Here is a 225,298-nt window from a genome sequence, read left to right as displayed (position 1 = left end):
ATGGCAATAGGATACTGAGAAAACTTTGGCACCAACTGACGGACCATGAAAGCCTAAAAAATTATATTGAGTGTAAGGGCCTACGGGTTTGCACGTAACTGTACACTATGTAACACTCACTCGCCGGCTGACCTATCTTGGAATGCTGACAATTTGCTTGGTCAGTAGACGTGTGTCTGGCCGCAGTGCGCCACAGAGGAGTAAGCCACTGGCCGCCATCCACAGTGCGCCATATAACTAGCTGGTCTTGCATGCAAATATGTCTCTCTTTCTTAACTCACCATGGAGCCCTTCAATACAACCGTAATTAACCACAGTTAGGATGTCAGACACTGTGATGATGGGTGCATGTAGCTGCATGTTTCGTAATCAGCCTTTTGTTAATAAACTGTTTAAACTTATTTCTCGGTGTTCTTGTACCCCAAGGACCCACTGCTTACAAATCTTCACAAATATTTCGTGTAATTATCATCCAGGGGCAACAACACAAACGACCTTATATGAGCAATGTATTGCAACACATACGCAAAATGACAATATTACTCACGAAGCTAGTCTTTTGTAACCATAAGTAGTTCCTATTTTTATTGAGGAGTTCCTATTTTTATTGAGGAGTTCCTATTTTTATTGAGGAGTTCCTTCTAAGTGGGTGGTTTATTTAGTTTTTAGTAAATAGGCCCACGATTTTACTCCATATTTTCGGTGCACAGATTCATGCTTATTCTTGGTTATTTTAGTGCATACAAATCTGCTTACTACCTACAAGAGAACCTCCCCATCGCACCCCCCTCAGATTTAGTTACAAGTTGGCACAGTGGATAGGCCTTGAAAAACTGAACACAGATCAATCGAGAAAACAGGAAGAAGTTGTGTGGAACTATGAAAAAAATAAGCAAAATATACAAATTGAGTAGGCCATGCACAAGATAGGCAACATCAAGGATAGTGTGAGCACAGGAGCGGCACAGTCCTGTGGTCAGTGTGAGCAGCTGTGGAACGATAGGTCCTTGGTTCAAGTCTTCCCTCAAGTGAAACGTTTACTTTCTTTATTTTCGCAAAGTTATGATCTGTCCTGTCGTTCATTGACGTCTCTGTTCACTGTAATAAGTTTAGTGTGTGTGTTTTGTGACCGCACCGCAAAACCGTGCGATTAGTAGACGAAAGGACGTGCCTCTCCAATGGGAACCGAAAACATTTGATCGCAAGGTCATAGGTCAACCGATTCCTCCACAGGAAAACACGTCTGATATATTCTATACGACACTGGTGACGGCATGTGCGTCACATGACAGGAATATGTTGTCGACCCACCTAACTTGTACACTTGGCGAATGGGTAAAAAGATTCTTCTGCCCTGCCCGATTTAGGTTTTCTTGTGGATGTGATAATCACTCCCAAAAAAGTGATGAAAACATAAGAGTTTGTCACATAAACTGCAACAAATGAATGCAACAGTTTCACAGTCGCACAGTTTTCCCTATGCTCTGTCAAAACATATGTTTTTAACATTTTCAAATTTTTCTGTGTGTAGACCGTCAAATCCTGCATATGTCCAAGCAAATCTGAACATGTCCTGGAATTTTGGAGAGTGAAGTTTATTATGTGTGAGTGCCTGAACTTTGATAATTGTCTGAAAATAAAAAAAGAAACTTTTCACTCGAGGGAAGACTTGAACCAAGGACCTTTCATTCCGCAGCTGCTAACCATGGGACCACGGCGCTCCTGAGCTCACACTACCCCTGATGTTGCCTATCTTGTGGATGGACTACTCAGTTTGTATATTTTGCTTATTTTTTTCATAGTTCCACACAACTTCTTCCCGTTTTCTCAATTGATCTGTGTTCAGTTTTTCAAGGCCTATCCACTGTGCCAACGTATAACTAAATCTGAGGAGGGGGGGGGGGGGGGGGGGGGTGCGATGGAGAGGTTCCTTTGTTAGTATCAATGAATATTTCACTAAATATTTTGGAGGCTTTCATATAGGAATATAAACTATCTTTCAAAGACTTTTATGGAAAATTTAGGACTGAATGCGGATAAATCACTATTCACTTCACATTTGTATTTATTCCTCCAGTTTTAGAGTCTTTTGTTTATTAAGCCTTGGAAATTATCTTCACATAAGAGAAATTTTATTATTCTGTAGGTTTTTGCAGTTATCTTTATTCTGCCCCCTTAGACACAGTCAACATATGATCAACAGAGAGGATTAATCCATAAAAAGTTCAGTTTGAAATTATGAATTACGATTTTTACACTTCCCCTATACACAACACGGACATCTGTCAGCAACAAAGATTTTCATTAACAAGACAATTAATATGTTAGAGGCGAATACTTCAAATTCTCAAATCAGCAATATATTTCAAATTACACTTTCAATGAATGTTAAATTCACCACAAAACAATCATATGTAATTCATAGATCACTTATTTTATCCCTGTTCTGGGCATTTTGCAACTGCAAACTGCCATTACATACTTACTGGATGCTGATCTACTCATCACAGCAGTCAAATTGCTGAACAGTATCACCAAACTGACCAAACAAAACTCCAAAGCACAAATTCTGGTACTGCAGAAAGCTTACTAGTATTCCCCCCCCCCCCCCCCCCCTCTATCTCCCAGGTCCAAGGTTAATACTCTCACAAATGTCTACCAGTTATTCCCTTAGTCACATACATCAATAGATTACTGAAAGTATTCTACAATACCTGTAACTATGTACAGTCCTCTAAAGGTAGAAAGCTAATATTGTAGGCCCACTCAGTGCTGTACTGAACATACGCACAATCTCACATAAGAATTGGATAACTTGTTTAAATCCATGGTCATATAAATACACAGCTGTCCAATTTCTTTTTGTAAATTAATCAGTGACATACCTGATACTGCGAAAGATACTCCTTTGTCAAATTGAATGAAACTAACTGGGTGGCAGAACCAATCGCAGCCCTGGGCATCGCCCCCATGCTGCCACGCCACAATCCCCTAATACCATGTTCTTTATATATGTTGCTTAACCCATTTATCATTCCTCTGTGATGGTGCTGATGACCAACAGCAACACTTGCAGATGCTTGTGACTGGAGATGCGTTTTTACCTGCAAGCCCAGTGTACATCATGAGCAGCAATTATGACATCCCACTTTAAATTTTTCAGAATGTCTTGTATATACACTGACAAACTGGAACACAATTAACACAAAGCACAATAATGGCGCTGATAACAACAAAATTTACTCTATCATTTAATTGATTATTTACTAATGCGTAACTCAAAAAATTTTTTTACCTGCACCAAGCGCAGGACATTTCACTTCAGAAGCAGCAATATTAAAAGTCACTTTGTGCTTTGATACTATGTTGAACAAACAACTTAACATAAATTTCTTCGATTCAAATGCAGAGAATAATATTTCATGACAATATTATGGAAAGGATAGACTGCTGCTCACTGTATGGCGGAGGTGAGTGTCTGTTTTGTCTAATTTGGAAGAAGGCCTGTTTGCCTGAAAGCTTAATAATTTGACAGTCTTTTTTTGCGCCCACCTACAACTCGACATCTCCCATACATGGTGAGTAGCAATCTATCCTTTTCAAAATACTGTCATTATTCCAACTAGGTTTTTCCATTGATTAATATCTCATGGATGATAGATAATTAGTTGTTTGAAGGGTTCTAGGGTGTCCAACAGATACGATCGTCAAATGCCCGTGATATGTTAGCAAATAACTGTTCCACCATCATCAGGTGGTGCTGATGCAATTGTCTGTCTGCTCTCTGCCATTAGTATTTATCTCTCATGGGTCCAGGTGCAATTCCATGCACAGATAGCACACAGTGGGTTCAGTGGTGAGGGAAGTGGCTGTGGTAGGTGGTGGTGGTGGGCACAGTATCTCTTGGCAGCCGTGGTGGAATTATCTTGTGTCTGCTTGCACCACTGCTCCTTGATAGAGCTTAGTATTGGTTCCCAGGCCTTACTGAGTTGGTAACCAATGTCCCTGTTTATGAAGTAGTTATGTGGGTTTCTATTGCCTCTTTGAAGGTGCAGTCCCAGTAGTTATTTGTGAAGGCCATTACTTTTGTCTCATCATAATTCACTGTGTGTCCAGTGTCTATGCAATGTTCTGCTAGGACAGATTAGCTTGGTTGGCCTAGCAGGTGTAGCGTTAGCTTTCTTTACATCGATCTTCCACCATATGAATTGTTTGGTCAATATATGACTTGCCACAGTCACACGGCATATTGTGTACGCCCGCTTTCTTGAGGCTAACATCATCTTTCACCATTCCTAGTAAGGCATGCATCTTAGCCAGTGGCTGGAAGACTGAATTAATCTTGTACTGCCTCAATAGTCTCCCTATATTGGGCAACATGTTGCCTACAAACGGTAGAAATGCCAGGCCTTATTGCTCTTCTTTCCTTATCTTGGTCCCTAATGCACTTCTGTTTGGAATACCCTTTGATCCATTCTTCCCTAACACAGTCTCTAGGTGTTTGAGTTCCGTTGATAGTTTTTCCTCGTCGGAGATCATACGTGCTCTTTGTACCAAAGTCCATTTAGCTGAGCCAGATGGAGGCAGCTGGAAGCACTTAGGTACAGTTTAGCATGTGTGGTCTTGCAGTACACACTGACCTAGCGAGCTATCTGACATGCGCTGCACCTGGACATCAAGAAAGGGTAGTTGTCTAACTTTCTCAATTTCCATAGTGAACCATATGTTGTTATGGACTGAATTTAAGTGTTGTAGAAATATTTGTAGTCTGTCCTTTCCATGTGGCTGTTTCCAGGCATACTTCCTTGAAACTCGAATGGGTGATGGTGATCCAGATGTTGCTGGACTGCCCCCCCCCCCCCCCCTTCGGCCCTTCCACTCTCCTTGTTGCAGATGTTACAGGACGACTCTCCCAGGGATACAGTCATCCTCAGTTTTCTTCACGGAAGTGGTTTGTCCTCCGAGCTTTAAGTACTTGAATTTCCTTCTGGAATAGGAGTCCCTTGGTTAGCGTTTGTTTGGGAGGCCATTGGCCTTGCCTCCACACTGGCCGGGTTTGCCCTTCCCTTTTTCCCTCTGTTCTGTATGGTCTACTGAGCTGTTTTGTTCCCCTTTTCTTTTGTCTTGTGTGTACTTCCTCTGGTGTCATCCCTGTTGTTGTTTCATAGTACAGTGTGGGGAGCTGGATGGGCCGGGAGGTATGCCATTGCCCCATTGTACATAGTGCCTCTGGGATGCCCCTTTCTGTCACTTTAACAGCCCCCCTCCCCAAACCCACGCCCCCCCCCCCATCCTGATCTTTACTCTTCTTGGCACGCCAAAGTTCCTTCTGCCTCTTTGTTTGCCCCTTTAACTCTTTCAATTGGTCAGATTGCAATAGTTGTTGTTCCTCCCTTAGTTTCTGCCACCCGAGATCGTGAGACTGATGACTTCACTCTTTGGAACCCCCTCCCCCCCCGCCTCCCTCTCTAAAAATCAACCAACTAAATTATGAGGACTTTTTAAAGTAAATTAATTATATCTTCCATGATCTGAGGCTTTCCCCATGTATCTGCTGTTCGAAGGGTTCTCAGGTGTCCCGCTGGATATGATCGTTTAATGTCCTTGACATTTCAGTGAATAACTGTCCCACCATCATCAGGTGGTGCTGATGCAATGGTCTGCCCATTCTCTGCCACTATTATTTATCTATTTTGAGTCCAGGTGTGATTTTGTGCGCCGACAGTGTGCGGTGTGTTTGGTGGTGGGGGCAAGCAGAGGCTGCGATAGGTGGGGGGTGGGGGGGGGCAGTAGCTCTTCTGTGGCCATGATGGAATTATCTCCTATCTGCTTACACTGCTGCTCGTTGGTAGAGCTTAGTATTGGTTCCCACGGCTTACTGAGTTGGTAACCAGTATCCCTGTGGATGAAGTTGTCTGTTATGCGAATTTATATGGCCTGTTTGAAGATGCAGTCCCAGTAGTTACTTCTGGAGGCCAGTACTTCTGTCTCATCATAATTCACTGTGTGTCCAATCTTCTACTAGGGCAGATTGACTTGGTTGGCCTAGGCAGGTGTAGTGTCAGTGATCTTTGCATTGATCTTCCATCACACAACTGGTTTGGCCAATATTGGATTTGTCACAGACACAAAGAATTTTGTATAAGCCCACTTTCTTGAGGCCAACATTGTCTTTCATCAGTCCTAGTAAAGTGCATGTCTTAGCCATTGGTTGGAAGACTGTTCCTCTTGTGTTGTCTCAGTAGTCTCCCTCTTTTGGACGACACATTGCCTGCAAAAGCTAGAAACGCCAGGCCTTTTTTTCCTCTTCATTCATTTGTTCTTCATCTTGGTCTCTACCGCACTTCTGTCATTGGAAGACCCTTTCTATTTGGCGATTGCCTTATCCATTCTTGTGGAACACAGTCTCCAGGTGTTGGAGTTCTGTTGATAAGATTTACTTCATCGGATAACATATGTGCTCTGTGTACCAAGGTGTTAAGCACTCCGTTTATCTGAGCTGGATGGTGGCAGCAGGAAGTATGTAAGTAAAGGTCAGTGTGTGTGACCTTGCGGTGACATTGCGATCTAGCACGCCATCTGACCTGTGCTGCAGTAGGACATCAAGAAAGGGTAGCTTTCCATTCTTCTTGATTTCCACAGTGAACCATATGTTGTTATGGATTGAATTTAGACGTTTTAGAAATATTTGTAGTTGGTCCTTCCCATGTGGTCAGACTACAAATGTGTCATCCATATATCGGAAGAAACATTCGGATTTCAGTTCAGTGGCTCCCAAGTCTACTGCTTCGAAACTCTACATGAATCAACTGGCTCCACCAGAGAGAGATGGCTCCCTTTGGCCACTCTGTCAGTCTGCTTGTAGTATTGGTCATTTGCAACAAAGTAGGTCAATGTTAACAGATGCCTGGAAAGTTGTCAGTTCTGCCCCCAATTTCTCACTGATTAAGCTGATAGAATTTTCCAGGGGGCTTATGTAAATAGTGACAAGACATCAAAACTGACCATGATGTTGGATTCTTGTAAAGTTAGCTCCTTTAGCCAGCCAATGAAGTCCATTTAATTCCAGATGTGGTGTGCACATTTGCCCACAAAGGGTCGTAGCAGGTCCACCAGATTCAGAGGATACATCAGTGCCCTCATGTTGCTAATTATTAGTTGCATCCTGTCCATATATCCTCGATGATATTGCCACGCATTGGCAAAGTGCACCATTTTTTCAGCAAGTTGAGGTTGCTTTCTTGTATCTTTTTACTCATGTCTGTTTTAACCCTCGAGTGGGCGTGCTATTTTTCATAACATGAGTGAGCGCACGGTGCGCTTTGTACACATGTATAGAATCAAAATCACAGTTTAATCTTAGTTTATTTAAACAATGAGAATATAAAGTTACATAATATGAACTAAAACACTATTATATCAAACATAATGAAATAAATTTTCACTATAACACTCCGTTGCCGAGAACAGGTGTTACAGAGACAGCAATGACCCACTCTAAGCATTAACAGAGCAGTTGCCTCAGATCCTAGCCAGTTGCTAGTTCGTAATCAGGGTTTTTTTTTTTTTTTTTTTTTTTTTTTTTTGCACAGATCGAAAATTCTCTCTCCCCTAACTCACTTTGTATTTATATTACTGCTGCTCACTTGGACGTATGACAACACAATTATAGCTGTTTCACCTGGATGGTTTTGCAGTTGTGGAACTACAAAGGAACCATTTTTGGTTGGCATACTTTATACACAGGAGGGGCCACTCAAGGGTTAATTTTCTGATATGCTTGATTTTCTAATAATTGCAGCATCTTCTGTTCATAGACATGTCTCTCAAGAATGACAATAGTGTTGCCCTTGTCAGTGGGGAGAACTCTCTCTGCATTTTCTCTAAGGTTGCGCAGTGCTGTCCTTTCTGCTCCAGAGATGTTGCTTCTGGCCGGTGTTGCTCTTGAAAGAATTCGGTATGTTTCCCTCCTGAGTTCTGCAGCCTTGTCTTCTGGTAGACCTCAGACTGCCTGTTCTACTAAAGATCATATTTTAGTGAATGGGAGACTTGCAGGTGCTAGCGCAAAGTTGAGCCCATTTTCAAGTACGGCTATAGTTTGGGTGTTGGGAGGGAGGGGGGGGGGGGGGGGAAGGGTAGGGTAGGGTAGGGTAGGGTAGGTACATTAACACTTTCGCTGCGACTGACGCCTATAAGCGTCACAACAAGCCACGAGCCAGTGCGGCTGACGCTTATAAGCGTCCGCGCTCACTGTCTAGTTGCAGAGTCTAAGCAAGCATCATAGCGTATAAAGTTTTGTTTTGTGTGGTCAGTTATCGAACGTATATTGTTCGTAATGGCGGCTAATAAACATTTGAATGATGCCTGTGTGACCCCTATAGGTGTCAGACAGCAAACAGACTTCAAAACATGACTACAATACAGTCGAAGCTTATTTGAAGTAAAGGTGTCATCATTAAGTCGGTATAGAACATGAGCCTACAGATCTTACAAGGTCTTGACGTCAGCGTGTAGCTCAGGTGTGCTTATGAGCGTCGGCTCCGAGCGGTGCCTGCCGTTTCAGAGTGTTACCGGCCCGCACTCGCACGTTGCCGGGCCGCACTTGAGCGTTGCACGCCTGCACCGATGCCGCAGCGAAAGTGTTAATGGGTCTCCCTAGTACGAGCAATACGAAGGCAACAGAGGATGGTAGATTCCTTCCAGGAGCAGCAGAAGAAAGAATGATATGTGGTATGGCAGGATCTCGTTAATTGCACGAAGCTCCATGAGCTGGCCCAAGACAGAGTGAAAACAAATTTGATGTGAAGTTGCAAATCCGTCCCTGGGCCAAGATTGATGGTGTATTAACAAAGCATATTAAAGTTCAAGGCGATATTACTGTATATTATCATTGTTAATAAAGATCCATATCCCAAAAAAAATTCTTATCAGCTACTGAAGCATCTTTCTCTTGTGTGGGTTGCAGGGGTTACGACCCCTGGGGAGGTGGGTGGGTTATTTCCATGGCTGTGTGAAATCCCCTTATGCTGCTGTGCAAGGCGTGTGACCTTGAAGCGGACTTAGCCGCTGAGCGAGGCTGCCGGGCAACACGGGCCCTAGTATTACTAGGCCCGTGTTGCTGGAAAATCAAGATTGCGCAACACTGATAAGGCGCGCTGGCGCTGTGCGCGTGTGTGGGGGGGGGGCAGGAAGTTCTGACACACACACACACACACACACACACACACACACACACACACACACACACACACACACACACACACACACACACACCATGCACCCACGATACCCATGTGGCCAGGAACCCAAAAGAAATCAATACAACGAGTTGCACGGTCAGGACTGGTGTGAAGGTTGTGGATGGCAGGGACCAAGGGGTGGTGTGAAAAACACCAGGAGATAGCCTAAAACCACTCATCAAGTCCATACAAAACAAAACTCAGGTCAGGGAGGACCATTGTAAACACCCCACATGTGGCAAGTACACTTTAAATTTGCCACATAAACTTGGCCTTTACATAATCAAAACTCATACTATTGCACAGATTTCTCTAATCTTTGAGATTGTTTCTGCTACATGCTTTTGTTTTGCAATGTATGGAGTTTAGCAAACTTTTTAGATGGTTTTGGATTTAGATGAAATTGCTGTTCTATCTTTACACTTCTTTTTATGTATTCTACCTTTGCTCCTCATAGATAGTCTCCCTATGCCAATGTAACTTCTTAACTTCACCTATTGCACTAAACTATTAATGCCTATCTCACTGACAGTAAGGGTCCTTCTATTTACTTTCGTCTCCATTTCTTTTAAATGTCATGATTCAGAAAGATGTTAATTCTACCTAGTGATATTGGTATGATCAGAGTAACTACTGCCTTTTTTTGTAAGCAAGTGCATTTTTAATCATACTCATTTAAGAAGATTTAAAAGTTACTTTTGGCAACCCAATCTCACCCTTGTGTTCTTGTTCCTCAGCCTATTTCTGAAAATCTTGCGAGTCTGAAAGCCATTAAGGACTTATCATTAAACTCTGCGAATGTATCCACTGCGTGGTACATCTTAAAAAAGAGGGACGGTATGTCAGTGTCATCAAAGTCTAGTTTGATGCTGCTCTCACACTAGTTTATCCTTTATATGTTTCTGCACCTTTGAGTAACTATTCTCACCTACATCCAGTTTAACTTCCTTACTGGAGTCAAGCCTTGATTTCTCTCCACATTTATAATCCCCTTCATTTCCACCAGTTACCAAATTAGCTCTGTCTTGATGCCTCAGGATATGTACTGTCAACCAATCGCTTCTTTTAGTCCAGTTGTACCATAAATTTCTTTCTTCCCTGTAATTCAATTCAGTACATCCTCATTAGTTATTTGATGTACTCATATAATGTTCAGTGTTGTTCTGTAGCATCACATTTCAATCACTTCTGTTTTATTCTTGTTGACATTGATGGTCTATGATGTTAATACTGAAAGGCAGAGCTGCAGCTTTTGTAGTCCTCTTAAGATTAAATGACTACCATCACGGGATATTGTAAGGAATAGCCTTCTAACAGATGAGTCCAAGGCTGAAGGTCGGATTACACAGGATTACTGCATTCTTTACAATGCAAGAGATGAAAGGCTTAAGAGGCACGGGTAATATTCAGCTTAAAGGCCAATAAACTGCAGCTTCAGATCTGCAGTAGATTAACCCAACAATTGAAAAATGGAATGCGTATGAAGCAATTTTCCTTGGTACTCTTCAGCCTTGTGTTACACAACCAAGAGTTTAAAATTGTCTGCAGCATGCTAAGTGCTCTTTTATCTACCGGCAGTAGGAGATAAAAAGATCTCACAGTTGATATCACTGAGCCAAGGACAAGAAATCTGTGTAGAAATTTAAACTGAACTCTGATAAAGAATGATCAAATATGCCTAATTAAAAGTAGGTCCATTAACATGTTATGGCATGAACTACCGAGAGTACTATTTTTTATCTTTTTATTAATAAGGTATATACAACTCATATGTGTAATATTACAACAGTACTTTTAGGCTTACGAGTAAGGTGAAGAAGAAAATCAGTGAAGGCACTTTATTCTTGGTCGACTTTCTTTCATTCCTGATTAATAAGAAAACATATGTGATTCTTTTAGTTGGGGGCTGCAGACTTAACATTCACTTGCCTCACACTAATATGTAACCATCGACAGTTACAGAACCACCTGAGCAAATTTATTATTTTCCACAAAGACATTCCATCTAAAACGAGCAACAACAAAAGGCCTTTAAATTTGAGTATGCTGCATAGCACACATTTTCTCCTTGTTATCAGATGATCAAAGTTAAGAATAACCAACTCCCTTGCATTAAATGTTTTGTTTATTTGTCTTACCCAACAATTGTGCCCTATCCACTCCCCCCCCCCTCTCTCTCCCCCCCCTTCTCCCTCCCCCCTCCCCTTGTGATCTTTTTATTGCTTGTTCAGAAACATGTGATAGTAACTATGACTATTCTGGCATGTTACAGAGTTACTGGACCCAATTTCAAAATATTTAATATGGTAGAACACTGTTCTATGAACCTAGATTCATTTCACCACTCAAGACACTATAATAGCATCAAATAAGTACAATAAGATCCAGTGCCAAAATATCACAAAATAAACATCTGCAAATAAACAGCACACCAAGATTTGAGTACGATTTATATCTACTACTAATATCTTGAAATACAAAATAACACAATCCTCTCCAATGGTAGTGAAATTGATCAACTGCTTCTTTAGTCACAGAGGAAACAACAGCAAACATTTATGCAGTTTTGCTGAAGTTCTTAATTTTTTTTTAATTATACTATGATCAATAAACACAACATATACTTGGAAAGTTAAAAACATGGAGAAACACCAGTCCATATTGCCACTATCATCATACATCAAGATGCTCCTTTTGGCAACCTAATGATACTAGCAAAGTTTTCAACTCACAGAAATGTTATTTGTAAACAGCAGGACTCACTCGTCCAATTCAGGTATCCTATGACATCCATGACAATTTCATGTCAATGTTGGAATAATTCCTTCAACAGTTATGCCCAACTGCCCCTCAGCTTCATCTAAGCTATGCTTCCCCTCTTGTTAAGGCTATTTCAGTTATCACCAAGGTTTTAACTTTTATTCTGTCAACTACTTTCAACATAAGATGTAACTACTAACAACACACAACTCTTGAGAAACTGGGCTACCCTTACTCATCTTACCATCTTTTTCTCTCAGTTTTTCTTAGTTGGCTCAGAATCATACTGGCTTTGGCAGTCTGCACAGCACTGTCACTCATGTTCCTGCTGGCACGGTCATTTCAACTTCTGGTCTGTAGTATGGGCCACTAAAATTTACAATTAATTTCAAATCACCCATTCTTCTTTTATCTTACAGCAAAAATTAATGTCACAGTGCAAACAAAAAATTTTACTTTTCTCATTAAATATAAATAGCGAGTAGTTTAGCACATACACAACTGTCTAAAAGCTTCCGAAAGTATAGTCTGAAAAACTGACAAATAATTAGTATTCACTGTAGATGACATATCCCCACAAACTAGAATCCTAGGTTAATAGCACCTTCTGCTTGCAGCAGACATACGATTCAAGTTAGTAAAGAAAACTAGAGCCAAAGATATCAGTTGGATTTCCTTTTCTGTAGCAAGGAGACTAGTTGCTTGCTGAAATGACCACAAAATGCTATATTGATCTTGTTTTACAGAATAACACACACTTACCCTTGACACCAGCCACAGACAGTTCAATTATTTGCCAATGGTTCTGGCAAAAAGAAAACATTAATTGTAAACCAATACAAATCAAATACACTCAACAACTCTGAGAAACCCCAGTTTATAGATGCTTCAATAAGTGCATGTTCCCAATGAATTGCAGATCAGAAGCTCCAAAGATTTTATCTGTATGCCGGCTGTCTGGCCGTATGTATATGTCCAGCTTACAGCAACGTAACGATGAGCCTGTTTATGGTGAATCAGCAAGAGATTTGACCATGAATGAATAGATGAATGTGCTCTTCACAGATGGACACTGGTTCAGTTTACAAGATGACTAATCGTATATATTCATCTCAATGGGAAATAGTATCCATACATTCACACAAACATCCCAAGATGATGATTAGGGGTGGTGGAGACCTGGTGCGGAAAGGCACCATCTTCAAAGGTCATACTGAAGTGTCGTGTATTATAGACCCGAGAAATACTGTTACGGTAATGCCCACTATGAGGTACTACAAACACCCATTGGTGCAGTCTTGTTCTCCACGGGCTACAATGCGCATTCTTAGCAAGATGCTCTCATGAACAAAAATCTGTCTCATGGTAAAGAAATATTTCAACAACATAGGCTGGCCAGCAACTCTTAATCTGTGAATGTCTGGGGTGCATTGGAGTGAGAAGCAAGTCAACTGCCTACATAGACACTCAAATTTCACAGGTGTTGAAACTGATTGCAAATAGAACTCGTTAACCACCAAGCAAAGGTCATGCCACATAGCTGCTAAGCAAGTATAACAACTGGGAGTGACAGAAGCATGAATTACATTTTTCGCTGTTCCTGAAGATCTTTTTAGTTTTTTAAATGTGGTTACTCAAGCAGTTTCAGATTAACTAATTTAATCTTTTATGCATTGTTATAGACCTAATTATGCGATGCCCCTTGTTTCTTAACCTCTCCTGCAATCTGTGCAGGAAAGCTGCTCACATTATTTTATTATTCTTAAAATTTCAATGCTACCATAGTTACGTTAACGCAAACATGCATGTTTTAATAGTTATTATATATGAAATATAACCGAGTTCAGAACAAACACATTGATAAAACATATAAACAGTTAGCACGCACGCGCACGCGCACACACACACACACACACACACACACACACACACACACACACACATTGGACATAGTGAAATATGACACGTGAAAAATGCAAGAGCACATCAACAGCAATCTCCAACACCATTTAGCAGACTCAACCAAATTATCCTTTCCAGCTAACTTATATTTTGCACAACACTACAGATAAGCCTGCCATACAATCTACATTCCAAAAAATAAAATAAATGCACAAAAATATGTTCCCTCATTGTTGCACAAGTTTAATTGATTCATTTGTTTAGGCACTGATTACTCGACAAAATAGTAAAGGATATGATGAAAATATTAGACTACAGAAGTAATACTAGGTTGGTGCAAAGGTCTGTAGCATTTTTCTGTAAGATTAATAAACACAACAGGTGCACATAACAGAGACTTTAGTCATCGACAACATATTCTCCTTCACTATTTATAACAGTCTGAATGATGGAATAATTTTTCGATTCTGCTACTGCAGAAATCACATGATTCTGAAGCGAAGAACTCGTCAACCAATGTTTTGGAGTACATTTTCATCCAGAAAGAAAGTTAGATGAAGGTCAATCGATAGAGAGATGAAAATCTTGGGGTGGTAAATAAAATGGGTGTGGAATGATTTCCCAACCAAATTACTGTATAGTGTTTTTTGTCCCTCTAGCAGAGTGTTGGCACACGTTGCTATGGAACAGCTTCACTTCAGTCTTCCTGATCACTTTTCTTGAACTGCATCTGCAAGACATTTCAGTCGTCAACAGTAAATGTCAGCAGCGATGGTTACACCTCAGGGCAACAATCCATAGTACCCCACACTGTTGCTGTTCCACCATATGCATAACATTACTTTTGCAGATGTGCGTAGGTCTTTGTGTGGGGAGTTGCTTCTTTGTTTAAACTCAACCATACCTTTCTTTTCCTGATGTTAGCATAACGACATCATTCTTCGTCACCAGTAACTATAGAGGATAGGAATGGCCGGTGTCGTACCTGGGCCAATTGATGACGAGCAAGCAGACACGCGCATGTGGCCAATGCTGATTTTTGTGATTTTGGCTTAGAACATGCAGTACTCATACACCCAATTTTCCCCACTGCAAGCAAATGTCACACGATGGTACAATGATCACAGTTCATCACATTTGACAGTTCTCGAGTACAATGAAGTGAATCAATGTGTTCAAATGATCATCATACCTCGAAGATCTTCCTATGTGGAGAGTCATTAATGTCAACATAACCCTCCTTAAAATGAGAAAATAATTTTCTTGCCATGCTGTGTCCAATGGAATTATCCCCATACATGGCACAAATATTTGTGGCTGCCTCCACTGCTGTCACACTTCCACTGAACTCAAACTGAAGAATACATCCAACACGTTCCGATTTTTCCACATGGCACTTGATTTTATAGCATCCGCAGCTCCCTTCACTATCTCCAAATGACAATGACAATATGTGAACTCAAATAGCAACAATGAACTACAAATAAAAAAACTGACAATCAATAAATATACCTATAGCAACCAGAAAACCAACATGCACAAAAACCTATGCTATGAACTTACACACCAACCTAATGTATAAGCATAAACTAAGGAGGACAGGATTCAGTGAGGGTAGGGCAAGAAGTTGGCCTAGGTTTTGTCAAAGGAACTCTCGCAGCTTTCACCTTAGCAACTTGGGAAAAGAGAAATTAAGATGACTGGACAGGGTATGAACCATGTTCCTCCCAGATGCAAGCTCAGTGCATTAACACTTCTTAGTCATCTCGCTCGAAATACAATTTGGAAAGAAAACCATGTGTATCAGGTCCACAAAACGCTTACATCGTGTACAAGCAGTGAAATAAATTATATAATTAGAACATGGAACTTTGTTATACACTTCTGAGAAATGAAACACATTAATGTCATACTTCTAAGAAACAGCAAAACATGGACACCTGACAGCACAATGTCCATCACAACTTTTCTTACAACCGTTTCTGTAACCTGATGTCACATGCCACACCATTACATCACAGGATTAAGATGAAAACCAGTAACCATAAGTCAACTTGACCTGCCTTATAAAATTTTCACAGAAGCATGGATGAAACACAGGAAGTGAAAGGTTGTCCACAGTTTGTACAGAAACCAGACTGCAGTTACTTGAGTCAAAGGACAGAACATGGAAGCAGTAGTTGAGACAGCTGTGAGCCAAGTTTGTAACGTATTCCTAATGTTATTCAATATAAACAATGAGCAAGCAGTAAATGATATTAATTAGAACTCTGGAAAGAAAGTACTACGAGAAGAAATAAAAACTCTGAGGCTTCCCGAGGACACTGTCATACTGTTCGAGACAGTAAATAAGTTGGAAGAGGAGTAGAACAGAATCAGGGTGAACCAATAAAAAGTAGTTTAACCAGAATTTTTAAACATCGATATTTTGTATGGAATAATATCCACATAATTAATGAACTTTGAAATATTTTGTATTTTAAAATTTGTAATTTATAAAACTGAATAAAATTAAATTTCAATTCTTCATTAAAAACACAGAATTCCCTGAGATTTTATGAAATTTCGTGGGGTTTTCTTGATTTTTCCAAGTAAAATTTAATTCTCTGAGAATCATAGGTTTTCCAGAAGAACCACCACCTTGCAGAATGGATGTCTTAACACAAATAAATAACAACAAAACTGAAACAAAGGTAATTGAAAGTACCCATAGTTGAATCACATAACTACTGACGTTTGAATTAGATTGAACTTAAAAGATAGGCAATAGCAAGAAAAGTGTTCCTGAGAAAAAGTAATTTATGAAGACTGAATATAGAATTAAGTGTTTGGTCTTGGGCTAACAGAGGACCTATTTGTCTTTAATGTACTCTTGTATGCCTGTAATGCAAATGATAAATTATTGACACAAAACAAGACTTCTGAAATGTAATGCTACAGAAGAAAGCTGCTGACTAGATGGGTAAATCGGCAGACTATGGAGGAAATAAGTAACCGGACAGGGGGAGAAAAAGAAATTATGGCATAATTTTAATAAGTTAACAGATCAACTGGGTGATAAGGCATATACTGGAACATGAAGGAATTGTCAAAGAGTGTTTAAGTGGAGGGGGTGGGGTTAAAATTGTAGAGGTAGAACATGCCTTTAGCATAGAAAACGGGTTCTGAAGTATATAGGGTGAATTAGTTATGCAAAGATGAAAAGGCTTGCACTGGATAGGCTAGTGCGGAGACTGCCATCAAACCAGTCTTCAGACTGAAGACCACAAACTCGAAAAGTGAAGTAGTACTGACAAGTTAACATCTACATGGCTGCAAACCGCACAATTCGCAGTAATGTTTTCTATTTCCTGTGTACTGATCACTATCAGTGAATGGTGTTATAGCCTAGATCTAATTAGTTGTGGCAAACATGGAAATTATGACATGGACTTAGAGGTTGGGAAACAAGTTTGCATGGAACTAATTACAGAGAAACTTACTGGCGACATTTTACTTGAAAGCCCACCCCCATAAACAGCGCAGCTATGGTACTAAACAACGAGTTTGGTTCACTGTCCCCAACAAACAACAATAACGCAAAATTAAAATGCTCTTTATTTTGGCGATGTTCAATCTTAACATTGTCTGGACCGCCCAGCAAACTTTCACCTAGAACAGTCATATGAAAAAGGTCCCTGAGTTCCGAAAATCGCTGTGAAAAATCGCGTGGTTAGTGGTTACGTTAAAGCCAAAGGAGCGCTGTGTACATTTTAAATACATTAATTCTGATTACAATTTTATACAATGATTAAACATTTAAATTAATACACAGACAATTTTTTGTACCCTAAGTTTGATGTCGATTATTACTAAGTTCCTTACCAGGTAAAAGGGACTTCCGCTAAATGCGCCCATACATCCAGCAAAAGCTCCAACAACAACACACTTTGCTGCAGATACCTCCGAACGCCCGGATACCAGAGTCCACCCGCGTTCTTCTGCAAACTGGTATGTTCCTAACCTAACTCCATTGAGGAACAACTGATACCACAAGGCAGGAACTAAACCTTTTTGGAGCGCCAGGATGCCGTCAGACTTCGCTACCGCGTAAAAAGCGTGGAAGAAATTTCTATAATGTACTGCATACAGTCCACGAGCTTTTAATTCTCCCTGAAGTTGAAGACGTGTCTTTACGACTTCTAAAGGATTCGTAAAGAAACCTGCTCCGATCGCTGCTGTCCCTCCAATAACGAATTCCATCTTAATAACACATAAACTGGAAAACAGCGCGGCTATATTACGCAGAAAGAAGTCAGCTTATAACTGACCTAAACGTAAATCCAAAAATCATATACGACATATCTCGCATCAAAGCATGCACACAAATTCTGCTTAGCGTTAAATTCCCACGATCCATACTGCACTGCAACGACCTTCCTGTTACTGTTAAGTGACTTCTGTCAACACAACCTGGGATTTACTCGACGTTATGGCACAATGCGTTGTTGCCAAACTGCACAGAGAAGTCACCAAGCATGATGCAAGGGTATATATCTACAACTGAATATACAGAGAAAGGGTTTACCCATTTTATTTCCTTAAAATTAAAGAAAGTTGGGGAAATATCATCAGACCCAACAAACAGGTAATCCTTTAGCGGCAAGAAGTCTACTTTTTTTTATTATAGGTTCAATTGGTATTTTCCAGCTACTCTAAAAGCATACTAAACATTAATACTGGGTGGTATAAGTAGTTGACAAATAAAAATAATTACTTATACTTCATTTAACTAGAAACATTCATCAATACAAAATATATGTATTCACAGATCCAGCCTCTATCTGTTGACGTAATTTGCAGGTGTGTTGTTGTGTATGCACAGGATCAACACACAGTGTTCCTTTTTTTTTCTTTTATTGATCATTTCTTTCACCAGTTATAAAGACTGATTGTCAGCAGTCATTACAGCGCGTTTCAACCTGCATGAATTTTTATAGGAAGTTAAAACTACGCAAGATCTGTTGATGAATATGGTAATGCTCACGATACGACGGCTGGACACTGCTGGTAACCGAATACACGCTCTTAGTAAGTGAGAATGGGTGGTTGACAGGGTATGTCGGAAGCGAAGTAATACTGTTAGAGGGCTCTTGACGTAGGTTTCATGGGAGGTTTGGAAAGAAAATTGGATTAGGGTTTTGGACGTAAAGTGGGAGTTTTTTATGTGTTTAAAGCATGGTTCACACTTATAACAAAAGTGTTGCCAAATCTAGCGACATACTGCCTTTGTGAACTCCCTGTTTTCAGTGGCGAAACATAGCAGATGTAACTTTTCCTCAAGCCACAAAGAGTTCAACTTGGTTGTAAATTGTTACACCAGTTTACCTCCACCAGTGCTTTCTGGTGCCTGTATTTCGATACAAGAGCATTCTGTTGTTGTTATCGTCGAGTAACTACTACTCAACGCCTTTTCATTTTATTACTGAAAAAAGTGGTCAACAGGCACACTTTCGGAGCTTCTGAAACCACAACAATCTACGTATAGTTTTCTGTATCAGTGTGTGTGTGTGTGTGTGTGTGTGTGTGTGTGTTGGCAAACTAATGATGCATCACGAAATCTTGAAAGATTTTTAGATGAATAAATAAGTAAACTTATTATTTACCCAAAGAAGTGAGTCATATAAATTTCGTGATTTGTCAGACCAAACACTGTATAAATTGTGGTTTATGTGTGAGATGTAGCCCCTGAGTGTGATGTGGCATCTGTTAAATTAAAACTTAGTTATCCGAAATGCTTACGCCAATAAATACAAGAAGACTATAAAATATTTTAAGTGTGGTAGAGTCTGTAGATGATATTTGCATGCCAGCCATTGGTTATTTTACCATACCAGGAAGGATTTTCTAGTGTTATTTCTTTTATAAATGTGCTTATGACACCTGATTTATCCCTGCATAAATCCATTTCCACGTCCAACACTTCCTTGCAATATAACTCTTGTCACAGCTCTAATGCCATAACCTGCACAATAACATTCTTACCACCCACATGATTTCAGTTAACGCCATACTGAAAGCTGTGAACTTACATACAATTTTTGGCATCCTGTGTGAGAAGTAGCTGACGCTGCCACTACACAAAAACACAAGCTGCAGCATCACATTAGTTACATGTGTGAACCTGGCTTAACAGTTCATTGATTGATGGTAAAGATATAAAAGGAAGGACTATAGTTGGTAGAAAGGATAGATTTCTTGTAGGAATTATCGACCAGGAAGCCAAAGGTGGTTACAGTTACCTTAAAATGTAGAGTTAAGTGTGTGGAGGTGAAGAACTGGGGGTATGTATTGTTAGAGGCTTCTCAGGAGCCCAGATTGAGTGAAGAGTAGGTATACAGTGAAGATTTGCTGATCATGTTTATATATTTGCATAGATGATCTAGCAATTTCTGGAGAAATGGGTCCGTAAGTAGATGATAAAGGATGCTTGCAAGGGAGGGTAGACAGGTGGGAAATTCGTGATGGGAAGCACAGCACTGAAGGACTTGCAGTGCATGAAAATGTTTAGGAGGACCAGAAACTGATAGATATTGCAGATGGAACTTACATGGCTTTTGTATGTGTAAATATCAGATGGTAAAGGAATGTAATACTAATGTTAAACCTGTCAACAATTTACTTGGTGGTCTTATTATTGAACAGTTAGTAGCTGGGATTTGTAGAATAGTTTGTAGTCGAAAATTGGTCACAAGATTTAGAGTATGTCAGATGGGATGTGTGTCTATGATGAGGTGAAAATAAGGAAGGCAGAATCACCAGTTGGTTTGATTTATAGAATTATTGCCCAGAGTTTTTTGGTGTTGACTGATAAATACTAGAAATGGCAGGGAGAGGGGGGGGGGCTGCCCCTCACAAACACCTTATGTGATTCACCTAGTTCACCTGTTTGAGACATATAATTCCTGTTATACATGATTGTGAGTCATCATACCACATGCCATAGGAATTCATCCAATGGTCATATAAAGGATCAAACTTTTACTACAGGAGGAGCTGTCATCTTGGATTTTGATGTATATGTGTAAGAAGCCTTAAGCCACGAAAAAACATTTTGCATTGTCTAATAAAGTCATCAGAAAGAGAAAACAGAACTGGATTGGACATTGTTTGAGGAGGGACTGTTTATTAAAGGAAGGAATAGAAGGAATGGTGAAGGGGAAAAAGGGGAAGAGGAAAAAGAAGATATCAAATGCTGGACAATAGACAAATATTCAGAAATGAAAAGACTGGCTATGGACAGACAAAAGTGGAAGAGGCTTAACCCATGACAAGACCTGCCATAAAGCAGAACACCATACTACTACTACATAGTTTAAATACAACTTCTATAAATTGTTAATATACATTTGGCACTTTGTATACTGTGGGAAATAAATCACCATCATTAAATAAACAAAGTCATTCTCTTCCATCTGCACCAGCCTATTCATCACTCGGCAGTACTTTCCAAATAACTGTTTTTTATGTGCTTTATATTCAGCGTGTATTTCTTGCAATCCAACTGGAGCACTAACAGACTTGGCAATGACCTCTGTAAACTTCTCTTGTATGGAATTGCTGTTTATAGAAGTAATACTAGCAGACTTATTTATAGCACACATACACACACCTACACACACACACACACACACACATTTAACTCCTCGTCCTCATCAAGAAATTTCATGTTCCAGTAGATACTTGACATATCATTGAAGAAAGGTTTAACATATCTTTGCGATAGACAGAATCTCTCCATGGGGATCTGTAGTGTGTGGTACAGACCACACAGCTTCATGACACTTGGACACTTCAAATATACTCTTTGCATCATGTCTTGAGATGTTAACATCATTGTATGGCCCCCATGCCATAGATATTTATGTCTTGAGGGAATAGATTCTTCTCGGTTGTCAGGCAATCCTTGAACATATTTCAACTTCCTGCACAGTTTACCCCACTCCATATCACTGAACTGCACCTTTGTACCCTACTGGACACACTCTATTCGTACTATAACTTTGAAATCTATTGGACACTCTCTATTCGCACTATAACTTTGAAGTCAATGTCAGGGAGTGTGTCTGCATGCTGGCTTGATACTTGCTGCTGCCGCTGCTCAAATGTATCAGACACCCCATTGTCTACATCACAGAGCTGCTGAACTGAGTGATAAATAAAAGAAAACAACGAAAACTGCATATGTAGGCATACACATTTAATGAATAATAAACACTGACTAGTTTAACACTTAAAATTGTGTGCAAGTCAGTTTCTCCTGACTGGATGTGGTGGATCTCTAATGATGCATCATGATGATGATGCTCATCCTTTCATTATGGAGTACAGAGCACAAGTGGTGGTTTGTTGATGGTTGGTAAGCCTGTGCTGAGGATAATTCGTGGATTGGATGATCAAGTGCCATGGGATTGGAACAAATATTTTGGACTGCATTCATGTCCCCGGCTTAGCCATATTGGATTCTGACATCATGGCTTCTAAACTTAGAACCATGCAGGTTAGTACCTGCAGGATGACATCATAGAAATACCAATACCCTGCTCAGTGGTTTACTGTGTTGGAATGTCAGATGTGAATAACATGTTACAAATTCACGTCAGAGACTTCATATTTTGATGGATAGTAGCCTGGCGACTACAGATGAGAAGTGCATAGAAATCTGCTGTAAATCTTAGATGTCTTATGTAAAATATAAACATACTTATAATTTATGACAGGAATCACTTAAAAATGCAATATCGGCCCCGACATTAGATTACATCCTGTTTACAGAAAGCATGTTTGGAGTTGAACGTTTTGTCTGTTTCAGTATCAAAGTCCCATTACGGCAAGGCAATCAGTGTTGGTTGAACAAGTTATACTGCCACTCATCAAAAGAATGTGTGGATTCCTATACACAACCGGCTGACAATCCTACAGTTAGTTGGGAACCTACTGCAATCTGAATTCGCAATGGAGCCTAGTGTTTGAATGTATTGAATCTATTACTGTTACTAGTACTACTATTACAAATGCCAGTAATGCACAATACCAACTGAGCCAAAGTGACCCAGGCATCTGTATGAACTATTATAACATATTTTCCTGTACAGGCACCTTTAAAAATAATCAGAAATTAAAACTGTGATATGCAGTTTCTAGTGTGTGTGGAGTTAAAGACTTTGATGCTGCTTCTGCTAAGCCTCAAACCACAGAAAGATGACAATATATGCTTGGCAAGCGTATCTTAGATCGCTGCTAATCAAACCTTTTGCTATTCGACATGCATATGGAGCTGCAGGAGAATGAAAATGTGCCTCTGTCAAGTAACTTTAATTGTTCAGTGGTGGTGAACCCGTTATTTGTACTCTGCGATATGAATTATTATGGAGAGACTCAATCTGTCGTGGATGTATCTTAACTGCAATTCGATTGGATTGTCAGGTATGTGTTGGAACATAAGTGTCCTCACTTCTGGCTGGTGTTAAATATGGGATGCACTGTGGTCTGGCGTCTGATGTTGGTGGCTGTTTTTCATGTTGAACTTTTATGGATATGAAGGTAATGGACTATTACTCACATAAGATGACTCTGTTTTGTCACATACATTTATTGTTGCTGATGATCTTTTTATATGAATGGTGTGAACGTATCATAATTTCCGAGCCATAAAAAGTTGATGTTATACACCTTCGGAAACCTACAAATGGTTTGTGCCAAAGAGAATCAGTGTCATAGTTGGTATCCAAGGGGTAATTTCACCCTCTTAAAGTTTGTGATCACAGTGTGTGGAACTTGCTACCTGAATATACACTCCTGGAAATGGAAAAAAGAACACATTGACACCGGTGTGTCAGACCCACCATACTTGCTCCGGACACTGCGAGAGGGCTGTACAAGCAATGATCACACGCACGGCACAGCGGACACACCAGGAACCGCGGTGTTGGCCGTCGAATGGCGCTAGCTGCGCAGCATTTGTGCACCGCCGCCGTCAGTGTCAGCCAGTTTGCCGTGGCATACGGAGCTCCATCGCAGTCTTTAACACTGGTAGCATGCCGCGACAGCGTGGACGTGAACCGTATGTGCAGTTGACGGACTTTGAGCGAGGGCGTATAGTGGGCATGCGGGAGGCCGGGTGAACGTACCGCCGAATTGCTCAACACGTGGGGCGTGAGGTCCCCACAGTACATCGATGTTGTCGCCAGTGGTCGGTGGAAGGTGCACGTGCCCGTGACCTGGGAGCGGACCGCAGCGACGCACGGATGCACGCCAAGACCGTAGGATCCTACGCAGTGCCGTAGGGGACCGCACCGCCACTTCCCAGCAAATTAGGGACACTGTTGCTCCTGGGGTATCGGCGAGGACCATTCGCAACAGTCTCCATGAAGCTGGGCTACGGTCCCGCACACCGTTAGGCCGTCTTCCGCTCACGCCCCAACATCGTGCAGCCCGCCTCCAGTGGTGTCGCGACAGGCGTGAATGGAGGGACGAATTTAGACGTGTCGTCTTCAGCGATGAGAGTCGCTTCTGCCTTGGTGCCAGTGATGGTCGTATGTGTGTTTGGCGCCGTGCAGGTGAGCGCCACAATCAGGACTGCATACGACTGAGGCACACAGCTCCAACACCCGGCATCATGGAGTGGGGAGCGATCTCCTACACTGGCCGTACACCACTGGTGATCGTCGAGGGGACACTGAATAGTGCACGGTACATCCAAACCGTCATCGAACCCATCGTTCTACCATTCCTAGACCGGCAAGGGAACTTGCTGTTCCAACAGGACAATGCACGTCCGCATGTATCCCGTGCCACCCAACGTGCTCTAGAAGGTGTAAGTCAACTACCCTGGCCAGCAAGATCTCCGGATCTGTCCCCCATTGAGCATGTTTGGGACTGGATGAAGCGTCGTCTCACGCGGTCTGCACGTCCAGCACAAACGCTGGTCCAACTGAGGCGCCAGGTGGAAATGGCATGGCAAGCCGTTCCACAGGACTACATCCAGCATCTCTACGATCGTCTCCATGGGAGAATAGCAGCCTGCATTGCTGCGAAAGGTGGATATACACTGTACTAGTGCCGACATTGTGCATGCTCTGTTGCCTGTGTCTATGTGCCTGTGGTTCTGTCAGTGTGATCATAGGATGTATCTGACCCCAGGAATGTGTCAATAAAGTTTCCCCTTCCTGGGACAATGAATTCACGGTGTTCTTATTTCAATTTCCAGGAGTGTATGTTTCAGCACCGTTGGATGGCTATTTCTTCCTCACAATTATGGATAACAATGACGAGTATTTGATAACCATACAGACTTCATCAGTGGGCTATTCAGTTTTAAAGTTAGGATGAGTGATCTATAGCTTGACTGCCAGCAGGCTTCCCATCATTTTAAATTTGAAGCAAGTGTATTTTCTTACCATTTGAACTTATGGCAACTGTGTGGACGGGTAAATTGTTTAAAATGTAAAGTTAGAGGGGTGTGGAGGGTTGCTGGAGCATACCACAAGTGAACTTGGGGTGGGGGAAGCGCGCCAGCATGGGGCAGAGGGATTTTTCTCTCCCCAATGTTTGTTTATGATGTAAAGTGGAAAGATCCAAGCTTGTGGTGACCATTCATCTCTGAGGGTCAGTGTGCCAGAATTCTACACTGTTAAAAATAGCCCTACAGATCTGAGCTGGGTTGTGACATCATTGAGCTAGTGCCAGTATTCGAAACCTTGGATTCTGATGTCACAGAGCTGCGCCAATATGCCTCCAGTAGCCATGTTCAGTCACCATCTAGTATTCTGACATCAAAGAGGCTGTCCCAGTATCACAAATCTTGGATTCCGATGTCATAGAGCCAATATTCGAAGTTTGCCATCTTGCATCACCCTCTTCGATGCTGATGTCACAGGTCCAGTGGATACATCTGATGTCATTACACTATGCGTAAAACATAACAAATCATGGGGTAGTGATACTTTAGCGAGGCCCTTACACGAGATGTAATACGCTCACTGCATGGTATTCTCGTTGTTGATGTATATTTTCGCGTCCTTGGATGGTTCTGGGTCAAATGGCTCTGAGCACTATGGGACTTAACATCTTAGGTCATCAGTCCCCTAGAACTTAGAACTACTTAAACCTAACTAAACTAAGGACATCACACACATCCATGCCCGAGGCAGGATTCGAACCTGCGACCGTAGCGGTCACGCGGTTCCAGACTGAAGCACCTAGAACCGCATGGCCACACCGGCTGGCTGGATGGTTCTTACACACTGCAATCCAGTAACGCTATCAGTGCTTGAAAGTTGAATATTGCAGTTATTTGTAGTGAATACTGATCCTACCCTATTCTACAACAGACACGTGAATACTCAACAGTAATTACGTGTTCTGTAAAGGAAGACGCTAGTACAATCAATTTTAGAGTGCGTGACAAACAGATATCGAAAAAATTGTTTCGATCTCCTCCTAGCTGATGTGAGGTGGGTCACTGTTGTGTACTGTATAGGGAAAAGCATAGAAGACGCCAGTATGATCAATTCTAGACTTTGATTTTTAAAATTGCACTAACGGGGCTATGCATTATACTGAATTTTCTATCTTCTTTTTCAATTGGTTATGTAAAGTTTAGCATTAATGTTTTGCGAAATAAATTTCCACATGCCTCTGAATTGAATATTTACTCTTGATATTTCGAAGCCTGACTTACAAAATTAGTTGATATATCTGATGTCATTATACTTTGCATGAAGCATAGTAAATCATGGTGTAACGATACTTTAGCGAGGTCCTTAGATGAGATATGAATAATTCCACTCCCTGTCTCAACTGTAGGTGCTGTAAAGCTTAGCCTTATGATTCGTGAAATAAACGTCCACACACCTCTGAACTGCTTTGTAATCAGTGGAGCCGAAGTACTATATTCGCGCATAGTCATGTCTGAACAAAGAGATGAAATTAGAATCTTGTATGCTCGTCAAATGACCATGAAAATTTTATACGTGCATCTGCCATATTACTCTTAAAAACAGTTGTTCCCCCCACCCCCCGACCAGACCATTATGACTGTGGAAACCTTTCACAGTTACAATGGGACAGTACTTTGATTTCGTAAAGGGCAACTCTTGTTCTAAAATAATCCGCAGTAAAGGATGGATTCAACATTTTGCATGACAAATTCGAAATGTGTCAATGCCATCAGCAACATTCTCTTCGTCTCTTCATGTGCAACACAGAACTGAGGCTGTAATGTATACCTATGTGCCCTTCAACAAGTGTTCCCATTTTCCAAGAACTGACAGCAAATCTCATATGCTTTCTGACTTTTGTAGAAACGATATCGCTTTGCTTGCGGTATTTCAAAGTCCAACTTAGAAATACAGTGGAAACGTCTGATGGAAGTCTTAGAAAACCGATTATGTAAATTCTGCAAAGCTTTGTGTAACAGGATTTCGTGGCAGGAGTCGGCGAGATTTCTCCCAGCGACAGCTCTCAGCCCAAAGAGATGGAGTGCAGCCACCAGTTCCGGTCTGTGTGAATGTATGCAATACTATGCGGCGGCTATAGCTTTTACAAGTCATTACCATTAGTCTCTGTCCACATTCTCGAGGCATAGCGGGCATATTCCTTCCACCAGATGGGTGTAGCCATCTCTGCTGTGTCGCTGGGCGATGCTACAGTCATATGCCATCTGTTGGCGCTGCACTCTGTTGTGCAGGTAGCTCAGTTTTTCATCTTAATATGTTGTGTACAAGTAATTTATTGATCAATATCCGCAAAGAAAAGGTCTTACTTCTCTGTCATACGTATTTCTCAAGTTTTGATGTGTACAATTCGAGTTGTCAATAAGGATAAGAGTGTTTCTTCCTCAAATGTTGCTGCCACACACCCAGTAAATGTAATTTCGTGTGTTTGATGGCTCTACAGCTCTGTGATGCTGGCTATGTAATTGTTGATGAATAGCCACTCTCCATTCCACAAACAATCTTGCGTCAGTTCTCAGCGGGACTCATCAGCAGAAGCGGCATTTCCTGAAGATGGCGAACAGTTGGATCGCCGAAATATCGAGTCAAGTTGATTTTAGGATCCGGCAACAAACCCGAAAAGACTTTCAAAACAGAATTGCCTTGAGGAACATACTAATAAAGTCGAAAAAAGTAGAAAAATGGATGAATAACCAAGAGAAACAGATAGACAGTAGTAACACGCCCAATTCGCACAGTTCACTCGACTAGTCAGATCAATCAGACAGAACAGGAAAGAGTAAATAACATGAGAATGGAGGAAAATTACGTACCTGCTTCGCATGTTTCAAACGAAAATCCGCCGTTCTTTGCCACCTATAATACAATTTGTGGGGTACAGCCTGGAATGTGTAGTCATAACAGTGAACCGATGAATAGTGCGGGGGCTGTGCCCACTGTACCTTCAATAACGATGGAAGAGAGTTTAATTAAACACCGACAATTCCAAACCTTCTCCACCGACAGCAAAAATATCCACCCGCTTGTATTTATAAAGAGTTTTCGAAACGTACTGACCAGAGCATGGACAGAGAAACAAAAGACACAGATTATTGTTTCGCACATAGTAGGAGTGCTGCTCTATGGGCGACAGATGCAGCTGAAACCAGCCTCACCTGTGGACGATTTGAGAAGGCATTTCTAAATAAAGACTGTATTCAGGAAAGATTTAGAAAAGAAGCATAGGTCCTAAACAAAGAAGCCTAAGGAAGTATTTTGAAAAGTATATTGGGACGAACCGATCTCAAATCGTGATGTGATCAGGCTATTAAAGGCCAGACTTCCACCAAATATTAGAGAGAAATTAATCCATGTCCCAGACAATGATATGTATAACTTCTTGTCTGTCTTGGATTCAATAGATTTGATTCAGGAAGACTTAGAGCTGCGAAGTGGCATTATAAATAGTTACAATTATAAGGAAAAGGACAATAATAGACAAAATGGTTGGAATATTTGTGGGAATTGTCCTAATGGGCGAAACCACAATGGTAAACCTGTGAAAGGAAACCAGTCGTTGAACAAAGGTAAACAGTTCACCACAATACAGACGGAAATGAAGGTATGAGGAAAGGTTTGACCCACGAGATGGCAACCAACCGCAGACGCGAGACGCAGGGCCACAGTGGAAGAATAGATTTGCAATGTCATGGTATCTGAGACAGGATAGTCAGAATAACACGGAAAGATATCCAAACAATAGCAATAATAGGAACGAACATTGTCAAGCAGGTACTTCAAACAACACAGCTTGGCAGAATCAGAATCAAGGTATGAGAATAGTCGATGTGATGAATGACAATCGTCCTACATTAACTAATTCGACAAACTAAAGACGGCCGCAATTAGCTCTCTGTTGTCGACCGTGGGGCGGAGGGAGAGCACACAAGAGAGTAAGGAGAAACATGATGCAGTGATGTGATTCTTCAGTTTCTCCCGGCGTATTTGTTGCTCCAACAGTCCACGGGTATACTGCCGGTTCATAGTGTCCAACGGGCACAATATTTCGGCGATCAGACATGACTCCATCGTCAGGTGCGCTGACGAACTGAGCTCCTGAGGGCGGGCGGCCGATTTAAATCCCCTCCCCCGCGGGCCGCTCTTTTCGCCGTCCGCGCCCACGCGCCGGCGGTCGCGAAGACGTGGGCATCGGAATCTGTCGTAGCGTCGATGTGTTTGCTACGTCTGCCCTGGTCGCCAGTTCGTACTTCTTGCTGAGAGTTTTGTCCGTGTTTTATTGGGCGGGTGAAAGACGGTTTTAACTCGGTGCTTCTTTAATATACGGCCGATTTTCCCCGATAGTGCGCCATTGTACGGCAGCGGCTACCTCTTCTTCCGCGACTTCATCCGTCTCCACAGGTTGTGCTGTGGTGGTGGGACGGAGAGCACGTCTAATCTGCCATTCCGAATACTCGTTTTTTCGGAACATGGTTTTGAGGTGTTCCAAGTCCTGGGGCATATTCTCTGCGTCTGAGATGCTGCGCGCCCTGTGTACTAGTGTTTTTAGTACTCCATTCCTCTGAGAAGGGTGGTGGCAGCTGTCTGCATGCAGGTACAGGTCAGTGTGCGTTTTCTTCCTGTACACACCGTGCCTCAGGGTACCTTCAGCTCTTTTCTTGATCATGTCGTCCAGGAATGGTAATCTTCCTTCTGCTTCGGTCTCCATAGTGGCTTTGATGTTTGGATGTATGGAGTTTAGGTGTGTAAGGAAATCCAGGAGCTTGTCCCTACCATGGGGCCAGATGACGAACGTGTCATCGACATAACGGAAGAAACGAGTACGTTTCCAATTGGATGACGCCAAGGCTTCCTCCTCGAAGTACTCCATGTACAAATTCGCGACCACCGGCTAGAGTGGGCTGCCCATTGCGACTCCATCCGTTTGCTCATAGTATTCCGCATTAAACAGAAAATACGTTGAGGTCAAAACATGCCTAAAGAGTTCGGTAGTCTTCTCGTCAAATTTCTGCCCAATAAGCTCGACTGACTCTCGTAGAGGCACCCTGGTGAACAGTGAAACCACGTCGAAGCTCACTAGGATATCAGGGTCTTTCAGTCTGAAGTTGTCGAGACGTTTCACGAAATCCACGGAATTACGGATATGGTGAGGGCATTTACCTACAAAGGGGCTAAGTAATTCAGCCAGATATTTTGCCAGCAAGTAAGTAGGTGCTCTAATGTTGCTGACAATCGGGCGCATAGGTACCCCCTCTTTGTGGACCTTAGGGAGTCCATAGAGTCTTGGTGGTACAGGTCCTTGAGGTGACAATTTATTGGCGTCCCCCTCTGGTAGATCCGCGTCCTTGAGTAGAGCCCTGGTCTTGTTCTCCACCTTCTTCGTGGGGTCATCGTTGATCTTCCTATAGGAGTCGTCATCTCGCAGGCGCTGCTTCTTCTCAATGTAGTCCTTACGGAAAAGAACAACAGTGGCATTACCTTTGTCAGCAGGTAAGAGAACAATCTCAGAGCACTCTCTTAGGTCCCGAATGGCCGCCCTCTCTCTACTGGTAATGTTAGTCTTCATAGTTTTAGTTCCGGTCAGAGCCCGGCAGGTTGCAGCGCGATTACCACCTGAAGCAGCAGAAGAAGTGCGTATATGTGGTATATGTTGAACTTTAAAAAGATTAAAGAATTTATCAAATGATCATGAGGGTAGTACACATAACGGTTCAAGCCATGGATCAACTGAATGAAAAAATTGAAAGATCAACAGGTATAAACTAAGTAGTTTTATCTACCGAATTTATAAAGATAGAATGTCATTAAAATACGTTCATCTTTTGAGTGAACCGGACTGCCAAGTACACTGATTTTAAAAGTATCACAGAAGCAGAGACATATTCAGAAGTATGATATTCAGTGAATATATATTTATATGTATCTTAATATGTGACCAACTGAGTTATTGTATAAACCAGCCCAGAGTCAAAAAGTCCATTTTTTTAATGATCTAATTGGCCAAGCATATGTAACAGGAAGGTACTAATACTACCAATACCTAATGTGAATTGTAATGAGTTATAATGTGAATACGAATACATTGGGTATTTCGTCATATAAGTAAAATGTTAAAGTTTTCATGAACGATTTAATGTGCCACAAGAGACTGTGAGGAACAGTGATTCTGTGTGCATAGAACCGAATGAACGTTGTGTCAATAAACTGCATACAGTGTGACCAAAAGTAACGTCATTTACGGGAACTACCGTGTAATAAATAGTGTTCATGAAACGTTATGAACGGTACAACGCCAGAGACGTTGGTTTTATTATAATGTATTAAGGTTAAATGTAGTAGACAGATTACAGACCTTGGCAAACTGATAAGTGTGTTTCGGACGAGGACGTTACTTAACGCAGTCTAAGCAGAGCTGATCTAAACAGACATCAGAAAATCGATATCTCGCCAACGATTGGAGTGGAGTAAGCAACAACGGGAATCCGCCCGCGCAAGCGAACAGACCAGCTGATCTGTGCAAGCGTGTCCAGAGATACCTATTCGTGACATTATAGACAGTGTGGTGTGTAACAAAAGTAGTGAGACTGTGTAAACAGCCTACTCTGGGGCACAGCAAGTGTATGAAGCTAAAAAAAGAAAATATTAACGTGGGACAAACTGTGAATTTGAACAGTGTCATGCAACGATAAGAAGTCGAAATATAAACTTCAACAAGAGTGTGACAAACCTTACTTAAACATTGTCATACAGTGGACTTCGTATGTATTAAAGGAGTGGACAATTAATCCATATAAAAACGACAAAAGCTGGTGCTGGATGAAGCAATAAAACAGGATTACTAATCATGTGTTTTTCCTATCCGCAGGAATAAACATCTATTTGTCTATAATGAACGGATGCTGCTGCTGTTCTTACACTTCATGAAATTTTGCTGCGGAGCGGTGGCAGAGAACAGCTACAAGGAGGGTAGGAGACAACGCAGGTCCGGTACGCAGTTGTCTACGGTTCGTCGCTGTCGCGCGTCAGCCAATCTTTCGCCTCGGCGACGTTACAATCTGCAGTATGCGCTGACGGGGGCGCAATCCGGCGCCCACTCCCTCATTACTTCACCAACTTACCATGAAAGAAAAATAACGAGGAACATTCTATTTTATGTAATAACCCTAACGACAAACCAAATTGATGGTAACTATGTCTGTATTTATATATTTAAATGTTTAATAAGAGTACAAGTCTTTGTAGCTCTGTCCTGGTTTTCCCTCGGTTTCCCAGTGGCTTTTACCTAAAAGGGGGAGCATGAAACAAATCATTCCGAGGAGAAATAGTAAAAAAGGCTGCACTCAAGATAGAGTAAAAGCATTCATGTGCAAGAATTGTAAGAAAGCACATGTATTATCATAACTATTAAAATCAAATGTGTCTGCAGCCACTGTTTGGACGCAGGCAAACTTAAAACATATTATTATAATGATTAAAAAACAACATGCATCTGTCATCACCTGTTTGGACGAAGACGAATTTAGTCAATAACAATAATAAAATAAATCACACCAATCTGTAGTCACCTGTTTGAACGCAAATAAACATAAAAATTAAATTATAAAGATTATATCAAACACGTCTATCGTCACCTGTTTAGATGTAGACAAATGATAAAAGGAAATATGCTATCGTGGAATGCCATTTACAAGACTGTATGTAACTATGCTTTTATAGCATTGTCTCCAGTAAAAAATAGTATAAATAAATTGCAGAAACTTAACAATGGAGAAGAGTTATTTGTGTATCACAATTACAAATATTATTATCTGTGTTTTCTTGTAGAAGAAAAAACTCTTCAGATATGTGTGTGTTCTTAAGGGACCAAACTGCAGAGATCATCGATCCCTAGTCTTACACACTACTTAAACTAACTTAAGTAACCTATGCTAAGAACAACACACACACCCATGCCCGAAGGAGGACTCAAACCTCTGGTGGGAGGGGCTGCGCAGTTAGTGACATGGCACCTCTAACCGCATGGCTACTACGTGTGGCTGTAGAAGAAGGATGAGTGGTTTTATTTAATTGTTTTGTCAGTCCTCACTGATGGATGTTAAATTTTAATGGTCTGGAACTGATACAATTATTTGTAGTAGGAATATAATTTTGTTGAATACATATGAGATTAATAATTGTAGTGTGTATTTTTGTGAGTAGCTAGTACCTATCCTGTATATGATTCAGTACCTAATAATTAAATGTTTCCCTGACCATTTCTGTGTAGGCTCATTGTTGTAGCGACGCCATTAATGACAAAAATCATATAAGTTCTTCCAACAGTCATATAACACTAAAAGTGTAAAAGGAATAATTTTAATAATCTGAAAACGGCGACCTGCAATATTTTTTCAATTCATATTGGGCCTGAGGTACCATTTTTATTAATAACGATATCAATAAACGCTTACACAGCCATTGCACGTAGGTAGCTATCCTTGAACATCCAACATGCTATTGTTGGTGATAGCACATTGAGAAAAATCAGCTGTGGCTTTTAACATACATAAAAGAGAAAAGATTCATTATTTCTATTTTTGAAAACTATTTCATACAATAAGAATAATGGCACAGTTATCGTTGTACGAATTATTCAATCACTCATTTGTTATCATTTAATATTACATGATAGTGTGTGTCATTTGCTTCAGAGGCCACACACAAGTGTCCACTGTAGCATTGAGTTATGAATATAGTAGTATGCATGCGATTCCCTCTCTGCCCTGAGCTGTCGTCGACAGATGGTGGGCTTGCTAGTGACTGTCAGATTCTCATATCTTAGGCAACACAGTGACCCTAGCAGTGACAGCTCTGCCTAACCTTCTGGGAGGCAGCAATGGTGCGTGGTGGCAGACTTCTCGACAATGAAGGGGAGCTCTGCATGAAAAGGCATTTGTTTAAATAAAGATGCACATGTTCCTACTACACAGCATACAGTGTGGGCTTAGCGGATTAATTTGGGGCAGCATACCCAGAAGATCTGTCCCTCCTAGTGTTTGTTTAAATAGACACAAGTGGAGAGACTCAAGCTCAGCGCTGGGAGAAACAGTAGCCTTACACCTCTGAGTGAATAGTAGGTTGAGGGGGGTAACATGTCAAGTAGGTTAGCAGACAAGTCTGGACCTACACAAACATTCTTTTGTCTCAGATGTAGTAGTACCAGTATTACAGAACTTGGAATCTAATTGCACAGAACCTGTCTCAGTATCGCAAGTCTGGGCCAGTATGCCAGAATTCTGTACTATTATAAATAGCCTAACAGGTCTGAGCAGAATTGTGACATCATATAGCTGTGCCCGTATGTCCTGGTCGCTATGTTAGATCGTCATCTTGTATTCCAGGTCATCCATATTGGACTCAGACGTCATAGTTAGGCTGATGCTCACATCCAAGACTCTGATTCTGATGTCACAGAGTGTGTCCCAGCATTCAAAGTACAGTCACCATGACAATGCGCCATTTTGAATTTCCTGACAATTTATATTTAGAGCAACAGCCCTACTTCCACAAGAAACACACTGCACAATTGAGATATTTTTTTTTTAATTTTCCACCATTATATACATAGGGCAACTGACTTTGTGACAGTGGGGAGGTGGTGTGGATATCTCATGACTCATTGACGATGTCATAGATGATATCATAGGGGAGTAGCATCCTTCGATGGACCAGAACTGTCCTAGAACAACTGCCAGCAATGACATTATAGTCTTGTTTGTCATAAACATTTGATAATGAACTTTGTGCAAAATAGATAGTGTATGTTGATGTTAAGGTGTTGAGTTATGATTGTACGATAATTTCCATGATTCGCATTTTACATCTTAGTAAATGATCATTAAGAGACAAAAAATACATTTAATTGTGGCACTCAAAAATTACAAAAAGTTTTTGGTGAATCTATACAATATGTGAATGATGAAGAAGCAGAACTAACAACACAAGCATTCACTTGTTGAGAATATGAATCAAGTTTTATTACCCTCTCCTTTTCTCAAAAATTAACTATAGTGACCAAATACAATGTCCCATGAATCATTTGCTGATAGATTGTTCCTTCAGTGTTTCACTTGTAAACATTCAGTCTTTGTTATGTCTACCACAATGCCCACAGAACTCCAAAGATAGTAATTTCTCTGCCAGACTGCAAACAGGTTCATCAGAAATAAAGTAATTCAATTGTCTCTCACAACACTGAAATCCTGTTGGTTATTCCCATTTCAGGCCAAGCTGCTCCTAACAGTAAGTCGCAAGTGTCGTTTGTGGTCCAGTACAACAGTACAAACTGCAGGCATAGATAACATATGCATTTATGCTCAAGCACGCAATGGTTCTCTGCTTTTTTCCACTCATATAGATACCTGTCATAGCCTCAGACCTGTAGAAAACGTATTCCTGTATAGCGAAAATATACAACAGTGTTTTGACTCCAGCTAAAGTAGAGAAAAGTTTTAAATAACTGTATTTCCAGTTCTCATTTTAACTTTAGTTAAGTGCATAAAAATTCCTTTCATAAGACTACCACACAGTAAAGAAACTTTGTTTTTCGAGTAAATTGAGTTCATAGAAGTTACAAGGTGTGAAAAAAGCAGAAGAAAACAAAATTTTAAATTAAATTTTCCTGGTATTCAAATAATGAAGCAGAAACTGAGGTAGTTGATAATGAAAATAATGATATCCAGAAGTTACAGGGTAAGTAATGCAGATGAGTTTGAGGCATGATTTGCCTGATCTATTTTGCTATTTTCTTTTACCTGGCAAGATAAGGGTTTTTCACATTTAGCCAGACATCTCTAGTAAGTTAACATTACAGTTGGCTTAATTCATGATCAATATAGGGTAATAATAATAATAATAATTCCCGTGGAGGCCCGGGAAAAGAATAGGCCTCCGGTAGGTTCTGCCAGTCGTAAAAGGCGACGAAAAGAACAAACCACTAACAGGGCTAACCCCCCTTTTAGTGTGATTAGTTGGTTCAGGACAGAACTAAAGAAGCCTCGGACAAGCGCCGTCATGGTCGGGGACGTCGCTTGAACCCTATGCCCGCCCACAATGGTAACGACACTGCTAGCCAACTGGAAAATGATTCAAATCCAAATAGAGGTGTTTTGCAGGATTTGCTTCCTGCAACCACCCTAGAAGGAAAACAAAGACAGAGGATGAGATGGTCAGATGAAGTTAATTGGCACCTCATGTTCTGTTATTACCAAGCAACAAACCTAGGAGCCAACACAACTGGATACAGATCACAAGTATACACAACATTTATTACCAGATACCCAGAATTAAAATTTTTAACAGAACAACGACTAGCTGATCAGATCCGTGTAATAATCAAAAATAACAGGATACCCCAGTCAGAATTAGAAAACATTAAACAACAAGTACAACAAATACTGGAACAAAATAATGTGCAATCAGAAGAAGAAGAAAATACAGTAATGGACTCAAACATCCCAGAGCAAACAAACAAAGAACAACACACATCAATTAAACAGTCAGAGGAAAACGAAATCTTAAGACAGCCACCAGAACAAGCACAAATAGAACACGAAGTGACACACATGTTAGATATAGAAGAAAAATTTCAGCTGACGTATATAGAATACAAAGACACAAATACAGACATTAGACCATTCTTGCATAGACCGCCAAATAACCCACAAGTCGAAACAACAATAAAAACTATCAACACAATCATACACAACAAAATAAATGAAAACACAACTATGGAAGAGTTACAACTACTGGTTTATACAGGAGCACTCACTACACTAGATATACACACTAGGCAGAGATCAGAACCAACCAACACACAGAAGAAACCCACTTCTGAAGCAACATATGGTCAAACCCGGTACAACATAACAGGGATGCACGGTGGATACAAGCAGAAACAGATATGTACAAGATGATACCACAAATGCCTGAAGTGATAATTTTGCAACATGAAGTCACCCAAACAATTAATTCTACTCACAATTGGAAAGCCCCTGGAAAAGATAAAATAGCAAATTTCTGGCTAAAGAAATTCACCTCAACACATTCACATCTAACTAAATTATTTAACAGTTACATTGCAGACCCATACACATTCCCTGATACACTTACAAATGGAATAACTTATCTGAAACCTAAAGATCAAGCAGACACAGCAAACCCAGCTAAATATCGCCCCATAACATGCCTACCAACAATATACAAAATATTAACTTCAGTCATTACACAGAAATTAATGACACATACAACACAGAACAAATTATAAATGAAGAACAAAAAGGCTGTTGCAAAGGAGCACGAGGATGTAAAGAGCAACTGATAATAGATGCAGAGGCGAGATATCAAGCTAAAACTAAACAAAGGTAGCTACACTATGCATACATTGATTACCAAAAAGCTTTTGATAGTGTACCCCACTCATGGTTACTACAAATGTTGGAAACATACAAAGTAGATCCTAAATTGATACAGTTCCTAAACATAATAATGAAAAATTGGAAAACCACACTTAATATCCAAACAAATTCAAATAATATCACATCACAGCCAATACAGATTAAGGGTGGAATATACCAAGGAGACTCATTAAGTCATTTCTGGTTCTGCCTTGCTCTGAACCCACTATCCAACATGCTAAATAATACAAATTATGGATACGATATTACTAGAACATACCCACACAAAATCACACATCTGCTATACATGGATGATCTAAAACTACTGGCAGCAACAAATCAAAAACTCAACCAATTACTAAAGATAACAGAAGTATTCAGCAATGATGTAAATATGGCTTTTGGAACAGACAAATGTAAGAAAAATAGCATAGTCAAGGGAAAACACACTAAACAGGAAGATTACATATTGGATAATCACAGCGACTCCATAGAAGCGATGGAAAAAACAGATGCCTATAAATATCTAGGATACAGACAAAAAATAGGAATAGATAATACAAATATTAAAGAAGAACTAAAAGAAAAATATAGACAAGACTAACAAAAATACTGAAAACAGAATTGACAGCAAGAAACAAGACAAAAGCTATAAATACTTATGCTATACCAATATTGACCTACTCATTTGGAGTAGTGAAATGGAGTAACACAGACCTAGAAGCACTCAATACACTTACATGATCACAATGCCACAAATATAGAATACATCACATACATTAAGCAACTGAAAGATTCACATTAAGCAGAAAGGAAGGAGGAGGGGGATTTATCGACATAAAAAACCTACATTATGGCCAGGTAGACAATTTAAGAAAATTCTTTATAGAACGAGCAGAAACTAGTAAAATACACAAAGCAATCACTCATATAAATACATCGGCTACACCACTGCAATTTCATAACCACTTCTACAACCCTTTGGATCACATAACATCAACAGATACGAAGAAAGTAAATTGGAAAAAGAAAACACTACATGGCAAGCACCCGTATCATCTAACACAGCCACACATCGATCAAGACGCATCCAACACATGGCTAAGAAAAGGCAATATATACAGTGAGATGGAAGGATTCATGATTGCAACACAGGATCAAACATAAACACCAGATATTACAGCAAGCATATTATTAAAGATCCCAATACCACAACAGATAAATGCAGACTTTGCAAACAACAAATAGAAACAGTAGATCACATCACAAGTGGATGTACAATACTAGCAAATACAGAATACCCCAGAAGACATGCCAATGTAGCAAAAATAATACATCAACAGCTTGCCTTACAACATAAACTTATAAAACAACATGTTGCCACATACAAGTATGCAATACAAAATGTACTGGAGAACGATGAATACAAATTATACTGGAACAGAACCATTATAACAGATAAAACAACACCACATAACAAACCTGACATCATACTCACCAATAAAAATAAGAAATTAACACAACTAATCGAAATATCCATACCCAATACAACAAATATACAAAAGAAAACAGGAAAAAAAATTGAAAAATACGTCCAACTGGCTGAGGAAGTCAAGGACATGTGGCATCAGGATAAAGTTGACATTATACCAATTATACTATCAACTACAGGAGTCATACCACACAATATCCACCAGTACATAAAGGCAATACAGCTACATCCAAACTTATATATACAACTACAGATATCTGTAATTATTGACACTTGTTCAATTACCCGAAAGTTCCTAAATGCAATGTAACATATACCGTACAGTTAAAAGGAAGTCACGCTTGATCAAGGTCTGTGTCACCTTCCATTTTTAACCAGACATCTCTATCAGGCTGGAAACCTCTAGTAATTCATCAGGTTGGGGAGTGAGAACCTGCTCAGCTTTGCTAGACTCAATAAAAAAAACCTATTAAAAATTATTCCATTTCTTGCAGAAAGTACAGATCGTTGCTGCTTCTTATGCATCAACTAGGGGCTACACAATCCGGAGAGAATCCAATAGCAGATTCATGGCGGCCAAGGATGCCACATCAGCTTGGAGTGGAAGTCGATGACAACACTGATGCGGGGGTTTTGCCACCTGTTGACGAGGTAGGCATACCTGATTGGTAGATTGGCTTGGGGACAGCAGTAACCGTGATTTGTGTGTTTTGATTCACACGCTGATTTGAGATATACTTAGTCGCTCCAAGATCTCTACCTGCATTGTCCTTTCAAGTGGACCATGATGATGTATAGTTGTGCTAAATATTGAACCTGGCTCACCAATATGGTAGGCTTTCAGGCTAACGTGACAATTGAGTTCTGGGCATCAGCTCTGGACCAGAGTCATCTGCATTGACGTCAGTACTGGATACTGGACTTCATCAGTCATGGATTCGGATTGCCGATCATCTTGTAAGGCAGCAAGTGCAAGACCATCACTAGAGCGATCTCCCACACAGTATATTACCAAATCACAAGCAGACAACTAAGTGCAAATGACATGAACGCCATAGATTCTAATGATCGAGTACCAAAAGCTGATGGAGGTGGAGTATTTATGTCGCTTTGGAGAGGCTCTGCTTTACAACGTCATTCATAATGGCTGAATTGATTCTGCTCTTCCTGGGCCGTCAGCAATATTCACTTCCTCTACATTTGCTTAACAAATTTGTTACAGGGTCTTTACTGCTTAGTCATACTCGTGGTATATGGGCCGTCAGCAATCTCCACTTCCTCTACATTTGCTTAAAAAATTTGTAACAGGGTTCTTACTGCTTAGTCATACTCATGGTACATGTTGTTGCGTCCTTCCATGTTTCTCTTATGTAATGTTATGGGAGTATCGAAGTAAGTTCAGTTTGCACTGTTCTAAGCTTTTTCCTGGAGTTGACATGACTGTCTTCCTGATCCAGTGATTGTATTGAAAAGTTTGCACTTTGGCGACACTTCCATGTGACTGAGTACCGCCGGCTGTTGGAACTTAGAAAAAATTTTACTCTCACGTTTCCTTATTAATTTTGCTGTGTAACATTCCCTCCACTTTAATAAAATGCATCCCAAACTTTGACCTTTTCTGTCTGTTTGGTTAACTATCTAATATATTTACGCTTAGTTTTAACCTTTTGTGCCTTTGACCATAAAATCTCACTCTATGTCAAAATTCTTTTCTAGTTTGCTTCTTTTTTACATTTTACTCTAAATTCTCTTACATACTAGTGCAAATCCATTCCAAAGGAAATTCATGAATAGTTGCTCGCTTTGCATGGTTTACTCTCTTCCTGAGGCAAAAGTAGACTGCACAAATAAAAGTCAGTATCACCATAACACTAGGGTGTTTGCTTGGTTGGATGATTTGGGGAAGGAGACCAAACTGCGACATCATCAGTCTCATCGGATTAGGGAGAAGGAAGTCAGCCATGCCCTTTCAAAGGAACCATCCCAACATTTGCCTGAAGCGATTTTACGGAAATCATGGAAAATCTAAATGAGGATGGCCGGACGCGGGATTGAACCATCGTCCTTCCGAGTGTGATACACAGATTGTCATAATGTTTTGTTCATGCTTCTCTTGATTTCTCTGAACATGCTGTAACATTTGACCCTCTGAAGAGTGTCCCTTTCTTGCAGTGACTAAATAACCTATTGTCCACAGTAAAGTGGGATCTAAAGTATTATTTAGGAATGTTACGTTTTGCATGGGTAACACACTAAAAGGTTTCTCTGGCCAATGTAACATTGGTCGAATTTCTTTACTTATTGTGGTACCTGTAATCGTAGCAGGAAGGTGAAACTTTGTTCAGAATATATCACACTTGATTCCATTTACTAGTAATCCACTATGTTTTAACTTTAATTTCGTCATCCCTGTAAATGCTTTATTATCGTAGCAATTTACTACTACTGTTTCCGGAAAAAGCATAGAATATAAGCAGCGTCTGCCAATCCTCTGAAAATGTTGCTGCGCTATTGATACCACATTTTTACGTATTTCTTAGGAAAAACTTAATTTCACAGGATCATGTGTCAGTTCGAAGTACCTGTTCTGGACAAATGGTGACTAACTCCTTGACACAATTGTTAAGCTTTCCTATTGACATAAAAACATGTGTACTTCTTTGTTCTGAAAGAAGTAACACTTCATTAGATTGCACTTGTACCAACTTATGGATAATTTGCATTTGTTCAGATATGAATGGACCATGAAACAATGGTATCGAGAATTTAAACTCTCATCTTAAAACTGTATGTTTATATACATCCTAGTTCGATCTGAATAAACATCAACTATAAAAACGTGAAAGAAGAATATTTTTATAATACTTTTCCTTTCCCTGTTGGAAATTCTCTTTCTGCTTTCTCCAATCCTGACAGAAACTGTTGTGGTGTCAACAGTGTTGTACTTAACTGTCCATGTGTGGCACGGCGCATCGCTTCTTGTACCTTTCTAATTTTTGTCACATCTCCCAAGTTAATCGCTAGTTCACATGGCAATTTCGCTATTGTCAGTTTCTCATCTAACGTCCTTAACTGACTCTGTATTGCTCTTAATTATTAATTCAATTTTTCCATCGTACCTTTCGTACTGTTACAACTCTGTTGTTATTTCCTGCATAGTTCTAATTATCCTTAACGCTCCTTGTTCCATATTTACAATTTGTATCATATGGTAACTAACTGTTGTTCCTGTGTCCCTTTCCATTTCTTCTACTATCCCTATTGCCCTATTTGAATTTGCATTGTCATTGTCATCGTCATCTGCTATCCCCAACAACGTTTTAATACTCGTATTTTCCCATCAGCATCTAACCAACCACCTTTCTTTCACACTAGCGTTTTTAGAATATTATCACAGTCATCTGCTGTAAATGAGCCCGAAGTTTCTCATATGAAAAATTCAGTTCCTGGTAAGATGCCCAAAGTGTAGTGACCAATTTTCGTCCAAGGGGCTAGGCAAGTTCATTCGTTTGTTTGGAAGGTGTCTGCCAGCTTTCGGTTGGTCGACGATGACAGAACGCGGCGCACGCCATGCAGTCTTTCTCAAACGATTTCGCAGAAAGTATTCGGTACAAAATTTCGTTTTTGCTTTACTTGTAGCTTTGTATGTCAGGTTCATGATGATGTGTCTATCATTTCGTTAATGGTCATAGTTAATCCGACATTTAAGTCGATGTAAGACACTGCATGAAATTCGAAAAAAATTGCAACGAAAAATAGGGTTTGCTATGATTTTGCGTTTGGTGCATAGTACATAATATGTCGCTGCGTATGCAACTTAGCTAACATATTGAATTTTCCTTTTTATTTTTTTGTTTTTTTACTCAGGTGGAGGTCTCTATCTGTCACCAATCTCGAGAAAATTGATCTGACAGAGCACACTCTTTTGATTTCGCATCGTGTCAACGATAAAGCCTGAGTAAAATATTCAAAATATTCCTCGTATTTTATAAACGGTTTGAGATATCGAAATGAGATTTTGGTAAATGATAGCACGCAAAGAGGAGAGTATTTTGTCATATGGTTATCATGCAAAACTTCATTATCTACCCTGTTATTCCACTTACTAAGGACTTTTTCGAAGACAGAATAGAATTTTTAATGGCTATCTGTAGCTGGTGAAGCGAGAAAAGCTATGGGTTTTTGGACAACATAAGTGAATACATTACACGTTTATTTTATACCGAGGATGTACTTTTTCATAAGATAATGACTTTACTTTTGCTCTATTACTCACATAATAAACCATTGTTTCGAAATTCTCACGCAGTGGCGTCTGTAAAACATGTTAGTGAGGTGAGACTGTGTAAACTCCGCTGTGTTTTGACGAAAGAAGAAAATTTCAACATGACAACAAGAGAAATATGTAGGTTTCTCTCGAAATCCGCCACTCATGATACTTCTCGGAAAGTCATGAATGGTTAACAAGTCAGGCGGAACTATTTTAGAAACCAACCAAAAGCAGAGGTGACATATCTTTTTGAATGACCACCGTCCAAGTATGGGCGTGGAGGGGCCCCACTTAATATTTACGAAGAACGTGAATGTAGGCTTCAGTTCAGAAAGGCACTTCCCCCTGCAGCCCTCAGAATTTCCCCTGCAGTGCCTACCCACAACCCCCACCACTACCACTAGTCCAAAATTCCTTTACTATTAATAGGTGATATAACTAACTGATAACCAGACATAAAATTAGTTCCTTGATCAGTGACTATAGTTTCTAGTTCACCAAAATTAAGTAATCAATTGTTAACTATGGCTTCAGCTACAGTGCTCACTTTCTGATCTGGCATTACTACCACCTTACCTTACAAGATACCTTTAGAAATGGTCGATCATAATCAGCACATACTTATTACCTACTAAATTCCTATTAAAAGGTTCTAACATATATGTGCAGTCCACTTTCAGTTGACTTACACAGTACACCTTCTTGCACAAGAAACTATTGATGTTTGCTGCACACTTGGCATTCTGTATACATTGCTTGTCCCCTTTTTCAGATCTGGTAGCTTCGATACCTGAAACACAGCAATTTTCCAACTGAGTGTATCATACTTTGTGTGCTTGACACCAAGCTTATGAACTACTTCATGCTGAAACTCAATCAATTTCAGTGCCCATCTTGTTGTAGCCTGCATCATGTAGGAAGGCGCTTCCACTCATAGAGGCGAAGCAATAGGGAAGTGTGGAGGGAATGTGGACGCATATGCATGGCAGCAGAAAGTGGGGAAATAAACTCAATTTTAAAACTGATTTCGATCAATCGTCTACCTGAAAGATCTGTTACTTCATGTCTTGTTGATGTTGCATTCACTGCTCCGCTGTGACATCAAAGGCAAGAACAGCTGACACAGCTTTGTGAACATGTTAGGTTCAATTTCTCCAAAATGACGGTTGCCTCACGACAAGGGCATCGAAACTCGTAGCAATAACTGTCATTTTTTGCGAATTGAATTGTGCTGTAAGTAAAAATGAAATGCACAGCAAAAATAAGTTCATGCACGAACTAAAATGATTACATTTGCATAACAAAACTGCTTCTACTCCATACATTTCTAAAAGTGCACATAATGCATACACACACACACACACGCACACACACACACACACACACACACACACACACACACACACACACACACATATATATATATATATATATATATATATATATATATATATATATATATATATATATATATATATATATATATGTGTGTGTGTGTATGTGTGTGTGTGTGTGTGTGTGCGGAAATAAAGTATATATATATATATATATATATATATATATATATATAGAGAGAGAGAGAGAGAGAGAGAGAGAGAGCAATGAGTTGCATGTCAACACAAGCACCGAAGTCAACATTAGCATCCTTCAATTGGGCCAACTGGTAGTGAATCGAGGAAGTACAGTACATGCTGACGAAACTAAAATGAGCTCTAACATGGAAATTAAGGGTTTCCGGACACATGTCCACATAACATCTTTTCTTTATTTGAGTGTGAGGAATGTTTCCTGAAAGTTTGGCCGTACCTTTTTGTAACACCCTGTATATATATATATATATATATATATATATATATATATATGTGTGTGTGTGTGTGTGTGTGTGTGTGTGTGTGTGTGACAGTAGTTACATTTAAATCATTCTGTATAAAAAAGGATTACGGGCAGCAAACCCCAATGCAAAAGACTATTGTGTAAGTAAATGGTCAGTATGTTCTTACATTTTTCGCTCTCAACCGACATTGTGAGTGTAAATAAACTAACTCGTTCGACATTACAGTGCCAGTGAGAGACTGCATTTACGTTCCACTGAACAAACGAACAATTAACCATCTTATGCGAATTACTCGAGGGATTGCAGGCTGATAATGACGTTAAACGACCGATATCTCGACAGAGAACCTCGCCATTTACAATTAGTGTCTTGTAAATGACAAGGCTTGGCTTGTCGATATATTGGAGTTCTTGACGAATTTATCCGCCCATATTCTCGTTAGTTATTAGAGCATAAAACATCCTCAGAAAACTTAACTTCTCCCTGGGCAATACGTTGAACATTATAGTCTCCATACTTCATAGGCTACAAATTCCTCATCAATAAGGGCTAGGAAGTTTTCACATCCTGTATGCAATTAATTGACACAATAAACATTGAGTCTACAAAACCAAACTCTACACTGTAACACCATCGTCACTGCTACTTGAGTCTCTATCTGAACCATCTGATTGTAAATTTTCGGTGATAGGTTCAAGGTTTATAACCATCTTCACATCTGTATCACAGTCTCTTACTCAAAGCTTTACAGTGAGCTGCACGCAGTGTACCCATACTGAAGGAGGAATGTTGTTTACTGTTTCATCCATAAGTGATTCAGTGCCTGTTATCTTGAATGGTTTTCTTTTTATGTCAATAGCCTTTAACGTGAGCCAAAATTAATTCCATCGGGGTGTACTGACAGTGATACGTGGGAACACGCAAAACTGTGTGACCACATTCTGTGCAAGACAGTAAAGTTTCTACATTGTGTCGTGTGACTTGCACGTGATTCAATTAAAGAGCTGCAGGAGTTTGGCATGAGTCTGGTTCATACTGTGCAGAATGTTTTTATTTTTAAGCCAAAGCGCATCATCCGCTTTCCTGGTCTTTCCTTGCGACAGCTGAATGATAACTGATATGGTCCATTAGATGACGGACTTTGAAGCAAGAACTGTTTAGTGACAGTGTTCATTTCCAAATGCTAGTCACGGGTGTTTTTCTCACATACAAATACAAGTTCACTTTCAGGAACAGAACCAGATGAAGAATAATTATCTAAGTACCTTTTGTTATGGGAACTTTCACATCGCCTGTACCATCACTCATTTTTCAGCAGGTATTCCTGGAATGATTCTGATTCACTCATGTTTCATCTTGCATCTTTATAAGTGGTGTGGTTCGTGCTGCACCTATGTCACTTCTTTCAATTAAAAACTCTCGTCTTAACACATTTTTTGCACACCCGAAGCGCTACCTCTGAAGCCTATTTTCTCATGCATAATTCTAGCATGTATTTGTGATGTCAGGTAATCAACGCTTACATTAATTTAAAAAATGGAGCGCTTTAAAATATCGTTGCCAAACCCATTCATTTGTGTTATAGGTTTCTTGCGATTTCGATACTTTCCAGACGACACCAAACCAACATTTTCTGAAGTTTCTACAGCTCTGCTCTTTTGTTTACAATCCGATGTACAGTTCTCTTGTCGACACCACAGTCTACCACAGTCCATCCTTGTGTCTTCAAATGTAAACAGTAGGAGTCCTGCTTTCAAATTCATGTTTGAAAAAGTTATAAATGCTGTAAATAATCCCCCTAGATTGCCGTCACGTGACATATTTATTTGGAACTCGCTTTAACACATTTACAGATACGTATCTTCAGCTATGCTGGTACAAGAAAATTACATCGACAGTTGAATGAATAATTCGATTGTCGCGAAGAACGGCATTACACTAGCATGCGGGAAAGAGATTGCCGCAGTTTAACTGTAACTCACGGCTAGCCGCTTGGAGAGAAAGTGGATCTTGTTCGCTGCTGCCAACATGATGTGGACTTTAACCGACTTGAAAGATCTTTTAGCCCTATTAGCTGCTTTAAGGATGTAATTACTTTAAATTTATGGTCATATAGGTAGCAAAAGAAATACGAAATACCGTATAGCACGGCTAACATCGCTTCTTCTGCGTTAGAATAATTGCGATCAGTCTTATTCAGCTGGCAAGAAGCCTAAGCTACCAGCTGCTCTTGTTCATCTACAGTTTGATTTAAAATGATGGCCAAAGCTGCATTGCTTGCATCACATAACAATTCAAACTCTTTATTAAAATCAGGAAAAATTAATACAGGATCTGAAGTTAGAATCTCTTTCAAATTTTGAAATGCTGCCTGACATTCTGATGTCCACTGAGATGTAACCCTCTTTTTCAATAATCTAGTCAATGGGTGTTCAATTTCTGCGAAACTTTTGAATAATTTTCGGTAATAATTTGCCAATCCAAGAAACGATTGCAACTGCTGAACTGTTTGTGAAACTGGAAAAATATGTACAGCTGAACAGAGGTAAGGATCCATCCTCATTCTATCTTGGCTAGCAGTGGGTCACAGGTAAGTAACTTGAGGCAGGACAAAATTATATTTATCAATACTGAACGTGATATGAGTAATTTTCAGTCTATCAGATACTTCATTTAGGCACTCTGCATGTCCATCTAGATATTTTTAAAGACCCATGATGTCATCCAAATAGCCGGCCGAAGTGGCCGTGCGCTTCTAGGCGCTGCAGTCTGGAACCGCGAGACCCCTACGGTTGCAGGTTCGAATCCTGCCTCGGGCTTGGATGTGTGTGATGTCCTTAGGTTAGTTAGGTTTAACTAGTTCTAAGTTCTAGGAGACTAATGACCTCAGAAGTTGAGTCCCATAGAGCTCAGAACTATTTGAACCGTTTATCCAAATAGATCATGCATTTTTTCGGTTTTAACCCTCGAAGGACTCCACCTAACAAGCCCTGAAATGTTGCAGATACGTTTTTTGATCCGGAAGGTATTCTGCTATGGTGAGATATCCTCCTCCTTAAATCTATCGTAGAAAAGACTATACATAGTTCCACGTTATCCAAAATGTCAGTGATATTTCGAACTGAATGTGCATTGGTTACTGTAAGTTCATTTAAAAACCAATAAAGCATAACAAAATCTATGTTTTCTTGTTCTGTCAGTTGACTTTATCAGCACAGTTACTGTACTTGCTGACCAAGGACTAATGGCGTGTTCTGTCTTCTTTAAACTGTTGATCTACCAACTGTTCTATTAACGGCTGGAGACGTACTGGTAACTTACATTCCTTGCGGTGTAATGGTGCATGACTACCTGTTAAATACAACGCTGTCTGAATTAGGCAAATCTCTCTATCGAACTAACGACTCAATGTCTAATCCATCACTGTCCTTTACGCGACTAACCTTGACACATACATGCTGACTATTTGCTTGACATTGTAGTCTCTTACTGACCCATCGATATCTTCTTCATCTAGTTTCTGTCGTGTAGCTACTACCAATTCCTTCAGAAGACTTATATCGTTCATTCCGGAACTATCCAGGCTCATTGGCCCCATAACGTGGCCATTTAGTCCCCTAGCATACGCTGTAATTCTTTGTATAAAACAATGCTGTTCATCCAACACGTCGTCACTTGAAAGAGGTTCTACGAAACATAAAACTTGTTGTCGGACATCGGTATCTATATTAACCCAAATTAGCTTTCCTGCACGTACTTGTACTCGTCATGCGAAACAGCTTTTCATATACTTGCATACAGGTTAGATGGTACCACCTTAGCAGCTGGTGTATCTTACGACACACAAAGATCTGCAACTGCTGCACCCATTGTAAACGAATCGCCATTGAGTTCAGCTGTTTGTTGCCAAAGGCTGATTTTTCATGATGCCTAACCAGAAAGTCTAATCCGAGTATTGCAGAAAATCTCTGCCCCACAGTTGACACACTGCCATTTGTTCCTGAAACTATGTGTTTGCTACTCTAAACTTGATCCGTTTCTTCCCATCTATCGTGCGCAATGTGTATCTGTCATTTTCAGTCTCGTTTTGTTCACGAGGTCCAGATTCACATATGATACCTGTGCCCCAGTAATTACCAAAAACTTATACATCTTTTTATTTGTCAAAGACATCAAGCAACAATCCTTCTCTGCGCTGTTTTTACTACACTGTGATTTACCGGAAACGTTTCATGACAGAATAAATATTCTCAGTGGCGTTAAACTGTTTCTTAACACATTATACTTGCCCTGTTTTCTAGATTCACAATCTTAAGCCTTACGGCTGGCGATTATAACATGTGGTTTGTGACACTGCGCCTTCAAATGCCCATGCTATCCACAATGGTAACATTCTTTATCAGATCTGAACCTTTTTGCGTTCAGTACGTACTCGTTCTAGTTGCGCTATACACTTCTCGTAAATGAGCAGCAACGCGGTGCCGTGGCTATATCCTCACGATTTTCCATTCGCACCCGTCGCGAGAAAATTGGGAGGATTCCACTGAGAAACACGTCCAACGCTCTTTTTTTCTACTTTTCTGAGTAGGACTCTGTCCGCATCTGGTTTGTGTGTCAGCTCCTAAGTTTGTGCATTAATTTTACGTATTCTGTCACAAAATGATTCCACTGTTTCATTCACATTCTGTGTTAAACTATCGAGTTTCTCCCTAAAAAATCGTGTACTGTTCTATTTTCTGTACGTCTGACGCAAACCCTCTGCTATTTCACTGAATGTGGATACATTATTAAGCACTTTATGATACAAGATACAGGTTTCTGCCAGACACTTGATACGAGTAGTATCTTGGCCAGCCGCAAGCACGTTTCATCTGATCAGTTACATCATGCTACCATGGCTAATACAGCGTTTATACACCTAATAACGTCCTCTGTTGCTTTCCCGGAAAAGGAAGTTATTAGATTTATGGCTGATGGATCAATGAATGATGGAGAAACACTTGCTCTCAGACAAACTCGGTTGAGGCTGTTGTTCTGTCAATATCTGTTGCGTTAGCTGTTCGTTAAGTGTTTCCTGCTGTTCATTTTTCTCCAACAATTCTAGAAACTTGCTCTGTAAGAGCGTCTGTCACCTCGTTAGTACTACTGCCCCGGTTTGAGCCATGTTTGCGCAGTTTACCTTTCCCTGTTTTTCACGAATCAGTTATAATTCAATAGCCATAGTTGCAAAAAATAAAACAATTAACTTAATTCCTACACCTTTTCTAGATTTATAATATTACAACACTGAACTCTGAACACCAAGTAATGCAAGTTGAGGGGTACAAATCTATCAAACGCTGCATATGTCCCGTTAAACTACAGGTTTTGCAAAGTGTCAGAACAAGATACTCTTGCTGATTGTTACTTTTGAATAGCGGTTGATCTCCATTTCACTCACCCTATACGAGCTCAATTCAAAGTCGTAACCTAGACATAACGAAGAATACAATTTTTGTTTCGAGGGCAAATAAAGTCTTCTCCTTGATTCACCCTCTGGGACTGTTACTGATGTTAGTGTAGTGTGCCGGATCGCTGGAGGGCATCTCTTACTGGTGCTGGGCTTACTAATTCGTCAGGGTGCAGACGGAGGACCTACGTGACGCCATCAGACGCAATAAAACCGTATTTAAAATTATCCCACTTATTACTCAAATACAAACCGTTGGAGGTTCACCTGCGTCGACTGTCGGCTCTGTAATCCGGAGAAGAATCCTGTAATCCAGTAGTGGAATCATAGCAGCAAAGGACACTCCATCAACTTGGTGTGGAGGTCGATGACTCCCTAATCCAGCGGCTCTACCACCCGCTGGCGAGAAAGACACACTCTGTCGATATATATAGATCAACTCCGTTTTTTAAACAGGAATCCCCATTATTTATTACATATTCGTGTAGTACGTAAGAAATATGAACGTTTTAGTTGGACCACTTTTTTCGCTTTGTGATAGCTGGCGCTGTAATAGTCACAAACTTTCGGCTCACAATTTTAGACGAACAGTTGGTAACAGGTAGGTTTTTTAAATTAAAATACAGAAAGTAGGTACGTTTGAACATTTTATTTCGGCTGTTCCAGTGTGATACATGTACCTTTTTGAACTTATCGTTTCTGAGAACGCATGATGTTACAGCGTGGTACCTGCAAAATACCACATTAATGCAATAAATGCTCAAAATTATGTCCGTCAACCTCAATGCATTTGGCAATACGTGTAACGACATTCCTCTCAACAGCGAGTAGTTCGCCTTCCGTAATGTTCCTCACAAGCATTGACAATGCGCTGACGCATGTTGTCAGGCGTTGTCGGTGGATCACGATAGCAAATGTCCTTCAACTTTCCCCACAGAAAGAAATCCGGGGACGTCAGATCCGGTGAACGTGCGGGCCATGGTATGGCGCTTCGACGACCAATCCACCTGTCATGAAATATGCTATTCAATACCGCTTCAACCGCATGCGAGCTATGTGGCGGACATCCATCATGTTGGAAGTACATCGCCATTCTGTCATGCAATGAAACATCTTGTAGTAACATCGGTAGAACATTACGTAGGAAATCAGCATACATTGGACCACTTAGATTGTCATCGATAAAATGGGGGCTAATTATTCCTCCTCCCATAATGCCGCACCATACATTAACCCGCCAAGGTCGCTGATGTTCCACTTGTCGCAGCCATCGTGGATTTTCCGTTGCCCAATAGTGCATATTATGCCGGTTTACCTTACCGCTGTTGGTGAATGACGCTTCGTCGCTAAATACACTCCTGGAAATGGAAAAAAGAACACATTGACACCGGTGTGTCAGACCCACCATACTTGCTCCGGACACTGCGAGAGGGCTGTACAAGCAATGATCACACGCACGGCACAGCGGACACACCAGGAACCGCGGTGTTGGCCGTCGAATGGCGCTAGCTGCGCAGCATTTGTGCACCGCCGCCGTCAGTGTCAGCCAGTTTGCCGTGGCATACGGAGCTCCATCGCAGTCTTTAACACTGGTAGCATGCCGCGACAGTGTGGACGTGAACCGTATGTGCAGTTGACAGACTTTGACCGAGGGCGTATAGTAGGCATGCGGGAGGCCGGGTGGACGCACCGCCGAATTGCTCAACACGTGGGGCGTGAGGTCTCCACAGTACATCGATGTTTTCGCCAGTGGTCGGCGGAAGGTGCACGTGCCCGTCGACCTGGGACCGGACCGCAGCGACGCACGGATGCACGCCAAGACCGTAGGATCCTACGCAGTGCCGTAGGGGACCGCACCGCCACTTCCCAGCAAATTAGGGACACTGTTGCTCCTGGGGTATCGGCGAGGACCATTCGCAACCGTCTCCATGAAGCTGGGCTACGGTCCCGCACACCGTTAGGCCGTCCTCCGCTCACGCCCCAACATCGTGCAGCCCGCCTCCAGTGGTGTCGCGACAGGCGTGAATGGAGGGACGAATGGAGACGTGTCGTCTTCAGCGATGAGAGTCACTTCTGCCTTGGTGCCAATGATGGTCGTATGCGTGTTTGGCGCCGTGCAGGTGAGCGCCACAATCAGGACTGCATACGACCGAGGCACACAGGGCCAACACCCGTCATCATGGTGTGGGGAGCGATCTCCTACACTGGCCGTACACCACTGGTGATCGTCGAGGGGACACTGAATAGTGCACGGTACATCCAAACCGTCATCGAACCCATCGTTCTACCATTCCTAGACCGGCAAGGGAACTTGCTGTTCCAACAGGACAATGCACGTCCGCATGTATCCCGTGCCACCCTATGTGCTCTAGAAGGTGTAAGTCAACTACCCTGGCCAGCAAGATCTCCGAATCTGTCCCCCATTGAGCATGTTTGGGACTGGATGAAGCGTCGTCTCACGCGGTCTGCACGTCCAGCACGAACGCTGGTCCAACTGAGGCGCCAGGTGGAAATGGCATGGCAAGCCGTTCCACAGGACTACATCCAGCATCTCTACGATCGTCTCCATGGGAGAATAGCAGCCTGCATTGCTGCGGAAAGGTTGATATACACTGTACTAGTGCCGACATTGTGCATGCTATGTTGCCTGTGTCTATGTGCCTGTGGTTCTGTCAGTGTGATCATGTGATGTATCTGACCCCAGGAATGTGTCAATAAAGTTTCCCCTTCCTGGAACAATGAATTCACGGTGTTCTTATTTCAATTTCCAGGAGTGTAGAACGCGTGCAAAAAATCTGTCATCGTCCCGTAATTTCTCTTGTGCCCAGTGGCAGAACTGTACACGACGTTCAAAGTCGTTGCCATGCAATTCCTGGTGCATAGAAATATGGTACAGGTGCAATCGATGTTGATGTAGCATTCTCAACGCCGACGTTTTTGAGATTGCCGATTCTCGCGTAATTCGTCTGCTACTGAAGTGCGGATTAGCCGCGACAGCAGCTAAAACACCTACTTGGGCATCATCATTTGTTGCAGGTCATGGTTGACGTTTCACATGTGGCTGAACACTTCCTGTTTCCTTAAATAACGTAACTAAACGGCGAACGGTTCGGACATTTGGATGATGTCGTCCGGGATGCCGAACAGCATACAGAGCACACGCACGTTGGGCATTTTGATCACAATAGCCATACATCAACACGATACAGACCTTTTCCGCAATTGGTAAAAGGTCCATTTTAACACGGGTAATGTATTACGAAGCAAATACCGTCCACACTGGCGGGATGTTACGTGATACCACGTACTTATACGTTTGTGACTATTACAGCGCCATCTATCACAAAGCGAAAAAAGCGGTCCAACTAAAACATTCATATTTCTTTACGTACTACACGAATATGTAATAAAAATGAGGGTTCCTATTTTTAAAAAATGCAGTTGATATCCGTTTGACCTATGACAGCGCCGTCTAGCGGGCCAACCACAGCGCCATCTGGTTTCCCCCTTCAAGCTAGACAAGTTTCGTTCTTGATAGTTTTTTCGTTTGACTCTTATTTCGTGAGATATTTGGCCCGGTCACGATCAATGGACCACCCTATATATATATATAAAGATCACTTCACTCTCTGCGTTGTCCCCAATGTCAGATACCGTGTAGTCGTGCTGAATGCTGAACTTGGTCTGCCGATACAGTACGCTATGAGACCCATGTGACACTGGAGTTTAGGACTGCTTTCGCCCTGGACTGGAGTCCTGTTGGTAAACCATTAGATTAACCATCAGTTCTGGCTGCTGTGGTGACGTCAATACTGAATGCTGGACTCAGTCAACCATGGCTTCGTAACACTGATCGTCTCATAAGGCAGATAGTGCAAGACCAACACTAGAACAATCTCACACAAAAGATGTTATCATATTACAACCAGATAACTGAGTGCAAACTACACGAATGCCATTGATCCTACTGATCGAGTGACAAAAGCTAGTGGGAGTGGTGTATTTATGTCGCCAAGGATAGGCTATGACGTCATTCGTAGTGACCGAATTGATTCTGCTGTTTCCAGGTCGTCAGTGGTTTTCAGTTCCGTTACATTTACTTAACGAATTTGTTGCAGCGTCTTGACTGCTTAGTCAAACTCCTGCTAGATGTTGTGGCATCCTACCAAGTGTCTTATGTAATGTTACAAGAGTAACGAAAGCAGTTCGGTCTGCACTGTTCTATTTTCTGCGGGGCTCTCATCCTGACCCAGTAGAGGTGTTGAAATGCCAACTAGCGAGCAGCTGGTGACACTGCCGCATGATTGTGTAATGTCAGCCGTTCGAACTTAGAGAAAAATTTTACTCTTACGTTTTCTCACTAACTTTGTCGTGTAACAGTTTTTACAGGTGACTATGTGTGACTGCATCTAACAGCACATGTAGAGGAGTTCTTGGAATGAGAGAATATTCGTCAAATAGACTGGCATGCCCGTTCCCCTGTCTTAAATCACATCCAGGACATGTGCGATACAATGGAGAGACGTACTGCTGCACGTCCACATGCACCAATGACGATCCAGCAGCTGTCAACTGGGCTGGTGGAAGAATGGGAGGCCCTGCTATGAGGACTCCTTGCCAACCAGGCCCAGCATGATGGGACATTGCAGAGTGTGATTTGCCGTCTGTGGTGATCAAGAACCATGATGTGCGTTTTGCAGTGCCCGGGGGACCATCATGAGTCGCAGAGATGTTAGTTTAATTAGTATACGAGTGCTATCCAGAGAGTAACAGACATTCTGGTCTATTGTGGTGTGCCAGGGATAAGTCGCTATCTTGGTACCATAACGTTTCTACACTCAGTACGCACCGAGCCGTGGTAGTGTGTGGTCTACGCCTCTGCTACTTTGCTTTCTGTGACTTGTTAAAATGTGCGCTGCAATAGACAATCCCGTCACTTGTGAGTGATGATAATCAGCGACAAAATTATTGAAAACCGTCCTTTCACGATTGCGGAACTTTCGCAACATTTTCGCCAAAATTCAGAGAGTTTGGTGCATGAAATTGTGGCGCGAGAAGCTTGGTTACCACAAATTTTGTTCTAGGTGGCTTCCCAAAATCCTAATTGAAGACAAAAAAAAACAAAAGAACAAAGAAAGACAGACTGGCTGCAATACTGATTTTCCTCGAAGATTACGAGAAAAATGGTAACATATAGTAGTTATATCGTAATTGGGGACGAGATTTGGTGAATCATATCAACTTTGAAACAAAAAGGCAGTCGACGTATGTGGGCGCACAAATTCTCCCAAGAAACAAAGGAGGTGTTTGCAAATGCTGTCAGTAAGAAAGATCATAGCTGCTATGTTTTGGGACTGCAAGGGACTGATTCTCGTTAAATTCCTTGAAAGTGGCACAGCAATTAGCAGAGAGAGGTATTGTCAAATACTAACAAAGTTAAGGAGGGGGACTCAAAAACAAACGTCGGGGAAAATTTCGCGCAAATGTTTTGCTTTTTGACGACAACGCACGTCGACACACTGTCAATCATGCCAGACAGCCCCTATGGGGTTTTGGATGGGAGGTGTTTGATCATTCACCATGCAGCTTGGATTTGGCGTAGAGCGACTACCAATACTTCCCAGTAATGACGACGTGGCTCACTACACAGCGCTTTGATACTGATGCCGAACTGCATGCCGGTATAAACCAGTGGTTGTAATCGCAGGCGACAGATTGCTACGAACACGGCATTTGAATGGCGTATATGTAGAAAAATAGTTTAAGAGTGTACCTTAAAATGTATGTAATAAAATTTGGTTTTTCCACATTGTTAATTTTTTATTGCTAAACGTCTTTTACTATCCGGACAGCTCTCGTATATTCATTTTTGTTCGTCTCATTGTCTATGTCTGACATCTATTTTCTGTACTACACTGGAGCAGTTCTTTTTTTTATGGTCCAAGTTTCATCGGGCTACACTATGTGATCAAAAGTATCCGGACACCTGGTTGAAAATGACTTACAAGTCCGTGGCGGCCTCCATCGGTAATGCTGGAATTCAGTGTGGTGTTGGCCTACCCTTAGCCTTGATGACAGCTTCCACTCTCGCAGGCACACCTTCATTCAGGTACTGGAAGGTTTCTTGGGGAATGGCAGACCATTTTTCACGGAGTGTAGCACTGAGGGAAGGTATCTATGTCGGTCGGTGAGGCCTGGCACGAAGTCGGCATTCCAGAACATTCCAAAGGTGTTGTATAGGATGCAGGTCAGGACTCTGTACACGTCAGTCCATTACAGGGATGCTATTGTCGTAGAACCACTCCGCCACAGGCCGTGCATTACGAACAGGTGCTCGATCGTGTTGAAAGATGCGATCACCATCCTCGAATTGCTCTCCAACAGTGGGAAGCAAGAATGTGCTTAAAACATCAATTTAGGCCTGTGCTGTGGAACTGCCACAAAAAAAAAACAATGGTTGCAAGCCCCCTCCAAGAAAAACACGACCACATCATAACAACACTCCCTCCGAATTTTACTGTTGACACTACACGCGCTAGTAGATGACGTTCACCGGGCATTCGCCATACCCACACCCTGCCATCGGATCGACACATTGTGTACCGTGATTCGTCAGTCTACACAACGTTTTTCCACTGTTCATTTGTCCAATGTTTACGCTCCTTACACCAAGTGAGGCGTCGTTTGGCATTTATTGGCGTGACGTGTGGCTTATGAGCAGCCACTCGACTGTGAAATCCAAGTTTTCCCACCTACCGCCTAACTGTCATAGTACTTGCAGTGGATTCTGATGCAGTTTGGAATTCATGTGTGATGGTCTGGATAGATGTCTGCCTATTACACACTACGACACTCTTCAACTGTCGGCGGTCTCTGTCAGTCAACAGACGCAAGTCGGCCTGTTCGCTTTTGTGCTGTACGTTTGCACTTCACAATCACAATGGAAACAGTGAACCCAGGGATGTTTAGGAGTGTGTAATTCTCACGTACAGACATATGACACAAGTGACACCCAATCGCCTGACCATGTTCGAAGTCCGTGAGTTCCGTAGAGCGCCCCATTCTGCTGTCTCACGATGTCTAATGACTACTGAGGTCGCTGATACGGAGTACCTGGTAGTAGGTAGCAGCACAATGCAGCTAATATAAAAAACATATGTTTTTGGGGGTGTCCGGATACTTTTGATCACATAGTATACATTTCCTGCCTGTGACACATCATGTGAAAGTTACTTTCTTCCTTACGATTTGCATCTTAGTGTAATTGGTTACCCAATGCTGCCGTTATCACTTATAATTCGTTGTGAATCACATTGGACACAGGTCAAACAATTAAAAAAGTAAACTGCTATTATTGGAACAGAAGATGGAGCGTCCTCAGCGAACTGAAAAAAACTCAAAACAATTTTAGACCTAATGCTGACTCCCTAACTCCAAACTACACCAATACAGCTGACAGCGAACAGATTTCTCCGCTTATAGCAGACACTTCTGCTGCTGCATATTCAGTTGCTATTCTAGTTATGAATTACACCATTTGCGCTGTTAACAGACTGCTATTTGCTGAACAAGATTTCAACCACACTTAAAAAAATAAGAAAAAGTGTAGTTACACCTCATTGGCTCTAAGGATCTCATATAAAGACAGTGAAATGAATAACAGGAGATAATATTTTTTAACCATTCTTAACTTACCTGAGGTAGCTAGTCGACACCTAATTGGAGTATGTGTTTTGCATATATTTACAGAAAATCACTTATATAACGAATAGTTCCATACTACTGGATAAACCCCCTGCCATCAACACTTCATGAAGTAAGTGTTGAAGCGCAGCTGAAAATATTACTATCGAGCTTATGTGGTGTATTTATTTTTGGTGTCAGGGCTGTATGTTGAACTTCCTTGTCAAGTCCACAGAGGAACTAGAGTTCAGAAAATATTTATTTATTCTTTGCTCATAGCTAATAATCTTCAGCTAACCAGATTTCTGAATGCTGTGTGTTTATTTCTAGCTGCTCAAAGTCTTGCTTAACTAGTCCTATCCTCTTAGGGGAGGTTGCTTTCCCGTCTAGTGCTGAAGACCCTTGACACCTACAAGCGACATTTCATAAATAATGCACAGGTTGGTATTATTGTGGATTGTTTGATGCAACAACAGTGAAACTTCTGTTAAATGTAGTTCGGAGCTTGAGGAAGAAGATAGAAACATTGGTCACATGTTTGTGAACTGTGTTTCCTTGAATGTGTCTGTGAATGTAGTCTATCTCAGATGAAGACCTTCTGGCCGAAAGCTTGTGTTTAGTAGTCTTTTTGTTGCACCTGCCTGCAAGTTAGTGTCTCCGCTATATGGTGAGTACCAATTATCCTTTTCATAATACTGTCATTATTCCATAGAGGGAATAACAGTTTAGTTAAATGGCTTGGTTTCTCTTCATGACACAAAAGTTGGGTGGATGCCCACGATTTGCTATATAACAGGGAGTGCAAACCTCATATCATGCTGTGGTATAATATGAGTGGTAGGAAGTGCATCAGAAGTGGTAGTAGTATTCTCGATAAACTACAAATCCTGTTGCACATGCCTAAAATTAATTACTAAGGGACTGGGACAAACCTGCTATGCTAGTATGTGATGAAAATGCGATTAATCACTTCGGCCTCAACTCCACAGTTCCACTGGATGTCTGAGCTGGTACTTCTGTATTAGCTTGCTGAATTTCAACAACGTCATTACCCTGCACCTTGTTTGTTGAAAGGATGATATAAGATGAACATGAACGCAAGCAAAACAAGGATAATGGAATGTAGTCGAATTAAATAAGGTGATATTAAGGGAATCAGATTAGGAATCGAGACACTTAAAGTAGAAGGTGAGTACTGCTATTCAGGCAGCAAAATAACTGGTAAGAGCCAAAGTAGTGAGGATATGAAATGTAGGCTGACAATGGCAAAAAAAGAACTTCTGAAGTGTTATGAAGTCTTTTCTGAAGGTATTTGTCTGGAGTATAGCCCTGTATGGGAGTGAAACATGGACGATGAACAGTTTAGACAAAAAGAGAATAGAACCTTTCGAAATACGGCGATCGTCCAAATGCTCATCTACTGCAGAAGCAACTGCTGTCACTGGCATAACTGTGAAAATGTGGATAAGAAGGTTGTGGCGACTATCGACCAAGTCGTGGTTAGTATCTTTGTTTTTGGCAAGCTCTTTGCCCCAGTCTGTGGTCGCGCGCGAAAGTGTACGGACGTGTACCGAGAATTCAGAATGTAAACAACTGTATATGTGTGCTTACGAGAAATAAAAATAGTGTTTATTACATGTGGTGTAGCATGCATCATTGGATTCGGCAACCCTACAACGCTTACCCATACTGGTGACCCCGAATTTTGTTCGCGAGTGCTACAACGAAATCTTATACCGTCGAACAGTACACAATGGAGCGCTTGCCGCCTGCTACACCGACCACGTGCCAACTAAGTGTTCCAACGGACGCTTCGGCATGGTTTTACAATTATCCACCGGGCGTCCGCAATAGCTCTACGCAGTTTCCGAACACATCGATTAGCTGTACTCAACAGGACAGTGTTTATACAATTCCACAGCCACGTGTTCCGAGTGCTCAACAGCCGACACAATGTGCTCAAACCCCAGTGACTATGTTTACAGGTTTCCCAAGTGCAAGTGTGAATTTTCCACCCGAATCAGTGACTGTACAAATCGAGCCGGACGCTCAAGACAGGAGAGTTCATATTTCTGCCGGAACTCCGGATTTTGCACCAACCCCCCCTACACCACCACCGTCCGCTTTACGAGTGTTTCCGACGGCACACGCCGTTCCTGCCGCGTGTGTTCCACAAACATTAGGTGATTTTAACTATTTTAATGCACCTGTAGGGGAGGGGCCCGGAAACTGTATTCCGTCGTTCGCCGCACATCGGTCGACTACGGTCGATTCTACCGCGCCGGTCCATTCTACGCCCGTCGGCGTTACTCCGTCGACCGCTCGATTCGTTGATTTCTCGACCAAGGTCGAGCCAGCTGCGCCTACCGTGCCGCGTGCCACTGACAGTGGCGGAAGCTGGTGCACCGCTACTGCACCCGAGACAATTACGTTGCAGAACTATGGACAGGGAGAGACAGTTTCTGATAAACATTTATCTCAAGACTTTCCCACCCGTTGGCCGAAGCTACCACCCCTTCGCAAGGATCACCCACGCACATGGTTTACCTTGGTCGACCACGTCCTGCAGCTACACGGCGTCGCCGACGACAATTCGAAGTTCCTATGCTTACTGTGTCACCTCCATGACGAACTGGATCTGATCTGCGACATTGTGGCTTCGCCCCCCGCTACGGACAAATATGCATTCGCCCGACGCACCATCCTCGAGCGACTATCCACATCGACAGAGGAAGCTATCCGCCGCATCAGTCAGGAATCGCTGGGATCCAGGTCCCCGTCGCAACTCTGGCGTCATCTCCGCGCTATGATTGACACGCATCACATGCCGGACATTACACTTTGGACCATCTGGTTGCTGAAACTTCCCCCGCAAGTTCAACTTCACCTTCTACATGTAACTTCGGCCCCACTAGATGCCAAACTGAAGATCGCAGACCAGGTTTACAACATTCTGCCCCCCCCCGCATGCCCCCCCAGGGTGCCCTCAGGCCTCAGGGGTTGGCACACCTGCGCGGCAGTTCCCATCCTGCAGTACAGAGTGCGCACGACTCGCTCCACGCATGCGCGCAGAGCCAACGCCGCCTGGCAACCGCCGCAGTAACTCCTCTCCTACCAGCACTACTGCAGCGTCGCCATCGGAGGGAACTACAAACAAGTCCCCCTCCACTGCCGCTTCGACCTCAACCAGCACGACGGGCGACGCCACGCGCCGCCCCGCTTGGTGTTATTTCCACTCCCGCTTTGGCGACGCGGCTAAGAACTGTCATTCTCCATGCGCGTTCCGAAACTAATAACGCGACCCAATTCAGGTGCTACGGGCCGCGTTGAACCGCACAGATGCCTATCACTAAATACTTCTTCTCCTCACGCGCCAGGACGCTTGTACGTGAAAGATGCAGTGTCTTGCCTTTCATTTCTAGTCGACACGGGGGCCGAGGTTAGTGTGATACCTTTGTCCGCAGGTATTAAATTCGAGCTTCAGCCTTGCCCCCCGCTTCGAGCCGCCAATAATTCCCTGATCCGCTCTCATGGAATAACGAATTTAAGCCTTAAACTGCAGGACATTAATACGCCCTTACAGTGGACTTTCGTTATCGCGGATGTGGATGAACCCGTGCTTGGGGTAGATTTTCTCTTAGCCCACGCACTGTCACCCGACCTACAACGAGGTACACTAACCTTTAACTCGGGAGACCGTACCACCGGTTCAGATATCTTACCCCTCTCATCCGAAAGCGCCATTCTGCTGTGTGAGCTAGCGGAAACTGCTGTTGCAGTGCTTTCTCTTAGATCACACAACGACGAACTTCGGGACAGCAATGGGGCCCTCCGCTTACGCATCGCCGCCGTGCAAGCCAAGCTCACGGACGCGCGTAAGCAGACCGCCCAGCTGTCGCACACGGCCACGCCCCCAACCCCCGCACCACTTCCTCGCACCTGCAGCCGACGCCGCGTGACATTTCTACTGCCGGACGGGAGCTGTACCCGCGACGCTACCAGTTACCCCACCGAGCTCTTCGACAAGGACTACCAGTGGATCACCGCCACTGCTGCTGAACTGCCGGCCTTGGACACACACACGTGTGCATTACAGGTTAGTCACAGTGCAACGGGTGCTGGTCCAGCATCCCCATCGGTGTTCGCGATCAATAACGGTACTGTCCACAGAATAAATACCACAGAAGGCCCACCGGTACGTGCAAAGGCTAGGCGTTTAAATCCGGAAAAACTTAAACACGCCAAAGCTATTGTTCAGGAACTTTTAGATAATAAGACTATCCGCCCTTCTTCTAGTTGTTGGTCGTCACCCATTCATTTGGTGCCTAAGAAAGATGACACTTTCCGCCTCTGCGGTGACTATTGGGTGCTTAACGCCAGAACAATTTTAGATAATTATCCCATCCCAAATATTCAAGACTTTGCTTCCCAGCTGCATGGGGCACAAATTTTCAGTGTAGTCGATTGTCATAAGGCGTACCACCAACTGCCAATGGCACCTGAGGACGTTGAAAAGACCGCTATCATCACCCCGTTTGGGTTGTTCGAGTATTTGTTTATGCCATTCGGCCTTAAAAATGCTGCACAGACGTGGCAACGGTTCATCGACTCGCTGGTTGGAAAACTGGACTTTGCATATGCGTACCTGGACGACTTGTTAATTTTTTCTTCCTCCCTCGAGGAACATGAACAACATTTAAATACAGTGCTCCAACTATTAAAAGCAAACGGTATCGCAGTGAACAATACTAAGTCACAACTCCGCCGCACCAGTGTCACTTTTCTGGGCCACAGAGTTTCGGGCGACGGCATCCGCCCCCTAACTGAACGGGTGGAGGCCATTAGTACGGTGCCTTTGCCCAAAGATTTTCAGGGCCTCCGCCGCTTCCTTGGAACGGTAAATTACTACCGTAAACATATTCCCCGCGCCGCCGACATACAAGCCCCACTGACGGATGCCCTCGCAGGAAAAACACATCAGGGTCTCGGGCGGTCACGTGGACTCCAGATATGCGTCGCGCATTTGATAATCTAAAGTCAGCCTTACAGACAGCTGTTACGCTTGCTCACCCCATTCCTGATGCTCCCATCTCGCTTACTACAGACGCAAGTGATACAGCAGTGGGGGCAGTACTTCAGCAATCCGTGGGTTCTGTTGTACAGCCGCTCAGATTTTTCTCCCACAAACTGACCGCTTCCCAACGTAAATGGTCGACCTTCGACCGGGAACTGTTTGCTATTTACGCTGCTATCAAATATTTCCAAGACGATATCGAAGGTCGCCATCTCGTGGTATTTACCGACCACGAGCCATTGGTTTACGCTTTCCGTAACCCAGGTAAGGACTCATCCCCGAGACGTTTTAGGCATATGGACCTTATATGTCAGTTTATGAATGACATACGTTACGTCAGAGGCGCAGACAATGTCGTCGCTGATTTTCTGTCTCGGGTGTCGGTTTTATCTTCACAACTGGACCTCAGTGAGCTCCCTAAATTGCAGACAGAGGATACTGAACTCGCAGCATTGCGTTCCGATATCAAAACAGGACTCAAACTAGAGTTACGGACACTTCCTGGGTTTTCATCACCCATCTGGTGCGACATTTCAACAGGACGCATACGCCCGGTGATTCCTGCACCTCTCCGCCGGGACATATTTAATAGTATCCATGACTTGGCACACCCTGGCATTCGCGCTTCCGCACGTCTGGTACCTGAACGTTTTGTTTGGCCCGGGGTGATAAAACAGTATCACAGTTGGGCACGAGCATGTGTGGCTTGTCAGCGCGCAAAAGTAGGACGTCATGCACAGCCCCCCATGGGTACGTTCGATGTGGCAAAAAGAAGATTCCAGCACATACACATCGATATCGTCGGGCCCTTACCCCCCTCAGGCCCCTTCCGTTACATACTGTCCGCAATTGACAGGTTTACCCGCTGGGTAGAGGTAATTCCTCTCACTATTATCACAGCCGATGCAGTGGCCCGAGCCCTGCTGTTAATGTGGATCTCGCGCTTCGGCTGCCCAGTCTCTGTCACCACCGACCAGGGCCGCCAGTTCGAGTCTGCCCTCTTCCGACAGCTTTGTGAACTGTGTGGGGTGAAACGATTTAGGACTACAGCATACCACCCCCAGAGCAATGGGCTTGTGGAATGCTGGCACTGAACGCTTAAAGCTTCCCTGATGTGCCACGGAGGTGAGTGGGCCGATGCCTTACCATGGGTAATGTTAGGCGTTCGGGCCGCGTACAAAGAGGACCTGGGCGCATCCCTGGCAGAGGTACTGTATGGAGAACCCCTCACACTCCCAGCAGAGTTAGTTGAGCCTTCACTTCCTCCAGATCAAATCTGCGACTCGACATTCGTCGGGCAGGTCAAGGAGCTAATTGCTAACATCCGCGTACCGCCTCCTCGACCACACACGCCCCCTCCCGTATTTCTGCATAAGGACTTGGCGTCGTGCACTCACGTCATGGTGCGTGATGACACCATCCGACCGGCACTCAGACCTCCATATACGGGCCCGCACAGAGTCATATCACGGCGTACCAACACGTTCGAAGTGCTCATTAACAGCACGCCTCAAACGGTATCCGTCTGCCGCCTCAAACCTGCATGGACTCTGGGAGAACTGCCCGATACCCCTCCCAGTCAGACCTCATCCCCTGCTGCACCCACCTCGCATGAGGCATCTACCGACAGCCCATGGATGAGTGACGCCCATTCCCACACGTGTGACGTTCCTCACTCCCAGTCGTGTGACAGTGCTACAGGTGCGTGTGACATTCCTAGGCAGAGTGATGCGTGTGATGACTTACCCTCCTACAGGCAGCCCCTCGCCTCTCCCCTGTTAGGATTCAGTGATGTATCAGGGACCAGCCTCAGAGCGTGTGATGTCACCGATGACGACTCGTGTGGAGATTCTGTCAACCCGTATCAGGAAGTGGTAGTGAATGTCAACACAGATCTTATTTGCAGCTCTAATGTGTTTTTTGTTATGCAGCCGGGTAATGTGTACATCTTCTACGAACAAGCCAGCTTCCCCAGTGACAACTTAACTCACATTCATCTCCTCCAGTCTGTCCCCTTGCCTGTTGGTACTGACCCATCAACGGTCAAAGTCCTACATACCGCCACAGGCATTCAGATCCGCTATCCTGGCCCCTCACAACCCACCATCCCCTCCCCAGATCCCTCAACTGCTGTACGAGGATTCACCCGGTCAGGCAGGACCATCCGCCCCCCTCGCTGGCTCGAAGACTTCAATTACTAATGTAATGTAATGTAAGGTATGGTTTCTGATTAAACACCCTCTCCCTCCCCCCTGGGTGTTCCCTTTACATGTATGCCCCAATATTTATGTTTGTGCTCCACCCTCTGGGGGGGGGGGGGGGGGCTACTGTGGCGACTATCGACCAAGTCGCGGTTAATATCTTTGTTTTTGGCAAGCTCTTTGCCCCAGTCTGTGGTCGCGCGTGAAAGTGTACGGACGTGTACCGAGAATTCAGAATGTAAACAACTGTATATGTGTGCTTACGAGAAATAAAAATAGTGTTTATTACATGTGGTGTAGCGTGCATCATTGGATTCAGCAACCCTACAACGCTTACCCATAAGGTATTAAGAGGATGTTACAGGTGGTGTTCTCACTCGACAGAAAGTGGCAAGTCCTAAGGCACCGACTCGTTTTCGACGCCTTAAAGCTGTAGCAGGCGGAGGAAACCTTGGTTTCTCAGAGAGTACGAATACTGTCTGCTGATGGCTGCAGACGTAAAAATATCTTCAGGTGAATCATTTGTGGCTGGAACAGAACACAGAGTAAGTAACAGTGATACACAAAGTTACTTGTGGGGTGTAGGTTGGTTGGTTGTGGGTTAAGACACTGAATAGCGATGTCATCAGCCCCTTAGTCATGGAATAGTCCTCCTATAGTTGATGACATTCGACAGAAATCTGATAAAATTGTGATAGTAAATAGAAGTGATAAAATCGAGGCATTGACAGCGATATTGATGGCATAGATGAGAAATCAGCACGTGAGAGAAAAGATATCTGGATTGGGCTAGCCTGCAGGCCAAAGAGCAGGTGATGGCCCACAGAAGTCATCTGCTGCTACAGGCACCTCCCCAAGTTTGAACCTCTGCTGACCTGACACAGAGCAACTTAGTAACAGAATAAATACTTCCTTCTAACTTAGTGGAGAGAAGATCCATGTAGTAAAACAGAAAAGGCTAAAATCATTATGAACACCAGTACAATCTATGACCTCCTGGACCCTGAGACATTATAAAAGAGAATTATAAAAGAGGCATTATAATTTCAATCACTCCACCACCACCCCAAAAGCAGTTTCAACATCAGATCTGAGAATAAAAACCATTTTCTCCGAGGAGGAAACGAAGAACCAGTCTTACTGTTTGGACGTCGTTCACCAGTATTAGAAGTAAAGAATCTCGATGCCAAAGTTTGGTGTAGAGAGCCTGAAGGAGGGGCATTCCACCAGTATGTGAGCTACTATCTGCATGGCTCCAAAACCATGATGTTAGCGTGGCACATCATATAAGATAAAACTGTGCATAGATGAAATAGCATGGTGGATTTCTTCCAGGAGAAAGAGGAGGAGGAGGAACATGTAGTTACAGTCTCCTTGATAGAGCGTAGTTTATTTAGTGATGGCAATCACCCACCAGATGTTGTTCCACTACCGAGTGAGTAGAGGCCTTATCTGCACCCAGGATCTTCAAAGTGAATGTTGGATGAGTAATCACTTCTCTAGCTAAACAGTCAGCCAATCCATTCCCTGAAATACTCAAACGATCCCTGAAATACTCAATTGACGTTGGAACCAGAGAAACATAACTGAGTAGGTGGGACAACAAAGTTCAGAGAGAACATTGTGAATAACAGATACCACAAGGTAACAACAGTAACACCATCAACAGCCTGGAGATTCTCATTGATTCATTGCAAATGAAAAAGTGGTCATGGGAGGTTTTCTGTCTTAATGGCCATCAATTTTGCCTAAAAATACTACATGTTCCCGGTAACAAATTTTATTCTCGAGCAATGCGACTTGTGAAAGCATGTCAGTTCTTTTCTATGGTTTGAAAGCCTCAGTGTAAGTGAGGATAGCACCATGATATTCCAGAAGAACTGAGTGGAACAAACGCCAAAAATTCATTGGATTAGCTTAAACTTTCGGCTCTTTGTATGCTGATTAAATAAGAAAGCAAGAATTGGCACTGCAGAACTGAAGAGGTACGATCCTTGCTTTGGCAGGACGACTCTCTGCGTGACTCGTCTGGAATGTGCCAGTGACCAGTGTTTGTCACAATGATACACTGGATTCAATAGTTTGAAAGCCAAATCATTATCTAGTCAGAAAAAGACCAGAGCCTCATAAATATTCAGTAAAGTAGTGTGGTCTGCAGCACAAGAGAGAGATAAGAGCAAAGAAGAAGAGAGGATTACACTTTTGTAGACAGCTAGTCTAAGTTCAAAGAGAGAGACTACAAAACAACATCCAAATGTTGCTTGCCCAAATAGAATTCTGTATTAGGATAAATCATGGCTCAACAATGAAAAAAAAAAAAATGGTTCAAATGGCTCTGAGCACTATGGGACTTAACATCTAAGGTCATCAGTCCCCTAGAACTTAGAACTACTTAAGCCTAACTAACCTAAGGACATCACACGCATCCATGCCCGAGGCAGGATTCGAACCTGCGACCGTAGCGGTCGCGCGGTTCCAGACTGTAGCGCCTAGAACCGCTCGGTCACTCAAGCCGGCACAACAATGAAAATTCTTGCTGTGTGTTTCCATGGAAGAAAACTGGAAGCCATGGGAAAGAGTCCAAGTGGAGGCCCTTCGTATGGCTCCTTGGGCCTGGCGTTCAGCCAAGTCTACATACTGGGAGCTATATTGAACGCAGAAGCTGTCAACATAAAGCTAAGGGAGTAACCACTGGTCCAATAGAGGTCACTAGAACATTGATGGTGATAAGCAAGAATGTAACACTCAGTAGAGAGCCTAAACTCCAAGCCTAAACGATTGGAGGGATAAAAACTGACGAGTTAGAAGAAACAGTGAGCCTTGAAAGACCCAATCATTAATGGTAAGTGAAATGTGATGGTACCAAGCGGTGTCTTATTCTTTGTATAGGTCAAAACAGACTGCAGTCAAACGTTGGCATTAACGTCTTTCAGAATGCTGATTCCAGTCTAACTATATGCTCAGTTGCAGGTAGTTCCTCCCAGAAATCACACTGATATGGGGAAAAAGGCCTTGTGATTCGAGAGTCCAGCATGATCGTCAGGATATAATCCTTTGAAAGGGTTTTCAGAGCATGTTGGTGAGGCTGACAGGTCGGTAGATGTCGACGAACGATTGTTCTTCGCCTGGTTTAAACATTGGAATAGTGGCACCGTCTCTTCATGGCGAAGGGAAGAAATTCTCTAGCCAAATATGGCTGAAGGCTCTGAGTAGATGTAGTCTGTGTATCGTATTCAGATGTTGACTCAACCGATTGTGAATTAAATCATGGCCTGGACGGCATTTTGAGACGAAGTTGTCAGTCAAAGGTTCTATCTATAATTCCGGGTTCTGGAGAGTAAAGGATATGGGAATGTTTTCAACCTGTCTTTTATGCACGTAAAAGATGTCCGGTGTAGTGGTTAATAAAAAAGAAAAAAAAGAGAAGAAAAGAAAAGAATATGTGGGAAGAAATGGTGAATGAAAAGGGGGTTTTAAAATCGTAAATGACCGTGAAAAAGGGAAAGAATGAAATGCAAATCGGACTTCGTATTACAGAAAAGCTATCGGACTTCGTGACTCGGAAAAGCTATTGTTGGGGAGGTCCTTGTGGCGTTTTTGAGCAAAGTCAAACCAATTTCCACTACAAAAATTATTGAAAAAGAACAGAGAATAACAAAATGTAACTGACAGGGGGAAATGGCGTAGATAAGAGTTCATCCTTTACCATGTTAACATGTCTTCTTTTGTGCGGCGTCCAGGTCTTCAAAAATCTCGTACTTCATTTCTGCGTGAAAAGTCTGCTCCGAAATCTTGCAATAAGTTTCATCGTCCAGGAATTTCTAATGTATACAAAACCGTCTTGATATTAAATGCAATTTATTTTACGTTGCTTCCCTCCTCCAAATGTCATAGCAACTTCCACAATATGTCTACACATTAATAAGTTTTTTTCGTCTTCATCAGATCACGTCTGCATTGAGCTTCCGCTCTCGAGAGACAACAGACGGATAGAAAACAAAAAAAGAGTTACAATTTTCGTATTTTCTCTGCCGTCGAGCGCTCATACCGATGCGACGGTATAATGTATATCTGAGGGAACGAGTGTAGCGCGGCGAAATTCAAAGTCACGTAACAGCGGGTAAGAAGAGAACACCAACACTATCGTACAGTTGGCCACAATATGTTCAGTAAAAAGCAATAGATCAGTAGAAATACCACGACGAATATCGAGATCGAGAACAGTTATTCATCTTTGGCAGCCGAGTTGACTATGGAGCTTGGTCTGCACTTAGGATGTGTACATGTGCATTCCCAGAGAAGAAGTAGCGCTGCCAGAATTCTTTCTTATGGGTTTCGTTGGACAGAAACACAGATTTCTGAAGAGGAGGACATTAGTTGCTACATTCCTTCTGGTGATAGTAATATCCATTACCATTCAGTTGAATTATCATGTTAAGATACCCTGGTTAAGCGTGGAAGGGCCAAGAGGACAGATCACACCCCACGATTACTGTCTGCTTCTGGCTGCAGTGGAACAACATTGACGAAGTACTGTAGTGTGGGGAGATCTGGCACCTCTTGGGTCAATGCATTAGCCTTGTCGAGATATTTCTTGTTCAGGGAACAGAGGCAGTAAGTGCTCAAGATACTACTGATAACCTGACCTTAATTAAGGTTATATACTTCAGGGAAGAGACTGTGGGGGTGGGGGACGGACTTTCCCTCCTCTACAACTGACAAAGAAAGGTGGTTTTCTCATATAGTGAGTTTTCCTGATGTATTACCAGGTTTGATCCCAAGAGGAAGCAGTTGCGCCCAACGGCTGTATTTGTTTCAAGAAGTAAAGGGTACTGGAATCAGTTTCAAATAATGTTTATTGCATGCACATAGTTCAGTCACTTTGTGACTGTTTTCACCGCAGTAAATTTAAGTTAAAACATTAAAACCAATTATATATGCATGTAGTCCCAACTAGACTGTTCATGTCAAAGGTTGAGTGTGCATATATGCAGTGGTGGAATTATTTATTGCATCACCAATTATTTCTACATAATTTTGTCCTTAGCAGCTGTTTGGTTCAGATTGTACCAGTCCATTGTTGTGATTTTATTTATTTATTTATTTTCTGTCCATATAACAAAAAGTTTTCAGACATTGTCAGGAAAATTTAGATTACATTACACATATACAGTAAAATGTTTACATTCTTTCATAATAACATATGGATCAGACACATGCGCGTACACATTATTTTTCAAAAGGGCACTACAAGTAGATTCCTCTATAGTGTAACACAATTTAGCTTATATTTATAATAGTACAGTACACATAATACAGTGTATAATTACATTCTTTCATACCACTGAGAGATCAGAGACATTGTCTATATACACTGTTTTCCAATATGGCACTACACAAGTCCTCTATAGAGTAACAACACTTCTCTATTAATAATTGCTCCAGTCTACTCTTTAGCACATTTAGATTTACTTTCTTGAGTTCACAGGGTAGTGCATTGTAGAAAATTGCTCCCTTTCTGTGTGGGCTGTGGTCCATTGCCTTTTTATTGGTCGGAATTCTATGAAAACTTTCCCTTCCCCCTGTATCATAGTTGTGTACATTACTGTTCCTCATATTGAATTCAGTATTTTGTTTCATGAACTTGACTGTCTGCAGTATATACATGGAGTACACCGTAAGAATTTTATATTTTCTAAAGATGTCTCTACAAGGCTCTCTCTTCTTTACCTTGGCTACCATTCTTACTGCCTTTTTTTGTAATCTAAAAAGTCTATCTATATGAACTGCTGATGCCCCACCCCATATCTCAATACCATACTGAAGGTGCGAATGAATTAACCCAAAATATATTTGCCTTAAGGTATCATGGTCCAAGAAGGCTGAGACCCATTTCAGTAGATGCACATTCTACTGATTTTCTTGCAAATATTATCTACATGGTCATTCCATGCTAAGTATTCATCAACAACGATGCCCAAAAATTTATGTAAATTTGCATATGCAAGACCCAATGGGGACATAAATAACGTATCAGTTATGGCAGAATTATAACTGTGGATGAACTTCATTATTACCGTTTTGTCTTTATTTACAAGAAGCTTGTTTGCTTAAGGTATGCGGACAGAGTATTGAAACTGATCTCGGTACTGTTAGCTGCAGACTGCATATCACTGCCACAGCTGATGAAGGATATGTCATCGGCATAGCTTACTACCATGCAATTTTGGGGTTCAAATAAGTTATTTACGTATACAAGGAACAGAAAAGGCCCTAGTATGCTTCCTTGAGGTACGCCACATTGAAGTGTCCTGAAGTTTGATTTGGTTGTTAGGAGCTGCTCATTTGATAAGTTAGCTTTACACACTGTTTCCTGTCTTTCAAATAGAAGGTAAGTAGTTTTAAGGCTTGTCCTCTCAACCAGTACTCTTCTAGCTTACACAGAAGAATGCTATGATTCACAGTATCAAAGAAAGTGCCTATTACCTTGTCACTTTTGTCCAACTTATTTAATATTTCATGTATAAAAGATGCTGCTGCTGTTGTAGTAGTTCCTCTCAGAGTATTCATTGATCAAACAGTTCATGAGTGTACTGCCAGTTCACAGTGTCCAATGGGCACAATATTTCGGCTATCATAAAGGTCATCATCGACAGGTGCACATTTTTAATTCCCAGTGGGTGGACCTCTCAAGAACAGAACATCCACTTGGGCCTTTGCTTAAGAATATTTCATTGCTTACACTTTTTATTGACATTACAACTGTTCTTATCACTTACTACATTTAGAGCTTTTGGGAGTGGTAGTATTATAATTAGGTCCCCCATCTTGAGGTGGTGTCAAGTAGGGAGGCATTGTGTTGTTGAGGGAGTACAAGTAACTTATTTGATACTCGGTCCACCCCTATGCTTCTGCTGATGTCATGTCAAGTATTTCTTTCTTTACCATGGATTTATGGTTGGTGAAGAATTCAGTGATTTGGGCTTTTCTTTCACTTCCTCCTCTGGTGACCAGCATCGTTTGTGTGGCGCATTGGACCACCATTTTCTTCTTATTAGTCTTCTCGGGAAGGCCATTATGGTCATCTGGCAGGGAAGTCTGCATTGCTCTATGTTGAAGAGTGCAGTCTTCTGTTTGTGAGTCCACCATGGTGCTTTAAGGTGTGGCTGTTTGCATCACATCCATCCTCTGTGGACAATGCTTGTTGGTCTCTCTCGGAAAGAGGCAGGCGGCCTCCATCTCCACATGCAACATATGAGGAAGCGACTTTCGGCTTCCTACAAAGCAGATTCGATGTTGATGTGCCTGAGATCTTGACCATTGTCTGCCATTGTGCCACCTTCTGCCACTGTAGTATCCAGTTCTCCACAGTTTGTCTGTACTGACTGCCCCATCCACCACTCTCTCTGATGGTGGGGGCACGCCGGGTGCATGGCCACTACAGACTTGCCTAAACTCTCATTTGGAGGCGAGACTGCAATTTTGCTGTATCCTCTTCTCCGTCTGCGACTTTTCTGGATGTTCCTGAGTCTTGCCCAGCTTGCCTCATCTTTCTTTTTAGGCGACCTCTCAGTGGAACTGATGCTGACTGAGAAGGCTTTGCAGCTGCTCCAGCTTGTGACATGAGGCACATGGCAACAGGCACACATAGGCCAGTTCTGTTTCTTCAAAGTGCAGGTTTGGTTGGCAATTTGCCAGCAGATTTGACAAACTTCTCTTCGATTCAACTGTATTTTGTCACAGTCGTTGTTGACACTAGAAGCACTATGGCCAGGTGTCAAGTTCTGCCGGGAGTACTTCCATTGTGACTTGGAAACAAATGAGCTTTTCCTGTTCGAAAATGGCGTCAGCATTCTTCTTTTGTCGTGCGCCCAACGCTGTGTCAAGTGTCAGTTTGAACAACTGCAGCTATCTCTAGAGTCTCCAAGTTGGACTTCACACCATTGCAGTCATTCAAATTCTTCATCTGTACCTCTAGCAGCGCTTATTGCATTTCACCTCAATCTCTTGATGGTGGTGCTCTTAATGGCATCCAGGAGCTCGGTCCAGTTGTCCCCTTTATATTGAGCATACTGTGGGGACATCGGTGATACCAGGCTGTGCTGGTCTGCGGCGCTGGTGTCGTTGTCAGCCTGACTGAGGACAGCTGACCCATCTTCTTGATTTCGTTCGTCGGCAGATAGCCTATCATCCATTGTTGTGCAAGCTTGTTGTGCTGTGGACTCTGAGTGACATCTCCAAATCAGATTTCCTGGCAGATTAAAAACGTGTGCCGGACTGGGACTCGAACTCGGTCCCGAGTTCGAATCTCGGTCCGGCATACAGTTTTAATCTGCCAGGAAGTTTCATATCAGCGCACACTCCGCTGCAGAGTGAAAATCTCAATCTCCAAATCATCTTGCTTCTGGCTGCGTCGATTCCGACCATCACATCTTCTCTTGGTGCATGTGGCAAAGGCAATGACAATTTCCTTAGCGCTGTGTTCTCGCTGCTGCAGCTCAGGTGGACTCGAGATGTCCCCAAAACAGAAAGCCGGGGCCAGCATGGAACGAACGACCAGAAAACATGCAGACAGAGAAGAGGACGCGGTAATACTGCAGTCGCATCTCGACACAAGACTGTTGGCGAGTCTGCAGAGACCCAAACCTCACCCACCCATGTGGCCGGCGCCATCGTCATTGTGAGTGGTGGAGGGGGCAGCTAGCTGTACATTGAAGAGTGGGGGCGGTCAGCACTGACCTGCTATGAAGAAGTGGATGCCCCAGTGGCAGAATGCAGCGCAACAGCAGACAATGGACAAGATCTCTGGCACATCATTATTGACTCCGCTTTGCAGGAAGCCGAAATTCGCTCCCACATAGCGGTATACGCAAAGATGAAGGGCCGCCTGCTTCTTTTGAGAGAGGTCTACCAGCGTCAGCCACAGATGATGATGTGTATGGCGCAGGTAGCCCCATCTTCAAGCACCACAGTGGAGTCACAAACGGACTACTGCACTCTCCAGAATAAAGTGATGGAGATGTGCTAGACGGATGACCAAAAGGGCTGCCTCAAAAAGAATAATAAGAAGAAAACGGTGATCATCCGCTCCACAAAAACGATGGTAGTCACCAGAGAGGGAACCAAAAGAGAGGCCCAAATCACTGAATTCGTCTGGTAAGCAAATAAATACTGGAAATCATATCACCAGAAGTAGAGGGGCAGACCAACTATCAAATAACCTACTTGAGCTTCCCCAACAATAAAATGCCTTCCTACTTCATGCCAGCCTCAAGATGGAGACCTAATTATAGCACCCCTTCTCCCATAAGCCCTAAATATAGTTAGTTATAAGAATAGTTTTAATGTCAATAAAAAATGCAAACAATAAAATGTTCTTAAGCTAAGACCCAATAGGACATTCTGTTCTCGAGAGGCCCACCCTCTCCATTAAGGATCTGGAATGAAAAATATAAAAAGATAATTAGAAAAGCTCAGGAGCTCAGTTCGTCAGCGCACCTGACGATAGCGCGATGTGTCTGATCTCCTTTATATTATATCTGTTGGACACTATGATCCAGCAGTGTACCTGTGGACTGTTCAATCAGTCTTCTGTTGTTCGAGTTTTCAGATAACAGGTCTAAAATTCGTAGCAATAAACTGAACTGAAATTGAATTGTGAAACGTCGGTTACATATTCTTGCCTTTACTGTTTCACTACCTAACACACTTTTTCCAAGGACATCCAACTCCTTGGTGTCACTGTTGTCATCTACAATGAAGCAGTGTTCATGAAGTCATTTTGTATTAACACGCTTAAGTGGAAAGATGGTCAGGTCAGTGGAATCAACGCCAAAGAAAAAAAGCTGCTATACTTGCTTATGTTTCAGTTGGTCCCAGTACAGAAGAGACATCCTCTAAGCTAGGTTTTGATCGGTCTGCAATTTGAGGTTATTGAAAAAACACAAGCGGAAAGGGAATGTTGATCGTGAGACGGGAAGCAGTAGAAAAACCAAGATACGATATTGGGAAGACTCTCTCTCGTGTATCGTCGGCTGTCATCAATTGCACTAAAGCGAGACTGGGAAGAAATCTGTGACATCTGAGTAACCAGCTGAACTGTTGGAAACGGACTACTGGAAGCTAGACTAGCTGCCTGTCGACCTGGAAAGATGCCTTTATTGACATAAACAATGCGACAGCAGCGGCTAAAATAGGCGAAAGTGCACATGACACAGACACCGGAGATGTGGAGCAGAGTAATCTAGCATAAATTTAATGTGCATCGCTCCGATGGCAAAGTGTTCGTGCATCGCAGAGTAGATGAAGTTTCGCCTTTGTGCATAACACAAACAGTTAAACGGTATTTCTTCATGACATGATCAGTCTAAATATATACATCAGCATCCATGAAAGGAAGCTTATGACTCCAATAAAAGACCACTTTGGAGATGTTTCCAGCTGCATTTTCCTGGATGATTTTGCTCCTTGCCACAAGGTTTTAAAGATAAGTCCTGTGATCAACGTTTCTATCAAGCATGAATCAGATGATGTTCCAACTTAATTGCTAATCATTTCTAAATTTCAGGTAAAAACTTTTCTTAGACAAAATGGAGTTGAGACGTTAGAACGGCCTGGAAACAGTCGCTATTGAGAACTGTTGGAAGGTTATGGAAAACGCTGTCACAAAAAAGAAGCCATGAAATAGACAGGAAGTGCTGAAGATTTTTGTGCGTGTGTGCTTTCATGAGCAGAATGAGGAATACATTAAAAAGTTAATTCTCTCAATGCCTGCACGATGTGAAGCCTTGATTAAGGCACGTGGATGACCGACCAAGTATTAAATGGCAACAGTGGATTCAGATTATGTAACTGGTGCATGTACAAACGCTATAAAGTATCAGTGTTACGTCGTAAAATTAATATTCAGTGTTTCTTCTGAGATTAGTACTCATAGCTGGAAAGAAAAAACAGAAGAGGTGACATATGTACTCTGACCTGATTCCTCAAAAAAATGTCAAAATGTAAATAACTCTTTTTATGGAAATAATTCCAGGGAATAAAACTGATAAAAAATATCTACTTCCTGTAGAAACAGCGGGAAATCAAGCCAATGTACCTAAGATATTCGATGATTAAAACAAAAGTACTGAATAAAGAAGGCGTAGTTTCACTACTGTAAGTGGTTTTAATGATGTAACTTACATTTACTGCGATGGAGATGACGGTAACAGTAAATGAAACCTGGATGTCCAATAAACATTATTTGTGACTGATTGCTGTACCCTTTACTACTTCCATGAAGTTGGCTGTTTGTTCAATGGGTTGTTATACTCCTGCTGTGTTGGCATTTAAATCATCCCATCAGGGGTGGTGAATACTGTTCCAGTGTCATACTCTTTTTTTTTTCGGTAGGCCTCAGCGTACATCACATTTTCACGTAATTTATCATCTGTCTGCAGCGTTTAACACCAGTGAAAATTTAAACCCTGTACCTGTACGTGTTACAGCAATAGTAATGTTACCAAGTTTTTTGCTTGAGAGTAATGTCTAGGAATGTGTAGGAGTTGCCTGTGTTAATTAAGAGGGAACCACTTTGTTTACTGATGGAAGAGATTTTTCTAAATACATATTTAATATTATCTACAAGGAGCATAGGCTTAGCAGTTAGAAAGGACCCTCCAATAGTCTGGGTGCAAACCAGAAACCAAGGAGAGTAAGCTTTTACAGTCTGCTTGATTTTGCTTTCCTCAGATGCCTTAGCCAAGGAGAGAAAGTTCTTGATGCCATAAAAATTTGCTTTCACATCTGACGGGAAAGACTGATGGAACCTCACAGCCTATGGCTGATTACTTGGCCTTTTCAGCGTGCAAGATATCTACCATGACGCCGCCAATTACAGTCGTTGACTTTCCCTACAGTCACCACCTAAAAAGAGCAATAATCAGGTAGCTTCAAAGCCATAGATGAGTCCCCACAAAGACAGGTACTCTGCAGGTATCTGAGGGCACCGAGCCGCCCCCCCCCCCCCTCCCCCCACTGCCAACCACACAAACAATGAATATGTGAAGCGAGTTAAAATTAATAGGGTACAATGGTCGAGCAGGTCCTCATCAGCCACATATTTCTGAGTTTGGCAAATGCCCAAGAAACGTTACATTCATATCTTGTGCCAACAGTGAAGTACGGAGGTAGTATTACGAGGGTAGGTCAAATGAAAATCTTAAATTTGTAATAACAAATCGAAATTTCGCGCCGTTATCCTGTAAGTTGGTAAGTGTGCTACAAACAGCGTGCAGAATGGCCTGTAGGTGGCAGCATAGTGCAGATGCACACATACCGTCGCAGTATCAGTATAAAGATGGCCGCCCCACTTGCGACTTGCACCAAGGTTCAAATGGCTCTGAGCACTATGGGACTCAACATCTTAGGTCATAAGTCCCCTAGAACTTAGAACTACTTAAACCTAACTAACCTAAGGACATCACACACAACCATGCCCGAGGCAGGATTCGAACCTGCGACCGTAGCAGTCCCGCGGTTCCGGACTGCAGCGCCAGAACCGCACGGCCACCGCGGCCGGCACTTGCACCAAGGAAGAACAGCGTTCTGTTATTCGTTTTTTGCATAGTGAAGGTGTGAAACCTATTGAAATTCATCGACGAATGAAGGTTCAGTATGGTGATGCATGTTTGTCACAGAAGCAAGTCTATGAATGGAGTAGGAAGTTCGCAAATGGTGTGACTTCAGTGGAAGATGCTCCTCGTCCCAGTCGGGCAAAACGAGTTGTGACTCCGCAGAACATTGCAGCAGTTGAAGCCATAGTGAAGGAAAACCGCCGAGTGACACTGAATGACATTGCAGCATGTTTACAGATTAGTCATGGGTCAGCACACTACATTGTGCATGATGTGCTCCAGTTTCACAAAGTGTCTGCAAGATGGGTGCCACCTCAGCTGACTCCTGAAATGAGAGAACGACGTGTTGATGCTTGTGAAGAACTACTTCGGCACTTTGAACGAGAATCGTTACTGTGTACGAAACCTGGGTTCACTTACACCAACCGGAAACGAAAGGAGCGAGCAAGGAATGGCGACATTCCTCATCACCAAATCCAAGGAAGTTTCGAACAGAACCATCAGCAGGAAAGGTTATGCTGACTCTCTTTTGGGACTAAAAAGGCGTCATTTTGGAGCATTAAATGCCCAGAGGGACCACTATCACCAGTGCATCATACACAGATCTCCTAAAAAATCATCTGCGGCCTGGAATCAAATCAAAGCGACGTGGATTGCTGTCAGCAGGTGTCCTATTGCAACATAACAATGCAAGACCTCACACTGTCCGTACAACAGTTGCAACAATCACAGACCTGCATTTTGAGTGTCTTCCTCATCCACCATACTCACCAGACCTTGCCCCAAGTGATTTCCATATGTTTGGACCACTCAAAGACGCAATGGGAGGAAAGAAGTTACGTTCTGATGAAGAGGTACGACACGCAGTGCACGAGTGGTTACGTGGACTACCAAAAGAATTTTTTTCTAAAGGTATTTACGCACTTTGTAAGCGCTGGAGGATTTGCATTTAGCGTGGGGGAGATTATGCTGAAAAGTGATACAGCTTTGTACCACTTCTGCACAATAAAATTTTAAAAAATATTTAAGGTTTTCATTTGACTCACCCTCGTACGTTATGGGAGAGTTTTTCGTGGTTGTGGTGCGGTCCTCTTATTCTGCTTAAGAAAATGCTAAATGTGGAAAGACGTTAACACATTTTACAACATTGTGTTCTGCTTACAGAAGAGGAATAGTTCACTGATGGTGACTGATTATATCAGTACGAAAATGCACCCTGTCGTACTGTGAGGCAATGGCTTGTGTACAAGTAACATATCTGAAATTGACTGGCCTACCCAGTATCTTGATCTGAATTCAATGGATTGCCTTCGGGATACGTTAGAATATCGACTTCGCTCCAGATTCCAGCATCAAACGGCACTACCTTCTCTGGGCTGCCATTCCTCTACACCACTGGTCGTCAAACGGCAGCCCAGGGTTCGCATGCGGCCCGAAAAGGATGTTCGTGCGGTCCGCGGTTCTCAGTGTTGTTTTATAGTAACATGCGTCTAGCAACCAACAGCCTAAACAAAAGAGATCAACTAATGTTAAGAACTTCTTAAGAGTGTAGTTCTCCCGTTTATTACAAAACAAAAATACTTACGGAGACACTAATATCTGAAAATGTTCAGTTTAATTAACGTCAGTGAATTCGGCTGTGAGCTAAATAAAAAACTGGCCGCTGAAGTCAGGGCAGAGGGTTAAGTAGCTTTGCATCTGCGAGGTTAAGAGGATGTGAGAGCAAGAATGTTTTGTCTCTGTTCCAGTACGTGCAACTCACGGGAGAGAGAAACTCTTACTAATCAGCTGCTATGAAATACATTTTGACACAGCAGTAACAGGGATTTGTGAATGAGTACTGCAGAGACAGTCAACTTCAAATGCAGTACTTATTTGTAGGAAGGAACATTAAAGTAATTAAAAAGCTGTTGCAATAATACCACAAAAATGACATCCAAAACATTTACGGTAGTAAACATTTTAGATCGTGTCTCATATTGCATAATGCGTTTGATGATAAGTACAATTACTATAGTTGTTGTGATCTGCTGATATGAAGCATGCACGAGTACTGATGAGCAGTAGCGCAGTTTACTTGAACGCAGCGTTTGCGCAGTGTCTATGAGGCAGGCCACGAACAACAGTTTCACCGACCTGGATCGCCTCATGCAAGGAGCTGACATTGTAAGAATAATAAAAGAAAAAGATAGGAGAATTCCATGGCTTGGACATGTTCTTAAGTTGCATATCGGAAGAACAACTAAAAAGGTTTTTGAATGGAGACAAACTGATAGAAGGAAGAGAGGAAGGCCACGAAAGTGGTGTACAGATGATGCGAAGACAAGAGTCAGAGGATGTCGGTGAACTGTGCTGAAGAGGATACAATGGAGAAACCTTGAAGAGCCTAAGACCCACTCAGGATTGTATTGCCATAAGGAGGAGGACAAGACGAAGAAGAATGGAGTTAGAATTATTGATCAATTAATCATCCGATCACACAGATAACACTGTAACATTTCATCAGGCAATTACGGTGTCACACCTCTGGGATTGCCAATGGTGGCAGCAGCCTGAAACGGAGAACAGTCGTCACCTAAGTGCTCGAATGTTGTCGACTTTTAGCGATGAGTACTGCGGAGCCGGCGGCCAGCCTACTGTAGCTAATGTATTGGGGGTTCATAATACACAAATTTATGTATGTTATCAAATAAGAAGCTCGGCACATAAACGGTCAGAGGTTCCTCCCCACAATGCAGTATTGGCTTCTGAGCAAAAACGTTTGACGACCACTGCTTTACACACATTCAGACCCATCACTAAAAGTGACCACAGCACAATCCAAGCCGTCATAAAGGAGACCAGTAGGCACATTCCATATTAATGTCCACTAACAGGCATCCAGATACTTTTGATCAATGTATACGCTATTCCAAGAAACGCATGTAACAAATATTACTCTGGGCGGTTGGTTGGTTGTTTTTGGGGAAGGAGACCAGACAGCGAGGTCATCGGTCTCATTGGATTAGGGAAGGACGGGGAAGGAAGTCGGCCGTGCCCTTTGAAAGGAACCATCCCGGCATTTGCCTGGAGCGATTTAGGGAAATCACGGAAAACCTAAATCAGGATGGCCGGACGCGGGATTGAACCGTCGTCCTCCCGAATGCAAGCCCAGCGTCTAACCACTGCGCCATCTCGCTCGGTATCTGGGCGGTTGGTCACTGTTGAAGACGTTATATTCTGCTGTCATCAATGAGGTAAGTTCCAATTGTCAATTTCAGTGCTCAGTTAAACTGTGATACTTTTGTCGACCGCAAAATGTTGCTCACGCTTGCAAAAGAAATTTACATTCTAGCGTCCTTTGTAAGCACTGTACGTGGTCAAGGTGAATTTTGACTTAGTATTTGTCATGAGCAGCTACAACTCATACCTAAAGGTAAGTATGTAGGATCAGCCGAACCAGTCCAAGAAGGGCACTTTAATTACATTAATGAAGAATTGTTCTCTGCTTCCACTGCAGACAGTGCAGTGGAGGAAGCTACTATTGATCAGCCAATAGAATCTGGACGGGGGAACAACGTCGACAAGCTGACAGGCTACTGGCAGTTCGAAGTTGATGAGGCTGGCCTAACTCCTAACACCCACTATGAGCTCAAAGTTATGTCGTTTGGACTATGTAATGCTCCAGCCATCTTCAGTTGTATGAAGGACAACCTTCTTCGACACATTAAATAGATGAAGCGTTTTTGCTATTGTGATGACATTTTCGGTTTTTCAAAGACATTTGAAGAACGTCTAAGCCTCTGACAACTGTGTTCAAGAAATAAAAACGTTGGGACATATAGTGATCAGCAACGGAATCCATACCAATCTGGAGAAAATATGAGCAGTCACAGCTTTTTTGAGTCCTTGGCACATTCTTGATGTGAGAAGTTTCCTCATTATGTGCTCATACTACCAGCGATTTATAAAGCACTTCTGTCAGAAGGTACATCCGTTGCAACAACTACTGCAGAGTGATGGCAAATTTTCCTGGAATGAGATGCAAGAAAGATATTCCCTCGTCCTTAAGGAAGTGTTAACACCCTCTCTGGTTGAAGAAAGCTGAGGTAGAACTTCAGAGCGACAATAACAGTTGTGGGATAGTGTGGGTTGGGTGGAGTTGTAGTACAAATTCAGGAAGGTGCTGAAACTCTTATGTTTCCAGTATACTTACCAAGTGGAGATGATTTACTCTACAACCAAGAAAGTGTGTCTTGCAGTTGTTTCAGCCATCAAAAAGTTCTGACTGTTTTTATTTGTAAAATCATTCATCATTGTGACAGACCAACGATCTCTGTGCTGGCTGACTAACCTGAAGGATCCGTCAGCTTGACTGGTGAGATGGGCACTGAGGCTTCAGGAATACATCCTCACTCAATGTACGCTTATGTAAAACAAAGAGACTGAGAAAAAATACTGCCCATATGACATTTGCATGCAGCACTGGGAAGCAAAATGATACATGCTTTACACCATTCTTTCTGCTCCACAGCTGTCAGCCGAAACAGCAGCTGACACACTGTTCCCATTTCAACCCAGATAATACTCAAGATGACTGCATGAAACACCTCATCACCAGGACAAAAAAAGGGGTTCGCAAATGGAACATGGATGCCCAGGAAAAATTTTGAGAGTAGTGTAATGCCAAGCAGCGGCCATTGAGATACAGCCTGGGAGATTTTGTATGAATTTTTATGCCTATACAGAAAGTGGGATTATCAGGAAAGTTACTAAAGCAATAGGGGAGAGTGAGGCAATATGGGGTGGAGGGCAAGACGGGGATTTTGTAAGTGCTGCCACGGCAGATGTCGCAACCTAGCGGTGAATAGTTGAACTAGTAGGCTGTTGCTATGAGTGCCAGACAGTGCTGGCAGCCATTTTGAGAAAACATTTGGAGTGTATAGCCTACATCAAAACATGTTTTCGTCTATGCTGATGTAATTTTTCATCGTTTTCAGACGTGAAAAGGTAAGAGAAGTAATTGTTTCTCGTACTCTTATGTATTATACACTCCTGGAAATTGAAATAAGAACACCGTGAATTAATTGTCCCAGGAAGGGGAAACTTTATTGACACATTCCTGGGGTCAGATACATCACATGATCACACTGACAGAACCACAGGCACATAGACATAGGCAACAGAGCATGCACAATGTCGGCACTAGTACAGTGTATATCCAGCTTTTTCAGCAAAGCAGGCTGCTATTCTCCCATGGAGACGATCGTAGAGATGCTGGATGTAGTCCTGTGGAACGGCTTGCCATGCCATTTCCACCTGGCGCCTCAGTTGGACCAGCGTTCGTGCTGGACGTGCAGACCACGTGAGACGACGCTTCATCCAGTCCCAAACATGCTCAATGGGGGACAGATCCGGAGATCTTGCTGGCCAGGGTAGTTGACTTACACCTTCTAGAGCACGTTGTGTGGCACGGGATACATGCGGACGTGCATTGTCCTGTTGGAACAGCAAGTTCCCTTGGCGGTCTAGGAATGGTAGAACGATGGGTTCGATGACGGTTTGGATGTACCGTGCACTATTCAGTGTCCCCTCGACGATCACCAGTGGTGTACGGCCAGTGTAGGAGATCGCTCCCCACACCATGATGCCGGGTGTTGGCCCTGTGTGCCTCGGTCGTATGCAGTCCTGTTTGTGGTGCTCACCTGCACGGCGCCAAACACGCATACGACCATCATTGGCACCAAGGCAGAAGCGACTCTCATCGCTGAAGACGACACGTCTCCATTCGTCCCTCCATTCACGCCTGTCGCGACACCACTGGAGGCGGGCTGCAGGATGTTGGGGCGTGAGCGGAAGACGGCCTAACGGTGTGCGGGACCGTAGCCCAGCTTCATGGAGACGGTTGCGAATGGTCCTCGCCGATACCCCAGGAGCAACAGTGTCCCTAATTTGCTGGGAAGTGGCGGTGCGGTCCCCTACGGCACTGCGTAGGATCCTACGATCTTGGCGTGCATCCGTGCGTCGCTGCGGTCCGGTCCCAGGTCGACGGGCACATGCACCTTCCGCCGACCACTGGCGACAACATCGATGTACTGTGGAGACCTCATGCCCCACGTGTTGAGCAATTCGGCGGTACGTCCACCCGGCCTCCCGCATGCCCACTATACGCTCTCGCTCAAAGTCCGTCAACTGCACATACGGTTCACGTCCATGCTGTCACGGCATGCTACCAGTGTTAAAGACTGCGATGGAGCTCCGTATGCCACGGCAAACTGGTTGACACTGACGGCGACGGTGCACAAATGCTGCGCAGCTAGCGCCATTCGACGGCCAACACCGCGGTTCCTGGTGTGTCCGCTGTGCCGTGCGTGTGATCATTGCTTGTACAGCCCTCTCGCAGTGTCCGGAACAAGTATGGTGGGTCTGACACACCGGTGTCAATGTGTTCTTTTTTCCATTTCCCGGAGTGTAGTTGAAAAAAGCGCTTTTTAGCAGCAAATTGGTGCATGCAATAACTAATTGAACACATCCTTTGTGCTTTAATATTAACCTAACTTAAAAATGGTCCCTGGGGGCACGACGGGGTACGTAGTGGGAGGGCAAGATGGGGTGCCCCACATGACATAACACATGATGCGAGAAATGTAATTATATTTTTTAATTCCAGAAAATGGTTTGGACATATAAAAGGAAAAGAGGGTTTCATGGAGTGAAGAAGCTATGAAAAATGCTATCACTGAAGTAGTCAACAGCTGAATGGGTTATTATAGAGCTGCAATGGCATTTCAAGTGCCTCAAACAACTCTTGAACGTAAGGTAAAAAAATTCAAATAAGAATCTAATGAAGTTGAAAAAAGTGAATCTTTTGTTGTAAAGGATCAACTGGGACCTTATGAAAGTGTATTTAGCCCTGAAGAAGAACAAGAATTAGTTATTTATATAAAGAGTTTGGAAAGCCGTTTGTTTGGTTTGACAGGTAATGATGTAAAGCAGTTGGCATACCAGATAGCTGTGAGAAATAACGCATAATTTTAACCAGACCAATGAATCAGCTGGCAAGGATTGGCTTAGGGGATTTTTGCAAAGAAACCTAGGTTTATCATTTAGGAAACCTGAGCAAACCTCTACAGCTAGAACAATGGATTTTAACAAAGTTAATGTGTCCAAATTCTTTGGTTTATTAGGGGAACTATACGATCAGCACAAATTTACAGCAGATAGAATTTATAACTGCGATGAAAGTGAGATTTCTGCTTTTTCAAAGAACACTTCCAAGATATTGGTGTCTGAAGAGAAAAAACAAGTAGGCTCGTTATCTGCCGAAAGAGAGGAAACTGTCTCTGTTGAATTTTGCGTGAATGCAGCTGGAGGTTTTATGCCATCCATGTTAGTGTATCCTCACCAGTGAATGAAGCCGGAACTACTTAACAATTGTTCACCTGGAATGTGGGCAGAATGTCATGTCTCTGGTTGGATGCAAAAAGATATTTTTGAGAAATGGTTCATCAACAAATTCATTGAATTTTCTAAAGCAACCAAAGAGAAACCTGTGATGTTATTGTTGGATGGACATTCAACCCATATGCAGGGCCTGACTATAACTGATAGAGCAAGGGATAATGGTGTGGTCATCCTCTGTTTTCCACACCATTGTACCCACAGGCTTCAGCCTCTAGGTGTTTCATTCATGAAGCCTCTCAGCATGTACTATGATCAAGAGCTAACCAACTGGCTAAGATCAAATCCTGGTAAAGTTGTTACCATGTTTCAGATGGCAGAGATTTTGGCCAAAACTTTTCTCAGAGCTGCAGTCATGTTGACTGCCATAAACAGTTAAAAAAAAAAACAGGATTTGCCCTTTTGAATCAAACATCTTCCCAGATTCAGTGTTAGAAGCTTCTCTCACTACAGACACTCCTTTAGCTACAAGTGAGGGCGCTAACATTACTGTCAATAATGACCAAGGAGATGCTTCAGTTGGCTCACATAAGCAGGCTATGCCAGAGAGAAGCGATGGTCCTGTCAACCAAGCCGGTCCTAAAGAGCCAGATGTGCTTGCTGTAGGTCTAAGTCTTGGATACTCATTTTGGAATGATAACAACCCCAACTATCACACTACAAACAAGCAGGCTTCTGAGAACAACACCAATCAATTAAGGTCATTTGCTGTTTCACCTAAACAAATTGTCCCAATCCCTCATGTTGGAAAGAAAAACATCCGAAAAACAGGCCACAAAAAAGTAAAAACTGGTGTTGTTACTAGCTCCGCTTACAAAAGAGAACTTCTGGAGAGTGTAAGTAAAGTTAAGCCTGGCAAAAAGAAGGAACAAGAAGGAAAGAGTGCACCTGAGAAGAATGTTAAAAAATCCCTCTTTGTTTGTAAAGGAAAAAGTGGGAAAAATAAAAAACCAATGACAAACTTGGCAAAGAAGATAAAAAGGAGAAAATGAAGAAGAAAGCACATCAGAAGAAGAAGAAGAAGACACTGCATGTCTGTATTGCAGCTATTTCTACTCGCAGTCAACAGAAGGATGAGTGTCATGCGTCTCTTGTAAGAAGTGGGCTCACTGTTCATGTGTGGGAGAAGAGGACGAGGACACTGAGGTACATCATGTCTGTGAATTTTGCTTACATAAAGACGATAACAACTGAATAACATTAAACTAAACCTACTAGCGATTAAAGGAAAAATGATTGAATATCTTTATACTTCATTAACAAGAATTATATTAGTTAGGCCTATTGAAGCTACTATTTTGAGTAACTAATATAACTACTTTATCTTGCAGTGTTTTAGGTATTGAAGTTAATGTTACAATTACTTTTTTAAGTTAGTAGCCCAGTTATACAATTTCTTTGTAATACAATGTTAAAAAGATGATTTGTATTTAGTTATTGGAGTTATCTTTAGTAATTAAAGTTAATGTTTTAAGTTAATATTTTAAAGTTAATAGTTACTGAACTTTAACATCATATAATGTTTACTTAATGCATTTTCATTAGATATTAAAATATATCTTTAATAAATTTGTAAACCTGTGTTCATTGAATCATTTAATAACCTTTACCTTATGCAGTATTGAGGTACCCCATCTTGCCCTCACTATACGGCAAGATGGGATATTGGTAGACCCTGAAAAAATATTTTTTTATAGTAAGTACTAACATTTTTGGTCCTAATTTTGTTATAAACTCTAGAAATACTGAAGTTTAAGGTGGAATATCTTGTATTGTTAAGTGCTTAAGTACCCTGTCTCCCCTACTTTGGACCATATTGTATCCTTCATATGTCGGATGTCATGTACCAAATTAAACCTTGTGACCCTTCCTCAAGATGAAAGTGTACAGATGTTGTCCATGCCCTCAAGATGAAGCTCTACTACAGTCCTGAAATGCAGATTGACAATAGGGATTTATGTTCAAGGAAAAAAACCCGCTTGACAGTACCAAAACTTTGATTTGAGGGCTAGCTTCGATGCTTGTCATAATGAAGCGGATGTGATAAGATAACCGGAATGTGATGATGTGCCGTTGCTGCCATACAAAGAGCCACTAATAAGGTCTAGATCCAGGTGCTACAGTCAGCTCTAATGAGAACTTCTGAAACAACAACAGGCCACTGTTTCTCCAGGAAAGGGACCAATGCCACGAGCTGTGCTGCACGCAGAACAGTGCTATTGTTAGCATCACTAGCTGGTGTGCTGCAGGTTGCCATTTCAGTTCTAAGGACCAGCAGTTATTTCTTATTTAGAATTTATCATTTGTGGAAGGCTCTCGAAATTTCTTCTTTTTGGTAATTTCTGGAATATTTGATGTTTGTATAAATAGCAGCACTCTCTGTCGAGGAGAATGATGATTATGTCATGATTTAACATGGGGAGTGCTCAATGTCATTGTCACCAACGCCCTGACGAGAAATCAGCATGCCAATCTCATGGGTTGGGACACATGTGGAGCAGTTGATGGTGCATTAAAATCTGCCACCCTCCCTTCCCCACCAGTTTAGGGATAAGGCCTGACAGTTCACAAAATTTTCACCACCACCCTTGTAACATTGGAATCAGTATTGACAAGGATGTTGTGCAGATCTCCATTGAGACTGAGGGCTGCCCTAATATCTGTATATAGGACACACATTGCCAAAATTTGCTGAACTGAAAGTGGTACACCTCAAACCTAACAGAATGGTGAATCCTCCCATTAGAGGAGGAAGCCATGTGTTAAAGGGGTGTGTCTGATGTGCAACCTGGTAAGCAGAACCGCCTTCCAGCGGTGAGGCTGACATGAAATCTGTCATGCCTGTGTGGTCGATTTCAGAGGCCGCAGTTTGTTTTTCATCATCTGTAACCATTCAGTCTCCCACTGATGCATGATGCATCTGTCAGAAAATGAGATGATGGCATGCAGCAGGATGGGATATTGACAGACACCACCATCCCAATATGCTTCCTCAGTTGCTTTGTCGGCCATGTCACTTCCCTGTATACTGATGTGACCAATACCCAGCAGAAGATCACTTCCTTGTCAAGGCGATGGAGCCACTGTAAGGAGTCAAGGATGAGCTGAATCAACTGGTCTACTGGATGCATTTGGTGAAGTGCTTGTAGGGCCTAAGCAAGTCGAAACAGGCAAGAAACCTTGTGTGGTGGTCTCTGTGAATCCTCTCCAATGCCACAATAATGATGTATAGGTCCGCAAGATAATTTGTAAATCGTTCCAAAAGACACACGGAAAACCTATCAGGGAAAACACTGTAACAACTGAGGAAATTTTCTTGCTGGGCTCCATCTGTATAAGCAGTGATAAAACTGTGGTACGTACTGAAATTGGAAGAAAACAAAGTTGTAAAAACGTAATTTGGAGCACAAGTTTTATTGTACCGTACCCTCGAGAATGATTGGATAAGAAGTAGGCCTCTGAAGGCACCAAGGCAGCAATGCATTCCATCCCTGGCTGTATTTTTGGAGGTCTGATAGATGAACATCCTTGAGATGGTCGGTAGCTTGTATTTCAAATGGTTTGGTCACATGGGGCGTTCCTGAACAGCCATTCAAAGTTGGGTTGGACCACTGCACTAAATCCAATGACTGAGATGACGCTGAGATTGTCAGTGCCCTTTGAGCCAAAAGGACACATCACCAAATCCAGAGTGGTGATTCACCAGTCTCTGCACACAGACTCTCAACTGGGCTATTCGAAAGTCTCCGGTCGATATCCAAATGCCCTCTTGGTGGACAGCATCTAACGTCTTGATGTAGGAAATATGGGCTGATCCATAGACCACACCATAATCTAAACATGATTGAACAAATGCCCTATAAAACTGCATGGGGTGGGACCTGTCAGCTTCCCATGTTTTTCCACTACGATATTTCAAAATATTCAGTCACTGGAAGCCCTTTGTATGTCTTTCAGTTGTGGGGGCCAAGTTAATTTAGAGTAAAACAGTAAACCCAAAATGTGCACAGTTTTCTGAAAACATATAATATTGTCCCCCATTTTGAGCATTGGTTGGTTAGTTAAAATTGACACATGTAGTCTGCTCTGGTGATAACCGAAAACCAGTTGTCTTGGCACAGGTTTCCAGCCTTCTAATGGTCTGCTGTATCTGCCTCATCATCATTGTAAGACGGAGAAAGAGTAGAAGACTGTGAAATCATCCACAAGCAAAGAGCATTTGACAAGGCTCCTGACTTTAGAGGAAGTGGTAACGACATAGCTTCATCATTGTCATCATTATTATTGCTTTATTTCTTTGTTTCATGCAGATCCTGCCTGTCAGTGAATCAGGTTACATTAATGGCTCCTAACTGTGTAACAGTACACAAAGTCTAGGGCCTCAAAATCTAACTCGTGTAATAAACGTTTGTGAGATATGGGCCATAATGCATTTTTCTGATGCAGTTCACTTAAATAAAAAACACATTTTCAGTAGCAAATGATATTCCAGTGAAATTATGGCTACTGTTGGAGCAATAGTTTTATTTATTGAAATACGTATCCTTGGCCTAAATTCATGGACTCTCTGCCCTCATAAAAAGACTAGAATGTCCAATACAATTTAGTTTTGATGATTATGATGATGATAATGATGGTGGTGATGAGGATGATGATGATGGATGTGAGGTGTTCAGAGACATTGTGTTCAGTGTCCTTACAAGGTGTCAGGATGCCAGTCTCGACCAGGGCAGTGGGGATGGGTGGTGGGCTATGGCTGTCCTCACACACAAAGTGGCTCAAATGCATTAAAATCCACCTATGAATTGTAAAAACTGCAGTCATGGTCCAGTTAACTATGACACATAAAACCAGCTAATAAAAATGCTAAAGTGCCTCAGTAAACTATCCATTCAAAGGGGTGTATTATCACTACTTTGCATTATAGTGGATTCAGATGTAGAGTATACAAGTTTCTGTTGTAGAGATAATGACAGAAGTGGATAAATGAACTGGTGTTCGTTGGTTTTGTTCTTATTTGTTGTTTACAAGTGTTGCAACCTTCAGATTAACACCATTCTCACAGGCTATCTACTATGGTCACACCTGACAGACTGAAGGTTGTTATGGTGCAGTACCAGGGAAGGGATATCTCGAAAATGGCATAGCTCATCGACTGTTTGTATGCTGAAAATGTTAGTAGGTATGCATGTTTAAGGACAGTGAAACCTTGTAAAGGCAGCACCATGTTGGACATCCATGCCTCATCACAGAATTTGGAGGCAATCTATGGCAAATCTGATGAAAAAGTAAAATTCTGTTTCAGGCACAAATGTTTTGTAGAACACCATTCAACGCACATTGCTGAACATGGAGCTCCAAAACTGATGTTGACCTAATGACATCAATTACAATTTCAGTGGACATTGAATCATCGAGATTGGACCATGAATAAACAGGTCGCCTGGTTTGATGAATCACATTTATTGTTCCACCAGGTTGCTGGCAATGATGGGTACACTGTCATCCCAGACCCAGGCAGTAGGGGCATTATTATGCCATGGAGGACATTCACCTGGGCCTCCATGAGACCTGTGGTAGTAATCAAAGGCACTGTGAAAGCTGATGTGTGAACATAATGTGAACTGCCTGTGCTTTATCTCTCACTGACAGCCATATATTCCAGCAGAGGGTCTCACATCACAAGGCCACAAAAATGCTACAGTGGTTTGAGAAGCATGATAGTGATCTGACATTAATGTCTTTACCCCTAAATTTGCCAGATCTGAATGCTATGGAACACATCTCTGACAATATCAGGTACCAGTCCACACCCACACCCACCTGGCCCATAATTTAAAGGAACTGTGTGACCTGTGCATAGATATCTGGTTGCACGTATTTACAAAAACCTCCAAAGGACTCAACAAATCTATGCCATACTGTATTAATACGCTTTATTGCAGTCCAAAGGTGGACCAATACATTAAACAGGAGCTCATAACGTTTTAGCTCGTCAGTGTATTTTGTAGGGCTGCACACTGAGGTCTTGCTGCGAAATTCCTTTCAACACTCAAAGCACACATGATCTGGTGTTCAACATGAACTTTTAAACTAATATAGTTGTGATGTGTCTGTGTGAAGGGGCCCCAAGCTGCCTGGAGAGAGAGAGAGAGAGAGAGAGAGAGAGAGAGAGAGAGAGAGAGAGAGGAAAGCATGATCCAAAGCTTGTTGTTCCCCTGTATGACTGAAGTATAATGGGCGCCAAAATGAAAAGGAAAAAAAGAAAAGAAAAAAAAAGACTGGAGTTATATACAATGAAATTTTTATAACAATAGTACAATTACAGTTCACAAGGAGCTGTACAATTTTACTTACGTTTATCTACTTTGGACTGATTTTCACAAGACAGATGTGTTGCGTTCCTACGAGATGTTAATTTTGTACCATTTATATCATGTTAGGCAAATGTGTTGAACTGTGTATGTTTCATCCATCACAGCAACATTACATTATGGTCTAAGAACGCTGTAGTCAATAATGGTGTGAAATAATATGTCATCTCACACAGTACACAGCAAAATACATTAATGGCCTAAGCTCATTGTACCCAATGGTATGAAAGCTAAAATCTTAGATTGTACAAATGAAACATACAGTCAAATGGTGGTGCATTCCTCCAAAAAATTTACATAATTGTCATTGATATAAGAATGGAATGGTTGGCTTAAGCGTAGAAACTTCTGGGTTGATGACTGATCCACCTGCTCTGTGTGCTGTACTCCCTTGTCAAAGGTGAACCTCTGATCTGTCGAAGGTAGTTTAAGAGGGCCAAAGATGTGTGGACACATGGGGAGGTATCAGTGCTGTAAGGATGATGTTCCAGGACCTCCCACAAAAAATTTTGAAGGAGCTCGAGCGTCTTCTTAGTCACACATTCTGCCCCATAACGATGACACTACCACAATATTAAGCACTGTGCGACACACCACTCTCCATAAACCTCTTTCATCTTGCAATAATTTTGTGACGCATGCACCCTTCTGCACAAAGAAACTGGACACTATTGTTTGTGCTGACTGGAAGGCATCCATCATGCAACAAACTGCAGAAAAAACTTTCTAGGAATGAGGAAATTTTTGCAAAGCCATTAACTCTGCTTGTGCAACTCTGATATCAGCACATCATCTCCCAGTAAACGCATTCACCCACTGGGAACACATACAACACTGCTACAGCAAAGTCTCCTGGGTATATCTTATAGTACAATGGGGAGACAGTTGAAGGGGCCTGAGAATATTTAAAACTTGACAGGACACTGAGTTTTGTTGATGTGTGAAACAAACACTACTCACAGCCAGAATTTCTTACACCAACAATTCTGAAAGTGTGTTTCACAGCAACAAAGGTGACTGTTAATTACGTTCACTAGAGCACTGCTAAAGAAGCCCACCTCTGAATGATCCATTTGTCTCAAAGTAATAACTAACATCTAGGAACAGGATGCCAAGATAATCACTAACACAATGGACATACCACTGTTTCCTTTTTGACCTTGCAGAGCAGTGGAAAAAATTTTCTGGGCAAACTTTGCAAAAGACAACTGTAATCATTCTAGTTGTGGTCCAAAATAGAATATTATGTGCAATCGTACACACTGTAATGTACTTTAATTACACACCTAATCCTCTTATGTGACACCGACTGACTCAAGGGCAATTTTTTTAAGGGCACAAACTAGAAATTTGGTATGGGTGTTAATCCTTCTTATACTGTAAATGTCATTTAAGAAGAGATTTTTTTGAAATTCTACCCCTAAGGGGGGAGGGAGATTTGGGGGGGGGGGGGGCAGATACAGGATGAAAGGTTTTTTGAAAATATGTAACTATTAAAGTAGTTTTGAAGCTAGACCTATAAAAATTGGTGTTTGTTTTCTCAGTCAAAAAATGTGTTTCAGCATTTTTGGAAATTTAGCCCCTATAAGTACTTTTTAAAAATAAGTCATTATTAAAGAATTACTGAAATATGTATACAGCTACACCTATTAAAACTGGTATTCAACTTCCTGTTAGAAATAAAAAAAAATGTGTTTCAGTGACTTTGGAAATTCAGTTCCCTAAGTGAGTGAAATAGGGGATAAAAAGTTTATGAAATTATTTCATTATGAAAGCATTTTGAAAATTAAATCTATGAAAATCTGTATTTCACTTCTCTGTTAGAAATAATGTGTGTTTCACTGTTTTTGGAAACAAGGGGATGAAATAGAGAATAAAAACTTTCAATAAAATATTTCGTTAACCGGTAAATTGGAAAAAAAACTTTAAAGCTAAATTTATGAAAACTGGTATTTCACTTATTGGTTAAATATAAAGAAACATGTGCTAGGAGATGAAAGTTTCTATGGAAAAACCACCACAAAAATGCAAAAAGGTATGAATAACAAAAACCTTGACTTCAGCTACCAGAATGGCTCTTTGGTCAGAAGGACATACAGAAAAGACCACACTTTTATGGCCTTATTTAGAGCAAAAACTTTAGAAGGTGTTGCAATTTGTAAAAAACATAAAAATTCAATAAAAGAAAAACAAAAAATATATGCGCAGACCATACAGTCTACGCGAGCAAAGCAGCAGGCACTAAGCTCGTTACAATGTATTTATTAAACATTAATCAAAAAATTTACTTACATTACTGAGCAAAATGAAAAAAAAAAAAATTATATCAGACCTATTAAACTGCTTAATTACTGAAGAAAATAACTCTACAACTGCATAATGAGGGAAGTTTTTAATACGAAAGCACTGTCATCAAGTACAAGTTCTCTTCTGAGAGACTACGCCACTGATCTGTCAACGCTTCTCTACTCTGAAAATAGCCACTCAAAGAGCCATAATGGAATATGGAACTCAAAGTGCATTCAGCGGAGCAGCAGTAAAGTATGAGTTGTGAAGTTAAATTGCCTGCAGTAATTTGCCAACATCCACATTTTGTGCTGAAAATTGCTTTTCCACTAAATTCTGAAGGGACTTGTGTCCCTACAAAATATCTACAGTGCTGTGTACAACCATATCGGGCCCATGTGACAGATTTTTGACAAGTCAATGTTGGTCTTGCTAGAGTTCATGATTACCATTCTAGGTTTCAGGGATCTGTAGCTAACAGCAGTCAGCCTTGTTTCAAGGTGGAACCCAGTACATTTAACTGTTTCGTTTATCTCAACCTGAAGTATCTGCTTCCTCATGTTTTTCAGGATCTTGCTTGTTTCCACGTAAAAAATTTCATTTTCCGCAATAACAAAGGAATTTTCAAGGTATTTCAATTTTGAATATAGTTCACAGGAGGTAGCATATTTTTGAAGATTAAGTATACATCCATATTCAGGAAATTATTTGCAAGTTCCGTAACAAACAAGGCCTTGACAAGAAATGAATTCCTGTGATCACTAGAAAATAAATTAACAGTCAATTCCTGCATTAGTTAATGCTCACAAATCACTGCATAAGGATTCTACCATCTCCTTAAAATATTCTACCACATATGTGATTCTGAAAAGCAAAGAGTTCCAGCATGTTAACGCTGTGTAAGTTAACCAACCTGATTTCTGTGGTCTCACATGAAACACCAATCTAGTGGCAGAATGTGTGGAGCTAGGAAATTAGGAAAGTTTATGGAACCATTTTATGCATCCACCGAGGGACTACCCTATAAATTTACCAAGTACCATATTGAAAATTACAGTAATTTATGCAAAAATCTTAATGGTTTAATCAATTAGTGAAGTATCTCATGCAGAAAAACTGGGTCAATAAAAGTACAATGGAAAAAGTCGGAATCCAACAATCACATAATCACAATTTGCCATGGAAAATTTAATTACTTCTGAAATTTTGTGTTAATTAATTCATAAATTAATTAGTTTTGCTGAATTTGAACTACATTACTGCAAAGTCGGAATGCCAGTCTTCCTGAAGTGCCATGTCACTAAGGCAATAAATACAAATTAACTCTCAAAATATTTGCTAAGTCATATTGCAGTAAAAACTTCAGTCAGTTATATCCATTAATTAACAATTGTATGTTACTTAGAAATTATATGAAAACTGAGAAATCAGCAAAGAAATAAAAAGAAAAAAAATAATAATAATTGGCAGAAGTGCAGGTGGGATATTCTCACTTGCCCTCATCCATCTGGAGGAGAAAATGCCTTTGGATCACCCCTCTTCTCCTTTAAAAACAGCAGATGTAAATGCTTTCTCATTATGGTATTCAGGAAAGCACTCTGTAAGTCAGTTAAAATAATAACAACAATTTGCAACCAGATTCAGTTTGCGTGGACAACACAGAACACAGCTTAAATGGTCTCGCTATTTGTTTTCAGAATGCTGACACATTTGTTCATGTACCTGGCACTGTCACTTATAATAGCTTTACACTACCATACTGAGTATTATAGGCCCGTAAAGGACCAAATATTGTACGGGCACACTGTGTCCCATTTGCTGTATTGAGAAACGGCATACATGCAACAAAAGGTTTTATGCTCATCCCATACCTCAATTGTTTTCAGTAAAAACAAAAACATCTTGTCAATGTCTCATCAGCTAAGATGACAAGATTCTAGCCAGTTAGTCACAGCATCACTTCATCCTTTGCCCTCATTGTTTTGACACATGGTGTGTCAGAGTAACTTAAAGAATTAATCACACTGTCAACCTTTTATTTAAAAAGAATTTAATTTGAATCTGTACTATAAACTACAATAACAGTACTGCAAAACTGACAACTTTATTACAAATACAGGGCCAAACTGAAAATTACAGTTTGATTATTGTGCTGTTCACTGCCAGTAACAACAGCTTGCCTTCCATGAAATCTATTGTTCACTGTCTACCATTTTTGTTAGCAGAAAGATGGTTTTCAAAAACATTTCAGTAGTCTGAGGGAGATATTCTTCTTCGTTGCTTCAAAAGCTGTCACTAATCAAAGATTGCTTCTTTATTTGCACAATGAAGCTCTTAGGTGAGTTTCCTAACATTTTCAGTCTGCATGTGTTTTAAAATGGTACCTTCTTGGTCCCACAATATCCTGCTGTTGCAGTATCAGGAGTGCATCGGCTTCAAACGCCCATGCTTGTTGTTGGTAGTATTTGTGTGCTTCGCCATTTTCACAATCGTGAATTCTCCTTCAGCAAACATGTTCAGAGTAACAGTGAAATTGCTCAAGAAAATGTGGACAATGCTGCACCCTATGGATATATGTCCAAAATAACCAGTGACCAAAGATCTATCAGTGATATGACTTTTGATTATACAATTGTAATTTTACAAGGTGACTACAATTTAAGAAACGTGTGATCAAGGGCCACGAAACTTCATGGAAACATCCGTAAAGACATGCAGAAGGGAAATAACAAATAAAATCTTGAAAGAAATACATTTTATTTTCCACGTGAGAGGGTAATAATTGTTAACTGCAAACCATGTTTATGTTCCACGTTACAAATGTAGCTCAGTGTGACAACCAACTGCATCACAACAGCCTGGAACCTCACTGGAGATTGCTCTAGTGCTGTCTAACAAACACTACTAACAATGCAAATCCTGCAACACACAGCCTGAAAATCATTTGTATAAAGTTGGGTACCCAAGTAGTAAATAGTTTCCCTTCTATACTGGCAGAAGCAGTGAAAGTCAATTATAACCAGCCTGTAAATAATTTGTTTCCAACGCAGAAACTCTTTCTACAATTTTTGAAGGCTGGAAACGCAGAAACTCTTTCTACAACTTTTGAAGGCAATGATCATACAGTTCAGTCACTATTACATACCCTTTTTGTTAATATACCTCATAAGTGCAGTTTGTAATGTGACAGATATGGAGTCCGTTGTGCTTTTATCCAGTCAAAGTACATCTATGATGAACATATTCCTGTTCAAACTGTTTGCAATTGTAAGTTGTAACTTATGAATTTTTTAACGGTGCATTATGACCATGAATGCTATACTCTATTATCAGAATGTGCTAATGCAGAAGAGTCACATTCAGGAAAACAGTAACAAATCCAAAAGGGTTTCAAGTGACTGGAATTTAAATCACCATACATATCGACATGTTCAATAATAATTACGCATCAGTGAAAACAGAAAAAGCATTTGATAATGGCCATACAGTGTTATGATACAGTAATATTTAATCACTAAGACTGACAGCAACGCGACTCAAATATGCTAGCAGTGCAACGTTCACCAATATACATATGCTACAGATCAGGACTAAGGATTACATAGCCAAGATGCAAATAGAAATAACTGTTTCAATCAAAATAAGTTTTTAAATTGGACTAAAAAGAATAAAATAATTTCTCCCAGCCTCATATGGAGTCTTAACCACACACAGATAGTCCTGAAAATTTGGGCTTCCAAATTTTTAACAGCTATGACAGTAGTAGTGAGATTTGTAATGAAAAACATTGTGCCATGTAACACATTACTGATGCATAGATAGATCACAAAACTATTATCTACTGCTTGTGTCCCACATTTTTCATTGTAAATTAGACAAGTACTGCCATGGTTATTAAAAATTTACAAGCAAATATTTTCAGGGCTATCTGTATGGGTCAAGGAAAAATTATTTTTTAGTTTTTAGTCCCATTTGAAATAGTTATATTAAATACTGTTATATTAAAAATTTAGTTTTATTTTAATAATTATCTACTGCTTTTTAGTCTTGTGTATACGAACTTTATCAATGGTGAGCCGCGATAGGCACATAAAAAGATTCACACAATTAAAGCTTTCGGCCATTAAGGCCTTTGTCAGCAGTACACACACACACACACACACACACACACACACACACACACACACATAAACGCAACTTGCACACACATCAGCAGTCTCAGAGAGCTGAGACCACACTGCGAACAGCAGCACCAGCGCATGACGTTAGTGACTGGACTGGAGTAGGTGGTGGTAGAAGGATGTATGGGACACCTTCTCTCCTGCCCTCCATCTAAACTGCAACATTTGACTGTCTGCCACTTCCACCATACTATCCTTCCCCCTCCCCGCCCCAGCCTCCTCCGTATCCCCACCCAGTCGCCACTCCCATCATGCACTGGTGCTGCTGTTCGCAGTGTGATCTCAGCTCTCTGAGACAGCTGATGTGTGTGCAAGATGCATTTGTGTGTGTGTGTGTGTGGTGTGTGTGTGTGTGCGGGTGTGTGTGTCTACTGCTGACAAAGGCCTTAATGGCCGAAAGCTTTAATTGTGTGAATCTTTTTATTGTGCCTATCGTGACTCGGCATCTCCGCTATATGGTGCGTAGCAGCTTTCCTCGCCATAATATTGTTACATTCCATCCTGGATTGTTTGAAATTTATCAGTGGACTTTAAATGTTTTGGTGAGATTATATTTTTTTATTTAAATACTTGCTTTTTCACCTTATCTTTACCCTTGAAACGCATACTTCACATATATTGCACACATCTCCTCGTGTCCCCCCCCCCCCTCCCCCTCCCACTGGCTTTCTGGATGTGGAAATTTTCTTGCATTTATATTAGTTATTTGTCATGGTTGGTTGTTATGATTCCTTTCATATCTTGTTCCATGTTTGTGGGATGGCGATTCAGGTGTTTTAAGTGCTTTGCAAATGTGGAATGATTTGTTTCAAACTTCCAACACCTGATGTATTGTTTTTACCGTGTTTTAAAATTCCTGCATGTCACGACTATGTATACTGTGTGGGGCAGCGAGTGGAAATTAAAGTTATTATTTGTATTGCTGTTCTCAACACAGGCTCTCTAACTACAATGTTGGCAACCAGAAAGTCATTAGCAAAAACATGATGCCTGCAATTAAAGTTCACTGTGCCCATTCTGATGGAGAATAAAAGTAATGTCTGGGATTCATAGAAAATGCAGTTTACTATTATAACAACTATCACTATATTCTGAAAATGATAAACTGTAAATTTCCAGACAAATGATTACCCTTGTTAGCTATTGCACTATCAGAACTGTTCAGAGTCTATTGCACGGATCCTATTATCCCTAGATAATGAAACCGTTCGATAACCGTTATCAATGTAAATTTTCAAAGTGAATGTTCACCAAAATTTGATGTTAATACTCATCAAACGCCACGGTAGAAAGTCTGTCCTGCGGCGACACGTGAAAATACGACATACGCAAACTGAGATTAAATCACTGGAGTCATTCCGCTATTAACTCTTTACCCCAATGCGAACTCATTGTTATGTGCACACCGAGTTACATAATATGGCATCCGAGGCTGTTCCTGGCTTCCGACACTGAGTGCGTGCTGATACAAATCTAGAAGAGAACTGGGCTCTTATTTATATTGCCGCCGAAGGCACAGCCGACAATGTTTCCCTTACTGATTAGCCACTGGGACTCGCAGAACACCACATCAAGTTACTAAATAATTAATTGCTTCATTCGCTGAAGGCCAATGAAGCTCTCGATTTACTTGTGCAATCAGCACACTGGTAAGCATCTATAATAAAATTCTAATGTGGCTAGGTTTAATACTTTTGGCGAGAGAATTATTTTAGTTGTATTGCACGCAATAGATGAGCTCTGAACTTGCCCTTTGGAGAGACGCTACAGCTACCTTTTTGAAACTTCTCACATCTTTGTTGTTATAGCGTATCTCCCGTCTACCTAAATCTAAACATCCTAGCTTTATGTACTCACTTACTTAATCTATCTCGCTTCCGAACTTTTAGGACACAAAAACAGAACATCATGAATTTCAAGCAAAATTGTTTCCATTAAATTACAGTGAAAAAGGAATCCGAATATAAATTTGGAAGTTTCTAGCTCCGTGTTGCGTCAATGATTTTTACGTAAAACGTCCAAATTTCGAAAACTGTTTAAATTACCAAACTGAAACTCAACACATTATTATTTTAGTGTCACTCCTGACATGCTATTAACTGTTCAGATTATTTACTTTATTTTTAAGGTATTGTTCAACATTCATGACGCCATAGCTAGTTACAGCGGACTAGGCTGGCACACAATGGAAAGCATATTAATTTTATATGGCGTGAGTAGGCTGCTTCCCTAGATTCAAGTTTATAGCTATATTCCTGATCCCTGGAATTCATCCCTCTTGGTTGTTGGCAGGCTTAAGTTTGATTGGAGGGTTTGCACTGTTTTATATGGTATTTGGGAGCCCTATTTCTATAATACGTTTGCCATTCTGTATGTTAATTATGTGTGTAAGTCACAGTGTAGCATCTGCTTTTTTTCTGTGAAAATGCGTTGCTAAGAATAAAGGTGAAACATGTGAGGTACAAAAATTGTAGTTCATTCAGTTGTAGTAAGATGGTCCGAGAGTAAAAATTATCGACATACTGTAACATTACACACAACTGAGGATGACAGGACTGCAACAGTTGAAGATGTTAATATCAAATAAGATTATTAATTACTAATCCATCACAACTTAATTTCCATAGTGGATCTAACAAAAAGTATCACAATGTATAATAGCCTCAAAAGAGGCACTAACAATTTATTTGCTATATAAGTAGTGTACAGTGAAGGATGAAAAGAAATTTTATGGAACAAGGTTGTAAAAGTACTTCTGTATGATACAAGAATAGTACAGAGACGAAAAATAATTTAAGGGAAACCTGGGGAGGTTACAAACATGTCCCTACAGCATCCCAAAGCCACACTTGTAAAAAAAGTGACACACACACACACACACACACACACACACACACACACACACACACACACACACACACACTATTATGGCAGATCAATTATAAAATCTTTTAGGCCGAGTTTTTCAGCCATAATACATATCAGTGGTAATACAAAAGAAAATCAGCTTTTATTGACAAAAGTGTGCAAAAAACTGGATAGTCTGAATCATATAAAATAGTCTTTTACAATTCACAATCTTCATTAGAGATACAATTAAATAGAAATGTCCTTGGTCTCAACATTTCGACAACTACCATACTAATGTAGACAACACACATCAAATTGGGATAACCGGTGGGCCTGTTTGTAGCTTCGCAATTTCATTCTTAAATTTTGCAATTGTTTCCTTTGCTAATTTCAAACGATCCTTTAAATCGTTTATTTCTTGGCGTATTTTCAGCTTTGCATTTAAGATATTCTGCAAGGTTTTCTCTTTTTTTTCTTCAACTGAAAAGAAAATGAGCAAACTAATCAATGAAAACAATAGTTTTTTATACAATAAATACAATAATCATGTCTCTCTCTCTCTCTCTCTCTCTCTCTCTCTCTCTCTCTCTCTCTCTCTCTGCGCGCGTGTGTGTGTGTGTGTGTGTGTGTGTGTGTGTGTGTGTGTGTGTGTGTGTGTTTTTTTATTTATTATTTAATTTAAAACTGATATGTTTACTGATATAGATGGTAAAATCATTTTGGAATACACATTACGCTTCCTAGCATTTAGTAAACATTTGTTAATTTTTTCAGGTTTTTGCAAATGGTGTTCATTAGTGCTACGAAGAACTAAATAACATTATAAAAAAGATCTGTTAACAGCCTTTTTTGGAAATAACATATCCCTTTCAGGCATTTAAAAAATGTATTACTTACTTTGAAAATGTAATATTATTAATGGGTAATAAAAAATCTAGTGACCTAGCGGCAGCATGTGAGAACACATATAAAGGATATAGAAATGCGCAAGCCTTCAAGAGCCAGTGGTTCCTCCTTCTGGAAGAAGGGAGAAGGGAAAAAGATTTGCTGAGGTTTAGGAAATAGGGAGAGTTAATGAAAGGCCGTCTGGAACCCCCGGTCATAGGAGACTTACCAGATGGGATGAGAAGGAAAGACTCAACCCTTCTGAAAGGACAAGGAGCCACTGGCTCTGTAAGCTTGCACATTTCCATACCCTCTATATATGTTTTCTCCAGCCACTGCTTTGTGAACAGATTTTTTTTATCTATTGAATTATGCTATATTTTTTAAATCATTACATGGTGTTGAATTTATTTATCTGCAGTTTTAAATCAACATCTTAGAATCATAGCATTCTCTCTTGTCCCTCCTCTTATAAATTCATCACTGAACACAAAAATGACAACATTTGCAAAAACAAAATAAGTTTTCAAATTATTTTCTGATGCACACTTTTTTATACCATTAATTCTGTGATTTTGAAGCTTGACAAGGAACATTACTTTCCTCACAGGCCCAATGGCACTCACAGATTGTAACCGAGTATCAAAAATATGTAATAACATGAGTATGTGTGGTCCATGAGATCAATCATTGTTAGTGATAGTTCATGTAGCTGAGGGGCAGTATCATCAGATGGGACCTATGACACTGCAGTTGCTGTCTCTTATGTAACCAAACAGCAAAAACTAAGAACCTTGGTGAAATGCAGCCCACCACTAGAGTTGTACACAAATGATGACATATGTGACACTGTTTTCCTTCAAATCTAATTAATGAATTGATAAACAGTTTTCACCTAGTCAACTTCCTGTTGTTTACAGCACTATAGTGTTTAATTTGGGCTCGTATACCTTCAATGGTAAAGAAATAGCCAATAAGTTTTATGCTTTAATCTTCATGGTTTTCATCATTTATCATTCATTCATTCATTCACTCACATATTGTGTTTGACTGATCGCATCAAGATGGTGAACCTTGAGGGATGCAGAATGAGTCTAGATTTAGATTAACAACAGACAAAGAAACTGCAGAAACTTAATCTGTACATTCTATCAACAATAAACTACACTGCTTAATGCTACTTATGTTTACACAATCAGAATCCAATTGAGTAAATTAGAGAGAAAGCTGTTACTTTGGAAAAACTGCTGCTTCCTCAATTTTATTATAGAGGTGTTGTTCATGTGCTATCAGTAGCTCAATATTTATATGATTACAGTACTATTTTTGGAAGACAATAGTTTCATACACCTGTAAGTACTGTCTTATTTACAGTATGTGACTAATCATAATCACCACCACCACCACCACCACCACCACCATCTCATCATCATCATTATGCAGCTAACAGAGCTTTTCAGTTCCTGAATCTAGATATTTAGATGTGTAAAAAGAGTCACTATTGATTTATGTGTTTAATTTTCTTTTCAACCGGTAGGGATTTGCGATTTCTTGCTTTGCTTTCAAGGGGAGCTTGTTGAATAACTTCCCACCAGGGTATACAACACCATAATGAACCCTGGACAAAAAGGTGAAGCCTACATAAAAATTATTTTGTGTCTTCTACTGTGAATGCATAGATTACAGTTCAGCTTAAACTGGTTTTTTGTCAGCAACAAAAACTACTGAGTAATTGTCTGGGGAAGCTATTGCCTTAAGTTTATGCTCAATCACTCGACACAAGTGGGGAACTGGACTGAATCATCCTAACGGTTTATGGTACAGGCAAATTACCAAGTGTGAATAGAAAAGTAGCAATGAGGAAACCAACAAGTGGAGAAGCTATCACAGGTAACATTCAATGAGTAAATTGGAGAGAGAAAACTTGATAAGTAGCAAAATCCAAGACCAAGAAACAACAGTACATTATAACAATGAGATGATAATGAAGTGAATATACCACTAAGCCCCATATCACTGTGATGAAACTTGCAGGCTGTGAGCTCCAATTGGCCAATAGAAAGTTGTGTGGTGCAGTGGCAAGGTAAGCTACAGTGTCTAGTGGTTGAGGTCCAACTTTATGCTCTCCAGCAGATTTTCAATATTGCCAGGAAGGAATACCAGATCCCTTTCTCCCTGAAGTGAGCCTGCAAAGTCAAATGGGTGCAGTCCCAAGGTTGACAAGGTGTGGGGCAGAAGGCAGAAGGCTGTGGGGGTTGACCTGATGCTGGACACAAGCTCAGCAGCTGCACACCATGGCTTCCATGTCCCTGTTTAAGCCTGCCAGTAAGCATGTTGTCTTGCTATGACTTTCATCCATAACATTCCCCAGAGCCCACAAAGAAGTAGTTGTAAATCCTGTGGCCACAATGCAACTGGGATGATATTGTTTGTATCAGGGCCTCTGGTTCTATTATGATGACATTGTTAATGACTGTTAGATGATGATAGATACGGGACAAGGTCTTGAGTTCTCAATTTTTATTTCTCAAAATATATGTCAGACTTTCGCAGAGCACACAGTACTTGACTTGCCGTAAGATCAGATCACAGCGTGCACCTGTAGCGATTTGTGCAGCCCTTATGGGAAATTCCTCTAGAGTCTCTCCTCTCTGCATCTATTTGGAAACCCAAAATTTCCTGCTCGTCAAATGCCAGATATGATCTTGCAGAAAGGCAAAAAGAGTGTGTGCGCATTTGTGTGTTGCACTTTTGTGTTGTACTTAATTGTGTATTTGTAGGAGCTTGGGAAAAGTGTCCCAAGTTGGAGGAATAGAAGACTGGAGTGTGCCTGAATACTGCTACCAGTAGTATATGATTCATGGTTTAAATGAACTTTGTCCCAAACAGTTATACATGGAACTTTTTAATTGCAAATACAATCTACTTAATGCCCCCTTTTACATTTGTGTGTAGTTCAATCATGCAGATGGCAGCATCTTTGATGCATAGGCCATGGGATATTCGGTACCATTATTGTTCGTATGTACCAAAATTGGATAGTGCCCTTTGGAGAGGCATCTGCTGCCAGAAACAGTGGATGCAATGGTGGAAATCGTACAATGCATGGCACCAAACACAGCTTGTGCTTTTGCTGTGTGAAGACACACCCACAGGCTGCCATCCACCTGTACTGAACACCTTTCTTTCGCAACTGGTTTAGTGGTTGCACAATTTGGACCACTTGTGAGAAGAACTTTTAATAGTAATTCACCTTTTCCAAAAAAAAGCTTGCAACTCTGATAAGTTGATTGCAGGGTAGGGAGTCAGTAGCTGTTATGGCACGATCAATAGGTGGCATCCCTCCTTTGTTTAGCTTGTGTCACAAGACAGCCAACTTGCTCCTTGAAAAACCTGCATTTGCCTAAGTGGCACTAACTCTCCACCATGTAATGCAGTAAATAATGTGCAAAGGTTTCATATGTATTATTGATATGTAGTTGCAAAGATGATGATGATGTCATCTCCACATGTATTTTGAGTGACACAGTAAACATTTCCATGTATGAAGGGACCTCCAAAAAGTGAGTTACACATTATTATTTAGGGCAAGTAATTTTTATTGAATGTTGCACTGTCTCAAAGTGACACAGGTAGGGGACACTATTCTCAGCATAGTCAGTCTTTGCAAATGATGGCACGTGCATTCTACCAATTACTCAGTTCCTTGATGATACACATCCACTCCTTGGTCAAAGTGTCATTCGAGAACAGTCGTGTGAATGTCCTCAGTACTGGAAAGCTTTTTGACCAGATGCTCTTTCAGGTTGCTGAAAATATGGAAATCGCATGGTGCAGGATCTGGACATACCAATCAGCATCACCCACAACTGCATGGGGCTGGTCAAATTGTTGGCACCATTTCACTAAGGCTGGACACTACATTGTGTTTGGTCCACACACTGAATTTGGTCCATATACAGACAGAATTTTACAGTGAATCTGTTTGAAATTTAGATATTTTGCCCAAAAGAATTTTACTGTCTTGCAGACTTCAACTTTGGAGTATGTTTCCCACTACCACGACATTTCACTTACACACTGTGATGCACCTACACTCTATACCACAGCAGAACCGTATCTGCAGGAAACCCAGAACATGTAATTTTTTCTGACAATGTGCCACTCATTCCGTAAATAATCTCAAGAGGAATGACATGTGCAGTTTTGTTTCTGAAGTCCCAACATACCTCTGGAAGACTGCAGGTGAAAAGAGACCCTAAAAGGTAAAGGCTTATGTTTGTACATGCTAAAGGGAGTGTTGATAACTGCCATGTTTGGTGATTCTTCATCTAACAATATCTGCAAATACACATTGTTGAACTTAGAAAAACATTTTCCTCCAACAAGCTTTGTGAGATGGTCTTCTGGAGATGGTGTAAGTCTGTTTCTTCTTTTGCCTGGATACTGACTTGATTTAAAGTCTCTGCATAGCGGAGCAAATCCTAGGGTTACTACACTACTACCAAAGGTATGGCCCAATTAATTGTTTAATTGGTTCAGTCACCCAGGCTTTTGAAGTTGATCAAGTTTCTGCTTAAATGCCATTTGTACAGAGACTGGAATGGGCCGCACTTGGCAGAAACAGAGCACCTAGTCTGATAACAAAGAGGTATGAGCCTGGAAATTTGAACTGCACCCGAAATATACGGGTGTGAATGTGGCACAGATGTCATCAAGTTCCTGGAATAGAACCATGCCAGACAATCTGAACTTCAACATTGACGGAGAATCCAAACAATGAGAAGGCATCTAGCCAAAAGTGTTTGCCAACTGAGTGACAATGGACAACAAATAGTGTAATCAGCCATGTGACTTTTTAGGCCATGCCAATTGTGAATTGACTCCAGAGCAGAATTTATCTCTCATCATATGCACCAACTTACAAGAGGCTGGTGCTAATTCTTGATGAGTATATATGTACATACATTTGGAGGTTTACCGAGAAAACTGTGGTTTCTGTGCTCATCTGGGAATGGACTTTTTCTTCCCAACTGTTGTGAGGCTTACAAATATCATGTTAGCTAAATAATTGTCTGGGGAAGCTATTGCCTTAAGTTTATGCTCCATCACTCGACAAGTGAGGAACTGGACTGAATCATCCTAATGGTTTATGGTACACTGTTTGGGGATGCCCATCTTTCCCACAGTGGGTGCTGTCTACCCAGCAGTCCAAACATACTGCACGTGGGCGTGCTAAGGAACAGTCTGGGCATGATGGATGTCACTACTGCATATTCTGATGGGTTATGACTGGCTGTTCAGAGGTCACTGATATATCTGATATTGATGAAATATGACACTGCCACCTTGGAACTGGTGAATAATAATTCAAGAATAATATGCACATTTCCATGTAAGTAGGCATGATTAGATTCAAGAGAGAAGCCAATTTCTTAACAAAAGAAAACATCTCCAGGAAATACAAAGACAGAAAAAGTGAATGTTGGAAACTTTCATCAGGGATCTAAAGGTTCTACAGGGCTGTGAAGTGCTGTATGACCCAATGTAAACGCGTGTCCAAGTCTTTTTTTAACATAGTTAAAGGATGGAGGTGAGGGCAAGTGTCTCTCCACCTGGGAAGTGACCGCTACTTGCAACGGGTGGATATCACATATCTGTGGTTCATCCTTCAGAAGCTAAATTTCTTGATGGAGCAACTCTTTTTGCTGCTGATGTTATTTTGCAACTGCTGCTGCCGCCACGGCAGGTGTTCCAAGAGTTCCATGGGCTCTACTACCATGCTTCTATGTTGACATTTTACCTCATCGCCAAAGATTTGAGACCAGGATTCAACCAAATATCAGGAATGACTCAAAACAAACCTGATAAGGCTGGACAAATTGTCTGGGGCATTCAGAAGCTGATCATCTAGTATTAACAAAACAAACAATGAGGGAATGGACAAGATGAGAATACACTTCAAATAAACAACACTCAGTGAGTAAACTGGGGAGAGAAAAACCAAATACATAGCAAAATTGGAGACCAAGAACCAACAGAGTATTATGACAATGATACGATAGCAAGGCGAATACACCACTGAGTCCAATGAGTGCTGCAGTCGAACTTATCCGCCAAAATCTCTAATTGGCCAGTGACGAAGTCCAGGCACATGTTCCTTGGCAGGCTTTCGAAGTCGCCGGAATGGGATATCAGAGATATCCACAACTGATACCTTCAAAATGATCACATGTTTCTGAAAGAAATATTAACAGAAAGTCATGATAACATGTTTCTGAAAGAAATATTAACAGAAAGTCTGGCAAACAAAATCTGTGATAGAGCCATCTTTTCCCAGTGTGATCTTATCTTATGAATTGACCTCCCTTGCAATAGCACTTTTTGCATGCAATACACACATTCCAATCACTTTGAAGGGGCACTAGCAAAGACAGGACAGAAATCTTACTCAAAGTTAAAGCACAAAAGTGGCAATGTTGCACCATGTAGCAGAGGCAGCTGAGTCAATGAATGGAAGAACTGGCCAGAAGCAGACAGAGGCCTGAAACAGCATGTGGTGTGGTCTGGACCTATGAAGAGATGGATCAGACTGCTCTCATGGGCTTGTTTCAAGTCCCAGTGCCAGCAATTACTCTTCACTTGAAGAATTTAGAGAAAAGATCTCTCAAGTCTCTGGTGTGTTTGAGCAGACTCTTTCATGCCTGCATACTGTCAACAGCTGGTGCCATTCCACCTGTGTAGGACACATAGTCGCCCATAACAGATGAGTGCTCAAAAGAAATGAGAGGTTTCTTTTTTTTTTTTGTCAGTTACCCAACCTTTCACTTGCATTTGTAACAAATCATGATCTTACATAATCTTATCTTCAATTAACTGCATATTTGTAAAAGAGTTGTTGACAGTTACTATTGTATTTTAAGAAAGAAAGAATGGCTGAATTTTGCTAAATCAAAAACTCATTCATCAGTACATGTGTGCTGAAATGACAGAGCAATTATTTACGTCATTCACTAATGCACTATGACCACTACAGGTATTGTACAGGGTGTTCCAAAACTATCTTTTCAATTTTGATTACAAATATCTCAGAAATGGGGACAGCTAGAAAGGTGTGGTATGGAGCATAATGTGCACAAGCACCTAAAGCAGCATTTTTTTCTTTTTCTTTTTTTTTTTGGCACTTCAGTATTTAATGAAAATGGACACCCCTCTCAGCAGCTGGCACGGCTTGAAGAGTGGTTGGTAGAGACCAAATCTGATAACTCGGTCCAGTGGTACTTCTGGACACATTACAGAAGCAAACCACCAGCACATCTGACTAACAGATAATGGTAAACAAGGTTCAAGAAGTATGGAAGTGTTATCAAGAAGAAGAGTTCTGGATATCTGAGCCCAGGTGACAGATGTAGAACAGTAAGAGAAGAATCCATACAAAATGCTAGAATTTCTTTATCAAACGTTGACAGCAGAAATGAAGATACCAAAGCCGTGTGGTCATGATGTGAGATGACCAACCAGCTGATGATCTTGGGGTTTCTGTTCTCTTGCATGAAAAATAAAGATACATCTTCATTCAATGTCTTACACATAACATTTGTGCATTTTGTTGTACCCTGTTAATGTCAAAAATCTATTGTGCGTCTTTCTGTAAGGAGACAAAAACTATCAGTGCATGAGAAAAATCTTATGTTCAAGGAACACACTGCTCAGTAGAATGCTGCCAACAAAACTGCTGCAATGAATTGTGGAGCATTGTGAAGCACTATAACCCTGGCTGCTGCAGCACCAAAGGGTGGGAGGGGAAGATCTATCACCCCATTCCCTGCCCTGCCAATTGCTGCCCACTGCACTTCCAAGTCGAATACTGGCGACTGTGCTGCCAGCTTTCAGAGCTCTTCTCTCGCTGTACGGAGTATAGGCCAAACACGGGGCAGCTCTAAGATCACTTAGATGCCCTGCATGGTACAGATGGCACACGCACTGAACTCTGTTAAACGAATGCTGAAACTTCAGGTGTGTGTAAACATTATGCAGTAAACCACACATCTCTACTTATCCCCATTTCTGAGATATTTGTGATCAAACTTGAAAAAATCATTTTGGAACATTTTATTATTGTTTGTTTTTCTATGGCATTGGAAGAACGAACAAGCATTTGTACCCCCCTGCATTCAATGTTACTGACCCCTATATTGCATAAGCAGTTCCAGAAGACTGGGTGACAAGATTTAGGCAGGCAGTGCTATTACAGCAAAATTGCAAATTAATCTGCATGTACGATCTGTAGTGTCAACCAGTGCATTGTCATGTCTATCCATGATCTTAATGGTATCAACTGAGAGCAGCAATTACAAGGTTCACATAAAAGGACAACTGGGCAGCAGAAAATCCTCAGGAACTTCACAAACAACCACTTTGCAGTCATTGTGTGACAGTTTGGTTTGCCACTTCTGAATTTGGTATGTGTTTTCCACATTTTTTCAAAGCATGTAGCATAACGGTAACTTAATTTAAATCAATACTGTCACATTATGAAGACCTCCTTCTGACCCAAGCTAAACTAGTTCGTTGAGGACCAAGAAGATGGAGAAGTCAGATTACAAGAAGATGGAGCGACTGCTCAAACTGCTCAGCGTTCTCTAGAAATTTTGAGAGAGTTATTTCCTTCACATCTTCTCATGTGACATCGCCTGGCCACCAAGGTCACCTGATTTATCACCTTGTGATGCTTTTCTTAAGGAATAATTACAGGCTCAAAAGCACACCACTCTGCAAGTGCTTAAGGAGGCAGTCACCCAGGAAATGGCTGCTATTCCACCACCAAGAAGTATGGACAACTTCAGGGAAAAGTTTTGTCAATGTCTCAGCAATGGAGGATGCCTTTTACCACAACAAATTTTAAAACTAATTAACGTAAAATGGTACAGTATTTGTTGTTTACCAATAAAAGTATTTTCATTGCATCTTTGTTTGTAACCAGCTTTCGAAATATGAGAGATCTTTTCACTAGAACCTGTATGTTGTTTGTGTTTTTCAGAATCATTTGACCATTGTTCTAACTCCATACTGTTTTACAGTTTGGAGTAGAATTATCATATGTCACAATTACCACAATATAACAGTAGCTTTGTTTCATTGCTCTGTTACAATCCACTAATTGCCTAATTAGGATGGCAACCATATTGTACTCTAAATTACTGTCGCTGCAAGTTCTGTGGCTTTCCTCCTTGCAAATGCAAATTTTATCATACCTGTAATTTAGGTGTGTCACACTGGTGATGTAAAATTTATTGGTGTTTAATTGCATGTATGTCTAGAGTGTGGCCTTTAAATCTGGTGAAACTGATTGCGTACTCAAGCACTGGTCAATCAGTAAGACCATTCAAGCTGTTGCTTCACTGACTGACTGACTGTCTGATTATCAGTCCTGCATGCTACACAATACTGCTTCCTGTTTACAAACATGCATTTTCGATTCTGTTTCAATATTTTATTAACCACTGACCACTTAAAACAAAATAGGTCTAGTCATTAAGTATACAATCTGCAACAAGGGTATTTTCTATAATCTTCTAACAATTTAATTTCATTTCTTTATCAATATTCTTAAAAATTATTACTGTCCACGTTTATTTCAAATTGTCATTGCTGTTAGAAAGACTGTCTTCCTGAAGCAACTTGAGAAGTGTAAAAAAGAGTTAAAAGAGTTTGGCAATCATTTCTGACAATAGTTATATGTACGTGATCACTAATGGCATGTGTTTGGAAATTAACCAAAGCTGTCAATTGCTTTTTCCTTGGTTGCCTTTCTTCTGATGTCTACCCAACTATGTTGTGCCTGTCTCATCACAATCTATGATGTATCTTTTTTTTCCTCTCTCTTGCTACAACACCATATACAGTTATTTTAAAAGCTGTTGCAGTTATCTTCACATTCGGAGTATTAGGTTCTTCATTATCCTTTTTCTCTAAATCCCTCACCAAAAAGAGAGATTGATAGGCATGACTGTATGTTAAGCTTTTGTTCCATTGTTTCATTTTACAGGCATGGCCTGTACAGCTCTCCACATTGGGAAAAGTTTGATAAAGATACAAATGAATACATTCACATCCAGCAAAACAAAATAAACAACAGTTACACCCTCAGCTGAAATTAACATGAGTGTAGATATTTTATAGTGCAGCAAAATGTTTCATTTGTTCTGCAATAGAGGAGTGGGCCACTGGGTAACACATTCTCTCTCCCTCTCCCTCTCCCTCTCCCTCTCTCGTGCACAGAAACAGCAAAGGTCATATGTGCCAATGTCAGAGCCTTAGAACACTACTATGAAAAAGGAGTTAAAAATGACTACACGTTATGCACAATTGACAGTAGGAAGGAGAGCTACAAACAAGAACTCTTGGAGAAAGGTCCACAAAATAAGCTGTACACACAATGGAGGTTACGAACTGAAGACTAAATGACCTTCGCCATATTGCTAAGATGGATAAAAAGTAAAATGCATGCGAAAGCCGGCACATTGTTTGCTAAAACGGCCAATACCTCACACGGCAAACAGACATCAGAACTTAAGAGGTTAAAAAAATGGCATTCGATCAGGTAATGGTGAACTGCCAAAGGTTGATGACAATGAGCACAGATAGTTTGGAGGTCACCACTTAACATATGGCGATGGTTCTAATGGCAGTGCCCAAAATGAAACTTAGTTACAATGATCTTGTGGCGATGGGACTGAGAGGAGATTGGCCAAGCCACTGGGAGAGGTTTAATTCCCAGAGCTTGTTTCCATGAAGGGAAGACCGGTGGTGATGCCAAAATGAGACCACTTGCAGGTAGACATCAACATGATCATCAGCACGAATCGAACAACTAGAGGGCCGAGGTAGGAGGACAGCAGCCGTGGCAGCACCAACTGCAGCCTTGTTCCCTATCAGAACGACGTGGCCACAAAACCACATGAACATCAAACTGGCTCCCTCCATTGTGAGCAAGTGGAAGCTTTCTTGGACCTGCTGCACTAAGGGATGGACTGTGTACAGCACACAGAGGCACTGAAGGGCACAGTGAGTCGGAGAAGATGACATAATTGAAAAGCCTGTGTTGCCACATGTACTGCATGGCCTGATACAGATTGAAGAGCTCTGTTGTAAATACTGAGCAGTGTACTGGAAGCCGATGCTGAAAATTGTTGATGCCAATGATGGAGGCGCACCTGACACGATGGTCAGTCAGAGCCATCAGCTTATATAAATGTCCTATCGCTAAGCTACGTGCCAAGGTTGAGAAACTTACAACAATATATTGAATCTGGAGTAGTTTCCTGAGGAAGCGAATTAAGTCCAAGGTGAACATGGGCCACTGTATGAAGCCAAGGTGGTGAAGAGTTCACACCCACTGGGAAAGTGGCAGGTAGCATGAAGTTAAGCTGCTGGAGCAATAGCCAAAAGCAAACTCTAGAAGGTAAGACAAGAGCGATGCACCCTATACTGGCAGTCAAAGAAGTCATCAAAGATGGAGGCATAGGACGGGCAGCCAGACATCGCAGGCAAATGGCATGCGTATTTGCAGAGTAGAACATCACACCGCTATGACTGCGGTAGTTTGGCAGCTTCTGCATAGAGACTCTAATGGCCAAACGGGCTCTATGATGTTGAATTCCTTTTAGATGGTGTAAGATGGATGAGTGTGCGAAACACACATAGTCTAGTTTCAAATGGACAAGGGATTGGTACAAATGGAGTAGGGTGATCTGCCACTCCCCTGGAAGTACCACTTAGGACTGGGTGTAGCGGCCAGGTGGGAGGACCAAGAAAGTTTTCTATCAAGCATGAGTCCCATGAATTTCATAGTTTCAGAAGAGCAACAGGTCTAAGATGTAATAAAGGTGGAAGAAACCCACTGCGCTGCCAGAAATTCATAAAACAGTTCTGTCAGTGGACAAGCGAAAGCAATTGTCGATGCTCCATGAGTAAAGATGATCGATGCATCACTGGAGATGCAGCTAAAGGAGACAAGTCTGTGGAGAACTGCAATGGACTGCAAAATCATCAACGAGACGGGAGCTAAAGATGCCTGGCAGGAGACAGGCCACAATAGAGTCAATGATTATAGCAAAGAGGGCAAAGCTCAGAACAGCCCTGAGATGCACCCTTTTCCTGGATAAAGGTGTCCAAACAAGGCAGAACCCACATGGACCTTGAAAACTCTATCTGTTAAAAATATCTGACTGAAACGGGGCAGGTGGCCTTGGATGTCCCACATGTGTAGAGTATGAAGGATGCCAGTCCTCCAGCAGGTTCGTAGGCTTTCTCCAAATCAAAAAACACAGCCAAAATCTGGTATTCCTGCAGAAAAATATTCATGACATGGGTTGACTAAGTGGCAAAATGGTCAACTGCAGAGCGGCATGCTCAGAATCCACACTGTGCAGCAGTTAGTAAATTGCAAGATTCGAGTCGCCATACCAACCGGGCATGAATCGTACATTACATCATCATGCAAACACAGCTGGTGAGAGAAATGGAACAGTAGCTAGAAGGAAGGCATTTGTTCTTACTGGGCTTGGGTATGGGTATGACAGTGGCTTCATGTCAGCATCTGGGAAACATGCCATCTGCCCATATGCGATTGTATGTATGAAGGATAAAGTGCTTGCCTGCAAGAGAAAGATGCTGCAACATCTGAACATTAACATAGTCCAAACCTGGGGTGGAAGTTTGGGTGAAGTGAGAGCATGATATAGCTCCCTCATGAAAAGGGGGCATTGTAGCATTCATAATGCTGAGAGGAGAAGGGTATCACCTGAGCCACCTTCACTCGTTTCTGATGGAGAGAGGTAAGGTGATGGTGGGTAGAGCTTTAAATCTCCAAAAAATAGCAGCCTAAGGTGTTGGAGATAACAGCGAGGTCCACAGTGACATCATCCGCTAGTCAGATCAGAAATTGGACAATCAGCCCTGGTCCCAGAGAGCCACTGGAGGTTGGACCACAATACAGAAGAAGGAGCAGAAATGTTAGGAAAGGTAGTAAATGAAATCTAGCTAGCTTTTTTGCTGTCCCGAAGAATGCGATGACACTGTACACACAACTGTTTATAACAAATACAGTTCGTCATAGTAGGATGACTGTTAAACATGCGGGGAGCATGTTTCCGTGCGCATATGGCATCACAGCACACCTGAGTCCACCAAGTGACTGGCACATAGTGTGTTAAAGAGGAAGTGCAAGAAATGGAACATTCAGCAGTGCTAAGGATAAAGTCTGTAAGGTACTCACAACTGGTCATCACAACTGGGGAAATGTTTGGTAAAGATCACCAGGGACGAGTAAAGCCTTTAGTCAGCCTTAGAAAGCTGCCAGGTAGGTTTACACGCAGATGTGGTAGGAGTCAGTATCGGATAGCACAGGGGAAATGGTTGCTTGAGTACGTATCAGAGAGAACGGGCTACTTGAAACAACGGGAGAGTTGGATAGTGCAGAACGAGAGGTCCAAATGGGAACAGGTGTGCATGGAGTCTGAAAGGAACATGCATGCTCCAGTTTGAAGGCAGATGACGTTGAGTTGATCGAAAAGGTCAGCCAAGAGGGCATCTCTCTGACAGGTTCTGGAAGAGCCCCAGACGAGATGTGTACATTAAAGTCACTAAGCAGCAGAAAGGGTGTCGGAGTTGATCATTATCTGAAGGAAGTCTTCCCTGGTTACACAATGACAGTGATGTAAACGTTACAGTGAGATGGTTTCACTATGAATGTCATCTCCGATGAGGAGCATGACTCCTACATAAGATGGAATGCCATTCTCAGGGGGGAAGGTCAAAGTGGACCCGAAAAAAAGTTCGAGAAGTCAAACCTGTCGTGAGGACACACTTTTGTTTCCTGAAGGCAGAAAACAAGTGGACGCTGTGATTCCAAGAACAGCCGTAAGTCTTCCTTGTTGGAACTAACACTGCGAACGTTCCATTGGAGAAGAGTCATGATGGGGAAAGTGGAGGAGCAAAAAGATGTTTTATCACCTTGGAAGCTGTCAAGTGCCAGCCTTCAAAGACTCACTGCCACAGGGTGCAGAAGCTGGAGGCCCTGTCCCATAACATATACAGAGACATTGGCATTCTCACTGCGTTGGCCCCCAGCTTCCAGGGCAGAAAAATGGTTTGCAGTACCAGCGAAACAGAGGTTGGCCGGGTAAGGGTGTTATGCAGTGACACTGTTGAAGAGGATCGCCGAGTCAGTGAAGGAGAAGGCTGTTTGCCTTTGTCTGATTTCTTTGAGTCTTTCCCCGGTTGGCAGAGAAAGACTGAGATGTTTGTTGGCGGGAGGGACGTAAAAAGTCTTCGCAGGAGTATTCTTTCTGTCCTTTCCAGTCTGCCAGTTATGTAGCAGGTGATTTCGCAGTGGTAGGCAGAGAGGTGGTGACTTGTTGAACAGCTGGATGATGATGATGATGATGATGATGATGATGATGATGATGAGGAGGAGGAGGAGGAGGAGGGGGAGGAGGAGGAGGAGACAGAGCTGCTACCATGACACTGGGCAATTTTACAACCATGGTGCTGAATTTGAGGTCACAAGTCTGCGAGGCTATAACCTTTGTGGAATGAGGTGTAGCAAGAACAGTACTGGAAGTGCTAGAAGGTAAAACACAGGGCTTTTGACTAGCCAACAACTTGCGAGCAACAGGGTGAGGCACTTTTTCCTTCACTCTGATCTCCTGGATGGCCCACTCATCAAGATACACGGGACATTGTGAGGATGAGGATGCATGCTCACCATTGCGATTGCTAGAGCGAGGAGAAGGAAGTGGGCAGTTGCTCTCATGAGCATCCATACCACAAGTAACACATTTGGCCATGTTTCGAAAGGAGATTCGATTGTGGATGTAACGTTGACATTGGAAGCAGCGCATTTGGTTTGGAATATACAGTCAGACTGTATGACTTCATAGCCTGCTTTGATCTTGATGGAAGCATTATCCGCTTTGATCTTGATGGAAGCATTATCCTATCTAACATGAGAAAAAGATGAAGGTTTATCACCTCAGAAGTGCCAGCCTTTTTCATTATTAGATGGACTGCAGTGACACCCTGAACATAGAGGTAAGTTTGGGTTGCTCCCTTGGTCAGACCATCAAGTAGCCTAGCAAAAATACACTCCTGGAAATGGAAAAAAGAACACATTGACACCGGTGTGTCAGACCCACCATACTTGCTCCAGACACTGCGAGAGGGCTGTACAAGCAATGATCACACGCATGGCACAGCGGACACACCAGGAACCGCGGTGTTGGCCGTCGAATGGCGCTAGCTGCGCAGCATTTGTGCACCGCCGCCGTCAGTGTCAGCCAGTTTGCCGTGGCATACGGAGCTCCATCGCAGTCTTTAACACTGGTAGCATGCCGCGACAGTGTGGACGTGAACCGTATGTGCAGTTGACAGACTTTGAGCGAGGGCGTATAGTGGGCATGCGGGAGGCCGGGTGGACGTACCGCCGAATTGCTCAACACGTGGGGCGTGAGGTCTCCACAGTACATCGATGTTGTCGCCAGTGGTCGGCGGAAGGTGCACATGCCCGTCGACCTGGGACCGGACCGCAGCGACGCACGGATGCACGCCAAGACCGTAGGATCCTACGCAGTGCCGTAGGGGACTGCATCGCCACTTCCCAGCAAATTAGGGACACTGTTGCTCCTGGGGTATCGGCGAGGATCATTCGCAACCGTCTCCATGAAGCTGGGCTACGGTCCCGCACACCATTAGGCCGTCTTCCGCTCACGCCCCAACATCGTGCAGCCCACCTCCAGTGGTGTCGCGACAGGCGTGAATGGAGGGACGAATGGAGACGTGTCGTCTTCAGCGATGAGAGTCGCTTCTGCCTTGGTGCCAATGATGGTCATATGCGTGTTTGGAGCCGTGCAGGCGAGCGCCACAATCAGGACTGCATACGAGCGAGGCACACAGGGCCAACACCCGGCATCATGGTGTGGGGAGCGATCTCCTACACTGGCCGTACACCACTGGTGATCGTCGAGGGGACACTGAATAGTGCACGGTACATCCAAACCATCACCGAACCCATCGTTCTACCATTCCTAGACCGGCAAGGGAACTTGCTGTTCCAGCAGGACAATGCACGTCCGCATGTATCCCATGCCACCCAACGTGCTCTAGAAGGTGTAAGTCAACTACCCTGGCCAGCAAGATCTCCGGATCTGTCCCCCATTGAGCATGTTTGGGACTGGATGAAGCGTCGTCTCACGCGGTCTGCACGTCCAGCACGAACGCTGGTCCAACTGAGGCGCCAGGTGGAAATGGCATGGCAAGCCGTTCCACAGGACTACATCCAGCATCTCTACGATCGTCTCCATGGGAGAATAGCAGCCTGCATTGCTGCGAAAGGTGGATATACACTGTACTAGTGCCGACATTGCGCATGCTCTGTTGCCTGTGTCTATGTGCCTGTGGTTCTGTCAGTGTGATCATGTGATGTATCTGACCCCAGGAATGTGTCAATAAAGTTTCCCCTTCCTGGGACAATGAATTCACGGTGTTCTTATTTCAATTTCCAGGAGTGTAGTACCATGTGAAGAATTCAGCGTTTGATGGACATCAAAATGAATAGGAGGAGAGAAGCTGCAAGCAGTTGTTGGGTTTGAGAATCACAACTCGTCTCCAAAAGCAAAGCGCCATTATGTAAATGAGAGCAGGATTTCACAGGACCATCAATTGCATCAACACCTTTATGAATTATAAACAGATTAACTGTAGCAAAGGACTGACCATCTTCAGAATGTGATACCACGAGGAACTGAGGTGCATGTGGGAGAGTCTTGGAATCTTTAGCCTCAGTCTGTGTATGTTTAGTAGATGTCGACTGAGATGGTGACTGACTTGTTGAGAGGAAATCCCCCACGATTGCCAGCATCTCTGATGGTGCACTCTTTCCAACTGCTGGCAACTGGTCCTCCATCAGAGGGGGCTGATCTGCCTTGGGTGACTGTTGACACCTCAGGCGGCACCTTCTGAAGTCCTGACAGAGGGGCCAATTGGCATTTTGGGAAGGTAACAGCTCAGGCAATCAACCTTCCCTGCACCTGGCCTGTACCAGGTGGAATGTGCAGACCCTACCTGTAAACCCGGAGCTGGAAATTATGAGTTACTCAGTCTCCTGTTGTGCAGCTGACACTTAACCAGCCTTCAGGAGCACACAGGGAGGAAGAAGAAATGAAGAGGAACCTCAAATGCTGATGCAGAGGAAAGACAGGAGATAGAGAAAGAGAGAAAGGAGGAGAGAAACAAATAGTGTGAGGACTGTTCTGATGTCAGGCTACCGAATATGCAGAAAACATTCCCAAAATTATCCCAGACATGTTCACCAAGGGAGAGGAAGAAGAATAGCAAAAGGATAGACTAGCAGCACGCAAGGGGAAAGATACTGCAAAGGCCGGGGCCCCGTAGTAGCCAAGCATGAACTCGCCAGAGAGTGGTTAGTCCAATGCAGGGGGGGAGGGTGGACGGGGGAGCAACACTTCTAGGCAATCTTCCATCCATTGCTGCAAGGCCTTCTCAGTCAACAATGAGATTACAGTCTGCAGAAAGTGACATTCTCAACTCTGTATTCGCAAAAGATATATTTGGCTGCTAGCTCCTCTTACTTTACTATAAAATGTTTTTGTACTTTGAACAAATCTGCAACCTTCCCCTACCTTTGCAATGAAGATAATTTTCCCTGGATGGTTGGCAAGCTGAACTGATCATAGGCAAAAAAATTTGCTATTGATCAAATTTAACCTGTCCAATTATTATTGGCCAGAGCTAGGAAAAAAGACTGGGCAGTCACCGATGTCCCTACGTTTCGGACTGTCACCGTAAGAAATATTAAAATTGCAGTGCATATCTGAAATACTGCAAAATGCAACTTTCAAAACTACCATTCCCCTTTTAAAATATGTCAGATTTAAAATAATTGAGTTCCTGAGTAGCCAAAGTGGTCAATATCATCTAATCTCGGTGTGCAACATTAATATCCAGAATACCTATTTGTGGAAGACAGTCCTTTGCACAAACCAAATTAAATTTGTTACTTACAAATAACGTTACTCAGTTAGGCTTGGTGCTACATACAGGTATCTTTCAAGTAATATGCATTTTTAACTCTACCACATCATAACCAACTACTGTAGCTTGTCATTCTCGGTGCACAGGTTGTGAATGGAACTGTTCATAAATATGCCTCCGACTGGCTCCAGCAAATAAATTCAGGCAAGGCATAACTGGCGAAAAAAGTCTGAAGATGATACACAGTAACAGAAAATCCTTTTCTTTTACACACAGCTCATTCATCCCAGTGAACTGGAGAAGCTGAATACATGCTTGAGCTCACTAACACACAAAAGATCTTAAATATGTGGAAACTCACATTTTATTTGAGAAACACAGCTTTTTTTCTGTACAACTTTCGGTATCACACTTCTGTTTGTGGAGATTTCAGTCTTCTGGTAGATTGTTCAGGTATCTGAAAAACTTCCTGTTTATATTTTGCAGCTTCTTCACTTGTCTTCTGTCATAGTCTTACAAACAGCTCTCATAACTAATTTTTCATTTATTGTTCCAGACATCAATCACAATTATAATCACTCAAATTTTTAAAGCATGAAGTAAAACAGGCTCATCAAGAATACAGACACAATCATAAACAAAGCTGGGGATAGGAGATTTTGTGTACCTATAAAAAAGGTTTACACAAAATAATAATAATAATAATAATAATAATAATAATAATAATAATAATGAATTAAGGCAGTTAGGCAACAAAGATAAACATAAATTGGTATGTATGATAAATCTGCCTGGTACAGAGAAACCCTGTCATTAGAAATTGAAAAGAATTAAAAAGAATTGAAAAGAATTTAAAAAACTTGAAACTGTGTTTAGGAGATGTAAAAGTCATTCTCATTGTTAAAAAAACTGCTGCAGCTATAGATAGTACAAACACAGGCTTATTAAGGAACATGTGTTCTTTTCTGATCTTGGACTGCTGCACTTGTGCAATATATGCTTGGAAAGCAAGGCCACCCCAAAAGCATAAGGTAGGTTGTAACTTTGTAAAATAAAGTTGATGAATGTGACAATTAAAATCAACCCACTTGAAGTAGTATGTAAGGCTCATGACAAAGTATGAAAAATACACTGGGTTTTCTAGTGAGTGCTGTTTTATGATAATGCAGACAGTTAAAAGGACATTAAAGGTTGGTTGGTTGATTTGTGGGGGTTGAAGGGACCAGACTACAAAGGCCATCGGTCCCTTTTTCCACAATCATGAAAACCCACAAGGAATATCAACAAGCAATGGAGGTAACAAGGGACGACACAGAACAAGAAAGACACAGACAATGACCAGAAAACAAGGAATTAAAAGCACACAGATTTGTACAGTGGTTGGCCGACCATGGAAACAAAAAAAGGAAAAGCCAAATAGCCAACCACGAAGAGAGACACTAAACATCTCAATCTAAAACTGTAGGCCAAAGGTCAGACGCAACACACAAAAAGGACAAACCCTCAGATTGAGCGATAAAAGCCCCCTGCTCGAAAAGAACTCCAAACAAAGCCTGCCGCTGCAGCGTCATCTGTTAAAAGAGCAGGGAGAATATCGGGCAGCGCAAACGTCTATCTGAGCGCAGTTAACAGCGGACAGTCCGACAAGATGTGGACCACTGTCAACGCTGACCCGGAACGACATAGAGGTGGGTTCTCATGGTGCAATCAATGACCGTGCATCAGTCAGGTGTGGCCAATGCGTAGCCGGCAGAGAACAATTGAGTCCTTGGAAGAGGCTCGCATGGAGGAGCGCCACACACCTGTAGTCTCTTTGATGACCAGAAGTTTGTTGGGTGAAGGCAGGGTGCGCCATTCATAACTCCCAGTAATAAGGACTTTCTGCCGCAATATGGACTGGTGTTCACATTCCGAAAGGCCAATCTCCAGGGCTGGTTTACTGATAGCCTGTTTGGCCAGCCTGTCAACATATTCATTACACGGGATGCTGACATGACCTGGGGTCCACACAAAAACTACAAAGCGGCCTCAATGAGCAAGAGTATGGATGGACTCCTGGATAGCCATCACTAGACAAAAGTGACAAAAACACTGGTTGATAGCTCATAAGCCGCTAAGGGAGTCACTACAGATAACAAACGACTCACCTGAGCAGGAGTGGATATACTCTAGGGTGCAAAAGATGGTTACCAGCTCTGCAGTGAAAACATTGCAGCCGCCCAGCAATGAACATTGTTCAGATCGATCCCCAAGAGTAGAAGAATAACCAACTTGACCAGCAACCATCGAACCAACGGTATAGACCACATCAGAGCTGTGACAAGTGGCAAGAATGGAAAGAAAGCGGCAGCAGAGGGCCTCAGGAGGGACTGAGTCCTTTGAGCCCTGTGCCAAATCCAGCCAAAGGCATGGGTGGGGCACACACACCACAGGGGAATATGTAAACGGGCCCAGGAAAGAGGTGGGAGAGAGATAAACTCAAGCCCACAGAGAAGAGTCTGAATGCAAACCACAATCGTACACCCTGATCGAGGCTGCCGTTTGGGAAGATGGACGAAAGAGTTGGGGAACAGGAGATGGTAATTTGGATGCCCAGGCAAGCTACAAACATGAGCAGCATAAGCAGCCAGTAGTCATCGGTGCCAGATCCTCAATGGAGGGACACCAGCCTCCACAAGTATGCTGTTTACAGGGCTTGTGCAGGAAGCTCCAGAAGTGAGTCGGATCCCGCCAATGGTGGATGCCAATGGTGGAGACGTACCTTTCCCAGCACTCCTGCTTCCATTGCCGAATAATATGTCGGGCTCAGGCATGGAGCCGCTTAAAGGTAAGGAGGTTTTCCAGTGACGGATGCAGCTTATGACGTTGGACGGCCCGCATGCATTCTCTAATTGCCTCAGCGATCTCCGGTGACCACCAAGGCACAGTCCTCTGCCGAGGGGATCCAGAAGAACAGGGAATTGCAGATTCCACTGCAGAAACGATGCCAGTGGTTATCGTGTTAACCACCACATCAATGGCATTATGAGAAAGAGGCTTACTGGTGGAAATGGAGGTGAATGAGTCCCAGTCAGCCGTATTCAAAGCCTATCTGGGGAGGCACCCAGAAAAGTGACGGTGTGGCAGTGACAGAAAGATCAGAAAGTGGTCACTATCGCACAAGTCATCATGCACACCCCATTGGACAAATGATAGAAGGCCAGGGCTGCAGACCGAAAGGTCAATGGCTGAGTAAGTGCCATGCGCCACACTGAAATGTGTGGAGGCACCATTATTTAAAAGAGAAAGATCGAGCTGTGCCACCACTTGCTCAACGACACTGCCTTAACCTGTTGCCACCAATCCACCCCACACAGGGTTATTGGCATTGAAGTAGCCCAGTAACAGAAAAGGTGGCGGCAGTTGAGCTATCAGTGCAGCCAATACACACTGTGGGACATCACCATCTGGTGGAAGATAGACACTGCAGAAGGTAACAGCCTGTGACGTCCACACCCTAACAGCAACAGCCTCTACAGGCATTTGAAGAGGCAAATGCTCACTGTAAAGAGAGTTAAGGACATAGACGCAGACTCCTTCAGATACCCTCTCATAAGCTGCCCAATTCTTATAATAACCCTGATAGCCATGGAGGGCGAGGGTTCGCAACGCCAGAAACCAAGTTTCCTGGAGAGCAATGCAAAAGAAAGGGTGAAAGCTGAGAAGTTGTCGGAGCTCAGCAAAGTGGTGGAAAAAACCGCTGCAATTCCAATGGAGAGTGACATTGTCTGCGGCTGAAAAAGGCGTGAAGGGACCGAGGAGGCAGATTACGCCACTGGGCTATCTATCACCACCGGAGAGCCTGAATCAAGGACCATTTCGTCTGAAGAAGAGGTGAGATTGATGTCATCGGGGAATTCCAAAATCTGCAAATCATCCTCAAGACGCAGAGCTGGTAGTAACAGGTGGCACAGAGGCAACCTAAATCTCTTCAGTCTTACCCAGCTTTTTCTTCTTCCTCTCCTCCTGCCACTGCTCCTTAGGATGAAACTGGAAGGGAGTCACAGAAGGAGGGCCAGGGACAGATGAAGGGCAGGAAGGTGTGTGATCTGCTGCTCCTGGCTTCTTGAGCCACTGACTGAAGTCAGCTGTAGCACTGGAGGATGCCTTAGAAGGTAGACTTCCAAGCGACCCTTTACATGCGAGAGAAGCCGGAGGAGGCTGGTGTACCTCCGGCGGGAGGGGTGGGGGGTGGAGGGATCCGATACCCCTGTTAGTTTGGGGGGTTGATCTCCCAAAGGAGGTACCTTGGGAGTACCAGAAGAAACAGTGTCCCCCATCACAGACACAGGGGAAGAACCAGGGCGGGCCCCAGGGCCCACTGGAAGCTTAGCAACCACAGGGACAGCCATCGCCACAGGGCGGGAGTGGGGCAACGAAGTCGAAGTTGCTGTCGCAGCATATGATGTAGTCATCTGCACAGGATGAAGCCGTTCATATTTTCTCTTCGCTTCCTGGTAGGTGAGCCTGTCTAGGGTTTTGATTCCCACGATTCACCACTCCTTACGGAGAACAGGGCAGTCAGGTGAGCAGGGGGCGGGGTGCTTCCCAAAGTTGACACAAGTGGGAGGAGGGACACACACAGTGCCTGGGTGCAGAGGACGACCACAATCCCTGGAAGTACAACAATCCCTGGAAGTACAACAACCCCTGGAAGTACAACGAAATGACATGTGAACAAACTTCCAACACTTCAAGCACCGCATAGGGGGGAAGGACATATGGTTTCACATCACAACGGTAAACCATCACCTTGACCTTTTCAGGCAACGAGTCACCCTCAGAGGCCAAGATGAAGGCACTGGTAGAAACCCTGTTGTCTTTGGGTCCCCTACACACGCACTGGACGAAGGTGACACCCCGTCGCTCTAAGTTGGCGCGTAGCTCCTCATCCAACTGCAAAAGGAGGTTGCGATGGTAAATAAGACCCTGGACCAAGTTAAGGCTTTTATGGGGAGTAATCAACACAAGGATATCACCCAGCTTGTCACAGGCGAGCAACGCTTGTGATGGGCTGGGGAGGCCGCTTGGTTCAAAATCACCCCGCTATACATTTTAGACAACACCGCCACTTCCCCAAACCTATCTTCGAGGTGGTCTACGAAAAACTGGGTCTTTGTTGCCTTAAAAAGGTCTTTCCATCCGTCCTGCTGCAAACTAGGTACCAAGGTGAATACGGCTCTTGAGACCTGGGTGCCCTACGGTCCTCCGAAGGTGTAGCCAGGGAATGGAATGATGAGGAACCATACGTCGCAGCATCAAAATCATTTCTGACACGCTTGGAGACTGCTGGGGCTGAGCGACCACCAACTTGATTCAATTTAATCCATTTCTTAGGGGTCATCCACCCTTATGCCACTCACTCTGACCAGCAGCTCTCCCCACGGGCGCCACCCAGCCTCAGCAAGGACCACCTGGCGGGATGGCAATTGCCGGGAGTCCTGGTGCCCCAGAAGGACGGGCACCTACTCCTTGGCATACACGGGGAGGTCTCAGCTCAGGCATCAGCAGTGCAATCCCTGTGTTGTCAGGGGCTACCACCAAGAAGGTACATGAGAACCCCACCATGACGGACTGGATACCGCACTGGATTTTGGGTGTCGAAATGGCGAAATGGTTCAGAATTGTCATGGGTGTGAAGGATGGTACGGTGTAGGAGACGAGAAGGAGGCAACCAATAAGATGTTGGATGCAAAGCCCGCTACACGATAAGTAGCATGCAAGATCTTGGTGCATCATCATCATCATCATCATCATCATTTAAGACTGATTATGCCTTTCAGCGTTCAGTCTGGAGCAAAGCCCCCCCTTATAAAATTCCTCCATGATCCCCTATTCAGTGCTAACATTGGTGCCTCTTCTGATGTTAAACCTATTACTTCAAAATCATTCTTAACCGAATCCAGGTACCTTCTCCTTGGTCTGCCCCGACTCCTCCTACCCTCTACTGCTGAACCCATGAGTCTCTTGGGTAACCTTGCTTCTCCCATGCGTGTAACATGACCCCACCATCTAAGCCTGTTCGCCCTGACTGCTACATCTATAGAGTTCATTCCCAGTTTTTCTTTGATTTCCTCATTGTGGACACCCTCCTGCCATTGTTCCCATCTACTAGTACCTGCAATCATCCTAGCTACTTTCATATCCGTAACCTCAACCTTACTGATAAGGTAACCTGAATCCACCCTGCTTTCGCTCCCACACAACAAACTTGGTCGAAAGATTGAACGGTGCACAGATAACTTAGTCTTGGTGCTGACTTCCTTCTTGCAGAAGAGAGTAGATCGTAGCTGAGCGCTCACTGCATTAGCTTTGCTACACCTCGCTTCCACTTCCTTCACTATGTTGCCATCCTGTGAGAATATGCATCCTAAGTACTTGAAACCGTCCACCTGTTCTAACTTCGTTCCTCCTATTTGGCACTCAATCCGTTTAGATTTCTTTCCCACTGACATTACTTTCGTTTTGAAGATGCTAATCTTCATACCATAGTCCTTACATTTCTGACCTAGCTCTGAAATATTACTTTGCAAACTTTCAATCGAATCTGCCATCACAACTAAGTCATCTGCATATGCAAGACTGCTTATTTTGTGTTCACATATCTTAATCTCACCCAGCCAGTCTATTGTTTTCAACATATGATCCATAAATAATATGAACAACAATGGAGACAGGTTGCAGCCTTGTCTTACCCCTGAAACTACTCTGAACCATGAACTCAGTTTACCGTCAACTCTAACTGCTGCCTGACTATCCATGTAAAGACCTTTAATTGCTTGCAAAAGTTTGCCTCCTATTCCATAATCTCGTAGAACAGACAATAACTTCCTCCTAGGAACCCGGTCATATGCCTTTTCTAGATCTATAAAGCATAGATACAATTCCCTGTTCCACTCATAACACTTCTCCATTATTTGTCGTAAGCTAAAGATCTGGTCCTGACAACCTCTAAGAGGCCTAAACCCACACTGATTTTCATCCAATTGCTCCTCAACTAATACTCGCACTTTCCTTTCAAGAATACCTGAGAAGATTTTACCCACAACGCTGATTAAAGAGATACCTCTGTAGTTGTTACAATCTTTTCTGTTTCCATGTTTAAAGATTGGTGTGATTATTGCTTTTGTCCAGTCTGATGGAACCTGTCCCGACTCCCAGGCCATTTCAATTATCCTGTGTAGCCATTTAAGACCTGACATTCCACTGTACTTGATGAGTTCCGACTTAATTTCATCCACCCCAGCTGCTTTATTGCACTGCAATCTATTGACCATTTTCTCCACTTCCTCAAACGTGATCCTATTTCCATCATCATTCCTATCCCATTCTACCTCGAAATCTGAAACATTACTGATCGTATTTTCACCTACATTGAGCAACTCTTCAAAATATTCCCTCCATCTGCCCAAGGCATCCACAGGATTCACCAGCAGTTTTCCTGACCTGTCCAAAATACTTGTCATTTCCTTCTTACCTCCCTTTCGAAGACTGCTAATTACACTCCAGAATGGTTTTCCAGCAGCTTGACCCAATGTCTCCAACCTGTTTCCAAAGTCTTCCCAAGATTTCTTCTTGGATGCTGCAATTATCTGTTTGGCTTTGTTTCTTTCTTCAACATAACTTTCTCTGTCTACCTGAGTTCTAGTATGTAGCCATTTTTTATACGCCTTCTTTTTCCTTTTACAGGCTGCCTTGACTGTGTCATTCCACCAAGCTGTTTGCTTCCTCCTACTTTTACACACTACTGTTCCAAGACATTCTTTAGCCACTTCTAGTACTGTGTCCCTGTACCTTGTCCATTCCTTTTCCAATGACTGTAATTGACTACATTCAACTAACTGGTACCTTTCTGAGATCGCTGTTATGTACTTGTGCCTGATTTCCTTATCCTAAAGTTTCTCCACTCTTATCCTCCTACATATGGACCTGACCTCCTGCACTTTCGGCCTCGCAATCCCAATTTCACTGCAGATTAAATAATGATCAGTGTCATCAAAGAATCCCCTGAATACACGTGTGTCCCTCACAGCCTTCCTGAATTCCTGATCTGTTATTATATAGACAATGACAGATCTGGTTCCCCTGCTTTCCCAAGTATACCGGTGAATGTTCTTATGTTTAAAAAAGGAGTTTGTGATTACTAAGCCCATACTGGCACAGAAATCCAAGAGTTGCTGCCCGTTCCTGTTGGCCTCCATATCCTCTCCAAATTTACCCATAACCTTTTCATACCCTTCTGTTCGATTTCCAATCCTGGCGTTAAAATCACCCATGAGCAGAACACTGTCCTTGTCCTTTACTCTAACAACTACATCACTGAGTGCCTCATAAAAACTATCCATCTTATCTTGATCAGTCCCTTCACAATGCGAATATACTGACACAATCCCAATTTTCTTGCTAGACACTGTCAAATCTATCCACATCTGTCGTTCGTTTACATACCTTATTGCAACTACGCTGGGTTCCATTTCTTTCCTGATGTAAAACCCTACACCCCATTGTGCTATTCCTGCTTTGACTCCTGACAAGTAGACCTTGTATTCTCCCACTACCTCTTCTTTCTCACCCCTTACCCGAATGTCACTAACAGCTAAAACGTCCAGCCCCATCTTACTTGCAGCCTCTGCCAGCTCTACCTTCTTCCAAGAGTAGCCCCCATTGATATTAATAGCTCCCCATCTCATTACCATTTGTTTGCCAAGTCGTATCTTAGGAGTCCCTGGTTTGTCAGTTAGAGGTGGGACTCCATCACCTCCAAAGGTCCGAGGCATTTTGCTCTGATTGTTGCCAGCATCATATTTAAAGTACCAGGGAAGCAGGTTGCTAGCCTTACTTGCCCCGAGTCCCATTGGGTTTTACCCCTAACGGCTGAGGGACTAACCGGTGGATTTGGTAGTCTTTGCCGTATGAGTACAAAGGTGACCATGACTCAGAATATGTCCGAGATGCCCAGCCTTATTCCAAAGTAACTGGTATCCCGACTGTCGGGACCACTTACTTGGCCACTCATACGTTGCCCGTGGTTCATGAACTAGGACATGACTACAGGAACCCACACCAGATCTTGGTGCATGGCGGACAAAAAAAAAAAGACACAACAACAACAACAACAACAACAACACGTAAGGCATCCTTTCCCAAATGGCACACACTAGCAACAGAAAGTTAGAAAAGATGGAGGACAAACCCGAGAGGGGACCAACACATTAAGGCCAAAATGTGAGAGACTCCTTTTAGTCACCTCTAACAACAGGCAGGAATACCGCAGGCCAATTCTAAGCCCCGAACCCACAGGGGGGAAAAGGACATTAAAGATTAACGCCATGTTGGGTAATGATAGATAGAGTGAGTACAAGATGAAAGTGAACAAGGACAGGAAGGAATATTGTTAGAAGCCTTATTTGGGGAATCAGATCAGAATCTGTTCCGTCCCTCAGAAATGCATTTGACCTTTGTACAAGAGAAAAGTTATTGACTCTCACAAATAAAGTGGTGTATGTACAGCTACACAATAGGCCTACCAAATGCTCTTGCTAAAAATTGCAGCTATATGTCATCTATATTAACAAAAAAGGAAGGAAAGAAGGGAGATTAGGGTTTAACATTCTGTCGGCAACAGGGCATCAGAGAAAGAACACAAGCTTGCATTACGAAAGGATGGGGAAGGAAATTGGTTGTGCCCTTTTCAAAGGATCCGTCCTAGCATTTGCCTGGAGTGTTTTAGGAAAATCGTGGAAAAACCAAATCCAGACAGCCAGATGGGGAATAGAACCACTGTCCTCCCGAACGCAAGCCCAATGTGCTAAGTACTGTGTCACCTTGCTTGCAAACAAAGAAAGAGGTCAAACAAGAAGTCACTTCCATCAATTATGATATACATGTAATGTAATTTGAAATGGAATTTACATACATTTTGACATGCTGTAATGGAAATGTACATACAATATGGTAATTTGACTTTTTTTCTTTTCTGTACTGGTGTTCTGTATACAAACAGTAACACAGATGCTACAGTGTCAATCACATGCCTCCTATTAACAAATATAAGCAACTCATGAGAGTGATTAAAGGTCCATTATTAGACGTATGTAAAAAAGATCATAGCCAAAAATACAATACATTTAACTGATGTTGTAAAGTATAAAGCATAGTGACAAACATTACTGGTGTAATGATGTATAGTACCATTTTATAGTTATTTTACTAATATTTAAATAACTGAACAATGCTTAGTTTGTGTGGGCAAGAAATCGGTGAAAACTGTTTGTTGATGTATAAAGTAAGTCATGCTCACAAGAGAATCTAAAAATGGTAACCCATACAAAACTGCAGATGCTAGACCTGGTTGTAACAGGAGTTTTTGGTGTTGTATGTGGCTAAATATGGAATAAACAAAAATCCTTTATAAACAACATGTTGCTCAATAATGTTAACATGTGGATTGCATTATGCACCTATTTTCAGTTTGTAGTATTAGACTGTGATGAAGTGCTGGTGCTTTAGAGTGTTTCTAATTACACAAGGCTCACCTGTTATAATAATTTTACAAAAATAAAATAAAAATAAATTTACAATTATAATTGTAGTGTGCATAATTACCACAAAATGTTCCACAATACACACACACAGTGCACTGTTAAACTAAGTACACAATTTTTCACTAATGGATGGTGCATGCAAACTGGTGTAATGCTGACAAATTCTTGGCTGGAAGGTCTAAACATCATGTTTTTAAAAAAGTTATTTTATTTTTTGCATATTATACACAAGCACATGAGGATTTCATATTACTGTAAGTAGTTTGACCAGCCATTGGCTCACCTTGAGCCTAAAGGTACATGATGAAAGAGTTGGTGTAACATTCCCACTATACTGCTAACGACACTACAGTGGAACCCCACTTAACAAGCACTTCCCATAATGTACAATTTGCATGAGCAAAACAAACTGTAAAAAAATTATTCGCTTGATGAGCAATGTTTTGCATAACGAGTGACGGCGATTTAGTGTGACATCACCAGCCGATTTAGTGGACTTCACCAGCCGATTTAGTTTGCATGTGGTGGGCAAAACATTCAACAATATGGACACCTTTCATTGTTGGACGTGGCATTGAACAATGTCTTTAGTACATACTGCAGTGTGGGTTTAGCACTCTTTCTGCTACCATTTTAGTACAGCTTGTGATCATACAATTTTCTGAACTTGTATTCACACAGTGTTTTTGTGTATGCAAATTTTAATAACCTCTGTACAAATGTCCCCAAAATAAAGCTGCAAGAAGATGACCATAAGAGAAAGAAAATGACCTTATAAATGAAATGTAAAATGCAAAAACACAAACATGGTGGGAGTGTTGCTAGTTTAGCACACATATACAATTGATCTACATCAACTATTTGCACTATCCTCAAGAACGAGGACAAGATTTAGGATAGAACTTCAAAGGGAGTGTCAAGAGTATCTTAACAATGGTTTCATATTCTGGACAACATTGAAAGGTTGCTCCTTATATGGTTAAATGAAAGCAACTGCAAGGCAACATATTAACGAGATCACCATTTGTGAGAAGATGAGAATTATTTTCGCTGGCCTGGTTAAGAAGAAACCAGGATCATCAACAGCCGAAGTGTTAAAAGCTGTGGGTGGTTCGAGAAGTTTAAGAGAAGAACCAGTACCCACAGCATTGTGAGGCACAGTGAAACAGCCAGCTCCGACACAAAGGCAGCAGACAACTTCTTCAGAAACTTCAAGATGCTTGTAGATTCTACGGGTTATCTGCCACAACAGGTTTTTAATTATGACAAGACAGGTCTATTCTGAGAAAATATGCTGAAGTGTGCACCTTGATAATAAAAGAGGAGAATGCACTGCACAGTCAAAAGACAATGAAAGACATCTCACACTGCTATTCTGTGCCAATGCAAGAGGCGATTTGAAAATTAAACTGCTGCTTGTCTACCACTCGGAAACTCCACAAGCCTTCAAGAAGTGTAAAGTCCAGAAGAGCAGGTTAAATGTGAGGCTTGGGCAACAAGTGATCTTTTTTGTGATAGTGTTTGGTCCTTTGGTGAAAAAATATTTGCTTGAGATGAATCTGCCATTCCATGTCTTGCTTGATGCAGACAACAAGACCACCTCCTTGAAGAATTTCAATTTATCAAGAACCAACTTCTGCCTTCCAACAACACACTGTTACTCCAGCCTAAGGACCAGCAGATGAATTCTAACTTTGAGAAGCTCTACACTAAAGCACTCTTGAGCACTGCTTTCAGTTGACTAAAGTCACCACTCTCACTCACAGAGAGTTTTGGAAATATTACTTCAACATTGTTGCCTGCATCAATATGATCGAACAGGTGTGGGAAAGGGGTTACCAAGGGAACTCTCACTTCTGCTTGGAAGAAGCATTGGCTGCAGTGCACTGTCAGATCTGACTCTGAGGCAGTACCCGTGGAGCCTGTGGTCAGTGAGATTGTGTCTTTGGCCAAGACCATGGGACTGGAAGTGGGTAACAATGGTATCAGTGAGCTTGTGGAAGATCACAGCCAAGAAATGACCACCAAAGAGCTTATGGAGTTGCAGTGCATTTCATGCAGGAAGTTGTGGAGAGGAGTTCTTCAAAGGAGGGGGAGGCAGCACCAGCCAAACAGTAATTTTCTGGCACAATACGAGAAATATTGAAAGCATGAGAATCAGTTGCATCATACACTCAAAATCATCACCTCAATAAAGCAGTCGCTATGCATGCTGCAAATTTATTTGATGATAATGCTCTGTTACATTTTCGAGAAGTGTTGAAGCATTGGAAGGAACAAATGGCTATAGATAGCTTCCGAGTAAAAAAGAAATCGTTATGCTTCGTGAATAATTAAGTACATAACACTGTATGTATAATTTTCTTTGAATAAATGGCATGAATACGATAACTTTTAGTACTTTTTCTGCATGGAACATATTACTGTGTTTTAAATTAATTTATATGGGATAAACTATTTCACTTAATGAGTGTTTCGCAATACGAGTAAGATTCTGGAACTAATTAGTTTTACGTAGCCCATGCATTCCATGGTTAATGTCTGACTGGATCACTCTAGTGTAGCATCATTAACATAGTGCCATTAAATTTAAAAGTACTAATGTTTCCACAAAAGTCTTTATTTTTCTTTTTGCCCTGTTTCTTTGGTTGTTGTTGGGGTCTTCAATCCTGAGACTGGTTTGATGCAGCTCTCCATGCTACTCTATCCTGTGCAAGCTTCTTCAACTCCCAGTACCTACTGCAACCCACATCCTTCTGAATCTGCTTATTGTATTCATCTCTTGGTCTCCCTCTACGATTGTTACCCTCCATGCTGCCCTCCAATACTAAATTGATGATCCCTTGATGCCTCAGAACATGTCTTACCAACCGATCCCTTCTTCTAGTCAAGTTGTGCCACAAACTTCTCTTCTCCCCAATCCTATTCAATACCTCCTCATTACTTATATGATCTAAACATCTAATCTTCAGCATTCTTCTGTAGCACCACATTTCGAAAGCTTCTATTCTCTTCTTGTCTGAACTATTTATCGTCCATGTTTCACTTCCATACATGGCTACACTCCATACAAATACTTTCAGAAATGACTTCCTGACACTTAAATCTATACTCAATGTTAACAAATTTCTCTTCTTCAGAAATGCTTTTATTGCCATTGCCAGTCTACATTTTACATCCTCTCTACTTCGACCATCATCAGTTATTTTGCTCCCCAAATAACAAAACTCCTTTACTACTTTAAGTGTCTCATTTCCTAATCTAATTCCCTCGGCAACACCCGACTTAATTCGACTACCTTCCATTGTCCTCGTTTTGCTTTTGTTGATGTTCATCTTATATCCTCCTTTCAAGACACTATCCATTCCGTTCAACTGCTCCTCCAAGTCCTTTGCTGTCTCTGACAGAATTACAATGTCATCGGCGAACCTCAAAGTTTTTATTTCTTCTCCATGGATTTTAATACCTACTCCAAATTTTTCTTTTGTTTCCTTCACTGATTGCTCAATATACAGACTGAAAAACATGGGGAGAGGCTACAACCTTGTCTCACTCCCTTCCCAACCACTGCTTCCCTTTCATGTCCCTCGACTCTTATAACTGCCATATGGTTTCTGTACAAATTGTAAATAGCCTTTCACTCCCTGTATTTTACCCCTGCCACCTTCAGAATTTGAAAGAGAGTATTCCAGTCAAAATTGTCAAAAGCTTTCTCTAAGTCTACAAATGCTAGAAATGTAGGTTTGCCTTTCCTTAACCTTTCTTCTAAGATAAGTCGTAGGGTCAGTATTGCCTCACATGTTCCAATATTTCTATGGGATCCAAACTGATCTTCCCCGAGGTTGGCTTCTACTAGTTTTTCCATCCGTCTGTAAAGAATTCGCGTTAGTATTTCGCATCTGTGACTTATTAAACTGATTGTTCGGTAATTTTCACATCTGTCAGCACCTGCTTTCTTTGGGATTGGAATTATTATTCTTCTTGAAGTCTGAGGGTATTTTGTCTGTCTCATACATCTTGCTCACCAGATGGTAGTGTTTTGTTAGGCCTGGCTCTCCCAAGGCTGTCAGGAGTTCTAATGGAATGTTGTCTACTCCCGGGGCCTTGTTTCGACTTAGGTCTTTCAGTGCTGTATCAAACTCTTCACGCAGTATCGTACCTCCCCTTTCATCTTCATCTACATCCTCTTCCATTTCCATAATATTGTCCTGAAGTACATCGCCCTTGTATAGACCCTCTATATACTCCTTCCACCTTTCTGCTTTCCCTTCTTTGCTTAGAACTGGGTTTTCATCTGAGCTCTTGATATTCATACAAGTGGTTCTCTTTTCTTCAAAGGTCTCTCTAACTTTCCTGTAAGCAGTATCTATCTTACCCCTAGTGAGATAAGCCTCTACATCCTTACATTTGTCCTCTAGCCATCCCTGCTTAGCCATTTTGCACTGCCTGTCGATCTCATTTTTGAGATGTTTGTATTCCTTTTTGCCTGCTTAATTTACTGCATATTTGTATTTCCTCCTTTCATCAATTAAATTCAATATTTCTTCTGTTACCCAAGGATTTCTACTAGCCCTCGTCTTTTTAACCTACTTGATCCTCTGCTGCCTTCACTACTTCATCTCTCAAAGCTGCCCTTTCTTCTTCTGCTGTATTTCTTTCCCCCATTCCTGTCAATTGTTCCCTTATGCTCTCCCTGAAACTCTGTACAACCTCTGGTTCTTTCAGTTTATCCAGGTCCCATCTCCTTAAATTCCCACCTTTTTGCAGTTTCTTCAGTTTTAATATACAGTTCATAACCAACAGATTGTGGTCAGAGTCCACATCTGCCCCTGGAAATGTCTTACAATTCAAAACCTGGTTCCTAAATCTCTGTCTTACCATTATATAATCTATCTGATACCGTCTGGTATCTCCAGGCTTCTTCCCTGTGTACAACCTTCTTTTATGATTCTTGAACCAAGTGTTAGCTATGATTAAGTTGTGCTCTGTGCAAAATTCTACCAGGCAGCTTCCTCTTTCATTTCTTAGCCCCAAGCCATATTCACCTACTACGTTTCCTTCTTTCCCTTTTCCTACTACTGAATTCCAGTCACCCATGACTATTAAATTTTTGTCTCCCTTCACTATCTGAATAATTTCTTTTATTTCATCATACATTTATTCAATTTCTTCATCATCTGCAGAGCTAGTTGGCATATAAACTTGTACTACTGTAGTAGGCGTGGGCTTCGTGTCTATCTTGGGCACAATAAGGCATTCGCTATTCTGTTTGTAGTAGCTTACCCGCACTCCTATTTTTTTATTCATTATTAAACCGACTCCTGCATTACCCCTATTTGATTTTGTATTTATAACCTTGTATTCGCCTGACGAAAAGTCTTCACTAATTCCTACTATATGTAACTTTAACCTATCCATTTCCCTTTTTAAATTTTCTAACCTACCTGCTCGATTAGGGGATCTGACATTCCACGCTCCGATCTGTAGAACGCCAGTTTTCTTTCTCCTGATAACGACGTCCTCCTGAGTAGTCCCCACCTGGAGATCTGAATGGGGGACTATTTTACCTTCGGAATATTTTACCCAAGAGGACGCCATCATCATTTAACCATATAGTAAAGCTGCATGCCCTCGGGAAAAATTACAGCTGTAGTTTCCCCTTGCTTTCAGCCGTTCACAGTACCAGCACAGCAAGGCCGTTTTGGTTAGTGTTACAAGGCCAGATCAGACAATCATCCAGACTGTTGCCCCTGCAACTACTGAAAAGGCTGCTGCCCCTCTTCAGGAACCACATGTTTGTCTGGCCTCTCAACAGATACCCCTCCATTGTGGTTGCACCTACAGTACGGCTATAACACGAATTATATTGCACATTTAAATGTTCTTATCCAAAATTATAAACTACATGAATTTAATACTGCACGATTATCTTCTTTTGATATACACTGTAGTAAAGCTTGTAATTCTGGTATGCGCGGGTCATGTAAGTTAAGATAATTCAGATTAATTGCTCTGTCTCAGTTACACATTCTTAAAACACACACACACACACACACACATAAATGTTATATGAAAAAAAAATTAACATTAGTAAAGCTTATTCTATTCACAAGAAATCAAAGCTAGTGGTGTCTTAATATTTATACTAATAAAAGAATCTTAAACAATAGATTATATGCTTACAGTCAGTCTCATGCTTCCAAGGTCCTATAGTAAGCTGTCTTGTATTTGTGAGAAGGCTCTGCATAAGAACAGTTGGATCTTGGAAGACTATTTCCTCATAGAATTCAGAAACTAACATCTTTTTTCCCAACATCGCATCAGGCCCTGACTGGAAGAGCTTCAGTATGTGATACAAAGTAACCTGCATACAAAAATTTAAATTAAATGCAATAACTATAATTCTCATATACAAACAAACATCAGTAGAAATCAAGGATGTATCTTAAACTTTAACATAGCCCCACAATTCAACAGGCATTTGTAACAGCTGAAGATTTGGAACAGTTGAATCTAAGAAGCTTTTATTTAAGTAGTTGTGTCACGACATGAATGCCATGGAGCAAACAACTGAAGTATTCAATTAACATCTGCACAATTCAGCAAGCTATACATAATGCTACTGAACCCAGCAATGGTTCACAATTGCTAAATATACAGGGTGGATGGGAAGTCACTCCGTAATTTTAAATGTCCATCAGTTTTTTTATTAATGAATAGTTGCACATGGAACGAGTTGTACTCAGCTCTCAGAACCATGAGAATATGTGTAGTACACTACAAGTCCACATATGCTCATGCATTGTCAACCAAATGACAAAGTATAGGAATGTCATCAATTGCTTTCTGCAGGAAAGTCGCAGGTATATTACTGAGTGCAACTGTGATTCTCTGCTCCAATTCATCCAAAGTGCACGAGTTTGTTCGCTGCACCTCTTCTTTGGCACAAATCCATAAGAAGAAGTCACACTGGATGAAGTCTGAACTTCTCTGAGGCCATTCATGGGGTCCTTGCTGTCCCTGAGAATGTCCTGGAAAGTGTTCACCCAGCCAGATACAAATGATGCAGGAAAAATGAGATGGTGCCTCATCTTGCTGAAAAAGGATAACCACAACATTGTGCCATTGTGATAGTGGCCACACATGTTCACTCATCATCTGGCAATACTGAACACTGTTCATAGAATCTTACAGTATGAATGGACCAATGAGAAAATCCAAGGTCCCACCACATGAGATTATCAATTTTGGTTGAGTCTGTGATTTTTCAATTGTCATCACAGATTTGTTTCTGCCCAATAATGGCAGTTGTGTCAATTGACAAATCCCCAACATGATACACCACCTCACTGCTCCAAATAATGTTATTGAACAAATCTGGCCAACCAATATTCCATCTGCCTGTCCGAATCCTCTGACGATAACTCCTGAATGTAATGCGGCTTCCAGATCAGGTCCTTCTTTCACATAATATGCATTGCTTGCCTGCTGATTACACTCTCACAAGCAGTCCAAAGTGTTGATTTACCAGGTCTGCAAGTGAAGATTATGCTAACTGCTCCTACACTTTCTGGAGATCACACCACTGAAGGTCATTGTCCTTGTGGTTTACCCGCAACTGACCCAGTTATCATTAGCTAATCAGTTTAGCATCAAGTATAGCATTAGGGCCATGAATACCCCTCCACCAATGCTGAATGAGAGCTGCAGATCGCCACACATCAAACCGCAAAGCAATCTAGGTGTGCTCTGGTCAAGTCACCTTTCCTGCCATCCACCTACGTAGATGCTATGGACAGTCAAGGTATTTTCAGGGATCCTGTATAAAACAACAACAACATTCACTACTAAGTATCAATAAACACAAAACTTATCGACATTTAAAACTATGAATAACTTCTCGTCCACCCAGTATATGGGAATTGGATATGCACCCTAAACTCCTTCTTCCCCCCTCTTTGTCCTTCTCCCCCCCCCCCCCCCCCCCTCTGTCCTACTCCTCTTGCCCCCATCTCTGTCCATCATCTCATCCTCTACTTTCTCTTTGTCCAAACCCCCCCCCCCCCCCCCCTCCTTTCCCATTTTCTCTGGCACCTTCTCCCCCTATTTGACCTTGAGCCTTGTTTATTGTTATTGTAAACAGATTTTGATTGGAAACTGAGGTCATTAAAACAAATGGCTATATCTCTTGGGCTCATTGGTATATGGAGTATGAGAGAGACCTCTCCAGCTGCTGGATCTGTAAGGATAATAGCTTCAGTGATAGTATTTTGCATGTAATTTCAAAATTTTCAAGGACCCTTCAACTGAATGTTTAAATAAATTTCAGGATTGCAGCGGATTGTTGTTCAATATGTTCCACAATATTTTAACTGGCCAACTGTCAGTCTTTCTCAAGTGAGGCATCAAAAACTGATGAAAAGGTCCTTTGTTCTGCAATATACAGTAGGTTATAAGTATTCTGTGCATGCATCAAAATCATGTTGAAAGACGGACCGCACTACCTAGTGACAGTGGCCTCCCTGGTAGAACTGCAGAACTTGGCTGTCCTCTGCAACACTGCTTTCCATGACCATTGGTACACACTGTCATCCTTGATTTGAGCAAATCACGGAGATGATAGGATTCCATGCATTTTAACCTAACAGTCACTATCATGGTCCGTCCGATTATGACCCTACAGAACATGTGCAATAAAAAACTTGTGCACCTCTGAATTCCTTCTCCTTATCTCAAGAGATCATTTAGAGGTTAAGATCTCATGGTTATGTACCACCAAAATGGTATGTCGTTCCAAAAGTTCATACAAAAGATCTCTATTTACTTTTAAAAATGAGCAACACTGGAGCTACTACATATGATTTAACCTAACATCTTGCTTTTTCCTGTGACCATTGGTCAGCAAATGCTCAAATCACATACATAGCTTAGCTGACTTTATCAAGAGACAGTTTGGACCGTTTAGTTAGCTTTCATGTAGTATCACTTTTTACAGAAGTCCCTCTAGTAGATTCTTTGGTACTAATTGATATTACATTTCGGGTGGACATCACAGCTTTGTTTCTGGCATGCTCTTTCATCAACCTATTTTATGTCCAACCAAGAATATTTTGAACAGACTGACAGCATCACCATGGGGAGTCTTCTGTCTCCCTTGCTGGCCAACCTTTTTAAGGGGGATTTCAAGGAGAAAGTACCTGTATCATCTCCCCTTAAACCAACAGTATTTTGAAGTTATGTGGTTTATTCTTTCATTGTGTGGCCTCATGGACAAAATAAATTAATAGAGTTTATACATCACCTCAACTCCATTCACAACATCCAGTTCACTATGAAGTAGAGAAAGGTGGTTGTATGGTTGTATGCCTTTCTTGAATGTTTTGGCTAGAGGGAAGAATGATGGATCTCAGGCACATGCAGATTATCACCCTCCCCCCTCCCCCCCCCCCCCTCTCATACTGATCTGTACTTACAAATGTCAAGTTATCACCTGTTACTAACATGAACATTCTTAACATGCCAAGAGAACTCACACAGTCTCAGATCTAGATAATTTGCCTAAAGAGCTCACCCATAGAGTTCAGGGAAAGTGGATATGGATATTAACAGGGCACTCTCATTTAAAACCAAAAACCAGAAATTGGATAAAGATAAAAACACACTAGCAAAATCTTTAGCTTTTCTTTCTTTTGTTGGTAACACATCATTTAATATGACAAGAAGTCTTTGTAAATTTCATGTGAAAGTAGTTTTCTGACTACCATCTAACACTGCAGATCTTCCGGGTTCAGTGAGGGACAATTTATTATCATGGAAGACTAAAATTTACAGAATACCTTACCAACGTGGTTCAGTTTACGTAGGTTAGGAAACACGCACCTCGAAAGAATGCCGCACACTAAGTATAAATGCTGCACTCGCCTTTTGCAATGAAGTAAGTCAGCTACTGTTAAACACTGTATTTCCACTGGACCTTCAAAGCACTATGATGAAACAATGATTCTGGCAAAGCATCTTTTTCAGACTACACTATTAAATAATCTGTGATAACAAGCCTGATGGACAATCTGATGAACCATGACAGCAGCAACCAGCTGGACAATACATGGAATTCTATCATCTCCATAATTTGCTCAAATGGCAATCAGCATCAGAATGACAGCTGAGTTCTACAGTTCCCCCACGGAGTGCACTGTCACTGGGTAGTGTGGTCAATCTATCAACATGATTTTGACACATGTGTGGAATACTTACAGTGAACTATATATTACAGAATTGAGGAAATCATCATCAGTCTACAATTGCTAACCTCAGGATGACTGGCAGGTACCCAGTTGAAATATAGTAGAAAGTATTGAATGATGATTGGCTGCAAGCCCGAAATCTGAGTATTTCAAATAGTTTAATTTGTGAATGCGGAGGATTACAAAGTTTCAAATGATCCAGATTTTTATCTCAGAATAAATGGCTTGGCTTCATATTTTTGTGACCTTGAAGATCTGGAATATCTCGAGTGCACTTATTTGATTTGCACTGGGCAATCTGACTTTCTTAATCAAATGGTATGCAGGTTGTAAGCAATTATTAAAATTCATTGAGATGGTCACAATTATTGTCTACGTCAATTATTAGCACTCATGCACCAAGAGTCACCAACATTTCCACTTGAGAACCTGTCAGCATATACTAAAGAGATTAAGGTTAAGAAATAATAATAAAAAAAAAAGAGTCATCACTTTAACAAAATAGTTATTTGCACTTGTATGCGTTTGCAATGAGACATACACCTTAACCCACCAAGGCCAGGAGGAGGAAAGGTAACAAAGGAAATTAAAGAAGAAGAAACGAAGAAATGATAGAGTTCACATCACAAAGGTATCTCAGTTTAGACCACTGCTCCACATTTTGAAACACTATGGACCCATATTTTATAAATAAGACTCCTTTTTTTCCATTGATAACTTAGTGCATAATTAATTCATTTTATTTAGTGAAAGTAAGTTTACTAGCACAAGAAAAACAAGAAAAAACACTGATTTGTCATTTTAAGACTGTGTAGCAGTATTCTAATCATAAGCTGTTAAGCCATAAATACAAATTTATTGTTATCTTTAACACTGACTGCGAGGAAAAACGCAACATAGCAGAATGTTGTGTATAGAACTTATGTTTAAAATTATACACAAAGAGAAGGAATACATAAGGAGAAACGATTTGTCTAATGGTTTATATACCTTGCTATTGTAGTTAGAACTGTGAGAAAGACACAAAACCAGAAATTTTCACAGCACATTGCAGCATTTTCTTTCTCACAGCCTGTTTTGACATAAAACCTGCACAATGTAGTTTAAAAAATATAATTATGTCTGTCTGAATGTTTATCAGTGTATTGTGTTAAAATTTTAAGTAAATCAGTCAATAATTTTTCAAGTTTTTTGCTAACAATGTTTCCCCTTTAATTTTTATACACAGGGTGATACAGCTGTTCATACCAATGTTGTTTTATGCAACCTGTACAACATCTGTATCAAGGACAGTATCCAGACAGGCGACAGCTACATAATTGATAAAGTTCCCTGTGAAGGCTTGGGATGACTGTTAGTGAATGGAGTCATACTGTAAAAAATACAAGTGAGGACTGGTCACAATTTACATGGTTATTAACAGAAGATACCAAAATGGAAAGCACGGAAGCAACAATTTTCCAGTATATAATGCAATGAAGGGATTAATATATGACTTGCCCCATTTATGTGCTAAAGTAGTTTCATAAACAAAATTTTGAACTGTAGGTCTAAGATGCATTTATATACTTTACCAGTTATTCTATGACATTTTGACAATGTGCTTCACGTTGAACTGACCAACAACTGTCATGTGGCATTGCATAAAATGACAAGTGTAGTGGCAGTTGAATCTCCCTGTAAGGACACTTTAAAAATTCTTACTGACATTTTAGGACAGTGTCCCAATAGTAAATACAATTTTACAATAAGTGCTACACTTGCTCAAAATGCTCACGAAAAGCAGGTGTTTTCCTCTTGTCTGAAAAGAAAGAGTCTTATTTTAACAAGTACACTACATATAACAGAGGTTGGATGGCACATTGCTTCCAGTGTGAGAAAACAAGCCTGAATGAAGGAGAACAAAATGGCAGATCATCCTCTTTGTGAAGAATCAGGAACTGCAAGACAAATAAGGTTCCTGAACCTTCAAGATCGGTGTATGCCAATTGAGTGAATAGTGGAAAAAGTGAAAACCAGTCACAGATCACAAATCAGATTTCAACATCCTGCACAATATTTTGACAATGACAAAGATCACTGCCTATTGGGTTCCATGACTGCTCCATGCCCACCAATCGCATTAAAAGTGGAAATGTTGCAGCTATACCATGCCACTTCAGATGACTTCTTTAGCCACTTAATCAACGTAGATGAGAGTGGGTGTATTACAATGACGTCAACACAATTACCACCATCAAAGAAGGCAAAGACTCAACTATCTTTAGGCAAGTTGATACAAATGTTTCTTTTAACTCCCATGATATGGTACCAATAGATTAGGCTCGTAAGGGGTAATACATCACCCGATCTGACAACCAAAATCTACTGAAGTCACAGGAGGATCTGAAGGCAAAGAACAATGGAAATCTGTCCCAGAGGCTGTTCTAACACCACTAACACCGTAACAATGCCCCACCTCATTCTGAAAATGACATGAGCAGATTCTTTGGGCAATCAAAGTCTCCCCCCCCCCCCCCCCCAAAAAAAGAGAAAAACGTCTCCTTACATGCCACCTAGTGAGTACATCCTATTTCCCCAGCAGAAGAAATCATACTGTACCAGGCAGTGAGGTGATTTTCGAGATGGAACATTACCTCAACAACTAGCACGCTTCTAGAACCAAGTTCTCCACCGCGTCATCCATCTTTGGGCAAAATATACTTCATCATTCATCTTTGGGAGAAATATGTCACACTGAAGGGTGACTGTATAAAGACTGATACTATCACGAAGTTTCATGACTGGATCTCTCGTTTCGTAGGCCACCCACTTAACTGCATATTAACACTTGATCAGAGCTGACTACACAATATTGCACAAATTACATGCTCCTGCTTGCCTCTGTTGCACTCACATTGGATGACATCTTGGATGTTTATACTCATTATTTCTGCTCAGTCCACTTAGTTGCATTGTTTACAAGGCAGACAGGGTGACTGCAGATGAGTTTTCTGCTGTGCTGACTTCACAGAATCCCTAGTGTCATCAGGATTAAGCCAAATGGTTTAACCATATGCAACAGATTCTTGAACATTTAATGTGAAGTTAAAAAGAAACAACCGAGAAGGCAGTCAAATCAAAATATTCTTGCGACATTCAGTTGTCACCATACCCCTTACTTCAAGGAAAGGATCACCCAAACACAACATGCAGCATCGTACTTTCAATGTCCATGTTTGTGTTCATGTTGTTCATAAGCCCCTTAGGTATGGTTATCCAGTTGAGCCATGTGTCAGTCTTCGAATATTTTACAGTCTTAAAATCTGTGAAGAATGTAGCTCACCTTGAGTTCCGGTGTTCTAGAAAGAAGATGCAAACAAAAACGATCTGTATAAAGCATTTGTCTCAAGTAAGCTAAAAACCAGTCTCTCCTACTGATTCTTACAGCATTTCCAATGATCAACTGTAACTGATGTATTGTGGCTATAAAGCTATACAAAGAGCAAAAGTGCAAACTCTTAAATCAACAACAACATTTAATTGGACCTTTTACAGTGAATGAAATATTGTTGTTGAGTACCGCAAATTTTTGTTACATTTAAACTGTCTTAGAGGTACTATTATTTTGTATTGAAGTCCTATGCTTCGACAAAAAAAAAAGCAAAAGAATTTTAAGGGACTGACATTTGTACACTATGTGATCAAAAGTATCCGGACACCTGGCTGAAAATGGCTTACAAGTATGTGGCGCTCTTCAACGGTAATGCTGGAATTCAATATGGTGTTGGCCGACCCTTAGCCTTGATGACAGCTTCCACTCTTGCAGGCATATGTTCAATCAGGTGCCAGGAAGGTTTCTTAGGGAATGGCAGCCCATTCTTCACAGATTGCTGCATTGAGGAGAGGTATCGATGTTAATCGGTGAGGCCTGGCAGTAAGTCGGCATTCCAAACTATCCCAAAGGTGTTCTATAGGATTCAGGTCAGGACTCCGTGCAGGCCAGTCCATTACAAGGATGTTATTGTCGTGGAACCACTCCACCACAGGCCGCGCATTATGAACAGGCGCTCGATCATGTTGAGAGATGCAATCGCCATTCCCGAATTGCTCTTAACCATGGAAAGCAAGAAGGTTGGTTGGTTGGTTGTTTACAGGTGGGAGAAGGGACCAAACTACAAGGTCATCGGTCCCTTGTTCCTAATAAAACAATGCCACAAGTGTGAGAATAAAACAGACGAAGCATATAACACCAAACGTCAAGAAAGGAAAAGCCACAAGAACGAAGGGAATGCAACGAACACTAAAAGGAACAAAAGACGACAATAAAACAACAGAGTGACGCTAGAAACAGAAGAGAGTAAAACATGAAAGCAGATTACAGTGGCTGGCCAACCACGAGAATAAAAATGGAAAGTCAGCCACTCTGCAAGACATTAAAACCTCCAACCTAAAAGCACTAGGGTGGAGGACACAGAAGGGCAAAGGACATGCACTAAAACCTACATAGAAATATAAAACCCACTCTCATGGATAAAACTTAAAACTAAAGCTGCTGTGGAGGCATTGTCGACCAACACCGAGGGCAGGGAGCTGGGAAAGTTAAAAGTCTGCCGCAGAGCGGCTAAAAGTGGGCAGTCCAGCAAGAGGTGGACAACTGTCATTTGGGAGCCACAGCAACAATGAGGTGGGTCCTTGCAACGGAGTAGGTAACCATGCGTGAGCCATGTATGGCCAATGTGGAGCCAGCAGAGGACAACTGATTCGCTGCGAGAGGCCTGCATTGAAGACTTCCACACATTCATAGTCTCCTTAATGACATGCAGTTTGTTGTGTGTGTTGTTATGCCATTCCATCTCCCAAAGCTGGAAAACCCTGTGGTGTAAGACAGAACACAGGTCAGCTTCGGAGATACCTATCTCCAGAAGCAGTTTCCGCGTTGCCTGTTTGGCCAGCCTGTTGGCAAGTTCGTTGCCGGGGATTCTGACACATCCTGGGATTCACACAAACACCACGGAACAGCAGGACTGTTCCAGGGTATAGATGGACTCCTGAATGGATGCTACCAGAGGGTGGTGAGGGAAGCACTGGTTGATAGCTTGTAGGCTGCTCAATGAGTCAGTACACAGGAGAAATGACTCGCCAGGGCATGAATGGATGTACTCAAGAGCATGAGATATGACCGCCAGATCTGCAGTGAAAATGCTGCAACCAACTGGCAAGGAGTGCTGCTCAATATGTCCTCCATGAACATATGCGAAGCCTACATGACCATCAGCCACTGAGCCATTGATGTAAACCACTTTAGAGCACCGGAACACGTGAAGAATTGAGAGGAAGTGACAGCGGAGAGCGGCGGGGTTAACGGAGTCCTTAGGGCCATGCAAAAGGTCCAGACGAAGCTGCGGCCGAGGCGTACACCATGGAGGCGTAAGTGCCACTGGAGGATGACGCTGTGAAATTAGGAAGGCATGGAACATTCAATGAGGCAGTTTACGCCTCAGAGTCACCTGCTACCACCAATTTATTGCCCGAGCCGTCTATATCAATTGTGTCTGAGGGTCTGGCGACATCTAGGTCCTCAGAGGATGCCAAAATCTCCACCCCATCCTCAGCCGCAGAGCTTGTATGTAGCGACGGTGAGGGTACCACCGCAATTTCCTTGGTCTTAGGGGTTTTCTTTTTGGATTTCTCTCGCTGCTCCTTGGGTTTCCCTGGCTGGGAGGACTTCACTGGCTCAGTGTCTGTGACTGAGGATGAACATGAAGCCCTACGACCAGCTGCTTCTGGGCTCTTCAGCCACTGGCAAGTGTCGTCTTTCCCTCTAGGATAAACCTGGGAAGGGAGTGACCCAAGGGACCCCTTCCTAGTGAGAGAAGCCAAAGAAGACTTATGCTTCTCCGGCTTAGAAGTGGGGATGGACGTCCCTGATGGTTGGGGGGGTGTTACTTCCGAAGGGGGTGGTGCGGGAACAACAGGGAGGGAAATGCCCCCCACCATCAAGGGGGAAGGAGTAGTCTTCCGGCTCTGACAGGTGAATTGGGTTGGCGGAGTTCATGGTGTCAGAACTGTTGTAGCAGCAACGTAAGACAATGTCATACACATGGGATGCAGGGGTTCAAATTCTCTCTTAGCCTTAGTGTAGGTCAGTCTGTCCAGGGTCTTGTACTCCATGATTTCCCTTTCTTTCAGGAGAATACTGCCGTCAGGTGAGCAAGGCGAATGGTGTTCTCCGCATTGACACAGATGAGAGGCGGGGCACATGGAGTATCAGGATGTGATGGGCGTCTGCAATCTTGGCATGTGACACTGGAAGTACAGCGGGAAGACATATGGCCGAACTTCCAGCACTTAAAGCACCACATCAGGGGAGGGATATAGGGCTTTTCATCACACTGGTAGACCATTACCTTGACCTTCTCGAGCAATGTGTCACCCTGAACGGCCAAGATGAAGGCACCGGTGGCAACCTGATTATCCTTCGGGCCCCAGTGGACACGCCGCACGAAATGTATGCCTCACCGCTCTAAATTGCCTTGCAGCTCATCGTTGGACTGAAAAAGAAGGTCTCTGTGAAATATGATACCCTGGACCATATTTAAGCTCTTATGGGGCGTGATGGTTACAGAAACATCACCCAGTTTGTCACAAGCAAGCAACTCCAGTGACTGGGCAGAGGATGCTGTTTTGATCAAGACTGACCCAGATCTCATTTTGGACAAGCCCTCCACCTCCCCGAACTTGTCCTATAAATGCTCACCAAAAAACTGAGACTTCATCGTTATGAAAGATTCCCCATCAGCTCTCGAACATACAAGGTACCGGGGTGCATAAGATCCGCTGCCATCCTTAGCCTGACGTTCCTCACATGGTGTGGCCAAGGGATGGGAACGATTTGGGGTCATACTTCTGTGCGTTGAATTGAGCTTGTGATCGCTTAGAGACTGCTGGTGTTTCACTATCAGCAAGAGAAGATGGACTACGCTTCATTGCGTGTCAACTGCCCCAATGCCACCCACTCCGACCAGGGGCCCTCCCCACGGGTGCCACCCAGCCGCAGCAAAGGCCACCTGGCAGAATGGCCATTGCTGGGAGTCCTGATGCCCCAGGGGGATGGGCATCTACCCCTTGGCATACGTGGGGAGTTAACGGTGCAGGCATCAGCAGAGCGATCCCTCTGTGGTCAGGAGGCTAAAACCAACAGGGTACATGGCAGCCCCACCACTGCCCACTGGCTACCGTGCTGGATACCAGGTGCAAAGAAGTCCATGGTCATCGTTGATGCAGGAATCGACACTGCACAGTGCATGGTGGAAAATGCACCCAGGAAGGTGTCCTCGCCCAAGAGATGGAGAACGAGCAAGACTGCAATGCAACAACGAGAAAGTGGGCACGATGCTCCTTGTAAGGCGCCCTTCCCCAATTGGCTCGCTCTTCGGGAAAATTTTGAAGAATGGAGGTCAATCTCTACAGGGGACCATCACTTAAAGGCCAGAATGTGTGAAACTCCTTTTAGTTGCCTCATACGACGGGCAGGAATACCTCGGGCCTATTCTAACCCCCGGACCCGCAGGGGGAAGCAAGAAGGTGCTTAAAACATCAATGTAGGCCTGCACTGCAATAGCGCCACATGAAACAACAAAGTGTGCAAGCCCCCTCCATGAAAAGCCTCCGAATTTTACTGTTGGCACTACACATGCTGGCAAATGACGTTCACCGGATGTTCGCCGTACCCACACACTGCCATCGGATCGCCCATAGCGTACTGTGAATCGCCACTCCACACAATGTTTTTCTACAGTTCAATCGTCCAATGTTTATGCTCCTTACACCAAGCAAGGCATCATTTGGCAGTTACCTGTGTGATGCGTGGCTTACGAGCAGCCGCTTGACCATGAAATCTAAGTTTTCTCACCTCCCGCCTAAATGTCTTAGTACTTGCAGTGGATCCTGATGCAGTTTGGAATTCCTGTGTGACGGTCTGGATAGATGTCTGCCTATTACACATTATGACCCTCTTCGACTGTCAGGGGTCTCTGTCAGTCAACAGACGAGGTCGGCCTTTAAGCTTTTGTGCTGTATGTGTCCCTTCGCGTTTCCACTTCACTATCATATCGGAAACAGCGGACCTAGGGATGTTTAGGAGTGTGGAAAATGTCATGTACAGATGTATGACACAAGAGACACCCAACCACGTTCAAAGTCCGTGAGTTCCAAGGAGCACCCCAGTCTGCTCTCTCACAATGTCTAATGACTGCTGAGGTCGCTGATATGGAATACCTGTCAGCACAATGCACCTAATATGAGAAACGTACGTTTTTGGGAGTGTCTGGATACCTTTAATCACATAGTGTACGTGGTCCTCCAAAAACATGACAGACATGTATGCAGTTGTGAACTTTGTGTAATGTGTGAAGTGAAAATTGAACATCTGAAACAAAGTATTTTGAGTGTGCAAAAAAGTTTCTGAAGTGCTAAGTAGCAATAAGAAGAAACTTCATGACAAAAACATTACTGGTAGGTAGCATAAAATAACTTTCACCAGCTAGAAAGCTTATAAAAATATTAAGTGAGCACAATGCACCAAAGGAAACAAATGTTCACAAAAAAACTATTTCAAATAATGTATCACATGAGGTAAAGTATTTTTCATAAAAGGTAGTGTAAATGAAGATGAGAAGCAGGTGGTATGGCATTACTTTCAGTTGACACGGCTTCTCATAATAAGGGACTTATTTTACACCTCATCAGCACTCTTTAGGTTTAATTCCTATATTTTGTGTGTGTCCGTATATTTATCAGGCCCTTCTTTAGTATGGATAGGAACTGTGATTGCTGTGTTCAGATGTGAGCCAAGTTGGTGACCCTTTGCCCACAGATACAAGCGAGATTGGCTTCAGTAATGCACCTTGAGGCTGTTACCAATGGAAATCACTGTGGGTAGCCAAACGGCCAAGCCGAATGATGTCCAGCATGACCCATGTGCCCCTGATTGGTCCATTACTGTGGCCACTCTGCGTACTGCTCGCACTGATGTCTATCTCTCACCTGTAGTCGAGTGAAGGTCATTCCAAGATGTGGCTAGCAGTGAAAGCCTTTCCAAGGTGCCAATCTGAGGGCCTTCCTGACAACCATGTTTTGGGTGGCAACTGAGCACCCTGAGCCAGATGAAGTCGCCTGCCCTTTTCGGAGGAATCCTCTCAGCCCGCAAGGTCTGAGAACTCAGAGAGGATGGGATTACTAGTGGTTGGAACCTCCAATGTTAGGCATGTCATGGGATCCCTTAGGAAGATGGCTGCAGAGGAAGGGAAGGAATCCAGTGTATACTGGAAGTGGTCATTCCAGATGTAGAACAGGTGCTTCCAGATGCTATGAAGAGCACAGGATGTAGACAACTGCAGGTGTTGGCACATGTTGGTACTAACAATGTGTGTTGCTTTGGGTTGGAAGCGAGTGTCTCTGATTTCAGGCAGTTATCTAAAGAAGTCTTGTTTGCAAGATGAAGACAGAACTTATCTGCAGCATCGACAGAACCGATGGTAGTCCTCTGCTACAGAGATGAATGGAGGGTCTACATCAGAGGCTCAGATGGTTCTGCCACCATGTAGAATGCAGATTCCTCAATTTGCACCATACGGTGATGATTTCTGGGTTCTGTTAATTAGGTCAGGAGTCCTCTACAAACAGGATGTGGCTACATGGATAAGGGGGCCCTGTGGAGGGGACTGGGCAGTTGTTTAGGTAGAGGGGCTTGAGAAAACTTGAGTGTCATTTCAAATATGTACCACACTCATAAAATTATTAATGGTGATGAGTTCAATCTTCCCCTCTATGTTGGTGAAAATAAATGTTTAATGTCTGATTTTAGGTTTTCCTGGCATATGGAAATCTAACATTTCTCGGATATTCAGACGGGTGGCGTTGTCAAAAGGTGCGATATTTTGGCAAGCCGACTTCTTGCCATCTAAAGGCATTCCTCGAGTCTGATCTCTGATATATGTTAGAATACAGCACAATTTCCAAAGTCCTGCTGCAAATCAACATTGGTGGTATGCATCTGTAATTCAGGAGATTACTCCTATTTCCTATCTTGGGTATTTGTATGACTTATGCAACTTTCTAGTCTTTGGATACAGATCTTTCTACAAGGAAGCAGTTACATATATTTGCTAAGTCTGGAGATATTTGTGGCAGTTTACTCTGAAAGGAGCCTGACCAATAATCTCTATATATTCTTTATCCTCCCTCCTGCAGCCTCCATCTCGGAATCTCCACGTGATCAACAGACGGTGATGGGGGAAGATGGTGCTCTGCAATTGATCATGAACTGCATTCCTTCCGCAGTCGCACGCAGATCACAGTGCCGTTGTGAAAATGGGTCTTCTTCATATGTCCTGATGGGAGCATATTTCCATATAGACTGCCGACGTGATTTGATCGTACTCGAAGCTGGATCCCAGGACTTGCTTAACTTAAAGCCACCATCCTTATTAGCTCATCATGCCTCTTTGAGAATACAATCCCAGAAGTTATTCGATTACGGCAACACGTTTATGTCATCATAATTCACGTCATGTCCATGGGAGATGCGGTGCTCTGCCACAGCAGACTGTCAGCTGTGCATTGTCTGTATGGCACTTATACTCAATGCTTCTCTCCTGTACTGTCTGGATGGTCTAGCCCACATACATTTTCTCACACTGGCAAGGAATGCGATAAACTCCTGGTTTCTGGAGCTGTAAGTCATCCTCGACTGATCCCAATACAGTTTTCATATTGTATGGAGGGCAAAACACACACCTGCCATTGTATTATCGGAGTACACTGCTGATATTTGGCGATGTGTTCCCGACTTATGGTATAATAGCTGTCTTTGTCCTTGGCAGGCTGCAGTCTCAGCTTTTTTGGTCTTAGGGCATGTTTTGTCTGGCAGCTGTTGTAAGACCAAATGAATTGAGCATGAAAGACACGCTCACAATGCAGACAAAGTCCACTGTGGTAGAGCACTGGATCTCCCATAGACATGACATGAACTACAATGGCACAAAGGTGTTGAAGCAAGCAAATATCTTCTGGGATTGTATTATAAAAGAGGTAGTGGAGATCTGACCACATGACAAGCTAATAAATAATGAAAGTGACTTTCAGTTAAGCAAGGCCTGGGATCCACCTTTGAGTACAACCAAATCACATCGGCAGTCGACACAGAAATCTGCTCCCATCTCAGGGCATCTGAAGAAGACAACTCAGCATCCACATGGCAGGTGAGATCTGCACAACTGCAACCATGGTTGGTTTTCAATTCACGATCTGACGCGGGACGCTGCACTTCCCCCACACCCAGCACTGTGTTTCCCCCCACCCTCAGCCACAGACCAAGTGGAGGTGCTGAGACGGAGACTGCAGGAGGGGCTAAAGAGTATACAGAGTTGGCATCCATCAGAGATCAACCAGACACCAGGAATGACTGACGATGGGAAGAAGTTGACTCGCCAAAATACTGCACCTTCTGGACGATGCGACCCACCTGATTACCTGAGAAATATTCAAGATGGTTGATGTCGGTGACAGGCATAAAACATTGTCCCAAATCATACTGAATGCCTCATCAGAAAATTATTTTGAACAACTAGTTCAGGAGCCCACTAAAAGCGTAAATGGTTGCAAAAACATACTTGACCTCCTAGCAATAAATAATCTTGACCAGATAGGGAGCATGACAGATACAGGGACTAGTGACCACAAGGTGGTTGTAGCTGGACTGAATAACATAACATCCAAACCTTCCAAAAATAAATGCAAAATGCATCTATTTAAAAAAGTAGATGAAAATTCATTTGAGATCTTCGTAACAGACTGTCTCCACTCCTTCGAATCTGACTATGTAAGCACAGACCAGATGTGGTTTAAATTCAAAGAAATAGTATTGATGACAATTGAGGGATGCCAAATAAATTAATACGAGATGGTGCTGATACCCAATGGTACATAAAACAGGTCAGAATACTGTTGCAAAAGCAACGAAAAAAGTGTGCTAAATTTAAAAGAATGCAAAATCCCCAAGATTGGCGAAGTTTTACAAAAGCTTAAAATTTAGTGTGAATTTCAATGCGAGATGCTTTTAATAGCTCCCACAATGAAACTCTGTCCCAAAATATGGTAGAAACCCAAAGAGATTCTGGCCAGATGTAAAGTATACTACCAGAGGTATGAAACTACCAATACATCGACTGCACAATAACAATGGATGATGATATCAATGACAGTGCCACTAAAGCAGACTTACTAAACATGATTTTCTGAAATTCCTTCACAACAAACAACAAGGTAAATATTCCAATCAAGAACAAATGCCAACATGAGTAAGTTAAAGGCAGATATCTTTGGTGTAGAAATATAGCTTAAAACACTTCAAAAAGGCAAGGCCTCTAGTCCAGATTATTGGTCAGGCTCCTTTCAGAGTAAACTGCCACAAATATCTCCACACTTAGCAAATATATATAACTGCTTGCTTGTAGAAAGATCTGTATCCAAAGACTAGAAAGTTGCATAAGTCATACAAATACCCAAGAAAGGAAATAGGAGTAATCTCCTGAATTACAGACACACATCACCAATGTTGATTTGCAGCAGGACTTTGGAAATGGTGCTGTGCTCTAACATTATTCATAATCACCATGGAAACGATTTATTGACAAATATCAACCTTGTAAAACACCACTAGCATTTTACTGTCACGAAACAATGTGTGCTATCAACAGGGGATGTCAAATTGATTCCATATTTTTAGGTTCTGACATCTAATTAAATTGTGTGGTGCCTACAGAGTATTGTCTCAGTTGCGTGACTGGAATCGTGATTTCTTGTCAGAAAGGTACAGGTCCTAATAGCTGACAGAATGTAATCGAGTAAAACAGAATTAATATCTGGCGTTCCCTGAAGAAATGTTGTAGGCCTTCTGTTGTTCCTGATCTACAGATATGCTTTAGGAGACAATATGAGCAGTCCTTTTATGCTGTTTGTAAATGATGTTGTCATTTACTGTCTTATAAAGTGATCAGATGATCAAAACGAATGGCAAAATTATTTTAACAAGATCTCTGTATGGTGCAAAAAGTGACAATTGATGCCAAATAATGAAATCTGTGAAGTCATCCACAAGAGCACTAAAAAGAATCAGCTAAATTGCAGTTACACAATGAATCACACAAATCTAAATGCTGTTAACTCAATATTTAGGGATTATAATTATGAATAATCTACACTGGAATAATCACATAGATAGGGGAAAGCAAACCACAGACTGTGATTTATCGGCAGATCACTTATGAAAGAGACTGCTTACACTACACATGTCCAGGCCTCTTCTGGAGTATAGCTTGATGGTGAGAGATCCACAAAAGATAGGATTGACAGAGGGCACTGAAAAAGTTCAAAGAAGGGCAGCTTGTTTTGTATTATCACAAAATAAGGAGGAGCGTGTCATGGATATGATATACAAATTTGGGTGGCAGTCATTAAAACAAAGGCTTTTTTGCTGTGGCAGTACCTTCTCATGAAATTTCGATCACAAACTTTCTCCTCACAGTGTGAAAATACTTTGATGGCACCTGTTGTATCCTAGCCAGTAATGCCACCCGAGCCCGCTGCCAAAAGGTTGGCAGCATCAAAGTCCGTATAAGCAGCGCCAGCGAGACATGAAATCGCCGCAAGTCTGCGCGCGCCACCGCTGGCTTCTGGCTTCTTAAGCGCTGGAGTCGCGAGCGCTAGGACAGTTCTGTATTCGCCGCTCAGTTGTATACTCGCCACCGAATTGTGTACTTGCTAGTCAGTTGTGTGTTCATCGCAGCAGAGTTGTTGTTTGTCGTCAGCCGACGCTGACCTAGCCGCTCCGACTCGAACTAGACAGATTTCTGTAGACACCGAGTTCACTACTGTGTTACTGTATCTTCATTAATAAAAGATAAGTACCGACCTTTATTTAATATGAGTGTTTGGGGTTTCATCTTTCTGTTTACTGTTCCAGCGGACCGGTCGGCCCGCTATTAAAAGTGTGGCGGTGACTTCGTTAGCCATTTCTACAGCTAAGTGTTTGTCGCTACGAACACCGCCACAAAACTGGCGACGAGGTCTTCCGAACTCGTGTGCAGGGCTGGTTCAACTTGTTCTTGTTATACTAATTATAGAGATAAAATTTTGGGGGCTGGTTTAATTTATGTTCCCTATGTCTGCCGACTTACAACAGTTGATCTTGTTACAGAGTCAGCAAATACAAAGTCTGGTGGAAGCAATCGCCAAACAAGCGGCTAATCCTCCAACACAAAAGGAACAAGCACAGGCAGCACCACAGTTCCGGGCTTTTAATGAATCCAGAGAAGAATGGCGAGAATATTTCGCGCAGTTGCAGGCGCACATGTCAGTCTACAAAATCACAGGTACTGAGCGGCAGCTTTATTTAATTTCCACTGCAGGCGTGGAAATCTATCGACTACTTTGTAAGTTGTTCCCGGAATCCCAGCCAGAAGCTTTAGACTATGACGTTGTTGTTAACAAGCTTGCTGAGTATTTCGAGTCGCGAGTTCATGTGGCAGCAGCCAGATTCAAGTTCTTCAGATTAAAGAAACTGCCACATCAATCTAATAAACAGTGGTTAACAGATTTACGGGGCCTCACCCGTCAGTGCCGATTTAATTGTGTGTGTGGAGCTTCCTACAGTGATGTCATGTTACGAGACGCTATTACTCAAAACATTGCAGATTCTCGTATTCGTGCTGCTATCTTAAAGTTGCCTGACCCGTCATTAGAGACTGTGATGAACATCATTGAAGCCCAAGATACTGTTGACTATGCTGAGTGTGAGTTAGATCAGCCATGTATTTCTCAAATTGCCTGTGCTAAGCAAGTTATGTCACGCCCGCGGCCCCACCGGCAGAGTCAGACTGTAAACACTGGCCGGCCGCGCCATGTTAAACACATTCGTCAGCCGCGTGTGCAAAATGATAGAGTTAAGTCTTGCCCTAAGTGTGTTCTTGCTCATCCTCGTGAACGTTGCCCGTTGAGAAACGCGGTTTGTCACTTTTGTCAAAGGAAAGGACACATCCAGACTGTTTGTTTGCGTAAACGCAAGAACAATTCTAGTGCTGCCCAGACCATGGATATTCATGTTCTTCAAAGCCAGCCCGCCCAGAAGGTCGCGTTTAAAGACTCTTCCACGGTTCATGTGGGTAATAAACTTGTTCGCAATACGCCACCCACCCAGCCCTCTGCTATGCGACCCAAGCGTAAGTCAAATGCTGTAAAAAGTAAGGTACAGACTGCAAGTGAAGCGGGAGTTGTTGTTCCACCCGCCCAACCCACGAGTTGTCGTAAGCAGCGACCACGCGCTAAATGCGCTGATTTTGTGTCTTCCGCCTCCACTGCCCCGATCCAGAGACAGTGTAATAAACTATTTGTGAAGCTACGCATCCAGGATAAGACCTTCAATTTTCAATTAGACACTGGTGCGTCTGTGACTCTCATCAATAGTGCTACGTATGCGGCTATCGGCCGCCCTAAACTTTCAGCGGCAAAACATTCTTTGGCTACTTATAGTGGCGAACAAATTCCTGTGTTAGGTGTATGTAGCGTGCCAGCCACATTCCGTGGCAATACAAAAACAGTTTCATTCACAGTGCTCCGCGCTCCAGACAGTGTAAACATTTTCGGATTAGACTGTTTTGACTTGTTTGGCCTGTCTATCCAAGACAATGTGTTGCAACTTAATTCTGTTGTTGTTCCTCAAGACAGCATAACCGATTTGTGTAAACGATACAGTGACATATTTAAAGACGAACTGGGTTGTGCTGCGAACTTTGCCGCTCATATTACGTTAAAAGATAATGCTCAGCCTCGATTTTGTCGTGCTCGTCCAGTGCCTCACGCCCTCCGGGCACCTGTAGAAGAAGAACTTCGTCGTTGGCAAAACAACGGTGTTATTCAACCGGTTTCAGCGAGCCAGTGGGCTTCTCCCTTAGTTATTATAAAGAAACCGTCTGGCAAGTTACGTTTGTGTGCTGATTTTAAGTCGACAGTTAATCCTCAGACTGTCATTGATTCTTTTCCTTTGCCTAGACCGGACGAGCTGATGGACAAGTTAGGGGAAGCTCGTTTCTTTTCCAAAATTGATCTCCGGGAAGCATATTTGCAATTGCCCCTCGACGAGCAATCACAACAGTATTTTGTCATAAACACGTCGTTGGGGTTGTTCCGTTTTCTGCGTTTGCCTTTTGGTTGTGCGTCAGCTCCAGCTGTTTTTCAGCGTTTTTTGTCACAACTTCTGGCTAATGTGCCATCGTGTTGCAACTATTTAGACGATATTGTTGTGTCCGGTCGGACGCCTGCTGAACATTTCCGTAATTTGGAGTGTTTGTTTAAAGTGTTGTCTCAGGCAGGCCTACGTTGCAACATCGATAAATGTTCATTTTTCCTTACGGAGTTGGAATATCTGGGACATGTTATTAATGCTCAAGGCATTCATCCCTCCCAGTCACATTTAGCAGCTATTCGTGATTTGCCCGCCCCTCGCAATCTGCATGAATTGCAAGCAGTTCTTGGCAAATTGACGTATTATATTAGGTTTATACCTAATGCATCACAGATTGCTGCACCGTTGCATCGTCTCCGCCGTAAGAATGTTCAGTTTGTGTGGTCAGCTGATTGCCAGTCAGCCTTTCAGCAGCTTAAAGAGGCTTTACTGAATGATCGTTGTCTGGTCCATTACGACCCTAACAAGCCTCTGGTGTTAGCTTGTGATGCCTCTTCTTTCGGCCTCGGTGCTGTGTTGTCTCACCGAGTCGGTAACACCGAACGTCCTATTGCGTTCGCATCTAAATTGCTAAACAAAGCTCAGTGTAATTATAGCCAATTGGACAAGGAAGCGTTGGCTATTGTGTTCGGTGTCACAAAATTTCATCACTACCTCTATGGTAGACCATTCTATTTAGTAACAGATCACAAGCCCCTGATGTCACTGTTTCATCCGTCTAAACCAGTTCCTCAGCGGACAGCTCAGAGACTACAACGTTGGGCTCTTTTGTTATCACAATACCAGTATGAGATACTGTATCGCCCTACAGCTCAGCATGCAAACGCTGACGCGCTTTCTAGATTGCCGATTGCTGCGGATGATGTCTTCGATTCCTCCGAAGACTCTTGCCATCAGATTGACGCCGATGAGCATCAATCCCTCCGGGATTTTCCGATTGATTATCGTCAGGTGGCACGTGAGACAGCTACGGATCCTCATCTGAGTTTACTATTACGTTTTGTTCAACGTGGTTGGCCGTCCAAGGCAAAGCACATATCGGATCCTGTGGTTCGTCGCTATTATCCGCAACGTCATCTGTTGTCTGTTTCGCACGGAGTTTTGCTGTTACGCACCGAGAATGACCAGCTTCGTGTAGTAGTTCCCCAAGTGCTCCAATCCAAGGTCCTCGACTTGTTGCATCAAGGTCATTGGGGAGTGGTCCGCACCAAGCAGCTTGCCCGCCGTCATTGTACATGGATCGGCATTGATAAGCAGATTACGCAGATGTCTACAGATTGTTCGACGTGTGCCGAACACCAAGCTGCTCCGCCTCAACGCTATTTTGAGTGGGCACGCCCCGCCGGTCCCTGGCAGCGAGTACATATTGATTTCGCTGGTCCATATTGGAATTGTCGTTGGCTCATCGTGATAGATGCATTTAGTAATTTTCCGTTTGTTGTGCCCATGCAGTCTACAACGTCTGCACAAACTATACAGGCGTTGACTTCAATTTTTTGTTTTAGTGTCTGACAATGGTCCACAATTTACCTCTGCTGACTTTGAAAGTTTTTGTTCTGCCAATGGCATTCGCCATGTTCTTACTCCGCCGTTCCACCCTCAATCGAATGGTGCAGCGGAACGTTTTGTACGCACATTCAAGGATCATATGGACCGCCTTCGTGCTACGCACTCTCGTCATCAGGCCCTCATCACGTTCCTGTCGTCGTACCGGACCACGCCACGCGACGGCCCTTCGCCTGCGGAGCTTCTCCACAGCCGTCGTCATCGCACCCTACTACGGTTGTTGCACCCCCCGGATCAACCCGCCGCTTCTGAGCATCGCACGCGTTTGCAGCGCAACGACGCCGTTTTTTTCAGAGTTTATCACGGTCACCGTCGTTGGGAACGTGGTACCGTGATAAGTGTCCAGGGTCGTGGTTTTTATACTGTTCAAGGTGCTACTGGGGTGCACAGGAGGCATCAGAACCTGTTGCGCCGCGCTGGCCGCCCGGATTCTGCCGCTCGTTCTTTGTCCACAGATTTGGTCCGCGGCGGGTTCCAGCCGCGCCTTCCGACTTCGCTGCCGGCCCCGGGGCAGCAGCAGCAGCCGTCGCCGCTACCACGCCGACAGCCCGTCCCGTTGGTGCCTCCCGCACAGCTTCCTCCGGGAGCGCACCAGGTGGTCGCTCCGGCGCCTGCGGTCCCTCTTCAGTCGCCACCGCCTTCGGAGCTGATGGACGTCGACCCCTCAGCCGGGCCGCCTTCCCAAGCGGTGGCTGTCCTGCAGCCTGTCCTGCAGCCGCTTTCCTTGGGCACCCCCAAGGAGTCTGACACCGCAGCGCCTTGTCCGGCACCCACTCAGCAGCCGTCGACGCAGCGTCAGGAGACGCTGCCTCTCTTCGTGGGTCCCGACGCCCCGTCGCGTCCAGTACCAGAAGCTGCGCCCGTGGTCACAGGCGTGCACCCTGACCTCGGTTTTCAGTCGGTGTTTCCCGGGACCCCGCGCAGCCAATGCTGGGGTGCGGACCGGGGACTGCCACCGACAACAGTCTCCGCCCCGGTCTCTTCTGCTACGCCTGCGGCCAGACCCCTCCCCCGCCGTCGACGCTCGCCACGTCATTATTCAACGACGGTGCGGCGATTTGGGGGGGAGGAGTGTTGTATCCTAGCCAGTAATGCCACCCGAGCCCGCTGCCAAAAGGTTGGCAGCATCAAAGTCCGTATAAGCAGCGCCAGCGAGACATGAAATCGCCGCAAGTCTGCGCGCGCCACCGCTGGCTTCTGGCTTCTTAAGCGCTGGAGTCGCGAGCGCTAGGACAGTTCTGTATTCGCCGCTCAGTTGTATACTCGCCACCGAATTGTGTACTTGCTAGTCAGTTGTGTGTTCATCGCAGCAGAGTTGTTGTTTGTCGTCAGCCGACGCTGACCTAGCCGCTCCGACTCGAACTAGACAGATTTCTGTAGACACCGAGTTCACTACTGTGTTACTGTATCTTCACTAATAAAAGATAAGTACCGACCTTTATTTAATATGAGTGTTTGGGGTTTCATCTTTCTGTTTACTGTTCCAGCGGACCGGTCGGCCCGCTATTAAAAGTGTGGCGGTGACTTCGTTAGCCATTTCTACAGCCAAGTGTTTGTCGCTACGAACACCGCCACAAAAGCACCCACTTACATAGGGAGAAACGATCCTCATAATAAAATAAGAGAAATCAGAGCTTGCACAGAATGACTGAAGTGTTTGTTTATCCTGCAGGCAGTTCAAGAGTGGAGTGGAGAGAAGTAACTTAAAGATGGTTAGTGAGCCCTCTGTCAGGCACTTAATTGTGAACTGTAGAGTAATCATGTAGGTCTAGAGGCAAAGGAGGCTGGCAACAAAACTAGAGATCAGAACTTATTCTGCTTCTGATAGTCCTGGTCATAACTGTGCTAATATTATGGACAATTTTACCCATCCAGGTTATTTTGTCTCACTGGTAATTTAACTGCTGCAATGCTAAAGTATATTTCATTTATTTATTTATTCATCCATGGAAGACCAATTAGGTGGCCTAGGAAGAGATGGACAGCCCAGGTTAATGAAAATTTCAAGAGGAGAGGAGTAACACGGGATGCATTGGAGAGAGGAAAAATATACCAGGACAGAAATTATTATTATTATTATTAATATTATTTCACCCACAGACCATTGGACAAATGACATAGGATTTTAGGAATCGTTGCCATAATAAAAAGATAACATGGTAAATGATAACAGCTAAACAGTTGCAGGATAAAGATTTATTGAAATCCTTGACCATGGTTTTGGTATATCTAAATATACCTTCATCAGAAGCAAAAATACACCTGAACAGGAAGACACCTTCCTTAGCAAAAAACTTATCACTATAACTAAGATAAAAGAAATAAACATTTATAGCTTTAAGTATCATGAAAATAACCAAAGCATTACATGCACAAAAACTTTTAGACACTTACTAAAATCACATCCTGCAATGGAGGTGCATAAAACAATCGTGCCAAAGGCATTGTCATTAGTTATAATTAAAATATCACCTCCATCAGTACAGCATATTTATGAAGAGGTAGTCTATGCGAACACAGCATACCATCAGTACTTGGCCTGTGAACTAGCGTGAAGCGGGTGTGGAAGCACTAGGTAGACAGTTTCACTGAGGGAGGGCACTTGTGGTACGCGCGACTCACTCGCGCACCTTAAAACCCAGAATTCATACTCATGCGCATAAAAATTTTAAAGGTTATGCTACTTCAAACCCTATGTCTTAATAAATAAAACATATCAGAACCATTTAAAACACCTGCTTACAATAGAAATTATAAACACCAATTTCCCTGTGTCCTAGTGTCAAGCAGGCAAAGCTTGCACTAAGGAACATATCCAACGAGAGGGGGCACGTGTTGTGTGGGAGAATCTCGCACAAATTAAAGACTAGGATACATACTAGCAAAAACAAATGAAATGTTGTATTAAATCGAAAACATCTCTCGTCGTGAATAAAAAACATAACAGAATCATTTACACCACACATACACATCAAAAACTGCAAACAACAATCCTCAAAAATACATAAAATCCCAACAAGACAGGAAAGGAGCATCTCACCAGCCTCAAAAGACAAGAAAACTAGCTTCTAGTCAGCCTGACTATTACGTTAGAGCAAGAAGGGGTTTGAAACTATCCAAAAAATTTTTGTTTCTAAGTTGCACCTGTTTGTTAAGATTAAACCTATCTTTTTGAGATAGATGTTTGAAAATTTTAAATGATTCTGATATGTTTTATTTATTAAGACATAGGGTTTGAAGTAGCATAACCTTTAAAATTTTGATGCGCATAACTATGTATCCTGGGTTTTAACGTGCGCGAATGTGTCGCGCATACCACAAGTGCCCTCCCTCAGTGAAACTATCTGCCCTAGTGCTTCCACACCCTCTTCACACCAGTTCACAGGCCAAGTACTGAGAGTATGCTGTGTTCGCATAAACTCTCTCTTCATAAATATACTGTACTGATGGAGGTGATATTTTAATTTTAACTACTGACGATGCCTTTGGCACCTCCACGGCAGGATGTGATTTTAGTAAGTGACTAAAAGTTTTTGTGCTTGTAATACATTGGTAATTTTCATGGTACTTAAAGCTATAAATGTTTTTTTTTTCTTTTATCTTAGCTATATTGATAAATTGTTTGCTTACGAAGGTGTCTCCCTGTTCAGGTGTAATTTTGCTTCTGATGAAGGTATATTTAGATACACCGAAACTGTGGTCAAGTATTTCAATAAATCTTTATCCTGCAACTGTTTGGCTGTTATTATTTACTGTGAAGATTTTCAACAGTTGCTACTTCAGCCATGTTTAAAACTTTGAAAAAGATAACAGGTTAAATATACATACACATAGACTATATAAAAATGTTTTTCCAAGGATAGGACAACTAATTGGCCAAAGCCTTGCTGAAGGAACTATCCTTGCATCTGGCTCAAATGATTTAGAAAATCCACAGGAAACCTAAATCAGGATAACCACTCGATTATGACTGTGCACTAGTAACTCCTTCCACTTTTGATTGGTCCCTACTGTACAATGTTTTTTTTTTTTTTAACTACACAAAATTTTCACAGGACACACAACTTATCAAAAAATAGTTTTGCACAGTTTTCTCAATCCTCCACATTATCACTGTGTACACTAGGGACACTTGTTGCCGGTACCCGGTGAAACCCACCAGGCTGTAACCAGCCCTATACTTCATTCTAATTACACATAATATCAAGTCAGTAACATAACAGGTGGATTTTATTGCCGAGAATGTAATGTAAGTCTTTATCCTCAAGGGACATTCATGATCATTGCTAGGATTACCCACTGATTACCCATTCCTAATTCTGATACATGTTGCTGTACTGAATCTATGTATAGCTATAGTGGAGAGCTGCAGAGAGTGATGGTGAAGGAGTGCTGTTAGGACAGGAAGCAGGGGATCCCAGCTCAGTGTCCAGGGAACCAGCCACTCCCAAACCATTGTATAGGCAAGGGCTATGGTCTGTTTTGCCGAGATTCTTCAAGTGGGTGGGGAGCTCCTTTGTTTGAGGGGATTGATGTTTCCGTGAAGTGGTGATGCCTGGGCCGGCATGGTACATCAGCTGCCTCCTGCATTTTCGTGAAACTGCTGCATTTCCAACATAATGTTTCCAAACTGCTGTTGACCAACAACATAGTGAAACTGAAACTTCCTGGCAGATTAAAACTGTGTGCCCGACTGAGACTCGAACTCGGGACCTTTGCCTTTTGCGGGCAAGTGCTCTACCATCTGAGCTACCGAAGCACGACTCACGCCCGGTCCTCACAGCTTTACTTCTGCCAGTATCTCGTCTCCTACCTTTCAAACTTTACAGAAGCTCTCCTGCGAACCATGCTGTGGCTAAGACATGTCTCCGCAATATCCTTTCTTTCAGGAGTGCTAGTTCTGCATGGTTCGCAGGAGAGCTTCTGTAAAGTTTGGAAGGTAGGAGACGAGATACTGGCAGAAGTAAAGCTGTGAGGACCGGGCATGAGTCGTGCTTCGGTAGCTCAGATGGTAGAGCACTTGCCCACGAAAGGCAAAGGTCCCGAGTTCGAGTCTCGGTCGGGCACACAGTTTTAATCTGCCAGGAAGTTTCATATCAGCGCACACTCCGCTGCAGAGTGAAAATCTCATTCTGGAAACAATGTAGTGGTTGGGGACGTCCCATCCTCATGCTGCATAAGTGTGGGACTCCAGAAGCCTTGGCCAAATAAGATTGCTTTGTAACATGGTAAAAGGAAAACTCCACTGTTAGTGCCAGTTTTGTAGCTTGCCACCACATTGCTGGTAGCAATATTAAGAAAACTATTCTTTTGGAGTATAGATGGGAAAGTGAGGCGGAGTTATGGTTGGTCAGCATTCGCAAACTAAGGGAACAGTGGCTTACCACTAGTTGCAACTCGCAACTTCCCAAAAATGTTTGGACTACTTGCATAAAGAGCATGCCACTTTTGAGATGAGATTTCCCACTGGCAGAGCTACAGGTGTTTATTTAGACTGGTTTATAATCAGTTTTGGTGGCTTTGTGAGGGCACATGTGGGAGAGCCCAAGTTTTTAGAGACGTTTAGTACGTAGTCTTCTTCAGAGACACTTAGACTTGGAGTTTTTTTGGTGACACTTGAGGAGGAAAGAGCAGAGAGCAGAAGCTGATGCAACATGCACTTAGCACACATCACCCACTGCAACTTCATCTCACTTCAGTTCAGTGTCAACTTGTGTAAGTTTACGTACCAATGTAGCGAGCGAGTTACACTCCCTAGAGTATAAACACAGTTTGATCTTTCTTAACATTAATTGGTCATGATTTATAATTGACCTCTTGGCCATGACTTTGTTGTTGGGTTTTCTCATATGCTTTTCCACCTCACTTACCAAATCAATTCCATCATCATGATCACAATGATCCCACACTTCAGTTCAATTGGATTATGCATGAAGTTTTTTTTATCAGAGTTATCATTTCTTTTATGAGCCATTCTGCTCACCCCAGCAGTTTAATGCAAACCAAAGGCCTCGATTTATTGGCAGAACACTTAGAAGAAACAACAGATCTACTAAAGAGACTGCCTACATTACACTTGTACATTCTCTTTTGGAGTACTGCTGCATGGTGTGGGATCCTTGCCAGATAAGATTAACAGCATACATCGAGAAAGTTCAAAGAAGAGCAGCACATTTCATATTATTGAGACATAGGGGAGAGACTGTCACTGACATGATACAGGATTTGGGGTGCATGTCATTAAAACAAACACATTTTTTGCTGTGGTAGAATCTTCTCACAAAATTTCAATGACCAACTTTCTCCTCTGAATGTGGAAATATTCTGTTGATGCTGACCTACACAGGGAGAAATGATCATCATAATAAAATAGGGAAATCCGAGGTCACATGGAAAGATACGGGTATTCGTTTTTCTGCACGTTGCCTCTGCCAGGCACTTAAGTGTGATTTGCAGAATATCCATGTAGATGTAGATTGTTTCCCTGAACTCAGAGTCCGCACTCATTTCTTCTATAAGCAAGGATTTGTTTACTTGTTCTGTCCAGTGATAATTTTTAGTTGACTAGTATGTCAATAAATCATAAGGTTTCTGAGCTCTTGCTTCATTCCAATAGTCATTCCCCAGTACTACTATCATATTTATAAAAGACCCACAGTTATGGTTCACATGTAGAGGTCAACCATCCCTTCCATTTCCTTTCACTTACATCATTACAACATATTTGCATATAGAGAGGGGATACTCAGTGCACATCAAAGGCATTTCGTGAAAGTATAGCCATAACCCCAGTGGCACCTTACCGGAACCACAAACATGTGCTATGTAACATAAAAAAAGATACAAAAATTTTGTAAAAAGTGATATATTATAGGAGCCTAGGACCAGCAAAGGACATCAGAAGAAACAGATTTTCTTCGAAGGACAGTGCACACAGTTATTTTGTTAACAATTCCACGCAGATATAATATGTCCAAAAGCAATTACTGTACCTACACCACTAATAAATACATAATGAGAACCGAGCAAAGATATGTCAGCTGTTGTGAATATTAAAGTTTTTCTCAGCAGGAATGATTATGTAAGACATGATCATTTAACAGTAAAAGTAATAGAGATGTTGGGTAGGCATTTGCAGAATACACTCGATAGTTTGGCTAAACTGGCAATAACTGTGTTTACTGTAGTGAACTATTAGCTTGTGAAAGAACGGTTGGAACTGAAGTACTGTCAACTAAAACTGTTCAGTGTATAGCAGTAAAACCAAATTCAGAAGCTAATGAAGTGCAAATAATTGCTACTGAGGGCAGTCAGACGTCTCAGTTGCACTGAATCTACTGGAAGCCAAACTACTTCCATCACGAGTTGGCACGCAGATGTTACCCACTGACCTACAACCAAAATCACCAGGAGTCAAGTTATCAACAGAAAAGGGCAGGTGACTGGAGTTAAGGAACAGAATATGAATTCTGCTATACACCTTTCCTGAGCTCGCTTCTAAAACATGGACAATGAAGAATGGGATTAAAACAAGATACAGATATGGAAAAGAAATTTCACAGAGACCTCAGGCTATGCTAAAGTTCAGTCTATCACGATAACTTTATAAAAAGAACCTAGGACTAATATACAAGCCAATCCGCAACACTGCTCCCCTGCATGGAATGCAATATCCACTAGACCTACACAGGTTTCATGAACAACATGATTTATGCTGCAACTCGCATGACATAAACAATGTATTATAAATGAAACACTTGAGTGACATCTACAACTGAAACATACAAACAAAAACATTGGAGACTCCATTTTTGTACTATATGGCATCAAAATTCAAAGAATATACAGACAGCACAGGCAGATGTCGTCATCATAAGAAACAAAATGCATTCTATGGCTCAGAGCATGGAGTGTTGGATCCCTTGATTGGGATGGCAGGTTAAAAAATTTATAAATGGAAATGGATAGGTTGAAGTTAGATATAGTAGGAACTAGTGAAGTTCAGTGGCAGGGGGAACAGAACTTCTGGTCAGGTGAATACACAGCTATAAATACAAAGTCAAATAGGAGTAATGAAGGAGTGGGTTTGATAACGAATAAAAAGAAGGAACACGGTTAAGCTACTATGAACAGCATAGTGCTTGCATTATCATGTAGCCAAGGTAGACACGAAGTCCACACCTAGGGGGCCTACCACAGTAGTATAACTTTATAAGCCAACTAACTCTGCAAATAATGAAGATTGATGATGATATAAAAGAAATTATTCAGATAGTTAAAGGACATGAAGATTTAATTGTGATGGGCAACTGGAATTTAACAGTAGGGAAAGAAAGAGAAGGAAAATATGTCAATTACCGAATCGTGACAGAAGGCTGTATATATGGATTACTGGTTGGATGGTGCAAAACTTCTAAGATCATAAGCACCCACATCATAACATAAGAAAAACAAGTACTAAATAAAAGCCTGAGGCAAAAAAGGTGAAAACCCAACCAAGCCACTTTAAAAGAGGAGCAAGTACGGACAAGATTAGGGAGGTGGTATCAAATTTGCTTTGCCATGTCAATGTGATAATAAAAAGTAAGACACTATCAATGGAATGCATGTCATCCGCTAAGACATCTGACAAAGTAGAGGGCAGCACCAGATCACAAAGTGGCATACCGTCAAAGGTTGAGAGCAGTAGGCACAGAGTGGGGCAGGGTCATCACTTTATAAATAGTGGTGACTAAAACATCCTTGTTCTATAAGCAGCTGGGCTAAAATGACCTCCTCGCTGCTTGAGGACCGACAGGAAGCCGACCATGCTACTGGGAGAGGTTTAATGTCCCGGAGTTTGTTCCCCTGTGGAGAAGACTACTGTGTACTCCAAAGTGACTACATTCTGACAGACAGTGACACAAAGATCATCCAAAGGAACAGAATGACTAGCAGGCTGAGGGAGGAGAGCTGCAGCCTTTGCAGCAGCATCAGCATCTTCATTCCCTTGCACACCGCTGTGACCAGGAACACAAAGGAACTGCACATTGGCTCCCCTAACAATAAATGTGTGGAGGAATTCTTAGACCCATTGTACTAAAGGTTGGACTGAGTACAGTGCATGAAGGCTCTATAGAACACAGAGAGAATCTGAGCAGATGACAATTTGGAAGCCTGTGTTGCTGGATGTACTTGATAGCCTCATAAAAAGCATAGAGCCTCCAAGTAAAAATTGAGCACTGGTCAAGAAGCCAATATTGTAAAGGATCATTGCAAGTACAAAGGGGCGCACCCGACACCATGCTTGGTCTTCGAACAGTCGGTGTAGACAAAGATAATGTCCCCAAACCAAGTGCAAAGTGTGAGAAATTTGCTGTGGTACACCAGATGATGAGTGGTGTCCTTAGGAAGCTAATGGAGTCTGAAATGAACACATACCTCAGCATGAAGCCAAGGCAGTGAAGAGCTTGCATCCGTTGGGAAGATGACAGGGAGTGCAAGGCAAACCAAAGCTGTCAAAGCAGTGAACTCAGCGAGGCAACAGAGAAGATGGGCACAGCCCATACTGGCGGTCAAGGTAATTGTAAAAAATAGAAAAAGAGAGCACAGGATGGTGACTGGCCACAGAAGACAGACAGCTCACATACTAACTGAGGAGAACATCCCGCCGGTGGACAGCAGTAAACCAGAAGCCTCAGTATTAAGACTCTCATCGGGACTAGTACAGAAGGCATCAGTGGCTAAAAGTATCCCGCAATGGTGGATGGTGTTAAAACAACATAAGATAGACATGTAGATGAATATACAATATATCCATAATCCAGTTTTAAATGGACAAGGGACTGGTATACATGGAGGAGGATGGTCCGATCTGCTCCCCAAGAGATACTGCATAAAACACATAGATCACTGAGGGAGAGAGTACGAGTTGCCAGGTACGAGATGAGACAAGATCCACAGTTTACTATCAAATGTGAGTCCCAAAAATTTCATTGTGTCAATGAATGGAAGAAGGAATGGGCCAAGAAGTAGGGATGGGGTAGAAACTCCCAGCAGCACCAGAAGTTCATACAGACGATTTTGGCAGCGGAAAAGTGGAAGTCATTGTTGTTGATCCATGAGTAAAGACGATAAGACATCACTCAAGTAGACAAATTTGTTGAGAGCTGCAACAGATTGCAAAGTCATTTATGAAAAAAGAGCCCGAGATACTGGGCGGGAGACAGGATTAATGGCTATGGCATCTAAGACGACACTCTGAGGCACCCCATTCTCTTGAATAAAAGTGACCAGCAGAGCTGAACCCACACGTACCTTAAAAACATGATATTTTAAAAATTTCCTAATAAGAAGGGGCAGGCGACCCTGAAGCCCCACTTGTACATAAAACGGAGGATATACATCCTCCAGCAGGCGTCATACACCATCTCTAAATCGAGAAAACATGGCTGCAGTGTGGCATTTCCACAAAAAATTGTCCATAATATGAGTTGACAAGGTGATGGATGATCAAATGCAGAGCAGTACCTACAGAGTTCACACTGGGTGTTTCGAGGAGATTCCGAGACTTGTATGTTCCATCACCTTGCAGACACTACTGGTGAGGGAAATTGGGCGATAGATGGGAGGAAGGTGTTTGTCCTTACAAGGCTTATGTATGGGAATGACTGGCCTCATGGCAGCAACTGGGATATGTGCCATCTGTCCGGAGGAGAAAGCATTGCCCTCAAGAGATAATTGTTGCAACATCAGAATGTGAATTCTGTCCAGTCCTGGAGTGGATGACTGGGATAAAGAGATTGTATGTTTCAGATCCCTCATAGTAAAAGCAGTAGTGCAACATTCACGATTCTGGGAGGAGAAAGATACCATTCTTGCTTCCACCGCCCATTTCAGAGGGAGGGACGCAGGATGATAGTGGGTGGAACTCGAAATGTTTGCAAAATATCAAACCAAGTTCCTGGAGATATCAAGAGGGTCTACAATTACAGTGTTCACTATGGTCAGATCAGGAACAGTGGAATGAACCACGGTTCCTGAAACCCAACAGACATTACCACAAACAATATAAGAGGGAATAAAACTGTTAAGAGAGCTTCGAAAAGAAAGAAAACTAGCTTTTCTGCTATTCATGAAGGACAATGATGATTGTGTGTTTAAAGTGACTAAATCACTTGGTCATCAGTCCTTCCTTACCACGAAGAAAAAAAATGTAAAAAAGCAAAAAGTGAAAAAAATGAGAATTTGGCTTTTCAAACTATATAAGTAAGTAAAAGAGTTCAAAACAGCACAACAGTAGTTGTAACATGATAAGTAAAAGAAAATAGAGATAACCCAGGCAGCATCTTACACAATAGGATCTAAAGGAACAATAAGGTGAGAGAGGAAGAAAGTAACTTGCAGTTGCTTGGTGGGTACCCACTACAAGAGTAGGCTCTCACCTCTGAAACTACCCCAAACACTGGAAGCTGAAGAGTATTATAGGTTAGAGTAAACTCCGCTCTCCCTCAGGAAATGCAACACTTTGGTAGTGACTGTCATGTCATCCACAAGCATCTGAGGTAGTGAGGTAGGTAAGCTGAGCGTGTGCTGCAGGTGAGCCAACAGGGCACACTTGACAAAACATGTGCTTTCATCAGTAGACTATTGCAGCTCCAGTGAGGAGGATCCCCCTGATGCAGAAGAAACTCGTTGATGAGTCTCGTGTGGCCAATGTGTAGTCGGTACAACACAATGACATCTTTCTGAGAAGCCTGGAAAGATTTATGTCACACCTTACTGGACTATTTAGTTGCTGTCAACTTGTTGTGGATTGTAGTAGCCTTCCAATCCAATTCCCAAAGTCTCATAATATTGCATCAAAGTTGTAATAATAAATCTGTGCTGGAACCCAATGTCAAGTTAATCTCCTGTAGTTGTGTCTTCAGTTAGGTCAGCAAGTCCTTTTCCTGGAATGCTACGTGGCTCAGTGTCCAGATGAAGGTCACTTTCTTTCCAGACCTGTAAAGGTCAACCACCAGGTCCTGGATTTTTGAGACCAAAGGATTTTTGGGATAACAAAAGGTTATGCCTTTTAAGCAATGCTTGGAATCGCTACAGATCAGAAAGTTCATCGTGTCTGGGATATGATGTACTGCAAAGCCTGAGAGATGGTAACCAACTATGCAGTTTACACACTGTAAGCACTCAGCAAAGAGTGCTTTTTGTGTCTTCTTGCACCCGCAAAAGTGTAACTGACCCTGTCATTGACTTTCGATCCATCTGTGTAAATGCATACTGAATTAGAATAATCGTGGATGACTGAAAGAAACAGGTGATGAAGAAGGGTAGGGTCAGCATCCTTCTTGGGATCCATCTGTATCACAGGACAGGGTACAGCCCATGGGGAGTGTCGAGAGGGAGCTCTAGGAAGACAGACTAACAGACGCTGCTGGAGGTCCTCCAATAGAATATCAAGTCAGATCCCAGCAGGTCTTCCCAGTTTTGGACTATGCACAAACTTCTGATCTGCTGGTTGTGGAACAGAGTTGAGTGACATGGGCGAGTAGGCATCTGAAAGATTGTGACTGCATAACTTGCAACAAGCTGCTGTTGCCTAACCCGCATTGGTGGGACACTGCCTTCTCCTAGGAGGCTGTCAACAGGGTTTTATGGAACAACACTGTTGCTGACAGCACGCCAATGTGGTGAACAGGGTCCAACAAACTCGGTACAGACAATGCTGCCAACCCACAGGCAACACATCCATAGTCCAAGTGAAATAAAATAAAGCACTTTGTAAAATCTCGTAAGACCTGTGCAGTCCAGAGCACTCAGGTTCTTCATGCAAGTTGTCCTTCAGCTGGCAGACACATGGCAGGCAAGTTAGCTCGTGGTCAAATAAAATACCTGAGAGTTGGAAAGATTCAATGACTTCGAGTAACTGGTCACCGAGATAAATTTTTAGATATGAGTTCACAGTCCAGAGTCGACAAAAGAGCATAACTTGTGATTTTGCAGGAGAAAATTGACATATGCGATTCAGGGCCCAGTTATGGACTCTCCAAACAGCCCCCTGAAGTTGGCACTCGGCAGTGCACAGTGATGCAGAGGCATAGTACAGGCAAAGATCATCCAAGTACAGTGACGGAGAGATTGTGGGGGCCACTGCATTTATGATACAGTTTATGGCAATAGCATTACACTCAGAACCAATCCCTGAGGGACTCCACTTTCCAGTACAAACTGGTTGCTAAGAGTAGAACCTATCCGAATCCAAAATGAACTCCACGTCATGCCTTCAATTAATATGCAGCTCTTCATCAGTTTGCAGCATTAGGTCTCTAAGGAAGATAACACAGATATTCCATGTAAAGCAGGACAAACTTATGATTTAAAATTTGGTACATTTTACATAGTGTTTGAAAGGGCTGGATTTTTTATTGCTTTCCCTCCATAATCTGTAGGCATTTTTATAAGGCCATATGTTTTTCCTGTGATGAGAGTGTGAATTATTGGAGATTTTTTGACCTTGATTTCAACTAATTGGCAGGTAATAATTAGTATATCATTATTTATATTACAGTTACATACCCTAATGCATTGCATAAACAGTATAAAATTAAAGTATGTAAATTACAGTTTAGGATAAGTAATATAATACAACAGCATGAATTTTCATCTAACATGAGTCACTTTCATGTAATTAAGTTTTTATACACTCCTGGAAATTGAAATAAGAACACCGTGAATTCATTGTCCCAGGAAGGGGAAACTTTATTGACACATTCCTGGGGTCAGATACATCACATGATCACACTGACAGAACCACAAGCACATAGACACAGGCAACAGAGCCTGCACAATGTCGGCACTAGTACAGTGTATATCCACCTTTCGCAGCAATGCAGGCTGCTATTCTCCCATGGAGACGATCGTAGAGATGCTGGATGTAGTCCTGTGGAACGGCTTGCCATGCCATTTCCACCTGGCGCCTCAGTTGGACCAGCGTTCGTGCAGACCGCGTGAGACGACGCTTCATCCAGTCCCAAACATGCTCAATGGGGGACAGATCCGGAGATCTTGCTGACCAGGGTAGTTGACTTACACCTTCTAGAGCACGTTGGGTGGCACGGGATACATGCGGACGTGCATTGTCCTGTTGGAACAGCAAGTTCCCTTGCCGGTCTAGGAATGGTAGAACGATGGGTTTGGATGTACCGTGCACTATTCAGTGTCCCCTCGACGATCACCAGTGGTGTACGGCCAGTGTAGGAGATCGCTCCCCACACCATGATGCCGGGTGTTGGCCCTGTGTGCCTCGGTCGTATGCAGTCCTGATTGTGGCGCTCACCTGCACGGCGCCAAACACGCATACGACCATCATTGGCACCAAGGCAGAAGCGACTCTCATCGCTGAAGACGACACGTCTCCATTCGTCCCTCCATTCACGCCTGTCGCGACACCACTGGAGGCGGGCTGCACGATGTTGGGGCGTGAGCGGAAGACGGCCTAACGGTGTGCGGGACCGTAGCCCAGCTTCATGGAGACGGTTGCGAATGGTCCTCGCCGATACCCCAGGAGCAACAGTGTCCCTAATTTGCTGGGAAGTGGCGGTGCGGTCCCCTACGGCACTGCGTAGGATCCTACGGTCTTGGCGTGCATCCGTGCGTCGCTGCGGTCCGGTCCCAGGTCGACGGGCACGTGCACCTTCCGCCGACCACTGGCGACAACATCGATGTACTGTGGAGACCTCACGCCCCACGTGTTGAGCAATTCGGTGGTACGTCCACCCGGCCTCCCGCATGCCCACTATACGCCCTCGCTCAAAGTCCGTCAACTGCACATACGGTTCACGTCCACGCTATCGCGGCATGCTACCAGTGTTAAAGACTGCGATGGAGCTCCGTATGCCACGGCAAACTGGCTGACCACTGACGGCGGCGGTGCACAAATGCTGCGCAGCTAGCGCCATTCGACGGCCAACACCGCGGTTCCTGGTGTGTCCGCTGTGCCGTGTGTGTGATCATTGCTTGTACAGCCCTCTCGCAGTGTCCGGAGCAAGTATGGTGGGTCTGACACACCGGTGTCAATGTGTTCTTTTTTCCATTTCCAGGAGTGTATTAAGAGGAATGTAAGAGCTAACTTTGTCTTGTTCAGTAATTTACTTCTGTGTATGAATGTGTAACTAATATCACTATTAAAAATTTCCCAATTTCAACCAATGTTGTACAAACAGAAAATTGAATTTGTAATGTGAGTCACGCAATCAGAGTCACTTTTATATATATTTTTTTTAAGGTTAAAAAAGAGGATGTCATTAACAGCAGTAGAAATATAGAAAAGGAGAAGTGGAAAAGTTAAAGAGTGAAGGAAATTATGAAGAATTTAAAAAGCAGTAGAAGAAGCACAAACAAAAGTTCCTACAGTTGAGTCAACATGAGCAACAATTATTATTAAAAGAAAGAAGAGCCGAAACTAGGGAGAGAGTCAGAAAACATATGCAATGTAAGATGCAAGATTGGCAGCATTGTAAAGTTGGTTTGTCACTGGAAACATAGTGCTCTAGGTAAAGCCACGGCTTGAGTAATCATTTCTTGCAATTTCACCACGGCATAAAGTCATAGTTGTTCGTAATCTGTTCAGTGACTTGGGTGAAAATTCATCAAATAGAAAATCTGAAACACCCAGTCATGCCAACAGTCCACAAAATAGAGGCCTTAGTTGTGAAACTAGACACTTGGTAACTGGTTTCTACTGTTGTGGCAACGTTGGTCACCATTGACCAGGCAGGAAGGACACAATAGTACTTAGAGAAAATACTGAGAATAAGACAGTTCATATTCATCACTTAGTCATATCCATCTTGGAAACATATGAGGCATTCAAACAGGAACACCCTGAAGTTCAAATTAGGAAATCAAGTTTGCAGAAATACGCCCACCACATGTTCAGTTAAGCACCAAACTACCTCATAACATATGTTTATGTAAATATCACGAAAATTTCATAAATGCTATCAGCAACCTTCATAAGAAACAGCTTACAGCAGCACATTTGTATCAAGTGTCATATGCCAGCCAGCCAGTGAGCTTTGTTGGCAGAATGAATGTAACATGTCAGAATGATAGAAATTTCAACAAAACCCATTAAAACTGATGAACTGGAAATTGTAAATTTATCATGGTATGTTTGGAAGATGGAAGAAAAGGGCTCTAAAATTAATAAAGTCAAAGATGAAGGCTCTACAGCTGATACACTGGGATGTATAATTTCCACAACTCCTAAGTTTCATCTCCACTGCTACACAAACAGAGCGCAGTCGGCGTCTTACTTTCAGCAAAATGAAATGGTTCTCAGCCAAGATTCTAAGAAGTTTCCATTGCTGCATATTGATTTTGCTGAAAATTAAATTTGTGTTTATCAAGATGGGGTGAAAAGTGCAAGTTGGGCACAAGCACAAGTTAGTATTTTCACTGTGTCACTGGGGCATTCAGGTTCTCATCACCCAAATGTTGTTTTTTCAGACAACTTAACCATTTCCAAGGATAAAGTGATTGCATACGTAAGCAAGGTACTGTCAACTATACCTGAAAATGTGAAGGTAGTTTCAATCTGGTCAGATGGACATGCCTCACAATTTAAAAACAAATATATTACTGTTGCTGTACCTCAGCTTCAATCGTACCACAATGGGGAAATCTCTTGGAGCTTTTTTACTACATCCCACAGTAAAGGACTGTAGATGGATTTGGGAAGTTGTGAAATGGGAAGTGTGGGATGCAGTGAAAAAGGCGAAAATTCATAGTTGGTGACTCATCAACTTTTGCTCAGGCACCTGCAAGTACCACAAATATGCAGGTTTTCCATGTGTCTACTGATTAAATTGAAGGAATCAATGTGAAACTCAATCTGGCTAAAATATTTTCTTTAGCACCATCAGCACCACACACAAAAAGCATTCATTGCTTTCACAAACATATCTGCTGTCTCCAAAGAATTTCTGCTGGAGATCATCATACTGAAGAGACTATAGAAAGTGTAAAAACTGGAGAGTGGTACAACGTAGAATATGATGGTAATTTCTTTGCTGGAGAGGTAAATGCAATTTTTGGAAACTCCAATCTAATCAGTGCATTGGAGTGTGCTGGTCACTAGTGGAAATGGCGTGCAAAATGTGATGAAATACTGAACTCACAGGACAAAACTATAAAGAAAACTAATCCACCTGAGGTTGTCAATGCAAGAGGATTTTTCAATTCCCTATATTTTAATTGAATTTACAGTTTATTTTCCCAAATGTTATGCTCTTACAATTTTTCCCAGTGTTTAAAAAAATGAAATGTTAATGTCATATTTTTATTTCTCTGCTCACGGGAAAAATACAATAAGTAACAAGCAACACGAGCCACATAACATTGACTCAGGCACTTTTTTCAATATATTGTAATATTTAACACAGTATAAATAATTTTAGAAATTTGTCACTGTGTCAGTTGAATGTCAACCTAATTTACATTTTCTGTGATACAAACTAAACCCATACTCCTAATAGTTTGAGGACACTTTTGACCTAAATTGTAAATTAGCAATAGGATGTCCCAAATTTGTAACACAAGTCACAACATAAATTACTTTCTTATTCTTTAATTTTAATACCCTTCATTGCTCAAATATTAATTCAAGATTATTATTATTATTATTATTATTATTATTATTATTATTATTACTACTTACAGAAGAAAATAAATGTTTATAGATTGATAAAAATTCAACATAATTAATCACTGATTTCAAAATGTAACATGAGTCACCAAGGAATGTCCCAACACCTTGTATTCTGTTGAGCTTGTTGTGAGGAGAAATGGTGACTGGAATATCTCCTAACTTGAAGCAGGCATGAAGTGACCATGACTGGTTGGTGTGTGATGTTTTGATCTGCAAAGATCCATTTCTCTTCTCTTTTGCCGCAACCTACCCAAAATGATATTCAATAATTTCAACGAAAAACAATGGCTTCGTCAGAGCAAAAGAGCCACTGTCAGTGTGGGAACAAGCAAGAACGTGGCAAACTGCACAGTTCCATTTCTCCTTGCTTGGCTCTTATCTTGAGGCATGGTCAATATGGAAATGCCATACAATTGTAAACTTCTGCATAAAAATCACTGTTCCTGACTGATGAGATGGCTGTGTTGGTACAGCCACCATTATGTTTGGTGTGTTTCATTGTGGATCATCTGCCCAATGCCATACATTTCAGTAAGAGGCTCTCCCTGTGGGTGCCACCACACCAAGGCAAAGGCCACGTGGCATAATAGCCGTTGCTTGGAGTCGCGGTACCCCACAGTGGGCAGGTAACTACATCTCGGCTGAAATGGGGAGATCACAGCTCTGATACCAGCAGTGCAGTCCCTGCATTGTCAGGGGGCTACCATCAAGAGCGTACATGACAACCGCACCACAACGGGCTGGCTTATGTGCAGGATTTCGGGTGCAGAGGTAGATTCACTTGAATGGTAGGTGCAAAAGATGACAGCGCACAGGGAGAGGTAAGTCACCACAATAAGACGTCCTTCCCCAAATGGTACGCACTTCAATAAAATTTGCAAAGTGGAGGTGAAACTCAAAGAGGGCTATGAATTTAAAAAGCCAAAAAATGTGACGGAAATAGCATTAAAAAGTGAAAAGAGCAAAAGCCTTCCAAAGAACAAAGAACAGTCCCAAGGTAAAAAACTTGACCCAATGAAAAAGACTCCTGTTGGTCATCTCTTACGATAGGCAAGGAAGGGCCACTGGTCTATTCCAGCCCCATCCCCCCCCCCCACCCCACCCCCTCCCTTTTTTATGCTATCCCTGAAAATGTGGTGACACCGCACACATAGCTGTTTATAATGGATACAGTTCGCCATCAAGGGATGGTATTAAAAAAAAAAAGCTGAGAGCTCGTCTCTGCGCGTGTGTTGCGGCATGCCTTAGTCCACCAGGGGATGGAGGCACATAGCAGTGAAGAAGAGGCACAAGGCACAGAACATTCTGTAGCAGTAATGATAGCATTTGTAAGGAATTGTACCTGGTCATCAATGCAAGGGTATTGGTGTTCATCGAAAGTGGTCAGAGAGAAGCAGAGCTGCCAGTTGGTTTGACGCAAAGAAGGTGTTAGCAAATGAATGACAACAGGGGAAATGGTCACCTGACTGTATGTCAGAGAGAACGGACCACTCGAGATGACGAGCAAGCTGAACAGTAAAGATCAAAATGTCCAAGTGGGAAAACGAGTGTGTGGAATTGGAAAGAAAAGTGGGTGTACCTGTGTTCAAACAGATTAGACTGAGCTGGCTCAAAATGTCTACTAGGAGAGAGCCTCTCGGACAGGGATGTGGAGAGCCCCAAAGGAGATGGTGGGCACTGAAGTCAACGAGCAATGAAAGAGAGGACAAAGCTGAGGAATCTGTTGCAAAATGTCTGTCCCGGTGACAGTAAAAGATAACAGTTAGTAGAAATTGCAAGGAAAGATGGTGAAACCAAAAAGGGAAAGACACTGACAGCAACAGCTTGTGTTTGGGCATGCAAAAAAAATGGTGCGACTACAGACATCAACTCAAATGAGCAACACAGCTCCCCCATGAGTCCGTGCCTCAGGGGGAAGGTCAAAATGGATTGAAGTGAAGTGTCGGAGATGACAGTGATCCTGAGGGCATAATTTTGTTTTCTGGAGGAAGGAAACAACTGGACAGTACGATCGCAAGAGGAACTGTAATTCAACCCTACTGGATCTCACGCCGCGAATGTTCCATTGGAGATGGTAGGCAGGAGATGGGTCAAATAAGGGGGCAGTCATCATGGTGGTTGCCAAGTATCAGGATTCACATGTGCACAATGATCAGGTTCAGAGGCTGGAGGATCCTAGTCCATTAGTTCGACAGAGGTGTTGGTATTTGCCGTCAGTTGCCCAGTGGAATAGAAGTTGGTGGTGTGTCTTAGGGAAACAGAGGTCGGCGGGGTGAGGGTATCACTTGGTGGCAATATTGAAGAGGAATGCCGAGGTGGAGAAGAGGAAGATCATTTGCCTTTTTTTTTTAATGTTTAGAACCTTGGTGTTGGTCAGGTGCAGACCCAGACATTGGCTGGCTACATGTGCGCAGATAGTCATTGCAGGAGTACTCCTTTTTAGATTTCCATTCTTCTGTTTGCGAGGCATGCGATTTTGCTGGTGCAGGCAAAGACTTGTTGGTATATTGTGTGCACCTGTAGCAGGGAAAGGTGAGAATGTGACCTTGGAGATGTCAATTTCACAACTGAGACCGTAAACTGGAAGTGACAAGTCTGTATAGCCATATCCTTTGTAGGTCGGGGTGTAGTGAGAACAGAGTTGCCACACGTTTCCCCAACTGAAATTCCCTGATTTCCAGACAAGTTTTATCGTTTTTCCCTGACAGATTTTTAGATCTCAATGGTAAGAAAAGACATAAATGACAAAAATATAAGAACTACTTTATTTCTCCCCTGTGTGAGCTAAAATCTTAAGTACTAACATCAACATCTTTTGTAATGAACTGTTTGTAGGTGGAGAAAGCAAGCCGAATGGTATGCGTGTTTCATTAAGACCACTGCGTTATTTCATTTAAATAAAATGAAACATACATGACAAAAATACATATTTCCTTTGAGTCACATGACAGATTTAAAATACACATCAGAAGAATTCGCAGTTGCGAATAATGACTACCGTCGGATGCAGAATGCAATGACAACAACGAAAATTTCTGCTGGACCAGGACTCTAACCCCGAATTCCCACTTATCATGAGCAGTTGCCTTACCTTTGGCTATCCGTGCATGACAGACCCAAACTTCCATATGTCGTCAAATATATTTCTACGATCTGTACTCGCACATTCATTATGTGTACTTCCATACAGATCAGACGTGGCTACTCACAATAAGTGGGAAATCCGGGTTCAAATCATGGTCCGGCACAAATTTTCATTGTCGTCATTCCATTCTACAGCTGACAGTAGTCATTATTTGAAATTACAAATTCATCTGATGTGTTGCATAGCGGCAGTGGTCGCCGCAGTGTATCATCAGAATACCACAGGCACTGCCATACCAGATTTAAAATATCTTAACTGATTTCAGAAAGAAGTGTATAAGGCAGTGATGAGTCGTGTAAACCAACACTACAGGTGAGAGCCGATACAGTATTAGTTCTATTATGTTCGTTACTGTCGTTATTACACACAGTGTTGTCTATTATTTTACAGGTATTGTTTGATTTTTCTTTCAAGTAATATATGAGTACATAGCATACAAACCACCAGTGACTGCCCCAATTTTCTTCTTCTTATTGTCCATACTTTCTAATATATACATTACTTTCAAAGTGCCAAAATGTACTAGAATAAATAAAATGCCTATAAAATGACACACGGTACAATGTACTTGCAGTGAGACAGTCACAATTCCTGAAATCCATTGCCCGTGACCTCTGGCCTGCCGAGGAGCACCACGGTCCTGGGTCCACGGATAAACCACGAAAATCCACTGCATTATGCCACACAGACAAACCCAGCCTGCAGGTAGATTGGTGAGACTAGATCCAAAGGACAGGGCTTGCACATTAGGGAGGGGGGAGGGGGAGGGGGGAGGGGGATTGGTTTCAGATCGGCAGGCTAGATCAGTCAGACATACCTGCAGAAATGGCCTGTGGTTTTGGCCAATTGTGGAAGTGAGACCACAGTGATCAAACCATGCAACAGATAACTTGTGCAAATACTTTGAGAATCAGTACTAATGACGATAGGTAGCAACTCACCATAAAGATGATTACTGAGCCACAGACAGGCCTGCAGAAAAAACAGCCACACTCTCACAACTAAATTTTTGGCCATAGCCTTGTCAGAAAATGAGTGCACACACACATTCACACAATCACTCAGAAACATCTAATGCACACATGACCACCATATCCAGCTGCTACATCTACAGTCTCTGAGAATCAGATCCAAAAAAAACCCTCGTCACTGCCTCTCGTAGACAGCTGCTAGGCTAGCAGCAAGAAATCGTGGCAGCACTGACGGCAGGCTGAGAGGAGTGGTAGAAAGGGAAGAAGCAGTAAGAATGAGGGGGTAGGGAAGCAGCACACAGCCAGAGATGATGCACATCATCTTAGTAAACATACCATTTCATCCACTGACAAAGAAACAAGATTTTTCCAGCGTTTCTTCCAAATTTCCCTGATATTGTGTTTCCATGATTTCCCTGACATGTTTGAAATTCCCTGAGGTACGGGATACGTGATGTGACAGTAATAGCTTCATAGCCAGCCTTCATTTTTGATGGAAGTATAGCACAGCCAAATGTGAGGAATAAAGTATGGGCTGGCAGTAATCCTTTATCTATCCTTTATATGACGTGGTGGACTGCATTCACTCCCTGGTCAGTGAGATAGGCTGTTATTTCAGCCTTGGTCAGACCATCAAGCAGCTGAATGTGTAAGCCATCACAGGAGGAATTCAGAGTGTGGTGGGCTTCTACTTTATCAGGCTAGCTGTGGAGAAGTGTTGCATTGAGCGGTTTCTGTGCTTGAAAAGCACTATCTGTCTCCAAACGCATGGTCACATTACGTGCTCAATAACAGGACTTCACAGGACCAGCAATGGCATCTACACCCTTCTGAGAAACAAAGGGATTAATTGTCATGAAACACCATCTTCCTTGCATGACACCACGAGGTACACGAGACACAGTCGGTACAGGCATTGACTCTTACATCTCAACCAGATTACATTTTTGAGATAAGGAACTCATTGCAAAGAAATGCCCCATGATTGCCAGCATCTCCAATGGCGTGCTGCTTCCTGATGGGGGACCCCCAAGTAGGGGCTCACCCACCTCACATGACTGTCCACGCCCCAGGTCACACCTCCCGGACTCCAGAGGGACCAATCAGAGCATAGAGGAAGGTACCAGCTCAGGCAATCAACCTTCCCTGGAGCTCGATTTTACCAAGGAGTACGTATGAGTACTACTTGCCAACCCAGGGCTGGGAATTACGTGTTACTCAGTCACCTTTCACTCATCAAACGTGTGGGCCAGCATTCAGTAACACACACGGAAGGAGGAAGAAGAAAAGAGGGGGGGGGGGGGGAAGAGAGACATTAAACACCAACGTGGAGGAAGGGTAAGAAAAGGAACACAGGGAAAGAAAGTGGGTGGACAGGATGAATCCATATGCAATTTCACCAAAAACTTTGGTTTCCTGAAGAAGGCATATACCTCAGTCCCCAAGGGTTGGTTGGTTTTGGGGTTTGATGGGGGCTAAGCATCGTGGTCATCAGTCCCCAGTTCCAGACAGACATACTTGTAAAAGGCCTATACAGTAAAAGTGTAACCTCTGCACCCAGAGGGAGGGAACAGTAAGGGGTACAGAACTAAAACGAACACTGCAGTAACACAAAATAGAGGACACTTAAAAGGAGCAGAGCAAATAGTTGACTAAAGTAAAACAGACTACAGTGGTTGATGGATCAGGTAAAAGGTCAACCTCTCAACTACAAATGAAGAACCTCCAGCTGGAAAGCATTGATAGAGGTACCAACACAACATGTTACCATAGAAGACACTATTTTGGTATCCACGTCACAATTAAAAGTTGCTGGAGTGGGTATAGCCTGAGAAATCATGCAAGAGCACCCACACTAGAGTGGGTGATGAAACCCAGCTGCACGGAAAAAACGTAAAACTGAGTCAGCTATAGAGGCATCGTCACCTAGAATTAAAGGAAGTGCAGCTGGTAAATTAAAGGACTGCCGCAAGGGGGCTAAAAGGGGGCAGTCCATCAGAATATGGACCACTGTCAGCCCTGCATCACAGCGACACTTGGGTGGATTCTCACGACGAAGGAGATAGCTGTGGGTCAACCGCGTATGTCCAATTCGGAGATGTCAGAGAACAACTGAGTCCCTATGCGTGCCCCTGAAGGAGGAGTTCCATATGGACGACTTGACCATGCGGAGTTTATTTGGCGCGTTCAAGACAGACCATTCAGAGCTCCAGACATCACGGGCCTTGGGATGTAGGGCTGACCGGAGGTCTCTTTCCACGAGACCAAACTCCAGGGGTGGCGAAGTGGTGGCCTGCTTGGCCAACCGATTGACACCTTCATTTCCTGGAATGCCGATGTGGCCCGGGGTCCACACAAACATCACTGAATGACCACACTCGGCGAGAGCAAAAACAGCGTCTTGAATACCTCGCACACTGGTCGAGTGCTTGCAATCCACTCAGGGAGTCACTGCATATGACAAATGACTCCCCAGAACAGGAGGAAAGGTGAGCGAGTGCACGATAAAGAGCAACCAGCTCTACAGTGAAAACACTGCTCCCGCAAGGCAGCGAATGCTGCTCAACATAGTTGCCGTGGATGAAAGAAAACCCAGTGCGTCCATCGGCCACAGAACCATCGGTGTACACTACACCTGCATCACGAAACAAGGCCAGGAATTGTTGACAACGATTGGCAGGTGGAACGGAGGACTTGGAGTTGCAGGACAAATCCAAGCAAAGCCGCAAGCGAGGGAAGGACCAAGGAGGGGTAGAAGAGGAGGGCCGGAAGGATGGAGGAAGGGGAAAGGACTCAAGTGACGAGAGAAGGGAACGAACAAGCACCGCGATCGGGAGACCCGACCTAGGCCGCCGTCGTGGGGAGGGCAGTGCAGAAGATGGATAAAGGAGCCTGCGGTTTGGGTAGTCGGGCGAGGCATGGACGTGGGCAATGTATGACGCAAGCAGTTGTTGTCAGGGGACTCGTAGGGGAGGGATTCCAGCTTCTACAAAAAGGCTAGTCACCGGACTAGTGCGGAGGGCACCTGTCGCCAGTCTGATGCCACAATGGAGAATCGGATCGAGGATATGCAACGTTGAAGGTGCTGCTGAGTCGTACACCATGCTCCTGTAGTCGAGACGGGACTGGACTAAGGCCTTATAGAGCTGTAAGAGGGTTGTTCGTGCAGCCTCCCAAACGGTGTGGCTGAGGCAGCGAAGGATGTTGAGGTGCCGCCAGCACCATTGTTTAAGCTCGTGAAAATGAGGTGTCCAAGTGAGCTGAGCATCAAACAGCATGCCAAGGAAGCGATGCGTCTCCTCAATACGAAGGAGCTCATTGGCAAGGTAGAGCTCTGGACGGAGGTGGACCGTTCGAGGACAACAGAAATGCATCACTCGGGTCTTAGAAGCTGAGAACTGAAAACCATGGTTGGATGCCCAAAAATGTGCCTTAAGGATAGCTCCCTGCAGCCGCCATTCAGTGACACTGATGCTTGGGGAACTGTAATAAAGACAAAAGTCATCGGCATATAGAGAGGAACAGACCGATGAGCCCACTGCAGCCGCAAGACCATTAATCGCCACCAAGAAAAGGGGAACACTGAGAACCGAGCCCTGTGGAACACTGTTCTCCTGAATATGAGCAGAGCTAAAATATGTGCCAACTCAAACCCGAAAGGAGCGATTGGAGAGGAAATTCCGTAGGAAAATTGGAAGTGGACCCCGCAAGCCCCATTCGTGCAGCGTAGCAACGATATGATGGTGCCAGGTGGTATCGTACGCCTTCCGAAGATAAAAGAAAACAGTAACTAGATGTTCTCGCCGAGTAAAAGATGTACAAATGGCTGACTCTAGTTAGACTAAATTGTCAATCGCTGAGCGGCTCTGGTGGAAGGCCCCCTGTTGCTGGGCTAGGAGGCCCCGAACTTCGAGGATCCACATGAGCCGCTGACTCACCATCCGTTCCAGGAGTTTGCACATAACGTTGGTAAGGCTGATAGAGCAATAGCTATCAACCACCAGCAGATCTGCACCAGGTTTCAGCACCAGGATGGTAACGCTATCCTGCCAACGAGTTGGGAAAACGCCCTCCGTCCAGATGCGGTTAAACAGGGCGAGTAATTCACCCCGACAAGGCGCCGAGAATTGGCGAAGAAACTGGTTGTGAATTTGGTCTGGACCTGGAGAGGGATCGGGGCAAGCTGTAAGGGCACTTTGGAACTCCCATTCACTAAATGGGGTGTTGTATCTTTCCCAACGGTGTGTACGAAACAACAACTGCGAACGCTCAGCCTGCTCTTTAATGGCACGGAATTCTGCGCTGTAGCCTGCTGTCATGGAAATACGAGCGAAGTACTCTGCCAGATATTTGGCGATGGCGATTGGCTCAGTACAAAGTGTACCCCGAAAAGAAAGGCAAGGGACAGATGCATGAGGCTGAAAGCCGAAAATGCGCCGAACCTGCAACAACACCTGAGATGGGGAGGTGCGAGAACCTATGGTGGCAACATATCGTTTCCAGCAGTCCTGTTTGCTCCGCCGGATTAACCGCCGAGCCTGAACCCGCAGCCATTTAAAGGCAACCAGATTCTCTAGGGAAGGATGACGCCGGTGTCGTTGCAGGGCTCGGCGGCGGTCCTGGATAGCTTCTGCAATCTCTGGTGTCCACCAAGGGACTGACTTACTCCTTAGGGTACTTGAAGAGCAGGGGACAGTTGCCTCAGCAGCAGAAACAATGGCCATAGTGACCTCGTCCACTGCCAAATCAATGTCACCAGGAAGCGGAGCAATGGTCATAGTAACTGAGGTGTAGGCTGCCCAATCAGCTCCATGAAGAGACCATCGTGGCAGCTGGTCAGGGGGTTGGGATTGAAGAAGAGAAACCAGGATAGGAAAGTGGTCACTACCACAGAGGTCGTCGTGGACCCTCCAACTGAGGTATGGAAGAAGACCTGGGCTACTAAGAGAGACGTCAATGGCCAAGTATGTGCCATGAGTCAAGCTAAAATATGTGGGAGCACCAGTGTTAAGGAGGCAAATGTCCTGCTGTGCCACGAGAGCCTCAACGTTCCTACCCTGGCCCGAGATCTGGGCCCCGCCCCATAAAGGGTGGTGGGCATTAAAGTCCCCCAAAAGGAGGAATGGCGGGGGGAGCTGGGCAAACAAGGCATCTGGGTCGGCAAAAGGGACAACTGCATCTGGGGGAAGGTAGAGGGAACAGATGGTAAGCTCAATTCCTGCCCGGATTCTAACAGCCACAGCCTCGAGAGCCATATGAAGTGGCACTGGGGCACTAGGAACAGTGGCAAGAACATAAACCACAGACACCACCAGACACCCAGTCGTATTCTACGCGGTTCTTATAGTAACCCCGGTAGTCACAGAGGGAAGGGGTCCGCCTAACAGGAAGCCAGGTTTCCTGTATGGCAAGACAAGTGGCAGGGAAGCGGCACAAAAGCTGTTTCAACTCAGCAAGGTGGTGGAAAAAACCACGGCAATTCCATTGAAGGATAATGGTATCCGACTGTGAAGACATGAAAGAACCTGGTGGGGGGGGGGGGGGGGGGGGAGATAGGTTATGCCTTAGAAGTGCTTGCCACCACCAATTGCGAAGTAGCCTGATCAACTTCCATAGGAGCTGCAGGTCGAGCAATATCTAGCTCTTGAGGGGCACTAGATGCTCCACATCATCTTCAGGCGTAGTGGTGAACTCCTTTTCTGTCTCTATGCCCTTCTTTTGCTTTTTCTTCTTTTTGGTAGGGTCCCATTTGTCCTTCGGTTTATCAGGCTGGGTGGGCTTTTCCGACCCAGTCCCATGGACCGAGGAAGACCTAGAAGCCCTACGGCCCTCAGGTGGTGGCTTTTTCAGCCACTGGCTGACAGTAACCGTGGAAGGGAGGGCACCAAGTGATCTCTTCCGCACAAGGGGAGCCAGAGGAGGTGGGCACTTTTCTGGCGCAGAGGTGGGGACTGAAGTCCCCAAAGAAGCAGGGGTTGTTACTCCCGATGTTGAGAACAGGGGAGCAACGGAAGAGGGTGTTCCCCCAACTACCTGGGGGGCAGGAATAGACGGCTGGACTGGAGGGCCCACAAAAAGCGGCTGAACTTGGGGGCTCGTCGCCAGGGATGGCGACATTGAAGCTGCTGCAGCAAACGTCGATGAAATGCACACAGGGTGAAGTTGGTCTTACTTGCGTTTAGCCTCTATGTAAGCGAGCCTGTCGAGGTCTTATACTCCATAATCTTCCATTCTTTTTGATAAACCATGCAATCTGAAGAGCACGGTGAATGTTTATGTCTGCAGTTGACACAAACAGTGGGCGGCGAACACGGGACGTTGGGGTGGGAGGCACGTTTACAATCCCGACAAGTAGGGTTGGCGTCACATTTTGGTGACATATGCCCAAACCTCCAGCACTTAAAGCAGCGCATGGGAGGAGGGACGTAAGGCTTAACATCACATCGATATATCATCACCTTGACCTTCTCGGGTAGGGTGTCTCCCTCGAAAACCAAGATGAAGACGCCGGTGGTGACCCTACTATCTTTAGGTCCCCTGAAGACCCGTCGTACAAAGTGGACACGGCGGCATTCCAGATTTGCACGAAGCTCGGCGTCAGACTGCAACAACAGATCACGATGAAAAATAAGTCCCTGAACAATATTGAGGCTCTTATGAGGTGTAATGGAGACTGCAACATCACCGAGCTTGTCACAAGCAAGCAATGCCCATGACTGTGCTGGGGATGCTGTCTGTATGAGGACTGCTTCAGACCTCATTTTAGACAGGCCCTCAACTTCTCCGAACTTGTCCTCTAAATTTTCCACAAAAAACTGAGGCTTTGTGGTCAGAAATAAATCCCTATCTGTTCTGCTGCAAACCAGAAATCGAGGAGAATACATCTCACCAGGTAATTTAGACTGCTGTTCCTCCCCTGGTGTGGACAGGGAAAGGAACAATTGGGGGTCATAATGTAAAGCATTGAACTTTCCTTTCTTAGAGACTCGTGCTTGTGCACTATTCGTATTTCATTTCATGGTGGTCTCACGAGCAGCCAGGGGAAGGAATGTACATCCAGACAGAGTTCCGCTTGCCTGGGTAAGCCTAATACAACTGGGGGACAGCAGGTTCCCCAGAGGTCGCCCGCTAGCAACTGTTCTACCTCAACAGCCATGCGTCTCCTCGGCACGCAGCACACCTTGCGATTGAGGTTTTTTTATAGAGGTTTATACCATCCTCATGACCCAGGCAGTTAAGCCAAGATCCCCTGGTTCTGTACCGTACAACGTTCCACTGTAGCGCCTTACGGTGGTCGTTGAAGCACGCTCAGAGCTTACGGTATTGAGGACTGGTGGTGCATCCCAGTCCCCAGCTCAGGGATCCCGAGGTCGCCAAACCTGTATCCAGCAACGAAATGCTGAGCCCCCTGAGGGGAGTCCCCAAGGGAGAGGAAAGAATAGCATGATAGACATGCAGTATGGAAATGGAAGTAGCACTACAAAGGCTGGAGCCCCATGGTAGACAAGCACGTACTCACCAAGGATGGTGAGCCCCCTGGGTGAGAGGGAGGGGTGACTGTGTGTGTGGAGGAGACCGGGATACACCAGAAGGTTTCAGATTGATAATATGATGGTAAGACAGATTTCATAATCAGATTTTAAATTTTAAGACGTTTATAGGGGCAGATGTCAACTCTGACCACAATTTATTGGTTATGAAATGTAGGTTAAAAATACAGAAATTGCAAAAAGGTACGAAATAAAAGAGATTGGACCTGGACAAATTGAAAGAGCAAGAAGTTTTCGAGAGTTTCAGAGGGAGCATTTGGCGGGAATGAGTACAGTAGATGATGAGTGGATAGCTTTGACAGATAATATAGTGAAGGCAGCAGAGGATCAAACAGGTAAAAAGAGAAGGCTGAGTAGAAATTCTTGAATTACACAGGATATATTGAATTTAATTGATTAAAGAAGAAAACAAAAAATGCAGCTAAGGAAGCTGGTAAAAGAGTATACAAACTTCTTAAAAATGAGATTGATTGGAAGTGCAAAATTGCCAAGCAGGAACAGCTAGAGAAGAAATGTAAGGATTTAGCAATACTTCACTAAGGGAAAGATAGACACTGGCTAGAGGAAAATTAAAGAGGCTTTTGGAGAAAAGAGAAGCAGCTTTATGAATATGAAGAGTTTAGAGGGAAAACCAGTCCTAAGCAAAGAAGGGAAAGCTGAAAGGTGGAAGTTTTATACAGAGGGTCTGTATCAGGGAGACGAACTTGAAGGCTGTATTATAGAAATGGAAGAGGACGTAGATGAAGATGTGATGGGAGATATGACACTGCAAGAAGAATTTGACAGCCTACTCGAGGACCTAAGTCCCAACGAGCCTCCTGGTAGTAGATGACATTCTATGAGAACTACTGGTAGCCTTGTGAGAGCCGATCATGACAAAACTCTTGCATCTGGTGTACAAGATGCACAAAATACCCTCACACTTCAAGAAGAATGTAATAATTTTAATTATAAAGAAAGCAGTTGCTGACAGTTGTGAAAATTGCTGAACCATCAGTTTAGTGAGTCATGGGTGCAAAATACTAACACGAATCATTTACGGAGGACTGGAAAAACTGATTGAAGCCGAATTCAGGGAGTGTCAGTTTGAATTCTAGAGATATATAGGAATACACAAAGCGATATTGACCTTACAACTTATCTTAGAAGATAGGTTAATTTGCTTAATCTATAGAAACTTATGTTTGTAACATTTGTAGACTTGGAGCAGGACTTTGACAATGTTGACTGGATTACTTTGAAATTTTGATGGTAGCATGAGTAAAACACGGGGAGTTAAAGGCTATTTACAACTTGTACAGAAACCAGATGGTAGTTATAAGAGTTGAGGGGCATGAAAGACAGGCAGTGGTTGAGAAAGCTGTGAGAGAGGGTTGTAGCTTATCCCTGATGTTATTCAATCTGTATATTGAGCAAGCAGTAAGGAAACCAAAGAAAAATTTGGAGTACTATTAAAGTTCAGGGAGAAAAAATAAAAACTATGCAATTTGCCAATGACATTGTAATTTTGTCAGAGGCAACAAAGGACTTGGAAGAGCAGTTGAACAGAATGGGCAGTGTGTGAAAGTAGGCTATAAGGTGAACATTAACAAAAGCAAAACAAGGATAATGTATAACTGCAAGAATTAAATTATTCAGTTTAATTCTCAAGTATGTGAAGTGTTACTTTGATTATGGGGAACTGTGGACACCAACTGATGTCGATTGTGCCTATCACTACTTTTCCCAGTCTTTCAATATGTTTATCTATCATGTCTTTTGGCCTTTCTTAATGCAAGTTGGTTTAGTATTTTTGTACTGGTGATTTCATATTCAGCTCAACTTATGTTTTTGATCTTTTGATACCACTTAGTTTGATTTCTTTCTCTCTCTCTCTCTCTCTCTCTCTCTCTCTCTCTCTCTCTCTCTCCCCCCCCCTCCCCCCTCCCTTTTGAAATTAGTGTTTTTTTTTTTTTTTCCTCATTCATGCAATCATTCTATTTTACAATAGTTCAATGTTAATGTGATTGTTGAGGATATGTTAGATTTTAGTCTGTCCCTGCCCAAAACCCCAACCTTCCAGAAGTAACTCTGTTACCTCCAATGCTTACTATTAAAAATTTGTATAATTATTTTAGCTTAACAACTGGCTTTTATTGGTTTGCTCTAAAGTCATTTTACTGTCCATCATTCCCTTCTTTCTCATAAGAAATAGGCACCAATACATATAATCAAAACATTTGAAGTAGTTAGTGTTCCTGGTGTCCCATAAGTTACATAGTATTTACACCTGTGGTATTTTATTGTATTACTAGTTCTTGATGCTAAATTGCTTGACAGCAATGACTATGTTGTTGTCAGTGGAAACATTTAAGGTCACCAGTACGTAGAAAAGATTTCAAAGGCTTGTTATGCTCTTCGGATGTTAAGCCAAGTTGCAAACGGACAACAGTCATTCAGGCATATTATGCATACTTCCATTCATTTCTCAGGTATGGGCTTATCTTATGTGGAAACTTAGCCACCACCATAAAAATTTTTAGGATGCAGAAAAGAGCAGTCTGAGCTATCTGCAACCTAAAGAAACTGGAAACATGTAGATCACATCTCATACAGCTGAAAATAATGAGGCTGCCAAGCCTTTACATATATGAGTGTATCCTTTTTGGAAATGATTATCTTTTCAACTGTACAGGACATCTACAGCAAAATAAGCATATCCACAGCCACAACACAAGAAACATCAGTAATACCCATATGCCTCAGTGTAAAACATTAGTGTATGAGGAAAGTTGTTCACAGATGACTGTTAACTTAGTCAAAGGCTTACTGAGTGAGTTAAAGCTGCAGCAACATAAATTTATATTTAAATATAACATTCAGCCATTTCTGATGAATCAGTATTTTTATCAGTAAAAGAATTTTTATTTTAATTATAAAAAGCAGCATGTGAACTGAATAGGTAATTATGGCCAAATTTAAATAGGCCCTAATGTACTTTTTGATACCTGTAACTTATGATTGTTATTTATGAACTGAATATCTATCAATCTCTATCTCTCTATCTTCTTTCTCAAATTTGACTTATCCTATATTAAATACAGTAAGTATGTGATGTCTCAAATGGACCAAACAAATGAAATGAAATCATGTTTGTGTTACACAAATGCTATGTCTTCAGTGTTGCATCTTTCGACTCTGCCATTGGTCAAAGTTGACGGGTGGTACTGAATGCGTTGGTTTACCGGAATAAAATTTGATACCTTGGGAAACTTTCCAGGACTGAAGACACAATTTGTCAACAGTCGTGTTTCTGTCCCAGGTATTTAAGTCTTTCATTGCCTGGAATACACAATTTAGAATAATATGGCTATTGATGAACTCAAGTTAAAGGGTGATTCTGAAAGGACTTATCCCATTGTCATTTGTATGTAAGCCCAGTTAACAATAACTGTTTGAATTAAAGCACTAAAGATGTAGGCTGTCTGTTATGGGGCATATTTTCACAAATTTCGCTGTTAAGGATGGGTTATCTGTTTGTTAACATTTTAATTACCATGCTGCCAGTCAGACTTTTGCGTGGAAACATGGTTCACCCAAAAGTCCTATGACAGAGACTATAATCATTTACAGAATATAACGGGTTACTTACACCGTAACATATGGCCAATTACATCCAACGGGATGAGATTGGGTCATTCCATATCAAGTGAACTAGTGTTCAATAACTCCTACAGGCTCCTCGTAGAATGTAGTTTACATGTACCAACACTTGATGGTTGCCGGAAAGCTACTAAAGTAACTAATTTATGACACTAAGCTGCCAGCTTTCATCTACCGAAATTTTCTTTAAGTGTAACTTATGTTATGTTTGAAGTTAAAGGTTAACTGTGAGCTGTGTCTATGCTATTATAAACACTTACAGTCGGTCTTTCATTAGGGTCGTGGAAATAGATCTTGATTACTATTTCAAACTCTCCCCAACCAGTTTCTGTAACTTCATAGGGTGGTTTGAGAACAACTCTATTCGGCTCCGCGTAGCTATCGTGGAGTTTAAAATGTACTTTTTTTACGTAAGTTGACATATCCTCGTTATTATACGGTTTGACGTAAACTGTCCACTGATGTGTATGGCCATCTTCTTCTCGCTTTTTGCCAAAATAGCGCGCAATATTGCCGTATATAACTGGTTTTACGATAGTTACTCCCTGTCGAAAGAAAACTTAAATATAATAGGATGAAAACACTATTTAAACGTACTCTTCATTGCACACAAACTTTACTACCTTCACCCTGCCACTGGAATCCGTGTTCAATTCAGAAGGGCCTGCCATTCCCACTTCGGCTGTCATTCATGCTACAGTTAACGCAACCTAAAATTACGTCAAATGTCACAGCAGTACTCAACCCGAAAAAAAACACACTTTTATTTTAATGTAAACAACATTTAAAATGTACTTCAGGCAAAGGTTGTATTTGACGAGCACAAACACTGTGTAGTCAAAGATCATTTAATCACTTTAACGGATGCATCCTAAAATGTTTTCAGCAATAATAAATCTATGTTTCTCATGAAAGTTCATACAATCACGCCACTTTATTTCAAATTACGTTATAATGTGAAGTTCATGATTTAACTTTATGTTGACCATGAAGTGTGAAATACATCAAATTATGCAGACTAAATAAACATGGCCGTCCATGAGACGGCACGTGGTAGTTTACGAGGGAATTAGTTCAAATTTAATTTGAAGTGTAGTTTGGGAACGGTGACCTGTTGAAGCATGTCTTAGTGTATAGTAATTAGATAATGGATTTATTTATGACGCTACTTGTTATTGTACTCGGATTTGCAGTTGTAGGTACCGGCATCTTTTTATACATTAAAGTACGGTAAGTTGAAACTTTCCATCAGAAATGATTGCCAGTTTCCGTCGAGTAGAAATGTAGAGATACTGATTAAGACCCACGTTGTACTTACGCTAGTATGAGCTTTATTGCAGTTACAATGAATATGTGTCTGATTGTAGACCCAGATTTCCATCATTGGTCAACTGTTGGTTTTGTAATACAAATACGAAAGTACCATACGAGAAACGAAATGAATGGACGTGCCCATTTTGCGAACAATACAATGGCTTTTCTTCTGTGAGTGTTATTTCGGCTTAACTCTATTTCATACAGTTGTTGATACTCTCAAGTTTCTGTATTCATATTTATTAATTCTGTTGCCCCACATTTAGGACGGAAACTACAACAAACCTATTCCTGCACAACATGATTTCCATATGAACCGTCTAGTTCCGGCCACAAACACACACAATTATAAGAAATTGGTGGCCAGTAAATTTTGTCGAAGTTGCACGATAAACCAACAGTTAAAGATACAGCAGTTGGCGTCATTTGTTCCTATAGATGAAGATAACTTTGACGAAGAGATCGAACAGTACAGGTAATCAAAATATATAAGTTGTTAAGTGTTCCTGGTGTCCCATAAGTTAAATAGTATTTACATGTGTGGGATTTTATTGTATTAATAGTTTTCAGTGCTGAAAAACACGTAGTTGCGCGACAGTGCTGTCTATTTTATATGAGATGGACTTCACAGTCAACCAATAAAAACTTGTCATAAACTTTGGCAGTTTGGAAAGTTGGTTAATACTTAAGTGTGTTTGGATTCATGAATATAGACAAACTCTAGAATATGTCCATGGAGGGTCTTGCATGAAATACCAACCCGTGATCAGCTGCACACATCTAGTTAATTTTTTAGGTAGGCTGACAAATCGCAACTTGTTTGTGTTGGTGAATATTGAACCCAGTGATACCACTCGTCTGCTTTGCCTTGTCATCAGCATTGTGGTCATAAACCCAATTTTGAAGAATTTTGTACAGTGTGTACCTTTCAGCTCTATCTGTAACTTGTAGGTACCACAGCTGAGTTCACAAGGGCCACTTTATTTGAAACTGGAAGTTAGCTACTTACTCCATAGATGAAATTCGCGATGAACCCTGATGTGGAATATGCCAACAGAAAAAAGTAGAATAACTATTTGGCTTTTTGCTGGCCATTTACATTTTTGCCTTAAAGTTACTGTCGCAACTGATGAATTCCCCTGTGCTGTAGGAGGAATTGTTGAGGAAAAACATTGTGTGCATTCAAAAATATTTCTACTATCTGTCGGACACTTCGCATTCATTAACAAAGACTTTTGTAGTTGCATATGCCAGTTCTGTCCGTGTCATTGTTACATTTATTAAATGGCAATGGAGACAGCTTTTTTGTTTTAGTGTTATAGTTGTGAATATCAGTTACTGTCAAATTTGGTTGCACTGTTGACGACAAATTTCATAAATGAATAACTGTAGCCTTCTTTGAGTCTGTGGTTTAATGTTCACAGCCTGCTTAAAGAGATACCTGTAAGATGTACATGTGTGAACCCCACATATAATTCTAATTAATTTCATTTGTGCAATGAGTAATTTTGTCTAATTGATGGGTTACCTCAGAATAGGCCTGTTACCCCATAGGACATCAATGAATGAAAATAAAAAGTATATTAATTTACTGACATCCATATCTCCAAACTTGGCAGTTATTCTTGTTGCAAAAGTAGTTGAACCTAAATGTTTTAGTAAGCCTAATATACAGTTTTTCATCGAGCAACACATCTAAGGGTGTACAGTTTTCTAACCCTCTGTTATTTCTTGTTGGTGTACTAAGTTAATATGTGGTGGAATATTTTTTCTAGACCACTTAACTGTATGAACAGCACATTTTTGATACATCACCCCACCTCCCCGCGACTTTAAAGCCTGTCCATTTGTGCAAAACTGTTCAGCAACTTCCACAAAAGCATCACTTACTATTTTCAAACCGTGTAAAGTCCCAGTTGCAATATCAACAACATTACAAAAAGGACAGATTGCTACATACTGTGAGTATGGCACAGTGAGTTGCAGATAGGCACAATGAAAAGACTTCTATATTTGATCTTTCAGCCAAAGCCACTTTTAGAAAGTAAAAAACACACACACAAAACTGGTATTTCTGACCATAATGCATTTTGCTGCGCTCTCTCTCTCTCTCTCTCTCTCTCTCTCTCTCTCTCTCTCTCTCTCTCTCTCTCTCTCTCTCGTTTGCGTGTGTGTGTGTCTCCTTTCTGAAGAAAGCTTTGGCTGAAAACTCAAATTAACTGTCTTTTTCATTGTGGCTGCCTTCAACTCGCAGGCATCTTTATGGTGAGTAGCAATCTATCCTTTCTATAATATTGTTCAATTACCATTTCATATGTTGAACCTTCTTTGCCTGGATTTATAGTAATGCTTGTATCATCTAATTCTGTCTCATGACTAAAATAATGGGAGATCATTAAAAAAGCAAGGAGGACACTGAGCCAATGACCAAACACTGTGTGACCCCCATTGTAATTTATCCTCATGCAGATGATGTGGCATTCTTTTTTACAATGTTAGGGTAAATTTATGGTTTCAGTTTCTTAAATAAGACGTAAACTAGACATTTGCTGAACTACGTATTTCATAAAAGCTTAACTTCTCTAGTGGTATATTATGAGTGACACAACCAGGTGCTTTTAATAAGTCACAGAAGATCCCAGTTGGCGATATTTATCATTTAAGGATTGTGTCGCCCCCTCCTTCATGGAAAATTTTGGTTGCAGTGGCATTGATCTGCAATGTAGCCTGATGTCTAGGTTAGGTTGGAAGATAATTTGATATGACTGCGAAATAAAGGTTGTGTAAAAATATAATTTGTAGCAAACATTGTATACATTAGTGCCACATTTAACATTCTTTTTGTTATAAAAACTAAGACTGCAAGGTAAATTTAGAAAACGCATATTGGATAATGGAAAAATCAGAGTATTTTGATGCCGAAACAGTCCAGGACTGTAGAATGACTTCTGTGCATTGTTGAATCACAGCAGTGTAGCTAGGCCTTGGGAACAGGCGGTTGGTAGCTTAGTCAAACACCATCAAAAGAAAAAAAAAACATTTTATTGTTGCTCATTTGATTACACTGCCAGTGTCTCAATGAAGGTGGTGCCTGCACCCTTTTGACTGCATAGTAAGATCAGTGAGTGGCAGTGGTGAGTTGACAGCTACTGTGCAGTGAAAATAGTGCACAGCACTCCGGACTCTTGTAGCTTATGCAGCATCTTGTGACCCTATAAGCTGGGACTTGGCCACACACTGTAAGGAGCCACTGGCACTGAAGACTATAAAGTTACTTAGTGTGGATTCAGCCTCTCGTGGTGGAACTCCTTCAGTGAGTGATAGCCTGTGGTTTCTATATGCCTGCACTGCTGTGGAGTGGTGGGCGGCTGTATTGCCTGGGATCTGTTTGCTGCCCTCGAGGACAGAAACTGAGAACTGCTGGAATGGGCCAGAGGCAGCCTAGCAGCAGAATAGTACCACATCCAGTGAGGAGGACTTGGCAATACCTGCAGGTGCAGTGGTGGAAGTCTGGACTTATTGCAACAAATCCGTGGCCTGGGAGTGTGAAAATGACTTTCATTCCTCTGCTAGAGTTTCATGTTACTGCTCTGTTGTGTTATTGCCATGTTTGGCCTAATCCAGCCCTCGCAGCACTGCTTCTCTTTCTGTGCTGCTTGTCTCCTCTTCTCCTGTCCTTTTCCCCTCACTTGGGAAGATGCTTCGTGCCTTCATGGGCTTTTGAAGCTCATTTGCGTTGGTTTGCTTGTAGGAATATTGTCTCTTGTACTGCCCTTTCCCTGCGCTGCCCTCTTTTACCTCTGCTGCGGCGTCTGAGGCCATCCTTTCTTTCTTCCTTTCCTTCTTATCTTTTCTTCTCCTCACTGTATGTACCTGACGGCTACCCACGCATTTGACGCATAGTAGGAGACTGGGTAACAGGTAATTCCCAGTCCCAGATTGGCCTGTACGGCCCTGGTACAGGCCAGGCCCAGGGAAAGGTGATTGCCTGAGCTATTATCTTCCTCCTCTGCCGATCAATCCCTCTGTCTGTCATTCGGGAGGTATGACCTAAGGTGAAGACAATCACCTAAGGGGGGGGGGGGGGGCTCCCCTTCGGAGGGCCCCTGTTGGAAGGAGCGCGCAGTCAGAGACGCTGGCAACCGTGAGGACTTCTTCCCAATGACTGATTTTCCTTCTCATTCTCTGAGTGTTTCCCATAAAAGAAAGTGGAATGAGCCTCCTGCCTCAATGTCTCTTCCTGTTGCGCCTCGATATCTAGTAGGGTCACGTTTAGATGAAAACCACACTTTTGCTATTGTAAACCCCTTTGTTATACAGAAAGGCGTGGATGGCATCGCCGTCCCTGTGAAGTCATGCTCCCGTCTCCGCAATGGAACTCCGCTTTTGCAAATTGGTAGTGCTCTCCAGGCCCAGAAACTACTCGAGGCACAACTCCTTCACGAGTACCCTATAAAAGTGGAGGCTCACAGGAAACTTAACTCAGGCCATGGTGTTATCTGCACCCGTCTGTTGGATGGTTTGACAGAGGACGAAATAACTAATTATCTATCAGATCAAGGCGTTACTGCTGTTCATTGAGTTATGAAGGAGGAAGCTACCGATTTGGTGCCCACTCGCACATTGTTCCTGACTTTCGATCAGTTAACGCTTCATACCAAGATAAAAACTCTATGAAGTCATCTGTGTGTGCCTTTACATTCCCAATCCGCTGGAGTGTTATAAATGCCACCTGTTCAATCATACCAGCATCTAATGTAAAAATGCAGCCAAATGTGTCACTTGTAGAAGGGATGCACATGAGGTGCCTGTCCACCTCCTTCCCCCCACTGCGTTAATTGTCATGGAGAACATGCTGCTTCTTCTCGTTCTTGTCCCGTCTATCAAGACGAGCGGGCTGTTCAGGAGATAATGGTGAAGGAGAGGGTACCTCTTCCTGTTGGCGAGCTGTAAACCGAATGTCCCTATGCCTGGAAGCTACAGCACCGTGTTAGCCTCTCTGTGTCCCACGAAAAACATGGCTACGCACAAACTTGTGACTTACAGTTTAGTTCGATGGTGGCAAAGTCACCTCGCCTTCAAGCTGACACTCCGTCTCCCGGTTCCTGGGCTGTAGATTCTGCTACCCGTTCTTCGCCCTCCCCGGCAAAGACAGTTGCAACGCAGCCAGCGAACCATCAATTCAAATAGGATTATTGTCTGGAAGATTTCTTGCGTACCTAGAGTTCGCAACCGTCTGGCTCTTCTGCCAATCGCCAAAAGTCAAAACAATCATTCAAAGGCAAACAGTCTTCCCCCTCTCCGACTTCTCAGCCCTCTTCGACTCGTAGGTCCTTTTCAACAGACCGACGCTGGGGAAGCTCCGTTGATCCCGCTGAGTTGATGGACGAAGATCCTCCACCTGTGGATTCTAGTGGCCATCCTCCCTTGACAGCTCGCACTAAGCGGGCATAGAGGTGAGTGTTTCTTCTTCATTCTCCAATGTTCCTAAATTTTATGGCCATTTTATAATGGAGTATCCGTCGCCTTCAGTCTAACGTCGCGGACTTCCAGCTGCTCCTGTGATCACAATGTCCACTTGTAGTCTGTCTCCAAGAAACCAAGCTACGTCCTCAAGACCATTTTGCTCTTTCCCATTTTACTACGCTACAGATGGACCTTCCCCCTATGGTGAGGATTCCTGCTCATGGTAGGGTCATGCTGCTGCTACGAGATGATGTTTGTCATCGTCCTATCCCCTTGCACACCCACCTGCAAGCAGTTGCTGGCCGTGTTTTCATTCCTGAATTTACCTTTTCCCTCGGCACCATTTATATCCCGTTGTCTTCTGCTGTCACTAGGGCGGACCTGGTGCAGCTTGTTGCTCAGCTTCCTCCACCCTTTCTGCTCCTTGGTGACACCAATGCCCATCATCCTCTTTGGGGCTCGCCTGTCGCCTGCCCGAGACGTTCTCTTTTGGTGGATCTTCTTATTCGTCTTAATCTTGTGTGCCTTAACACCGTCGAAGCCACGTTTCTCTCTGACTCCAGGCACACTTTTTCCCACTTAGACCTCTTGATCTGCTCTGCCCAGCTCGCTCGACGTCTCAAGTGGTGTGCTCTTTCCGATACTTACTCGAGTGACCAATTACCTTGTGTGACTCACCTGTACAATCATAGTGGCCCACCCATTGGAAATTCTCTCTTGCTGACTGGGGGCTATATTCCTCCTTGGAAGTCTTTGACAAACACCTGTTCCCCAGCTGTGATGATCAGGTCAAGCACCTCATGGACATTATTCTCTCGGCTGCTGAATCCTCTATCCCTAGTACTACTACTTCTCCCTGTCGGGTCCAAGTCCTTTGGTGGACTGTGGAGTGCGGCAGTGCGATTCGTGTCTGACAGCATGCACTTCGTGCCTTTCACCATCATCCTACGTTAACGAACTGCATCCGCTACAAGTAACTACGTGCGCTGTGCCATCGCATTATTAAGGAAAGCAAGAAAGCATGCTGGATTTCCTTCACTAGCTCTTTCAACAGTTTTACTCCATCCTCTCTCATTTGGGGTGGCTTGTGCTGGCTTTCCGGGACTACCGCCCACTCTCCAATTCCTGGTATGACTGGCGGGAAACGTCATAGTCGACCCTGTTGATGTTTCTAACGCTTTGGGCTGGTACTTTGCGGAGGTTTCAAGCTCCACCCACTACCATCCTGCCTTTCTTCCTCGGAAACAGGTGGAGGAGGCTCGTGCAATCTCTTCTCTCTCTGAATTGAGAATGCGACAATACTCCTTTTACTATGAGGGAGCTAGAACATGCTCTCTCCTCATCCAGGTCTTCTGCTCCTGGGTCCGATACAATCCACGTCTTAATGCTGCAGAATCTTTCTCCTGTGGGAAAACGCTTTCTCCTCTATACCTACAACTGTATTTGGACTGACGGTGTATTTCCCACGCTTTGGCGTGAAGCTATTATTGTTCCCCTATCTAAGTCTGGTAAAGATAAATCTCTTCCTTCCAGCTATTGTCCAATTTCCCTTACCAGCAGTGTTTGAAGGTGACAGAATGTATGATCAATGGTTGATTAGTGTGGTGGCTGGAGTCGCATCATCTTCTCACTAATGCTCAGTGTGGGTTCCGAAAGCGCTGCTCAGTGTTTGATCATCTCGTCACCCTGTCGATGTTCATTATGAATAATTTTCTGCAGAAGCAACAAACAGTGGCCGTATTCTTTGATTTGGAGGAAGCCTATGATACCTGTTGGCGGACAGCCATTGTATGTACTATGCACACATGGGACCTTTGTGGTGGTCTTTCCACTTCCATCTGGGAATTTTTACAGACCGAGTCTGCACGGCTGTCTATCTTACGCCGTCCGAATACATTAAACCATTTGGGGATCCGTCTCGCCACTGGTGAATTCCATATTAGTCCAGTTGAGAGTCTCTACGCAGAAGCCGGTGAACTACCACTGTCATACCAGCGCGACATCCTACTCAGTAGGTATGAGTGTCAGCTTTCTTCTATGCCAGGCCACCCAACCTTTGAACCTTTTTTGGAGTACATTCTTGACCACAAATACGAGATGTACATTTCTTCTCTGTGGCCTCCTGGCATCCAGTTTCGTCACCTGCTTCAGCAACTGCAGTTCACACTTCCTGCCACTTTCTGAATGGGTGCGAGCCATTGACCACCTTGGCTTCAGGCACAGGTTTGTGTTCATTTTGTCCACAGCTCATTTCCGAATGATTAGATCCCGAGGTGACCTATTGCTGCAAATTTCTCGAACTTCGCTCACAACTTGCCGATAGCGTGTTTTTGTACGCTGATTTTTCCAAGTCTGCCCACGGTGTTGGCTGTGATTTTGTCATTGGGGTTGATAAGTTTCAGTGCTGGCTTCTTGACCAGTGCACAATTTTTACCGCAGAGCTTTTTGCTCTCTATCATGCTGTTCACTACATCAGGAGGTGCCGGAAATTGTAAAGTATTAGAAAGCAGTAGGGGAATAAAATTTTATATAGTAAGACCTTTATATTGGTAAGTTGTTTTGTGAAAAGTTTAAAGTGAATCTCGCAGTTACTTCCGAAGATGTAAAAAGCTAAACTTCACATTTTCTTGAGTGTGTTTTTTTTGCTGAGTTTGCTTTAAATCATCATTGTGCATATCACACACGAAATCTTTTGTTATTTTTTCGATTAAGAGAGTGCAGAAAATTGTACAAGCTGACTCAGTTTTGTTTCTCTCGAGAAAATATTACCAGAGATATTATGTCTCAAAGTTGCCAAAACTCACCCGTGCATTGTTGAGAACTGTACTTTGGGGTCAAACAAATGACTGTATTAAATTAATGACCATGAAACTTTACCATTGTTCTTTGGGAACATGTGTGATTGTTCATATAAAATTTAATCAAAATCTTCGTTGGTTGTGTGGAACATTTTCTGAAATTAGACCACTTGACATGGATTGGCCCTTACATAGCCTTGGACTATTTATGGGGCGTTACGGTTGAAATGCAGATTTGGATATAGCCAACTTTGCCTCCATGTCTTTGATTGGCTGGTTGTAAGCTAAGCAGTTAAGATATTGTTTCGTTATATTAGATCAATTCAGTTCACCAGGATAATGTGCATAAAGTGTTAAGTTTTTAAATATTTGTGTTTTGAACATATTTTACTTTAAATAGCCCTCTCTATTTCCTGTACACAAATAGCCTTCCTTATCTCCTGAACTGATTTATTGAAACTTTTATGGTAATATTTCGACAGTTGACACAGTTTTGGGAAGCCATAGCTGGTCACTTCATGGAAATTCACCATGTGTGCTTCCACCTGCTTGTCAGTTGTGGGAATCAAGGAATGCAAAATCAAGGAACTGAAGGTCATAGATTCTATAATATTGTATCTTGAAGCTTGGAAAAATGACTGTTTTGTCCAGTCTCAATTATAGACTTACCACTCTGGGCAGGTCATCAGTAGTACATATAGTGCATTTACTTCCTTGACATTGACCATAGAAAGATGCACAAATAAACTAGACCATGGAACAATAGACCCTCCCCTCTTATAGTTCTTTTGAAAACCATCTTTGGGAACGGCTCACTGCACCGGCTGGTGAATGATGTTTTGCTGCAGCATCCATTCAGGGCTCCATTTCAGGAACCAGCTCCCCAGAAATCTACAGACCAGCAACCTATTGTGGATCACAGAGCTCCCCACTATTCTTCTGTTGCTACACATAAGCCCTAACAAGATTCTTGACAGTCAAAAGTACTCAAAGAGAAAAGGATAGTGAAAGGGAAAAAGAAGAAATAAGGGAAAAAGAAGAAATTTTGGGAGATTTCTCCAGTGGCTCTGGATGCACCAGATCCCCCCCGCACCCTCGAACTCTGAACTGATGTTCATGAATGTTGTTCAACCCTACTGGTGACAGAGTGATTGTGGGTCCTGACAAGTCCTTCATATGGCTTTATACCTAACCGGGGCATCTTTAACATGATAGTTCAGTGCAACTGCAACAGATGTTCTTGTTATCTACCAGAACTGCAACTAATGTTTGTCCTGTAATCTGTGTTGCATGTTGGAAGCAAAAGCAGTGCAAGTGCAAACGACCCCAGCAGATAACCATCTGTAAGACTAATTACATTCAAGTAGGGCACTTGCTTACTTACTTACCTGATCCAACAACTCTTCCTCCCTTGTCTCTTACTTAGTGATTTCAGTATGCATCACCCCCTATGCAGAAATACCACTTGGTCTGGTAGGGGCCTTGTTACTGACCAGCTTGTTTCCAGTCTTGATCTGTCTCCTCAGTATACAGTACTTCTACCCACTTCAGTGCTGCCCATGGCTCTTTTCAGTTGTCAACCCTATGCTCTCTTCCCCTCATCTCCAGGCTTCTCTTCAATGGTCACTGCATGACAATATTTGTGAAAGTTACCACTTTCCAAGTTGTCCTGTCTCTTCCTTCTCACCACCTGAAGGACCACTTACATGTTAGGCTCTTTCAAGAGCCAAGTGCCAGTTGTATATGTTTTGCCCCCATGTACGTCGTGTCTCCATATCAGACTGCAATGACGAGATTGTGGGAGATGTCACTGATCGCCTCTGCCAACTGTTACCCCATTTCTATTGTTCCATTCCACTGTTGGCCATTGCCATGGTGGACCGAAGACATTGCAACAGCTATTCAGAATCATTGAAGAACTGTTCAGTGTCTCAAGTAGCACCTGTCACAGAACACCCTCAACACTTTTAATTGGCTTTTTCTCTGTCGGAATTTATCCAACTTGTTTTGGGTTGAAGTTGAACATCTAGGCTCCCCTTGGTCCAAGTGAACAGTGTCTCACAGAGCTCATTACTATCAATGGGCTAGTGACCTCTGCCAGACCAGTGGTTGCCCCTGTACTAAATGTCAACATCATTTATTTTTGGTATAGCTACAAATGTGTAATACTGGTTGAACACCAGCTCCAAGGAGCCATTTGAAGGGTTTGTGTTTGGAGCCCTTCAGATGAATTCCAATTCTCACCCAAAAAAACTTGAGTCATGCATTTCTGTCATCATGCTACTCTCCACACAGATCCAGAACTCTACTTTGGTACTCAGGACGTGGATGTTGTAGCTAGTGATGTGGGTAGGGCATTTATAAATGGGCATTTACCCGAGAATTTGCCTAAAGCAGTTTTAAATGCCCAAAATGTGGGCATTTATATAAAAAAATACTTTGTAAATTTCTTCTGCTAGAATGTATAATACTCCCGTCAAAATAAGGGATAGATGATACTCCCAGTATTGGAAGTTAGTAAATGTTTACATGTAGGCATACGTGTTATTCATTGCCTTTATTACTTAGAATGCAAGGAAAGAAAGCGCGAGTCCGCAGCTCGTGGTCGTGCGGTAGCGTTCTCGCTTCCCGCGCCCGGGTTCCCGGGTTCGATTCCTGGTGGGGTCAGGGATTTTCTCTGCCTCATGATGACTGGGTGTTGTGTGATGTCCTTAGCTTAGTTAGGTTTAAGTAGTTCTAAGTTCTAGGGGACTGATGACCGTAGACGTTAAGTCCCATAGTGCTCAGAGCCAACCAAAGAAAGCGCGCGCGCGCGCGCGCGCGCCCACACACACACACACACACACACACACACACACACACACACCATTGAACAGCTGTGTATAGTGGTAAGCTGGCTAAAACCCACCACCACCAGCACTACTGGTCGTAGGTCATTGCTTTGTAATGTAACACACTTTATAATCAGAGCCAAAGCTTTGAATATTACTGAAGAATGATTATTGATAGCAAAATTATTACTGAATGTAATAAACAGCTGACATGTGTTTCATGATAATAAATCTATTCTTAAATGTTAAACTATTTTCAGTGAAAAACAAGAAAAAGCTTTTATTGTCAGATATGACATTTGAGACAGACTAAAGTTTTCTGTTCTGCCTATTTCGTACTCTATTTTCATTTGGTTGCACTGCTGTGAAGATAAAATGAGAACACGAACATAAAAAAGATCTAATAGTGAAGAATTGATGCCCAAGACGCTGGAATTGCTACATTCAGATACTAGTAGATCCCTAGAGAATTGGCGGTTATCGGACTCGTGGAATTAGAATCGACACATGACTAATCCCTGATTAAAATCATTATGGATAAACTTTTTTTACTCTAATTTTAGTGAAGTAGTATAGGATAAGTAAAAATACACCTACAGGGTACCTCTTTAACACAAAATATACTTTTTTCAAGAATTACCTTTAAACTTGAGTTTCCTTTCGTTTTTTTATGAACTGCCGCAAGAATTGACCTAATTCAAATGTATAGTTGTGTTTACAGTCCAATTTATTTCTCCTAATAACTCTTCTCTAACTCGCAAGCAGATTTTTCAACTTGGTTACACAACTACTACTGAAGCAGTGTTGCAAAACACCTTTTCCAGTACAAAATATCACTTAAATTTTTTTTTATAAGTGCTGATAATCAGTTAACCTTTGAAATGCATAAATGCCTGGGCATTTATGAATTTTGGGCATTTGCCCCAACTTTTAAATACCCAGGCATTTTACATCACTAGGTGTAACACATTCCCAATTTGTGAGACTCCTCTTTGATAAAAGCTGACATGGCTGCCCCATAGTCATTAACTAAAGGCAAGTTCCATGTGAACCCTTATGACTCTGCTTCTTACCAATGCGTCTTGGGGATCGGATCACATAAAGTTATTGGTCCTAGTCCATAAATTGTGGAGTAAGACTAGCCAATGGCACTTTCTGGACTAATCCCATAGACAACTTAGAAGTGGGTATCTTACTACTTCAGTTCCAGTGGTACCAACTTGTGCTCAGTTACACAAACACTATCTCACAATTTCCTAACTATCCCATTTACGAAATTGTTGTTGCATACAAAGGCAGTTTACTTTGTGGCAACTGCCCTCTCGTGGCTCTCACTAATTTTAGTCATATAGCATGCACAGATGTTTTCCTCTGGGTCCCAAGTCATGTGGGTATCCGGAGGAGAGGGGGGGGGGGGGGATGATCTGGCTGCCTGTTTGGCTGCAGAAACAGTTAGTCGCGCAACATTCACCCTTATTGATCTCAGGTACAGAAATGTGGGCACAAATAAGACCTCTCCTCAGTCAGATGGAATATCATCTGATGGACTATTCCCCTTACTAGTAAACTCCACACTATCAAGCAGACTGCAGCTGCATGGTACTTTCCTTTCTGCTCCTCCTGGAAGGGATCCGCCATCCTACCATATTGGTCATATCAGATTAACGCACAGTTTTGTTTTATGTAATGTCCTTTACAGACAATAGCTTACATGCTGATGGAATGACCTCTTCTTATGGACAACATATGAACAGTTCTTAAGGTTATTAGTGTACTCTGTGAAAGTGGTTTTTATTCTCAGATATAATATTTTAAACTACATTTGTTTTTGGGGGGTGGAGGGGGTGGTAGAAGTTGGGGCATCACTCACGACATACTTGGTGTGGTGGCCCCTTGACCCTGCCTGTTTTGCGAGCTGCCCTGTTCATCCACATTTTACTCTGTTTTAGTTCATTTAGGAAACAGTTAGTCCATTTTTCTGCTGCAATCTATTTTCCATTTTAGGGGTAGACTCTGATGAATGGTGGGTGCTGCTTCCATCTTTAACACTTTGGCTGCAGTAGATCAGCACTGGGATGATTGGGGCGGCTGGCCTTATCGCACACTTAGTCCCAGGGAATACTTACCTGGCCGTACCCATCTACTGATCTGATTGTTTCGTCACTTTTATTTTGTTATTATAGTTAGTCTACTTATGTTCATTGCATTTGTACCCTTTTCACTTTCACTATTATGAATCTTCCTGGCTAGATGACAATCTTTACTTTGTAACTGTTGTACTTCTTAATTGGGTTGGTGTCAGTCAGATGGAGGTGAGGTCTCTCCCACCACAGTCATCCCTGGACCCTGGGAGAGCCCTTAGAATACTTTCTACTCCCATAACTATTTCTCAGCTCCACAGCAGTATTGCTGTTAATGCTTCAGTTTTACCATTTCTTCATACTTCTGTAACTTGATCAAATTTCTGGCAAACATTACAAATTCTTGTGACAGGGAGCTTGTGACCTTGCTGTTTAGTCCTGTAGCCACCAGCTACCCTGCTGCACTTCCTTCTGTCACACATGTAATATTTCTCCAAAAATGGTCAATTTTCCCTCTGTGACACACTAAAGCAAATGCTACTATCTTCTCTCTTATCTTCATTGTGTTTCATCATGTTCCTCTTTATTCGTGTCTTCCACCTCTTCTTACATTTCCATGCACTAATGCTCATAGTTGAAATTGACATGCCTGTAATCAGTCATTATTGTTGTATTTTCCGTGAATGGATAGACACTATGTTTTCTCTGTACTATTTATGTCATAATAATTTCTAAACATTGGATTTTATATGAGATGTAGTTTTTAACATAACTGTCACAGTTAATGTAGTGGTAGAAAGCGTGGTTAGAAGTCAGGACACTAGATGACCCTAATCTTGGCAGGTTGAATATAAAAGGTGTGCTATACAAATTACCCAAGTAACACAAATTCCTTATTTGTAGTTAACTAACATTTTGGTGTTTTTATATGTTGTGTATTGCATTGTTATTGGCAGAGTACACCTGGAAAGAGCATACGCATTATGTCCTTCTTGTGAAGGTGTTCTGAAGGACACACTAACAAGGCAGAAAGCATGGCTTCTCCGGCTGCAGGCGAAAGAAAAGGGCAACTCATATCTCAAAGGAAATCAGGTACCTAACCATTTACGATGGTATATCAAATAAATTGTGTTTTAATGGTTAAGATCAGAGACGATAGAGAAATGCTAAGAATACGACAAGAACTTCCTTTGCAAATATGCTGGGATTCAATTCAGTGCCAAAATGTGTTCATCTGACCATTGATGTCCATTACGGTCTTCAGCTGCAGAGTTGCGTACTTGTGCCATCAGTAGCAGAGTTTCTGTTTGTACATAGCATTTTGTTTAGTCTTTGTTCTCGCATACCTTTGTGCAGAAGAGAATAGTATCTGTGTACTGAACTGTGTTGAATAGCATCAACTAACTTTTTTAAGTGTTTGCATATGTTTAGTACATTTGCATTGTGTGAGGTGGCTTCGTAATGTAGTGCTAAACAAAAGCAGCACAGCAACATTGCTTATTAGTGACTTCTTGGGCTAATGTTACATTATGTGTAAAGGTGAATCTCGGTTGAAGGTTAATAGGGACTATGTCTGTTCTGTACAGATTCAGGGAGAATTGGCCGCTGTCCAGAAAAAGAAGCAGTGTTGGCCATAGCTGAACAGGCTTCAGGGTGTACCCAGGCCTCGAGTGGAATTAAACAACAGAGACAAATATTTCAGCACCTCTGTTGCATATAGTGTCACATGGAATCTGTAATATCACAGTGCCTTTTGATTTGATTGTCTTTGTCTGTTGACACTAACATGACATCGAATAACAAACAGTTATGGGCTTGCGAATCTTTTCACGGAAGGTGAGAGGATAATGGCCAAATGGCTGTCATCCTTTGCCTTTTATTATGTCTGAGGTTTTGCCCACTGCTGAAAGCATGCTAGCGCGTGAGAAACTTCAACCAGTTGATTCTACAGCTGATGATCCTGAAAGTTTGGAACAAGCACAGAGGATGGGTTTGTAGGTGATTGGGAGCACCTAGGAGCACCTACATTATTCTCTTAGGGAAATTGTTGGGCTGGGAAAGAAGTCTAGTGTCCACTTTGTATTCTTACTTTATTGGAAGGGGGGTGGGGGGGGGGAAGCGGTGTTCTCATCTAAGGTACGGAGGAGATTCTGCTGGTGGCAACTGAATGCACAAGGTGCAGTCATCTGCAAATTATGACTCATGTCATGAATGCCAGCTGCTGCCAAGGTTAAGAGGCTATCATCAGTTCCTGCATGCAGCTAACATATTGGTAAAAATGCTAGCATCAGGCATGAGGTGGAAGCCGAGCTAGTGCCTACCAGTAAGCAGAAATGATCATGGTTGACTGGCTTGCGACCAAGTGGAAAAAGAGGCTCAAATGATTCTGTGATGATCGTAGATGCAGATTTCCTGATCACAGCTGTCAGGTGGAGAATGTAGGACCATTTTTAATTTAATAGGTGAGATGTGCTTTACATACATAAAATGAGTACAAGGGTAGCAGAGTATGTATGGTGGGCACGGCGCATTGGAATTTTTAGGATAGAGAAATTCCCGCGCACACAAGAATATCAGCATTCATCGAGGCATCTCGGAGAAAGAAAATGTTTGTATTTGATTTGTGCAGGGGAGACAGAAACAACAGTAGTCTTAGCCCATTGTTCCCCGAACCGAAACTGAGTGTATTGTGCTGTTTCACGGCTTGTAATTCTAGTAAAGCTAACCAGTACCCATAAGAAACAGTAGGACATCCTTTACGATTTCCTCATTAAACTGGATTTCTTCAGGCTCTACAGATCTGAATATTGTGTTTTCACCCTCCCGAGCTTCTTTTTGGAAGATTAGATGTGGCACAGTTCCATCCTCTTCACCACATACCCTGCCCTTAAGGGCTTCTGCCTCTATATTTATCATGTGTAAGTATTTCTTAAAGTTCCCATAGCCAGTAAGGCAACCTATCAAGAATTTGATAGACCTTCTCTTGAACCATAGCTTCACAGGGTGTATATGCCCCAGGAAATCCGGGAAAAACCTGGGAATTTTTTCATCTGGGAAAAAACTGAAAAAAAAACTAGGATTTTTGAATTCTGGAAAATTTTTGTTTTAGTTTTCATTTTAGTTGTTTTAGTTTTTGTAAATTTGACTGGTAAAAACTGATTGTCTTACAAAGAATTTCACTTTAGTCCTTTACTGCAGGATAATATCGCAGCAATAAAATGTAAACAAGAGGAAAAAGCTCCATAATAAAACTTGAGACTCAGAGAAAATGTGCCATTTACAACAACAAAAACACGTATACACATAAGTGCCTGTCTACAACAAAATGCGTCAAAAGCTTTAGGATGAAGACCACCTTGGTGACATCAAACTGCTTTCAATGAGCGTAATGTCACAAATGTTCAAATTATGGTAGAATATATTTTGAATCTTACATACACACAGCCTCTCAGTTTTGACAATAAAAATCTCAAGCTGACTGAACAAACCTCTGATGGTGGGGGTCTTTGAATCGTCCATACATCTTGTGTTAATGCAACTTAGAAAGTGCATTGTTTATAATAAACACTAAAAAAATGCCAGAACAAACCAATACGATAGGAATCCCAAACAAACTTGCTGTGCTAGGGAGGAGGAAATGTCATCGAACAGTACGCTCCATAACAAACAAGCAGTTTACAGACAGAAGCAAATATTGGTGGTCAGCAACAATCAATGAAAAGTACTAAAGGATTGTCTGAATGAGGAATTTGTGGGTAAAATGTTTTTCCCTAAGATTCTTTCAGTAAATTTGTCTGGCATCTGCCTTCCCCATAACTGTACAGCCATTCCACTTTAATTCATTCCTATCAAATTCTAGATTGTTATGAATTTAAATGAGTGATCAATAATTTTGTGGCCAAGCAGTATAGGAATTTTATTTATTTAGATTAATTCCATTCTATTCAATTAAGTTAATGGTATCTTGCCAGTTTTTGTGTCAAGCATTGGTCATCCACAAGTCCTTCTGCATTTCCTGAACAATTTCTAACAGTGTGAACTATTTGTGTGCAACTGGTTTGCACGAGAAAAATATGATAAAAACATTATCTGCAAAGTCATTTATTTATAATTAGTGAACAGTAATGATACTATCACACTTGGTTGTAATATGCTAAAAAACAGTATGCCTGAGGAAGTGTACCTCCATGAGCAATGACATACTGAAATCTAACAACGGAAAACTGAGGATGGAATAACAACAATATTGTCAAAAGGATAGGTTGTTGCTCATCGAGTAGAGGAGACAGTGAGTCACAAACAGGCACAATGGAAAGACTGCTGTACATTTTAGCTTTTACCCAAAAGGCCTCTTGCTGTGGTAGAAAACAAACACACACACACACACACACACACACACACACACACACACACACACACACACTCACACTCGCACTCACGCACTCTTAATCACTATCTGTGGTCACTGTGATTGGTCACAGTGGTCAGGCAGAGTAGCATTTGTGCGTGCGTCTTCTACTTCAGAAGGAGGCCTTTTGGCCGAAAGCTAAAATGTATAGCAGTCTTCATTATTCCTGTGTGCCCCCAACATCTCCTTTATGTAGTGGGTAACAATCTATCCTTTTTGTAATACTGTTGATGTACTGAAATCTATTTGACAGACCCTCTTCAGTACAGTTCTAAACATGTTATAATATTCCATAATGATATTTTTTTATTATGTGGAAATGAATTAAAGGTTTTCCAGAATTCAAGAAACACGGTGTCTTTCTCAGTTCTGCTCTGGTTGCTTGTTGAAACCCAGAAGGCTGTATATAACAGAGTTACCTATTATTTATTTTTTCAGACTCTGTTTATTCCTACAGAGGAGCTGGCCAATTTAAGGAAAGCTCTCTTGTGTGAGCATAATATATGCTCCACAGTTTTACAACAAAGTCGTCTGTGAGATGTGTGAGTGTAAACTTCGACAGGCATTATCATTTTCTGTAACACTTTTCCAGGTGTGTGATAATATCATGTCATAAAATACCAATGTTTCAGCCTCTTTTGCAAGTAGCTGACTCATTGGCCTATAAAATAATTTGATTGACTAGGATATATAACAAGGAAAAGTTTTTATGAGGATCAGTGACACACATCTTTGCTGTCTTGCAACCCAACTAAAAATCTAGATTGAGCTTTACATTTTTCCAAGCAATGTTACATCTGAAAATGTGTGTTTCTACTGCAGTAAGCAACCAAGTAGCGTGTAAACGGACCATTCGAGATAAAATTAATTTATGTCTGCTCTAAGTAATTGTTCCATCTTCTTATATCAGAAAATTTACTTGCTGATTATTTAATGTGACTTCTGTTCAACAGGTGTATGGCAGACTGCTGGCTGCAGCTCATTCTACTGTCCAGCTGGCTCGAGCACTATCAGCTAGTATTTGCGTCATTATGCTAGCGAGTGCATCAGTAACTGAAGAGTACTTGCAGATACCGCCATCATTAGTGGCATTGTCATTCTTGCCCCACCCTCTGCCAGCTTCGGAGTCATTAAGGGAATGGCTCCTTTTTTGCCATCGCTCAATTACTCTGGTTGTGGCAGGGATGTTATTCCAAGTTATTGCTGCCATGAGTGCGGGTAAAACTTCGTATCTACGTGATGTTTGTGGTATTGCAGGTTGGGCATTCTTACTTCTGCAGTATGTAGCTGCTTTACATCTGCCACTTAAAGACTACATTCGTATGGAAGATGCTGACTGTCTGCATGTGAGTCCTGTAGCACATATTTAAATTACACGTCATTCTTGTGTAGTCAGTTTAATCCAACTCTATGAAACACGAAGGGAAAAAAAGCAAGCGACAGCGTAGATGATGAAATTGATATTAGGTCTCTGAGATGTTCAGTGCAAAATTGAATATTAATATGAACTTTCTATCACTTACAGAATGGTTAATATGGGGGGGGGGGGACCCTTCAGTAGTTATCATACGTGCCAGCATTTTTAACCTCAAAGTCCTTTCGTTTTGAAGTGATCCTGAGAAATAGCTGTGATTATTCAGGGTAACAGATAAAACATTGATAATCCTGATGATTGAGAGACCACATTACTGATAGTTGAGAAAAAAGTGTCTTTCCATCTTCTTGTATCAACTGTACAGTGCATATGAACATGCTGATAAACCTCACAAGCACGAAACCTCAATTTAAATGTTACATATACACAAAAAAAAAAAAAATGGTTTTCATCTGTCTGAGATTTCAGTTCATATATCACTTAACTGAAGCATCTTCCCCCTTGATTGTAGTTTAACAGAAATTTTTTATTCTGTGGTGGCTTTATATATGGGATCACAGTTTTATCACACATCTTTTACTAATGAAACCTACAGGACTACACTTCAGAGTGACATAGATACATGATACTATTTTTCAACATAGTCTCTAAATTTCTATAAAAATGGTCAGAACATTCTTTCCAGCCATTCAGTTTCTTGGCGGTAGAAATCTGCTCCCTGGTCACCGAGCCATTTGAAAACAGCTGTGTGAACTTGCACATCATTGGAAAATCTGTTCTTTCAATTTGCCAATTATATCAACGTGAACGGGGTCAGTGTCGGTGGATTTCTTTCTCTTTAAGCATCATGCATGTGTGCGCAGCCATGGTCGTATTGTTGGCACAACTTTGCTACAGTTAGTTGTGATATCTGCATTTTGTCCATAAACTCCCAGAATTTCACAGTGAATCTGTGTGCAATTTAGGCTTCCTGCCCCACAAGAATCTTACTGTCCCACATATATCAACTCTACAGTTCATTTCCAGAAGCTGCACTACTTGACTCCCACACTGAGATGTGCGTGTTACCCGTATTGCAACAGAACTGCAGGAGATCCAGACCATGTACTATCTTCTGACAAGGTGCCACTCTTCATGTGTAATAGTTTTAGCTTGAGACAACACATGCAATTTAGTTTTTGAAGCCTCTCGAGTAAATCAGTAAGGTTATGATCCCCACATGTATGCAGTGTTCTTCATATATACAGTGCATCACTGTATTGGCATGTACTTCCAATCAAACTAAAATTTGCTGTTGGAAGACCCATTTACAATAACAGCTGTAAGGACTATTCATAATTACCTACTGATCTTACTGTTTACTGCCTCCTTGATGGTACAGAAAAAAATTTTGCATACAAAAACAACACACACCTATCTCAAAATAAGGTACTTAGTCATTCTGTTTGGTTTTTTAAGTGTTTTTTCACCCAAAATGAAACCTACCAATGTTTTGAAGAAACTTTTAATAGTCAAGCTCATATTCAGTACTATTTATTGCTAATGACCAGTTTCAACACTTAAAACTGTCATTCTGTGTGTTGTTATGCTTCCTGTTCCATTACGGCTATATCAAACATGCCATGTTGTCATTACAGTGGATAGTATGTAGAATATTCCACAAAGGTTTGTTAAAAATAAGACAGGTTTGTCACAAATAAAAACAATACAGTTAAACAGCAGCAGTTTTTAAGGAGTAGTCATAAAGTTCAACTTCTCCCTTCGAATAAAAGTTACATAGATAATTTTTTTGCAGGCATTTATCTGCAGTACCTGTATACATCGAAATCTCCACATCACAGTATTGTATCATCTCTGGAAGAGACAAAATGAAATGGCGCAGACTGTTGAATATTTTGCAGTAATTTTAGGCAGCAGTGGAAATGTTACGGTTCTCAGACCAATCAGATGGCTAAAGATGTTGTTGTATGGATTGACCTTACAGAGCTCCATTGTTTTTGCCACTGCTCAAAATGAATTACAGCATGATACGTGTTACTGAAGGACTGTGCTATTTTGTTTTGGTTCTTCTGTTGGCGTGCAAAAGTGCAAGGATTTTAATTTTTACTGGGGCTACATGCATGTATGTGCAAACAAACAAAGAATTGTGGAACTTTTTAGGTGATAATTAATACTTTGATTCACTGTCACAGAAAAGGGTGATTCCATGACAGTTGGTCTAGGGGTTCCTGTGGTAACTTAACGCATACATGACAGTATGCAGTTTAATAAAGACAGAAACTTTATGTACAGCTCATGCATTGTATTGAAGTCCCAAAGAGCATAGCTGGAGTCCAGGGTCATAGTGAGTTTAGTTTCATGAGGGCAGAGTACAGAATAAGTCACAACAATGAAAATGAGAGAATGAATGCAAATGGTCTCTGCACCCGGTTATGTGCTGTCAGTTAGTTACTCAGTGAGCCCGGACAGTGCACAGCCCCCAAACTCTGGGCAGTGCTGGATACAGAAAAACCTCCAGGAGGGGTTGCTAAAGATATCTTGAGCTACCTTTACTTTTACCTTAATAAAAAATAATCAAGTCACATGTAGAATTTAAGAAAGTTTCATTTAAACTGATTACACACATATACAAGTCAGTGCCATCTTATGATATAAAAAAGTTACAGTTGTGGTTCTCTTCCTTAAATGATGAATCCTGTGTGCCTATTCTCCCGTGCAATAGGACAATCCTTTCTGTAATAGGACAATTAGTGTCAGGGTGAGCATTCAACAGAGCTAAGCCATTAAGTTGATCCTCCTCCATTGTCGACCTTAGCCATGTCTTTGTACGCCAAAATTGTGAAAAACTTCTTTCTACTATAGCAGTTGATGCAGGTAGACAAGCAAATATTTTGTACTGTGTGTGCAAAGTAGGGTAGTCAGATCTAGGACAGACAGCCAATGCTTGCATAACAGAATCACGATCATTAAGGGCGTTCATGCTTGTTTGATTATATTGAAGAATCTCTCCCATTAGTCTCTTTTTAGTCACAAAGAGTGATTCTTCTTCAAAGAACGGTAGTTCAGTTAAGCACTGATTCAATATATGTGCCAGATCATTACTGTCATGACACAGTAGTTGTGAGGGCAAAAGTATGTTGAATTTTAAATGATAAATATTTTCTTGAGCAAAACGTTCTCTCGTGTCAGTCGTAACATGGTCCAGTGTTGGAATAAAAACAGTTCTTTCCCAGTATGTCGTAGCATCATCATTATTATCACAGTTTTCCCTGTCTCTCTATCTGCCTGTAAGGTGACGAACACTCATCTCCATGTCTAACTATCCCATAATTGCCTTCGCCTCTTCAACAATAGGAGCACAGTGGCTATCAACATTAGCTCTCATGCTGTCGTACACCTTCAGTGTCGAATCTAATTTTGCTTTTGCCATCGCGACGTCCGAACTAAGGTCTTGTAAGATTTTGGTGACTGGATATGTTCTGCTCATAATGTCGCTCATTGTAAATAGTGATGATAAACTCGCAATTAGAGAAAGATCGAAGGAGAGTATTGGCTTTGGCGGCCGTTGTTCTGTCCCTCCAGCACTGTATTTCTTTAAGAACTTAGCAAACTGTTCTGAGGTCAGCTGTGAATTGAATATCATAATCATCATCATCATCATCATCATCATTTAATGTTTGCAGTACACCCTGATCCATCAGCTGTAGAAGTGGTGTAACATTTGGGGGCAAAAACTTCGCCACAATTTCTACATCACATAATTCCTCAGCACTGGGGTGAGATCGTGCGTTATCAATCAAAAGGATTGCATGATTTTTCCTTAGAAAACCGTCGAACAGAGGGAACAAACTGAGCGTGAAACTGTTCTTTGAACAGCTTACCATCCATCCATGCTTTTTTCTGATTGCAATAATATATCGGCGGGGACTTCATGTTGCAGTTTTTAAAAGCTCTGGGCCTAGCAGATTTGCCGATCAGCATTAAAGGCAGCGTGTGAGTACCAGAAGCGTTGCTGCACGCTAATAAAGTCACATGATCTTTGCACATTTTAAAACCAGGAGCATGGTCTTCTGCTTTTGATACCAGGCTTTTTGTTGGCAATGTCCTAAAATTAAGGCCAGTCTCATCAGCATTTAAATTTGTTGGGGAGAATATCAACATCTACATCCATACTCTGCAAGCCACCTGACGGTGTGCGGTGGAGGGTACTTTGAGTACCTCTATCGGTTCTCCATTCTATTCCAGGCTCGTATTGTTCATGGAAAGAAAGATTGTCGGTATGCCTCTGTGTGGGCTCTAATCTCTCTGATTTTATCCTCATGGTCTCTCGCCGAGATATACGTAGGAGGAAACAATATACTGCTTGACTCCTCGGTGAAGGTATGTTCTCGAAACTTCAACAAAAGCCCGTACCGAGCTACTGAGTGTCTTTCATGCAGAGACTTCCACTGGAGTTTATCAATCATCTCTGTAACGCTTTCACGATTACTAAATGATCCTGTAACGAAGCGCGCTGCTCTCCGTTGGATCTTCTCTATCTCTTCTGTCAACCCTATCTGGTACGGATCCCACACTGGTGAGCAATATTCAAGCAGTGGGTGAACAAGTGTACTGTAACCTACTTCCTTTTTTTACGGATTGCATTTCCTTATGATTCTTCCAATGAATCTGTCTGGCATCTGCTTTACTGACGATCAACTTTATGTGATCATTCCATTTTAAATCACTCCTAATGCCTACTCCCAGATAATTTATGGAATTAACTGCTTCCAGTTGCTGACCTGCTATATTGGAGCTAAATGATAAAGGATCTTTGTTTCTATGTATTCGCAGCGCATTACATTTGTCTACATTGAGATTCAATTGCCATTCCCTGCACCATGCGTCAATTGGTTGCAGATCCTCGTATCCTCGTGCATTTCAGTACAATTTTCCGTTGTTACAACCTCTCGATATACTACAGCGTCATCCGCAAAAAGCCTTGGTGAACTTCCAATGTTATCCACAAGGTCATTTATGTATATTGTGAATAGCAATGTTCCTACGACACTCCCCTGCGGCACACCTGAAATCACTCTTACTTCGCAAGACTTCTCTCCATTGAGAATGACATGCTGCATTCTGTTATATAGGAACTCTTCAATCTAATCACACAATTGGTCTGATAGTCCATATGCTCTTACTTTGTTCATTAAATGACTGTGGGGAACTGTATCGAATGCCTTGCGGAAGTCAAGAAACACGGCATCTACCTGGGAACCCGTGTCTATGGCCCTCTGAGTCTCGTGGACGAATAGCGCAAGCCGGGTTTCACACGATTGTCTTTTTCGAAACCCATGCTGATTCCTACAGAGTAGATTTCTAGTCTCCAGAAAAGTCATTGTACTCGGAACGTAATACGTGTTCCAAAATTCTACAACTTCCCTCTACAATTTCCCTCTCTTATAGTTTCAAACTCACCTAAGTATTCCTTCGTTGCATCACAGTCAGAAGAAAGCTTCTCTCCAGTAATTAGTAGCTGACTGATTCCATGACGTTTTTTGAATCTGTCCAACCAACCTGTACTCGCACTAAAAGACTCATTACCATTCATTAACTTGTTCAGGTAAACAGTGTTCTCGTGAACCAGTGCTCCCCTCAAAGGAGTTCCCCCTTCTGTTTCCTGCGTAAACCAAAGGAAAATAGTTTCATCCACTTAATTGTACTGGGACTGTTCCAAAGTCTGCTGAATTTCCGAGTGTTTTTCCTGAAGGCGTTGCACAGGACTGTTCAAGCTTCACTCAGTTCTTCCAGTCACAAATGGTTGCTTGACCAACACCCAGTTCCATTGCCAGATATCTGCTTCAAAGCATTCAGTTTTTCTTTGAGAGTTAACGTTGTATGTCTGTGTACTCATGACGAAAATACGTACCACTACACCTGAACGAATACAATACAGCTGTATGCATGCCAGTGACTGATAACTAACATAACTAAGTGCTTTGTGAGCCAACTGACAGTGCACTGACCTCAGACACCAGAAAGGTCTCAACAGTACACAACCACAAGGGCAGGGAGTGAGAGTGAGCCATTGTTCCCATTTGTTACCATGGTGTACCTACTTATCTGCTTGGTATACTTCATTCTAGGAACTCGTGACTGTAGTTCTGGCTAATCCGAACATGGCCTGCTCCCAATTAGTTCAGATTAACGGGACTCTACTGTATATTTATTTTTATTACGCTGTTTTCCAATGTGTGAAGTCCCATGAATAACATAAAAACTATGAATATTTATGAAACATTAGGCATTTTCTTTAGGTTGTTTAGAACTATATTGCACAAGACAGAAGAATTATATGCGATTGAATTTTATTTTTGTAGGGGACATAATACTAGTGATTTGAATACCTGATAGATCCAGCAAATGAAAACAATCTGTCAAAGTATTCTGTTTTGGAAATTTGTATGAATCAAGTTGTGATTTGCTGACTGATAGTTACAGCAAAAGGCTGGTAAATGGTGATTTTCCTCATGAAGAAAAGGAACTTGTTGTTTTGGCCTGATAATAAGTGATAACTCTGTGTGTTGGTGATAAAATCATTTTGGTGGCAGGATTTGAATCTTTGCCAAGATCATACTGTGATCCATGTTCAAAGAAAAATCATCACAACTAGAGAAATTTTATATACATTAATGAAACTCTGGCAGATTGGCTATAAAACCTCAGCAAGTATGGGTCAGCTGGGCAAAGGTTGTGTTCAGAATGTTACGTGGAAGATGGTAACAAGTTGGTTGTAGTTATGGCTTTGGTTTCATCTGATAAACATGTGCAGATGGAAGTATGTGATATGTTTAATAGTAGTTTGAGTTCTCTTGGAGCTTTCTGTGTTAGAATTCAAAGTGTCAGTAAACATGATTTAAAAGGCTACATCAAACACAAAGTTAATCAGGCACAAAAGATAAGTGAATAGCATCACAAGTGACTTGCTCGCTGGTTAGTTGCAGCACCCAACATGTCCCAGTGAAAATGAGTACATGAATTGTGCTGGTTATACTCAACTGTTGTCAGACTTGAAATGAACAATTCTACTCACAGTTGAGAAAATTCATATTCTCATATTGGCACCAAGGAGTTGGTTGATTTTAAAAAAAATCTCATGAGAATTTTGTGTCAGCCATAAAGTTGGAACATTAACTTCTTTATTGAAACAGCCTAAACCAAAAGATGAAGAAAATCATTTTAATTGTATAGTTTGACAAATGTAGTCAAGTAAATTCTGGATAAATTCCTTTGTTGTGAGCACGCTATTTTTCTGCTGTGTCGTCACTCAGAAGTGATAGTCCAGCAAGGTATGTTGGAGTGTTGCTGAGGAATTTGGAAAATAGGAAATACGTAATAGGTACTGACAAATTGAATCTGTAAAATGGACTGTGAAGTGCACCTAGTCAACACATTTGATAAGAGCATTGCCCTTGAAAGAAAGTTGTTTGACAGTAGTACTTGCTTTCATGTGCCACTGACTTCTGTAGGCTTACATTTAGTTTTAATGTATGAAGAACTTTAAAGCTTGTTCAAAGCCTCCTTCGTATTGTCACTTTTATCCATGGGATTGGTAGATAGTTTAATTTGCCACAAGATGTTCTTTTTTAAGATTTATCATCTGCCCATAAAGTCCAGCTTGATTACTTTATGTAGTAATACGTGTTAAATGTGGTCATTTGCTGCTTTTGTTAATTTGTTCGTTACTTTGACTTCTGTATGTAAAATTTTATTATAACTGAGTTAAACCTTTCAATATATCTTGTACAGTTACTTTTATTCTTTCGGTAGACTGGTATCCATGTGTTCTAGATTGCCCTGTCTGTTACATATTATTGCCCCTCTCTTTTTTTCTATCATATTTCTTTAATTTTCTGTTACTGAAAACTTTGTTTTTATTCCTTAGGTGGTGACATTACTGGCAACCCTTACCTTGAGCCTCCTTCCCTTTTTGATGCCAACAGTATCAAAGAGCACACTTAAGAAAATTCAGAGTGATTCTTTTAAAAGGTGGTGTATCTATCCAACATAAATAATTTTATTTTGTGACAATGTGTATTTCACTGTAGTTTTTATGTGCATCAGAGTTATTTAGTGTGTGTGTGTGTGTGTGGTAAATTTTGGTAGTCTGTTGCAGAATTAAGTTTGCTGAAATGTCCAGGTATTACAGTGTGGTACTCCTAACACACTTGATTTTCTGGTAATTGAAATACTCAGTAATTGTTCATTCATTTTTTTAGGTTAGACACAGCTGTGCATGCAGCATCTGAGGAGCAGGCTAAAGGAGTATCAGAAAATTTAAATGAAAAAAATATGAAAAGTAACAAAGCTTCCTCCCATATTGCCAGCAAGTGCTCTCCTGAAATCAATATTGGGAAGAAAATTTGTGATGAAACAATTTTCCATTTTGGTGATACCAGAAGAGATTACAAAAGATCACCTAATGATGTGTTTGCCAATACCAGCAACAGTTCTGGTCTCTACAATCGTTTTAACAGGGCCAAATGTTATAGTACAGATCCATACTTTGAACAAGATCTTCATCACAGCCTTTGTAGCCTGTCACTGGGAACATCAACACGTCCACGTAGCAAAAGATGGGCGTTTGAATCACGTGTGTATGGTGGCAAGGAGTTCCCTGGATTATTTACTGCAAATGATAGTAGACCAAGGCCTCTTCTTAGCCCACCAAGACTAGGAGTTCATAGGAATGTGACACGATCCCCATGGTCAGCAGGAGGGTATTGGCAGACACCTACTTCATTTGTAGCTGGTCATGATGGTTCTCCTTTATCACGATCATCAAGTCGCAGCTCTGGATTTGGATCTCTGAGTAGCCGACCAGCTGCAGTTGCTGCTAGTCCTCCAGGCTCACGTGCTGGTTCTGTCTGTGCAGGAGATGCTGATCGGTTTTCTGTACATTCACTGCCAGCCTATCCTCCAAATTTTCCACCAACGTACTTCCCCTTCTATGGTGGACCTTACTTAATGCCACATTTAGGAAGCTACACAATGGCACCGCCCTGTTATTTTGCACCACCACCCCCACCACCTGCATCTGCTTCCCCACAGTCATCACCTGCTTTAAGTGATTCTGATTCAAGTTGTGCTTCACAGAAGGGTACAAAGTGTATGGATGTACATAAAGGACTTGTTGATATTCTAAAGGAAAACTGTTGGTTGTCATGTATAATTGGGAGCAGTCTTTTACTAAATGCTGCAGCCACTGTGTTCTTCATATTCATGAATAGAAATTTCTTAACTGGCGTTCCATAGATAATAATTCATTTCTTTTAGTCCCAGCCAATTTTTGCCTTCTTTGTCGTAGCTCAGAATAGGATAATTTAGAAGTGTGACCAGCCTCTGTTTTAATGAAGTTTTGCTCTGTACTGATGCAGAATTTGTTTTTTATGTGAACAATTTTATAAGTTGAAATTTTTCATTTCACATCACTGGAGGGAGTAAGTGTCAATTGTGTAAATATCGATGTCAGATGTTATGAGAAGCTATTGCTTTTGATAATTTTTTTGAGCCTTGTATTTCACAGTTTTGTAAACTCCAAAGATTCTACTCTTAACAAATGTGTTTACAAAAAACAGATATTTATTGACAAGTCAGTAGTCATAAGATACTGTAGACAACCCATGGACTGGAGGTATGCGCTGATACATTATTATTTGTTAAGCTGGTCTGTTACTTTTTGTTATATAGTGTGTTTATTTGTGTTCATGTAAAAAACATTGTGTTCATAGAATGTAAATATCATTTGGTAAGTTATTCAAATGTTCAGTGTTGAACAGCATCCAGTTTTTCCCTTTCAGGAAAAGATTTATTACATTATAGGGACAGGTTTGAGTTCCTTAAATTTATACTTATACATAGATTGTACTGTCATTTTTGACAACAACAGTATTACATATAGTACTTGTAAGAGAACTGCACAAAACACTAGTCAGAGACCACTTTGTTCCATTAATGCAAGCGGTGAAAAAGTGTAGAATACTTTCTGAAATTTAGTTCACACTAAAGTTGATGGGAAATTTTTTTTTGAAGTAGTGACCAGTATGTAATTACCAGTGGCACTGTGTGATGATAAAACATTTTTCTCCAGTTTGTGAATTTGCTGCGTGTATTGTTGATGAGCGACAGCACCCCATTTAAGGATGACCAAAAATCATAGGTACAAAATATTAATGTGGACTAAGGAAGTAGTTAGGAGTTAGTAGGTTTCTAACCAATGCTGGAGTCATTAATTACAAAATCTCTCTCCCCATAATTGGTGACAGTTTAAATGTAGCAACCAAAGATATACAGGTTTCCTATAGTTAATTTGCCGGTTCCCAGAACTACTAATCAAAAGTATTCCCTAACTGCCGCATTCAGTCACTTGTTTATTCTAAGACAGTCCTCCTCCTCCCCCCGCCCCCTCCCCCCCCCCCCAAAAAAAAAAAAAAAACTGGAATAATTACTATTCATTTCTCAGTAATTATCTGAAGTGTGGTAAATCATGACTGCTGTAATTCCTACAATTTGCATCTCTTGTTTAGACAGTATTTTGTGCAGATCTTTTTATGCAGCAAGAAATGACGACTAATGTGTGAACAGCACATAACAAGGTTTTACTTACTGAGATTTCTATTGAAATTATTAATAACTCTGTGAAAATGATTCCCCCTTTGTCTAACTCTAAATGCTGTTCAATGAAAACTGCCATTATACCGTTATATCAAACTGGAAAAGTCCTATGCTTGTCTTCCTTGATGGATGAGATTTTTTTCAGTGTGTGTGTGTGTGTGTGTGTGTGTGTGTGTGTGTGTGTGTGTAGATATGAGTAAGTTATTTTTTTCGCAGTTGTGAAGAGTCAGTGTACATATTTTAGTTGCAAGATCTTGTTTTATTGTTGTGACTTCTCAGGTGATGTCTATAACTGCCATAAAATGAGTGTTAAGTGTATTTTTTTATGTGACACTGTTATTTAAAAATAAAGTCCTGCAAAAATGAATGCACCTCTCATACTTTGAGTTATTTGTTTATATTTCATTTCTGCCTCTATTAATACTGTAAGTTCAAATAAAAAGGTTTTATATTTTTTTCTGGAGTTAGTTTATTTTTGTGTTACTGGAACTTCAGAATTAACCTATGAAAAGATAAGATTTTTGTTCAGTAGCGTTGTTTACTTAAGACATTTTTGTATGACACTGTAATGATTCAGTTATTGTGTGTTGTGTGATAACCTAATGCTAAAACAGTATCTCGTATCAGTAGCTCACCTGTTATATTTATTTCTTGCCATTTGTACATTTGCAGTAATTTGTGAAGACAGTTTTGACTTGAATTCCAAAATCTTTGCTAATTTCACGACTGCGGTATGTATGATATTAAGAGGTATAAAAAGGTAAATTTTAATCAACATGAGTAGTATAATAATAATGTCGTGTGGCGAGGGCCTCCCGTCGGGTAGACTGCTCGCCTGGTGCAAGTCTTTCGATTTGACGCCACGTCGGCGACTTGCGTGTCGATGGGGATGAAATGATGATGATTAGGACAACACAACACCCAGTCCCTGAGCGGAGAAAATCTCAGACACAGCCGGGAATCGAACCCGGGCCCTTAGGATTGACAGTCTGTCGCGCTGACCACTCAGCTGCCAGGGGCGGACAACATTAGTAGTAGTTCAGTACATAAAGTATCTAACACTCAACATTCTAATCGTGGCAGAAAAGAAAAATGCACGATGTTTATAGAATGAAGAATTGACAGAATTGTTGTCAAAGAAATAAAAATGTTAAGGACTGTCACACTAAGGTTGAAGGTCGTGTCGTGTGGAAGAACTAAGATACCTAAGTTAAGTGTAGAAGAGACTAAACTAAGAAGTGCTCAAGCTGAAGAGCTTAGTTAATGTAATGAGAGAAGATGGCAGATGTAGAAAGATACAGTCCAAGAAACATTTTATGCATTAAATTGCCACTATTGTTTTGTTTGTTTGTTTATTTTTCTGTTCCCATCTTTTGTTGCCACAGGAACAGTGGACACACTACTACAATTATTTTGATCTGAACAAGGTAATGCAGTGGTTTTTCAGTTGACAGTTTTATGGAAGAAGTGTTTCCAAACTCATTCTACTGCTTAAGATTTTGAATGAGTGCTTTCATGTTCATGATTCAGTTGAAGCATTTTAGCCATGGATATATTAATAAAATGCATGCTCTTAATTGTTGGACATCAGATAGAGCAGTATGATCACATCTTTCGCAAGAGCTGTGTGCCTTCACAAGTCAGTTGTTACATATTTGTAAATGTCTGTATTTGTCACATATGCTATACAATTCACAGTTCTGGCTTAGTTCTATCGTCAGATCTGTTACAAATAGAAGAAGAAGAAGAAGAAGAAGAGAGGGGGAAAAAAAAAAAAAAAAAAAAACACTAATCCGACAAAAGTAAATTCAACTGGCTGAGGGTTAAGTATACAGAAAATGTATGATTACGTAAAAAAAGTAACGCGATTAACAGCTATACATACTATTAAAAGTATTCTGATATAAGTATCAACATCAGACTAACTATATACTTAGGTACATAACAATTGTTGGCCTGCAAACCATACCAGCACGTGTTACATACCTATGTGTAGTGAATCAAAACCACTTCTTGTGAATTGTATAGCATATGTGATCTACACTGACATTTATAAAGTAAGTGCGAAACACAGTCACGGACTTTTTTAAACTTCGTTTTCAACTGATACTGTTGCTAAATGCATTCTGACAAAAAAGTAACATTTTTACTGAACAGAAACCACGTGTTAATCATGCCTG

At 42.1% G+C, this 225,298-nt stretch overlaps 3 protein-coding genes across 4 annotated transcripts in view; 1 reads left to right on the top strand and 2 right to left on the bottom strand.

Annotated features, from left to right (window-relative positions):
- The window catches only part of LOC124789297 (solute carrier family 25 member 35-like), a 21,798-nt gene extending 3,437 nt beyond the window's left edge, over window positions 1-18,361 (bottom strand). The window contains exons 1-2 of the mRNA XM_047256610.1: window positions 17,766-18,361; window positions 2,886-3,104 (exon numbers count right to left, since the gene is read on the bottom strand). Of these exons, the coding sequence (XP_047112566.1) occupies window positions 2,886-3,104; window positions 17,766-18,143 (597 nt within the window). The 5' untranslated portion in view covers window positions 18,144-18,361. The remainder of the gene's footprint in view (window positions 1-2,885; window positions 3,105-17,765) is intronic.
- Window positions 18,362-101,719: 83,358 nt separating this feature from the next.
- On the bottom strand, window positions 101,720-193,011 carry LOC124788173 (YEATS domain-containing protein 4). 2 transcript variants are annotated; one of them, XM_047255327.1, is made up of 4 exons: window positions 192,813-193,011; window positions 192,450-192,734; window positions 137,284-137,464; window positions 101,720-102,058 (listed from the first exon to the last, which is right to left on the bottom strand). In XM_047255327.1, the coding sequence occupies exons 1-4, from the start codon at window positions 192,876-192,878 to the stop codon at window positions 101,889-101,891; spliced, it is 702 nt and encodes a 233-aa protein (XP_047111283.1). In that variant the 5' UTR covers window positions 192,879-193,011; the 3' UTR covers window positions 101,720-101,888. The 2 variants fall into 2 exon arrangements, with proteins under 2 accessions (XP_047111283.1, XP_047111284.1); XM_047255328.1 differs by lacking the exon at window positions 101,720-102,058 and adding an exon at window positions 121,054-121,184.
- A 96-nt stretch (window positions 193,012-193,107) lies between these two features.
- Window positions 193,108-223,496, top strand: LOC124789493 (transmembrane protein 201 homolog). Its single transcript, XM_047256874.1, has 7 exons — window positions 193,108-193,419; window positions 193,557-193,674; window positions 193,770-193,978; window positions 207,636-207,771; window positions 212,041-212,433; window positions 220,390-220,493; window positions 220,724-223,496. The coding sequence occupies exons 1-7, from the start codon at window positions 193,337-193,339 to the stop codon at window positions 221,757-221,759; spliced, it is 2,079 nt and encodes a 692-aa protein (XP_047112830.1). The 5' UTR covers window positions 193,108-193,336; the 3' UTR covers window positions 221,760-223,496.
- Window positions 223,497-225,298: the final 1,802 nt, after the last annotated feature.

This window comes from Schistocerca piceifrons, chromosome 3, assembly GCF_021461385.2.
Source record: "Schistocerca piceifrons isolate TAMUIC-IGC-003096 chromosome 3, iqSchPice1.1, whole genome shotgun sequence".
NCBI classification, from domain to species: domain Eukaryota; kingdom Metazoa; phylum Arthropoda; class Insecta; order Orthoptera; family Acrididae; genus Schistocerca; species Schistocerca piceifrons.
This window is presented reverse-complemented; position numbering and strand designations above follow the sequence as displayed.

Bases quoted from the DNA above. Each gene is read 5' to 3' on its own strand.
- LOC124789493 (XM_047256874.1), top strand. From the start codon at position 193,337: ATGGATTTATTTATGACGCTACTTGTTATTGTACTCGGATTTGCAGTT. The intron at 193,979-207,635 runs GTAATCAAAATA...TGTTATTGGCAG, and splicing joins GAAGAGATCGAACAGTACAG to AGTACACCTGGAAAGAGCAT. The intron at 207,772-212,040 runs GTACCTAACCAT...TCTGTTCAACAG, and splicing joins CATATCTCAAAGGAAATCAG to GTGTATGGCAGACTGCTGGC.
- LOC124788173 (XM_047255327.1), bottom strand. From the start codon at position 192,878: ATGACAGCCGAAGTGGGAATGGCAGGCCCTTCTGAATTGAACACGGAT. The intron at 192,735-192,812 runs GTAGTAAAGTTT...TTCTTTCGACAG, and splicing joins ATTCCAGTGGCAGGGTGAAG to GGAGTAACTATCGTAAAACC. The intron at 102,059-137,283 runs GTAAGCATATAA...TTTTCTTTTCAG, and splicing joins TTGGAAGCATGAGACTGACT to TTGAAGAAAAAAAAGAGAAA.